Here is a 228,441-nt window from a genome sequence, read left to right as displayed (position 1 = left end):
GTATTGAATAATGGCTTTAAAGATTGTCAAAAATAGTATAAAATAGTGTGCAAATACTGATAACAGTGCAAATGTTTGCAATATAAAAAATAAAATGTAAACATCTATGTTTAGTGAACTTTGCCATGTCGCTCTGTGGTGCAGCTACAACACCAAAGTTTACACACTATGTCTACTTGATCCACGTCTGACTCCGCGAACCCATAATGTTTCCACACCACTGAAGGGTTTTTTTTTTAACCTCTTTTCAACCAACGGCAGTCACTCTCCTCTCCAAATAACTTCTGCTTAGCTTTCCGAGCTTCCCTCTGTTAGCTCCTCTTAATTGTTGTGAGGCGTGTTCGAAACGCAGAGAGGTGCGCTCGATTTGCCACACGGAGCAGCGCGAGAGTAAAGCACGAGGGAGGTGCTAATAATCGGCTCAGTCATTTTTAATGATCGTTGAAAGCCCAGATCGTAATTTAGATTAAAATTCGATTAATTGAGCAGCCCTAGTCACATATTGACAGTGGTTCACCGATGCCAATGACATATTTACCCAGCTACATTTCCGAAAGAATGCAAAAGCATTGACATATATTTTTCCTTCCTATGATAGCCCGACGGGCAGGGCAGGGATAGATTCTGGTAGCCCGACTGGAAAAATCGCTAGCCCCGGGACGTCGGGCTAGCGATTTTGCGAGCCCTGAAAATGAACTATATATGACAAATGTGGTGCTTGTGGAATTTTTAACAAGGACCCTACAAAACTTTACTCATGCTGCCAAACTTTTGACAGCTAGGTGTGCAGTTCCTGCTTTAAATGCATCCACTTTTAAGATTAAGGAATCTAAGTGATAAGAGGCCAGAAATGTTTGAACTCACTTATGAACCTACATCACTGAGGCCATCTCTCCTGCATGAAGTCCAGGTGCTGGTTTTCCAGTGTGTGCGTCTGATGGCCCAAAGCTGACTCGGAGCTGTAACACCATCCATGGCTGCAGTATGGAACAGATGTGGGTGTGTCCTCATCTCCCAGAGGAGTCCAAATCGTCATCAAACAGCCCTACAGACACAAAAACGTGAAAATATAAACAACCAGACTATCAGCAGTGATTTAAGTACTTTAAGACCTCTGTGAAAATCATTTACAGTATATATCACAGAATTTAAGGCCTTTATAATCACAGAGCATAGAGAGAAAAGTACTAAACTGAATCAATTTCAGCTTTCATTTTTCATGATGTATATTGTATTAATAATTAAATTTCATTATCTGTATCTTTACCACACATTTACCACACAGGTGTAGATACTATAGGTTCAGTGAATGCTTACATTGCACTGATTAGAATATACTGGACATTCAAAGCTAAGATTCAGCACACTGTGTTAGAGGCTGGGATTTGATGAATTCATCATATATACAACCTTTGATCATCATTTATGTCCAGTTGAGAATGAATCTGTGCACTCACATATTAAATGAACTGAAATCAGTAGTGCGATCTCCAGTCTTGATATAAGGAATGAGAGAACTGACAGCTGTTATTTTAATCAGCCTGTCTCAGTTGTTTTAAGTATCACAAAGTAATGTGGTAACATCTGGACTGACGAGTTTACTGTCAGCATTTTAATCGCTAGTTTAAAGGCTGTAGGTTGCAGCCATTGCTCTAACACTGTATAAATGTAACAGGGCTCAGTGCTGGTTCTAACAGTCTGAGCTGCTTCCAGCTTTATTTGTGAAGAGCACAGCAGCTTACAAAACACGTAGCTAGCTCGTACAGCTGCGACGTAAAACTTTCATAAACTAAGATGTCCTTAAAATAACGGGGCTACGTGCGGTGATGCTAGCGTTAGCCATGTTAGCACCTTACCTTCAACAGGTGGTCAGACTGTGTAGACAGGCACTCAGTCAGAGGTTGCGCTCTCCGTTTCGCTGCAGGGTCCCTTCATTCTTCACATATCCGTGTCGAGCCGAGTGTAAATCCCGAGGCTGAACGGCCTTTGTACAAGCACACACGCTTCTTAGCAGGGCGAAGCTATGAGCTAGAAAAATCCAGGCTGGCAGACAGCCTGTGTCTGACCAACCAATCAGAGAGCTCCTTACATCCCACGGTGTGGCTAATTTGAATAGCCTCCAGCAAGTTGTTAATCGAAGAGCTAATCCAGCAGCTAATCCAGCAGCTAATCCCGGAGCGAACAGGAAAGGGAAATGGATTTTGAACTGCAGTTTATTAAATTGCAGGTGGAAAAGGGATTTTGAACTGCAGTTTATTAAATTGCAAGTGGAAAAAGGATTTTGAACTGCAGTTTATTAAATTGCAGGTGGAAAAAGGATTTTGAACTGCAGTTTATTAAAGTGCAAGTGGAAAAAGGATTTTGAACTGCAGTTTATTAAATTGCAGGTGGAAAAAGGATTTTGAACTGCAGTTTATTAAATTGCAAGTGGAAAAAGGATTTAGAACTGCAGTTTATTAAATTGCAGGTGGAAAAAGGATTTTGAACTGCAGTTTATTAAATTGCAAGTGGAAAAAGGATTTTGAACTGCAGTTTATTAAAGTGCAACTGAAAAAAGGATTTTAAAATGCAGTTTATTAAAGTGCAATTGGAAAAAGGATTTTGAAATGCAATTGGAAAAAGGATTTTGAAATGCAGTTTATTAAATTGGAATTCAAAAATGAATTTACAATTGCAGAATTTATTCTACAATTCATTATTAAAGCACAGAAATTTTTATTTCGATGCGCGTGGCTCTTGTGGTCCTCCATACTCAGGCCCTCCAAGGTTTGGAGGCCTATCTCCCCCCACCACTTCCCCTGCCGGTGGCAGACGCCCTCAGACATCGATGCGTTGGTGGTTCTTTGTGTCCGGGGGTGGGCGTCCGGGTACACACCGGCTCACTCCTTGGTGGCTGCTTATCCGGGCCTGGAACCTGGGGCTCGCTCGGGCCACTTCGGGGGTGGGGTGCCCTCGGCCTCTCGGCCTGGGGCTCGGTCACTCAGGCACAGCTGGCTGCCGGCGGAGCTCACGGGCACGTCACTGCAACCCCCCCTGGCTTCTGCTCCGCGGCTGCTGAGTGATCCCTCATCTGGGACTCTCCTCAGCTCTTTCTGGGACAGTGGCGCGGCTGCCCCTCTGTTGGTCTTCCTTGGTCTCTTGTGTTCTGGGGGCCTCTGGATGTCTGGAGTTTTGATCTCCTCCATACCTGCTTCATGCCCTGGAGGATGGGACTGTGGCCCCCCACACCCTCTAGCAGATCATTACATTAAGGAACCTTTTAAATACAAGCGCGCTCATGCTCACAGGTGTACACACAGGTGATCACACACACAAACTACACCCTTTTTGGCTCCTACCTCAAAGCACACTGTGCGCTGTCGATCTTACGTGCTGCACAATAATGTTTAATATTAAGTATTTAGTGTTATATTCCCATATATCATTGTGATGTTGTTTATTCTATTACTCTCGTTTTCTTCTGCTTGTTTTCTTTTTTCTTTCTCAACAGGTGATCCAGGTGATCGATATATGTATTTTTTGTCTGCTTATTTTGTTGGTTTTTGTTTTTTGCCCTTTATCCCCGTCCCTCTTCTCCGCTGTTTTTTTTTTTTTTGTTTGTTTTGTTTTTTCCCCCCTCTTTCTTTCTCCCTTTTCTTTTCCCCTGTCCCGTATCTAGCAAGTAAAAAAAATAAAATAAAATAAAATAAACAATAAAAGGTAAATCAAATGGACCATTACGGCGAGGCTGGGATGGTCCATTTGGTAAAGTAAATCCGTTGGGCATCTTTCTTCGCCTTTAGACAATAATTCTGATGGCAAAAGAACCAAACGGGACAGGTTTAATAAAAAAAAAAAAAAAAAAAAAAGATTCGAGGTGTTACCTCCTTTGCACAGTATCACCTTAAAGCACTTGTTGCAGGCTGCTGAGTTTGCATCTTTTGCTGTGAAGTACAGCAAGACTTTTGACCACTTCGCCTTGGGCATTTTTAATCTGTAGCTCTGCTCTAAAAGAACGTACGTACCTGGGCCCACCTAGTGTCCTTGGAAAGGTAAAATGATTGGCTAGAATTTGAATTGTATGACATCTCAAGAAAAATAAAGCACTGAAATGTGCGCTGCTTTTCGGTCTGGTTACTACCGTTTATGTCAGAACCGGTGCCATAATGGCACTGGATACCGGTACCCATCCCTACTACAGAAGTTGATATCCCAAAGCAGTTCATGGCATTCCACGAGGAAATTCAAGATGGCGCCGGTGTGTTTGGCAGGCCGTCTCCACTACTCTCTGCTGCTTCTTACCTTTCTGCTAATATGCTATTCAGGTGGCTCTGCATTACTAACCTATGACCGGCTTACTCTTCTAAGTCTCCGGCCACCCTATACCTACGGGTCATACTTCCATGGATCGGACCCGTGGTGGAATTTAGGAGATACCAGTCTGCAGCGGACGGATCACCTCTCAGGGACGTACCGTCGATCTCCGCTACCTCCGCTTCCTTCGCGCAGGAGACGCTACAGGAAAAGGGGTAAACGGAGTGGTGTCCGTGTCCGCATTAAGGCTTACCTAAAGGCACGGTATGTGGCTGGCTTCGACGTCGATGTGGATGCTCTCCGCCTTCCCCCGACTTTCTGGGAGCACTTTGCCTTTAGATTGTCTGGGCATCGATGGATTTGCCATGCTGAATTCCAGGCCCGCCCTGCCGCCCCAGTGGTTTACTCGCCGGCTCGATGTTGGATTAAGCCTCCTAAAGGCGGTGTGTGCTATGGCAACCTATGCCGCCCGAGACGTGCTTCCAACTGCGACTCGGCGTCTTCGACTCGGATGGCGCTGTTTAATGTTAGGTCGTTGACGAATAAGACTTTTATTGTGAGCGATTTTTTTTACTGTTACAGGACTGGATTTGCTATTCATGACGGAAACTTGGATTCGTCCCGGTGAGTCTTTCCCTTTCTCAGAGCTCCTTCCTCCGAATTGTGCCTTTTTTAGCTCACCGAGACCTTCGGGCAGGGGTGGAGGACTGGCAGTGGTCTTTAGGAATAAATTCCGAGTACGGCACCTGCCCTCTCCTATGTTCTCTAGCTTTGAAGCCCAGCTGCTGGAACTTGCTGGTACCCCCTTGACTCTCTGTGTTGTGATTTACCGTCCCCCGAAATATAATAAGACTTTCATCAACGACTTTGGTGACTTTTTAGCATCTCTTTACCTAAATTATGATCGTGTTCTTATCACTGGCGATTTTAACATTCACATTTGTTGCAAGGATGATGTGTTTGCCAAGGATTTTCTAGCCTTAGTTGACTCTTTTAATTTTATCCAGTGGGTCAATGCACCTACCCACCTTAAAGGTCATACCCTTGATTTGATTTTTTCTTATGGACTGGACATTTGCATCAGGGACATCAGCAACATTGGAATTTCCGATCATTTTCCAGTCATCTTTGATGCTGAGCTATGCAAATTGGACCAGGGCTTTGAGGGTCCTCGACGTCTTGTGCGCATTATCAATCCTGGGACTGTAGCTGAATTTTCAGCTGCTTTCTCTAAATCTGTTTTCCCTGACATTGATCATTCTACACCCTCTTCAGTTGATGATTTTGCTAACTCCTTTCTCTCTACTTGCTCCTCTTTACTGGACGTTGTGGCTCCTATGAAAGTAAAAAGGCCTAGAAGCTGCTCTCAGCCGTGGCTAAATGAGTCTTTACGCGCTTTACGACGCGTTTGCCGCCAGGCTGAAAGGCGGTGGAAAAAAGATGGGCTCCAGGTGCCTTTTGATATACTTTGCAGGACCCGCCTGGAATTTCAGAAATCTGCCAAGTTGGCTAAAGCGGCTTTTCTGTCGGGTGTCATTGCGGATAACAGTCACAACCCACGTATTTTATTTAAGACTTTTAATTCATTGATCAATCCTTGTCCTGAAACGCCTAGATTGGCTTCCTTAGCCCTTTGCGAAAATTTTTTAACTCATTTTACAGGCAGAATCTTATCTCTTAGAGTCTCACACCCCCCTGTGATGAGTCAGGCCCCAGCATTAAGATGCTCTACTAACCTCAATCAGTTTAATCCAGTTTCGCTTCCTACTCTTAAGGGTATAGTTGATCATCTAAAAAACTCAAACGCTGCTCATGACATCCTTCCATCTCGCATTATTAAAGACGGGTTTAACATTATCGGGCCCTGTATCTTATCATTAATTAACCTGTCATTGTTATCGGGTTGTGTTCCGGCTGCCTTTAAACACGCTGTAGTGCAACCTATATTCAAAAAGAGCTCCCTTGATCAGAATGACCTCGCTAACTTTAGACCTATTTCCAAACTCCCATTTCTGTCTAAAATCCTTGAGAAGATTGTTCATTCCCAACTTCAAGCTTATTTGGATGCAAACAATATCGGGGAAAATTTTCAGTCGGGGTTAAAGCCACGCCATAGCACAGAAACTGCATTACTGAGAGTCTTTAATGATCTTCTCTCGATTGCTGATTCAGGGCGCCCTGTGGTGTTAATTTTGCTTGATCTGTCCTCTGCTTTTGATTTGGTGGACCATAATGTCCTTTTAATGAGGCTTGAGCATCTGGTGGGCATCACAGGCAGTGCCCTTAGCTGGTTTAAATCCTATCTCTCAGAAAGGTCCTTTTTCTGTCACCATGGGTACCTATGCCTCCTCCATTGCCCCTGTTACCTCTGGTGTCCCCCAGGGGTCTGTGCTGGGTCCCATGCTGTTCTCTTTATATTTGTTACCCTTGGGCCGAATCTTTGATAAATACAATTTCTCTTTTCACTTTTATGCGGATGACATTCAAATCTATTTTGAACTAGCTGAGGATGTCACGTCGTCATTGCAACACTTCTCTGATTGTATGAATGAAGTTAAAAACTGGTTACTGAGCAATTCTCTTATTCTAAATGATAAGAAGACTGAAATTGTAATCTTTGATACTCCCTTCTCCCGGGCTGAACTAACTGGTATTTTTGGGCCCTTTGCTGACTCCCTTTCTGACACTGTGAGGGACCTGGGTGTTTTCTTGGACAGTTCCTTCAAGTTGGACAAACATGTGTCCTCCGTAGCTAAATCGAGTTTTAATCAACTACGTCTTATCTCTAAGGCCAAGCCCTACATACCACGTAAGGACCTGGAGAAACTTATCCATGCCTTTGTTACATCAAGGTTAGATTATTGTAATTCCCTTTATACTGGTCTTCATTCTGCCCTTATTCATAAACTGCAGCTTGTTCAAAATGCGGCTGCGCGTCTCTTAACTGGAACTGGCAGGTTTGAGTCTATTACTCCAGTTCTTTCCGACCTGCACTGGCTCCCTATTAAATTTCGTATTGATTTTAAAATTTTATTGCTCACTTTTAAAATCATAAATAACACCGCGCCCAGCTATCTTGCGGATCTCCTCAGCTTTTATATCCCTGGGAGAGCGCTTAGATCAGCAGGCCAAATGCTCCTGGTGCGACCGAGATCTCGGCTCAAGACCAGAGGTGGCCGCGCATTCGCTGCTGTCGCACCCTACCTCTGGAATAACCTCCCCCTAGCTATTCGGGCGTCTGATTCAATTCAATCTTTTAAATCTCGATTAAAAACTTATTTGTTTAGCCTTGCTTTCCCCACCTCCTAGTGCCCACATTCTTAGTGTATTGGAACTTATTTTTATTACTTATTAATGTTTATAATGTTTTAACCTTCTGCCTTTCGGGTTGTGCCTACTATGCCGGTGTATTATTGGTTAGTTATGTCACCTGCCTGTTAGTATATTTTATGTGTATTTTGTATTTTATGCTTTATATTTGTATTTATTATTGCTCTTAACTCATTCTGTGAAGCACTTTGGCATGCCTGTGGTTTTTAAATGTGCTATATAAATAAAATTGTATTGTATTGTATTGTATATGAGAGTATAGCAGCTGTATGGCCCTCCAAATTTGTTCCTTCTGCAAATATACTCCAAAACGTGTTGTAAAGACAGTCCTGTGGTGGCTTCCACGGTCCACACTCATACTGTTTTTACAGATGGTCTTTGTCTTTGGATTAGAAGTTTAAAAGGGACAGAGAGAGATGGTCAGAGAGTCCATAGCTCATCCATCTTGTTGTTTAGTGATCGTGAGTTGGTGAGAAAGAGACCCGGAATAGCAGTTCAGTGTGGGTTAGCACCTAGCTTAACTCTCAGCCCCGCTCTCTTCCCTCTCTTCTGTTTCCTATGCCTCCGTTGCCTTTGCCACTTCAGCTGTTGTATGGTGAAGTTGGAGTCCACGTTCCTTCGGATCTCAGGGGGGATTGAGTCCCAGTCATTGTCAGCGAAAGTGTGCTGGTTTTGTTGATTTAGAACCGTGAGCAGTTCAGCTTTACTGCACTGCACATGTGCCCCCCGCTAATCGGAGGAGAAGTGAAATAAAGATACACAAAATAAAAAGAAAGCCGCTAAGTTGTGGAGAGTGCTGGGCCGCTGCGAACACTCGTGCAGCTGCGAACACTGCCATAACATCGCGGTTATAAGTATTTCATATTTACATAGGACATTTACTACCACCTTTATTAAATATCATTGTTTTACAAATTGTTTCCAGTTCTTGCTAGTTCAAAATGCTGTACCAGTAGCTGTTCAAGCTATTAACTCCTGTGGTTAAATCCTGTTTAAAGCCCAGCTTTACCTCCGTGTGTGCAAATCGGTAATTTCCACCCACAGTCTGTTCTTCCTGTTATACTGAGTGTGACTAGTGATTGCTGCAGTGATGCTCAGTTGAGTCATTCATCTATATTTAGGTGGCACATCACCAGCTGCTCGCATCTCCTCCTTCGCAGTCTGTTTGTTTGCTGCACTGTATTTTTGCCATAAGTGGTGAAAGAAGTTTGTTGTTTCTGCCTTTGGCAGGAACAGCTGTCTTGCATATTTTGCAAAGCACTGTGCTTTGTTGGCGTTGCTAAATCATGTTCTCATCACGTTCTCACTAAATGCAATGCAAATGTAAATGTACTAAGTTACTATGGCAATGATATGACTTTTTTATATCACATAATAATTTACACCAATATTATAGTGGACATTATGATATGGGGCAAGCCGTTCTCTGACTCCACTGTCCTTGTCCATTAGATGTCCTTGTGATGTCGGTCCTTTAGGTTGAGAAACTTAATAGACGGACACCTTTTATGGCACTGTGTTGGCTTCTGGTAGTAGTGTAGGGGACTTTGAACTCATTCTTGACTGGGATATGAGCTTAAACTTGCACATGAAACAGTCAGGTTGGTCTAATGAACTTGGCAAATGTGAAATTTGAGGGAAAGGTCTTATCTCTTTTTAACAAATGTTACCACGCTAAAATGGTCGAACTACAACAGAAAACATGGAAAACTTTAGACCTGGTAAACATTTATTATCATTGTAGCATTAATACACATTAAATAAATGTAAACTATTAAAATATAGGTTGTTTTAAAAACACATCTTACAAGGTTTTTGGTGACTGGCATGCTCCAATCTCATGTTTAAAACTAGTATTAATGTAGGAAGTTTAAAGTTTATGTTTGACTGCATTTCACTCAATGCCTCTGTTTGTATCTCTGTCACTGCAGGACGAACATAGAGCGAGAAGTCAGCGCTCTGACAAACCTCACAGAAGAAAGGAAGAGAAAAAATACAGCTGTGATGAGTGTGGGATGACTTTTACTCGGAAGTATTTCCTAGAAAGACATGAAGTCATCCACACAGGAGAGAGACCGTTCAGATGTGATTTGTGTGGGAAGTCTTTTACCCAGCCTGGAAACTTAAAAGCACACCAGGTCATTCACAGTGGAGTTAAAGCGTACAGCTGTGATGAATGTGGAAAGGGTTTCACCCGGAAAGAAGGCTTGGTAAAGCATAAGCTCATCCACAGAGGACTTAAACCTTACAGCTGTGATCAGTGTGGCAGAGCTTTTACTCAAAGTAGCAGCTTAAGGAAACATCAAGTTTCCCACTCTGGAATTAAGGCATACAGCTGTGACATCTGTGAAAAAACTTTCAGCCACATAGAAAATCGAAATAAACACCAGAGGATTCACACTGGACAGGATGTATACTGCTGTGATCAGTGCGGCAAACTGTTTGTAAGATACAAACAACTACAAATCCACAGATTTACCCACACTGAGGAGAGACCTTATAAATGTGACCTGTGTGAGAAGACTTTTAAAGCGCCGAGTTCTGTAAAAGTCCACCAACAGATTCACACCAGACAGAAACTCTACAAGTGCAGTTACTGTGAGGTATGTATTATAATGTTTTTCTTGTAATTTTAACCTTTTTGGATCAAGGCTCCTCATTAAAGTGTTGGCATGTGAGCAATTAGTTTAATTTCAGTTATGACTTTTAACTTGAGTTTGTTATACTTTTGTAATGCCAAAGGTTTATACTACAGTGCAAAAGTGTAATGTCTCCCCTTATTTCTTTATAGTTTGCTTCAAAGAAAACTTTCTTGTAGGTTGTTGTTGTTGTTTTTTTTGTTTGTTTGTTTGTTTGTCTTGAGCAATAGCTCTCCAGCTTTCTGAAGGTCTGAAGTTTTTCTTTAGACACTGGCTGCCTGGCTGCTTTTACACTCGGTTACAGTCTGGTCACTGTACCCTGACCACTGTTACTGGATTTGTTTTTATTATTATCATCATAATTATTTCATTATTGTTATTATTTCATTATTATTATTTAATAATAATAATGGATGTCAAGATGGCGGCGCACACTGTTGTTGCAGCGGCTTCTGGCTCTCCGTCTCAGTACTCCTTTCTTTTGTTTAGTTTGCTTAGTTTGTAGGGGGGGGGGCTCTGTATTTACGTGCATGAAAGCTGGTGCAACAACGGGACAATTATAAACAGTCACTGCTCCCCGAACTTCGAGTACATGTCAGTATGATGCCGTCCTTTTTTTCTACTGAGAGAGCTAACAGTAGTGATCATCACGGCCGTGTACATTCCACCCGATGCCAACGTAAACACGGCGCTCTCTATCCTGCTGAACACCATTAATGAACAGCAGCGGGCCCACCCGGACGGTGTTCACATAATTGCAGGTGACTTTAATAAGGCCAACATAAAGACTGTACTCCGAAAGTTCTATCAGCATGTCAAATGTCCCACCAGAGGAGAAAACATTCTAGACCATGTTTACTCCAACATCAAGCCTGCATACAGAGCCATACCCCTCCACCACCTTGGTCAGTCCGACCACCTCTCCCTCCTGCTCTCCCCAGCCTACACCCCCCTCAGACGCAGTGCCAGGCCCACCACAAAGACTGTTAGAACCTGGCCTGAAAATGCTCTCTCCAAACTACAGGACTGCTTCACACAGACAGACGGGGACATATTTGAACACCAGGACTTAGAAACTTTCGCAGGATCAGTACTGGACTACATCAAGTTCTGTACTGCAAATGTGACTGTGGACAAAAGCATTCGGGTTTTCCCAAACCAAAAACCCTGGATGACCAGCGAGGTCTGCTCACTCCTCAAAGCCCGCGATGCCACCTTCAGGTCAGGTGACAGAGCTCTGTACAGGGCTGGTCGAGCTGACCTGAAAAGGGGAATTAAAAAAGCCAAGTCAGACCACAACATAAACATCGAGTCCCAGCTGTCCAGCAACAACACATGGGAGGTGTGGCAGGGAATGCAAGACATAAACCCCAGAGGCAGCACTGCGAAAACAGAAAACCTGAGTGTGCAGCTGGCAGAGGAAATAAACAGCTTCTTCGCCCGCTTTGAAACAGCATAACAGCAGCACTCATCTGCTTCAGCCCTGCTCCCATCCTCATCCTCACCTGGTTCCTGCACCGCTCCACTCACTGTAACGGAACACGATGTCAGACGTGTGTTCCTAGCAGTGATACCCCAGGAAGGCGGCCGGTCCAGACGGAGTACCTGGCAAGGTACTAAGAGCGTGTGCCCACCAGCTCACCCTCATCTTCACCAGACTCTTCAACCTCTCACTGGATCAGGCAGCCATCCCATCCTGTCTAAAATCAGCCACAATCATCCCAGTGCTGAAGAAGTCTCCCATCACCAGCCTGAATGATTACCACCCTGTGGCCCTCACGCCGGTAATCATGAAATGCTTTGAGAGACTAGTCCTTCAGCACATCAAGGATTACCTCCCCCCAGAATTCGTCCCCTACCAGTTTGCATACCGTGCAAACAGATCCACAGAAGACGCCATCGCTACAGCCCTCCACGCTGTGCTGCATCACCTAGAGCAGTGGCAGAGCTACGTCCGAATGCTCTTCGTGGACTACAGCTCAGCCTTTAATACAATCATCCCGGACATCCTCATCACCAAACTGGTAACTCTTGGCCTCCCTCCTCTCACATGTTCCTGGTTAAAGGACTTTCTCACAAACCGGCCCCAGACTGTAAGACTCGGCCCTCATCTCTCCTCCACTCGCACACTAAGCACCGGCTCCCCACAGGGCTGTGTGCTGAGCCCCCTCCTGTATTCTCTCTACACCCACGACTGCAGTTCGACCCACAACAACAATCTCATCATCAAGTTTGCTGATGACACCACGGTAGTCGGACTCATCTCAAAGGGAGACGAGGCAGACTACAGAGAGGAAGACCTGCAGTTGGCAGCATGGTGTTCAGAAAACAACCTGGCAATGAACACAAAGAAAACCAAAGAGGTCATTGTCGACTTTAGGAGACACAGCACTGACCTAGCCCCCCTTTACATCAACAAGGGAGTGTGTGGAGAGGGTCCACACCTTCCAGTTCCTTGGTGTCCTCATCTCTGCTGACATCTCCTGGACAGACAACATCTCAGTGGTCGTCTCAGTGGTCGTCAAGAAGGCCCAACAGCGGCTGCACTTCCTGTGGGTCCTCAGGAAGTACAAACTGAACTCCAACCTGCTGCTGACCTTCTACCGCTCGTCCATTGAGAGCCTGCTAACCCTACTGCATTATGGTATGGTAACATAGCTGCACTAAGGCAGATGGAGTGAGGCTTCAGAGTGTAGTCAAGACACTTTTTTCAGATATAGTCGCACCCTGGTTTCAACATGTTCAGCCTGCTTCCCTCAGGGAAGCGCTACAGGTGCATCAGCACAAAAACCCACAGAGTCAAAAACAGTTTCTTCCCTAAAGCCATAACCACCATGAACTAACACATGCACCGATAACACAGCCCCCCCCCCCCAATTTATTTTTTTTCCCCATTTCCTTTATGAACCACCACTGTGCAATACCAAATTCTATGTACAATAACCCAACTGTATATACATAACACTATTTAATACATATTACTTTTTTAAAACCGGCTTGTATATTTGTACATTTTATATATATATATATTTTTTCCCTCTGTGAATACTGTCCATATGTATATAGTGCTGCAGAACTGTGCCCCCCCCCCCCCCCCCCCCCCCCCCCCCCCGTTTGCACTGTATCTCATTGTACAACCGTATAGTGACAATAAAGGCATTCTATTCTATAAAGCTACATTACACTGACCTCTAGATTACAGAGCCATCAGAAAGGCACCTAACTCAATGGATGAACCAGTGTCGTTCATTATCGTTTCTTTAGTTGCATCTGTGAAACATACAAACAATAGATGTGTGTGTTTTATATTTAGGGTGTGTTTATCTTAAAAAAAAAAGAATCTCAAATATATAAATAAATAAATGTTACATTACATTTGAAATTACCTGCCATTTTGTTTAAAGGACCCACTGTCCTTTAAAAACTCACCCAGGTTATTCTTACTCCACTCAGTGAAGTAGCACAAATGCAGCTTCACATCAGAACCATGCACACAGATCATGTGATGTCTTGGCTGTCTGTGTGGCATCATCTAAAAAACAGTAAACAGCTCATAAAAACTGAAGTCACTTGATAGTGTTTTGCATTCAACTACCAATCATATTTAATTAACTGAACATATTTTAACTCCTGGTTAATATAAACAGTTTGCTGATCTGGAGCATTCAGGTGTGTGTTCTGATCTTAGAGAAACAACTGTTGGCAATAAGGTAAGACTGTGCAAAGTGCAGAGAAACCGCATGTGGGATTGAAAAAGATTTGGTTTCATGTGCTTATCTTCTATTATTAAGACTTAAAAAAGGGATTAAATAAAAATGTAGACTCACCCCATGCACTTTAAGGGCCTGTTTGAGGGTAAAGTTTTGCATGACTTCATTTTTAAAAGTAAAGGTATAAAAGGTATCTGATACTTTGATGGGTTAACTTTAACTTTTTTCAGATATAATAAAATGTCATTGGATGTTGGCAGAGATGCTCTTTATTTCAAGCCTCATTCAGGATTAAAATGTTGAAGGACTGACTTACACTGTCTTTGTGTCTTTGTTTAGAAGCAGAGCGACACAGATGGATCCAGATCTCAACCCTGTCATCGCTGTGGTGGTGGGAAACCATTTCGTTGTGACCTTTGTGGAAAAACTTTCAACTGGCAAACAAACCTAATGATGCACCATCGTCGACATACTGGACACAAATTGCACTATTGCGAAGAATGTGGGAAAGGCTTCCCCACCCCAGATAAACTAAAACGCCATGAACTCATCCACAGTGGGGTTAAAGAGCACCTCTGTGACCAGTGTGGGTCATCCTTCACCACTGCAGATCAGCTTAAAGTGCACGAACGTGTCCATACAGGAGAGAAACCATACAAGTGCAGACACTGTGACAAAAGGTTTTCACGGTCAGATAAACGTAACCGCCATGAACGTACGCATGCCAACAAGAACTGCAGCAGAAATCCCAGTTTGTAGTCCAAACGTAGTCCATTCTGGAAATAAACTGTTGCACCAGAAAGTTGATTCTGTTCATCTGGACGCAGCGTTTTCAGTAGGAGGAGCATTTCATCACTCATCCGTCATGTCCTCTTCAGTGTAGGATGACTGCAGGTTTCCCCAGTCTTAATAAAAGCAGTTGCGTAATGACTCGAATTGGCACCAGGACCTGACAGTAAGCTGTGGAAACAGTTTCATGATCATTAATATGCAAATTGTTATGACAGTTGTTCAGTCTGTAGCAGCTGACTGGTGAACTGTCATTTATTTGCAGTACAGTTAGTGGTTAGCTGATTCCAGTTTGACTTTGGGACCGTAACTTTGGCCTTAACATAAACTTTGGCTGTGAAGAGCAGTTTGAAACAGAAGGAGAGCTTCCTGTATTTAGTGTTCTTGTTGGAGGTGTTCTTTGGAAGTTAATGTTTACCCTTTTGTGTGTTTCACCTTACAACAGGGGTAGGGAACGCCAGGCCTCGAGAGCCGGTGTCCTGCAGGTTTTAGATCTCACCGTGGGTCACCACACCTGAATCAAATGATTAGTTCATTACCAGGCCTCTGGAGAACTTCAAGACATGTTGAGGAGCTAATTTAGCCATTTAAATCAGCTGTGATGGATCAAGGACACATCTAAAACCTGCAGGACAAAGGCTCTCGAGGCCTGGCGTTCCCTACCCCTGCCATACAAGCCTTCATCAGGGAGCGAACTTATGACCACACCATCAGAATAAAGGTTTTGAGGAGTTTGACCTACTTTGGTTTCTACAACCTTGAAGTCATCATGTCATTTTTGAGAACAAATGAATTGAGCCATGGTTACACTTACTGTATTTCAATGTAAAGAGTGAAGTGAGAAATGGAAACATTGGTGGTGGTCAGAGGGCCCGGTGGCACCAGTGTCCGGCAGCCTCGCCTCTGTCAGTGCGCCCCAGGGCAGCTGTGGCTACAATGTAGCTTGCCATCACCAGTGTGTGAATGTGTGTGTGAATGGGTGAATGACTGAATGTAGTGTAAAGCGCTTTGGGGTCCTTAGAGACTAAGTAAAGCGCTATACAAATGCAGGCCATTTACCATTTACCATGGAAACATGTTTACATTTAGAGTGACTGTTTTCAGTGGCACTGATGGAGGTTTATCAGAGGAGGACACCTGGCTGTTCTCCACTCACACAGCATTCCCGCAGCTCATTAGAAGCGCTGACATTAAATTTGACAAATAAATAAATAAATAAGGTAATAGAGTTCAAAGATGATGTGTTTAGAATTTCAAAAGGATTCATTTTCATTAAAAACATACAAAGAATGTCTGTTAATGTTTTAATTGACCACACGGCTGTACCACATAGCCAGGCTTTCCCATCCCACTCAGCATTATCTGCCGTTTGATTATCCGTGGTTAATAGGGATGCACCGATACCGGTATCGGGTATCGGCCTCGATACCACATTTTCTAAAGTACTTGTACTCGTTAAAAGTCCCCCGATACCGGGGACCGATACCACGGTCTGAGAAATGTCTGTTTGAGCGGCGTGTAGGGGTTAATCACAGGCGCCAAGTGCCCGCCCCCAGGCCCCGGCTACAGCTCAGAGCTGCAGCAAACTCTTGCAATACGAGAGAAAATGTCCAGAGACAATCCACGTGCTGTGAAAATAACACAGGCAATTATCGAGTACATTGCATTGAGTGACCAGCCACTCTCGGAGGTAGAAAATGTTGGATTCCTGCGTCTCCTCCATGTTCTGGAGCCCAGATATGATGTCCCAAGCCGCCACTACATGACTGACACGGAGCTGCCTAAACTACACGAGTCCGTGAAAAAACATATCCACAGCCTACTGCAAGCCTCCTCTGCGTTTAGTTTCACCACGGATATTTGGACAAGCAGTGTTAGCCCCGTGTCGCTAATTAGCCTAACCTCCCAGTGGATAGACGAGTTTCACGCCGCAACGAGCCATATTACATGCCAAACAATTCCCTGGCTCGCACACCAGCCAGGCTATAGTGCATGTGTTTGAGGAAATGCTCCAGATATGGGGTATACATAAAACATCAGTACATGTTGTGCTTCGTGACAATGCCAAAAACATGATTAAAGCCATGAATGACGCAGGGCTCCCAAGTCTGCCATGTGTGTCGCGCACACGCTCCAACTGGCTGTTCACGAGGGCTGATTAGCACAGAGGAGCATAGCTGATGCTATAGCAGTGGGGTGGAAAATAGTTGGGCATTTTAAACATTCCGCCTTAGCCTACTCCCGCCTCGAGGACATTCAGGGACAGCTCAACCAGCCAATAAAGAGACTGCAGCAGGACGTACAGACGCGCTGGAACAGCACGTATTACATGCTCCAGTCCCTCATAGAGCAAAAGCGAAGGCTGTGTATGTGTCCGAGCATGAACTCCCTGACTATCTCACCGCTCACCAATGGGCTCTTATGGAGACGACCGTTGCCATCCTCGCCCCCTTTGAGGAACTAACTAAAAAAGTGAGCAGCTACGACGCACTAGCCTCTGATGTCATCCCAGCTGTGACTGTGCTAGTGAGACTTCTAAACAGAGAAACAGACGAACAAATTTAAAATTAAATTTTGTTTTTTTATAATTATTTATTCTGTAATATGTTGCATACAACATGCTTTTCATTTTAAATAAATGTTCTTAATTCCAAACTAGTGCCTTGTTTGTTTGTTTTTTGTTAAATTATATGACTAAAGCTGTTACCTGTAAATTTAAATCATGTTTTTATTAAGTACTCGGTATCGGTATCGGCGAGTACTGAAATGCAAGTACTCGTACTCGTAATCATTTTCCAAAAAGTGGTATTGGTGCATCCCTAGTGGTTAATAAAGTCAATCACTGAGCACGCTCAAAGGTGAGGCATGTAACTCTTCTTCTGCACAAACTTTTTCAGGTGAGGACTGTTCACTCGAGTCAGAGACATGATCAGAGGAATGTTTAACAGACTATAAAAATAGAGGGAGAGATCCTACTTACTTTTATAATGTAACTGTTGAAAACGTGTCACCAGGAAATTTCTCAGAGTAATCAAATATCCAGCCAAGATTTACTGATGGCTACCAAAAACATCTGGTCGAGGTGCAACTTGCTATCAGATATTAAATCAAATACTAGTGGCGGTATATGTATATATCTGAGCCCGTATGCATACTTTTGAATCTGTGTCAATTAGAGACAATACAAAATACATGGATTCTTGTTTGTTCATTAAAGATATCTGCTGTACAATCATTCCATTCTGGAAAAAGAACAGTTCAAAGAAGTCATTACGAGTCCAAAACTACCATGAAACTCATGCTCATGATGAGTGGATGTAAACCTCTGATCACAACTGTGAATACAGAATCAGCTTCTCACAGGAACAACCAGAGTGCTCATTAGGAGTATATTTCCATGTTGTCTGGCTGCTCAATATGATGAAGTAAACTGGCTGCAGCTGTTTAAGCAGAGACAGATGTGGAGCGGTGTTATATAAAGTTTGCCCTTTGTTCTCCTCACGTGAAACCCACATGTCTGTAAACAGCATCTCAAACTGACAGTATTGTTGATTCAAGGATACAAAAAACTCACATTACAATACATTTATAGAGACTCATCCACAGAAGCTGGAAGTTTAATGTGACCCTGATACTGCAGCAGATCGCTCTCATCTAGTGATGGGACGTTCTGTATCGAGGCTTCGAAGCTTGTGTCGAGTAACGCGATGCGCGTATCGAGGCTTGCTTCATTTATGGGAGGAGCTGAAAATGATGACGTCCGAAGCCTCGCTGCCCGGCTGTACCACGTGACTGGTTCAGGAAGTGGTTCGAACTTTGCCGCAAGCTTGACAGCGATATAAACCCCTCAGACTTCATACAAAATGTGGGTGTTTGATGGAGAGTTGCGGTTAGTGAGAGTTTGGAGAGAGTTTGGAGGTTTAGGAGAGTGAGGAGAGAAAGTCAGGAGAGAATGGAGCCAGCTAAGAAGAGGAGGATGTCCTCCCCTGTGTGGGAACATTTTGATCTTATTCCTCCCAACAAGGTATGTAAATTTCTACAGAAGATGGATTTTCATAATACTGATGGTGCAATACAATTTATGTTAAGCTGTTTTTACTTTTCTAAAAGGTGAAGTGTTTGCTATGTGCCAGGGAGCTGGGATATAACAACAACACCTCATCCATGCTCAGGCACTACAGAGCTTTGCATGAGAATAAGGGGAACACCGATTGTGGAGCAAGACCAGGTGAGCCATCAAATGCCATGATAATATAGCATGCTGTAATGTTACTAAATGATATAACAATATTATACAACTGTAATAAGTTACGTGTGTGATATTTATATTTGTGCTTTGTTCTCCTGAGGAAAGACAATAAAAACAATCTCAAATAGATGAAGACCTGGTTAGCATGGTGATTGAGGATTCCCAGCCATTTAGCATTGTGGAGGACAAAGGATTTAAAAGATCTGTTAAATCATTAAATCCTAGCTATGTTCTCCCCACTAAAAAGGTCATGAAAGCAGTGAAACTTTAGTTTTTACAGAATAAAATGTAAACAGGCAGGACTGAGGCTCAAAGCCTCAGTGTGTAGCTGTCCATACCTCAACGTTACAAAAGCACAACCACTGTCCATACCCCAACCACTCCTCACCTCACAGTAAATGATCATTTCCATTTTAAGCATTTCCAAATAATCATTTTCCATACTGCCAGTATAAATATACACAGTATACTGCCATCACTACAATATACATGTTTTACACACTCCTGTTGTTGTTGACATTTACAGGCTGTGTGCAAAATGCCGCACTCTTCAAATTCATGCCAACTAATATTTTTTCGTCCAGTAGATATCCTACTAGAGCAAATGAAGCTTCAAGAAGCTTTGCGCTGGGGTGAACCAATTGGATGAAAAGCTTCAGTGCTTCATGAAGCTTCATCTGCCCATCACTACTCTCATCCATTTCCTCTTATCACTTCAAATAGAAATAGAATAGGTTGTAGAGGTTTGGTGCATGCAGAAAAACAGCTGCAGGGACAATGAAAAGACTTTTCTGCTCCAACTTTCCGCCAGCAAACGCTCAACTTCTCCCAGCATGCTGAGCTAATGATTAGTTGGTGTTTTTCTCCAAACACTCTCTCACTCTTCTCTCAACGTGTTCACAATAAACTGTGAACAGACACCGAGGAGAGCAGCAGAAGACCTCATTCAGGAGCTAAACTCAACATGAACTGAACTCACAGTAAAGTTAGCTCGGTGCTTACCTTTAGATGAGCCCACAAACCGAGAGAAACTCCGTGATGAAGCTGGAACTCTTTCCAAACACAGGAAACAGATCAGGGAGCAGAGACCCACGTGGTTCATGGTAGACACATCCCAGTTAATGACCTGGGAGGAAGCAAAGATGTCAAAGCGAGTTGATAATTCAATTCAGTTCAATGTTATTTACACAGCGCCATATCACAACAACAGTTGCCTCAATGTGCTTTATATTGTAAGGTGAACCCTACAATAACACAGGAGTTAGGAAATGAAAAGTCAGTGCTCAGAGAGTCAGACCGATTAAAGCTGCTGTGTGAAAACTACAAAGTTCTGAAGATGGACTACAAAGAGTACATCCCAGGTACTCAATAAAGTTTGAATTAGACTCTGGTGCTATGCTCTGCTGCATGCAAAAAAAACCCCAAGTTTAAACAGTTTATATCCGGGATGTGAGAACTCTGCAGATATTTCCTGACCTTGTACCTGTACAGGTAGATCAGCACTGTTGATCCTCTCTCCTGTCCTGCATCGTGGCTGACGTGCACGGGACAGACTGGGTTCTCCGAAAGTCCACCGTGTTGTGCCCAATGTGTTGTTACAGTGTTGATTCATACAGGTCAGATAAGAGTGGAGAACCACCGGGTGAGCTGTCACCTCATCAATGAGGCTGTCATTTGAACAGAACGGCTATGAAGTGAGACTAAATGTTTGTGAGTAGCTGCTCATTCTGCAATGCAGGAACAGAACTAAACTGAAATACAGTGAACAATAAACTTACTTTCATTATTTAAATATAGTTTTTTTTAATGGGCATTTACATTTAGAAAAAAAATATTATTAGTGTAATAATAAAGTTGCTCTGCGTGCGCCCTATATATGAGACAAAACTGTAAAACCCCTGAAAGGATTTGTGTCTCCAGCTGGAATCAAACGTTCCACTCGTGCAAAACACTGCGTACTGAAGAGTGTCAGAGCAGACAGAGGCACATTCATGGGTTTAAGGTGTTTATTGTCATTCCAGCACATGCATGTACATCGAGTGAGCTCTGCACTCAACTTCCAGATAGAGGCAACAATATAAACTAGAGCTGGGCGATATAAGATTTTTTCATATCACGATATGTTTTTTTCATTTCAGGCGATAACGATATATATCACGATATAAGCCAAATAACTATATTTGTAAGATTTAAATGTGCCGTTGCTCACAAGTAAAATGTGAAATAATCAGCAGCTTGTTTTGATTTAAATATTTATTTCCCATAATAAGTTCAACAGGGTAGATGTACTTAAGGAACATGAGACTTTTTCAGATAAATAAAGGCAAATATTGCAAACTACACAAAAGGCAGCCGCTAAAGCGTTTAAGTTTCAAAATAGAACAAACAAAACAGACTACTAAATTGTCAATTCTACTTAGAAACAAAATATTAATTCTAAAAATAAATCTTAGTTTGTTTTACAGAAGAACAGACAAAATTGACTAACTTTTGTCAATATCAAATAAACTGAGAACTAAAAGGAAATTTTCAATCTCTCCTTGTTGTATAGCTTTCTGAACTTTCTGAATCTTTTATCATCTGTAACTGAAAATAGTTGTGGATGATTACTATAGCTTTCTAATGTGACGTTGTTGTCCCTGGCTCTCTTTCTCTCTCTCTCCCTCCCGCTCTGTTCCTGTGCTACAGCGAGTGTAACTACCGCCCCTCCCCCCCCTTCCCAGCGCAAAGTACAAGGCTCGTGTGCGGAGTGAAGCGGAAAAAAAGTGTGAGAGAGAGGGTGAGAGAAGGAAAGAAAAAAATCCCCACGGCTCGTGATAAGGAGCCGGCTCGCGTCGTTCACGTCAAAAATCCGGCTCTAAGAGCCATTTCGTTCGCGACCAACACATCACTATGAAATACCTTCGCACTACGGAACTTCTATGGCCCTTCCGTTCGACAATCTCTCCGGCATTGGAACCATCATCTCTTTTCTCTTCGGTAACCTGGTCACCACGCTCTCGGTTGATTTTTCTCTAGTCGGCACACTCATTTCCTCCATTACCGGTGCGGCACGGCGGCTGGCTGCTTCCCAAACAACTACACGTGTGGCTTGGCACTTGTGCTGTACGTAACAAGTCACGTGACGTGACGCTGCGGCTGTGATTGGTTCGGCTCTGCGCTACTTAATTTGGATTGGCTGTTCTTCTTTTCTTTTTTTTTTTAAGAGAGCAAGAGAGAGATGAGGTCTATCGCAATAGTTTAATTTTTCTATCGAGAAAAAGTTATTTCGCAATACATATTGTTATCGTTCTATCGCCCAGCTCTAATATAAACACAAACATATTTACAGTATAAGAAGAACCATGTTTACAGTGTGGTAAAAAGAAGAACAGAGGGTGTGTGTGTCTGCTGTGGCGGGGACGCTGCTGCCAACTACGCTCTGGGAAGCCTTCACCGCCCTCAGCGGAGTCCTCTTCTCTGCCACAGAGCACTTAATAACAATAACAATAATAACAATAACAATACAGAGGAAATATCCTTAGTTTTAGTATTAGTTAGTTTGGTGAACATGAGGCATTGGTGGGTGTCTTCACTGAGACTCACAAGCAACAGAAATAGAATAAAGTACAGACAGTTTAAGTGTCTGGATGCATGCTCAATCATTGAGTATATTCTGTTCTTCTGGACATGCCATTTTCAGACGAAATTTAATTTAAGATTCAGGATTCAGAGCTAGCTCATCAGATCCAAGTGTGACATCAGCTGACACTCTTTACAGAAGATTCCACCTGAACTCTGTGGAGCCTGATCTCAAGGTTTTTAAGTCTGACCCTGAAACCAGAAGAGGATCTTTCTGTCTCTTCAGATTCATTGCGATCCACTGATTTCAGTTCTGCAAGATCATGCTGATAAACCATGTAGTTCTCTTCCTCGTGTGCACGTTCGTGAATGTTACGATTACTTGAATGTGAGAAGCTTTTGTTACAGTGGCTGCATTTGTATGGTTTCTCTCCTGTGTGGACGCGTTTATGCACTTTAAGGTCACCTGTAGTGATGAAGGATGACCCACACTGGTCACAGATGTGCTTTCTGACACCATTGTGGAAGAGTTCATGTTGCTTTAATGCACTTGGAGTGGGGAAGCCTTTCCCACACTGTTTGCAGTAGTTCAGTCTTTGTCCGGTGTGTCTACGTTGATGCCATATCAGGCCTTTTTTCTTCTTGTAAGCTTTTCCACAAAGGTCACAACAAAACGGTTTCACAGCACCACAGTGACAACAGGGCTGAGAATTGGATCCATCTGTGTCGCTCTGCCTCTAAAAAAAGACACAAAGACAGTGTAAGTCGGGGAATCCCCTCAACATTTGTATCCTGAACGTCGCCTAAAATGAAAAGCATCTCTGTCCCACAACACTGTAACAACACTAATTTAATACTATAGTACCTGCACATAATACTGCAAAAATACCACAACACTACTACAGTACCACTGTACCATACTACCACCAAATATCAGTGCAACACAGTACTAATGTAATTTACAGGCCACCCCAGTGCTTCAATACTACCAGCAAAATACTTCAAGTCCAATCAGTTACTACAATAGTAATACAATAGTATAATACTAATAATCCAACAATACTGATGAATAGCAATCTAATACAACTGCAATATTACACTAACATATTAGTACAAACAAATACTTTATCAGTTCTGATATTACACTGCAAATCAAACAATCATACAATCCTATCAACAGTGCTTTATCTAAAATAAGACTGTGGCCTAAACTTTATTTTATGACACTTAAATAATTTGTATTGTATATACACCTGAGCAGAAATAATAATACTGAGGCATATTATGAAACAAACACAATCTTAAATACTGCAATATCAATTTTAGCACTACAAATGAGCGATCATTTATTTCTATTATGACTGTGAAAACAACAATATCCAAATTGCCCAGTGCTGCATTTACATGCATTACGTAATACAGTTTACTGAGCGGTCGGTCCAACCAGCCTAAAACGACAAGATAAAAAACAAAAAAACAAACAGAAAAAACAACACAACTTACGTCACAGTAACTGCACTTGTACAGTCTCTTTCTGGTGTGACTCTTCTGGTGCACTTTCAGGGAATTTGGAGCTTTATAAGCCTTATCGCACAGCTCACATTTATAAGGTCTCTCCTCAGTGTGAGTAAGTTTGTGGATTTGTAAGTTGCTGTATGTAACAAAGCGTTTGCCACACAGATCACAGCAGCACACATCCTGCCCGGTGTGAATGCGCAGATGTTTATTTCGGCTCCCCAGATGACTAAACGTTTTTCCACAAACGTCACAGCTGTATAGCTTTATTCCAGAGTGGGTAATTTGATGAATCCATAAATTTTTCCTGCAAGTAAAAGCTCTGCCACACTGATCACAGCTGTATGGTTTAACTCCGCTGTGGATGAGCTTGTGATTTTCCAAGCCTTCTTTGCGGGTGAAACACTTCCCACACTGGTCACAGCTGAATGGTTTAGCTCCAGTGTGGAAGACTTCGTGTCGTTTTAGGCTCTTCATCTCAGTGAAAGACTTACCACACAAGTCACACCTGAATGGTTTCACTCCACTGTGGATGACTTTGTGATTTTTTAAATGTCCAGCTTGAGTATAAGACTTTCCACACAAGTCACACTTGAATGGTTTGAATCTATTGTGGATGACTTGATGACTTTTTAAATGTCCAGATCGAGTATAAGACCTTCCGCACACGTCGCACCTGTATGGTTTAATGCTGTGGATGAATTTATGCATGCTCAAGCTGCTTTTCTGGGTGAAACTCTTCCCACACTGATCACAGCTGTATGGTTTAATGTCACTGTGAAAGACAAGGTGTTTTTTTAGGCTACTCATGTGTGTGAAAGACTTCCCACACTCATCACAGCTGTATTTTTTCTCTCCCTTTCTTCTGTGAGGTTTGTCGGCCTCCTGAGAGTGCTGACTTCCCGCTCCATGTTGGTCCTGCGGTGACAGAGATACAAAATGAGGTAATGAGTGAAACGCAGTTATGGAACATCCATCCATCCGCCAATTATCAACTACAGGGTTGTGGTGGAGAATTAAGGGGTATATTGTGGAAACGTCACTAATCTACTGCAGGGCTAACACATACAAACAGACAACCTTTCATGCTGACGGCCAGTTAAAGGTCACTGATTCAACCTAAGCTAAACTTCAGACTCTTTCTAATAATAGATCCTTGTACACCTGACGCTGAAACAAGAATATGCATTTGGCAGCAATGCTAATTACAACAAGGGAGTACAGATTGTTGTCACCACTCGGTACCAGACTTATTAATCACTTAATCTAATCTGTTTAATCTAAGTCTCATCCTTTTTTAACACTATCAGAAAGAGATCACAGATACAAGCGGCAGAAATGAGTTTTATCCAAAAGGTGGATGTGAGTTCAGTGATCCAGGAGCGGTTCAGAGTAGAGCCGTGACTCCTCCACATTGAAAGGTGTTCCAGCTGGGCACATATGGGAGGAGGCCACCTACTGGCCGACCTGGGAATGGTTCAATTTTTGAATCGATAAGCTGGAGGAGTATTAATCGTTTTGTTATTTTAGATTTTAATTTTTATCAAAGTGGTCATCATAAACTTTGAAACCAGGTGCATCATTCATAACGCACGGCACAATGCAGTCTCAGTCTCAGTTTATTCATTTTTCGGATATTAGTTTGTCGTGTTGAACATTTTGGCAGTAATGTGTTTTCACATCATATTTAACATCGGTTTCTCTTTGTCTGTCTGGAGTATAACGTGTAATGGTGATAATGAATGATGCGAGGTGCGGCACAGTTAAACTGCTGGATTTATTGTTGAAGAATGTGATCAATGGCTTGTTATTAGTTTTTGACTTTAAACTTTTTTTAAATTTAACTTAATATCTAAATGTTTCTTAGTTTTAGATTAGTCAGTCTAATATTTTTTCCTCGTTTAGTCGACTAAGAAATTACTCTACTGGACCGTCCCTAGTAATAAGGGATGAGAATTTCAGGGAAAAATATTGCTCTGTTCTAACTGGGAACTATTCTAATGTTCTTCAATCATCCTCCAGCTGAACCTTTCTCAAATGGCAATGCATAGTTGTAGCAGACTTGTGACCGCCTAGCTTTCCTCACTGGAGTCTGCATTGGACCACTTTTCTGTTTTGTTTTAAGGACATGGCTTTCAGATATTGCACAAAATGCTCGAGACCACAATAAAACTACAACAATGTCTGGGTCCTTGGAAGCAAAATATGAAGAAATGAGGCTTGAGAATTGCGCACAGTACTGTGATATACTGAGATATTTTTCTCACATTTTGTGTCGAGCTCATTGTTTCCTCTGTAGTGACTGAGCTGAGTCCAAACGGCTAAAAATGTTACTCGGCTTCTCCGTCAGACTCTTCTCCTGCTGGGACACAAAAACAGAACTTCAAGGATTCGGACATCATTTTGATCCCTGACAAAAAGAAGCAGAGAAAATAAAAATAATCTTCTAAATAGAAAACATTAAAAAGAGTGATTAGTTCCAGCAGGTGCAGGATGGTTTCTACAGGCTGAAGAACAACAGTCACTGCAGGAATCAACATCTGCACACTGATTTTCTGTTAGAGGAACAAAGTGAATGCAGACACACACACACAGACTCTCTCCAAACCCTCAGAACAAAAGCTGTCCAGCTTTGTCACAAAGTTACTCCATTTTGACCCCACTCTCATCATCACTGGACTCAAATAGGAAGAAGCATTTACATTTAAATGCTGTTTGTTCATTACAGCTCATTAGAATACCACCTTCTCCTCTAAGCTGGCCATCAATCAACTCTATACTGACCAGCAACTGGATGCTTCACTTTCTGACTAACAGACCCCAAAGTGCAGGGCTGGGGAACAAACATCCTCCACCTTCACCCTGAGCACAGGTGCGCCTCCGTTTTTTAAAACTATTGTATTCCACCAAGGTTACAGAGGGGAAAAGGGCGCAAAAGTGTGTTTCTGTACCACTGTTATGAATTTTATTTTTTCTCGTCTCTCCTGCTGCTTGTGCTCGGTTGCTGTGTTGTGCCAAAAAATGATCGTCTGTCAAAACCTGATTTCCGGTATTTGCCAAAAACTGATTGCTTGTATTTAAACTGCTGTCAATAACTAGTTATGTGTGTTATGTGACATATGTGAAACATATGCTAAATGTATCCCTCATGAATGATATGTAAGTACAACAACAAAGAGTTATAAAGATACTTGAAAAACAGGTCATTTTTAAATTTTATATAGAACCCCTTTGTAAACCCTGTTCACCGAAGTCTATTTAACAACATAGGTAAAGATATTGCACATAAAAACACACAGAAACATTGGAAATCAGTTTTTGGCACAACAGTAGTGTATCCAAGCTCCTCTTAAACCTCCAGCTGGTCTCTGCAGATAGCAGGCACCAGAGCTGACCATCGTCAAATGATAAAAGCTTGTGTGGGAAGAACAAGAATACTGGAAAGAACCGACCAGTTTATGGACATAGGCTCATTTCTAAACAGGCATCTGCGCGGACACCTACATCGGTCTGTAGCTTTGGGGATTGAAAGAGACTTTTCTGAGAAAAACAGCGCGATGGCGGGCTGTTGTGTGGGGTTAAAAAACGAAATGCATTTTAAAGACGAAATATTCGGTTTTTTCTTTAATTATTATGTGTATTATTTGTATTTTTCTGCTTTGTGGGCACCTCCCACACATCAGTCTGACCATCAGCAGTTAATGCGGAACAGCGGCAGCACCGCAGAAGACCTCTTCAGGAGCTAAACTCGGGATTAACTGAGCTCAGACTAAATTTAGGTCGGTGTTTACCTTTAGATGAGCCACAAAACGAGAGAAAACTCCTGCCCGATGAAGCCGGACCGCTCGTTCCTCCTCCTCTTCCTGTTTTCTGGCGTTGACAAATATCAATAGGTGGTTTACCGCCACCTGCTGGTGTGGAGGAACTGAAATACGACTCCATATTGAACTAAGATTTTGAGTAAGTTTGCTTCCTCCAGCGTCAGATTTCTGACAGTGTAACAGAACATGCTCGGTGGATTCATCACAGTTTGCTGCCGAGCTTCTCTGTTATGATCGGTGAATTGTTTAATCCAGTGTGTCTACTTACGAGACTCAGCTCTGATGTTTTCCTTTGAATCCTGCAAAACCAGCCCCTTCCCCTCACTGTTTCCCTTCAGTTTCTGCATCATTAAGCGCTGGATTTCTAAACCCTGACACTGGAGATCCTTTGTGGCCTTTTCCCTTTTCTCTGCTACAATAAATGATCATCCAATGATCCAACCAATGATCACCCCCGACCTTACATATACAACACAGACATTACATGGGGATACAAGTCGGAGATTGGTAGCATTGGAGAGAAAAAAACATTGAAATGTACCTTACAATGGGAAAGTACAAGAGGAAAAAAAGAGACCCCTTCTCATGCTGTGCTTCCATGGTAGGACAGCACGAGAACAGGAAACAAAAAAACTCCTCTGCACAAAAAAGCACATAGATGTCCACAGCACAACATTGTGAAGACATAACAAGGCACAGCAGCCGCCTCGCACATCGCTATCTTCCCAGCGCTGCACGTAGACCCGCCGTGTTCCCCCACAGGAAACAAGCATCGAAGGCGTTTGGAAAGGGAGGGGGATGAGTGTGTGCTTATCAGTGTAAGTGTATGTGTGTGCGTGTCCATAGTTCAGCGGAGACAGTGTCCTTCGCCCTGCCAGGCTAAGTAAACAGTCTACCAGCCAACCCAGGTGGCCTTAATGGAATGGGAAGGAACAGTCTCAACATAGTCGTTATCAGGGAATGCATTCAGAGACCAGTTGATCAAATCCATAGTTCTCTTTAGGTTTTAGACACAGGCTGTGAAAGAGTGTTCCAGGGAAAAGTAATAAAAAACATGAGACAAGACAAGGACATAAGCAGCTAAGCAGGGAAGATAAGGGAGAGGAGGAGAGGAGAAAAGTGCGACCGCCTTCGCTGAGAGCCAAACGAGAAACGGATTCACTTTCAGAGACATAGACAAACTTCATTTTCTTTTTCAGCAGATGGACCCAAACTGTCAAGGCTCAGAAATGTTGAAGGCAAGCAATCTCAGTCCTTCACAGATATGACTGTCTTCTGATGACATCAGGATTAGAGCCTGATTTGGTCACACTGATCCCAGATAACAGAAACAGTGACATCTCTCCAAGAACCAGACTAAGCTCACACATTGAATGATTTGAAAAACAAAGCCTCACAAAACTAGACTACCTGCACATGATGGAGCATGAATGCTGCCCAGACTTTTTTATCTTGGATTTTGGCCCTAACCTTGGACCACTATGACATTTTTTGAACTGACAGGTGGTGTAGTACTGATTTACATTAAAGATTCTCCTCTGGCTTCCTTCACTGCAGTGTGTCTGCCAAAAATATTGAATATAGTTTTATTGATCTGTCCTGGAGGCAATGAACACTTTGCTATTTATCGTACCTCTTCTACAGACAGAGATGTCCCGGTTGCCAAATTAAAATCCTTATTTGTCAGTTCTGAGGTTATTTTGGGTGACGTGACGTTAGATCGTCTCTCTAAAAACTAATAAAAGCTTTATGTATTTAGTGTTTGGTTTTCCTCAATCATTACTGGAGACAAAGAAGTTGATAAAAGCTCATTTTTCTTTCCTCACGCACATCTAAACAACATGTGTTGAGCAGGACTGAGGACAGACTGATCAGAGGTGCTGACCTGTGAGTGGACCATGAGCTTAGATTAAATTGAGCCGTAAATCCATCCATATTACTGTATTTAAACACGGTCATTTGTTTTCATAAAAAGGTTAGATGACACCAAATTATTGTTTTTCGAATATCAGGTTCTTAAAATAATTTCTTAATGTGAAGCAGTCATCAGTAATGCATTCAGTCAGGCAGTTTTTTAGTGTCCTCTCCTCTTGCAGTTCCTCTATCATCCAGCAAGTGGCAGTGTGGCCCCACGTAAACTCTCCTCCTCTGTTGTTTCTTTTAACAAACTCCAGAAGAGAAACACTTAAGAAAAATTCAGGTTCAAATATAATATAATATAATATAATATAATATAATATAATATAATATAATATAATATAATATAATATAATATAATATAAGAAAGCTGTGTTTTACATCTAAACAGAGGGAACATTCGGGCTAAGCATGAATAAACAGTCCCTCTTATGTCATTTGCTAAGGCCACAGGATCTCTGCATGTTTGAAAGCTTGAAGTCAGATTCACTCTTTGTGTTTTAGTCCTCTTGGAAACAATTTTTTTTTTAGAAGTTTAGGGGTCAGCTGCTTTTCAACATATACTCTACATTGAGTGTAAGTGCTTCAGATGTTCTTATTTTAATTTTATTTATAAAATATTTCTTTATTATTCTATTTTTTTGTTGGTGTCAATCCTGCAGTGTCTTTGTCCTCCTGCAGAAGGCAGTGTAAACCGGCAGAAAGGTCGATACAGCTGCAGCTTTCTGCAAACAAAAGCACCTCTTTTTCTTTTTCCTTTTTGCCTTTCACTGTTCTGCCTCCTCTTCTTTCTCCTTTTCTTTAGCTTTTTCCTTCTTCCTTTCTTTTCCTCTCCTTTATTATCTGTGTGTTTATTGAAGCTGATAATTTTCTGAAGTTCAGGACGGGTCGACTGATGCAAAAGACAATCAGAATTTACGTTTAATTACGTCACAATATGTGTGTGAATGTTATCGGTGTGTCTGTGTGTCTGTAAGTGTGTGAGTGTGTGTCTGTGTGTATGATCTCTCTCTCTCTGTCTGTGCGTGTTATCAGTGAGCGTCAGCTGGCTCTTTGCTTTGTTTTTAGGTCACTTTTGCACCAACTTCCTTAAATCAGTCTGAAAGCAGCTCAGTTCTTTAAAATAGAAACAATTAGTGTGGGCTTGACATTCAACTCTTTCTCTCTTTCGTTCCTCCTTTCTTTTCATCTCTTCCTTTCTCTTCTGTCCTCTATGGTTTGCTTTTCTTTGGAGAGGGGGAAGTAGGCCGTCTGTCTCTGACTGGGCAGCACACATCAGCTCTGTCTTGTTGTGATGACGAAGCTGATCTTGTAGTTACAGCTCTGTCTCTCATTGTTTTACACCTGGACCGTGAACATGTGACAGGGATTGAGCTTCTGATTCGACGGGATCTTTGGATGGTAAAAGGTGTTCAGAGTTCTGAAATATAAAAATCATCAAAACAAATTGGATGTAGCAAATGGGAAGCTGCTATGATTCTGAGATGAGCATGTTTGGCACCATTAGGTCTCCAAAGACATGAAAAGGTCCCAAAACATCATTTGTTTTAATGATCTTTAGAGGAGAAATGTTTGCACAGGGCCACAGAATCTGCTGTAGCCAGACTATCCATATCTGGGCTTCAGTGCTGCACAGGTGAATTTCCCCAAATGTTACTTTACTGATGCCGATGCGCTTCATAAAGCCGGGTTTGCCTCTGCTTCAAAAAGCAATTTTGAGCTTAAATAACCAAAATATTTTTAATGAAATTAAACGTCCTAAGGAGAAATGTAGGAGGGCTGCACTGTGACAATTTTACATTATTCAATAATGATCCACCCAGTTTATCTACCTTCAGTGTTGCACTTTGAGCCTGTTTCACTTTCAGTCTTAGTGTCCTTGATAACTTAAAGCCAACTCATTTAAATCAGACATCATTCCCTCGAATTCAATTTGAGAAATGTACGGGTGTATGTGGTTCTGCCTTAACTGGATGAAATCTTACCTAACAGGTCATTTATCTGTCAGCATTGGTAACCATGCTTCTAACACTGTTAGCTGAACTTGTGGCTCAATTCTGTATAGACCCGCTTTCATCTATATTTAAGAAAACATCATTCTGTCATCTACTTCTATGCTGACGATGCCCTGATATACCTTTCATTGTACACAAATCATATTTCATTCATTCTTAAATTTTTGCAGTGGCACTGCTGCACTGCAGGAGGAGGAAAGCTGTCAGTGGAGAATCGACCTCAACAAGGAAAAAACACAAATAAAGAAGGAAAGCTCGGTTTGATTTCTCATTAAATGTTGGGCGGCAGCAGCAGAAGATTTTTTATTTTTTTTAATAAATGTGGGACTGGCTGTGTTAGACAGTCTGATTGTAGCCACATTTGAGCTCCTGTCAAAGACACAAATGGTTCATGAGTTGCTGTTTACAACCTTCCTTGTTTTCCATATAGCAACAAACACCTGGACGGTGTTCTTGTAGCTGAGGGATTCAGTGACAGATCCTCTTGAGGTTTCCTTCCAAGTATGTGGTGCACTCTCTGATCTCCGGGGGTATCCATCTGATCTGGTATCAATGGTAACCATTTTTCTAAGAAGGAAACATACTTGTTACCTTTCACTCCCTCTGGGAATCGTGCTGTTCTCAGAGCTTTCTGTCTCTGTGTGTTTTCCCACCAGGTTTTCACAGACTTGCTGTAGCCTGGTCGATCACTGCTGTTGTTCACTGTACTGTATTTTTGCCCCAGTTGTGCTTCTCAGAGATATATTACAGCTGTCTTTACAGCATCTGCCGAATGCAGATGCTTTCTTCATCATGTTTATTTGCATTTTGTGCTGTTCTCATTCCTGATGCATCAAATAATAGTGAAGTTCAGGCATGTCTCTGTTACCCAGAGCATGTCCTTTGGTGGTTGACTGTCATGATCCAGGCTTTGGTATCAGTGTGCAGGAGATGTCACACCCAACCTGACGTTTTTCACTGTGAGACAGAACAAAGCAGAATCCTTTGCTAATCCTAAAAAGCAAGTAAAACAGCAAAAACAAACCAAGTGCATAGTATGTAGGCCCACACAGGACACTCCCACGGTCTCCGGGGACACTTCAGTTTTCCTGCCTTGTAGAAGGTTCCACCATAATCCTGTCATGTAGCGAGAGCTCTGGCGTGTGCTGTGGTTTGTTCTGACATCGTAACAAATAAAATCGTGGTTATTATTTAGACAATCTGAATGAATCGTTGGCTCTTCAACACGAGTTACAAATAAAGCTTCAAAAATAAAACCCAAATTACAGCTGAATGATAAATCAATGAGTTCAGCTTTAAATACACACACACACAGAGAGAGAGAGAGAGAGAGAGAGAGAGAGAGAGAGAGAGAGAGAGAGAGTGAGTGTGTGTGTGAGAGAGAGAGAGAGACTGTGTGTGTGTGTGTGTGTGTGTGTGTGAGAGAGAGAGAGATACCCCTCTGGAGACTGAGGTCAGGGAACACACTCTTTCCCCCGTCTGCCATCGCGGGACCTCATCAACACCTCGCTGCCATGTCAGTGGAGGACACACACTGCATGTCTCCCATGGGACCCCAACACTTATTACAAAAGATGTGAAGGACAGAGGAGGGGGGGGGCAAGATGAAAGTTGGAGGGTTAAAGGACGTTTGCTTCCACAGAGTATACAGCGCCGCACTATCTGTCGCTCTCTTAGCGTGTTTTATGACTAAGAAGCAGATGACATCACAGGATTGGCTCCTTCATGCTGCATCAGCAACTGTCCTGCACATACTGAGCGGGCACGCGTGTGTATGTGTGTATTCATAATGCAGTGTGTTTGCCTTGTGTCGCGCTTTGATCCTAACAAGTGCAGAGAGGCAAAGTCACAGTGAACAAACATGAAGAAGAGAAAATGGCTGAAGAAAAAACCCCAGAGCCAAGTTAAATATGATTTTCCATTAATAGAGGTTAAAAGTGACGCTAATGTCAAAGATGATGCTTCTAGTGGTAAATATGGAGACCCGAGAGCTGCTCTGTGGAGCTTAGCAGCCTCTTACAGCTCCCTGTTTTTGTTTTACAGCATCAAAACTGAAATGTGCCATTTTCAAGTCCACTGACGACACAAATTTAGGTGTGTTTTGGTGCGATGTTCAGGTGCAGATTCAGAGTTCACCTTAGTTAAGCTTTGCCCATGCACATGTTCTGGCTGGACTAACAGCAAGACGGTTGCTGTGTGGGAAAATGCAGGAATAATTATTTTAGCTGGTTCGATCTCTATAGTCACCACATTTATTACATTAACAGACAAAAAAAGAAGAAAAACATGTCATTATTACTCTTATGACCCTGAATCTTTTTTTTTTCACTTTGAGAACTTGCACAACAGGCTTGTGTCATCTTTAAAACACCTCCAGGCACTTAGTTATTTTAGATGTCATTACTGGGACGTCCATTAGACGGAGAAATCGCTTCTCAGAGATTTGCACATCTTTCAGTTTGGAACCATTTAGATGTGAGAAAAGACGAGAAGCCGACAGTTATTCACTACTGAACGTTTGCTGGAATCTGCTAATTATTTTCTCCATTATTGTTTATTTTTAATGACAAAAAGAAAATAATTTTCAGTTTAAAAAAAGATTCAGTTATTGTAGATTATGAAAATCAGCAGAGGGGAATGATTGCTTGTGAACTGCTGCACGATCGCATGCAGTCACATTTAGTCTGAGAGGACAGCTCTGTGAACCGCTGCGTTTCTATCAGGCTGAAAGATGGCAAAGTGCTCCTCTAAATGAATCTGTTATAATGTCGTTTGCATTGATTGGTTGCAGTAAACTATAAAACCCATATCTGCTATTATTCACTTAGTGATGAATAATTACTGATACACTAAATTTGTGATTCCCTAATGAACACACTCATATTGATGGAGGAGCAAACATTTGGCTGACATTTTTGACTTACAGTAAAACTTTCCAGAGACTTCCGTCTTAAACCACGTCTTCATTCAAACATCGATTTACATTACAGGGACAAAAAGGAAGCACGTCCCTGCAGTTAAAGCAGCTTTTTGTCATCAAAGCATGATCTGCTCATCTTTGGCCTTCAGTTCTTCTGGGCGCCCTCAGTATGCACCACGGGGAAGGAAAACACCCACAATCCCACAGGAGAGACTGACCTGACGCAGTGTAAGGTGTGCTCATCACTGGGTAATCAGTTTCATTACATGTTATTATTTAAATTTCTCTGTAATTTTAACATTTTAAGAAAGAAAAACCTTTGGAAAAGAGCACCAGCGTAACGCTTATGATGTGGACGAACAGAAACGAACACTCATACCTGGAATGTTTCTGTTTTTGAAAATTCACAGAGGAAAACTTTAAAACATGCATTCTGGGTAAAACTTCAATGTGCAGCAAAGGAAAGATCTCCTTTTAATCTGCATGCTACCTACAGCCGTGATTCCTTCTGTATTAAGATAATCAGCCATAGAAAATATGACATATCTCAGAAATCGCTGTGAACAAAAATCAAGTTTGAATTTTTTATGGATAGTGTCCTGCACTCATGGAGAAACAACGTGTATAAAGAAGCGAAAACAGTCTGAACCCACTTCGAGGGCCTGTACACACACACACGCTTTATTATCGACCCACAGCAATGTCCTTTTTGGGTTGGCACACACTTCTGACCGCAGCTCTCTCTCAGCGTTGTGCAAACTGTCTGATGGAAGAACCTTCCCTCCTTTCCACTCCCGTGTCACTAAAAGCAGTACAGAGCTTCTTTATGCCATTACCACCACCTGTCCACTCACCTGCCTGGCACCACCCCTTCCCTGCAGCTGAGCCAGGGACCACACCTCCGCCACAATATACAAGCTCAACACAGAGACTCTGGAAGTCAAAATGTCATTCATGATCTCCGGAGGTTTGAGTACGCGCCAGCATGAGCTGTGATGGTGTGAAATGATGCTCCTGTAGAAACCACCACTTTATAAGATGAAAAATTATTCACAAAGACTCATTCCACATGTTTGACCTGGCAGATTGTTGTGCTGGGCGTCCTTCTTGATCCCACATGGATTAGTTCCTCTTCCTGCTCCCAGAATTAAAGCTGAGAGTGTTTGCTCGTTAGGTGAACGTGCAAACCATCACACTACGACATCGACCTCATTTTAACAACAAAAGTCTTTTATTTGCAGTGTCACAGAAGAAGTGACACTACACACGATCCAAAAATCACAACTGAAACCTCTCTGATTGGTTGATTGGCTGTTACCATGGAGAAAGACACAAACTACAAACACGTTCAAGCTAATATTGAGCAACGCTCTGATAATAAACAGGATAATGTCTGGAAGTCACTGGATGTGGAATCTGGGATTTGCAGTGCATTATGGGATGAGTAGTTCACTGTAAACAGTAATCACTCACACAGTCTTATTTTTGTTGGTTTGTTTTCCTTTATTTTTTGATCCAAACCAAATTGCTCATTGTTGCCTTGGTTTCAGGCTTCAAACTCTTCATATAGAGAACAGGAAATCCACCTGAGAAACAGGAGCTGTTGGAAAAAGTACATACTATAGTTTGAAGGTAAACTTTGTATGGTTTCATTAAATATACCAAAGTTAATATACAGAAAAGGATCAGCTAAAACAAAACCTATTTATTCCTGTATTCCTGTTGTCGCACACCCTCCAGAGGTAGATTTGGGTGCAGCGGCACGGAGATCCCAGCTACTGTTCATCTTTGTGTGTTTTTCATTGTCTTCCTGATCTCCACTAATCTCACCTGGACCCACAACACCATCGCCCTAGCGCCTCTGTGTCCTAAAGAAGAATAACCTGGACCAGAAGCTGCTGCTGGCCTTCTGTTGCTCCTCAGTGGAGCGCATCCTGTCCTGCTGCCTGGTGTTTGGTGGGCAGGGGCCACAGGAAGGCTGCACAGACCGTAATTAACACCATCCAAAAAATCACTGGCTGTCCTCTGCCACCCCTGGAGGCCATCGCCAGATCCTTCTGCCTCAGGTAAGCCAGGGCGATCACAGGTGACCCCGCCGACCACCTGTTTGACCTGCTGCCCTCCGGTCGGTGCCCCAGGTTAATATTTTCAAGCATTTTTAATCTGTCCTCTAATCTGTGCCTTTCTCTTATTTTGTGCATATTTCTCCTCTTTGTTATTTATTCCTGCTTTCTACTATTTATATTTCATTCCACACAGTTGATGTGGAGCACCCACAATTTCATTGTACATGTACAATGACAGTAAAGGGCTATTCTGTTCTATTACATATGTTGTTGGAGTTACTTTTCCAGTAATTATATTGTTGGAAAACTGTGTTTGGACATCACATCATGAATTGAAAAGATAGTACGAATGAACCGGAGCCCCGGGAAGGTCCTTCCTCACTAACTTCCAACCGGATTCAGGATCTCCAGGCATCAAATAGCTGTTTTACTCACAGCTGGTAGAGGGTGCTGTTCTGGTGAGTATTCAGCTGGCATACATTAACTGGGTAGTGGGTTCATATTATGAAATGGGAAGTAGCTGCTGATGATTTAACAACAAATATAAACAACATAAGGAGGGCTTTAGTGAGAAGAACTATTCTTAAAGGTGGTCAGAAATGCACGACGTTTAAAGCGAACTGTTCCTTTAAGATTGGAGCTTTTTGGCAGGCAGACAGATGGGGAAGCTCCTTTTAACATATGCTGAGGAACTCTGGCACCCTCTCTGCGTTTCAGGGCTAGAGATGAGGTTATGTAAGTATGTAAACAAGTCGGCACACACGCTTTTTATTTTTCTCTCTCAGTTCAGTGCCTTGCTCAAGGGCAACAACAAGGCAGTTCACTGAGTTCAGTCTGTATTCACGTGTGCTTGAGGGCATCGGTGGAGCTGAAGCAAGTCTATTAATTGACAGAAGGTAAATGAGAACTGTTTAAGCTATTTAACCAACAGCAGTTTTCAGCCTCTGACTGAAATCAGCCATTTCACTGAAATCAGAACGTCTTTGGGTTTTAGACCAGATGAAGCAAACAATTTAAACGCAGTCATCTATGTCATCAAACAACAACTCAGTGAGTGGAAAAGCTGCTGGTGGGCTTTAAACAGAAATTTCAGCCTTTCAAAAAGACAGAGAAGCTTTGTTCACGAGTACGCTGGCTCCTCAGTTAAAACCGCTCACAGCATGACGGCAAAACCCAGCAAACACTCTGACCTTGAATAACTGACACCAGATCGTTTTGTGTCTGGTTTTGGTTGAAAAATTGTTCCAAAATAAAAATTGTGCCCACGTCAGAGACGGAACATCTGCTGGATGTCCTCGTTCAACACTAAGTGTTTACAGAATTCTTTGTACACGATGATTGGTCTGAATGCAGACAGTCTGCAGTGGATGTCGAGTTCCAGAAAATAACTTGAACGGGATTTACATGCAGATACATGTTAGTAGTTTAAACATGATCCATGCATCATCCTCTGCTGCACATCGGGGTCTGTGTGGTTGTTGGGCCAGTGTTCTCAGCTGCCCCGGGGCATATCGAGGCATTCCCGAGCCAGCTGAGAGACGTAATCTCTCCAGTGTGTCCTTGGATCCAGAAAGGACCCAGGATGTGTAACTGTTAACCAGAGCCCTTAGCCCGCAGAATGCCAGAAACTGTCATATCTTATAAAAACAAAGCTTCAAATCAAACCAGACAGAGATGAAAACACCACTGTTGACAAAGGAGAAGAGAGGAAATCTCGCTAAAACACAGCTTAAACAATGACATGAAAAGACCTAAATCAGTTGTAAATGCATGTCTCATTACTTGTGTCTATAACTCCCAGCTCCCTGCCCTTTGGTTCAAAACATTTGTCTTTTTTTGTAATTTCCTAAAACAGTTGGATCCTTTACTTGGAAGTAGGCATTCTCCTGGGAACTGTTTTCCCCTGCGGATAAATCCACCTTTGTGTGGTGGTCCAAGGCGGCCTGAATGAAACAATACCTCGTAATACTGTTGAAGCATGGTCATCACGAGGGCCACAACGAGGCAGAGAGTAACACAGCAGACGGGTTTCCAACAGCAGCTTCAAGTGTCATCCTCAGTCTGGTCTGACACACACACACACACACACACACACACACACACACACACAGCATTAGATCACGAGTTCAGCTTCATGACCAAAGTGGGCAGCGTAAGCAGGCATGATGTGCAGAGGTGAACCGGCGCCAAAGCCGACATGGAGGGAGGAAGCGCAGGGAGACGGATGCACACGGTAGTGTGCAAAAACAGTCCGCTGTGAGGACGGAGAACTACCCGACGCCATAAACCTGCGCGTCTGCCCACCCGTCTGTCCGACCTCGAAATGAAGCCGGGATGCTCCTCTCATCTGCTGACATCACAAACAATGTGGGGGTGGGGTTATTTTAGGAAAATGAAGACAGAGTAATATTACCAACAATAAAAACCTCGATGTCGAGAGGCTGTGCGGTCTTCTGTACACCTGACTCTGTCTCTACTGACTTTAGCTCATTACATAGTGGACTGATGTTGGTAATGCCTCCTCCACCCAGCATAAGCATCCAGGGCTGAAACATGAAGCTCTCTGGTGTCCTCTTCAGGGCTGGCTCAAAAAGCACCTCAGTCCCCACAGACACCAGCGTTAAAATGTCCAACTTTACAGCAGAAATAAACATGTTCACAGCCACTGTGGATGGATCCCCCCTGCTCTTAAAAACACGTGTAATTCATCAGCAGGGACAATGAAGGGAGGGGGATGGGGACAGTAATTGACAGGTGTCAGGACACACCTGTCCTGACTGTCTGCTAGTCTTCATCTCAGCTAACTGAGCCGAGCTGCCCATCCGGACCGTGAACCGAGAACCAAGGCTCTTGAACTTTAACTCGCTCGCAGCTGCCTCTTCAAAATGTGGTGTAGCTGGCAGACTGTGGTAACTTCTGCAGGACCCCACAACTACAGAGACTTCGACAGCTGTGACAGGTGTGTTTGGTAGTAATATAAGGTGCTCTAAAGACATTATATTGGTTAGTTTAAGGATAAAACCGAAACACAGCCTAACAGGCTTTCACTGTGTCTTCCTGCTTCTGCAGTAATATGTATTCTGCCAGTTTAAGCTGTTCTTTTCTTCTTATTTTTATTGTGCTGATAGTCTGTGTACAGACTGAGTCAGCTCTGAAGTCTTCTCTGCTTTCTGTGTTTTAGTAAAAGCAGCTGTTGTTAAAGATTTATTAGTTCCAGGTCCAACATGATGAGCTCAGTTTCACTCATGATGCTGGATGAATGAGGGCAGCACACAAGTGTAAACAGAAACAAGGACTTTGCCCACTGTGGCTCTGCAGAGGTTAAGTCTGTGAAGGTTCTCACTCATCCTGGTCATCGTAGTCAAAGGAGCTCGGAAAGAAAAGCGTCTGGACTTCTTTAGGTTGCTTGAAGACATTTCACCTCTCATCCGAAAAGCTTCTTCAGTTCTAGGGTCAAATGGTGGAGGCTGTGTCCCAATCCAGCGACCGCACGCTTCGAGTACGCATTTTGAGACCTATTACGTCACAGCATCGCGACGACGTCTGTCACAATCCGAAGTGTACTCCAAATGCGCCGTCGATTTTCCCAAATTTGAAGTGCGGTCCGGTGTACACTTCGTGGTCCCATATATCCCACAATTCATAGCGCGGCGGTGGGTGTGGATAATTTTGCAAAAAATACGGCAGACAGCTGAATCGGAGCGGCCGAAGAGTAAACTTTCAAAAGTAAATACTGAATAATATGTCACTTATTTATGTGCGAATGTTGAATAAGAACATTAAAACATTACTGTTGGCCACATGTCGGCAAAGTTATGTGACATTAGTGATGTTTGTACTAACTTGGTTTTAAAGCCTTTACTTTAAAATATACGCCGTTCAATAGTCGACCTTAATCTTACAGAGAATGTGATGATTTTATGGATAGTTAAAGTCAGTCATATATCCACAAACACAACAAGCTGAAAGTCAGTGATGCTGCTCGGTTTGCAGTCCTGAATATCACGGCACAAGCAGGATTCACTGCACTGTTAATGTTAGCTATGTTATATTGCTGCCTCTGTTCGGTGGTGTCGAGCCAAACGGACTTTAACGTGTGTTTGAACGAGCTGACGGTTCACTCGTTAAGCTGAAAGAAAGATGCTTTAATCACAGGAGTCACACATGTGTCCACTGTACCATCTGGAACTCTTCTTGTTTAGCACTCGTAATAACACAAACACTAAATCCTCCTTCTCTTGTGCTGTTTTGTAGCAGTGTATACACCTGAGACTGTCACCTGTCTGTCTGTCCTGCACTCTCTCTCTGTTTCTTTCTCTCTGATTGTGGAATAAAAGTATGAACATGTATTTATAAGTTACACTTGTGTTTGAATCCTGCAGCTTATCACACATTTGATTTCCATGTGTGACAACTGCAAGTGTCCAGAGTGAGGACAGACTGAGGGAGCCACTGCTGCACATCATCTGTGAGGCTTTGCACCCCTGATGATCCACCAGGACAAACTCAGCAGTGTGTGAGGAAGAGGAGGAGGAAGAGCCAGCAGCAGCTGACAGATGGAGAGAATAGACAGACTGTTCCCTGTTTGTGAAGGACTGCTAGAAAAGTTTAACATAACTAATTGTCTGTCCTGAATCAGTCTTATTAGGTAATGTTCAAATAATGTTATCATTCCAGTGTTTTCAGTGTGGGAGAAAGTACTCAGGGCCTTCAAGTTACACACTATGAAAGGCAGCAACAAGTTTAATATTCAGAAACCTAAAGTATGTATCAGCAGCAGAATGGAGCTAAAAATAAATGTTTGTTTCAGTTCTATGAAGCTTTGAGTATTTTGGATTAGTAGTACTGCTGTGTTTGTTGCATCATATTGCTGTAATTGTTTATATGCTTTATATATTCTGAGGTAAGTTGATCTATAGTGTTACATCATATTCTATAAGGATGTTATGTGTTTGTATACTTTCTGCCCAGTTTGACCCATTTAGCAGAAGTCAGCCTGTTTAAGGCTCTGATATCTATTCTGTATGACTTAAAGCAGTTATGACATGGTCTGATTTTCTCACCCAATAAAGGAATATTTCATATATCAGTCTACTCTTCTTTCTATCAGAAACAGTTATTTGAGCCAAATGTAATAATGCCAACAAATTAAACTAACAATATTTGTCTCTTATGTATAATACATCTATATATACACTGTCAAAGATACTTGTCTTTGAGTGAAGATTTAAGGTGATAGGAAATTTGAATAAATGCAACTTGAATCTTTACTGAAGCTCAGTATTCATCACAGAGTTCAAGCTCACTGCTGTAATATATCATGATAATCTGACAATAACTATAATATTGGCCATATTATATTTACATTACCACAGTGAGATGACTTTAGTCTCATGAACAACATTAGCTAATTGTTATTTACTAGCTAATATTGAAATGACTGTTCAGTACAGAAATGAAGCCCAACAATCATGTTGTTACAGTCCTGTGGTCTCAGCCTCAGATGAGTAATCAAAGTGATGTCATAAAAAAAAATGAACGAACAAAATAATTTTTTTTCTCCTCCATTTCTGTCAAACAAAGCTGTATGACACGTTTCTCGCGGTTAGTATCATGGTTGCTAGGCAACCTGAGCAGCGCGACGAAGGCTAGACCGTCCCATTTCACAAGCCTCGCTCTTCTCGTACTTCTTAGTACGTGCCGTACGTAGTACGCGAACTGCGCGTACTACGAACCGTGCGGTCGCTGGATTGGGACACAGCCGGAGAGCTCATTGTGAAACCTAGCCCCACCCTCTCATGTGATTTCCTGAGGTCAGATGGCCCAGGATGTGAGTGGGCGTTAAGGCGTCTGGGGAGGGATCTCAAAACTGGATTATAGGTGGCAGACAGTTGGTGTCGTAAACCACCGCCTCTGTTCAAAGATGGTCGCTCACAGTGGACATAAATGGCTTCTTTCACTCCTCTTTCAAACCATCTGTCCTCTCTGTCCAAAATGTGAACATTGGCGTCCTCGAAATCACATGATAGGGTGGGGCCAGGTTTCACAATGAGCTCACCTGAAACCCTGGCTGATTGTGACCCACACCCGTTTTCACACCTCGGCTCATGTGATTAGGTAGAGGATCTTCAGGGGGCCCTTTTGTCCCTCTTTGGGGGGACACTCCCACGGGGTTTAAATCTGGGACTCTCTACCATTTGACCCTAGAGCTGAAGAAGCTTCTCGGATGAGAGGTGAAACACCTTCAAGCAACCTAAAGAAGTCCAGACACTTTTCTATCCAAGCTCCTTTGACTGCAGAGATTAAGCTTTAGTCTTGTAAATATACACCCTGCTGTGGGGCCTCCCTGCTGCTGCGGAGTCGGGGCGGTCTGCTTCTCCCCACTGCAGGGAAAAGGGTAGCACCACCTGGGTCTGGGTGTAGTTTCCCCCTCCAGGGGCAAGGGTACCTAGACCTGGTTCTAGGGTCGAGTACGCTTGGGGAGTGTGATTGTGTGTACAGTGTCTCTTTATGTCTGTCTCCACGTTGGTTGAGTGTGGAGTAATTGCTTATGAGAGCATGAGGGTGGGAATGGATGTTTGTATCTGTGTGTGCCTGCATGTCTGTGTCTATATGTCAGGTTGGGTATCAGACGCCACCTCTCTAGGGACATCTCAGGCCCTCCAAGGTTTGGAGGCCTATCTCCCCCCACCACTTCCCCTGCCGGTGGCGGACGCCCTTAGACATCGGTGCGTTGGTGGTTCTTTGTGTCCGGGGATGGGCGTCCGGGTACACACCGGGCCACTTCGGGGATGGGGTGCCCTCGGCCTCTCGGCCTGGGGCTCGGTCACTCAGGCACAGCTGGCTGCCGGCGGAGCTCACGGGCACGTCACTGCAACCCCCCCTGGCTTCTGCTCCGCGGCTGCTGAGTGACCCCTCATCTGGGGCTCTCCTCAGCTCTTTCTGGGATAGTGGCGCGGCTGCCCCTCTGTTGGTCTTCCTTGGTCTCTTGTGCTCTGGGGGCCTCTGGATGTCTGGAGTCTTGATCTCCTCCATACCTGCTTCATGTCCTGGAGGACGGGGCAGTGGCCCCCCCACACCCTCTAACAGATCATTACATGAAGGAACCTTTTAAAAACAAGCGCGTTCATGCTCACAGGTGTACACACGGGTGCTCACACACACAAACTACACCCTTTTTGGCTCCTACCTCAAAGCACACTGTGCGCTGTCAATCTTACGTGCTGCACAATAATGTTTAATATTTAGTATTTACTGTTATATTCTCATATATCATTGTGATGTTGTTTATTCTATTACTCTCGTTTTCTTCTGCTTGTTTTCCTTTTTCTTTCTCAACAGGTGATCCAGGTGATCGATATATGTATTTTTTGTCTGCTTATTCTGTTGGTTTTTGTTTTTTGCCCTTTTTCCCCGTCCCTCTTCTCCGCTGTTTTTCTTTCCCTCTTTCTTTCTCCCCTTTCTTTTCCCCAGTCAAGTCTGTCCCGTATTCAGCAAGTGAAAATAAAATAAACAATAAAAGGTGAATCAAATAGACCATTACGGCAAGGCTGGGATGGTCCATTTGGTAAAGTAAATCCGTTGGGCATCTTTCTTTGCCTTTAGACAATAATTCTGATGGCAAAAAGGCCAAACGGGACAGGCAAAAAAATAAATAAAAAATATACACCCACCAGTATGTGGAGTGGAGTGGGGTGAGAAAAACCCCACACAGTTTAAAATAAGGTAAAAAAAATTCTGTCTCTTCACATTAAAACCTAGGGGCACTACCACATACACTCTGTCACATTTATCAGCTGAAACACTTGAACATCTCCAAAAAAGAAAATAAGTTTCTAACACAAATAAATCTTCCATCCATTATTTAAATGAGAAGTTTTGGATTAAATAGAGAACACTGCATGTTTAAATTTCTGTTTAAAAAAACCATCCGTTTATCCAGTCATGGTGGATAAACAGAGGTGGTGTGTGGTCTCAGCCTTGACGATAGGATGAGAAGCTTAAATACTGGATGGTGCTGAGAGTAACCCTTATCGTGGTTGTAGGGGCAGGGGTCGAGGCAGAGATGCCCAATCCTCCCTCCCCCCAGCCACTTCCTCCAGCTATTCCAGGGGGAAACTGAAGCTTTCCCAAGCCAGCCAAGAGATGTAATCTCTCCAGCGTGTCCTTGGTCTACCCTGGGGTCTCCTTCCAGTATGCCTTGCCAAAAACACCTCACCTAGGAAGCGTCCAGGAGGCACCTTGGTTAGATGCTGAACCCCCTCCACCAGCTCTGTGTGAGGTGGAGGAGTGGCAGCTCTACTCTGAGCACCTCCTGAATATACAAGCTCCTAATCCTATCATTAAGGCTGAGTCCAGACACCAGCAAGCACCAGAGGAAGCTCATTTACTCTGCTGGCATCCATAAACTCATCCTTTCAGTTGTTACTCACAGCTTGTGGCCATTAGAGGGCGTGGCCTACCCACCAGGAAGTAGGCTGACCCTTTGCTGCCAATCTTACACCTAACCATAGATGGGTCACTAGTCCCCTAGTGGTGGACCCAGATCACACATATATCCATTTTTCACACAGCACACAAAATAAAACCACCACAACAGATTCAGTATTAAATTTTTTCTTGTTTATTACAGGAGGCTTTTCTTTTATATACAGAGACATGTATTTGCAAAATACTAAAAAGTATTTCAACTCAAAGTACTAAAAAGTATATATATATTTATATATATTCATATTATAATTATAATTGTAAATATTATTGTCTCTAAAACACCAGGGTGGGGTCACTGAGGCACGGCTTTCGCCTCCTTTACACCGAGGTTTCACCGGCGAGTACCACTGAAGTCAGAGGAAAACCTTGTAACTTATTATGTTTTTGGTTTTTGTGTTTTTAGAAAATGACACAACTGTGATGGACACTGTTCCAATTTGGACTTTAAAAGTTGTGCTCATTACTTTGCTATTTCTTAATTTCCGTATTTATTCAAGCCTTAAATTTCAGGAGTTACAAGGTTTTAACCCTCCAGCTATAAAGTTTAACGTTTTCCAGCGAAAGCACTAAAACTACTTGTATCGTGAAACCTCTTATCGTCAACTTAGTGAAGCATATTTTCCAACTTCTACTATTTGTGGCCTCATTTTATCCCAAAGGTGACAATAAGAGAAATGTTCCTGTTTTTCTCGTGTGGAATAAAAGAGGATTCGAGAGGTGTCAGGAAGGGAAATATTCAAACTCCCCCCCTTTCCTAAGAAAAAGGCAACTTTCTCAAGATATGAGGTTTCTTTGGGACTGATATGACACTGGAAATCTGCAAACCAGTTTGTCACCCGCTGTGAAACCAGTGACGGTGTAAATGGGACGACTGTGGTTTAAGCAGTGAGAAGATGCCTGGAAAAACCAAACCCATGACAGCGGGAAAAATAATAATAATTTAAAAACAAAAAACAAAAGCATAATTTTTATTATCCTCATACTGTAAATAAGATACAGCACTCACTGCCTGTTTACACAACTGTTGTATTGCATTTATCACACAGTTAATAGTAAGAATAGCAATAATAGAGAACAATGAAACCTCTGGTTTTCTGTGCATTTCCTCCGTGTAGGTGTTTGTCGTTTTATTTCGAGGATGATGAAGCAGCTTTTGGTTTTCAAACAGGGGAAAGAAGGCAAGAAGGAGCAGAGATTCTCAGTTTGTGTTTTAAACACTCCCCTCCCTTCATAAAATGGACTCTTCCAAACCCCTCAGTAGCACCACATGGTCTGACCCACAGCTTGGAGCAAAGATGGTGTTTAATTTGCTCAGACTTTGAACAGTTTATCATATCAGAGCAGGAAAAGCCATAAAGCAGACGGATTTTTTTCTGTTTTTCATTCTGAGTGCTCAAACATTTTGGAGGTTATTTAGAAGGCTTTGTTACTTTCCCTTGTACAGACTGTTCAGGGACAGAGAGCTGAAGCTGCTCTTTGTTTTGCTGCTGTAATTGCTTCATTGTTTGTTTCAGGTGAACAAACTTCTGAGCAGCCAACTGTCCCAGTGATTGCAGTAAGTGTTTGAATGTGTTTTTGTGCTCAGTGCAAACCAAAGTCTGAGGTCCAGATTCACTGAAGCAACACTCTGACAAAAGCTTGTTCACTTTTCTTTTTTCCACTGCAGCAAATACTGAATATCAGTTTGAGAGAGCCGGATATGTCAGGATGAGGCTGCCAAGCAGTATCCACCAAGTAATATCACCCTGCAGCTGTAGACTGGCATTGCACAAACTACAACGCTGTTAACAGGATGCCTCCAGTAGCAAACCCTGGAGGTTTGAGCTTTCAAGAAGCTTCTCAAAGCATAAAAAATGGATTTGTCTTAAAGCTGGGCCTCCTGTTCTACTGATGAATCCTGTTGTGTCCATTTTAATGATCATGTGGAAAATTTTAAATAAACTATTTCTAATTACCTTTGTAAACTTGAACTGAAACGTCCATAATCAGGGGCAACAACTAGAGTATGTTTCTTGCAGACTCTCGAGGCTTTGCCATTCCCAGGCTGTCCTTGTAAATATGAATATGCTTTGAGTGAGTCACCTGGTTAAATAAAGGCTACACTGACTCACTACAAAGACAGCTCAACTTCATCTGATATCTCTCGAGCACAGTATTGATGTTTTACATGCATTCTGTTGATAGTTTTAGGTAATTTTGGAAGGATTTAAACAATCTTTGAAAACGGGATTCAAGAGTTCATGAGCGCATCTCTGTTTGAAATCTTAGTAGACTAATGCCAATAACTGAGCCTTTAATTTGATGACTGTTCTTTTCTACAAAAGCCCTTTGCTGATATCTTTACTGACCTGGAAACACTCTGACGAAATTCTGTTTTTCTTTCTGGTCCTCTGAAAGGGTTCAAGCCAGCTCTAAAAGAAAAAAAAGAAAAAGAAAAAAAAAACCCTTCCTCTTTTAAAGTTCTAGTGAAGCTGTCTTTGTTCCAAATTTGGTAGTGAGTGTACAGGTCTACTGGAAATTTCATCTATAAGCTCTGTAAACGGTTTACTTATCCTTTATGATCACAGTCGATAGTTTCAAGTCTTACAGATTAAAACATGATCTTCATTTTATAATTGATAGTCCTGTTAGAAAATCAGATTTTTGCTGTCAGAGACCTAAGCTTGGAGACCAGCCAGGTTGCTACAGGAAAATTTGCATTCTTTTGCACTGAGTTCACCCAACATCTCCAGGTGAACTCAATTTCAAAGAGGTATATGCTGCTGGACTGAAAACTTTACTGCAATTGCTTTGGTTACTAGAAGAACGCCACGAGTTCCCACAGTCTTGGTTTTATTACTGCTCGTGAGTAGTTGGCAAGTGTTAGCGGACGTATTGACGTATTTCATGCAAAATATGAGCAATCTGCTAGCAACCAAAGCAATCACAGGGTGCGGCAACTTAAACTGCTTAAAAGTTTCCTGACGAATTTATTTCTCTCAGTCGCTTATTGAACAAAACATGGCGTTCATTTAGAAAACTATGGCCCTATTAGAGTGAAACAGTCAGATCAGCATACAGGTTAGCGAGGGCCTAATCCTGCTTGCCTGCCTCATGACATTTCAAAAGCCTAAGATGGACAAGCCTTCCTGCTTGAAACTTGAAAAATGAGACTTGGCAAGCCAGTAAGGGATTTCATGGTAGCTATGTTCATCTTTTATATGCAGTTTATGGGACTTAAACAGCTGGATGTTTTCTTATTCAGCAGTCTCCATTTTAACATCCCAGTATGGAATTACATGCCAGCAAGTGCTCTCCTGACAAAACCGCACCCTTTTCCCTGCAGACGTTAGTGAATCTGGACCTTTTTGACAGTTTAAAAGTGACGTCAGCCTGTTAGCTCTCTGTGCTGTTTGTTCGTTATGAGGAAGAGTCACAGCAGTGATGGAGGGGAGGGGACTGTGGAGACTGTGTTAATTATCAAAAACCATAAGAATCAATTCATCAACCAACCAAACATGAAACCAGTCAAGAAATCAGAAAAATCAACTGGCTCATCAATCAATCAAGCATATTATCAATCAACCAATGGTAAAGCATGGCTTGGAGTGTTGGGGTTCATGTGTAGCAGGCACACTCTGGGTCTATTGCTACTGAAAACAGCCCTTCAGCACAACTGCAACCTGAAATACGCCTCGCAGCAGAGTTCAGCAGTGTATTAGTATTTACCTAGTTTATATCGTTATCTATTCTCAATAGAATCTAGTAGAAATAGAGTCCAGACGGTGCCAGTAAATTTTTTTTCTACTTTTTTTCCTTTTTAAAATTAGTCTAGGAAAGCGTTTAGTAAAGATCCCTCGGATGACCACAACGACAGAGACAGAGAGAGAGGTTGTCTGAAATATTGAAGCAGACTGAACAAATGCTGTACACGCACACTTTGACACTTCGTCTTAATAAAAACAAGCGGTAACGCTGCTTCACGTTGGCTTCATGCCACTGTATGGACCCGTGTGTCTGTAAGTCCACAGTAACGCTGTCAGTGCTGCATCCGGCTAATCAGATTCCACCAAATGCTCAAAGTGTTAGTGTGGGATTTTTCCCTTTAATCCACAGACACATACAGTGAGAAAAAGCATCTGTAAAGTCAAGCGTTACCCAAGAATTCACTTAAAAGGTATCTGCAAACCGTTATTGCTTGACGCGGTTTGTGTTTGTTTTGTTAGTGTTTTTTTTTTTTGTTTCTCTGTGCAAAATAGATAAAGAGCCGTCTTGCTCGACCTCCTCTCCTCCTCCAGCCAAAATGCAAAAATAATTATCATAAAAAAGATAAATAAAATAAAAATAAAGCAACTGACCTGAAAATCTTCCCAAAAAAGTCGATGAATAAATAAATAAATAAATAAACGAAGCGGTGTTTTGGTTTTGAAGAGTTGATTTTTCAATCATTGGGGGAAAAAAATGACATCAAATCTTCAATGTGCTGAATATAAAATCTGCACCTAGAAAAATGAGCACACCTATTTCACCACAGAAGTTTCACTTTGAATTGATTGATATTTTCAGTAAAAACTAAAGCTATAAATTATCTCCACGTGGGAGTCAGAATTCACCAATTTATCTCCTCACACTGAAATGAAACGCTTCATTTGGAGAAAAAATGAAGCAGAAAAGCTTTCAGTGTCCTGGATAAACCCAAAATGTATAATCATTGAACAACTGGGATAAAAAAATGAAAGATGTTATTCTGTGGTTTATGGGTTAATCTGAAGTTGTAAATAGTTCATATATTTTGGCAGCTGAACTTCCAGCACCACAGAGAGCTCTGTGGTCTTCTCGTTCCATAGGGGGCGGTGTTGAGCTCATCCAGAGTGAATTGGGCAGTAGAACAAAAATTAAAATTTTTCGAGGAAAAAATGTTCTTCCCAAAGTTTGCATGTTTTTTTCGGTAGAAGGGCTCAAGACAATGAGTGGAGTTCGATTTTTTGATTTTTTTTTTTTCACAGGTTTCTATTGTAGTAGAATCTCTTTCTGTGATTATTAGAGATTCACAACTTCACGACATAGGAACTTCTGACGGGGTTTCTGCTGCCATGGCGGGAGGACGTTCCATCCCAATTGCTTAACCAACTAATCAGCACCCATTAGCAGCATGCTAGTGTTTAATGTGCAAAACCGGCTTCACTGTGAGAAAAACCGAACATAAGTGTTGTTTTGATTAATTTCAGACACGCTGTTGATGCTGGATTTATGAAAAGTAATATAGATGTTTTTGAATGGAAGCAGGTAGAAGTCATTAACTTAGCTGTTTAGCTCCATTCACCCTTTTTCACTAAAGACAGTCTTGCCAGCGCCCCCTTCTGGATCTCTGACTGAATTGCAACCAAATTCCGATAAAATTTGGTTAAAATGCAAAATGTATGTGAATTACTGAGCCTCATTTACATGAAATGTATCTCTGCAGGGAGGCGTGTGACCTCTTGCATTATTCATTGACAGTACCAAGAGTATTCATACTTCTGTCACACTGACAGCTAGTCAGGAACAAAATACTAAAATTTTGACAAAGTAACAGAGTTTCAGTGCCTTTTGTGCAGTCTCTGGTTTCTTCAACATTGTCATATTGCTGTTGAGTTTTCAAGATAAGGTTGTTCCAGGACACTGGTGATGGTCAAACACGAGAGTCAGTGTGACCTTTTTAGCTTTTCATGAAACCAAATGGGGAGAAATCCTGATGCAGATGTGCTGAGCTGATTGTCGCTCTGTAGTCAGAGCTGGCTGACACCACCAGGACCTTAAAGCCAGTTTGTGCCGAGCCGAACTCAGACCAGACAGATGCTGAATGACAGCGGGTGATTTGTCATAAAAGTTGACAATGTTCAGTTTGTACAGAGACATCAAATGCTCTCAGGAAAAGAAAAAAAAATGAAAGGAGGCATTCATGGCATTAAAATAGGCTAACAGGTGTCCTGCATGAATATCAGTGTTCTGCGCTTGTTATTGCTGTCTTACTTCCTTTTGAATTGATCTTTTACTTCTGACCTGTGGTCATTTTTGTAGGTTTGTTTTACCTCTTTGTTCTGATGTTTTTATTTTGCTTTTTGATTCTTTCTATGAAGCGCTTTGTAACATTGTTAGGAAAAAGCTATATAAAATCTACGACTATTATTATTATTATCATCATCATTATTAATATTACATGTCTTTGTTCAGTTGTTAAAAAGCAAAGACTGGTGGTTTGCTGCATGCTTAAACCTATTTTGAATTTGTGCTAGGCTGGTGTTAAACCAGCAGTCTGATGCTTTTACTAAACTGAATAATATAAAAAAAAGAGTAAATTCACCTGCAGTCTTGACTATTTTTGGCATAGGAGAATAACACTACAGTTGACAAGCCTCTTATTTTCCTTCCACCCAGGCAGGTGTTTTTCAAAGCATTCCATACAACTTATTCCTAAATCATGCATCCTCAATCAATGAAAGCCAGTAAGCTTCATTTTTCTCCCCACTCAGTGTGGTGACAGTGCAGAAATAGGACTCTTCTGCTTCAGGTTATAGGGAAGTGAAGCCGGAATATCTAACATGACTTTTAGACAAATCACCCACAAGCCAACAAACTGCCGAGTATGAGGGCGTCCACCACTGGGCAAAGATGCGTGTTAGAAGAGTTTGGGACCGTGTAGAAAATCTCATTGTGCACTTGTGTCATTTTTTGGTGTTATCGCAAAAAGTTTTGAGAAGAAAAATAATGAAATCCCAGGCTCTTCTACACTGTGCCTTCGCCCAGGTGCGGTAAAGCGAGAGCAGGTGTAAACTCAAAAAGTGCAAAACTGCCAACAAAAACAGATGAAGATTCAGGTTTTTGAGATTTTTTTTTCCTGACCGCACCTTCTCCTCTCATCTATAACAACATGGTAGTTCAGCCACTTTTTCATAGCTAGTGCCACTCCGAAGTCAAAAGAGAGACTGCTAATTGGTTTTCTTCAACTTACTCTAAAAAATATAAAAAATAGTAATAATTGTACCGCTATTAAAAGACTGGTAACATCAACAACGTACTTTTACTACGAAAACATTGTTTTGAAATCACGTTGTCATTATTTTCCCTCCTCTCTCGAGTGTCAGTCACAACGCCATCGACCCTTAACGTGTTGAGAAACACTGCCATCACTCTTACAACCAAACATCCTCTGAGAATATTGATCAACTGTGGGAAGGCACAAACTCCCCAGGCCAAAAAATGATGGATACATTTGTGATATAGTTGCTCTGCCCCCTCTGACCACCTGTAGCTTTGGTGAAAGGTCAGTCATTGTTCCAAACTCCCAGTTCTGGTTGACCCAAGAGTAGGTTTTCCTTTACTGTCTATTACTCCAACAAAGGCAGAGTTGACCTGACAGACAGGGTTACCCTCGCTGTTTCGCAGTTGTTTTGCTTCCCTTCAGGAAACTCCCAAAACACTTGTTTCTCAGTCCAGGAATTTCTCCAGGGAACAGGAAATGACATTAAAGGTAGTAATTCTTCCATGTTGCAGGTTCCTCGTAGTTCTTCATAGCTTCTTTCTGCTGCCGCTTCAGCGTTCTCAGCTATGGTACATTCAGTAAACAAAAGAATAAACAGGCCAACCTCAAATGAGAAAATCCTCATTTGTTAATTATTTTTTTGCTTTTCTGTTCCTGCTATGGCGTCGTTTCCTGCTGTCTGTCATGGGTGATTTCTGACTGCGATTGTTCACTTTGTTCGCTGCCTGCAGTGTCGGCAACAGTTTCTGTCTTGACAGCGAGCGGTTGAAAGATCTCGGATGTGGCCCGTGTTACGCTGTCATATGAAGGTGGAGATGAGGTGGAGGAAATCGTCTCTGAGCGCTCGATCCCTAACATGCTTGAGCCGTAGTTTTCCCTCATCATGGTGGCAATCAGCCCTTCTTTCTCAGGCGCATCCTCCCCAAACACTACTTCACCTCCTTGTTCACCTTCACCTCCCGCATGCCGAGGTGTGGTGATCTGGCGGTACATGTAGGAGGCGGCCTTCAGCTGTCGCCTCACAAGGTGTCTGCGGTAACACCTCTGGATGATGGTGGCGGAGACTTCTTCCTGCTTGCGCCTCAAAGTTGTAGTGATGGGTTCATAAGAGATCTTGGACGGGTTCGCCATCATGAACTTCTCCTCCATCTGCTGCTTGAGGGCATCCATCTCTCCTGACTCGCCCAGGACACGCTTGGTAAAGGCAAACAGGATGTCCAGGCAGTGGATTTTGTCTCCACTGACCATGGGCAGGTCCATGGAGATCAGTTTGATCTTGTTAGGCTTGGCGATGCGCAGCGGCTCTAGCAGCGAGTCAGCAAAGTCGGACAGCTTGGAGTACTCGATAAACTGCGTGGCCTCCGGGTCGAACTTCTCCCAGACCTCGTAGAACATCTCGAAGTCGTCTTCGCTGAGGGGTTCAGTGCTTTCCTCAGTGGCAACACTGAAGTTCTCCAGGATGATGGCGATATACATGTTTACCACAATCAGAAAGGAGATGATAATGTAGGTGACAAAGAAGGTGATGCCCACTGATGGGTTCCCACAGTTCCCCCTGACGGTGGTGCCAGTGTGGGGGATGTTGGCATCGCACTCCTCAGGGGAGTTGTTGAGAATGGGACTGAGAAGGCTGTCCCATCCTGCAGAGGTGGTGATCTGAAACAAGCAGATCATGCTGTTCCCAAACGTCTCAAAGTTAAACATGTCATCGATCCCCCCCTGCCGTTTCACGTAGGCAAAGTTGGCCATACCAAAGATGGCGTAGATGAACATGACAAGGAACAAGAGTAGTCCAATGTTAAAGAGAGCAGGAAGGGACATCATGAGCGCAAACAGTAACGTCCGGATGCCTTTAGCGCCTCTGATGAGGCGCAGAATTCGTCCAATACGAGCCAGTCGGATCACTCTGAACAGTGTGGGCGACACAAAGTACTTTTCAATGATATCAGCAAGCACGATCCCTGAAAACAAAAAACAACAGAGATGTAAGTCACACCAGTTATATGCATTTATAGAAACATTTGCAACTCCTGGGTGAGCTTCTAATTTGATTTGTTTCTTGTTTTAGGTCTGTGAAACAAAGAATTGTTTTTTTTTTTTATTCTTTATCCACTTCTATCACTTGTTTCTCTGATAATGTCTCTGGTTGGACAAGGTTACCAATTTTTGTTGGGAGTAACAGTGAAATGACATGTTAGATCCCCCCTTTTTATGTGAATGTGCTCAGATCCTGAAGTAGAAATCTTGGGTTCAATTTGATTACAACAATCATGACACAGCTTATGTCTGACTTCAGTCAAGCCAGCTAATGTAAAGAAAGTCTGACTATGTTGAACATGCACCCTTCTGGTATCTGTGGGATGCACCAATACAGTTTCTGGACACAGGGTGCTAACTAAGCTTGCCAGTGTTAGCTGACAGCGTAGTACGCCATCCTGAAGCCTCAGTCACACAAGCCTATAGACTGTTCCCCAATAAGTTGGTGAGTTGTTGCTGGATACTGCAGCGCGTTATCTACCACAAGAAGGCTGTAGCACCAAAAACCTGTTTCTTATTGCTTTGGTTGCTCCAGGCTCCAACTTGTCAGCAGTTACTTACTAGGACTGGGCGATATATCGAGTTTTTTTAAAAATATCAATATTTTTTATACGAGATATAAGATGTGACAATATCGTTTATATCGATATAGTATGTTACATTATAATTATACTTGTGGAGCCGCAAGTTTGCCTCTCTTTCGTCCACTTTCTCTATGCAACGTTACTCGGCTTCGCCTCTCTCCTTCACTGAACACAACTCCCCCTCCCCCATAGCTTCACCTGCAGGCAATGACAAGATGGCAAATCTCCGTTAACGAGTTACCGTGGATCGCCCCGTGCATGGGGCTGGACGGTGTCAACGTGTTAGCGAGCTAACCATGCTAACAAGCTAACCGTGCTAACGACATGCACCCCACAGGGTCTGCATGGCCTAAAATCCTTTCATTTTCTCAAAAATCGACAGTGTGCCTTATGTATGAATTCTGGTTGTGCTTACAGACCGTGAACCGATTTTATGTGGTACGTGGCGCTCAGCAATCTGTCAAAAAATGTTTTAGTACGACTTTGGTAAGCTACGCTTGATGGATTGTCGGAGCATTACGGCTACCGTAGTCTGGAGCCTCACGGAGTAATACGTACTGTGGTTCAAAGTAATATTACCGTATTGTGTGTGAATAAGGACAATAAATGGCACCTGTTAAAAGACATGGTTACGAAGCGCATTTCAAACTCAAGGCTGTCAGTCACGCAGTAGAACTTGGAAAAAGAGCAGCTGTGAAATCTGTCTGTCTTTGTTATTATGCTCAGCGTCTTTTAGTTTACATTTTGACTGCACAATTGTGAGCTTTTTGTTATGCACAAAAGCAACATTGTTTTCTTTTATTTATGGAGCATTATTATTTAATAAATGCTGATAATTTATTTTTGAGTAATTTCTTCATGTACATCTACGCTGTATGTTAATAAAAGTGCCTGTGTGACATCTGGGACACAGCTTTGACTAAGAACTCTTTTTGTTCTTACTTTATGGCTTTAAAAAAAATATCGAGATATATATCGTATATCGCCATCAAGCTAAAAAATATCGAGATATGAATTTTGGGTCATATCGCCCAGTCCTATTACTTACCAACCAACCAGCAACTAATGCTGAATATATATCATATATATGTTTGTGACCAATGTCACTTGGTGAGACATTTCCTGCAACTACTGGCCAGCTCGTTGGGGAACACATATTTTTCCTTAGTGACCAGTGGTTACCATGGAGTCATTGGCCAGTCCTTAACCATACATAACTGGGGCCTAATATGGTCACTTCTGGCTCCATAGAGATGTCCATAAAGTGGAATGATCATCAACCAGTCTTTGACATTAGATGGGTATGCCCATCGTTTATACACTATAATTTTAAAAGTGGTCATTCCATCTATCACATGGTCTTAGCTATTCGTCATTGGTTCTACCTGCCACATTTAGATAATTTTGGCTTAAATATAACAATTAATAAAAAGCAGTGATACTTAAAAAGGAACTTTTTTCTGATGTACCAAACTAAGAATTGATTACCTCCAGACTATTGAATTTTCTTTAATGTGTTGGCATTCCTGTGAGTTACATCATCTAAAAGCTCTCAGTTTGGCTCTCTCAGTGTTTATGTGGCAGGTCTGCTGTGATTACAACTTGACTTATTGGATCTGGAGAGCTGAGGCGTCTTTTCCCACTAACAGAAAGTCAAACGCTGTAATTCATCCGTCTTTTCCTTGTTATCCGAGAGTGACACCACACACACACACACACACACACACACACACACACACACACACACACACACACAAATACTGTTTTCTTTCATTCACCTCCCTGTGTAAGTTATAGGTGATGGAAGGAAGGAGTGGAGGGAGTCGAGAGGGAATCACCATCACATCGTACATCAACTCAGCTTATGCCCTCCATCCTAACATCTCTCTCTCTCACACACAGACGCAGAACAGCTGATGTAACAGGTCAATCATGTTTGATTTGTCTCCAGGGACTGCCCTGTGGCAGCTCTGATTGCTGCTGTTACCTTCACCTCCCCCATGCAGCCTCGCCTCAGCGTGCACACTGACACACACACAGACACACACTTAATTACACACATACACCCAATCTTGTCAGGCAAACAGGAGCAGCAGCGCACGCGACGTATGAACACTGATAGCTGAATTAACTGCTTGGGATACTCTGTGCTGTCCCTGCAGACTACCTGTCATGTGTGTTATTGTGTGTGTGTGTTTGTGTGTTATTGTAACATGACCGCGCAGGACCTTGGTGCAGGTTAAACATGAAGGCCAACCACATGGTCACTTTGGTGACAGATAACTGTCAGGCAGACGTCCCATTGTTTCCTGCTGCCACAGCTGATGGCTGACACACAGCATGTGTACACACAGGGTGTATCATGAGCTCCACACACACATAAAGCCTTATGTCTGCTGTAAGTTATGTGAAACAGCAGTATATAAGTTTGACACATGTAATGTCTGATAATGAGGGAAAGCAAGATGATTTTTTAAATCTTTCCTTTCAGTTTGTATTTTGGTCAAAAGGATTTTAAACTAAGTTTAGAACAAAAGAAGAACTTTAAAATACTGCCTCACAGTTTCAGTATTGTAGTTTAATCACCAGCAGTTATAAAAAAAAAACCCTTAAGAAAACATTTTAGTTTCCTAGAAACCATTTCCTTAAAGTTAGCAGGTGTTTAATTGTGAGTAAAAGACATTTTCTAGTAAGAGCAGCATGGTTTGGCTACGATGAATGAGCAGCTCTTTGTTGAGTAATGTCAGAGGTATGTGAAATGTCTCCTTAATTCAAAACTTCTTAGAAAAAAAATCTTAGAAGTTGATTCGTCAAAAGTGTGACAGATTTTAGTCACTTTATTTTAGAGGAAACTTTGCAAATCAGTCCTTCTGCTGCACCTCATTTAAAATAAAGTTGTCTTTATTTTGCTCCAGTTGGAGATCCTTAACTTTAAACCTTACCAATATCTAAACACGTAATAAAAAAATCACCTGCTGTACAGTTGGTGGAAACTGTCCATAGAGACCAAAACCATGTTTTTTGTACCATGCTGTTAACTTACTTTTTAACGCTGTGAATCTGGGCATTTTCATAAAATAAAGCCTGCCTCAAGAGGCCATTATTGGAACTGCAACTATTGTGTTTCAATAGATCAACACAATGTACGACTTTCTAGGAAGCTTTGGTTTATACTTTGATTTATGTCTGTGTCTGTGTTTGAAATACTCTGCACTTACATGACACTGCTCTTTTTTTCTTTTTGTTATTAAAATGAACTGAGTGTGCCTGTGCTTAGGAAACACTGCAGATTTTGTGTGAAACGAACCCCACCTGTGAGCACTGTTTATGGATTTGGGGACCATCTGCTTTTTGCCCCGTTTAGTAAATCTGGCTCAAAATCTTTTTGAAGCCGAACTCACCCACGATGGAGAGAATGACCACCACGAAGTCGAAGATGTTCCAGCCAACGGTGAAGAAGTAGCAACGCAGCGCCATGATCTTGATCAGGCACTCAGCAGTGAAGATAATGATGAAGGCCAGGTTGATGTTGTTCAGGATTTTCTCCATCTGAGGAGGCTGCTCATCCGTCTCCACCATCATGGTGATCATGTTGAAGAGGATCAGCACCATGATGATGATGTCGAATGCTTGCTTCCCAACCAGGTCGAAGAAGAAGCCCTGCAGAGCGTTCTAAGAAGGAAGAAGGTTCGGTTTAGCCGATAAACCCCCATTAGTGTTTCTGTCTTTGCTAAGCCATGTCAGGTTGTTTATAAGCCAGTCATTAAAGACGGATATATAGATATTTTTGCCACTTAATTCAACAACTTTCTGTCCAGATGAGAATAATCTGTTCTCTAATTTGAGACTTTAACTTCAATCTGGCACTTTCACGCGCCGAGCTTCTTTAATATCTTGCACAGGGTTGTGACAGACATTCATGCAAGGGACACCTTAGCCTTCAGTCACACTAAAACAGGAAAAACTGGTAGCTGGAGAGTGATTGTATTCACTTTTTGGTTGCCCAAAAGTTTAGAGTTCTGAGAGGTTGCAGAAGTGAGAGGCAACCTGACTGGGATCCCTCTCAAAGAGCTCGGCGAAGGTTTGCAATTAATTGCCATCTTCTCAACATGACATCCAGTCTGGCATGGTGACTCAGTCAGAGAGAGTGTGTGCCAGTGAGGTGAACATGAGGTCCGAAGGTTTGTCGCAGGTAATTTACTGCAAATGATGCTAAATGTAACAGCAAAAAGCACATCTTATTTTCATCTTATACTGCCACGTTTGTCTTTTTTGCAGGTTTGTTGTACTTGTTAAGTTAATATTTTATTTCCATTTGATTTTCTTATTCTTTACTAGCTGCTTTGTTCTCTCCCTTATAGAGACATTTAACTCTAACGAATTCTTGAGAATCTCTTTTCTAATTGAGTAATTCTACTTTGGTGATTCTATTCTGTCTATTGTATTCTGAGGTAATATTGAGTTATTCTGCTTTAATAAGTTATCGTGTTATTCTGTTATTAGATGCTTTTCTTGCTGCTATAACAGGAAAGTGACCATTTAATTATTCAGTTTTAAGAAGAATAATGAACTTTGAGAGGACATGGAACCTGCGGGCTGATTAATGATGCTGAGACGCTCCTGTAAGCTGAACCTGGACTGAAAAAGACCTTCAGACGAGGTGTGTTTTTAGATCTGAAGACTGTTGGAGAGGGTCGATGACCCGATCTGGAGGGGGAGAGTTCAAGTGTCTCAGAGCGTGGTTCTTGGGACTGCTGACAGCTGCTGCTCAGCTGATGTAAATAAAACAGCCTGAGATTTAAAAGTGCACCAGCTCAGACAGATACTCAGGGGGACGCCCATATTTGTGCTTATGTGTATCATGTATGTTTTTGAAACAAATCCTAAACATGACTTATTGTTCTTATTGTGTTTACATGCACCAATAAGGAGTCTAAGACCTTTCTACACTTACATTTCTACATAAGCAAAGGACTGAAGGAATCTCTGTACGTGTGCATGGTTGGGGCGTGAGAACGTGGAGAATTTGTCATCCGTCGCCTTCTTTACTTTGATGTTAGTAAACAGCTGGAGCGTGACACAGCAGCAGGATTCATGCAGTTCTGCTGTAATGTGAGCAATGATGACCTTTGTGCAGGATAAACATCAAGACTGCCTGGATGGCCATCCTGCTGACAGATAACTGTCAGGCAGACATTAGATATATTAGCTCACTGCATAGTTTTATATTTTTATCTTTATGCTTCTCAGGCAAGTTACAAGGAACTCCACTATATGAATTTTATAAATATGTCAGAAGAAAATGTTTTAAAACTTGAATGTTCCTCCCTGGGTGAATCTTAGTTAAAATTAATTAGAAGTTTACAAAATAGAAGTTTTTAGATTGTGTTTTAAACTCAACATTTCAACAGCTGTTGAGCACCGGCCACGGTTTAGCTAATGATTAGTGATTAAAGAGAAAACCTTGACAAAAACACTTGATTTTATGTTGTTCAATTTCCACACAAATTTCCACAAAAACTCTTTCTTTTCCTAGAAATGTCAGAGGTTAGATGTATAATACAAACATAATTACTGCATAGTTTGGTACTGATTACTTGAAATGCAAAGTGTGGTTGTGGCTACATTTATTATGCACCCACTAACGTAGCAGTCAACTGAAAAAAAAAGGCTCATAAACTATCAGTTTCCTAGAAAGGCTCATCTAAATTCTTGGAGCAGTAGAAGCTGATCTTCAGGTGAATTTTGAGGTACATACAGAGGTATACTATAGGTGTATATCGTAACATCTGTTATCAGGTATAAAGGGCATGTTGTGCGTCACTGTGAAGTACACTCATATTAATGATCCAGGTCTTTTTAAGTAAACAGATTCTTCGGTGAGGTGCTGCTCTGTTTTCTGATATGCTGGTAAGTCACACATTCCTCTGAAGGCCAGTCGATAAACTGAAGATGGCATACATGTCTTACTACAGCTACATCTGTCATACACTTTCCCAACAACGCTTCCTGCACGTTTCAGATGTTCACAGGACGTAATCTCTAATCTATTGAACAGTTGGGTTCATATGTTGTTTGGACAGTGGCACAATTTTTCTAATTTTGCTTCTGTACAAAAAAACAACTATGATGTGATCCAAGTTCAGATTTTCATTTTTTTAATACTTGGATGAAACTCCTTTGCATTTAATGACAGCCTGAAGTCTAGAAACTGTGACCATCACCAGAAGCTGTGTTTCCTCCACTAAGACGCTCTGCCAGGCCTTTACTGCAGCACCATCAGTTGCTGCTTGTTTGTGGGTCTTAACTGGACGAACAGTGTCTCGAGTTGAGATCAGGAGACTGACTTTGCCATTTAAGAAGATCCCATTTCTGATTTCTCCTCAATTTCTCTTATCTTGAGAAACTGTTGGGTTACTTTTTGCCGTTTTTTTCCTCTTCCCATCATTCTGGGACAAATTCATCTTCGGTCTTTAGATTTTTTTTCTTTCTCTCTTGTCTCTTTCAGATGTTTTCTGTCGAAGCCTAATCAGACCTTGCTGAGTGTAACCAGTGGTTTGCACCTTTTGTTATGTTTGTTTTGTTGTTGTTTTTTAGTGAAGACTTTGATAATGGCTCTCGTACCTTCTTTAGAGTTTTCGTGATTCGGTTAGATGTTGTCAAATTGTTTTTCTTAACTAAGGAAAGGATTCTGTGATCATCCACTTCTCTTGTCCTTTAGGGCGTTTTGGCACTGCTGAGCTGGTCAGTGCATTCATCATTTTTAAGAATGCAGCAGACTGTTTGTTGAGCAACTTTGTCTTTCCAGCCTAACGATGGCCTCCCTCACTTCCATCGACATCTTTCCTGGCCTGATATTTAAATTTAAAGTGAAAAGCTATAAAATACAAACTTAGCGCTTTGATACTTCACTGGCCACGGGACTGCTGGTCAGTCAATTATCCAGTTAATTCAGACTGTGTGTGAAAATGTCTGTAATTCCTAAACAGTTAAAGCAACACTTTTGTTAAACCCCTCAAATTAAAGCTGAAAGAATCCACTGTGGTGGTGTACAGAGGAAAAGTGAAATCTAATAGCTTATGAACCTAACTATTGTTTTTGCAGCCAAATATTAATTGAAAAATAAAAAAGCAGAAGTGGCCAAAATTAATTTTAGATCATCATTGGAATGATTACATATATATTTAAAGGTAGTTTCCTCCATTCGGCTTCGACTTGATAATAAAAAACGCTTCTGTTCTCACAAAGTTAACTTTAACATACTTAATAAACTGTTAATTAAAACTGAGTGTTCAAAATCTGTTTGAATAGAAACAATACCAATGAAACCATTTCTAGACGTATCATGTAGAACTGAATCAGTGTTTTTAAGGTGGACGTGCTGTGTGTCAGTACCATCGGTCTGGGAATGGGCTTCTGAGGTTTTTTGGAGCCGAGTTTCTTCATGGCGTTGTAATACTTCTTCTGCTCCTCGGTCATGAAGATGTCCTGTCCTCCTAAGTAAACAAACCAAGCAACACCTATGTTATTTTATAAGACTTAAGGTTGCCATCTAATGTTCTTACAAAGTCAGCATTTTGTGAACCTGCAAACCTGTTAATATATATTCAGACGCTTTTGCTTTGATTTAAAATGTGAAGCTGTAGAAAGTAAACGTGCGTTTCCTGTGCCATTTGCTTCACATGTGTGACGCTGGTGTCAGCTGTGGTACTTATCTTTCTCTTCTGCTGGTTGAAGTTGTCGATGATGACACCAATGAACAGGTTGAGGGTGAAGAAGGAGCCGAAGATGATGAAGATGACAAAGTACAGGTACATGTACAGATTGATCTCCTTGATAGGCTGCTCCTCCACCTGTTCAGGGAACACACGGATCTGTTTCTGACTTTCAGTTTGACTTCATTCAATGTTTTTTCCACCTTTCATCCTCTTCACATCTGACATTTTAAAGACATTATCAGTTATTAACATGACATCATATCAATCTGTCTAAATTTCTTTTTCATTGAACTTTAATTTGACCCTTTTTTGTTTCCAGTCCTAATCGAGCGCCAACATCCACAGAAGAAAACTAAAGCTGACGCTGACGTGGCGAAACCTGCAGTTCCTCTAATGTCCAGAGGAGGCGCTAAAAGTGAGTCAGTCCTCGTAAGTCCCATGCTGAACTCATTTTGAATCTTACTCTATTCAGATGGTGAAAAGATTCAGAATCACGTGCACATTCAAAATGTTGTCGTTACTCACAGCTCTCGAGTCCACCGCTGCGAACATGATATCCATCCAGCCTTTGAACGTTGCCTTGAAAACAAACAAAATCACAGAAATGAGTTAACTGTTGTCACTTTAACCTTACCAACTGTAGCGAGACAGAACCAGTGATTTCTTTAGTGTAGGCAGATGTACAACTTTCCCACTCCATAAGAGACAATTATTCAATTCATTTTCATGCAAACCTGTGATCGAAGGATCATAAGTACAAATTTTATTCAGTTTTTGAGGACAGAAGGCTGATACCCACTGACCCGATGTATGTATGTTTGCTTGTGAAAGACTTTAAGATGTCGAGACTTAAAAGTCCGAGATGACTCTCCGGGAGAGGCAAGAATAACAGCTGAACACTCAGGACTGAAACATGTTCATTTACATCAGGGGTGCCGAACTCCAGGCCTCGAGGGCCGGTGTCCTGCAGGTTTTAGATCCCACCCTGGGTCAACACACCTGAATCAAATGATTAGTTCATTACCAGGCCTCTGTAGAAGTGGAGGTAATTTAGCCATTTAAATCAGCTGTGTTGGATCAAAACTTGCAGGACACCGGCCCTCAAGGTCTGGAGTTCGACACCTGTGCTTTACATGAACCTGACGTGAAGGGAAGACACCCAGTGATTGTCCTCGCTTTATGATCCAAAAGGAATGAGTGGTGGGAATCTGCGGCAGATGTTAGTGCATGTGCAAAATCAGGGAAGGGGGTGTCGGGGGTGTTTGGTCTCTTCAGCTGTAGAAAGCTGCATCTTTGATTTGGGATTTCAGGTTGAGCCGTTTGCACTGACTTCATGTTTTCAGTTTAGTAAAATCACAATTCGCAACACCTGCAGGCTACATTAGGCTACACTCAATGCTAATGTGCTAAACGGGCCGCCTGCTTTAAGCAGCCATTAGCTGCACAGACTGCAGCTTTAAATAAAATCTCTTCTCTGCTTTTCAGATGCTTATCAATAGAAAAGAGAGAAAAAAAATCACAGCTCCTGTTTTTTCTGTTTCTGGGGATGTCAAGCGAGTTTCTCTGTTCCCACGTCACCAAGGCGACGTTGTGCAAATTTCCTCCACTCAAGAGAATAACTGAACAAAAAGGGTCTTGAAGCAAACCTCCTGCTTTAGCAGAAAATTAGCAGAGAGCAGGACTGATGCTGCGTTTTTCTCAATGAAGGATCAACAGGTCCATTTAGGGACTTCCGTCCTCGCCGAGAGAGGATGTGAGATGGAGGGAACAGAGAAGAAAGAAGGGAAACGGGATACTTTGGTCTGAGTGGGCACCTGCTGTCTGTCACATTTAGACCTGAAATCAGCTTGTCACCACGGGTTACCACCTGTTGTTATTATGGGCTGTCAGTGAGAAGGGTTCACGCTGTAAAAGGATGTTGAAAAGTCAGCGATGACATTTCCTGGTGGCTGCTGAACGTTGTTTTGAATCTGAATGAGACTGTGTGGTGTTTGAAGCGCAGTGCTGAGTCTCCATAGCTGAGCTGCTCTGTCATAAACAACGCCCGGTCAGAAGTAAATCCCACCACTGACAGCCAGCTGCGTAACACAGTCATCTTAAATTATCTTTTTAAGTGGTCACTCCGTCTTTGATCCTAGTCGGGTGCCCGAACCACCTCAACTGGATCCGTCAGATGTGGAGGAGCAGGCGCTACTCAAATGACTGAGCTCCTCACCCTGTGTCTAAGGGAGTGCCCAGCCACAGTTAGAAGGAGAGTCCTTTTTGGCCCTGGTATCTGTAACCTCTCTCTTTTGGTCACCACCCAGAGCTCGTGACTGTAGGTGAGGAAGCAACATAGATTGACCGGTAAATGGAGAGCTTCATTTTTACGCTCAGCTCTCTCTTCATCACAACAGATCGGTACGGCGTCCGCATCACTGCAGACGGTCATCGACCTATCAATTAGGGTGTCCTGGAACCACGTGCACTTATGAACACCATTACACTCGAACAAGCTGATCGCCCCCAGCAGCTAAATCTTGTGAAAGTAAGCTTGTCTTTTGTGGGATGAGTGCTGTTGGGTTATCTCCACAGTGACTTTGATGAGAAGCAGCACCTTCACTGACATCACGAGGAAGCGGTGTCGACCCATTTTCTTGGGAAGGTGATGGGGTGAAGTGACACTTTTCAGCTGTGCTAACTTGAAGAGGATTTTTCTGTTAATCAGGTAGATTTTTAACAGGAGACCATTAAAAATCATACATATCGTATAATATTATTTATTGATGATTAACTGAGGGAACACACAGGATTCAGAATCTCAGTATGGTGTCTGCATCACTTTTTGCAGCGTGGAGATATTTCCAGATGCTAATAGAAGGTTTGCCCCCACCAACTGTTGCCGCGCCGACCAGCCAAACACAGAGATGTGCTGAGCAACTGGTTGCCAAGGCGACCGTACTCTGGCAACTCTTAAGTTCTGGGAGGCTGACGGTGAAAGCAGCAGCACACCGTTCCACAACTTTTTTTTATGGTCCTTTCTCCTCCTCCTCTGTGATATCCACCACATTTCCCTCGACTCCAACCTCTCCGTCCTTTTATCTCCATCTTCACCTTCTCTTTCACTGCTGTTTGAGTTTAATATTTCTAATTCTACGTGCACTTTTCCTCCCTCCATCTCTGCATTTCTCTCCCACTTGGCTGAAGTCGCTCTAAAAATAAAAGCCTCTCAGACGCTGATTGATTGGAGGCTCTCAGGACTCCCGTGGTGGGCGTCAGAGAGCGAGAACGAAGGAAAAAGGAGTGAAGTAAAGACAGAGAGAGAGAGAGAAGAAAATGAAGGTTTGCAGGGAAGGTGATGGAGAGATGTAAAGGACGGAGGGAGGAAATGGAGTTGTAGTTGCAGTATTTTGCCCTGTCCGTGTTGTGTTGAATAACAGAAGATGGAGAGACAGAAAGGAGGGACAGGCAAAGAAAGAAATGGAAAAGCAGAAAAGGAAAAGAGAGCGAAAGGACGAAGAGCAAGAAACTCATCGTAAATTCTTTTATATCACCATGTGAAGTTTGTCGTTCTAACTCTGATGCTCCAGGCAGGCATGCCACTCCCAGTCTCTTTGTATCCTGAATATAATAACTATAAAGGCTTTTCATTTCATATCTCATTATGTACCTGCGTTTGACTTTTAGTTACATGTGCAGTAAATCTTACAGCGTTGTTGAAAAGCTGGAGTAACAGCAACAGAACATCATTTTTATCTAATTATGAAAACAAGCAAGTGACACGCAGCCGCAGACAGTTAACCCAGTGGTTTTCATGCTTAAACTGAACTAGGAGACATATTTCATCAAATCAAATCTGTGCTGTATTTGACTCAAACGTGCGTCTCTGACATGTGGGCCAAATGATTTGCTCCACCACAAATCTCTGCAGCCTCCAAATATGGACTTTTTTTGCCTTAAAAAAGTGGAAAATATTTATTGTGTCTAAACAATGAATTTGCAACAGTTGTTTAAATGTTTAGTGGAAAAGATCATCAGAATTTTTTTTACATTTGGAAGATGTTTCTGGACAGACCGTTTCCACTCCCGAGGCGTAACACCCTGATGATTTATCACGTTCCGCAGCGTTCCCGAGGAAGGCGAAAGGCAGCCTTCGGCGTTCTTATGGTACGTGCCAGGTTATGGGTGAAATACAGTCAAATGACGCTCCCGCGGTAAAACACGCTTCAGCCATGTATTGCAGCCCTAACCCCAACCTTTTTCCTAACCTTAACCAGCACTTAACGTGAAATAGTGTTGTCCAAAGCGATTAGAGGAAAATGAACTGACATGTGTGGATTGATTCCAAACAATTCTCATGTTTCCTCATTTTTCCGATGTCGTCATTTAGGAAGGTGTTGGTTGCCCAGAAGCGTAACATGTTGACGATTTGTCACCTAGCGTAAAATATTACGCCTCGGGAGTGAGAACGTGTTGTTCTGGAGCTAATAAAGACTGGGGAAGTTGAGGAACTGGAGAGAGAGTGGGGTAATGAAAATATGTAACTAAATTTGGGAATGTATACAGTAACCTCTGCTGTTTTTATTGTATTTTATTTTATATATTTTTATTATTTTTTTTAATTATAATTTTTTTTAATTTGTTTTTGTTTTTTGAGTGTCTTTTGTTTTTATTGCTTTCTTACGGCCATATGTTCAAGATGTTTAAAGTGTTTGATGTTTATGAAACCAAAATTCAATAAATATATGTTTACAAAAAAAGAATTCATTCAATGGTTTTCCAGCGATCATGTTTACAGACAGAGTGAGGCGCGTGCATGAAAACGCTGCCAAAAACAAAACCTGTTCGTTGGAAATAACTAATCAAAATCTGTGACTCTAAATAAATTCATGTCTGGAAACACAGATGAAGATTAACGGCTGTGACTGACCGTGAGAGGTATTATTTTTTTAATAATAACCTCCCAACAGATTTTCAATTATTTTTCCCATCAGTACCTCTCAGTTATTCACGGCTTATGTGTTACTTATTCAAATTGCAGTTTGTGTACCTGCCACTTACTGTAGGCAATGTGAGGTTTAAAACTGCTCTCATAAATGACAGAGAGGACAGAAGGCTGTGGAACGACAGCAACGTTAACAGGACAAAGAGAGGCAGGGAGAGTGGACAAGTGGAAAAGACAAAAGCAAGAGCAATGAAGAACAGGTGTGGGAGGAAAATTAAGTCTAAGGCGACAAATTGATGAAACGAAAAGACGAGATCAAGAGAGAGAGGGACGGGAGCAGCGGAAAAGTCAATCCTCCTACGGCATGTGGAGGAGACTCTCAGCTTTAATTTGTTTTGAAGGAGAGGATTTTTCACTTTGTGCCTCAATTTCTTCACTCAAACCTCTTTGTTTCCCTCAAAGCTTCACACAGGCGCCGCAATGACAGAATTTTGTTCTTCGTTTTCATCTGCCGCTCTGCCTCGTGATCCTGTTTCAGTGTGTGTGTGCTAGTGATTGTTTCGCACAGCTGCACTGAGATCTGTAGGGGGTAGGGCTTCCCAGGGAACGCTTCTATACGTATTCAAACAGGACATATAAAAAGAGAAAAAGAACCGCGGCTGGCGTGGCGAGTCTGAAAACATCCTACACATTTCCTGTCGTGTCACTCTCTCCAGGTCTCTGGGTCTGAATGCATTTTTTGAAAACACAAAGTAGGCAAGGAAAGCTGCGACCCACGCCATAAATAAAGCACTGGGGGTGCTTTTAGGTGTCTAATAACAACTTAAAAGTGACCTTTATGAAAGGTCACATAATGAATCATGACTCACTGTGCAGCAAAACCCCAAGCTGGCATCTCTCTTTGCCAACTGTGAAAATGGCTTTTAAAAAAAGTGCTCCAACTTTTTCTCTCTACAGAGCACAGAAGCACAGGCAGCGGTGGGAAATGTGGGAAACTTCCATTCTGGCCTCATTATGCACGACATGATAAGTTTATTTGTCTGTGCATATTCACCGTGCATCATAATTATCTGGCTACCTTATTAAATTCATGCAAACGTGAAAATGTTGGCCAAAGAGCCGCTACTAGAAGCTTTCTTTTATTTAACTAACCAGGATCTGTGTGTGCATCTGTATCTTTTATACCGCCAGGATAACGTTAGTAAAAGAGAGAACCTTGGCACACGTTTGACCAGTAAAAACTGAAAATAAATCTTTCTTGGAAACCAAAGAAATCTGTCTGCTCAGAGAGATTTTTTAAAAGTACAAATTTGAAAAGCCAAAAACAAAAAAAGTGGAGATCATAAAAGTCTCTGATTCCAATAAGTAAACACAAAGTATCTTACCACTTGTAGCAGGGCCAGGTATCCGGCACCCACGTTGTCAAAGTTGACCTTGACTTTGCTCCAGTAGTGCGTAGAGGTGTCGTTGTAGGTATCGCACTGCGACTTATTGTTGATTGCAGAAGCGTCGTAGACTTGGCCCGTGCTGTTGACGCAGCGGCCAAACTTCCCGGCAAAAAGGTTGACGCCCATGATGCTGAAGATGAGCCAGAAGATGAGACAGACCAGCAGCACGTTCATGATGGAGGGAATCGCGCCGATCAGAGCGTTGACCACCACCTGCACGGAAACCAGCATTCACACGTACAGACAAACCATTTACATGTGGCCTCTAGTTAAATGTTAAGGCTTCAGTGTGTTGCTGATCAGGTGGCGGCGGAGCAAACCAAAATCAACATGCTCAAACAGATGGATGAATGAGTTTCAATGAACCCAGAAACTGATCAGAGACCAGAGTTAGACCAGACAACATCAGTGTTTCCAACACTGAATGACCACCTGACCAACACATTCATTTTAACAACACAGCACGCCATGCAGTTGGATGATAGACAGTATAAAAGATGGACATGTAAACTGTGAGTCACCCATTGGTTTATAAAGTCCTGTTTTGAACCCTCAAGATGAGCATTGGCATTTTAAAACTGGTGACAAGTGATTGGTGTATCTGACTGTGAAAGTGTATAATCCTCCTTTGTGACACTTTTCATGGACCAAAATGTACAAAACCGACTTCATTTTTTACCCAATATGACTACAGATGAGCGACCAAGCCTATAAACTCATCAGGAAAGTGTTTATTTGCTTCACTTTGTAGACTCGGGGGCTACGTCCATCTTCTTTATTGTCTTTCAGTCGGATATGACAGAGGAAAAAAGTGACAGTTTAAATTCGACGTTGGGTCGAGGAAAGGCTGCAGAGTTGTAAATCACTACGGTAACCGTTGGTTGCTTTGATAAAACATATTTCGTGACCAGCTGGTGAGTTGTTGCTTGCTGTTGCTAAGTGAAATTGGTCAGAAAGAGGTATACAGTGCTCTTCTTGGTCTTCTATGTGGAAGATCCTGACTTGCTGAAACTAACAAATGTACCACAAAGTGAGACCGTTCACCTTTGAAGGCAAATGATCATCACTTTGCAGTAAAGCTGGCATTTTTCATGATTGTGCAACCGATTTCATACAGTAACAGCCAGCAACTTCCAGCAACCACTCCCCAAACAGTCTGAGAATTATCATTTTTCACAAGCAACCTGATGCTGACAGCAGATCGCCAGCCTGTGAAACTGAGGCAGCATCCAACTCATATGGGAGAGAACACAGTTTCTAAATACATACAGTATTTAATTAATGTGACATTATTTTACTAGTTAATCAAATGTTTGTGTTTTTAATTGTATGTCTTCATTTTTTTCAAGAAACTGACATTTTTCAACACTTAAAAATGTGAATTTCTTGAGTAGATTCATCCGACATGTTTATGTTGATTTACACTCTGGAATTATTTGCTAGCATTCCTTTACAACCTTAAAATCCCAACTTCTTTAAGTTCCATTTAAGTGTGACATTGAACGTCCTAATTCATTTTGGAGTTTTTAAATCAGACAGTGGATCTATACGTAATGTGCACAGAGGTTTATGTGACGCAAACCCGACTTGAAGGTACTTGAAGTTTGTTTTATTTAAGGGTTGCATACAGATACTATGCAGTTCAGTGCAGGTTAAAGTGGTTAGTATGCAGTGTTCTGACAAAGATTACAGTGATGCAGTATCGGGCTGCTTACATCTAGGGTTCTGTTACTAGGTTACATCAAATCTAGCAGACATTAATTTATATTTAAGGTGATGATTCTGCCTTTGACCTTACAGTGTCCACTGGTTTGAAACCAGCCATGCAGCTCATGTGACATGTTTACGTTGAATCCTGTACGTTATGATTTGATTTATTTTATCAGCCTTTTATAGAAAAAGGAAAGGCAGTGTGAACTCACATGAATGTTTTCGCCAATTACTTGATGAGTCCTGACATGCAACAAGTAGAAAATTTTGCTCCCATGTGAAATAAATGCAGTGCCATTAATCACTCGGTTTTTCTTCATTATGTGATTCTGTATTTTTATTTTTCTGAGAAATCCACCGTCCTGCTTCCTATTGTTGCAGATCTACAGACGGCGGTGAGTCAGCTCGTGTGTTTGATCGTCCTCGTCTGCACTCACAAAGCACATTTATGTGTTGTGTTTTTTTTATACCCAGAATGCCTTGCTGAGTAAGCAGTGCGATGCTGAGTGCTGAGCATTTTTAAATTTAACACAGAAAATCATCTGTTTAGTCTTCCAGAGAGCGAGTCTGTCTCCTGCAAACCCTGCTGTTTTGATGAACTGAAGAGTTCAAGTATTCTTTACGTTTAATAAAAAAAACAATTATTTTATGTGTTAAATAATTGTTATGTTAACCCCCAAATTAACTCCATGTTTTTAAACATTATAAGGCCACATATTCTCTTGTGAGAGCTTTGATACATAAAAGCTTTCCTCACAAATTCCCACCATTCACATTGCCCATTTACTCAGTTTTGTAAGTTTTATGTTTGTTTTTCATGTTTTGAAATGTATTTCTACACAAAAGAATTGAAAACAAAATTGTGAGAATGATTTTCTATGAACCAAATATAGTTTTGTATTTTCTAAATTTGTCATTAAAGTCTGATGTTAGTCTTTTTGCAGGACAGAGGCGTGGTTTCCAAATATTTACCCACAGCTACGGCTAATATTTGAGTGTAAGTGAAAGGAGTGTGTTGTCAGGAACATTCGTCCTCATTTCAGGAGACTGTGTTTGCAGGACACCGACTCTGTGCTATTCACAGTAATACTGGTGACAGAAACACAAACAGTAACTTGATATTTGTCTCCTGCTCACAAAGGCTGATGGACATAAGTTAACATGAAAGAGAAATCAGAAAAAATACATATCAAATTCACAGGAGGCGATAAAACAACACACAGCAAAAAAAAAGGAAAGAACTAAATTCAAAAGAAGATGAACCTGTCAGAGAGCAGGAAGCAGAGAGTAAATATGAAGTGACAGATAAGAAATGATAGGATGACACACGGTGAGAAAACACTGAGGGGATGTTCATTACAAACACACCTGGGCACAAACATGTCCTCACTTCAGTTAGCTGATTTATCTTCCTTTATATCTAAATAATTCATTTCAGTCAGTAATTCTAGAATTTTCCAGAGAACAGATTAGCTGTATTACACTTCTTACACTAATAAAAACTGCTGTAAAAATACATTTATTTTACAGTAATTTGCTGTTATGTGTGAATTACAGGCAAATGATGTAAATATCTTCCATGAAAAAATATTTTTAGAAAGCTACTGTATTACACATTCTTTTTGTAAATTGAAATGTTTAAGTTTAATTTATTAATTCAGAAGCATTAACTGTGATCTGTTTATGGAGAAGTACTAAACTGTAAAAACAGTTTATACAATAAATTATACATTTTTACTATTGCTTTTACTATAATCTAACTTATTGATAGATCAATTACTTTTTTCTATTTGAATTATATATTAATAAATCTAAATTTTGAGCCATCGGGCAGCCTAATGCACAAACTGTTTACAAAGTTGCCCTTCTTTTTTTTCTGATTTGTAGATCAATAATATGCAGCAGTATGAATCCCTGATGCGTTTTCCATTGTTGATCCGTTTTTCTCACCAATCAGAAAGCAGTACACAGTCATGTAAAAGTAAATCCTTACTACCTGCATAGGAATTAAAAGAAGCCACGTGCTGCTGATGAAATACACTTGATTAATTGATGATCATCAGTGTGAGCACCTCTATAAAAGTGTGTATGAGTTAACACAATGCCACAATCCTCCCAGATGGGAATGTTCCAGCAAAAAATTGCAATTTTTGGACACTGGCACTTTATGTAGTCCGGTGTTGATTGTCTGTTATATGTAGCACCATGGTCCCGGAGGAACACTGTCTCGTTTCACTGTGTACTGTACCACCGCACAAGGTTGAAATGACAATAAAGCCACTTTACTTGAAAATCAACCCAAGGTCAGACCGTGCAATGCTGCACTGTCCACTTTCTGTTGTAACAAAATAAATTTCCCATGTGTGGGATTAATAAAGGTTATTTCATCTTATCTTAGAGAAACTGCAAAACCCCCAAGAGCTTCACCTTCTGCTTCTACATCTTCAACTCTACAGGCCTCAGTAAGCATGTTAAATGTTAAAGTCCATTACAGCACATCAGAAAAACACTGAACAAACCACAAGACTTCTGGATTTCCTTTGGACAGATGAGACAAAAGTGGACAATAATCCCAAGCACAGCAGCAAATCTACAACAAATACCTTCATATATAGACACACGCACACACATACATATATGTATATATATATATATATATATATATATATATATATATATATATATATATATATATATATATATATATATATATATTAGTGGTGCAACGGATCACGGTTGATCCGTAATCCGAACCGATCCCACTCCACGGTTCGGCACGAACGTGAACCGAAGATTCGAAAAAGAAGAAAAAAAGTATGTGTATGGTGCGCGTGGTGTGTCTGTCAAGCGATAGTTATGGTCAGCGCTAGCGGTCCAAGTGGAGGAGCAGAGGAGTTTGCGGTATTTAAGCAGCCCTTTGCTGCCCAGTCCGACCGGGCTAAAGCTATTACAAAAGCTATTGGGGTGTTTAGCTGCAGACGGGAGGCTGTATTCCGTTGTGCAAAACAAGGGGTTTAAGCCATGATGAACGTGCTTGAGCCACGCTATGATATCCCGTTGCGCGTCCACTTTAGTGGCAAGATCGTTCCAAGCATGTATGAGCAGGAAAAGATTTAAGTTGTGGCTGAACTGTCCCAGGCATCTTCTGTTGCCCTAACTACTACAAATGGGTGGACCTCCAGGGCAACGGAAAGCCACGTGACCGTGACAGCTCATTATATCACAGCAGAGTGCGATATAATGAGCTGTATGTATTATTGTGGGGTCTACCTTGAGTGCCTTGAGGCGACTGTTGTTGTGATTTGGCGCTTTATAAATAAAATTGAATTGAATTGAATTGAGTGGTAGATACAAAGATACAAAGCCCTGTACTGCCCTATATTGTACCATAATTTTTTTTTTATAATTGCGTGGAATGAGTCTTGAGTTGAATGTTTTTAACAGGCAAAAAATACTTCAATAAGTAAATAAGTAAATGTTAAATTTTTGTATTTTTTCGCTGATCCGAAAATCGATCCTATCCGTGACTTAAAACCGTGATCCGATCCGAACCGCGAGATTTTTGATCCGTTGCACCACTAATATATATACATAAAGGGCTTCTCTCATTTGGAGTACAGTATATCAAGTTTTAAGTTCTGAATATTTTTTCTACCTCTATTGTGTTGTGGGTAAAGGTCTTTGAAAGACTCATCACACAAAATACCAACAATCAACAATCTTTGGAATTTAAAAGCAAAAACAGCTCTAAGCTCGACTTCCTGAAGACGGGACACGTTTGGAAGCTTTTAGTCTGTACTGTGTACACAGTTACAGTAACAAACAGAACGTGCAGAGATACCTTTATGTAAACCCATTAATATGAATTAACAGCTGTTTTATGCTGTTTTTTTTTTAATTTAAAACCGTCATAAGGGTGAACTTTTGTCCTCTACATGGCAAGAATCACCATAATTTTAATCACCATTTTTTTCTGTTGTTGCTGAGAAGCTCATCTGCCATAAAAACTCAAAGACGTAGCAAGCTACCTGCAGTGGTGGCCGGCTGTGAATGAGGGAGCCTTTTAGCATTGAGTGACCTGCACAGAAACTTAATAAGAAACATCCAAACCTGAAGCAGTGCTCAATGTTTGGCTCCAGTGCTCTGTTTGAAATTACATGCAACAGTGTGCAACAGGCATCAAGGTGATGTTTCTTTTGTTTGGTGGGTGTGTCAGATGTGTTAGCTCGTTAGCTGAGGCATACATACAAACTCTGCTGTATTAACACAGACTGCACACAGCTGAGCTGCCATTGTAGTGAATTCAACTATGGGCTAACCTCCAGGGCTGGAAAATGAAGGCATAACTAAAGTGCCAAAAGCTGCAGTTCCTCTAATGTCCACTTGAGGCTGGCTTCAAAAGTCTGTCAGTCCCCATAGACTCCTATGTTAAAATCTCCAAATTTACAGGAGAAATAAAAGTGTTTATAGCAAGCTAAAAACACTTTTGGTCTTCAAGAACTGTTTCTCCCGTCATAAAAACTTTGCTGTTTTAGATGTTCCCTTTATTGCTTTGAGTCATTAAAGTAGAACTTTCTGCTGTGTTAGAACATTTAAAGTGGATGCAGCTTGCTAACCAAACTACCTAGCATAAACTGATACTGCTGAGTGCCCTCTGGTGGGCAAAATATGCAGCAACAACACTCACAACAGGCTGAAGGGTGTCTCTCTTTTATTTTGAAATTTGTATTTATCATCTATTTTAAATGCCAATGTCTATGTTATTGAAAAATTGCTAATTTGTTGATCATTATAAATTTAACACACTTTTTTTTGTATATTTAATGTATACTATGTAAGTGCAAAGAAAATAGATGTAGAGGAGAAGCTTTTTTTTGACCCAAGATCTTTTACTTTTTCCCGTTTTTAGTGATAAATTAAAGCATAAGTGCACTAAATTCTTTGGCATTCAGCTGGACTCTCGACATTGATGCCCAGATGTGTTTGCTTTGATAATACTGACTCTTACCCTCATGCCTTCAAATCTGGAGAGGGCTCTGAGGGGCCGCAGGGCCCGCAGCGTCCGCAGGGATTTGATGGCTGCTAAGTCTGAATAACCCAATGTGTTGGCTACCAAACTGACCAATGAGACCTGGAGGAGAGAGAGAGAGAGGACAGAAAAAGACAGGGACAGGAATATAGAGACAGAAGAAGGAGGAAGGGAAAGAAAAGAGAAGCAGGACAGTTAACTTCTATTCTAATGAAGGGAAAGTGAGAGAAAGTTCTGATCCAGGAGACGAAGCTGCAGTTGAATGATGATGCCTGAAAAAGGAAGGGTGATGGTTTGTGATCACTGAGCTCATGACGAAGGACTCACTGCTATGAAAATTTTTTATCATTGTTGAAACCTTTCTCAGGTGAAGCTGCAAGCAGACAAGGAAATGGTTATTTTACAGACTCTTCTAGGAAGCCAGCACAAAGAACCGGAGAAATGAGAAAGAATAAATGTGTTTATTGATTGGTCAAGTGAGTCCTGAGTGATCCATGGCTTTTAAAACGAGACAATAAAGCAGACTGTTTTGTGACACTTTGATAAGCCACTGAGTGCTCTTAGAGATGGATGTGCAGATCACTGAACGACTGCTTCAAACAGCTTCAGGGTTTATGTTTAGCTGTAAGAGGGATGGTTAGGTGTTAAACATACTACCTGTATCCAAAACAGTCTGAGATATCACCTCTGGTTAAAGCCAGGATGGCATCACCTCCAATCAAACCCAGAAACATTTAAAGCCACGACACATACGATTTCCAGCACCGAGCAGCAGGTCTCAGGTCGGTCGAGCTGCAGGTGAACGCAGCTCATTCTTACCCTGATACCAGCGAAGCGGGACACAGCCCGGAGAGGACGAAGAGCTCTTAATGTCCTCAGCACACGCATGGTGGTGATGTGGTCCACTGAGATGTACTGAGCCATCAGACCCAACACTGAGACCTACAGGGTTCGGTTACACAGTGAACAACAACATTTCTACACATAAATACAAAGTAGCTTCAGACTGTGCAAAGAACAAAAATATGATCGAAATAAAGGGGACCTCCTCTGGTTTTCTGTCATTTATAATTTAATAAGTAATGAGGTCGCAGCCCTGGCTGTGAGCAGATAAGCTCCATCCACCAGCTATTTAAATCTTCAGTTTGAGATGGGCATCCAATCAGGAGAAAGTTGGCTTAAAGGGAGGGGCAGGAGCTTAAACAACTTGTTTCCAACTGAGGATGAGCTGACAGGCTGCAATCAACAACGTCTGGGGTTGGAAAACTTGCAGTTCCACTAACGTCCTCAAGTGGACATTACTGGAACTTTTCCATTTTTCTATACAGTGTATGTGTGCTACAACAGCACCAACCAAGTATAAGACAAATAAGGATGAATTTGAACTAGGAATCATGCAAAGCTACTTCAGAGAATCCAAGAAGATATTATAAATGCAGAGCTGGAACTGAGCAGAAAAGGTTCCCTTGAAAAAGTAACAGACATTTTAGCATTTCTTAAATTCTTACTCTGTTATTTTTTGTTTTTTATTACTATTTTTCAATAATTAATTTCAGTAAGTTCAAGTTCACAATTCTTAATTTCTGTGTTAAGCTATGAGCCAATAAATAGCTACACTTACTTCTTACATTTCAAAATAAAAGCTTCTTAGAAAGAGAAAACTTTTTATTCAAGCAGTTTCTTTCAAAAACAATGATAAAGCAACACAGCAGAGATAACTGTAAGTAATTTGCAAATAAAAAATCAAAAGAAGCTAAAACTTTCTTTTGATTACTTTATATCATCTTCTTCTGATGCTTTTCTGCCCTCTAGTGCTCAAAAATGAAATCCTGAAGCTTTAAGCGTGTCTCTCTCTTTCTCCATTTCCGATTGTGTTAATAAAACTCTGTTTCTTGTCTCATCTTTGCTTGGTTAGTTCGGTGACTCAAGATTTCTACCTCTCGTTCCCCCTTCAGGCCACTACAGTCAGATAAAAACGTCAGTGTCATTTATGAAGACGGCCAGGCGGAAAACACTTGGAGTGAGAGAGGCGGGGGAGTGGGTCGATTTCCGACTCAGTGCATGCATATGTATGGTGTGCATCATAAACTGTGTGTGCCACTTGCCCAGAACACTGGAAGAAAGAAACATACACATGCACATCTTTGAGTGTGTGTGTGTGTGCGTGTGTGTGTGTGTGTGTGTGTGTGTGTGTGTGTGTGTGTGTGTGTGTACAGGTTCAAAAGCCACGGCTGATTATTTGTCCGGAGGCTGTTTGAACTTCTTTCTCGCTCTCTCTCTCTGTGCCTCTCTTTGTCGCTCAGTGTCTCTCACTCTTTTATTTATAGTGGGAAGTTGCTGCACTAAGACAACAACTGTAACACTGCTGACAGTGAGAAATACTGAATTGTTCTCTTCTTATATATAAACTGCACATTTAACATAGACCATGTTTAACATGGAGAGTTTACACAGAAAGGGTAAAAAATAGAGCATCAATGTTTCCTTTCAGATATGAAGTGTGATTAAAGAGTTCAGACAGCAGGTCCATCACAAGCGAAACCCTTCCCTGATTTAAATTTGGCAATCTCCTCTTCAAGGTCATCCTCACAGGAATGCCCAAGAAGCTCCCAGCACCGCTGCTATTTTTAGATCTCTCCCAGGACGTCTCTGACATTATAGTTTCCACATTTGCGGTTCACTTGGGTCCCTGTGACGTGACTCACTCACTGTCCACTGACGACGGTGAATGCGAGAGTCTGAGCGGACGTGAAACATACCTGCCTGATTTTTGTGCCCATGCAAAAAAACGCGCACCAACTACAAATGTGCCCAGGCACCGAACCTAAACGAAGTATTACTGAGGAATGATCACTCGGCCATCGAGTCTCCAGCTGTACGTGTCCACAACAGAGTATAATCCAAGCTTTCTACTGTGCACTCTGTGATTTTACTGTGAAAACCTGCATAGAAACTGACCTGAATTGTGTAAGGAAGCTCGTAGTGATGAGAGCTGAGAATTCGGCTACAACCAAACCTGTGCAACAGAATTTGTCCAGAGGGGAGGAGTCAGACTGTTGGAATGCATCATAGAGGTACAACAGGACAGAATGAGAGATCTAAAAATAGATGTTGTACTGAAAGTCATCCAGAAGTTCACAAGACGATGATCTTGAACAGTCAAACCCAGGAAAGATGTTTGAAACCCTGGTACTACAGACAGATTGATGCTGATGGTTCCATGACGAGGTCAATCTCTTACAAAATGAGAAATATAGAGTCGTTCATGTTCATGTGCATCCAAATTCTGTCTCACTGGTTAATGTGTCAGAAGTCGTAACCAACGACTCTCTAGCCCCGATATCAGTGTGAAAAGTTTGAGATACCACTTCTTTCTACGAAGAATGTTTAATTTTTCCTAATAGATGAAGAAACAGTAGAACACTATTTTTAACCACGAACTTTATTCTGCTGGAAAGTCTAACGAAGACGTCCAGGAAACATTAAATAAACACCTCAAACCGACAGTGAGTTTTTATCTCCGACATCGCAACAACATTTATTCTGGAGCTTTCTTCCAACCATGACGAGACGTAGAGAGAACACCTCCTGATGGTTATTGAATGTCAAAATGTTTGCTGGGACTTTAAATCAGGGGCCCGATTTTTAGAGGTCAGTCTCTGGAACTTTTTGATCACACTCTTACTTTTGCATCACAGCATTCATAGTGTTTCCCAAGTTGTAGACTAACAGGGACAAAATACCATCTATGACAACACAATGGATACATGCAGTCAATAAAATACTCAGATTACTTATGTCTGTACAAAATACTTATTATACTTATTTTTTCTTCATCACAGTTTGCTGTCTGTCAAAATTAGGGATGGGTATCGTTTAGGTTTTATCCGATACCGGTGCCAAACCGGTACTTTTGAAACGTTGCCGATGCTTAAACGGTGCTCAAACCGGTGCTTAAAGAATGGAGAACACAAACTTTGTCCAAAAACCTCTCATGTTGAACTGTTTTCCACTTTTTTTGGGTCATTTTAGCCTTTTTGGCCAGGGTGAAGGGAGTATCTGCCATCAAACAAGAAGACAGCTGCATGTAACTACGACGGTGTTTGCTAGTTCACCTTACATGCATTAATGTAATAACGTGGTTAGCCTACTCAACGTAAATTACACACGAACAACATTAAGCTACTCACGCAGAGAAGAACGGCTGCTGCTGCATCATCATCCGTCATCATTTCTGCTACACTGGCAGGGCTAGGGGCCAGGACTCTCCTCTTCGGGTTCTTGGGGGATGTTGCTAACTCCGGGTCCGATAACAGGCACCACACCCGCAGTAGATGTGCACGGTGTGAGGTCTTGCAGCAAGCTATCAAATACGGTGCATTTCTCGGCTTTTAAAAAACGCTATGCGTCGCCAGGTGTTTCATCAGATTCGAGGAGTTACCTCCTTTGACAGTATCACAGTATCACTGTATCACCTTAAAGCACTTGTTGCAGGCTGCTGAGTTTGCATCTTTTGCTGTGAAGTACAGCCAGACTTTGACCGCTTCGCCTTGGGCATTTTTAATCTGTAGCTCTGCTCTAAAAGAACGTACGTACCTGGGCCCGCCTACTATCCTTGGAAAGGTAAAATGATTGGCTAGAATCCAAAGTGTATGACATCTCAGGGAAAAAAAAGCACAGAAATAAAGCACCGAAACATGCGCCGCTTTTCGGTCTGGTTACTACCGTTTATGTCAGAACCAGTGCCATAATGGCACTGGATACCGGTACCCATCCCTAGTCAAAATTTGTAGCCTTTTTGTGTCACCAACATAAAAGCTAAAGTGAGTGACTGGCTGATAATCTAATAAATAAATCAATCAATAACTTACATCAACGATGAGGAAGTCCAGCCAGCACCAGTAGTTGGTGAAGTACTTTTTGAAGCCGTAGGCGAGCCACTTGAGCATCATCTCCAGGATGAAGATGTAGGTGAAGATCTTGTCGGCGTACTCCAGCACCACTTTGATCACCCTCCTCTGCTCGATGTAGATGTCCTCAAAAGCCTGAACAGGGGCGGAGAGAGCTTTGATTTGATTCACTTCAACAATTTTTAGTCTCAGATTTCAGCGGCTCACTCAAGCCATGTAGTCCTGGATCTCCAACATCAACTGCATACATTGTATGTTTATTTTATATTATTAAAAACAGCTGTGCTGATGATCAGTGAAATACGTTTTATGTATATATGAAGATAATTGTGTAAATCACTGCTAATCCAGAACAAAGAACTGATTTATGTTGCTGCTGTTTGTCTCAATTTTTGAAAGTGAACTCAAAATGTGTTGATCATCTGTTCTGTAATTAGACGGTTCATTAAATGAAAATCTGTGTAAGGCCAGAGTTTGACTTCATCCTTCAGATAAAAAGTGGATGTTTTTATACGGTTTATTTTTCAGCACAAAGACTCAGGAGACAAAGAAACAAAGACTTTTTTATGAACGCTTAATGGTTTTACTGGTCTGGCTCATTTGAGATTAAATGGGGCCGATGAACTAAAATGGGTCTGACACCCTGGACAGTAGAATATATTAGTAATACTGTGTATATAAACACAAATAAATACAGTAAGTGATATAAACTAAAGTAAAGTGAAGTAAACCAGTATTCATTGAACTAATTCAGTGAACTAATTCATTAGACAGTTGCAGTCAACTGAAGCAAGAGGATTTCTTTAGTTCAGTTACTTTACTGAGTAAATATATAAATGTAAATAGAGCTCATTTATTGTATAAATGAAAGTACATTAAGATACAAAAACAAAGTTAAAAATACAACTGCAATAAATAAAACAATAGTTAGTAAAAAATGATCTTTATTACAGTTAGAATGAAGCTGAAGGAGACTGTGTGTGTGTGTGTGTGTGTGTGTGTGTGTGTGTGTGTGTGTGTGTGTGTGTGTGTGTGTGTGTGTGCGTGCGTGTCTGACCAGCGCTCCGGAGCTGAGGAGGATCATGAAGATGATGAAGGTCTCGAACCAGCTGTGCTCTACGATCTGGTAACAGGTCTTCCTCGTCCTCCACCACATCTGTCCAAGACCTACGGTGGTGTCGATGTCGCAGCACTGAAACCTGGCCACGCACACTGTGGGTGAGAGAGAAGCACACAAAGAGACAGAAAAATGACTGCACATTCATTTCATTACACCTTAACCGTCAGATACTTTGAAGCCCTTATCATAATAATGAGGTATAACAAAGGAGCAAGAGGAGAGGTTTTCCTCCCATCGACTCCTTTCCTTGATTGCATGAAGTTTAACAAACTGAGCTTGTGTGAGTTTGAACTCACAGTTGTGCCTTGCTTCGGGGCACGCTGGTGTCATCGCTACAACAGAAACTCAGGACCACAACACGCCTGCTTTGTAGTACGCAGATGACCCGGAGCCTAAAGTGCTGTGTATGAGTGTGTGTATGTCTGTGTGTGTTCTCTTGCATAAGCCCCGACTCCTTGGCAGATGTTAAGCTTCCGCTTTCCCACAACAACCCAATGAGTGTGTGTGTGTGTGTGTGTGTGTGTGTGTGAGTGATGCAGTGAGGATGGTAGCAGATTGCTGCAGATTTATTTTCTGCTCCAAACTGTATTTAACTCTTTCAATCCACTTTCCAGTTTCTTTTATGTTTCTTTAAAATGACCTTTTGTGTCTTTCTTCATATTTCTCCTGTTCCACTGAGATGCGATGTTCATATTAAACGTGGCCAAAGATTCAATTACTAAGCTGTCTAAGCACCTTATTGTCATTGCATATGTACAAGGAAATTATGGAAAATACATTATTTGACTGAATTCAATATTTGGTATTTTTATATGAAATGATATAGATTTCATGTGGGTGATTAAAATGATAGTGAAGTGGTACAAAAAAGAAACCTGAGCCAATAAGATGAATTTTGTCAAATTAATTTAGTTTTTCAAGTTTTCAAGTGAACAAGGTAAAATGTAAAGTTTAGATAAAATCTGGGGTACTTAGTTACAGATTCTAGTTATTTTGTTTTTCCTGTATAACTTTCTGATCTGCGTCTGTCATTTAAACTCTGATGAAAAAGATCTTAAGATGAAAAACACACTACAGCTTTGTGCTTCTCTTTTTTTATCAGTGCGTGTGGTCACTTTGTACACTGAGTACTGCTGAGGTGCGTTGAAATGCAGTGATGTTATCACTCAGCCAGTTACTTACTGCCGTGCATCATCCTATGAGTAAGTGCTGATGAAGCGAGGATCAGATTCCCGTTATTCCTGCTTTATCGCCCATTAAAAGCTTGCTGCTAGCATGTCTGGATTCAGCCAGTTTGGGCTACTGGAACAGCAGATTGCAACCTGATGTTGACTCACAATCAGGACCGGGAACTTCAAGACAATGATTGCTTGAGTGAGTGATGCTGACGTGCCCTTTGGCAAGACATGATGATGGCTCAGTAACTGACAGTGGAGATGGGGGAATGAGCTTGAAAACTTGATCAAGCGCATGTGGTCAGTGGAGAGTGATGGCTCAGCGGTGACATCACACAGAGAGGGGTGGGGTCATGACTCAACTCTATGATCTGTTGTGCAGAAACTTTCCCATCCATATTTTTCCAGGAGAAGCTACACAACTATAGTTTTTCTACTAATGGCAATTTCTCAGCCATGTGAATTTGATGCTCGTGTTTTATATTAATTCCTGCTAAAATCAGACAAAAACCCCAGCATCTGTTAACAAATGTTATTTCATGCAGGCCTTTTCCTACTTGCATGATGGATGAATGGACAGAGTTTGTGTTTCCTCCATTTGAAACTGCTTCCGTAGGTTTAAGGTTTAAGCATTAGGGGTAGGGCATCTCACGGCTTTGATAACCAAGTGCTGGTGAGTTGGTAATGTTTGAATGCTGTGATGGTGAGAGCTGAAGAGAAATACTCCTTTGGTATGACATGAACTGTGGGTACTTCTCACTTGTGGGCTATAAAAAGCTGGCACTTAAAACATAAAAACGTGTTTTTCCCCCCTTTTGATTTCTCTGAGTATTTATTAGTTGCTGACAGTTTGTTTTGCTATGAACCACCGGATGTCAATTAAACCTCAGTCACACAGTCGTAGAGACTTTTTGGTGACCCCCTGGTGACTCCCAGTCACTACAGAAAAATAACTATTCCACAACCAGTTGGTGAGTGGTCTGGACATTGTTGGCAGTTGCTGGTTAAAAGTGCAACCAAAAACCTCCTTGCATTTCATTTGGCTGCTAGCAAGTTGCCGAAATCATCTGTAGCTTGCTTGGAGGATGCCAGCTTGTTTGCAAACCCTGAGATTCTCAGGCAAGTTCTGTAGTTCTGTTTCCTTCAAACTTATTATTATAGGAAACAATACAAGCGTTTGGGTACAGTTTAAAAAAATGAAGTAAACTGATTTTCAGTTAACACCAGTTGAAGATTTAAGAACTGTCAGTGAATTTTTCTGATAAAAAAAATAAGTAAAAAAAAACATGACTGGAGAAACTTTATTTGTTTTAACTGCACCAGAATTCTTTTTCAATGACTGAAAATTAGACTTAGACAAAAAGGAAACATCTGCAAATATAAAGAGAACTATATATTTGGATTTAAGTCATTTATGTGGAAGAGGAATAACTGTGGCCCAAGAGTGGAGCCCTGATGAACACCAAACTTTTACTGTGCTTTTACAGAAAGGCAGCTCAACTCTATCATTGTTTCATTTTAGTTGTTAAGACTTAAGGCCTTCAACTTTAAGGCACCCCACTACTGCCATCAAGATGAGCCATAATAAATATGTAGTCACATATCACTTTATGAATCCATAAAGCGAGTAACATATTTAGGTAAAGTAAGTGAAAACATTTTCTCCTGGTTTCACGGTGGTTTCCTATAACAAACAGAATGAAAAAAATCACAAGCTGCTCTTCACTCTGCTGATTGCCGCGTTCGTCTGCCTGTAATTAGAGCTCTGATTACCCCGGCTTTCTGTCTCCATGGCTACTAATAGGCTTTTCTCCAATATGTCAGTCGGATAATCCAATGAAAACAAGTGACCAGTAATCCGACACTCAATCAGCCCACTTGGCAAGAGTTATTATCTGTGTGCGTGTGTGCATTAGGAAACCCCCTCTGCTCGTACTGGCTGCAGTCTTAATAAACACATTTGCTGCTATAAACTCTTACTGAATGTCTCGTTACATCACCTGTTGGTCAAACTGACGCCTCCTTCGGTTGCTCTCGCTCTCTGCTGTGCACACCATTGATCCGTTATTGAACGCTACTGAGAAAACGCTCCTGAATGATCTCCTGCCAGGTGATTGCATTTGATCCTTGTTGCCTCCACATAAATGTCACAATCTCAACACACACACACACACACACACACACACACACACACACACACACACACACACACACACACACACACACAAACCTATACTATATCAGCAGAAATTCTGGAAAGCTAAAATGTGAATATTCTTCCAAAAGGTGTCTGATCTTTACAATTTTATTCTGTAGCAGGATCGCAAGTCAGAAAACCTGGAGTCCAGTCTAATTTATATGTGAAGGTTTTAAAATGGGCAAGTGAGTGAGCTGACATCATAAGTTTCAGCTCCCTGTGCTCTGCATACTCCGTTCGTCTTCATATATAAAACTAATGTCACATTTAAAATAAAATAAAGGTTAATAAACAGTCGGGCGAGTAGTAAAATCAACTAAGTAAAGACATGAAGAGCAGAGCGTGGGCTGTGAAGGTGCTGGAGGATGGCCATGACCAGTCATTTACAATAATTATACACTTAATAACCTTTAGTTTCTCCTTGTAATAGTTCCTGTACTTGTCCCCTTTGTCAATGAATTATATATACCTTCACGAGTCACTTCATTAGGCACACCTTTTGCTTTAATACCTCATAACTTTCTCAGGGATTCATAATATATTCTGATTCTGATACAGATTTAATTGATTTGTTGCAGATTTGTCGGCTGCACATCAATGATAAGTAAAGCTACTGATGGACGTAAATAAACTAAAGGCTTCAGCCGGCTGCAGGAAAGTTTCACACTTCAAACTGAACCCTTGTAATTTGAAGATGTGAGGAGGAGAGTGTGGTTACTGTTCAAAAAATGAATACTGTGATCAAAATGACTAAATATTTAAACAAGAACTGCAGTTTTGGGTCTGTTTAACAGTAGATGTCCACAGGGATTTACCTCTGGTGGGTGAAAGGTTCAGTACACGCTGTCCTCAGAATCTCGGCTCACATTAGGAGGAAGCGTTTAAGTGATCAAGACAAAGCGCTAAAAGATCCATGCGACAGTGTGACAGAGGAGGCAGCGGCATGACCGCGTCTTGCTCAGGGGCCCTTCAGCAGCCACCTTGTGTCGGCTCATACCTGAGACCTTTCAGTTAGAGGAGCGGTAAACGCTGCTGCTGCCGCCTCTGCAGGCATCACACACTGCCCACCGAGGCAGAAACACACTCGCATATTCTGTCTCAATCGTGTGTCGCGTGGCATCAAAACATTAACCAATGAGCTGGCATTTAGAGGACTAATGAGGCAGCTAATCTAACGCTCACTGTTAGTACAGATGTGTGTGTCTGTGTGTTTGTGTGTGTGAGGGGGAGAGAGTGAGTCTGACTTGAATCAGTCAATGTTTATGTTTATATCTTCAGTGGAGCTGATACATTTTCTGCATTCATGTTAAATGATGACCTGCTGTGTGCACACCTGTAAAGCACATATATGTACATTGTGTGTGTGTGTGTGCGTGTGTTTTAGTGGAGATAAGAGTGAGTGAACGTTTGTGCCAGGACATCAGAACCTGTTCGTGTGTGTCGGCTCTGGGCCCGGGGAAAATACTGAAACTACAGCAGCAACCTGGAGACGACTGAAAGCAACCAAACCTGCTCTGATGTGGGTCTCTTTTTCCACCAAGAGCCCCCAAAAAGACTTTACTTTGCACATTTTACTTTTAATTTGATGACAATGATGGAAGCAAAACATAAAGCCAGAGGGAGACTGGTTGTAAATGCAGTGAAATGAAACCACTGAGCAATCTCATGAAAAACACGCACTGAGAGAAATGTGGTGGACAGAGATATAACGTGCTAAAAGTCACCATCCTGACTACACTATACAGCAGCAGGAGCTGAGTGACCTAACGGGCAGGACCCTGAAGGATTTGATGTATATCAGATATTATGACATCTTTGTGTTACCTAGCAACCACTCTATATGGGCTAAAATGAGCCATCACATCATATTAATTTCATGTCAATAAATATCTGATTTATATCCACAAAATCTGAATCTGAACTAAACAAACAGGCAGAACAACATTTAAAACCTGATTCTGTGATGGAATCAGTGCATGGGGTCAGGAATGCTTCCAGAAATCCCTGTCTGGGAACACAGCTCACCATCGCATCCACACACGCAGGTTAACGCGTCATTGTGCAGAGAAGAAGGGACATGGGAACGCGATCCAGAAACACTGCTGTCAAAAAGGTGGACGGCACATCCTCTGAGCTAAAGAGAAGAGAGGGGCCATCCGACTTGTTATCAGCACTCCGTTCAAAAGCCCGAATTTCTGATTGGATGGGAGTGTAAGGAATTAGCAGGCTGCACATCTGGATAGGCAGCAAATTTTCCTCTTTTCTTTCATTAAATTTTAAAGCAGGACCGCACAATGTTTAATATGAAGTGCATTAAGTATAGGATTACTTTGAGTTTGCTGGGTTTGTTTCGCTCAGGCAGATTGTTGTGATATGTTCAACTTTAACCATTTCAAAGCTGTTTCAGGGATGTAAGTCATCTTTAATATATCTCATGTAATATATGTCAGGTGACCATGTAAGTCGATTCACACTTGAGCAGAAGGAGGAGATTCTGTTTTCAGTGTGTGCTTTAAAAAAGCGAATACACGACCTTTATCAGCTCCCACAGATAAACCTCACACTGACCCTTTCATCCAGCTCCCACTTGCAACTGCATACATGTGAACTTCCTCTCAGAAAGTATGAGTGTTGCTTCAGAGCTCAGGTCTCTCAGGGTCAAGTACATCTTTTGGAGCTGTCTTCCCCTCACTGAATGCTCGGGTAATTATTTCCCCTTTAAAGCAGAAATAAAGAGGCCTTTGTTTGGTTTGATCAGGTAAAAGCAGGAAATGTGAAAGCGAACCGATGACCTTCATTCATCTGAGGAGTTTCTTTATGCTGCCGTTCTCCGGCTCGTTAGTGCTACTCACTGAGCTTTCCCCGTTCGACCGACCTTTCTTCCCGCCTGATGAATAATTAGCGGCAGGGGAGCGTCGCCATTCAGGCCGACACACACACTCTGTCTTCCTGACAGCTAGAGGGAGCAGCAGGGAGGCACGCTGCTTTTTGTGCTTTGTAATCACAGCATGGAGGAACACACACATATACCACATGTATATAAATATATACAAAGACATGAAGACGCACAGAAACGATTCTTCAAAGCTGACACTGCAGCGCTGTGAGGATTAAAAACACTCCTCCAGCATTTGCATGTTAGCAAGAAAAGTTTGAATCTGTGCGATTTTAATGTTCTCAAAGAGGCTGGACCTTCCTTCTTTCATTTCTCACCTTTTTTTTCTTATTTATCTTTCCTCATATGTCTTTTTACTCTTTACTCTTATCTTACTGTTGTCATGTGTACATTCAAACCCAGGATTAATAGTAAAACTACAGAACACATCATGTCCATCAGGTAATATATTACATGACTTCTTCCTGTTTTTTAAAGTAATGCAGTACGTTACACACTTAGTTCCTAAAGAAAGTAATTTGTTACGCTACTTGTGGCATTAACACTCCAGTCCCGATAATCTCTAAAGTGGCCTGAAAGTTAGTGCTCTAACATTATAACTTAACAATATGACACTTAAGCTACAAACCCACACACCAACACAAAACTTTGTCCTAATGACGACCCACATACAATCTTTCTATTAGTTTTTATGTATGAACACAAAGCACAAAGGAAACAACAAAACCAGCACAAAGACACTTCAAAGCCATCACCATGGTGATTCTACTATAAAAACACGAACAGGTTACAAACCTTTGGGCCCGACTGCCCATCACTGCCTTTGCTACCTTTGTTTCAGGTGTAAGATCACTCTGCTAGCTTAGCATTAGCTCGTCCCTGTGCAGATGCTCGCAAAGAGCTGAAGTTGTGTTAGCGGCACGATGCGGCGGTTTCTGTCCTGGACAGTTTCCACTTTACCATCACGCTCTCGTCCTTTTGTGCAACAAAAATAAAAGTAATGAAGATAAAACAGCTCCTCAAAAGCTGTATCGGCGTAACGCTCCAGCATTTCCCTCCTGTCAGCACGCAAACTGAAATGAGCTGATTGCAGCACAGAAAGAAAAGCACGTTTGTTTGGTGTGTTTCTCCCATTTCTATCTGCCCAGCCTCTGTAACGCAAGTAACGACATAATGGTAACTGAAAAATGGAATGTGATTACAATAATGTAATCACCCCCTGACCATGTGTGATGAGTTGTGAGAAGATCAGGATGGAGATGTGTTTACGTTTGGTTTGAAGCCCTGCCAATAAATCCTTATAAAGCTGTTACGAGTGGGGACCGGCTGACCGTGGGTTTAAACGTGGGGCAGCGTGGAGATGTTAGAACCCTCCCGAGACTCTGCCTTTGTCCTGAACATCCAGATGGCCACACACACACACACACACACACACACACACACACACACACACACACACACACACACACACACACACACAGAGCAAAGTAAACTGCTTCCTCCTCGTATTCATATACACACACAGCTGGTGCCTGCCTGCTGCTGTTAGTCATTTTCCTGGCCTACTTCTGCAGCAGCTGGCCGAGTCGCCGGAACCACTGCTCCCCTCTCTCACACACACACACACACACACACACACACACACACACACACACAGCAGCACAGAGCTGTGTCAGCATACTGGTGGTACTGGTCCAGTGTGTAAAGGGACTGTGAGCTGAGTCAGGAGGGAAGCCAGGCGGCAACAGCAGCAGCACGCCGGAGGTCGAAATCTGTTTCTCTATCCAAAAATCTGTTGATGTCAGTAAGGTCAAAAGGTCAACAGGTCAAACACCACCATCATCATCATCATCTTTCCTTCTGGGCCTTTCTGTCCTCGCTTCCTGTTCCTCTCTCTTCTGATTTCCTTGATTTACTTGTTCTCTTGAGCTTTTTCTTAAATTCTAATTAGCAGCTCTTTCTTCTTTTTCTCTCGCACATTTTATCCTCATCTTCACCCTTCTGATCTTCATCATCACATCTTCTGTATCAGCCAGAACAACATTTTTTTTCCAAGAGGTACGCAGAGTGAGGATCGTACCGTCAAGGTCCGCCTTGTTTTGCACTTTCTCTCACTTCCTTTTGTCTCTTTTCACATCTTACTCATTTGTTTTTCATCTCCTCTCGTCTATAGCTTCTTATCATGCACCCGCTTGCCGGCGACCCATCGAGGGTCAGGGAGGTGAAAATATCTCGATGACTCTTCTTGTTCCACTCCAATGACTTAAAACCGATTGGAGAGGAGAGTCAGTGGCAATGCACGGCCCACCAGGTCACTCAGAGTAACACGTGGTCTCAAACTCAACCAACTTAGAGTTAATTTCCAGCCCTTTTAATACAGTTTTGTCTGTGTGGAACTCTGTAGCATGAGACCTAAACAAAACCTAACCCCAGATGGGTCGACAGTAAGAGGCTTGTTCTCTCACAGAATTTTTTCTCCTCCCTTTCTGTTTTTCAGCCACTCTTCCCTTCATCTCCTCTCTGTTCAGTTTCTTCTTCTTATTGGTTTCATATTCTCCTTCTTTGATTTTCTTCTTTCCCTTTTTCATCAGTATTTAACACAGACACACAGGTGACAGGACTGCAGCATAAAGAAGGACTTTCGTTCGTGTTCATCTCTCTGCTGTCGCTGCTCCAGCGGCTGATCCGAGTCCAGCCGGTGACAAACGTCTGCCTGCTGTGAAGGACTCTGCTGAATCAGGAAGAAGCGGGTGGCGTGTTGGGACATTCGCGATGGACGCATCAATCTTCTAAATGAATCAAAGCTAATACAACATCTGCTGTTTGGCAGCCGCTTTCATACAAAGCACCGCTCGCTGGGAGCGGGCCCCGCTTTGGTTTAACACTGGAAAGTGATGGAGAGTGAGCCTCTGCAAAATATGATCCAGTACCGAGCAATACCAGGGTCAGAATTACCAATATCAAGAGCCTTGCTTCTATTGTGTCACAGTGAATTATGTTTATTATGTATGGAAGGCTTTCATCTCCATGTGCTATATGGTTAGTGCTCAATTGTGTGGCAGTACAGTTTCATGTCCAGTGCTTCTGGCATGCAGGCTGTCTTTACTGGGTAGTATTTAAGCTGTAAAACCTATTTCCTTCCTGTGGGGAATCATAATGTGTGAACCATTCGGTAACCAACAGTGTATAAGTCAAACTGTTTCTGTTAATCTTAAAGGTTAACCATTGTGCTTTTTGAACTCTACTAGAGTGGCTTTGCATAAGTCACAGTTCACAATAATCCTTGTTTACCGTACACTAGACCTTGGTACAGCCTCTCAGTTCACTCTGAAGGGGAGGGGGAGGTAAAAATGGTGCCTGAAACACACTCCTTTAAGCCCGCTTCACTCCTATTGGCTCTCCTTTAAATAGAAAGTTTGAAGAGCTGGTGAGTGTGGCTTCTGTATTGCTTTCACAGCCTGAAATGACCATATTAGACATATTAGAGATTATCAAATGGCAGTCGATGTGGGTGAAGAATAAAGCCAGTGTGGAAGTAACTGTAGTCCTCACAGACGTCCATGTCAAAATGTCCAAGAGTACAGCAGACATAAACATGTTTACAGCCTGCTATGAAGAACGGTTTGGCCTCTGTGGCTAATTTCAGCCAGTTTTTCATAACAGACCTGTTTGGATTCAATTCAGGCTCAAGGTTAAGGGCTTGTCTGTGCAGTTAATTGTACTAGCAGATGGTACAAAAAGCCTGTGCTTCAGTTTCAGTGAGTTAAATTCAAGGATTTTAGCAGTCTGTTACGTAGCACTAATTAGCAGGTATCGGCAACTTCACACTTTGGACACAGAGTTTTTGTAGTAGCAAGTCAAAGTTGTGGCAGCCAAAATGCTAACACTGAGGCTTCAAAATGTGGAGCCCATTGACCCCTTGGCTATGTCCATCCTGGCCATGTCTAACAAGAGCATCCAACACTGTAACAGCACACATGACAGAAAACATAGTCTTGGAAAGAGTCTCTTGGCAAAATCCAGTCCAATTTATTAAGTAGCATTTATTTGTATTCTTATTTATCAATTAACAAACTGATAAATAGACACAAAAGTAGATACTTTTTTTGTAAGCATGGGGACTTAAAATGTAGTTTGCATTGTTATAATCTACAGTTTGTCTAATTGCTCTGAATCATTCAAGATGTTTGTCACTTGTAAACACTGCATGTTACACGATGGAGTCTCGCTAATGAATTCTCTGCAGGTGTTCCACAGAGAGGGTTTTCCAGCTGGCTGGCCTGATTCTTTCTGAGCCTCTTCCCACTGTAACCTCACATTACCTCCCAAAGCCAAATACAGACATAAAGGTTTAACTGAAAAGCTTGACGAAATTAAATTAGTTATCGATGCATTTTGAGTCATTTTACCAACATGTGCAAACCATCACCCGACAGCTCCTGTGTCTCTTTTGTGGCATGCTGGCTTTGCTGAACTGTGTCTAAGACAAATCTGTGCGTTCCAGGAGGAAACCGGCTGAGTCAGGAGGGAAACAAGGTGTTTGCTTTTCACCTGGGTTAGTCCGTACAGGATCATAAATCTCGTTGTGAAAGTATTGGGGCAAGTGGGTGGCGGGATGGGCTTGTGGTTAGTGGAACCATTATGTGACTGCAGGGATGCATCTCCACTCCCTGCAAGTCAGAGGCTTTGTACTTTAAACCAAGCTCGTGACCAAAAAGGCAGTAATAGATGAACATGTCCAGATTCTACCATCATTTTGGGAAATACGTGAACTAAACCAGATGGGAGTGCACTTAATTGAATGTATAAGTACTACCACAACAAAGAAAAGTAGCTAAGCACTTATACACGTCTCTAATCAAATTAAATTGCATTCATATCTGCACAATACAAAAGATGCTTTCACTGGAACTTGAAACCACAAAAAAGATCCCAATGGATGCAGCAGATTCAATTTAAAGTGAACTGTGCATCGTGGTTTTCATGTGGATGCAGCCACCCAAACTTTACAACAACAGCTAAATGACTCATGGAACATGACATTAATCATAGCCAATGAGCTGCCCCCATACTTTCAAAATCCCAAACTAATCAAGAATCCATGAGACTTTCTGGAACTGGTCGTGCCGTGGAGGCCGTTCAGTTACGTAAGCCCTGAAGCACATTGCTCGATGGTTGCCACTGTTGCTTCTCAGCAGTTGGATCCTGGGACTTATTGTGAAAAGTTCGCACCTTCTATGTGTGCTTGCATGGGTTTCCTTGGGGAGCTCTGGTCTCTCCTCCCATCAAAAACATGCCTTATTCACCTGTGACGGTGCTCTTGACTACAGTACTGGCTTACAGCTGCAGCTGGTCCCCAGGCTTTGCAGTTCTGAAATCTCATGATGGATTAAATGCAGGGAATGAGTTTCCCTATTGGGATCAATAAAACAGATCTTATCTCAGTGGATCCTATTCTAATGCTGAAGTGCCCCACAGGACACCCCCACAGATCCTATGTGTACAGGCCGATGGCAGTACAATCTGTGGAATGCATTTTAAATGCTGCATCAATAGTGTCACTCTCATAATCTGACTCATTAAACTTTTAGTGTAGAGCAAAACAAAAGAAATGGACTACAGAGCTGTATCACAAAAAGCAAAAAGCTTGGAGGCTTTGATTGTAAAATTTCCCCATCAAAGCTTAAATTATCTCAGCTTTTACTTTGAAAATATGTATTCAATTCCTATAACTACCCCAGGACTTTTATTTTGAAAGTCAGACACTGCACGTTTTTGTGCGTTGCTTTGCAGCGTTGTTTCAGAGAGCAGCAAAGGCAAGGATGATGTTTGACCTCAGGTTATTTGACTGATGACCAGCTGTCCCGCTGTAGCTCCTATAAATCACAGCTACTCTCTTCTTTTGCTCAGATAATGACCTGCTCCGCCTTATCTTTCTTATCTTGGTATAATGTTGTGTAAAGTGCATGTGAAGAAAATGAAATCTGGCAATATGCAAATGAACAGCTGTGTGTCATCTGCATACAGACAGAAATAAATGTGCCTGAAGTTCTGCAGCTACCATTAGAACATAATACATCATATTTCACCTCCGCTCTCCATGAACTTGCCTTTCATTGGCTGATGTTAGCCCAATAAAACTCCAGTGTTCCCCAAGTCTCTCTTGCTCCCCTGTGCCTCTGCATCATTGCCACACTAGCCTGCGCCAAACGGGGTCTAAGACAAATCTCTGCGCTCCAGGAGGAAACCGGCTGAGTCAGGAAGGAAACAAGGTGTTTGCTTTTCACCCGGGTTAGTCAGAACAGGATCATAAATCTCTTGCTGAAAGTTTTGGGGCAAGTGGGAGGTGTGGATGGGCTCTCATGGCGAGTGAAACCACGAGAGTCTGAAAGGATACAGCTCCACAGCTTCAACAGATACTGAGATACAGAAATGTAATGATTGTACTGGTTAAGACCAGTATGGTGGTAGATTTACAACTTGATATGAAAGCTGGATTAAAACATGGAAAAAGAAGGAACTGAAGGAATCCGCTTAATGAAGTGAAACGGTAAAGTACACTGTTTTGGAAACTAAGAAGATGGAAAACAATCTTGTGAATGTGCATCATGGTGGAGCTGAAGTAAGGATGTGGTTTTGGGAATGTTGAAACAAGTTACAAATTACTCTGTTAAAAATGTAACAAACGATGTAGCTTTTTAACTATTCCATTAAAATAAAGATACATTTGATTGCTTTATTTGGTTAACTGTTGATTAACTGTTGATTTCTCAGGTTTGACATTGAGCTTTAACACTACTGGTACTTGTATCGATACCACCACATTCACAGCACAATGTAGGCATTCTGTCCAAAGACATGGTCTCGGTGTGGTTATCGCACGCACGGGTTGCTTACTGGAATGTGCGGTGATTTGATGAGATGGGGCTAAACAGGAGAACCCCTCAAAAGCAACAGAGTGATAAAAAACACTCCCACTCTTACAGATGCTGAACTCTGTTTCTGATCTGTGTTTTCCAGGAACATAATGACTGGGGTTAACAGTGACCGGGATGGCGTCATCACCTATGAAGATTTAGACCCCAGAGGGTTAATTAAATACAAGAATTCTTTCAGCAGATTTAGTTGTTTTTGACATTGGAGTTGTTTAAGTTTAAAGATAATGAATAAAGGCTGACAAGGACAAAAAAAATCTGTGGATGGGGAGATTAAGGAAGTTATTCTTGCAGTATTACTTTTCCATCTGTCCATCAGCTTACTGAAACAGGGAGGCATCCATGGACATGCTGCCAGTCCATCTCAGGGACACAACACACATGCTCAAATGCACAGCAGCAGCCAATCAAAATCATCCTTTAAATTAAGGCGCTTGGTCTTTAATTGTGTGTGTGTCTGTGTGTGTGCTTACTATCTGGGAAACAGTTGTCAGGGTCCATCGCCTCTTCAGCCATCTCTGAGTACTCATCCTCTTCCTCTCCAGGCTTCCTCAGGTCCACTGTGCTGCCCTCTGATAGGCTGATGTCGTCTTTCGGCTGAATAAAACAAAAACAAACAACCAGTCATGGACTCGTCACCTTCACCACATCGACCTGCGACTGGTTAACATCACCTGCTTACGGTTAAAATGAATAAACAAAGAATGAATAAATAAATAAAGAAGAATAGAAGACGACTGCACAGATTAGGTGAAGGTGGGTTGGAAAGCAGCTTGCAGATGCAACAACTACTGTAGGAAGGTTAAAGACATTTATGTAACCTGCCCTATACTGGAGCTACCACTTGAATGCATGCAGAAGGGTACCAGCTAACAGGATTGAGCTTAACTCTGCGTCTTGCCTGAACTAATGTTATTTAATGCTAACAGTCAGTTTAGCTCTGAGTGAAAGTATTCATTGGTGCCAATCATAACCCTAATGTGAGCAATCAATACATGTCAGCTTTTTTTTAAATTATTCTTCTATTTTGTATTTATGAAAAAAAAAATCATTCTGACTGACAGAGCTTGGGCACTGATATAAAAAAGAGCTCAGAGTGTTTAAGCCAAACCACTAAAGGCTAATCAGTCTGAACATGCTGCCAGCCGATAGGTCAAAAAGTGAGGTTTTTCAGTTGCTATTTAAAATTTTCTCATTAACAGTATAAAAATGGCTGTAGTGGTTAGAATGGACCTGTTATGAAGAGTCAAGCTGAGTGTTTTCACTTTGACAACTGAGGGGAGGAACAGATTTTGAAACCACACACAATCCTGGTTACTGCTCCTTCTGACTCTTAGATTGACTTTAATTAACAAAACTGAGTTAATGTTGTATTAATTATGACTCAAAACTAGTGACTGAACCCATCAATCCAGTAGGAGTTCCCCTACTGAAGGAACGGGAAAAGAAAGATGAGACTTCTACAGATCGCCCCCTGGTGGCCATTAAAGAAGGTTAAAGGTACTTCCACGCTGGCTCAGTGTTGTCATGCTTGTGAACAGAGGCATGCGCCAAAATCAATCGCTTTTCTAATCATATTCCAGCCCTGAAGCTGGATCAGATCTATCATTAACTATAAATACTTACAGGGGTGTGCTGATGTCACAGTTAATGCTAACAGTGACCACCGCAACAACCATAACCACAACATAACACAACAAATACACTGTAACAGATTTAACCTCATAAAAAAAGAAAAACTCTAGTGTGTAAATGATTTACGCAAGTCACCTAACTTTTAATCAAAAGCAAAGTCCTTGAAACCAGTGCTGACTATCAGCAGCCTCTTATTCTTATTCTCTGTTGTTATGTCCACCTATCCATCCACCCAAACCTCCTCCCTGCCTTTAAGGCTTTTAAATAACTCCACTTTAGCTCCAACTGGTGTTGTCATTTCTCTGTAATAAAGGAACACATTTCAGAGTGTGTTTTTAATAGTCCCTGGGCAACAATGGAGCTCTAACACACACACACACACACGCTTGACATTTTCATTTGTTGACAATAAGAAATCACATCTCCAAATTTATCCGTAAAGTAAGGCTTCCTATTACTGCTCGCATCTGAATTTGTTTTACTATGAGCGCTGTTCAAGCTGTTTGTATGTATTTGTACGTTTTTTGTTTGTGCGATTGTCACTTTGCTGCAGTCGAGGCTGAATGAGTCAGATTTAATGTTACGTAACTGACAGGAATCCTGGCTGAGAAAACAGAGAGACGCCACCTTCCAAACCTTCCCTCCCACCGCTAGGAAAACTGCCGTCTGTTCGCTTTGACTCAAAGATCTGGGCAAAACTAGACGTTAGGAAATCCCCCCCCCACCCCCACCTCTCACGTCCCCCCCTCATCCCAGCTGACTTCAAAGGTCCCTGTTTGCTAAGCATCATGGGAGTTTAACTCTACAAAGGGACGAGGGAGATAGAGGGATAGGAAACAGGTTTTCTGCTGAGGACTGAGGAAGGAAATTTGGCAAGTTTTGTTGACTGTCAGGACAAAAGACACAGCAGGGGTGTGAGTGTGTGTTTGTGTGTGTGTGAGTGTGTGTTTGTGTGTGTGTGTGTGTGGACAGGTGAGCTAACTACCTGTGTCAACAGCTAACTCATGAATACATTCAGAGTCTGGGAACAGAAAGCAGCCACTGTGACGAATGCCAGCCTTGGACACACACACACGCATGCAAAGGTGAAACCAAACAGACGTGAATACACGGCTAATCTCTGACAGACACACACATACACGTGAAGAGACGCACACATAAAGTGGATAATATAACACTCACACACACATGCAGCAGCCTTGGGCCAAAACCTCCTGACGGTTGACGTCTATAATGAGCGGTTTAAATGTATTTCTAGTCATAAGCTGTTTCTATTGTGGAGCCAGAGAGGAGCAGCAGGCAGCGAAACACATTCACAAACATTAGAGTCACGTGTAATCTGATTACTGTAAACCAAGTAAGAGAACAAGCACATAAAAAACAAAAATTACAATTAATGAAAAGCGTCTGTGCTTTGAGTGCATCAGCAGGTTTATTTAACACGTCTTCACTCAGTAGAAAAAGCTTTCTGTAATTCATCACTGACATCTGCTGATTTGAAAGATTCTGATGATGTTCTTTTAAGGAAGACACAAGTGAACAAAGACCACAGATAGCAGCTTTGTCTTTTGTTTTTGTCCACTTTATTAATTTAATGACAACGAAAAGTGAAGCTGACGTGGAAATAACTTAAAGCTGCATTCTTCTAGTGGCCAACAGGGGGCGACTCCTCTGGCTGCAGAAAGGCTTCCTGTGATGGTTCTCTTCTTATTTGTCCTTCTGTATTTTGTTGTAGTCTGCTCTCTGTGTTCTGGATTATTTCGTGTTTCTGTATGAGCTCTTCATATTTGTTAGCGTTAGTCCTGGGATACTCAATTAAATTTAAGGAGGCCCAGTTAGAGAAATGTCCTCAAACAAAGGTCCAGAATATCATAAAGTTTGCCATGCACTACAATTCAGTGCAAAATATTTTGAAGTATTTTATCTAATCAACAACTGGCTGTCGAGTAAAAGAAAGAAAGCATTTCAAGAATGTTTATTATGAATTTTCAAAATGACGTGGGGCGTACTCTAATAATAATTAAATATTAATAAAAAGTTATTTTCTTGTCAGTTAAATATTGTTTGCAAACAAAAGGAAAACAGCTTTTGAAAATGTCTTTGAAAAAAGTGCGTGATTTAAAATAATGTTTGAGTTTCCTCAAAGCTGCATTTGTGTGACTGACTTCTTCAGACTTCTGTGTCTGGTCTCCTCACCGAGTTTCCTGTGTTCACAGTCATTCTGAATCAATAATTTAACTGTTTCAGGTCTGTGATATTAGTTCTCAAACTTATGCTCCTTATTAGAATCAGAATTAGGATAACCCAGGGTTTGCTCATCACCGGCTGACTCGGTCCGGCACTGCCGGTGGTTTCTAGATACCAAGACGGCGACAGAGAAAACACTCGGGGGTTCCACTTACAGTTTATGGGTCAAAATTTAATATTTTGCAGCTCAAAATAAGCAAACGGCTGATTTCTTATCTTAAACTCAACAAGACGGCAGCCCAAACACTAAAGCTTCCAAAGGCAGAAATCTGAAACCGATGGTGATGTCACAGAGGCGTAATCCATCTTTTATTTACAGTCTATGCATCTGAAACCCTCTGAATAGACAATAAATTGAAAATCCACAACAATGGAGTGTTTAGATGTTTGTTCAGCAGGTAGCTGCCATAGTGACAGACATTTCATTCATTCATCAGCAAAGCCAAGCGTGTCGCATTGTTCGTCTTCACTAGGCAGGAGGAATGGCGTGTCCACTACTAACGAGGACCAACACAACATTTTTTGTTCCCTGCAGTCTGCCCTTTTGTTTGTTTCAATCTAACAAATGTAGACATAAGATATATTTCATATTTACACAAGGCTGAGAGAGAGACAGAGAGAGGGAAACAAGCGAGAAGGCAGCAGAGATGGATGCAGGCAGAAGTGCAGACTCTTAAATTTAGTCAGATGAGCAGCTCCAAGTGGAGAAACATCTTCTGCAGCACAAAATAATGACATCACACATGCAGAAAACAGCTGAGCGAGCAGGTCAAGAAACACACGGCGTGTTGGCCGGTCAGGGTGAACGTGGACAGACGGCAGGAAGGTTTATGCTTCACAGAGGAGGCAGACCATGCCGGCAGTGTTACAGTTCAATGTATTCAATTTAATCAGTTCACTTCAGTTTTATTTGTACAGCACCAGATCACAACAACAGCTGCCTCAAGGTGCTTTATATTGTGAGGTAAACACAACGGAAAATACAGACAACTCTTGGCAAAGGTGAGAAGAAAAAAACGTTTTTTACAGAGAAAGCTTTGAAAAATGACTGCATGTTTCGTGCTGCTCATGTAGCTGCCATAGAAGCTTCTGGAGCTTTATTAAAATGACATTTCCACCAGTCACTGACAGCAAACTGCAACATAATTCACCTTCTTTAGATGTATGGCAGTACGGGACCCAAACGAAGCTAACTCCAGTGTTATATACACTGATTTAATGTGGGGATCATGTCACATGATCGCCTGGGTTCCTGTGTCTTTACATCAACAGCAGAAGTTTGAAAATGTAGGAGTTAAAGCTGATCTTTGCTTCTTTAGATGAAACCGTATGTCCTGTGCTGGTCCTGTGGGTGAGGATGCCTTTCTGTGTTTCTCTGAAGTAACTCTGCAGAGCTGCAGCTCGAGAGCTCATCGACATCCAATCCGGGAGGTTTTGATGTCGGCCATTTCATAACAGACAGGAGAAATCAAAGCCAGGCCGCCGCGTCCATTTCCCACCACCTGTCTCTGCAGACAGCACCTGGACATCTGCCGGCGGGGATCCTGAACTATACCGGGGTCAGAGGTCACCAGCTTGAGACTGTGGTAGCAGTCAGGGTCACAGTGAGTTTTACTAGCTGACATTTAAGAGCGCGCGCGCACACACACGCGTGCACACACTCAAACAGCTGTGAGGACAGGGTACACCTGGCACAAACAGAGGAAAGTCACACACATGCTCAGCTGTTTCTAAAGGGACATTCATGCCTGTAAGAGCCAACAACCAGCTTCAGTCCACTCGTGCTTTTCCTTGTGTTGCTTATTTGTCTCCTGCTTCACTGGTGGATGTTCATACCAAACATGGCCAAAGCTTCAAAAAAATGACATCAGTGCACTGAAAAGCAATCAGCAAGCAATCTTTTTTCTGCTTTCTGCTCTATATGATGTCACAAAGACAGGACATCCTTAATATGGTCGTCTCAGACACAGAGCTCCGCCCACCTGCAGTTCAAACCCTCTTTGTGGGTACAGTGGAAGAACTGAGGGGCTGCATCAAAGCCCAGTATGAGATCAGTGTGAACTGTGCGAAGCTGCTGTAGTAAAGTCTCAGAGTAAAAACACGGAGCTGGAAATGAGCAGAACGACTCCGCTTAAATCTAAAGTCTGACTCCAGCGTTTGCCTCACAGGCGTCCTGAGAAAAGGCTGCAGTGATGCTGCAGGGATTCGCTGCCTTCTTTGGAGGGAACAGAAAAGCTGGGCACAAACTCCTGTTTCAAAGCAAGAAACCCGACGTAGTGTATTCTTGAAATGTTTTGCACCATTTGAATTATGAAGCTTTTAAACAAGAGCAATTTTGACATTAGAGTCATTGGGAGGTCGAGAGGTGTTATAAAAGGAGCCAGAATGCTTTACAGCAGATGATTATGAAGCTTCATGATGGTATCCAGGCTGCAGCCGCTGCGTACCTGAAGCACCGAGCTTAGAAAAGACAAGCAAACAATAAATCACAGGAGCTTTTATTTGGCGAGAACAATGCCGTCTTAATAACACTCTTAAATTATTTAAAACTTTCCCATCCAGTCGGAGCAAAAGGATCTAAAGGTCAACAGCCAATGACTGCCACTTTGGTGACCTTTGACCTTAGCTGTTGACCGTGGGCACGACGACCAGCTGATTCCAAGCTTTTACAAGACAGTAAAAAACCACATTCAGTGATTTATAACACCATTAAAGGCTCGGTCAGCTATTTAATCATTACATAACCAAACCAAGGGTCTATTAAAACTGGAGTGCCGGAGCGGCTTAACAGCTTCTATTTACAGTGAGCTGTTTGTGTACTGGAAATAAATTACATACAACTGCGCTTGCGGGAGCGGGGAGATGGGCCGAGAGATATAGAGAGTAGCAGAGGAGAGAGAGAGGACGACAGCAGAGGGGAAAAAACAAGGAATTACAGCTGGAAGAGAGGAGGACGTAACAAGAGGGAGATGAATGGCTGCGGTGGCTTTGTTAGCTTCACTACGACTGATCAGCTGTCGCAGCTGCACATTTAAAATAAAGAATTTTGGCCTTTATTTGGTTACATAACAGACTCTATACAATTATTGATATTCGAGGCTGGCTAAAGAGTGAGTGAAAGTGATAATAAATAATAGTTAAAAATCATAAAATGGTAACCCCACTTGCAAGTCAAACCCTCGTCTCCTGAGTGGAAGTCTGTGGACTGCGAGTGTCTCACCACACACCAGAAAACACGTTTCTGTCAAACTAATGAACATCATGAGTGCCTACATCAGCCCGTCCCAAACTTTAACCTTAACTCTGAATCATCGAGAAACGGGCCAGAACAATCTGCAGCTAATCTCTACTCTTCTGCTAAAGCTGAACATGAAAGACGCCACTTTGACTGTAAAGACAGAGACACACCCTGAAAGACCCACAGAGGGAGAGTGTGCTATAAGTAAACCCAGGCTCAGTGTTAATATGGAGGTGTTAGGTGGGGATTGAGGTCGGCGTTAAAGCAAAACAAACAGATATCAGCCACCTGCAACCCGAGCTCTGAGTGACAGACTGCTACGCAACTGATACCGCCGATCACGCTGTCTCCATCCCCGGCTTAACTTTACTGCTCTCAGCGAGGTTCCGTCATATCTGTCTGACTTTTACCTTAAATATCGCAGTCAGAACACACAACATGGTTATGATAGTTGTCCTCCTTTAAATGTATTGTGTGAATCATAAAAGTCAAGTCAAAGTTGAGCCAACATGCTACGTCATGGCTGAGCAGGGATTGGAACCATCGGGGAAAACGTTCATTAGTTTTAGTCTCTACAAGCTTCATTGTTGGGTTTAAGAAAACATGTGAGTTTGGGGTAATAGCATCAGCTCTGTATGGTGACAGATGACCCACAACCGGCACTTAGATGTGAGACCAACAATGCATATGTGACTGATTTGTAACTTCCAAAAAAGAATCCCTGTGTGGGTCACCTGCCAATAAGAGGCAATACACAGTCAGATGCGTTAGGAACCATCTAAAAAGGTACAGAACAGTGTTTTTATAGAGTCTAAAGTTGGACAGGACTGACTCATTCTTAGAGCCTGCCTCAAGTGGACACTAGAAGAACTGCAGGTTTTGTAGTCCCACATCGTAGTGGAACAGCAGATGTGAATTTGTGAGATGTCCACAGCTTTGATGAAACATGAAACACAGTGTAAAAGACAGAGATGAAGAACCGCTACTTCCATTCTGGGCATTAAGTAAAACAGATTCATTCTCTTTTTGCAGTGACACGGGGAATAATATGACTTCTTATCACTGGATTCCGCCCCTTGACCCCGACACTAAACCACAGATTGGTCGGGTCGGCGCTGACAGCTCATGTTCATCTAAGCCTAACTACACATCACAGAGAGAGCGACATGGAGCTACACCTGACCCCAGCTGCTGACTAATGTTCAGATCTCACCAACACCTTCTTGCTGGTGCATTATTTAACTGCGTAACTAGGTCACGAGCTGGCCAACACGCATTGTCTGACATAATAAAAAATCATTGTTCATTCATGTTGCTGAGCCAGCAAGAAGGCTTGCCAAAAACAACACCGGCATGAATTATTTAGACGTCAAAATATTACGTATTTAACAAAAACAAAGCAGCCATGTCTATTACTCATGGTCAAACCCCCAGTGTGTGTGTGTGTGTGTGTGTGTGTGTGTGTGGGTGTGGCATTGTCTGAGACTCATTATTTAAAGCACAGTTACACTAACGGTTGGTGATGACGCTGAACAACGTCACATCGCCGCTGCCTGCTCTCATCTGCAGATAAATCCTGAGCATGCAGGTGATTGGAGATGCTGCAGGACACCAGTTTCTTCTATTATAAAGCATAAAAATATCAGAACAGCCAAGACCGAGCACAGATTAAACACCACCTGTACAAAGACTGTGCATCATAAACTGTATTTGTGACGTGTGCACACTCTCAGGCGCCAGATTGGCCGCTGAGTGCGGCTAACATTAGCAGGTTAGCATCCACGTCCCTGTGCTGATTGTAGTCACACATCGCTGCGGTCGAGTGGATGTATATCAGCTGTCACGCTGACTCTTTCCAAGGTTTCTTCACAGAGAGAGAGATGCTGCTGCCTGCTAGATCCCTAACATCTCAGACCTAACTTTCACCCAATCAGAAGGAAGTTGGCCCAAAGGTAGGGCAGCCTTAAAGGGAAAGGATGTAAAATGTTATTTTTCAGACAGGGGACGAGCTGAGGGGTTGCACTTGGGTCCAGGATGAGTTAAAAAAGCTAAATCATGCAAAGCTACTCCAAGTAGATCCAAGAATAAAAAATTGCAGCTAAAAACAAGCAGAATAGATCAATACTCATCTAATCTAATAAAGTGCTTCCAGCATTGCCTCAGCTCTGCCTCACAGGAGAAGCTTGTCCTGGCAGGGGGAAGCTGCTGCTGTGACTGGCTCATGGATCTGTTTGCAAACTAAATGTTGCAATAAAGAAATGTCTTTAATACTTTCTCATAAACAAAGCATTTCTCTGGCAACATGAAAAACCAGCTAAATAAGTCTTATTACAGTTCAAATGAGTTCAATCTCAGTCTACGTCTGAGCCCTGCCAATCAAAAGCTCAGACCTCAGACTGCTCTAAATGATAGGCTTCTACATTTTTTTTCTACACTGAGATCTTTATGATGTCAAAGGGAAATGATTTCACTTATGTGGTCATCTTAGCCAAAGTTCTTCTAAACAAAAGTCTGGACCTTTTGGAGGAAACCAGCTAATACCAGCATTCAGAAAGGAGCTGTCCACAGTGTGAGCACAAGCATTTAGTGACTGGCAATGCAACCCAAATTTTCTCAAGTTTTTTCAGATTCGAGGCAAGCGACAGAAGTGACAACCAATGAGAACGAAGGACGCCGTTGATTGACTTATGAGAGGGTGACAAATACATTAAAGGGCTGCCTGGGCCCAGAATGTCTGCTGGTGATGCATGATGAACGGACTTCCCGTGTGGATGCGCGTTTATTATAAGACAACAGTGCTACAGGAAGTGCTGAGCTATGGTCAGCCCCAAATTAAACCCCAAAAAGAAACTTTCTAAAACAGAGATGCTGGAAAAAACAGGGTCATTTTATAATGGTGGTGATCCCTCCCCCACAACCAGAGTGGACTAACCAACGAGCTTGTTAAACTCAGAGCAATGGAAACCTCACAGCTGGAGAGTGTTTGTTTCCTTCTCTGTCTCTCGTAATTGTTAAATATTTCAGGGGGTTCGAGAAGAGGTTTGGTCACGTCAGGAAACACGTCGTAGCTCGCTGACTGTAAGTCAGCACCATTCAGTTCACAGTTTACAAACGCTCGCATTCAGCTGGGAGGATTTCAGGCGATCTGAGGGGAAATGAGACAATCAGAGTAACAGGTAACAGGAGGAAGACGAGGAACGATGCATCAGCGCGTGCCTGTTCTTCTCTTTTCTGCTGAATGTCCAAGTGAATTAAGAAAAAGGAATAAAGGGAATGAGATGTTACAGCAGTGGCAGAGAGAGAAAACAGTCCTCTTGCATCACACACACACACGCGCACACACAGGAAACAAAGCTTGATGCTAAGGAGTTGTGAAAGCAGTGATGCTCTGAGTCCCTCTCTTTCTGTTGTCCCGCCCTCCAATCCAGCCTCCCGTCTCAAACAGCGTTAGCGTCCTCATCTCTGTGAGGACGACACTAACCTCCAAATGATTCTGCTCAAAAACCAGATCCGGACGCTTGGACAGCTCCTCTGAACCTCCAGCAGATGGTGATCAGACCCTCACCAGGACCGGTCCTCACAAACATATACATATATTTACACCACCACCCCCATCCCCCTCTCTGGCTCAACAGCAGCCGATTTAGGGGGAAAATATGTTCCTGAGCTTTGTTCTATTTATGCTGCCCTTTCACATTAGGTCACAGTGTGTATCTGTGTGTGTACATGAGCTGCAGCTCTCGCTGTATTTGCATGTTTCACCTCGCGGCTAAATGTCTACTGCACCACGCAGCGGATACAGAGATCCACTAAAGCTAGAGCAGAGCAGAGGAGATCTGGTACTTGGCTGTTTGTAGGCGTGTTCAGAGCTTTTAAACAAGTCAGTGACTCTCACCTGTTTTTTCATGCTTGTGTTATGTTAACACCCTGAGCTACAGCCATCGCTACCAATGGCCGCCCCTCCCTGAGGCTGGTTCTATTGGACATTTCTTCCTGTCAAAAGGTTTTTTTTCCTTCCCACTGTCGCCAAGTGCTGCTCAAAGATCGTGTGATTGTTGAGGGTCTCTCTCTAATACTGTACACCCTTTATTTTTCAATATAAGGCACCTTGAAAAGACCGATGTTGTGAAGAGAACTGAGCTATGGATTTTTATTAAAGCAACCTTTTTTAAAAAGCCTGTGATTGCTGATATGCTTGATGTGAAAGTAAATGGTTAATGTTAACAGATCAGGTTAATGTGGAGATCTCGAACTACTTAGACGGTACAAACACACAGTCTTCCTTTTTCTTTCTATGAAAATTATCTTAGAAATGGATGTACTGAGACGAAACACACACACACACACACACACACACACACACACACACACACACACACACACACACACACACACACACACACATACACTCAAAGTAAGAGGGTCCCTCAGACAGAATTGGAGGCCTCCGGCAGTGCATTATGGTCCAGCATTTTTCTCACTCTGCTGTGCTGCGTGTGTGATGTGTTTGTGCTAAAAGGGTGTATATTAGTGTGCGTGTGTGTGCATCTGTGGTAGTGATGCAAGTTATTCAGACTCTGCGTGCCTCTGTGTGTGTGTGTGTGTGTGTGTGTCCTGCCTCACTTCATCTATTCATAGGACAAAAAGTCCGACTGAGCCACAGACACCGTGTGTATCTGTGTGTGTTTGTAAGTTTTTTGTACGACTCTGTGTCACATTTTTCAAACAGTGTAATATCTCCTTTAGGAACAAAACTCATAAAACTAAAATTTCTTAGTGTGTGTGTGTGTACCGAGGAAGGAGGAGAGGAAGAAGAGGGAAGAGGAGATGTTTAGTCGTTTCCTCTCTCTTCTCTTTGTATCTAACATGAAATGACAGATTTGTGTCATGTGTGTTTGCCTGTGTGTGTCTGTGCGTGTGTGTACACACCTGTGCTGACTAGGTTCATCATCACCTCTCCTCTTTAATCATGTTGTGCACCTGTTCTCCTTCTCGCCCCCTCCCTCCCCCTGCATGTCCTTCTATCACCATCATTTCCAGCCTGGAGGAAGGACCCTAAAAAAGCGATCCCAGCTCGAGGTAGTTGTGCGTGCACGAAGTGAATGGAAAGATTGTGGAACATCTTAAGTTATTCTTACAGATATTGAGCAGATATCTTGCTAAAGTTTGCTAGAAGTTGCAGATAAACAGTGTGTGGAAATGAAACTGATTTTAAGTGCTTCCTTACACAGTGAGACCTGCACGCTGTTATTTTCCTGTGTTTTTGATGCTCCTGCATCATATTAATGTTGCTCCAGTGCAAACGTCAGTCACGCTGTGATGTACTAGCTTTTTAGGAAAACGTCTTGAAAGTAGTCAAACCTAAACCTGACCTTTAACAGTGAAGAGCTACAGTCAAATGTAATGACTTACACAAACAGGAGTAACATACAGTACACATGCAGTACTGAGCGTACGGTTCATCAGAGTAAAGCTGAAAGACAGCTGAGCTCAAAGTAATAATCCTAATGAGCCAACAGCGCGGCACCTGTCTGACTTATTTCGATAATTAGAGCATTTGAAAGCTCTGAGCTGTTGTGACTCAACAATAGGGACTCGTGAGCTTCAGCCCTCACTGGGAATCTCAGAGAGTTCCAGGTCAGCTGGGATTTATGTGCCGTCCAAAGTGCTCTTGGACTGCAGCCATGTTTTTATTAAACTGCCTATAACTAATAGCAGTAAAGTCTTCACTGCATGCTAACGTACAGGGAGGACGCTTGGCTTTACTCAGCAGAAATGATGAGATGGCAGCTGCTGGGCCGAGCGTGCTGCCAGCAGCTGAGCCGCCGCAGACGCGCTGCACAGATTAGTTGAGCTGAAAAGTGACATCGAGCCTGCACGGGATAATTAGAAGATGAAAACAACACATGAAAGCAGCACATGAGCCGTGATAAAAAAGGTCTGCACATGCTCAGATCAATCATTACGCACGTTATTGACTGGAGGCAGCAGCACTGATCAAAGCTTACAACCTTTTTATTAGTGTTTCATCAAGTAAATTCACATTTCCTTTGGAAACACTTTAGCACTTTAAGTTTTAATAATCCAGTAAATCTGCTGCCTGGTCACGATTATTAGCGTGTCACGTCAGTGCTTCTGCTTTTTTCTGTGTAGCTTATAATGGAATACTTTTAAGTAACTGTGAATATTTCTTCTAATAATCGTTTCACGTGACTCAGGATGTTACGCCAGGATCGGGTTTGAGGGCTTTTTAAAATCATTTTCAGGCTTTTGTGCAGCGCTCTCTGCCTTAATACGGATTTTACTACCTGAAAGACGGGAAAAGGTAAAGTTTTACACAAAGTACAAATTTTTCACTTCATAAGGAGAAAGAAAGGATAACTCATTTTGTGTGTGACTTTGTCTATTTAACTTTATTCAGCACAGGTGTTTTAAGTGACTGTTGTTATTATATTACTTGTAGTTATATTTGCAGTAACACATTTTTCCCAGTAGGAGGGGTCTGAGCCATAGACTGTAAATAAAAGATGACCACTGCTTCCTGAAGTCCCAGTTTGGTGCGCTAGGTGAGCAGTTCTTGCTGTTTGCCTCTTGATGTTTTTAAAAAAAATCATTTTAGTATGATAAATATCTTGGGGTGGCTCAGAAGAGCCAGAGGACGCTGTGCGTACGCAACTTGTACATCGCACTGTAAATCATTCCCTGCTTTACGCTCCTTTCTGACCCTAATCGGGGACCATGACATACAAGATAAATATCGTGATGTGTTGAATAAATCTTTAAACCATAAACATGAGTGTTCACTGAAGTCAGAATTTGTGTGTTTTTACCACCAACTTTTACACAGCAAGACTTCATTTTGTAAGCACAGAAGTCGCCCCCTGCTGGACATTAGAAAACTGCAAATTTACAGACTTGGCACCAGTGAAACAGTTACAGTAAGACACAACATCATTTCCACGAGCACCGGTTAAATAACAGCTGAAGCTTGTTACAGCACAGATGGGTCAAATTCAACTGAATCAGCGTCCTTCGGATAAAAAAAACAATGAAATGCATGAAAAAGAATATTAGTTAAATATATGTTGTTGTGCATTTACTTAAGTATGTAACTCTGGCTTTTTAAGATGAGCTGTAAGTGGTGAGTGGTGCACGGCGGTGCACCTGTAAGGGTTAATGAACTGACCTGAAGACACAGACCAGCCGACAGACAGCCAGTTGTTAGACGGTAACCTCGGGGGGAACAGCAGCTGACTCATCCTCACACCTGAGCTTCTTACGTCACACACAGGTGTGTGTGTGTGTGTGAACCAGAAAACCTCAGCTAGCTCAGCACAGAGTCAGTTCTCCTCCCTACCTCCTCCCTCTCCTCCTCTTCTTCCTCAGAACCCTCAGTCTGCTCCTCCTCTCCCTCCCCGTCCTCTTCCTCCTCTGGGAACTCTACGTCCGACTCTCCGGGGGCGATGGGGACGCTGATGGTCAGGTTGGGATTCGTCATGTAGCTGTCATCCTCCGGCACCACGTACTTCTCCACGTGACGCCCTGGGATGAAGAAAAAGATGGATGGATGAACTAATGGAAATATTTTTATCCCTACCTCTCTGCAGGATTTGTTTTATTTGATTTTTTATGAAAGTTGATTTCTAAACAGTTTAGAAAATCCAAACTCAAGGCCGTAGATGGTCAGACAGCGGGGCCGCGTAACAGTCTAAGACTTAGAAGATCTCTCTAAGAAGTTCAATAAAATGAACTTCATGTCTACATATTAGAGGGTCTGCTTCCACCAAGTTACTTGCCCAAGGACACAACGACCGAGACTGTCGGAGCCATCCCCAACCCCCGGGCCACAAACCATACCGGTCGTTTAGTACCGGGCCGCGAGAGTTGAGTCTCGGGTGTGAAATTCATGGTTATCAGGGTTTTTATCGTTATCTCAGTTTCCCTGGGTCTTTTTCCGTGTGTTATGAATAAATCTTCATTTTTTTGGTACCGGTACTGGTTTTATTTCACAGACACCTTAAAGGTCTGTGAAAGTATTGTCGGACATAAACTGGTCCATGGCACAAACAAGGTTGGGGACCGCTGCTTTAAATAAATCAAGTTAAGTCTTAAATAAATTTCAAAGATGGAACTGCATGAAAGAAATCAGGTGACTGACACCAATGGAAGCTTAATTTACTAAAAATCACATCATATTTTATCAGATAAGACTTCAGCGTAGTGACTGAGACCATATCCACATCAGGAAAGTCCTTCCTGAGGTCTGTGGCCATTTTTTCAGAGACTTCTGTACAATCAGACTTCTGCTGCTCCTCTAACAGACTGATTTATTTGGGAGGGAACTAAACTACCTCATGGAAACTTCACTTCAGCTCATTAAAAACATTCACTTTTGCCATCAGACCTGGAAGTTTCATGTTTTTTGGTTTAATTTTAAGAGACACACCTGTCAATAATACTTGACGGTGACCATGACCTTTGATGAAAATCTTATTTAAATAGATTGATTTAGCAGCTTAATCTCATTTGTTAATTATGTACAAAGACTTTTTGAAAAGACATTTGTTGTTTAACTGCTTCACACGGCTGATTGCTGTTTATGTGTGACTGCTTCTTGGCTGAGGGCAGTAACTTCCTGGAAACAAAGCTGGTCGGCTTTGAGTGGCTCTCAGCCAAGAAGATGCTTGGCACACAACCATCAAATGGCAAATTAATGTGTTTATATCTTTTATGGATCGGCAGCTTATAAATACCAGATATTTTTACTCTTAAATCTCAGATGTCACAGCGCCTTACGTGCATTAAACTGAGAAACAGCCGCGGCTGCGTGACAGCAGTCCAAGGCTGGTTATTGAAAGGTGGAAATTAGCCAGATGAGGAGGTCATTGTGAGTTATAACAAAGGTAATACGAGAGGACGAGTACATCCGATCTGTGTTAGTGCGACAGAAATAATCTCTGAGGTATGTCACCTATGACAGCACCGTTGGCCTCCGTGTGGATGGTACTGAGGCGTTTCAGCTTCATCATGGCTTTGGCCTCCTTTCGCTTCTGACGACGACGCTTCAGGTTCCCATTAAAAAAATCCACCACCTGAACCACAGACAACATGAAGGAAAACACAGTGTGAGACAGAACGAGCTCTGTGGTAGTTTACAAAGTGACGCACAGACGGGTACCTGTCTGCGGCACCAGGCCAGGCCCCGGGTGATCCTGTGAATAGCGATATGCAGGTTGTTCATCTCCCCGTCGTCGTCTGGAGCCGAGAGGTTGTCAGAGCTGAAACTGCTGAGGAGCAGAGCCAGGAAGAGGTTCAACAGCTGGAGACACAGAGAAAGACAACGAGGGAGAGACGCTAAGTTTAGAAATTCAGTTTGACAAGATTCAAACGTGCGTCAGGACTCTCGCCTCTCGTTCTCTTTGACGTCACGGTTTGCTGAACTGAACTGTGGGTGCATTGTGAGCGTTAGGAAAAGTTCAACTTTTCAGGGTTTTCTTTTTCAAAAATGATCTTCATTAGTTAGCACTGATGGATATTTGCTGACTTCGCCAGTAAGCACCGAAACACCGGGGTTTCTCCCCAGAGGCTAAATCTGCGTCCTCGCTCCTGTCTGCACTGACCTCTAAAGCTAACAAAGACAGAGCATGGCACAAATCCAGCTGAGTCTCAGGGGAAGCTCATTAATATTTCAGGTACTTGGACATAAATAAGTTTTAATCCATTTTTACAATTTATCCTCTGGAGACCATGAATGTGTGAAGATCTTCAAGGTTGTTAGGAGCCATTAACCCTCCCTGTCATCCAGATGTTCCCAGTTGCTTCCATTCTCTCGTCCTTTATTCTTTAGTTAACTCATTAAACACACACACACTTACACACACACACACACACAGCCTGTGTGGTGTCACAGTGTCCATGGAAGGTTGATTGCTCAGTGTGTGCTGAATAATGCCTGAGGCTCTTAGTAACTGATCACCAAGCCGGAGTGCTGCTCTTAGCCAGATTGCTTCTCTTTAACCACAACTCTGTGTGTGTGTGTGTGTGTGTGTGTGTGTGTGTGTGTGTGTGTGTGTGTGTGTGTGTGTGTGTTAGGTGACAGGTCAGGTGGCTCAGGTAGCAGCTTCCTGCATCTGTCTTCTGATTTCAGCCAGCAGACCTCACAGCAGCAGACAGGCAGGTTTGTTTCATGCTCAGAGGCACTTCGGCAGGCCTTGCTATGCTTGTAACATAAATGACATCATGAGCACCACAACAGGCAGCACAGGTCTGTCTAACAAAACAGCCTACCAGATCAAAGTGTGCAAAGTGTGAAGCTGGAAAAGTTAGAAAGGGTTTATCTTCAGACGTAAGATGAGGACTCCTGGTCCTTTGTGTTGATAAAGAGCCCGATGAGGTGCTTTAGATCATAACGGTCCTGGATGCCCGCCCCCTTGGAGTTTTTTGGGGTGCATCCAACTGGGAAGAGACCCCGGAGTACTCTCCATAGAGATTACATATCTTGTCAAGCGTGGGATTCTCCAGAAATAACTGGAAAACATTGTTGGGTAGAAGGGTGACCCAATTTCAGACAAATGAAGGAAAAATAAATTAATGTATTTTTATGGTTTATAAGACCATCTGAGGAAATTTTCTCTAATAGCAAAGGGTTATCGTCATAGTCAACCAAAGACATGTTGGAGAAATTCTTGCAGATGGAACAAATTTGTCTTTTAACATATGTTGAGTTACAGATCTAACACCAAAACCCAACCCTAACCAAAGAATCGAGAATGAACCCAAAAATGAAGTGAAAAATAATCACAGAAGGTTTTAAAATCTACCCTGCATCCTAAACTCTAAACGAGAATCCCTGTATGTCAAACAACGATGCTGAGGTCCTGCTACTTCCTGTTAAAAATATTTCCGATGTCAGTGTGGGTATGGGCCCTGTGTCCTCAGGTCATCCTGGTCCAGTCCAGCTCATAATAATTATCTCACCGTCCATTTCTGCCTCTGCCCATCTATCAAACATTCACACATCTCATTCACACCTATTGATGAATCAAACCAGCAGCACACACACCCCGCAGGCTGGACGTCCCTCAGCTGGTTGCCCGTTACGCAACGACTCGACTGGATCCGGCAGCTTTCCAGTTTCTGGTTGTGTAAGAGGAAACCAGGCCAGTGGGTCAATATCTGACACCAGGAAGCAAAACTCTGACATGTGTGTGCACGCATGCATTACTTATGTTGTGAGGACATGATGCAGCTCATGCTGTCAGGACTTCCCTCCCAAATAATAAATCCTCGTTCATTTATATTTATTTATTTGTCCATTTTTTTTCTTGAGGAAGTTTTCAGTCTGCTTTGTGCAGGTTTGTGAACTCTTCAATTATATTATTTAAGGGCTGTGACTAAATAGCAACCCTTTTATTTTTATTTTACTTTAAACTGAAGTTTTTAATTACCTAGGTTACAGTGTGTGTGTGTGTGTGTGTGCATTGATCCCAGCTGGTGGTGGCGGTGTGTGTGCTGTTGTTTATAGTACTGATCAGTGTTCTGCTGTTACAATCCCAGTTTCACCAGCCCAGGTCGCTGGAATTTGATTGGCTGTGCCCTTGACTCAAACACCAATAGATCAATGCAGCTGATTGGTTAACATGGCAACATACCTTGACAGGTCAACCAGTGACCTTGCTGCTTTCCAACAGTCGAAAGGGGATTGCTGACAGAAGTCTGTTTTATCAGTTTATTCATTTAAGCCTGTTTATAGGTCAAAATATGCCCTACCTTAATTATGTTTAATTATAGTTTTGGCCACCTGGGGGCAGTAATATCGCCGTTAAAAGTGCGGAAACAACCTCCTACACCTACTGCCACACCCAGCAGTTTAGAGTAACACCCCCGTCCTTTTCCAGCTACGTTTGTCTCTACAGTATATATCTGCTCTTGGTCTCTACCAACATCTAAAATAAATATCTGGCTCTTTAGCTTGTGAATACTCCACTCTATGGTTCACCAGCTGCCCGCTGTCTCTGTCAGCTGTTTGCAGCTGAGTAATTTAATATTGATTCATTCGGCTATAATTGAGTTTTTGATTGATAAAATTTAATAAATTATCAGGAATAGTAAACAAAGAAGATCCAAGGTATCAGTTGCACTGATAAGGCAAGAGCGGCTCTCCATCAGTCAGGATTTGGACCAGAAGCTGATATCGAGCACGCCACAGAGTTATGAATAAAAACTGTAACACACAGACTCTAACATCTGGAAATCCTGTACTCGGTGCTCAATTTCCTATTTTGAATTAAAAAAGTTCCTAAAACAAAACACAAGTATCACATGAAACTTTTAACCTGCATAAATAAAACATGATTCAGGCTAGAGACCATAAATGTGGAGTCATGTTGACTTAATCTAATGTGACAGGTGTCCGCTTGGTTCCAGCAGGACAGTCAAACTGGACTAAAGCCCTGCTGCTGTGAGAGGGAAAACCCTCCGTGAAACAGCTGCATGTATCATGATGAGGAAGTGTGTGAGGTGGATACAGTGAAAGAGGGAGAAGGTTTATAAGTGTGTCCGTGCATCAGCCGTGGATGTGTTTATGCTTGGTGACAGCGTGAGCCATCTGTGTGTGGGAGCGTGTGTCAATTTCTGGACCACCTGATCCCCCCAAATTCACCTCGTTTAACTCGTTAAACGGATCGTACCAATTAGCCTGGGGATTGGGCCAACCATCCACGCACGCACGCACGCACGCACACACACACACAGAAAGTTAAAGGCACAGCTGAGCCACTGGTCGAGCACACGGGCGACAGAAAGATTTTGTTATTTATTTCCATATATTTCTGATTGGATGTGAGACTAATTTGACCTCTTTTCAAAGTTCAGGTAATATTTTTCTCACTGTTGCTGCGTCTGCTTTACTTTCACTTTATTTCACTTCAAAAAGCCACACTGATAAAGCTGCACTGATCTCTACTCCATTAACTGTCTGCTTCATTATGTTGGTGATGCAGGTTTAAATCCATTCTAAAGTTTCTGTGCAGGTGAACAAGGCAGAACATCACTTCTTCAAATTACAAACATTGTTTGTATCGATTTTATTGGGTCTGTCTGTGCTTTCAGTGGCTGGATTTTTATGTAACACACCTTGTATCTCTTTTTGCGAGTGCTTCATGAATATAAAATCTAATAATGTACTAATAAGAACTATTATCTTACAGCAGTTAAGTTGGATGCAAATGTATCTGTGAGGAAGAAAACCATCTGATCGAGTTCTGCCCACATTATGATTAGATGTCTACATGCAAATGAGCGTGATGGAGTTGGTGAAGACCAGCACAAAAAAGTGAGACTGTGGAGACGAACAGATGACAGGTTTGCCTGTAGCTGCTTGGCAAGACAACCCAAGCTAAGTCCTTCTAGAAGAAAGTCAGCAGCCATCTTTGGAACCAGTCTGTCCAGTTAATTTGTCCGTCAGTCAGTCAAATCTGAAATTAACTCATATTTTTATACAGTAACTTTAGTCTATTTAATGAAAAGTTTTAAAATCATGCTGTGAATATATTGAGAGTTACAGGCCGTAGAAGTACAAATGTGGCGCTTTTTATTCTGCATTATTTTTCCATCATTGAGTCCTCATAATGTCTGTATAGGCGTTTAAAGCCAACCAACCAAATCAACTTTACACATGGCATGAACTAAAAAGAGATCAATAACAGGCGTGCACCAACATGATGTCTGCGAGGCAGAGGAGCAGAAAGAAATGCTGGTAACCTGGATAATGCCCTGGAGAAAACTTCAAAAAATGCATTTTGGGTCAAACTGCCAGCTCGAAATCAGAGACAACACAAACGATGGACTGTGACGCCACCTGCTGGTTTCAAACGCCACAGTTTTTAGCTTCATCGTGGCGTCTCAGACACCTCATTGTGTTGATGAAAGGGTGGAGTGCTGAGTTATCAGCTAAGCTTGGTGCAGGACAGACATGTTGACATGAGACTCTGTGGGAATCTGACTCACTGTCAAAGCCTGCCTCGAGCGGCCATCAGAGGAACTGCAGGTTTAGCTTCATCTTTCTTGCCCAAACAAGTTACAGCAAATTTTGCCTGCTGTGTATTTTAAAATCAGAGATCATTGACTGAGGAAAGCTGTTCCACAGTTTGGGTGCTCCAACCTCAAAAGCACGATCGCCTCTGGTTTTAAGATCAGAGCGAGGGACAGTTAGAAGGGCCTGGTTCGATCGGAGAGCCGGCTGCGTTGATAAGGCGCTAGAAGCTCAGCTAAATAAGCAGGAACGTGTCCACATACAGGTTGTTGTGTTAATAACAAAATCCTAAAGTGGATTCTGAATTTCACTGGAAGTCAGTGAAGGGATGCAAGGATAGGTGTAATATGTGACCATCGGCTAGTTTTGGTTAGCAGCTTTGAACGAGCTATGGAAGACTTAGAGACGCACACAATGATCAGTCTTTAACCTCATTCACAATGTGTCAGGGTCTGGGTCTGTGACCCAGTGTTTTGTGTTATTTTGTATTACGTTATGTTATGCTCTTATGTTAAAATCATGTGCTACTCTTAAGTTTGGTTTGCTGGTTTGTTTTTTCTATGCTTCGTCTGTGTAGGTTCCCCTTGTTTCCCTCTCCCTCTGTCTCGTGTCAAGCTTGCATGTCCCAGTTCATGTCTCTTCACATTTCCTGTTTTATTTTGAAAGTCTTGTTTCTATGCTCTTTGTGCTTTTACTTTTCCCTGTGGTGTCATGATTATTTGTGTCAGCTGTGTTTCCCCAGGTGTTTCCATTTCCCCTATTACCCTTCTGTGTATTTAAGTCCTCTGTCGTTCTCTGCTCAGTGTTGGTCCGTCTGCTTATCTTGTGTCATGTCATAGTATATTATCTGGATTGTTTTCACGTGCCTGTTCAGGTCTCTATTCATGTTTCGAGTCATAGTTTTTACCGGTGCCTGTTCAGAGGCACGTCAATGTCAATGTTTTCATGTTGAGTTGAGTTTATCCCAGTTCAGGTTTATTATAGTCTTGCCTTGTTTTTCTGTTTTGGACTTCAGCTAATAAACTGCTGACTTTTGGTTAAAACTTCATCTCTCTGGTGTCTGCTTTTGGGTCCGTTTCACAGACACACCGATGTACCCAGTCAAGACAATACGCACCAGAAACACATTACTGAAATAATAGTATTCATTAATCAGTGCATAGCTCACATGCATGCCTTCTAAACCATGGCCTCTGTGAATACTGCGGTCACCACTCCCAGAACCATCCAGGTGGAGGGCAGCAACCCCTCCTCCCTCCCTGACGACCTCAACGCTTTCTACACCCGGTTTGAGACGGACATCATGGCCCAGCTTGAGGAGTCCAGATCCTCACTCAAACCTGGCAGCTCTGCACTCACCTTCAGGACTGAGGACGTGGTGAGAGCCCTCAGGAGGACCAGGGAGAGGAGCTCACCCGGCCCTGACAACATCAGCAGTCGAGATCTGAGGCACTGTGCAGGGCAACTAGGAAGTGTGTAACAGAGGAGATTCTCAGGAGGTGCCACCAACGGCTACACCTTAGGAAACTCAACTCCTTTGGAGTCAGCACACCCATCATGATGACTTTTTACTATGCCTTCCTGGAAAGCATGACCTTCTCCATCACCTGCTGGTTCCACTCCCTCAGCCTTCAGAACAAGAACAGATTGCAGCACGACTGCATCTGTGTGCTCTAAAATCATTGGCCTGCCTGTCAGAACTCTGGCACAGGTTTTCAGCCAACAGGCCCTCAGACAGGCAGCCAAAATCATCTACGACCTGTCTCACATTCTTCACCCCGCATTTCAATGGCTCCCCTCTGGGCGACGCCTCCGCTGCATTTCCTGCAGGACTGAGAGGAGGAGAGCCACCTTTGTCCCCAAAGCTACTCTGCTTTTTAACTCCAGCCGTTAAGAACATTTCCCACACCAGAAACATAAACTACACTCTTCTTATACTACTGACACTTTATTCACTTTTAGTCACTTACAGTTATTTATTCACCTTTCATTTTAAAACTGTGTAATTTTAAAACTGTATATACTGTATATTCTGTGTATTTATTATCTCACTCTTATTGCCTGTTCTTATTGTCCTTATCTTCAACGTTATGCTGCTCTGTTGTTTGTTAATTGCCCCTTGGGGATAAATAAAGTCTTCTGATTCTGATTCTAGTGAGGGCAAAAGTCAGGTACCAAGAGTGGAGTTAATAAATTAAAATGACTAAAAACACTTCTGTCTAAAATTCAGAATAAAAGTGTTTGTCGGAGAAAAGTAGCTAAACACTGGAAGAGGACAGAGACGAGGAGCTGCATCGCTTTGAATTCTGTTATCAGATGAAGTTTGCATGTGCTGGATATTGTTTGTCGTGAATGAAAGCGAGCATCTCGCTCAGATCTACAGAGTCCCGTCATTCATCACGGTCGCTGTCGCTGACTCGCTGAATAATTTCATCATTAAAGACCGACCGTGCATACAGGAGCGCTCAGCTCTGAGTGAAGTTCATCTCGGGTAGTCGAGGAGAGCCCAAGAATCAGCTGCTGCTGTCCTGGATAATTTCATGAGCAACAAACACACGCACGCACGCACACACACACACACACACACACACACACACACACACACACACACACACACACACACGGGGGAGGTGGTGGTGATGAATGGGCAGGTAACATGATCTGCTTTTGGTGCTTCTCCTCGTCACAACAAACCCCTGTGAGCAAAGCCCCCTGGGAAAAACCGTTTGCAACGTGAGAGATGAAGAACGAGAGAGAAGGGTGAGAGAGAGAGGGAAGAGGAGAGAAAGAGAGCGGGCGAGATGGCGAGGAGAGGACGAGGTTATCTGTGAGCCTGTAATATTGTTTTATATAATGTTTGAACACAGGGAGGACAAACTGAGTTACAGGGATGCCTAAAATGTACAAATACAGAAGCAGAAGGCTGCGAGATGTGAGCAAAAGTATACGGACACTCTATTAAAACGGTTTAGAATCACTAACAGAAACGCTGGAGCCTCAGACTGATCATTAAAAGACATGTTAGGGTCACATTTCTACAGCGGGAGGACGTGCTGTCTGTCATTTCCCACAATCTGTGGTTGGAGCGTTTTAAGGATTTTGCATTCAGAATAAGAGCACTCAGTGTGTTTCAGTATCTTACAGGTTAATACTCCCAACCTGAAGCTATGGGAACGTGATTTAAAAAATGTCTCTCTCTAAAAACACAGGCTTAGGGCTCATGCTTCTTTTATTTCGGTGCATTTAGCTTAGTTACTTTCTTAAAACAATGAATCTGTACACTCTGAGGAGAGCAGTATCACAAAGTGATATTTTTAAAGCACGTTTACTGTGATGGCCAAACCCATGGCCACACTCTAAAGGCGGTAACTCTTGTATTTTCATTCCTTTGTTTGAACACAATCACACACTTTAGTTTCCAATAAGTTTATTGATTGGTTTGGATACATATGTTCTACTTGTAAGCGCTTACTTATGTATGCTTACCAGTTCATTGCTTTGTTTGATTTCTCACTAACCTTTGTTTCTGTATTTGCTTCTTACCTGCCATCATCCCTGGGAGTTGCCAGACAAGGTTTAAAGCCATTAAATACAAAGAGGGATAATTGGACCGCACCACCACTTCCTGCTGAAGGGGAGAATGTGTGTTTTCCTTCATTTAAAAACAAAGTATTTGTATTTAATTAAATATTTGAGTTTAGGGTTTAATGTTTTGATTTTCTTCTTTGGTGTTTAGTTTATTAACAAACCAGAGTATACTGCATTGTTTGTTGTTTACAACTGTGTTTTGTTTAGTTACCCCTCGTGTGTCATAGTGGTCTGATCAGCCATTGTATATACCCTTGTGTGTCATTTCATGTGTGGGTCAGTTATGTTTGTGTGGGCAGTCATTTGGTTTGTTAAGTTTATAGTTTTTGCCTGAGTTGAGTTTTGTTTATTTGACCTCTTTTATGAGCTCAACATTTATTACTTTTGCAAATATGATTTTTGGGGGTTAAATAAATGAAAACCATGTTTTTCTAATAATTCCTGTGACTCCTCCTGTTTTTCAACTCGGTCCATCACATTTACCTTCGAATTAAGTTCAGCTCTTTCAGTGTTTCTGTGGTAACTGTGGTAATAACTACTGATCTTAGTAGTTATTGCTTATTTTTTTAAGGAAACCAATGAGAAATCAAAAGAAATGACCCAATTTCAAAAGGCTGTAATTAATAAAGTAATAAACACAAAAGCTTGCAGTAAATTTTATAATATATGGGTGAATATAATGTTTTACATACAAAGCAACTTTCACAAGTGCCCAATGTGTCTCCCTTGGATGAACAGCATACTATATGTCCATCCATCCAGCCTCCATCCATCTGTCCATCTATCATCCATCCATGCTGTATTGGAACCTATTTTATATGTGTGAGTAAGCACATACGTGGTTCTACATGTGCAACTGAAACTGATGTGTTGGGTTTTCTGCCCTGGGTTTGTCTCTTAGGTATCACATACTGGAGATGTTTTAGGACAACTATGAACAAACAAAAACAGTTCAATCATAATTATCCAACCAGGTGTTTGTACGGTTATTTAATAGGATAGTTTTGCTCTCTTCATCCAGTGTGGGGGTGTTAGGGGTAGAGTGCTCTTAGGAGGCAAGCCTGTCACAGCTGTCACAGGACGAGACGTTGGGCAGGTTCTCAGTCCATCATAAGGCTCATAGTTCTGTGCTATCCACTGGGTTTAAACATCAGTATTGGACACTGAGAGGATGCAGTTTGCGAGCCAAGCCTCTCAGTGTTTACAGCATGGACATTTAATCATTTCACACAAAAAGTAGCGCTTTTGGGAGTTTATCATTATAAACTCCATGTTCAGGACACAGAGGAAATAAAAAGATTGTTAGTGCTAAGAGTTAATATTCTTTATCTCCACTGGACTGATTAATACAAGCCCAAAGTGTCCTGGTTTCCATAATTGTCCACTTTTTCATTGTGTTCTGAATCCTGTTGTTTTATTTTTAACTTATAATAAAACTCGTCTTAGAAAAATATACATTTAATGTAACAGAGTTGATGCATCCCACCATTTATTTTCCTCCGCACGTGTGTTGTTTCTGCTTTGACCTGAAGCACCTTATATAAGACCACCACCAGATGTTTCTTCTATTAAGAATAACCCATCCAGCATATATGTAATTAATCAGTCAGACAATTCAAACTGCTGATTTGTGCTGTTTGAGCAGCTTTGGAGGCCCTGTTAAAAATGACAATGATGAAAGTGAATATACATGTATAAATGAACAGAGAGGAAAAGAAGTGGAAAAAACGGGAGAAGAAGAGGAGGAGGAGGAGAAGGAGGAGGAGAAGGAGGAGCGCAGAGGCAGGTGTGCTGCTGCTCAAGTGCTGGCTCAGAAAAACACATTCAGCCGCTCATTTGTCATAAAGAGAAACAGCAAAGAAACATCTGGTTCCCTCTGTGCAGCTGCACACACACAGACACACACAGTTCAGGAACACAGTCTGCAGGAAGTAGCAGGAAACACTTTTCAGAATAAAAGCCCAGGAACAAAGGCAGCTCAGAAACTATTTCTGAAGAACATCAGGACAGAGATCTACATGAATGAATCCATTACTCTATTAGGATAATCCAGTGATTTACAACTTTAATCAACTTCACATTTACCTTTAATGACAAACTATCGATCCTGTTCTTAAAGGCTATTTGGTGTGAGACTGTGTTGAGAGTTTGGTTCGCTTTGCCATCAAGATCTTGGCAGAACGGCCTTCTGCCGTCACCGAGCGATAACTTCCGTCTGCGTACGCACGCACACGCACGCACGCACACACACACACACACACACACACACAAACACACGCACACACCGTGACATACCCGTGTGCATACGTGAGATAAGAGGTAATTCCCCACCTCTCTCTTTATCTGCCACTGAAAGCTCGGATGGTTATCACATTTAGCTAAATAAAACACACACACACACACACACACACACACACACACACACACACACACACACACACACACACACACACACTATATGAGTGGCTGAGCAAATGTAAATAACAACACACATCATTAGGTGTGTATGCGTGCGAGCTCAACCAAAACTGCATTCTGTTTTTAATTAAAATCAGAATCAGCTCTTTACAGTAACGCGTCATCTGTGTGCTCATGTGCGATACTGTAGGTCTGCGAACAGCTGGCCCTCTCTCCTGCCCCGGTGCCTTCTGGGTGTTACAGTAACATCGTGAGGTTCAGTGTCACGGCAACCATGTCTCACATCTTGCCCGCCAACTGTTTCCGTGACAGAACTCTGACTCGTTAAAGTGAAACTTTCTTTTTTGTATTTCTTCTTTTTCCTTACTTCCTCATTTTTCCCTTTCCTGCTTCGATTCATGTTTTATTTTGCACTTTTCACTTTTCTTCCACTCTTCGTTCTCCTTCTGTGTTTCCCCCTTTTGGTCTTTCCATCTTTTAAATTCCTTCCTTTCATTTTAATTTCATCTCTTCATTTCCTCCTTCCTTCCTTTCTTATCATACTTCTTCCTTTTCCTTCTTACCTTTTCTCTTCCAATATCTACCTTTTCTCGTTCCTTTTGTTTTCATTTTCCTTCTATTACTTCCTCTTTTTCCTTTCTGGTTCTTCGTACCCCTCCATCTCTCTGTTCATTTTTACTTTTTCCATCTTTTCCTTCTTCTGTTTACTTTTGCTCCTTATTTCCTTTTATTTACACAGGAAGCAGGAAGCTTAATTTCTTCCCTCTGTGCCTTGTTCTTGCTTTTTTTGATTTCATTCTTGAAACTGTGTAAGATTTATTTTCCTTTCTTCTTTCCTCTTCTTCTCTCTCCCTCTCACCATTTACCATTTCCTTCTTCCTTGTTTAGTTTTTCCACTACTTTTCCCTCTTTAGTTCTCTTGTCAAAATGTTTTCCTTTTCCTTCCTCACCTTTTCTCTTCCTCCTTCATTTCTTTTATTCTCCTACTCTCCCTTTGTCTTCTTTTCTTCCTTTCTGTTTTTCTTTTCATCTTTTCTTTTCTCTAGGACCTATTTTCTTCTTTTTATACCCTCTGTTTCCTTGTACCATTTCCTCCCCTTTCCTGTCTTTAAATATGAGACTACTTTTCTTGTTGTTTCCGTTTTCTCATTTCAACTTCCTTTCTTTTACCCTGTGCTTCTAAATTCTCCTCTTCTTTCTTTTATTGAATTTCTTCCCTCTTCATTTTCTTCTTCCTCAACTTCTTTTCTTTCTCCTTCTTTCCTGTACTGTATCAGGTTTATCACTTTCTTCCTCTGGTTCTTATGTCTCTATTACCCCTTACCTTTTCTCCTCATCCTTCTGCAATAATCCTTTAACTCTTTTTTTATTCTTTGAATTTGTTTCTTGTTTGTCCTTCTGACAACTTCTTTCCTTGAGTTTTTCTCACTTCTTTCACTTTGTGAATTCCTCTCCTTGCTCCTATCCTTTCCCACTTTTTGTCCTCCTTCCTTTTTATTCTTTTCTCCTCCCCTTTTCCTTCTTCCTTCCCTCTTTTCTTCCCTTTGCTCCTTCCTCATCTTCTCTTGCTTTTCTTTAATGGCATGTCCCTCTTGTCCTTTCCTTTGATCTTTTCTCTCTCAGTCTCTGTTACCACCTCTTTATTCCTTTTGGCATCACCTCGAGTTACCTTAACTTGAATTACCCTTCCTGCTTTCCTTCCTGTCTGTTTACAGTATTTGGACATGCTTTCACTTGTTTCCTCCTTCCTCACTGCCTGTTATGAGGTCTGACAACGTGACATCCTATAACCACCACCACCAAAAAAAAAAAAAAAGTCATGCACACATACAAACACGTGAACGCATGCAAGGCATGTGCACACCTCAGCGTCCTTAGGTGTGCACAATGGGGCCATTTCTAAAAGGATAAATCACATGAATAGCAAAGGTTCACACACACACACACACACACACACACACACACACACACGCACACACACACACACACACTTGTGTTTAGGCATATTCATTCACTCAGGTCAGCATATCCCTCTGTAGGAGGAGATACAATTCCTGTCACTGAGGACAGAATAAGAGGCTGTTGACTGCATGCTTGTCTGCGTGTGTGTGTGTGTGTGTGTGTGTGTGTGTGTGTGTGTGTGTGTGTGAGAGAGTGTGAGAGTGTGTGAGCTGTCTGGCCTATCAAGCTCATTATTAAATATCCATGAGACCATTAAGCTAAATAGATGAGTGAGACACTATTATTGCTGCGCACACACACATTTCATGATCCACTGACTGGTGAATATGAGAATCCACTACAGAGTATATTACAGACTGAAGACTAGACGAGGAAGAGGAGGGACAGAACGAGGAGCCCAGGGAACAAATGAAAATGATAAAAACGGAAATTAAGGAGTAAAATTAAATTGTATTCAAGCTCCTTTTTCCACATTTGTTGATCCTGCTTTCTTTGTCATGTAAAGCCTCCTTGAAATATATTTATTTAAATATATTAATTTAATATATTCTATTTATCCGGTTATATTTGGACCCCAAACTCTGGTGTTGGGATATATATATATGCTAAGATCTGACTGCTACTCAGACACCTCCTGCTGCTAAAACATAAATACAGTTTAGAATAATAATGCTATAAATTGGTTTATTAGGCTATAGTTGATGCTATGTATTAAACCCACAATAACCTCAAGAAACTGAGTATGTCGAGAACAACATGGAGAGCGGGGAATCAAACCAACATCCAGGTTTTCACTGGTTTAATACAGATCCTTCTATGGGGATAATTATGTAAATAAGTTTATCAATCTTTTTGTGACCGTTTTTATAGACAAAAAACTGTCATTATTTTTGTTCTGCCTAAATCATCCTTCAGTGGGTGTGGAGGTAAAAACTCTTCTTTGCAGGAAGAAAACTCAGAACCAGTTTGGATCAAATATCTTTTCATTTATTTTGGATTTCTTTTGCCTTTATTTAATAACCTGCTCAACCTCTCAGTAAAACTGGTGCCCAAGTTTGTATATAGCTGCACTTCTATCAGTTTGGATGGATTTTGTTGAACTTCATCAATGAAAACAATAATAAAGATTTGTTGGTGCTGACCGTGGTCTACAAATGCAGATGGGATATCCCACAAAGGTGGAGTTATTTAAGATGCTTTAGCTGTCATCATATTACCATTCCCCCTGCAAGCTGCTTTGAAACCCACCCCGAGCTCTAGCTCCTTCTTTTGGATCTTGTGTCTGACTTAATTATCATCATGTTGTCACTGATGCCTGAAATCTTCTGTTCTTGGGTTTTGCTGCTGCTCTCCCTGCATCAGGCCCATGTTGGGACATCAATGATTATGGAGCCATACCAACAAATCTATGATGTACTGTTTTTTAACAATAAATTTTTTGAGATGGATCTAGTTCCACAGATCCAGAAAAAAACTAAAAACTCTCAATCCAAGATATTTTTATTCCAAAAAAGAAAAGGTAGCATCGGTGCGGCACCTAGTTTCCTCTGCTGCCCAAACATCTCCTGTTCACAAGTTGATTTATCTGTTTGACCTGTTGTACTTTGGTTAATTTAAAAAAAAGAAAATCTTGTATTCGTCTTTGTGAGTAATGTTACCCTGAGATCCTGGTTCTAGGAAGAAGCAGATTTATGGGATAAATTCATCTACAATCCACTGAGAATTAGGGAAGAGCCAGAAACACAACAGCTGAGACAAACTAGGAAATCATGCATACAGCAGGAGAAGCTAAAGTAACACTTTCAAGTGCTGGGATTTTATTTGAGTGTTTTTAATGTTTATAGTAAGAGGAAATCCAGAATTTGAAGAAAATGAAAAACTTCAGCTCAGTCTTGAAACCAAAGTTGAGGAGGTGCAGGAATCAGGCTTCACCTCAGACTACTTGAAATAAAATATCCAAAAAGTTTATTATGGATTTTATTTTTGTCCAGTGAGGCCAAACACAAGTTGATGACCGGCTTTATTGCTTGCATTCATTTCAGTCAGATATCCTCCCACGTTATTCCACAGAGGAATATCCTCTGTAGCTGAGGAGGTAGAGCAAGTCAGGCTTTAATCACAAGGTTGTTACTGGACATTCAGCTACTCAGCATCGAAGTATGGGAAAAGATACTGAACCTCAATCTAGCCCTGATGAAACAGGGTGTATGATGATAAGGTTTTTAAAAATGATTAAAGGCATAAAGGAGGTGTACCAAGTACCTGTCCTGACAGGTGCATTGAAATCTTACTGTAGAGGAAAACTTACTAATATTTAATCAAAATCTGGTTCAGATCTAGTTTGACTGCTGAACTTGCTCATTATTATTTCAGAGCAGTGTCAACTCTACCAGTTCACAAGGAACCAGTACTTTTTTTTTTCCTACTAATGCTGCGGAACAAAATAATAACAAACACCCTGCATGTGACAAATTGGTGAATAATATCGTCTCAATTCAGCTATGACTTATGTGCTTGAATGAGTGTCTGTGTGTGTGTCTGTGTTTGGGGGGGGGGGGGGCATTTGACCATCTGATAGTGGAACTTTCTCTACTCCAGTTACGTACTACTATAATCCCTCTCCCCCAACACACACACACACACACACACACACACACACACACACACACACACACACACACACACACACACAGAGTCTGATTGATTGATGTGTTTAGACGTGCAGAGGTGACGTGTTCATGCTAGCAGGGGGTTGCATTGTATAGTAAGAGAGGTAAAACGAGCTCCGTGTGTGTGTGTGTGTGTGTGTGTTGGAGGGTGCTGGGTAAGATGAGATGACAGATAGTTATCAGAAGAAAGGAAATCTTTTCTGTTCTCCTTTTGTCAAGTGCTCCCTGCATTGGTCTGTGTGTGTGTGTGTGTGTGTGTGTGTGTGTGTGTGTGTGTGTGAGATAACACTTACTCTACACAAAGATTAAACTGCTAATCCAGTCCAAGTAAAAACAAAACACATAAAAATGGACTGAGCATAAAACAAGTAAAATGTATTTATTGGTCAAAGGAGCTCAGCTTCAAGAACTTGCTCTGGAAACTTCTTAATAATGAAAGTTATAAGATGAAATAAATGACTTTTTGGATATGTATGTTGTGATGGTGAAGGCCATCAAAATCACCAAGCATCATTCCTCTGTGGACCACAAGTCTTCTCCGAGCTGGCTGAGCTGTCACATTTTCATCCCTCAGCCTCGACTCGAAGCAGGATTCGATACCCACGGTAGCACATGGCTAAGTCAGGTCAGGAAAGCCCACCTGCTGACCAAAACACAGCCTTTCTCTTCTGCCCGACAGTTATTTTTAACGAGCTCTGTTTAGCCAAAATGCTGAATTACAGTTAACTCTAACCCTAACGACTGTAGACTCAGTCCAAAGTGCTTGGATAGAAGACAGCTGGCCTTTGATTCAAGCACTTTGGACTGGACCATGGCCTGGATGATTAAGAACCTGCACAGACACACACAACTACACAACTACCAACTCAGTTTGCTCACAGTTATGAGCAAAGTTAGCTAGCATCTCTCACTACGGTGTGTTCACACCACACTGAAGCAAATATCTCAACTTTTGTGAAAAATCTTCCTCACACTGCATTGAAACACTCATCAGCTGAGATTCTCCTAACAATCAGAATCCAAGGAGAAGCTTATGGATGATGTCTGACAACAACAGGATTTCAACGGTCTAACTTCTCTTTTACATTGACACAGGGGGACAAAGGGACATGGCCTTGAGAAAAGTAAGAGAAATCATTAGACTTCATGGTGAGTTATGATAATATCTTACAGCAGTATTCGAGGTGTAAAACCTTTGTGTTTGGGTTGAATACATCATTGCACCAACTTAGAGGTCAAAAGCAGCCATTCCTCCTTCTGAACAACATTCCAGTTTGCCAATGTTGAATCATTTCAAGTGACTGTCTCTGGAGACTGACAATGACCTTGAGACTACAGGGACCAATGTTAGATAGCTAGCCAATGATGCTAATTTGCTAATGATGCTAAAGTTTTACATGTCCTCAAAACATTTGTTTTAACTTGCAGACTGCCAACACCAACTGACCGGCTGGAGCACAGCGGACATTCCAGCTTAGTCCAATAGATTATCATACCCAGTATAAGTCAGTCACACCTCTAAAAGTCATCATCATGATTAAAACACTCACAACACCTGTTAGAATTCCAGAGGGATTTTTTGATTAAGCAGGTAGGAACTCACCACCAGGTTTCCGATGACCATGACCAGCATGAAGACGAGGATGCAGAGCGGCTGCCCTGCGACCTCCATGCAGTCCCACATGGTCTCTATCCACTCGCCGCACAGCACCCTGAAGACGATGAGGAACGAGTGGAAGAAGTCCTTCATGTGCCAACGAGGAAGAGTGCAGTCCTTGGAGATCTTACACACACATTCCTGCAGAGGCGGCAGAAAGAAGCTCAGTGTTCTGAACAAGTGACGTCAGGCCCGTACCTTAGTCTGGCTCAGAAGTGTTACCTGGTAGTTTTTTCCAAACAGCTGCATGCCGACCACGGCAAAGATGAAGACGATGATGGCGAGGACAAGCGTCAGGTTGCCCAGAGCGCCCATAGAGTTCCCGATGATCTTTATCAGCGTGTTGAGAGTTGGCCATGAGCGAGCAAGCTTAAAAACACGAAGCTGCAAGGGAAGCAAGGAAAAGGAAGAGACAGCAGAGCTAAAAACAGGTTTCTCAGATGATGTCATGGGCACATTGCTCGAGATATTGGATGTAATTGAGCCATCAGTTGCTAGGGAAAAATGGAAGTTGGCAGTGGTTCCTGTGGCTGTTTCTAGGTGAAATCAGATGTGAAGACAGTGCTACATGAAAAACCACACAGACATTCTCCTTCAAAGTAAAAGTTGTGCCTCAGCACTGCAGCCAACATGTTGCAAAGACATAACTTTTACTTTGAAGGTAAACTCTTCATTTCTGGTTTGTGTCACACTTTGCACAGTTTGACTGCAGCCCAGAGTTTGTGGGCAGGTCCATGACTTCCATTCCAACTACAACTGCAGCAACATACTAGTGGTCAAAGCAATCACAAGGAGGACGGGGAACACATCTTTTTCCCTAGCAACCACTCATTGGTCACTGACTGGTCTCTAGGCCTGTGTGGTTGGGACCTTATTCATCTGATCCTATGGTCACATGTCCAGAATGATTAACATCACATGATGGGTGTCTGTAAAACTTCATTAAAGGATTTCTGAGGAGAGTTTGGTGTGGCCTGTCATGGTTAATATGCTCGGCAGTTCCGCAGTAACCAAGCGCCTAGCCTCCATTTTTATTATGATGATAGCCAAGTTGTCTCGTGTTCTTCTGCTAAATTTCATCAGCTTTGCCTGAAATGTCATGTTTGTCTGAAGTAAATGGTGTAAATGTCTCTTCTAAGATTGAGAGATTTTTGGATCTTTAACAAGTCTGACAAAACAAACAGAAATTTAAATCGAAGATTTGAGGAAAATTGCTGATTTTATTTATTTGAAGTTCATTTAAAGATTGTGTCTGAAGCTGCATACTCATATTGACACAGATGAGGCTTTGTGTCGTTTTTGGACTCACAGGTGTTTTTTTACTTCTCTCTTTATATTAAATAAATCAACCAAAAGAGAGAGGAAAACTCAAAGACAATGAAACCATGAAACAAAATTAAGGTCAGCATCAGAGAGAGAGGAGAGAAAGAAAAAAACAGTATTCAAAATTACGGAGCACGGCTGAGAAAACAGAGGAACAAAAGAGAAACAGAACAGAGGAAGAAAAAAACAAAGAAACCAGGCCGACGCAGAAGAAAGGCTCAAACATCAGAGTGGCTTTATTAGTGTGTGTGAGTCTGTGTGTGTGTGAGTGTGTTTGCCTCTGGTAGAACCTGACAATACCCAGAGTGACACTTAGAAAGATCGACGCAGACTGATGAAGACAGCCTGCGAGGATCTGTGTGTGTGTCTGTGTGTGTGCGACCACTACTGTCCTCATCTTGTTTTCCTTGTTTGCCAGTGAAGCAAAATTGGACACAGCGGAACTTATATTTTGAATGACATCGCTCATTATCAGCCAATCATCACGTCCTCTGCGAGGTGCGAAACATCATGAACGCTGCCGTCTCATTGGGCCTTCAGCTGCCAATCAGCTGAGTTTCCAGCTTAATTATTATCTCCCGACTATGAATATACTGCGATGTCCACTTTCTTTAATAATTCCTAATGAAACAGAGAGCTGATGTAGCTGTTCTTGTGTTTGTACATTGGAATGTGCTTTCTAATGTCAGACTGCCTGTACGAGGGTAATGTGACACCATGTGACTTTCTATCAACATGTTTTAGAAACGTTTTAGAAACTATTTCTCCTGCTAAGATCTGAGAAAATGTAACAAGTGTATTTCTTTGTTTCTTGTAAAAACTGACGTGTTAGCCCTTTATTCTAATGTACCTACCTTTAAGTATTTGTAGATAAATAAAATTAGATTTTTATTCAAAATAAAATACATTGAAATTTAATTTAATTACTTAGGAATTACGTCCTTAGTTGGGTTTCAGGATTTTTAGTCCTTCCAAATCAATCAGAAATCAGTTGGCCGATGAACTACGTGTTGTAATGATCAACAACATTTTAATTCCAGCCACCACTTTGTTGAATTTGGTGGTAAACGTGGGACAATCGGTGTGATTTACCAGCCTGAAGGAGCGCAACACGCTGAGCCCCTCCACATCGGACAGGCCGAGCTCCATGAGGCTGAGGCAGACAATGATGCTGTCGAAGATGTTCCAGCCAGTCTGGAAGTAGTAGTATGGATCCAGAGCGATGATCTTCAACACCATCTCTGCTGTGAAGATCCCGGAGAACACCTGAAAGTGACACAGCAAGGAATGTAAGCATGGTTTGGGATGTGGGGAGAGTGCTGCAACGCTGTTTTATGTTATCATTCTTTAAACACACACATAATTTTCCGGGACTGTTTTTACAGCAGCACGCTCTGAATCACAAAACGGTATTCCTGTAAATGTTTATGTTAGCAGCGGATCGTAAATGCTGCAGCAAAGCCCTGTGTGTCCATATTATTTTGATTAAAGATGATTAAAAGGACCTAAAAGTGTTTCTGAAATATCACAGCCTCTGCCTGTGTCTGCAGGAAGTGAAAACATATTTAACATGGAGAATGATGACAGCGGCAGCAGCATGCGCTCATGCTGAAGCAGACGTCGAGACGAGAAGGTTTTTATATTTTGTCTTTCACTTTGCTGCCCAAGGATGAGATAAATCGGGCTTATTTTGAACTGTCAATCATGCAAAGCTACTCTAATCAGTCCAAGAGGGAAAATATAAAGCTGGAAATGACCGGCTTAGACAGTCAGCCACCACCCATGGAAAAAATGCTTTTCACACAATTAGATGATACAAAAGCTAAAAAGTAAAAACACAACGTTCTTGTATTGAGAGTACACAAAAACTGAAACTAATTGTAACACTTCAAAGCGTTGGGGTTAGTAGTACTGAGAATACAAAGGAAGCTGAGTCACAAAAGCACACACAACACAAAGGAAAGAATGTGGACATGTACAGGTAGAGACAGAGACAGTCAGGTGAGGACACACACAACCACACAGAGATACAAGAACTAAATGAAGGGCAGAGTTAGCCAAAGGGTAGGACATTTCAGACTGGGTTAGGTTCACACACACACACACACACACACACACACACACACACACACACGTCACCTCGTATAACTGCTGCTGAAGTACACAAGTTCTTTAAACGCCAGCAGGATTTCAGCTGCTCCAGAATAAAAGGACGTTCCAGCACACTGACCTGCTATGCTAACTTTAGCATGTGTGTCAGTTAGCATGAAGCCTAGCATCTTTCAAACAGCATGGATCGCCAGGGCTGAAATATGAAGCTAGCACAGAACGTACCACGAGCTGCAGTTCCTCTAATGTCCACTCGAGGCTGTCTCCAGCACTGAGTCAGTCCCCATACACTCCCAGGTTCAAATCTCGGCTTCACAGCAGAAGGAAGCACGTTTAGAGCCTGATAAGTGACAGTGTGGGACTTTAAAGCTAATTCCCCCCTTTGCAACGTCTCTGAGTGGTGTGATTTTTTAGGCAGCAGTGATCTGAGGACTTGGTGACAGACCTGTGTGACAGACAGAGTCTCTCAGTGTTGATTTGGTGATTTTAGAAAGTCTAATAAGTCTTTTTCTCAGCTGGCTGCTCCTCTGGTTTGATCTCTTAAGCCTCTCTGTCTGCCTCTCAGTGCAGACCTCAGCTCATCCAGGGTCTGCCTCGCTCTGCTTTACATCACACGTGTGTCTGTGTGTTTGCTACATTTAAAGTGTGGGTTTCTTCCACTCTGTGTGTGTGTGTGTGTGTGTGTGTGTGTGTGTATGTGTGTGTTTTGCAGCAGCTCCTCTCCCTGCTTGTTGTTCCAGACTGAGGGGATCCTCGATGTGACACAAGCTACGTGACACACGTGTGTGTGTGTGTGTGTGTGTGTGTGTGTGTGTGTGTGCATGCATGTGTGTTTTTCAGCCTGTGTGTGTTTCAAAACCAGTTAGTATGAAAAATGTGTGCATGTGCATCTCCTAAAAAGTGAGTTTTCACTTCAGTTTTATTTCTGTGTTTGGGTGCTACAGAAAATCAGAGGCTCTGGGGTTACCTCTCTCTAAAATACTCTCACACACACACACACACACCTCGATCCTCTTATATGGGCTCATTAACTCTGTAGTGCGTTGATTAGCTACTCAACAATCATGCTGTTATTATTACTGGCATCAGGAGAGCCTCTCTCTTGCACGCACACACACACACACACACACACACACACAGGTAAAGTGTGTGTGTGTTTGATGTAATGATGAAGGAGGCTCTTTCAGAACCAAAGGGTGAAGAAATACATAGAATCAAAGATTAAGAGGAAATGAATCACTCTGAAAAAAAGGTAAATTTAAACAAATTTAACAGAAGGAGAACAAGAAGAGGAGAAGGTGAGGAAGAGAAGAATAAGAAGGAGGCTAAAGAGGAGAAGTGAAAGAAAAAGGAAGCGAAATGAAGAAGAAGACGAGAAATGGGGTAACGGAGAAGGAGAGGAAGAATAAAAGAAGAACGATGAGGGAGATAAAACTAAGAATAAAGGAAAAGAGAAAGGAGGAGGAGGGTCAGGATGTGGAGGACAAAGAGGAGGTTGCTGGTTTGAATCCTGCCTGAGTTTGCATGTTCTGTGGGTTCAGCAGTCACATTTATCAGCGCTCTGTTGTTAAAGAGTGTGTGTTACTGATCGGTGCACAGAGTGTAACGGTGTGCTGACATCAGGCGGAGTGACGTTAATCAAGTTAGACACAGTTCAGCTGTCAAATGTCAGCAGCTGCCTTTGGGCTCCAGCTAAAAATCACATCACTTCTCAGCACGCTTTATTTTATTATGCAAGAAATATTTTGTAAACTCTCTGAACGCTGAGGCTCAGCGAACATCGCTCGGATTTATTTTTATTATAAAAACCCGTGGACTGATTTTTTTTTCCTGTTTTATTTCTAAAGTTTTTAAATGCAAGACAAAATGAACAGGAACACCATATGGAGTGCACTAACCACAGCAATACCTCATAAAACTTTCATAAATCATGGCAAAGTTCAAGCATGAAAAAAAAAAACTAAATTAAATCAGTAAACATATTACATTACATTGTACAAGTACATTTCTCCCATAAATCAGTCTATTAAAAATAAATCAACAGATCACAGTTTTCCTTCCTTTCTATTATTTTAAGAGATACATATATGCATAGATTTGCTCTGAAAATTAGGACAATATTAATTTGCATATATGAGTTTTCATTTGTATCTCATTTGCTTCATTAGCATTTTTTTTATTATATGAATTATTGTACAATTTATTTAGGTTTTTGGGGTGGGGAGTGGAGGGCTGTATTGAATATTGGAAAATAGGCCAATGAGAATAAATATCAATAATACAGTTTAAAATTTAGGTTACTTTACAAACAGCTGTCCTGACATTGGCTGTGAACAAAACTCACCAGTCAGGTAGCGAGTAATCCCGCCACAATAAAGTGCAGCGTAATAATGCTTTTGGTCTCCATAAAATATGAAAGATTAGACAAATAAAACAAGTGGAAACCTCTGGAGGTGGAAAATGAAACCAACACAGAAATGACAAAGCTGCAGTTCCTCTGTTGTCCACTTGAGGCTCACTTCCACCTCACAGGCAGCTGTAGCTGTTTGCTAGGCTTCACCTCAGTGAGTGGCCTTTTGGAGCATTTTTAATGACATCATGTGACCAATAATATTGCTGCTGCCAAAAAGTGTGAGCTCCTGTGCTTTGAATGATTGAGTGTCTGTGCATTTGTACTCTATAGTTTACTGATACGAACCACTAACCAAGCTTGGTAGCATTGCAGCAGCCAAATCACTAATTTTAGTGCGACATCACCAACCAGTGGTTTGACTGCATTCATCTTTTTGTACAAGCTCTGTGTGGAGGGCCTTAAAGGCAGACATGTTTCACCTGTTTCACCTGAACTTTTCAGAGCACACTTTAATCAGGTAAGTTACTTTGCTTCATCTCCTAATCCTAGCACTCTGATTTTACTCCAAATCAGAGGAGTTAAGTTTAAAAAAGCTTGCTTTTTTAAATTATACACGACTAACTGTCCACTCTTTGTTGTGAAACAGGCGTTAGTCTGTGGGCCGAGATCTAGGTCTGAGATCCAGTTCAGCCAGCAGACTCGCTCGCTTCCTCACCAAACAGTTACGTCTGTGAGAACGAAGAGATGTGTGTGTCTGGCAAGTTTAAGGTCTAGACACTGTGTTCTCCACTGAGTGTGTGTGTCTGCGCGTGCTGATTCACTGACTGAGCGATGAAAAACTACTCGGGCCAGCAAGTAAGTGTGTGTGTGTGTGTGTGTGTGTGTGTGTGTGTGTGTGTGTGTGTGTGTGCGAATGCTGCTGGCTCCCAAACAGGGGTTGTCGACATCAGCACTCAGTAATAACAGTAACATCAGCAGAGAGAGGATGACACGGACTGTGTGAGTGTGTGCGCGAGAGACACGTGATTATTTTTGTCACAACCAGGCAGATGTAATGAGTAAGCAGCGGGACACACACACACACACACACACACACACACACACACACACACACACACACACACACACACACACACACACACACACACACACACACACACACACAGGCTTTGGTCAGAGACACCGTGTCCATGTGGATTTCCCGATGATAAATTGCTTGTTTAAGTCTAAAGCTCATCAGTTTTTAAAAAGTTTTTCCTAAATTCTGTTTATACGCTAATTTTACTTCTTTTTATTTGTTTAGTCATCACATAAGGACATTCTGATCATACAATAATGCCCCCAAAAACATTTTACATCTCTGAGTTTTTGTCTTCCCCATCACTGCCCTAGTGCCTGTTAGCAAGGGCAGCACTATGCTGACCAAATTAAAAAAACTACAATAACTTGTAGACCTGTTCCACAAGACTTTTCGATCGCTCCATTGTTAGAGCAACTAAAAGTTCATATGCAATGATTTACTTTATTTTGTAGTACACCTTCGTTATGTGACCTGCCTACTTTTCCATGCAGACACATAGAAAGCTAGAGGTGAGGAGAGCAGCAGGAAAACCCTGTGAGCACCAATGACAACAGAGTCAGACAGCCTGAAGGGAAGAGCTGGGTTGGTGGCGGATTGCAAAGTGGCTTGCAAATATATAGCAATCAAAAGGGTAATCAAAAGAAACGTAAATGGGGTAGCCAGTTGCAAAATGCATGGGTCAGTTATATATATATATATATATATATATATCTCTATCTGTATATGTAAATATGATCTGCCAAGGGTTTTCTATTCTATTCTATTGACAGAGCTTAAGTTTTCAGTCTCACTGAACTCTCTATGTTTCATTTATATTTCATAAATTCTGTGAAACTGCCACAACCCAAAGACTTTATATTAGCATGCTATATTTGCATGCTATCATTTACTAGTTAAACAGTGTTAATATAGCATTCAGCTGCTGGTCCCTGTCAGACTGACAACTCAATCTGTCCATCTTCTTTCTCGTTGGAGCTTATCCTAGCTGTCATACTGTCATAGGTTGTGATTCAGGATACACTCAAAACCTTAAAATCAGATAAATGTTTTCAGATTTATTAAAATAAAAATCCAGACTTAATCTAAAATTAAGTCCATACTAGTGCTGGGCGATATGACGATATATATCGTGTGGACGATAGAAAAGTGTCTATCGTGCCATTTGTCTTCTATCGTTTATATCGTACTAACCCAAATTTTATAAATTATTACATAAAATATATAATTAACCCTTTACAACCGGTCGGAGCAGGCACACTCCGTTTTACCTAACTATTTTTAAATCCCTGTAGAACTGGAACCACGTAAGGTGGCGCAATATTTTTTTTTTTGCATGTGAAACCGGAGGAGTTGTACTTACATCTTATGCCATTAGCTTGTCCAAGGTCACGGTTTCCTTCCACATATAACTTTGCAGAAACTGCATAAGAAGCACTTGCAGCAACAAAAACATAATATTCCAGAAACACGCTTTGCCAAGGTTCATAAGACTTCCTATGTTGGCATATACGTCAGCGCGAACTATCGCATGTCCGTCATTACCTGCGCGAAACCGGAAGTGACATCATTTTCGCGAAAGGGCCTTATAAGCCTATGTTGGTGTTTTTAAAAGACATGTTTGACTTTATGTTTTTCTGTATCGTTTCTGGGATGCTTAGAACTCAAATTACACTGTTGGAAATAGTTTATTTTGATGCATTATAATATTTATTTTCATTTTTCCTGCAGTGTATAAAAATTAGTGTATCTCAAAAATAAAACTATGAAGACACTCAAAATAAATTTCTCGTGGTTGGAAACTTTTGTATTTACAGTTTTGAGGGATACACCTCTTAAAATTTTTTTAACTAGAAATATATGTAAAAAACAAAACAAAAACGATTTTCAATTTTTTTGTAGTTTATTGCACTACAAGTTTTTGCAATTTATGTAGTTACTATGGACTTAATGCATACATATTATTAAAATTTGGGCTATAACGGTTGTATTGATGTATGGAAACTTGAAATACTCCCACAAGTGGCACTACAGCATGTAAAAACATAAAGATAAGCTCTGGCGGACTTGGTTCTATGGTAGGTCTTAAAAGGTTAAATAGCCTGTGGCAAATATATTAGTGTTGTCTTCTCACTATACATGCTCTTAACTTTATGCAAGAAAAAATAAAGTATAAAAAAATGATATTTTTCGCAAAGAAACTCTGTCTCGTGGTTTGCGAGCTGGTGCTGCTGTACGTGCACCCGGATTTGCGACATACTTTACAGTAACTCAAAACAAAGACTGCACCCTCGGCACTCACTGTTTACAGACTGCGTACTTTCTAGATGACCACAGGTCAGGTCGTATATCGTGATATATATCGTTATCGTGATATAAAATAATTCATATCGTGATAAATATTTTTTCCATATCGCCCAGCACTAGTCCATACTGTGCTTCTATGATGAAAGACATTAAAGGTTAAGTATAACGAGGATGAGTTGTGCCCTTGATGCAGAGTACTGCTCTGTGGATAAAAGCCTGCAGTGAATGTATGCATTCTATAGATCTTTGCATACATGGAAATATTGATAAGTGAAACCAGAGAGCGACGCTGAAGAGCACACGAGAAACAGCCACAAAAAGTGAAAACTCACATCGATTGTGTCAGCACAGAACTGACCTGACATGATCCTTACATAACACACACACACACACACACACACACGCACACACACACACACACACACAGAGGCTCTCCTGTCCGTCAGAAAGGCTAGCTAAATGCTATGTAAACATCTGTGAGGATTAGAGGTTTTAGCCTATAAAGAACTTAGCGACTCCACAGTGCAATTGGATCCCGTTGACACGACGCAGCGTTTATCTGAGACTTCAACGCCTCTGAATTGAAATGGAGGAGCGCTTCAAACTGTTTACGTTGCAAAAGTATATAGCTGCATTAAACTGGAGGCAAGATGACAGCAACATTAGAGGGATATTATATAACAGCTCGTGCTTTTGACTCCTTGACGTTCCTTGGGGGTTTTGAAGCTGTCTTAACATGTGGGCATTCACAGCTGACCAGCTTAACGTACACAACATCATTATATAAATCGAATCAATCACTTTGCTTCAAAACTATCGATCCATCAGCTGTGTCTGCTCAATCCTAGAGAAGGAGGCGAGCTATCAAATACCATCCACTCTCACACCTATACACTTTGCACATAAGAGTAAGACTCTTCAAGAGTAACAGAGAGCGACTCTTCCAGCAAAAACCAGGGCAAAAGATGCCTTAAAGGGTCATTTCATTGTTATTTTGCCATATTTTCTGCAGTCCAAATACACTCACCAGTTAAATCATCAGAAGATCCGTTCAAAGTTTTGGTGACTTTAAATTTTAAAAGCTTTTTTTGTCCCATAAATTATACAACTTCTTCAGATTAGTAAAGCTGCTCTATTAATGGGTAGAGATTAATAACATCTCCTGGCTTTGGACCAGCTTCTCCCCATTCTGTTTCACTGTATGGTTATAGTAAGCCAAGAAAATGAATACAGACAATTAAGTTTACCTTTGTTACAGTAACAAATATGTCTGTCAGCACACAGTTAAAGCTGCTGTGAGCCTGTTCTGTGCAAACACAATCAACTCATGCAGCTATTGATTTGGCCTCTGGAGGTTGTGACAGGACAGCTTCCATCTTTGGCATTTCAGAACTGTGCCATAGATTTCTATTTAGGATTCAGCGACATTTGCAATCCTTATACTGTCTCTGGTTACTCTAAAATTTAGAGTTAGAGCAGCTTATGAGTTTCACTTCTGTAGTTTGAACACAGTGAAAAGACAGCGTGAGCATTGGTGGCTGCGCAACCAATCAGAAGAAGCAACAAAGCAGTGCCGTATTTCTCTGCTGATTCGCCTCGGTTGAAACTGAAGATCATTTTGTTTACTTACTCTTTGAAGTAATTGGTTGTTTACAGAGGAAAATGAATGCTGGGGCATCATAGCATTGCTAAAAGCATCTCTCATAATCCATGTGACTCTCCCACAGAGGCCCACCTTTGAGCCTGGCCCCACTGACTGAACCACTGCTGCCGGCAGGCCAAAATCACTGTTTCTACTTATAAACTGTATTACCATTTTCTGCCTGCAGCCTGAGCTGAGGAAACCTGACATCACTGGACGGAAACAAGTGTGTGTGTGTGTCTGTGTGTGTGTGTGTGTGTGTGTACAGGTGTGATTAGCACACTGACTCTGGCTGAGGGCCTTTCACACCTCAGGTGAACCAATTACCATATTGCATCAACCTATCAGCTCCTGTCAGATAGTCGGGACACCTGCGGGCTCAAACACTGGAGTTAGTCACAGTGGTTTAAAGCTATCTGACCCGCATCTGTCAGCTCTAATACTGAAACCCACCTTGCCTTTTTTTTTTTTTACAAAGAGAAAAAAAAACACAGACTTTTCTAGAAAGGCAATGAAATTAGTTTCTATTTTTCCTCTCTGAATCCTGAGGATTTGAGATTGTCCAAAAAGATTTGCTGTGGTTTCAAATGTCCGACGGGGGTTTCCCAAACCGTCACGCTCTTTGTCACTTTTGGAAAATGTCACAGTCTCTTCAACCCGCCCAAAGTTTGTTTCCACACCTGCTTGTAAACAACCAGTGAGGAGCTTCCTTCACTCTGCTCTTCCAAGACAAGTTTGCATGATTCTCTGAGCTGAGATTCACAAAACTGACTGAATCTCTCATTTCAGCGATTTAGAGATAACCTTGTGTTACAATACAAAGAGATAAAATAGATACATATCTCTGAAAATGTGGCAGGTAAAAGTCCTGACATTTTTCCCAGCATGAAACAGGATATTGGATGTGACATTATCAGGTTTCTTTACATACACCATGCTATTAGTTTATGGAAGACAACAATGGATAGGCAGGGAGTACATGACAAGACACACTCAGCTAACTTAAGGCCTCAGACACACAGGAGAGACCTGCCAGTGACCGTTCAGCACCCACTGGGTTTTTCCTCACCAACTGTGAGTAGTTGCAGGAAAATACATGAAACTGCTAATCTGAAGGCATGCAGCCTTAAAAGACTGGTCAATGACCCTTTGGTAACTGTTGGCTAAGAAACTTGCTAGCTATTTACTTGCTAGGAATAAGTGTGTATTCTAGGACTAGTTGACAACTGGTTACTGGCAGCTGCTAGCTTGAAACTGGTAAGCTGATCCACTGGAAATATCCTTGCAGTTGCTTTGGTTGCTATCAGGTTGCTAGAGCCACCAGTAGTTTGCATGGAGGGCATCAACTTGTCTGCACCTGTCTGCTACACAAAAGATAGTGAAACTGTGAAAAGTGTGACGAAATCAGAAACAACATTCGCCTTCAAAGTAAAAGCTGCATCTTTTGAAATGTGTTGGTTGAAGCGATAAGTCACAACTTTTATTCTTAAGGTAAACATTTTTCATTTCCGGTTTGTACTGTATCGCACATTTTCAAATTTTATAACAGCTCAGAGAATAAATGGGGAATGTTTACAGACAAGTCGGTGTCTTTCATGCAATCTACACGCAACCATGGTAACCACTCACCAGCCGGTTGGTAAAGACACAGCAGCAGTCAAATAGATAGCTAAACTATGATTAACAGCTGAAACTTGAAGCTAACACTGCAGATAAACACGTTGAGCTAAACAGTACAAAGAGTTGAAAGATGTAAAAGCTAAAATGAACTAAAATGACAGAACCTAAAAGTATTTCTAGCAGTTAAATTATTAGCAAATAGTATGGATTTAAATTTGAATTACAGATTTCCTCACCTTTATTCTTAATGACGAGTTCTGATACCATAGTATATATCCATACAGACGACCAATAGAATAATTTCCAGGTTTTTCAAATAATACCTCCATAGACAGACCATCCTCATGAACACACAGTAATTGTTCTATAACCAGGCCTGAAATATAATAGAAACCGCTGAGTTCACAAAAGAGCTTCAGGGGTTACTCCTAGTAGGTTCTTGAAGGTTAAAGTGTGGATAACCTGTTAAAACTATTAGTTAAACATGAAGGACACATTTAAATGTATAGCTGCTAAATGGAGGATTAGATAACAGTGTGGGCTTCAGATCCAGTTTAAATGAGCTCAGACAAACACATTTAAACATGACAGGGCTGCAAATAATCATTTAATGTTGCTCAAGCAATTGGTTCGCGATGTTTCATCTTTCATGAGCTGCGTTAACTACTTTTTCTCTCTTTTGAGTTACCTGTCTGCTGCTCCAGTCATTCCTGGTTTATTAAAAGAGGAGGCAGAGGGTGGGGCTTGCTATAAATAAAGAGGCCTCAAGGGCAAAATAAACCATCTGCTATAAGCACAGGGGGAAATGGGGCTTCTTTATGGTCCCTGTGGTTTCCCCCTTTACCTTTATGGGGTTTCCCCATCTGTTATTTAGGTTCAGTTTGTGAGTCTTTGTTAAGCAGCAGTTTTTGAGCTGATTATTCTGCAAATATCTGATCTTGTTTGCTTCTGTATTCCTGTGATTGTTTGGGTGAACAGTGCACCTGTGTCTATGTGTCTCTCACCCACATATCTCCACTAATAACCATGCTTTACTGCTTTCCCACCAAGCATCCACGCATTCATTCATCCATTGTTCCTACCAGGTTCCCGATGGTGAGCATGCCATTGAACTCATCAGTCATGGGGTAGTGCTCCATGGCCATGAAGAGCGTGTTGAGGACAATGCAGACGGTAATGGCGAGGTCCAGGAAGGGGTCCATCACCATGATCTTCACCAGCTGCTTCACCTTAAGCCACATAGGGCAGCACTCCCAAACCAGGTAACGGTGGGCAAACGTGTACCAGCAGGGGTGACACTTCTTATGGGATTCCTCCAGTTCTGCACAGGAAACAAAATGTGGTCAAGGGGCACTGTAGGCAAAGACAAATGTGGTTTCCTTCTGCATAAACAAAGTTACACTGGTTAAGTTGGAAACTGAACAACTGAGAAGCTGGGAAAGGGGTAAGTTGCAAAGCTGATTGTGGAACAGACTAAAGGTGCAAAAATACTGAGCCCTGTGTGTGATTTTCCAGGTGTAATGATGACTGAAACAGATGACAAATTAATACATAGTAAGCCTAAAAGACGAGATTTGGCTTAAAATTAGCTCAAGTTATCTTTAAGATCAGCTGATCAGCTGGGATTGTTGCCGACTTTGACTCTGATCTAACATTTTGCTCGATTAAAACAAGAACAGAAGTGATTTAAGTCAAGAGATGATTTGGATACAGCAGGATGGAGGCAAGGTGAAAAGAATACCAATCAATGGATAAATGTGATTATTAATAGGAACAAAGACTGGTCTAAAAGGAATTTTGGACTGATAAATGAATCTGTTGTGTTACAATCTGAAGCTCTTTCTATATAAATACTTGTGGAGCAGAGGCTCAGACTGCATTACCTGTAATTATGTTGGTCGATAACAACAACGATAACAGAAATACTTTGAAATAAAATAGCTGGTGGGCTGCTCTGTGGCTGTGTGGCACAAAGCTTGATGGCAAACAGTCCTGAACACATGAACTAATTCATCAGAAGATCAATAAAACAAACAGTGAAGGCACGTTATGAAAAAAGCACTGGTGGATTTGCAGCCTTTTATTTGAAGTAAAAAAGCGTCTCGTTCAGTGACGGAGCCTCGAAAATGCAGACTGTGAAAAGTCACAGGGCTGGAGTATTCCTGAATGTTTACAAGGTGTCCTCTGGTGTCAGTGTGATGACCGACGGCATTATGGCAGCAGTGAGAGGAGTCGCACTCCCAAATTGTTCTTTGTAAAAGAGCCCTTATAGAGACATTTACATGAGCTGATCATTAGATGCTCTCTTTGCACTTCTTCATCACCATTTCCGATTATGACATCAGATAAAATTATCCAGGCCCTTCAAGGTTCATGAAAACCTTCTTCAGGACCTGAAGTTGTCTGAATGATGGGAAATCTCCAAACTGATATATCAAACGTGAACACTGTTATTGTTTCTCCATTTCACAGCTTTAAGCTACATTTACAGTTAACATGTGATCAGATTAGAAAATGATTTTCACACAAAAAAGAGTCATGGCTGAAAAATGAACCTGGTATTAAGTAAAAACTTTCCATATGATATAACTTGTTTTGAGCAGCCAACTAAAGTTGAGCCAAACTTCTCAAAGTTTTCTGCAGTGAACCATCAGAAACTCCTCAGGTACGAGGTGGGGTGGCTGTAGTTCAGGAGGTAGAGCAGGTCAGCAGCTGATCGGAAGGTTGGTCCCTGGCTCCCCCCGTTTTCATGCCAAATCTCCTTGGACATGAAATATCCGTCTTGCTCTCTGATGCATCCATTGGAGTATGAATGCGTATGAATGATAGTTAGAAAGCACTCACCGTATAGATAATAGTGCTTCTGTGAATGGGTGTGTATGGGGTGAATGCGGCGTGTTGTATAGAGCGCTTTGAGCACTCCAGGAGAGTAGAAAAGCACTATATAAGAACCAGTCCATTTACGAATGTTCCCCTTCATCACTGACATCATCTTCATGCAGTTCATTAAAATTATGCTGAACTGTTTATTCTTTAGGCCGAGACACTTGGAGTGGGTGTAAAATTGATTTGGTTACAGTGTTTTAACAAAATTGTTTTTCAGTTATGAAAATGCCCTATGACTACCTCCCGTGTAGGTTTCCCGACTATTACCAGACGTACTTTGAATATTTTGTAATTATGACAAAATCATAGCTGATGCAGAATGCAGAAGTAAATTGAAGCAAATATTTATAAAATTGCAATTTATGTTTTGATTTATTTTAATAATTCTATTTTATTTTGGCACTTTTTTCCCTCCATACAACCAAACGCCACCTGGTGATTGCTTAGTTAATCTGAACTGGTAAGAACATTATGGATCGTAGTGCTGTTTTTATTTTTTTTAATCCAAAGAAGAGCTCAAGTTAAACCATGCAAAATAAATTCATAAAGCTTATTTTAAATTGAAGGAAAGTCTCCTGGGAAACAGATGATAATTTTAAAAATGACATGAATAAATCAAAGAGGGGAGCCGAGGAGGGACGGAGGGATGAAGGGTGTGCAGATGGATGCAGGGAGGACAGCAGTGGGATTTTGTATTTTCCTGTATAATGATCTGTTCTGTAAGAGCAGCGACTGCCGAGGGGAGAGACTGTGACTCAGCAGACCTATCACACGCACGCACACGCTTAGAACACACACGAGTGCAGATTTGATATGAATCCAGAAATGTAACACACCAATATCATACACACACACATACAAACACACACACAGGAAGTTGGAATGATCTCACGGTTAATGAGGGTGACCAGGATAACACTCTCTCCCTCTCTGTTTCTATCATTCTCTCTCTGTGTCTCTCTCCCTTTTCCCAAGTCCCTGGCGCAAACAAAGCCTGTGTTCCCCTGGGGTTGACTAGGGCAGCGACACACACACACACACACACACACACACACACACACACACACACACACACACACACACACACACAGTCTTTGAAGCAAACTCAGACACAGCTACACACACGCTCCTCTCTCGCACCCACAAAAGCGTTATAATTCAGACAAATACGTGGTTACACAATCACACACAAACACACACATATTGAGACACAAAGTCAGGCAAGGTTACAGTCCCATATTGACACACAAAAGCAAACACATAAAATGTGAAAGGATGCTGGAGCTGATGCAGAAACTTGTTTTTTCCAGGTAATGAGCCTGTTTTAAATCGCTCTGCCTTTTGGTAGAAATGAAGTGAAACAGAAGCTTCTGTAAAGAAAGGAAATCCATTTAATCCTGTGTGGGATTATTTTAAGAATGATTAAGATTAGCTTCACTTTGTTTCGCTGCTATCAAAGTCTGCTAAATAAATCAAAGAAGTCTCACCACTCAGCCTCAGCTGAGCGGGTATTTGGGATAATATTAGGAAGTCCCCATCTAAATGAACGTGGATAAAGACTTAGTATTGATTTCTATGGTCACCGGGGCATAAAAACTGCAGGTGTAGAATCAATAAGTTGTTCTGATCTGTATTTTTTCCACCTGATAGAGCACATGCCCCATGTACCGAGGCAGCAGCCTGGATTCAGCTCCGCCCCTGGTCATTCGCTGTGTGTCATTTCCCTTCTCTCTTTCCCCACTTTGCCATCTGTTCTACACTAACACTCTCATATAAATGCAACCACTATCACATTAAGTCATATACAGTACAGCATGAAACAAGGAGATGGGATCAAAGCGGTTTGCAAAGTCGATTGCAGATGCAAAAACAAGGGCATGGGCATAAAAACAGACTTTAAAATGCCTCCATTAAACTCAGTCAATGAATTATAGCAGCTGAATTATTCCCTCTAAAAGAACAAACTGTGGACCATTAATTCAGAAAGCTCAGCAAAACATCAGCTAAAGTTAAAACTCAGTTTAAGCTATTTTAGCCAGCCTACAGCTCATGCCACATCTGCAAGCCACTTTGCAACCCTGACTTCGGTGTCTGCTAAGAAGCTAAGAAACCTGCTGCTGCTCTCCACACCTTAACCATGTGGAGGCCCCAGGACAGAGGCATGCTGGTAGCTAAACTGATGGGAGCTGGACGTCTTAATGAAGGTAATGAAGATGTTTCAATTCTCATCTGAGAAGCTTAAACACTTGTAGAAGCTGATGAGGACTCCCACGTGTTTTTGCTATTGTAGGGTTGAATATGCTGAATTCATACCTTGGTTTATAACGACTCACATCATATTTAGTGTGTGTGCCCTGCATTCGAATTAGCGTGGCTCACTTTGCTTCTCACCTTCCATGACGTCGGTGAGGTAGCTGGCAGCACTCATTGCCCTGCCCCTGCGCTCCGAGTCCTGCGTGGACGAAGGCCGAGGAAGTAGCATCGTGCTGAGCTCTGTGGTGGACGTGGGAACCTAAAAAGATGGAAGTCATCCTGATTACTTTAGATGTTTAGATCTTTATCCAACATGCAACCAGAGAATAAGAGATGGTATTACCCCACACAGAGTCCCATCTTAACAATCATGGAGTTGGTCTGGGATTAAGAAGAAATCTCAAAGATTTCTACCAGCTCCTCCAAGATATGTTTTAAAGACATCCTCATTTGATTGAGCCTGCTGTCACACATACTCATCATTCATTCTTGAGTATGAGCTGCCTTGGACTCTTCTGTTACTATTGTGATAACATCGCATAAACACACATTTGTGTCGGGTCAAATGGGTCAAACGTAGTGCTGTGATTTCTTTGTGTGTGTGTGTGAGTGCATTCAGTCTATCACCACGGCAACAGAGAAGCAGGTGATGACTGGTGTTCAATGAATCAGAGAAATCAGCGTGCCGCTGCTGTGCGTCTGTTTATCTCTTTCATCCTCACTAAAAAGCACTGTTGGATTTTTTTTCATGTATCAGATGAGCTGCACGAGGGTTGAACTTCTAAAACACCCACTCGACTCTCCTCTTAAAGCCTGACTTCAGCTGCTGCCTCTCAAATTAAAAGTTTAAATTATACTAAGTAATCAACTGGCGCTCAACATTAATTTGCTGCAACCCTTGTTGATTATCCTGAGCTCTTGGTAGTGATCATGATGGCTCATGGAAGCCATTCCTGACTGGAAAGAGAGCAGATGGATTATAAAGTATGTTCCATCAGGTCTGGGAACATCTCAGGAGGAACGCGTTGGTACTACATCGAGTAAAACTCAGATAAATGTCAAGAAATTGGGGGATGAAACTAATATGCTGATCAAAGTAAATGACATGTGGCCACATGTCAGCCTGTGAGGCTTTGTTAGTGTTTTTCAGCTCCACAGAACAGAAACTAAAACATGAGGAGCTGTCAGTGCTGCATCCATACAAATGTGTAATATATGCATCCTCCTGTTATTACCCTTCACAATAAAAGCCCTACAATTATTAGTGCAAGAGTGCTCTCCTCCTGGACAGTATAGGAAATCTTGCTGATAAGGTTGTAAGAACTGCCTTAAACTAGATTAGACGAGCTGCATGAATAAAGTTTTGAGCTCACAAAGTTTGTCTTTGAAGTGTCTTTAAAGTGCCCATAACAGCCTTCAAGACCATATAACAGGAAATAACAAGCAAGTTGTTGTTGCAGAGCCATCCAGGACTGATTTGTGTCAGATCTAATGAGGACTTAAAGTTTTCCTCAAAGAATAAACTTGTCCGAGCAGGTTTTTAAGGCAAAGTCCTTCAGTACTTTTCTGTGTTTAAATTTGCAGCACATTTTTTGAGTAAGCTGTACTTCTAACTATACTACCAAAATCCAAGCGTTGGATTAGCCATCAGAGCCTCCTTACTGCCTACTCACTGAGATCCTCGCCCAACAGTTCAGAAAGTCCTCTCTACACTAATCATGTGTCCTTTTTAAATTCTCATTCCGGTCATTCATGCAAGCAGATGTCAGAGTTGTGTTCTTGTTATTCATCTTTTGACCCAATCATTTTAGCGAGCACAGCTAGTGGAAGGTAATTTCAGATCCAACCTTTCAGACAGCTGAAGGTTCTCCTGGATGTCAAAACTTTGCTCTCGGAGATGGAGAGGACATTCCACAGCACGTGATGTTTAATAGAAACTTTAATTTCAAAGGTTCATGTGACCTGCTGAGTTTGGTTGGATTATTTTTAACCCAATATTGGATCTGTTGGTACAGTTATTTGTGTATTTCACATTATGAGATGTCTTATTCAAGAAATCAAATGATAATTTAATTTAATTATAGAAGCTTTACATGAATACAAATGGAAAATGATATAAGAGCAGGTCTGATAGCTCGAGTTACACCTGCTTAAAAACTACAGAATGCATCTGGTTGTCGCCGCAGTACAGCTCAGCTGACACAAGGAAAACTGCTGGAGCTCACAATAGAAGACCTTTTGCTGCTGCAAAACTGCCTTTTAAATAAAGTTGTGTAGGTTTGAACAGTGCTCAGCTGCTCGCCTTGTAAAGGCCTGACAGCGGTCCCCGGTGAGCTCCGGACTCCTCGGCCCTCACGCAGAGGAACCTGCATGAACCTCATTTGCTCAGGTGTGATTACATAACGCTTCCTGCTAAGTGTTCTTCCAATGAAGCATGACGCACAGGCCTGAAGGTCGCCGCCCACAACACCGCCTACATCCTGTCTGTGTGCCAGGCAGGGAAGCACCAGGGAAACACACACACACACACACACACACACAGCCAGCCGTTTTAGCTTCCGCTGGCTGCTGTGGGTTGCCATGGGGACATTTCCATGGCAAATAAGTGAGTTCTCGTCCCCTCCTCCTCCTCCCACTCGTCTCTGCATCAGTCTGAGCAGCAGGACAACAGGTTTATGGATGGATGGACAAGAGAAGCAGAAATACTTCATGTCAAAGCATGAAACTATAAACTGAACTCAGAGCTGCTCTGAACTCCCACACAACCCCTGCAGTTTACATTCAGTTTATCAAGAAGTAACTTTTTCTACACACTGCAGGAGATTTCAGTTTTTTAATTGTGATGAAGGGGAATTTTGCCTGGCAGCAGCAGAAACCAGACAGAAAAGGTGAGATTACCAAAATGTGCTGACATGCTGTTGGAGGTGACTGTTGAGATTTGGCACTACAGAAATAAAACTGAACTGAACTAAATTGGACTAACTGTTTGCAGATGCTTCAGAACTTTCTCATTAGCAGCCACTTTAGGCTGGCTCCAGAGGTAAGTCACTCCTCATAGACTCTAATAAACCTTTTCAGTTTCCTTTATACCGAGTACAACGATTAAATGCTCACAGCGGCCCAATGCTAGCTAAGCCTTAAAAGTGCACTCAGGCTTTAAGTCACATCACACAACCAAAAAAATAAAAGTCCAGGTAAAAGGTTAAACATCAATATCGTTTACTTAGAATTAAACTTTTATTCTTTCCATGAGTAGTCTAAAGTGCTCCAGTCGATGGTCATTTGACTTCTTTCAGGCTCCTGAAGACGCTCCAGCTCTGGCTTCATCAGTTCCAAAAGCTAAAGAAGAGTCTAAGTTATTAACCTTGGTCAGGGCTGTCACACAGAAGTAGTCCCAACATGCCTAGATCACATAGGTCGAGGAATGGATGGTGCTTAAATCACCTGGTAAAGGATCTCAGGACTGTGTTGCAGGTGGTTGATGGTTGATGTTGTAGGCCACCACCTGCTTGGTCATCCCAGGTGGACATAGATGGCCTCCTTTACTCTGCTCTCATATCATCTCAATTTAAAATGTGAACATCTGTCTCCTCAAGAGTGTCTCCTCTCTTTTAGGTGTAGATGTGGAGTTGACTTCTGTCCCGATGAGCTGACCCTACTATGGTGTGTCATGTATCTGTGGAGTGGTCCTTTGGGTGATCCTATATCCAAAGCACTCCTCACTGCATTGCACAGCATGCATGACGTTGCTCAGTTTGGGAGTGGGTGCTTTTGTCTTGGGATGAACCACTTTGTTATCAGGGAGTGTTGCTGGTTCTGAATTGCAGAAATTCAGGAACCCAATCAACTTTTAGACCTGAACCCTTTCAGATAAGAGGTCTTAGAGAACTTGATAAGGAAGTAGTGCTGCTTTCCTTAGTAGCTTCAGTAAATTCTACTTTCAGAAGTATTTTTACATTATCAGAATCCTAGGTGACTTCTTTCTAGAGATTTTAAGAATTTTTAAAAGATTTTAAGAATACTTGACCTCTGACCTTGCGGTTGAGGTCACTGTGATTTGAATTCATCCAGGATTTTTGGCAGATGTACCTATGGTTTCAATTTTAAACTGCTACGTTGCTTCATTCTTGAGTTATTGCATTTACAAAAAATTATGAAATATTGGTATCACATATTGTAAATAACTGCTCTTCTTGTATGTGTCTTTATTTAAAACATAACACACAATAAACAAAGTAACAGTGTGTTTAATCATGAAGCTGCACAGCATCATAAAACTAAACTTCCTGGCAGAACAGTTACCCTACACTGAATTCAAGCCTACAGGTGTACCTAATAAAGCGAACTCTGAGTGTATTTAACTACTTTGCCCTGTTCTTCTCCTCTTCCTCCTCCTTGTTGTATAACAGTGAAGGTCTGGAAGCGGGTTATGAGCAGGTGGAGGTGACTGAACACCTCCAGGCGTGGAGCTGCTGTGTTTGTCCTGATGATACTCTAAACCCACTGCCTGACGGGGAAAAAGCACCACTGTAAACAAGTATTAAAATAAATGCATTCCCTAATGGCGTGGAGCTCGCTGCCTTTCAGCTGCCACAGGTTTTGTAAGGCTCTGCTGTGAGAGTGAAGATGGAACCGAGGTAACGTTAAATTGACAGAAGTGTCTGAAAGCTGCTGTTTCAAGTGGCACTGTGCTGCAAGACAAAAACCATTCTCACCCCTTACAAACTCGAGATGAAAGTCATTTCAGAGTAACTAAAATCTTTTCAAGGACAACGAGAAAATGTGAAAACCAGGAACGGTATTGATATTCTGAGAATCAGGACTTTGACTAAAGGAATCATCAAAGATCAGAGCTCTGTAACAAAAAAATGTTTATATTTAATTTGTAACTCCATTTTTTGACTCCATGAGTTTACTATTCAAGCCAGTAATTTCGCATTTCTAGTGATTAGGATCTAGTTATCCAGACAGGTTCATTTCTTTATATTCAGGGTTATAACAGGCAGCACGGTGGATCAGTGGTTACCACTAACGCGTCACAACAAGAAGCTTGGGGCTTGAACCCTGTCAGAACCTCTCTATGTCACATTTGCATGTTTTTTTCCCATGGTTGTGTTGGTCCTGGAGATCCAGTTTCTACCTTTATAAAACATGCCATCTTAGCCGAGGACACTCTCCTGAAAAGAGATTTTACTCTCAAGATTTTCACATTGTGTTTAAATAAACATTAGCAAACAAATAACTATCTAAATTGCCTGACTTTTCCTTTAACGACAACAGATTGCAAGTAACCTAAATTCGGCTTCTAAACAAACATCTATGTGGAAGCAGTCCAGGCACTCCAAACTTTTAGAAGCAGCTCTCCACTCAGTGCCGCAGAGGCAGGATTCACGTATGAGTCCCTTCAGTGTTTAACAGCGAGCGTCGTGTGCTATGTTTGCTGGTCATTGTAGCAACACCACATAATTCACAAGACAAGCTTACAGACTTCAGTTAGAACTAGAAAGCCAAGCTTCCTGTTACTAGCTTTGGTCATTTACAACATTGTGAGTGCTCAGTGCAACAATCAACCTCTGCTTCTCTGAAGATCTCATATCACTCCCGTTTTGGCCTCCCTTCACTGGTTGCCTGTAAGTTTTAGGTTTCATTTTAAAATTTTAGTTTTAACCTTTAGGGCCCTACATGGTCAAGCCCCACCAGTATATATCTGACCTGCTGAAACCGCATTGTTCTTCCCCAGCTCTAAGGTCATCAGATCAGAGATTGTTGGTGGCCCCACGCACGCGATTTAAAACTCGTGGTGATCGGGCCTTTTAGGCAGTGGCACCACGGTTGTGGAATTCTCTCCCACTGGTTTTACGCTGTACAGACTCCATCGATTCTTTCAAAAAGCAGCTGAAGACATTTTTATATAGGCAAGCTTTTAATCAATTTGTTGTATTTTACTGTTTTACATTGTTATTTGTTGTATTGCCATTCTTTTCATTTTTCATTTTCTTTTTTGTAAAGCACTTTCTGATTTTTATCTGTGATAAAGTGCTATACAAATAAATTTTACTTACTTACTTATTTACTCTGACTTTGTTTTTCAGAAGTTGTGTTGAATAAAACGGTCAGAGATCTTAAACACTTCAGTTGGAGCAAACTGGACTACATTTTTAGGATCTTGAAGATGTCCCACCACTCATTCACCCTTTCAGTTCTGATGGAGAGTACCACTTATTTAACGTCTAACCAGGTTGTCATGCAGGCGATGCTGCAAGTTGTTGATCAACCATGTCATCAGCACTGAGGTCACATGGGTGTCAGTGTAAGTTGGGGTTGAATCACCTGGAAAGGGATCTCAAGATGGGGTTACAGATGGCTGATGGTGTGCAGGGTTCCTACACAGACTAAAACTAAAGTGCATACTAAAAGTACACACCATCCTATTGTATCAGACAGAACCCTGTCCAAATATGATTTGTGAACAGCACTTGGACTACCAGAGGAAACCACAAAGCTTCTGGTACCAAGAATCTTGTTGCCTGTTTGCAGATTCTACAGATTCATATGCTGATATGCTTACTGTGCAGGTATTCATGCTGGGTATGTTATGTGATTTGTCCCCATTTAGCCCCCAAAAAAGTGCAAAGCAGCACGTAAACACCTGTTTATGGATAACACATCTGCACAGGCAGACTTTCTCACCTTTTCTGCATGTGTTTGGTCACTGAGTCATGCAGTACAAGTGTGATCTGATTATCATCTTGACTGGACATGACCCGGGATACATCTATGTACTGCATGTTTCCAGGCGCACAGCTGACTGCCGGATGTCAACAGCTTTGGTGAAAAAATATGTGCAGCGCAGGAAGCAACGAGAATGAGCCTAATTTAGGATTTCAAGTGAAAACTGTACATTAGTTACTCGTGGCATCAGCACAGCCCGTGTGTGCATGTTTGTATGGCTGTTAAATGTGAATACTGTCTAATGCTGAGTTAGTGATTCTGGCTTTAGTATAATTGTTGAGCCTACTGTACATTCAATCTTGTGGCTCATCAGTAGAGGTCAGTGTTGACAGACTGAGCAGTTTACTGGGGTAAAAACATGTGGACATAGCTAGCTTGCATCGACCTTTCGTTTGTAGACTTTAGCTTGTTAACCACATGCTGAGTCATGAGCCAATGCTCATTAAAAATGCTCCAAGGCTCCAACACCACAAACGTGGTCCAGAGGTCTAGCTCAGAGACTGAGTTAGCTGAGTTTAAGCCTAGCAGACAGCTAGCGGCTAGTTGACATCCACCTGTCAGACACATCCCAAATAATACAAACTTTGAGCTTCAATGCAATTTAAACAGGCAACCCAGCTCCCCCCTCACAGTTGTACCAGGCTATAAACATGTTTGTTTTTGCTATAAAGTTGGGAATGTTGATACGGGAGTCACTGGGAACTGATTCACTTTTGGACGGAGCTTCAAGTGGACATTAGAGGAACTGCAGCTTTTTCCTGGCTCCTTTATGGCCACTTTCAGCTGTCTCTTGAGAACGTTTGTGGTGTGAGCTCTATTTTATTTGGATGTCAGCGAGCACTAGTTAGCTGCTATCTGTGTGATACAGTTCATTTACCCTTTTGGTGACTTCTGGCACCAAAAACCAAAGATAGCTTCTGTCAAACTGCAAATGTTAACGCTTCAAAAGTGTCTTCTAGTGACAGCTCTGTGTATCCATACATTTTTGCTATACAGTATAAGGTTTGAAGGCACTTTTGCTTCATTTGACAAATGTCACAGCCTATAAAAGTCAACCTCAGCTTACTCCACACTCCCCAACAGTTTTGCCCAAATTTGGACTTTCTGACACCTGATTGGCTCCTGGTAAAATATTTATCACTGATTGAACACACAGTCTGAATGAATCTATATCAGTTAGCTCTTCAATGATGTCTGTAACTGCACACAAAGTTCAGAGTGTGTGTGGAAATAGTCTTGTGCCAACAGTGTGTGTGCGTGCGTCCGTGCGTGCGTGTGCGCCCACGTGTGTGAGCAGATGGGGGGAATACCATGGCACTGTTATCTGAGATGGTTGATATGAGTGTGAGTGTGTGTGTGTGTCTTTAACCCATGATATCAGAGTGGAGTTATGCAAAGCGCTGATTCATAATTCACATGTCTGAGTGTTGGATGGCTGCAGGCTCCACCATTGTTTCCACTGCAGCGAACACACACACAGTCAGGACACGGAACTCACACTCTCCTCCTTGACCTTCTCCATGGTGCAAGCAGGCAGCTGCCCCTGCAGTGGCGGTGGGGAAACCCCGTTCTGGTCCATGGCAACAAACAGCTTCCCGTTGATGTTTAGAGTCGGATAAAAAACCTGGAAACACAAAAATCACAAAAGCATAACTACAGTGCCACAGGAGGGACAAAATATTGTAAAGAAAAAACTCCATAAAGCGGTAAAAAACAGAAGAATCTCTCGGTTTATAGTAATACATTTACAATTTGTGAGGAAAAGAAATTAGAATTGAATTATGTGATTAGATTAATATGGTGTATGGTACAGCCTCCAGATTTACAAGAAGTAAATCTGGAGGCTGAAGAAGTCAGAGCGATGGAACGTTTCTCCCAACGTTTCCGAAAACATTTCGCCCAGATGAACAGAATCAACTTTCTGGGAAGAACTACAATAATCTGAGAGATAAAAATGATTGCTTGATTAAAAAGCTCTCATTGCCACACATGACACAGCTTTTACGCTCACCTGGGAGCTCCGGCTGGCCGTGCTGTAGGTGCTCGGCCTCCGTTTGGGCCACGGTTGGGGCAGGATGCCGCTGAAGGTTCCTCCGCTGTAGGTTCGACTACCGACGCCCTCCACCACGTCGCCCGGTACACTGTATTCATCATCGGCCATCTCTCCCTCCGACCCTCGGCTCCTCAGTCGGAAGTTGAAGATGGAGGAGACCTGACTGCTTCTCCGCGTCCTTGTGGAAAAGGAGCGTGCGAGGAGTGGGTGGAGCGGCTGGAGGAGGGGGGAGTAAAGTAAAGTTTTGCACCGAAGATAAACAATGTTAAATCAGATCTTTCTCCACTGACCTTTCCACCATCAGTCAAGTCCACCTGCAGAAGCTTCTCCTCAGATAGGTTCGCCTCCACGTCCCCCACGCCCATCAGCGCCTGGCTCCGCCTTCGCTCCTCAAAGCTGTCCGTTGGTGGGCCGAAAGGAGAGAGGTCTGGTGACATCAACGAGTCAGAGTCGGTAGCTTTTTGGGTGGCACCCTGATGAAAGAATTAATACAGGAAATTAATATTGTTACAAGAAATGTTTGAATGATGAATACTCATATATTAATACATTTTCATTCATAAATGAGAATAAAGGACAGAAGGTGAAACAGAAGCCATTAAACACTCCTTTAAACACTCATTAGTTCACCTTTGTTGCTGTATTATTTTCACTGAAACACAGCAATAACTGAGTTGGATTTATATCATTTATTTTACTTATACAGAGGACCAAAACTGCAAAAATAAAAATAATCCATTAATGTGACTCTTCAAAGAGCAATATTAAAAAAAGATATCACTGATTTATTAACAATGACTTAAACTGATATTTGCTTTCACTTGTGTGTTTATTTGTAAATATTTACCTTTTTTTTATTATTTTATCTCCTATTTGGTTTATGAATCATCTCAGTTTTAGCATGTTTAAAAAAAACACTCTTTTGCTTTTAAAATTTGATTCGATTAATTTTAAAATTAGATTCATTTTCCCTAGTATTTTACCAAACTTATTATGATGATTATTGTTATTATTTTTGCACAAACTAAGGAAGTGCATATAAATACATATATAAAAGTAAAAACACTGACATTTTCATTTTGTATGTATGATTAATCATGCAAATGATTAAAACAGCCAACTTTTCCAGTGAGTAATATACATTTTAACTTCCATTAAAAAAATACTGGAAATTGAAAAGTATTATACAAAGCAAAAAAAAGAAGCAAAAAAAAAAAAAAAAAAAGGAAAACAATACAAACAAACAAACAACCCCACAAGGCAAAAACTTTGCTGACTATTTTCTCAATATTTATTTGTTAATCATCACATGATTGTAACCTTCTTCTCTGTATGTATTATTGTGGGGTCTACCTTACAATATAAAGCGCCTTGAGGCGACTGTTGTTGTGATTTGAGGATGTATAAATAAAATTGAATTGAATTAATTCATTAGATATTTTGGCAGTTTCTGACCTCCGCAGTCTTACACTGCACCGCACTGCTGGATAATCGAGCACATCAGATCATCAGTTACCTGTTGCTCTTTCTTCAGTATCTCCATAGCTTGCTGAAACTCCCGCTCTTTCTGGGAGGCCTCGGCGATGGTCGCCTGGTTCTGCTCCTCGTACGCCATGGCGACGACAGCCAAGATGAGGTTGACCAGGTAGAAGGAGCCCAGGAAAATCACCACCACGAAAAACACCATGTAGGTCTTACCGGCCGAACGCAGCGTCTGAAGACGCACACGTGGAAAACGTTATGACGGGAATAAAATCGATACTGACTGAAGTGCAACATTAAAAGTGAAGCAACACGGCTAATAAAATCCAGCTGGTTACAACAAGAAATATGCTTCATTTCACAGAGTGGTCAAAGTAAAGAACAGTGTCTCACATATCCTTTGTTCACTGTGTGGAAAGTGAACACATGCTCACTGCATGTAGTATTATCAAACATAGTTACAGTGATGCACTGAGGACAACAAAGCTGAGTTTCACAGAAAAATCATTTTATGCATTTTTATCCTGCCTGCAGTTTCTGCCCATTGTTGCACTGACATGACATCACAATTGTGAGAAGGCCAATCAAATTCTGGATAAGGGACAGTGCCACCCCCAGCCCCGCCTTTAGCCTTGAGTCGAGAGTCTGTCGCCAAACTTGTGTCAGAATGACATAATGTCAGGATGAGAACACGCTGAATTAGACACAGTCTAGATGTCTGTGTAGGCTCTTAGCCGCAGTCTAGATTAGACACTGGAAGAAGAGACACTTCATAAACTAACTGATCGATTGGTCATGGTGCTTACCTGGTGGTAGAGGTTTTCCCAGTAGTCTTGTGTCATCAGACGAAACAGGGACAGAAAGGCCCACCCAAAGGTGTCAAAGCTGGTGTAGCCATAGTTGGGGTTTCTTCCTGCCTTCAGACAGACAAACCCGTCCGGACACTTTCTGCAGCACAGACACAGAAACATAACGTGACTCTTAAAAGCTGTCAGTGTGTTTCACTTATTACCAGCAGAAATTTTTACATATAAATATTTTTTGTGGATGTTCAGGATTTAGTTTTGAGGACTTTGGAGTTGCCAATCATGATGTGATCAGGGGGTGGGCGATTATGTAACTGTAACTACTGTTTCTCTGAAATGTGTGATTTTGGGAAATCTAACACCACTGGTTTGTGCAGAAAGTAGGTGTAGGGACATTTTGAAAGCTGAGACAGTTCAGAGGATTCAAAAACACCGTCTGTGTGTCTCTCTGCCGTCTTTCCATCCGTCTTTGTTATTAATTCTGTGCAAAAAACAAGAAACCAAAAAAACGCTCAGTTTCCTCATCAGTGTTTACGACCGAAGGCTTGTTATGGTCGTGCGATTGGGACCCGCCCACACGTGTCGCCGCAGAGACGGGGCAGATAGCGCCGGGAAGGCATTCATCATAATTGATATTCCACATTCATATCCCGTCACATTCATCGCCGCCCACGCGGTCACATCTGAACCGCTGATGCACAGCAGTCCCATGGGTGGCGTGCTGGTCAGTGGAGGGAAGGCTGCTGCTGCTGCCCACAGCAGCTTACAGTGGGAGAGACACTGAGACCAGATGATTAGAAATTATTAAGTAGGAGGGAAAAGGTCAGGGGTACAGAAACCTGAACATATCCCTTCATATCACTGATGATTAAATGAGGCACGCCGGAGACTAATCATGCAAAACTCAAAAACAAGTATTCATTCAGATTTTAGGTAAAGTGACTCTGCTGTGACTCAGAACTGAACAAAAATATGAAGTTACTTTTTTGGCCTTTATTATGCAATCAGACAGAAGAGTTTTGCAATCAAAACAATAAATCAGAGAGCAAAGCTGCAGACACCACACAGAAATATTAGAGGGTGAGCCCAGAAGTTTGATTAGACAGCCGACAACCACGAGCGTTTGAGATGTTACAACCATCAGCCACATATAAGGCGGTCTTCAGATCCTAGGTAATTCAACCCCAACTCACGCCTTGACCCATGTGACTGAGTCACGCGATGGTGGGTCGGCTCAATGCCTCTCAGGACCACCTCTAAGGTTAAAGGCCCACTAAACTAGGGTCCGTTTGGGTCACTGACACGTAAATGACATTATCAGACAGAGGGTCTGCCTGTGTTTTGTGATTGCACGGACTTGTCCACTGAGAATTTACATTATAATGCATCAACTACGCATGCACCCAAGCAGCGGACTTCAAAGACGTATAACAGGAATGACTACTCGCTGTCAGGTTTCCAGCTGTCTGTGTTCGCAGCCAAGTACTTTCCAGGATTAAGGCCTGATTTAGACTTCCTGTAGAGCCTGAGACATAACCTATATAAGTAGCAAACACTGTGGGCAGCACTTATGCTGGTACGGATGCTCTATGTGTTAATTTTATTGACATTAGTCCAATAGTTTCAGCAATCTCCTTCCTGGAATTTGCTAACATTTGTGAGTCCTCATAATAATGCTATGATTATTATTATTAAATCCTGAAGCGTAAATTCAAAGACTGAGCAGAAAAGTATCTGGACATGCACAGGAGGAATCAACGCTATTGAACAGGCCAATCGCAATAGCTGCAGGTCGCATTGACACAACGTGTACTTACATTTCTAGGGATGAGCTGAGACGTGAAATGTAACCATGCACCTAACACCAACAAGACCAGCTTTCTTCAATTCAAGGACAACATTCACAGTCTTCTGTATTTTATGCTTTACAGTGTATTAGTCATCTAAAGAATAATTCATTCAAAACAATGCCAGCAGCTACAAGCTGACAGACTGATGCGGATGCAGAGTGACAGATCACTTGAGATCACAATAGAGACACACAAGTATTTCCATACACAGCTCAGATCCACAGTCAGAATGTTGTATGCTGATTCATATTAATGTTTTCACTAAACACGCATAAAATGATCGGTGAACAGATAAAACACGGTGCACAACAAACAGCATTAAAACGATCCAGTTATTTAAAAGAAAAGATTTAATTCTCTGGAGCCGACGGACACATCACCAAGTCCGAGTCACATGATGGATTTAAGACGACCTAGCTGTGAGATGCAGCCTCGCTGGGTCTCCATTTCAACCTGTGTTGAAAGTGCAAACTTCACATTTTATACCAGTTTTTAATCCTAACGTCATCCATCCATCCATCCATCCATGTCTGCACATACCAGCTGTTTGTATGCCCACATTCAAAAATAGATTAAATAAATACATAAATAAAAAATGAGGCCACTTTCAGTTGGTTAACAAAGAGTTACCAGAGCAGGTGCTTTGCATACTTCATCTGGAAGGTTTCTTATGCCAGATGCACAAAACCCCAAATGCCTGGGCCCAATGTTTTTTTTTGTAGACATACAATTTGTCCTAAAGAAAAGGAAAAATCTTTGGGTCCTTTCTGGGCTCAGATGGAGGTCAGCAGATTTTTGGAGGATATATGACGGTACGATCCACATGTTAGAGTGAAACAGACTGTCTTGTGCAAATGTTCAACAACTGGAGCATAAATTCTGTCACAATGCCCCAAATAATTCATTCATTCATGTCAAAAAATGTAGATTGTTCACTTTTAAAAAAAGAAACAAACCGTGTTCAGAAGTTGAAGACGTGTCACACCTGTGGGTTTGTTACCTGTTACAGAAGTGGAGGAGTTATGATGCATGCAGGCGAGCGTGGCATTAACAGAATCACGACCACCACGCCATCAGCAAAGCTCTGGTTGAACAAAGCTCTGAGTCACAGAGGAGCTTCAAGCTGAGTCACAGGAAAGACTGCCGCTGTGCAGAAGCTATCTGGGGAATCAAACCGACAACCGCACGGTCACAAGCCCACTGCGGTGACCCGGCCTGGCTGGCGCCGCCCCCGCTGGGCCGCTGCCACCACAGCTGGGATGCTTTTGAGTAGCGGCTGCCGCTGACTCATCGCTGGCCAACCCGCCTGTATGTGTTATCGCCTTACTCCCCAACATTTGGTGAGAGCTGGTAATGGTAATTCATTAAGGACACGTGTAAATAAACGATCCAGTTACATAAGGTTTACATAATGCAGCTGGGAGCGCTTCTACTTCTGCACAAAAAAGATGTTACTGTAGTTTAAAAATCATCCATAACAAACGAAAAAACACTTACGCAACGTAGATAATGGCAACTAATGCATTTCAACATGACTGCCAGTAACATCTGAATTTATTAAAGTTTATTTGCTGCATGAGTTTACAGCAAGAGCCCGTTACAGGTTAACAAAAAAGGCAGAAATTGTGGTTTATAGTTGGTAAATGAAGGAGAAATTAATAAAGCATTACAGTTTAATGCAGCAGATAGGACGCCCTAGTCCTAAATATTTACACAAACCAGCGTGAGTCATCACACTGCAGTGAAAACATGCTGTATTGACCCACGCCAGGCTGTAATTGGTCAGTAATTATTACAGTCTCCACAACCGACGCGGGCCCATTTTCAAAAGCTTTTTCTTAACAGCTCCTAATTTTAAATTTGGCCTTTTTTTCCTTTGCCTTTTATAACTTTGAACATCATCTTCATCTGCATCATCATCATCATCTGCATGTCAAGCCTTCACAGTCCGACACATACATGCTACTTAGGTTCTTGTTTCAGGTTCTGTGTTATCCGCCTGATTGCAAAATTCTTAACTCAGCACTGATTCAAACCTGTAAAGTTCAGCAGCTGATCTCACAATCACTGACATTTCACATTTAATTTTCTGTCATTAAACTAACACAATACACACTTTCCAAGGTTCAACTAATAGATGCAGTCTCCCTCCCAGAGTCCTGGCATAGACCTTTCTAAACATAATCCATAACCATTTTAAAATATAGATCATGCATTAAAATAACAAAAAAAAAAACCAAAAAACCAACAACCCCGAATTATGCTAATTATCAGTTGTTATCAGCTGTTATGATTTGTCTAAAAACCCAGCACAGCTTTGTGGGGGTCCTCGAGCTCGGTCCTTTAAGTGCTTTAAATGTGCAGGACTGTGGCTCTGTGAACATGGACTCTCAGGAGTGGAGCTCAGAATGACGGATGCTTGTCTGATCTGTTAGAGCACGGTTTTCACAGATTCTCAGACTCTCACACTTAAAAATCTTCATGTAAACATCTTTGCCATCTTCAACCAGGGAGAAAACATGAGCAACACCATTTATGTGAGTCCTAATAAGAGATGGGGTCATTTATTTGGGTGGATTTCAGCTTCAAATCAAATCAGATCAAAACAGATCACTGATAATGTTACAGCAGCTAAGATTTACCCTCAGATCAGCACTTATGCTAAAGGCAACTGGACTTATTTTTTTATTAGATCTGTTTCTTGAAGAAGTTGAAGCAAGAACATGCAGACACTGCGAAATAAAGGCCTCAGCTGTCCAGTGGACTTGAACCACGGTCCTTCTTGCTATGATGCAACTGCTTAACCACCACACGACCGCGCCACGTGAGTTCTCTCTGGTACTCTGGCTTCCTCCCACAAACATGCCCGGCAGGTTAAGTGGTGATTCTAAACTGGTCGCATGTTTGGATGCGAGTCTGAATGGTTGTCTCTCTGTATGTAATGGGTGTACCCCGCCTCCCGCCCTGCGACAGCTGGGATAACTCCAGCCTAACCACAGCCCTGAACTCGACAAGTAGAAGAAAGTGGATCTTTGTATATGCAAGCCTGGGCTCACCCTGAGTTTCATTGATTCTTTTTTAAATCAGTTAGACGAACGCTCATGCAAGAGAATGGACTTTTAAAAAGTATTATTGTAGAAAGAGGGAATGCATGAGTGCAAGCAGGCTGTCGTATGCGAGAGCTAAAGCGGTATATTCTAATGTGTGTCATTTTTAAAAGCCGGCCACACATTACAGTAAGATTTGTTGAGTCCCACATTGCTCCACACAAATATCTCTCTGTCTCACTTTTGATTTGTTGGGATCTGGTTAACGTATTTTCACCATTACAGATGCATTACAAAGTAAATGAAGTGACTTCTCATGCTGAGAACAGAGCCCAACAGAAAAAACGGCAATAATCTAACAGAAAACGCTACAAGAGTAACCGTCTACACCAACATCACTGCAACAAAAATCTGTGTCGGTGCAATAAAAAGATGCAAACGAGGCTGATAATCCAGACATTAGAGTAAGGAACCAGACGGAGGGACCAACTGATTGCAAACCTCTGATCTAAGTACTTGAAAACAAAGTGGCTTGACTTAAAGTTAAAGAAGTCCAGTCGCCTTCTTTTCCAGACTGCCATGACCTGCATGACTGAGAACACACACGGACATGCTGTACTAACAGCAGCAATCCATTTAAATTTAAATAACACACTACAGAGCCAACCAGCGCTGACACATTTCAGCTTACAGTAACAGAAATGTTCATGTAATCAAGAGTCTTCAATGAGGGAAAAAGCAGTGGCAGTCACTGCAGCATGTGTCATACGTATACCTGACATGATAGCACAGAGCTGAGCTGCTTGTCTGAACACGGTGGTGCCAACCCTTACTGTTAACAAAGCTAACACCTCTAACTGGCAGCTGATTTTAGACTGGCAGCACAGTGATGTAACACGATAACAAAGCTATATGGAGCTGCTGATACAAACATTACGGTAACAGCGATCAATGCTGATTGAGTAAAAACAAGCACACGGCGATGACGTTACAGTAACAGAAACTTACAGTGGCTGAGGACAAAATTCTGATTTGCTGACATTACAGATACCACACACACACACACACACACACACACACACACACACACACACACACACACACACACACACACACACACACACACAAAACATGACTAACTGGTCATGCAAAACCAGTCATCATGATGCCAGTTTGACTGACACCAACAGCAAACGAGGCCACTCAGTCTAACACACACATGCAGATAGACACACACACACACTCAGCGATGTGATGTGTGTCATTCTTCCACTTCCATCCATCCATCTCATGGCAAGTGAGTCAACATGGTGGCATGCGAGTGGGGAGAGTGGCTGTGAAGTGTGTGTGATGGACTGACTTAGTGTGTGTGCGTCTGTGTGTTCAAGGGGCTGAAGGACATAAAAAAGTGTGTGTGAGAGGTTTGAAAAATGCAGACAGGAGGTCCTGTGTGGCGTATAGACTGTGTGTGTAAGTGTGTGTGTGTGTGTGTGTGTGTGAGGTGTCAGAGTGTGAGAGCTGGCAGTTATCTCTCACACACACCTCTGTCTGTGTTAATGGAGGGACGCCACTTCAGACCCCCCCAACTCACACCAAAGGGAGGCCCCCCCTCTGTCCGGCACTTTACACACTTACATCACACACACACACACACACACACACACACACACACACACACACACACACACACACACACACACACACACTAAAAAGCAAAAAACAGTCTGCTGGTGTGGCAACACAAAGATTCAAACACTCGTGTGCCAAATTTAGGTTCAGTTAGAGAATCGAGCATCAGAATTCACTCTTCATTCTTCGCAGCGGTCAGAGTGCAGAGCAGCCATGTTTGATAGAAAATTAAAGTTACCTCATTTGAGACCTGACTCAACAATAAGTCCTTCAAGTCAGGGATCTTTTAACGTGTCCGGCACATAAACGGTGTGCTTGCAATCGCGTGTTTACACTTGTTACTCTAAGTACACACAGTTACACAGAGAACTATGGCTGCATGACGTGTACTGCAAGTACCCAACAGGAGTGTTTCCAGGAGTTTTAAATCAAGGCACAGGAATTTTGTAAGTTAGAAAACCGGTGTGCAAACCAATATTTTCAAGCTCATGCATAGTCCTGTGTCCTATTTCAGATTTATTATGTGTAAACTGGAGTTGTATAAGAATTTAAACATAATCTATTTATGAATAAGAATTATAATTCTACCAGAGTAGTGTAACAGATCACAGGTTGTTCACTGAATTATCTTTAAAGCACCGAGAGTAAAAATACTCATGTGAAATGACACTTTTCAGAATCATATACAGTACTTGATATAATTGGATTATAATAATGATCTATTGATTGTATAACTCTTTGATGGTTTCAGTTACTTATATCCTGATCAGTAGCTTGATCTCTAAGAATGTGATTTATTTCAGAATAATAAGTAATTAAAACTAAAAATAAATAGTATTCAGTACAAAGTGCAACAACTGAACTCAAATAATAAATTGGCAGCATTATCAGTAGTAAAAAAGAGAAAAGTATAAAAAAAAAGTGCATGAAATCTGAGTACAGTACATGTACTGTTACATTGCCACAGGTCTTATCTGTGCTCTCATGCAATGGTACTTTAGTCTAGTGGGGAGGGTGGAGTGGGGGTGGAGGGTTGTATCGTCATAACAGTCAGAAAGGTGAGTGTGGACATTGGACACTTTGAACCCTCAATGGTTGCCATCCCCACTGTGGAGTGCAGGGGGAGGAAAAGGAAGCCGCTACAATCAGCTATATTATTACAGATGAATCTGCTGAGCAGTATATAACTTTAGCCCACTCATCGGTCATGTAATTTCCACATCCACTGAGTGTGCACTCGTTTTCCCTTCAGCTGCGTAACCGGCAGCTGTTTCCATTGATTATATTTAACAAACAAATGCGATTGTCATTTCCAGTAAGTGAACAATTTGCCGTGACACAGCCTTGACTACTCAGATGTCATGCACTACACCAGCCAGTACAGACAGTGTGCTTAGTGTATTAATGGAAGCAACCGATGGGGGATTCACTGAAAAAGTATAGAAGGAAAAAATCCTTGTACGAACCCACTACACCAGCCAAATCTAATAAAATACACTTAAAAGATTAGAAAGACTCTACCTGGAATGAAAGTTTTTAAAAAAAAATACAATTCATTCTTTCCAGAATCACATACTTCTCCTCTGGCTTGCAGTGCTGTTAACAGACATTTTTGTGTGAACAGGAAAGTTTTAGAGGTGTGGCTAAAGGAAACGTTGGCCTGGAGATGTTCAAAGCATCAAGAAATAAACTGTTAAAATTAAAATACCTGTAATAAGAAGCGATGACTCAAACAAATCTACAAGCTTAGTTTTGAGGAGGGAATTCCTTTAGTCTCACCAACCAGATCAACTATGGAGCTAGTTAGCATCACAACTGAGACGAGAGGGGTTAATGTTGACTTTGTCATCACGGGCAGGTAAAAGCTGCCTTCTGCACGGTTATTCTGTTGGCAGGTGTAATAAAAGCAGGCAAACATAAACACTTGTCCTTGTTCAGCTTCTTTCTTCATAGTTCTTTTTTTCGGTACCGGTACTAGTTTTATTTTGTTGTATTTATCCGCGACACCTTAAAGGCCGGTCCGTGAAAATATTGTCGGGCATAAACCGGTCCGTGGCACAAAAAAGGTTGGGGACCGCTGGCTTAGAGGGAACATTGATTCTAACTGTGAAAGCTCTTTCTCCTGAACATAGAAAAGTGGAACTCTGTGGGTCTCTGGTCTCCAGACAGATGCTGAGTCGTGACATTCTTACAAGCGTTGGGTGGACTGAGAAGCCCTCTTTTTAACTCCGCCCACCTCCCAAACAGAGGGTGTCATTACATGTATACAAAATGCAATTATTACTAAAGTAAGATGTTTCTCTGCACAGATACTCAGTCCACTGAATACACAGTTTGTTTCCCGGTGTCATAGCAACTGTTCTTATTCTGTTACTAAATTCTGATTGTGACCTTTTCCTAAATGAGCTGCACTCACTTTAAACCAGTGAGATGAATAATCGGGGACTGTATCAGTTCATGCTGAGGCCACAAAGCCAGAGTCAACCACCTCGATGTATTCAGTTGGTGAATTTGATACAAGAGGCAAAATTTAAGCTGCTTTAACCTGCCTGCGAGTCTTGCTGCTGCATCTGTAAGCCCCTTTGCAACCCACTTCCACCCAAGCTTCTCCTTTTTATGCCTTTTCTGACCAAATGTCATATCTCTTATCTCGGTTACGTTATGAAATCTGTCATGTGCAACGAAAAAAGAATTTCAGAAGTCACTAATAGCAAGATGGTGATTGAGAGCTCAGTTGTGAGGGACTTTAAAGTGCATTGACCATGCAAACATCAATAGACAAAAAAGCAGAGAGACAGAGAGGTGGACAGACTGACACACTTAGACAAAGACAAACACGCACGCAGCTGGGGCTGTTCTAGGAGACATCCTGGGGATTTCTGTGTGTGTGAATTCACTTCATGTTCCCCCCACATTCCACTCTGTTCTCTATGACCTCCAACACACACACACACACACACACGCACGCACACACACCTCTAATTATAACACTCAGGTAAACTCCAGTTCAGGAGGAAGAGAGTACTTAGCATTGCTATAGCAACCGTATCCTAGTTCTGGTTGCTGGGGGAGACTGTTTTGTGCCACCTCTGTTGGGAGACAGAAAGACCATGTTTTCATGTGTGTGTCTTTACGTGTTTCATGATCCTGTCTTGTTCAAACCTTGGTAACATGCTGGAAGTTTGTTTCAGTCTCTGGGTCCTCAGAGCCTCAACAAATGACTGTATGATGAATAAATATATAATAAAAAATTAATAACTATACATCATTTTGATTAATCAACTCTTAGACTGAATAAAATCACATGACTTGAAGTGACATCAGTGCAGGTCATCATACAACCATCAAAATCCATGTAAAATATCTTATTGCCTACAATCTATTGTCAATGTACAGAAATGCAATACAATGTAACTTAATGTTTGATGATCTAATCTCATGTCATTGTTGAGACCCTTATGTAATCTAGTCTTTGACATTGTCTAATTGAATGTACCCTAATCAAATTTATTCCAACCTAATCTAATTAATTTAATATAATCTCATGTAATCTAATCTAGGAAATTCTATATTATTCTAGCATTGTAGAGTATATTTTATCTAATCCACTCTAATTTAGTTGTTTCTCTCCTCGTCTTTCAAGGAGGCTTTCATTAGGTTGAGAATATGTGAGTGATACAGTATTGGCAACAGGAGAACAACCTTAAACTCCCTCCTTAAACACATAAATCACAGAAGGGATTTCAGAGGTCCCACCTCTGCTAGACCAGATGAATTACACTGGAGGGTGAAGGGATTTGCAGGTTCTGAAGTTTTGAAGCGGTCTACATTAACTTAAGGTCAGCGTTGTGCTCTCAGTGTTTCCATGAGACGGGCTGAGAAAATCCCCGCAGCTCTGATTGTGTTTTAATTTCTCATCAGTGACACAGCAGCTCCTGAAATAGCAGCTAAACTATGGAGGCGGGTCGCCTAGCGGTTAGCATCACAGCACAGACCGGCCTGGCTCCGAACCAGCGCTTTGATCACAGCCGAACGGTTACTGCGTGTGCGTGTGTGTGTGAGTGTGTGTGCATGTGTGTGTGTGTGTGTGCACGTGTGTGTGCGTGTGTGGCACTTTGATCACCACATTTGGTCACATTAATAACAGAGTCGTCTCCAATGTGTTATCATTAGAACATCTAAACCATCCTGATTACCAGGCACTCACAAGGACACACATGCAGTGTTGCGTTCTGCTGATGCACTCAGGCTGGCCTGATCCTGATGGACTTGTTCACAGTAACCAAGAAAAATATTCATCAGCACTCCCGCTGGAGTCGGCATGTTAAACAGGAAACTGCTGAAGAGAAACATGAAGCTCAACAGGCATAAATTCAGCACCGTTTTACTGTGTGCTGCTCGAAAGAGAGTCAATTTCAGGGTGTGATTTCACGTTTCTTACTCCCTTAAAACAACCAAATTGATAATTCACAGACATAAAGAAATCCTTAAGCTCAGATCAGAATAAGCTGAGTGACACAGTCAGGCCAAAATTTACCATCTGCAGCTACTAAGCAGAAACAAAAACCAAAGCTTTATGTAAATGTAAAGCTAAATGTAAAAATGAGCAAAAGCTTTCTTTAGACTATTCAAAAAGTCAAGAGGGAAAACAAAGAAAGTAAAAAACAACTCTACTAATAATGTAAAACTGTTTGCTTATTTAGTCATTAAGAAATATTATTTATGTAGCACATTTAAAATGAAAGTGCTTTCCAAAATAAACAAAAATAAAAAGGCAGAAAAAGTGTTGCTAAAACTCTGTCTACACACATTCAGACTATTCATATAAAACAACTAATGTTTCTGAAAGCTTGACTAAAATGACTGGATTTAAAAACAGTCACAGCTGATGCTCATCTGATCATTCCAGAATGAACAACAGCAAAGGCATGACCCTGTTTCTAAATGAGCTTTGGCTGTGAGATGCTTATTGGGAAGCAGACCTTAAAGACTCTGAGGGAGTGTATGGATGCAGCATTTCTACCACATATGCAGGTGCAAGGCCATTTAAGGCTTTAAATACATACAGTACTGATTTATACTGGACTGTAAGTGCAGGGCGGTGCACACTGGCAAAAAGCGGTTTCTGTGTTTTGGCCTGGTCAGTAAATTCGCGGTGGCATTTTGAACTAACTGTAAACGAGTGAGTGATCATTGTTTGTCTATCCTCAAACCACAAAATTTAAAACATGTATATACATACTATATACACACTCAAACACACACACGTAGAAAAACATATTTAGTATACACATTCAGTAATGTATATACCTTTACATATTGTACATATATTTATTACTTTTTAGATTAGCCATTTTTATATTTTGCTTGTTTTACGTTATTGTATTTTGCACAACTCTGTTGCTTGTGAAGCTCGCACACAAGAATTTCACTCACATGTACTGTACCAGTGTACCTGCACATGTGATGTGACAATAAAAGTGATTTGATTTGATTTGATTTACAGGAGTTTTACAAAAAGTTGGGGTGCGTGCATAGCTGGTGCAGTTTAATGTAAATTCTGCACGGTCACAAGAAACAGGCAAGCTCATCAACATTCAAACAAACCCTCGGACTCAAAGTCTGATGGCGAGATTTACATCACAAGACCCCAGAAGACCTTTGCAGACTCGTGGGCTGCCAATGTTTAAGGGTCAGAACACAGATTCTAACATCAGTGGGTGTTGATATGGTGGATGCATCCATCTGCGCTTGATACTCTTGGTGGTGAACTTCACTGTTGCACCTTTGCCTGTTCAAGCTGACTTTTCAACCAATCAGCATTCAGTCTATACATAACACCACTGATGGCAGGCTTGGTCCCTGCAGAGATTGGTTGTTGGAATATTTCTGTGCTATAGGTCACATGATGGTAAAAAGAAAAAAATGGAATAAATAGATGCAGCTTCATCTTCTCTAATGGCCAGCAGGGGGCAGTGGTATAGAAGCCTCGGAAAATTGTTTTTGGCTCATTGGATTGATTCTGTGATGAGTTTCTGTTCTCAGCTGCTAAGTGTCAAGTCTTACTGAATACACAGACACACAGAAAGGGACTGAAGTTGAAGTTTGGATGTAAATAGAAATGAAACTTATCTTACATGTTATGGAAGATGTTCTTCGTTTGTCAAAATCTTAATGTGCCATTGACATCAACTTTGTCTTAGTTTGATTATGTTCACGGGGAAAAGGTAGCTTTTTACTTTTGCTTGGTTCAGCAGGCTCACGGTCGACTTTCCATCGTGGAAAATGCCAGCGTTCTATTTATTTCAGTGAAGAGCTTTTCATGCCAAAGAATGTAAAAGCTGCAGTGGAGGGTGTCTTTAGTCTGCAGGAAAAGTGTCAGGCACATCTGAAAGGGAATAAAGGCTACTTAACCTTTTCTGGACTGTCTCACATCTCATTATCTTCAGCAAAACATTGTCCAACTTTGCTTTAAGGCTCTTCTGTGTGCTCTACATTTGCTATAGGAGGTTCTGCTGCCTTTCACCAATGGCAGAATCTCATATGTAGCTTTAGTGATGTTAAATATCCTCCTGCTGTAATATCCTGCAGTCTGAGAGTCTAATCAGTAGTCGACTTTGAACCCATCTGTGATCAGTCAAATGTGGTTTCACTACAGTCCATATGTCAGCATTTTTAATATTCAAGTATCTGAAAGCTGCTTGTTTTCAAAATATAGACTTTACATTTTAAAATTACATTTATTAGTTCATCTTTGGCAGATGCCTGAACCTCCTGGCTCCTTTGGCTGTTGAGGAGGAGCAGATCTACGACTTAAAACCTCAATGTCATAGAGCAAGGCTAACAATGCAGCAAAGACTTTGTGTGTGTGCCGCCTGGGATTTAAGTAAGTACAGTACAGGTACTGATATAATTTGGATGAACCAATCTCATATTTTGGCTATAAGTTGTTCTTTGTGTCTGCCGACTCCCTACAGCTACATTACTCACAGTGTGGCTGCTGGGCCGATGACAGCTCTTGGTAACTTGTTGTGTGGCCCAATGATATAACACATATAACATTTAGCAGGACAGAGCGAGATCAAGAAAGCATTTCTGTTCAGTTTCAACTTTTCTATTTCAGTCATGACACCAAACGTTTTTTACACTGACAAACACAGCTGGTGTCAAGAAATGTCACGGCACTAATGACTAAAAAACCACCACGTAAATTATAGTTATCAACAAATACCACCATGTCTTCACACAGACTACACGTGCTGTTCTGCTTTATATAGTGAGGCTCTCAATCGCATGTTCTCGCTCTAAAATTCTTCAGGGGTTCAAGGGTTCTCAAAAGAGAACCCAAACAATAACCCTAATCCTGACCGAAACCTGACTTACTAGCTCGAAATTTAAATCTCTCTCTCAAACAGGCCTGTCAATGTGTCAAACATTGCAAACTTTTGATATTTTAAAAGTCTTTTTTAAATTTATACTATATTTATATTATATTTTAATATTTTATATACTTTTATTATATTTAATATGATGTGTTTAGAGACTTCTGTACATTTTTGCTACAAAAACTAGGCTTGGGCATTGAGGGAAGACTTAAACATGAAGACATTAGGAATACTAGTTCAAACACAGTCTGGTGTTAACAATATACAGATACATAGATATACATACAGATATTGATATAGATATAGATATCTGAGTAATGAGCCGATAGGGAGATTTTGTATGTCTAAGTTTTTTTTCCATTAACTGTTTTAATATAAAGGTTTAACATTGTGTGATTTGAATGGTGTTTACTTTCACCAGCTCTGGTTTCACCGAGGGACCTCAGTCCTCTACATGTATTTTGAAAGAGAGGAGCAGCCTGACAACTGCTCTCGGCTGCTGTAAAATCCCTGTGAAACGAGCTCTCAAGTGGCTCATTACTTAGCTATGTGTGTTGGTATGGGAAGAAGCCGTGTTGGCTTTGATTCAGACACTTGTTGGCGTTCCTCGAGAATACTGCAGAGTGCTAAGTCATGTTCATTTCACCAGCTGCGTCCGAATGATTTATAGCGGCGAGGGATAATGTGACGCTACAGAAATAGAGCCTGAGGGGGCGTCGGGGACGGCGTCTCAGCGGTACGAGGAGCCCACCGTGGAAGGAAGCCGTGGGTTTGAGATCAGCGCTGGATCTGGCTGTCAGTCCCACTGTGGATCAACTCTCACTCCAGAGAAACTTGTGAGAACTCACTTCACTCTTCTTATCTCTGCTCTTCTTCTTTACACATACTTCTCAGACTTGTTTGTTCCTCTCCGTCTTTTTTGACCTGCTGTCTTAATTTTTCCTTTTTCCCCTCTCTTTAAATATCTTCCTTTAATTTTGGTTTTTAATGAAAGAATCTGATGTACAAGTGCATTTGTCAAACACATTATGATGTAACTGACAAGTAAAGCTGTTAATATCTCAGGTTTGTACACATTGCAGTATCGGATGTTGTGAAATTGTTGGTTTAAATGGCGATAATGCTGTGAATGTAATGATGTCCACTGGAACATGACAGCTGGACTTTATGTTTTATATACATGGTGGTTAAGTGATGTGGAGGCGGAGGAAACTTTATTACAACAGCATCATTACAGGAAACATGTTTGAAACCTTCAACAATTGTCCAACTAGAGAGAAGCAGACTGTTGCCTGGTGGCCCTAAAATAGACATTCAAGTAATACTTTGAGAAAATGATGCCATCATGTGTCAGAAACATCATCTCACCTGATATAGATAAGCATCAAGTTGCATACTGACTAAACTGCTCTACAGAAGAAGCCTCTGCACACTGAGACATCCAGCAGTACAAACCGTTACATGAGGATGCTTTTAGTGGACTTCAGTTCTGGATTTAGCACCATCACGCCCTACAAACTGGTCAGCAAAATGCAGCCTAGGGTTAATAATTACCTGTAATTGTGATGGCAGATTGTGAAATAGTCACAACTTCAAATGTATTGATTTGTCCAGCAGGAGGGCAGATTTCAGACAACAGTCAGGAGACAGCCTACTGGTTTGAAACAGTTTAAGGGTGACGATCTGAAGCTTAACATTTCTAAGACAGAAAATCACCACTGATTTCAACGGAGTGAAAGGGAGAGAACACCTCCTCTTAAATATAAACAGAGAAGCAGTGGAAAATTAAAGCTTTTTGCAGTGTATATATCAAACAACTGACCTCCAATACCTCCAACACAAAAACTTTACTTCCTTAAAAAGCTGAAACTGGCCCAGCTCCCACAGGGACTGCTGGTCCAGTTCTATGGGAACATAGAGAGGATTTTCACCAACACTGGCAGCCAGCTGCATATCTGCTGGAAGGAGAGGCCTGCATCATTCCCAGACTTTGGCACTATCTATGCCAGCCGAGTGAGGAAGACGGCCAGGAGCAGTATTTTTAAAGACACTGCTCTCCCTGGCCACTACCTGTTCAAGCCACTGCCATCTGGCAGGTGGTTCAGGGCATTCAAAGCTCACGACAACAGTCTGAAGAGCAGAGTTTTCCTGAGGGTGTCACCTCCATCACAGTCCTCTCTACCTCCCTGTCAAAGAACTGATTTTAAGGACTAGAATATGATCACACCAACTTGAAATGAATTGTATTTGCATTTAATAAATTTAGTTTTTATTTTGGCGAGAGACACCACATATCTCCTTGTACCTCAGTATCTTTACGGTAAAGACTATTGAGCTTCAGATTTGAGGAGCAGATTTGTTGCATTCACAATGAACACTTGAGCTTGGCAAATGTCAATGATAAAGATAAAAGAATATTAACTTTTGATCTTGTATAAAATGAAATCAGCACTGAAAAAACAGTCTTACAAATATTTCTTGCAGCCAAGAAATTTAAGCTCTGAATAACTGATTTTAAACTTTAAAATAAATGTAAATAAATTTTTATTTGTTTTAAAAGTAATTTGAATGAATGCATGAGTAGAAACAAGAAATGTAGGTGCTTCCACACAGATGCACCACCTAATAAAATTAAAGACTTAACATGCATTAATGCTCTGTGTTGGGTATGAAAATACTGAGCAGGCCCAGATAATTTTGATTTGATTTGGGGTTTTTCTCCCATTGCTTCCAAAGGTACAGATTTCAGATATTGTTCCCCCCCAACAAAAAATATCATCATAAAAAGGATTGAAATTACTTAGTCATTTGCATCACTGGGAATTTTATAATGTTTTTCTAACAAAGCATGGTCTTTTCTTACTCAGCAGTTAGTCTTTTTTAGTGCTGTCAGCATTAATCTTGTTAAAATGATGTTAACACCATGGTGTCAACACGTTAACGAGCTAACTGCGCTAACGCGTTGACACCGTCCAGCTCCACACACGGGGCAATCCGCGGTAACTCGTTAACGGAGATTCGCCGCGTTAATGCAGTTATGGCGTTAACGTCATTTTAACGAGATTAGCGCTGATAGCACTACGTTTTGTTTTATATGATATGAATATCAATTATAAGTTCAGGATAATTTTCACTATAGGTGTGACCACACACCCATAGTGTTGTGAACTAAATCAGCAGCTCCTCAGCATCAAATCCCGGACGAGCCCCCAAACAGAACATAGTTCATTAGCTGGAAGTAACCAAAAACCACCAACATAGTGCTAGAAGGATGGCGCAGGGGCAAAGATTGACAACACCTAGCTCTTATACTCTCCAGGAAGAATGCCTGGTGCTCTCAGCTGGGTTGATGAAGTCTACTTACTGGGAACCTATGACACAACACAAGAGACAAATAGTGGGAAACAAAGGGTAGGTCCAGTCAAAGTAGGAAGGTCATCACAACAATTTTCTTTTCTTGTGCAGCTGGAAAAGCTAAAACAATAAAGGAGGAGGTCTTTTCATTGCTCTCTGCAACGTGTTTACCAGCATGGTTACAAAACCTGTTCAAACACGATTGGACTTTGACACACACAGACTACGTAGCTAAAGAAAAGACAACCAGAAGACTTCAGGTCCCAAAAATCCAATCGCATGGCTACAAATTATTCCTGTTTATATGCAGAATTACCTAACACACTACTAACACTTGGTTAGTAAATTTATCACATCCGTGGCAGTTTGTAAATGAAAAGCTTTGCTTTACATTAAAGATTCTCAGAGACAGCTCATTTAATTGTGACAATCCACTTTCCCTTGACTGCAAAACTTTTAAAATTCAGTTTTAGGCTTTTAGTTTGACAAAATTTCAGGTAAAAATTTCTAAAATTGACAAACAACAATCTCACAGTTCCATTAAAACAACTGGCTACATTTCTTGTACTGTGGATAGCAACATTTTCACTAATCTAATGAAGTTCTTTAACTTAAACCTTGGTCAGAACTTTGCATCCTAAAGCTGCATTTACACCTATTTACATGAAATCTTTCCAGAGTCTCCAGAGGGGATACGAGCCCGTCTGATATCAAGTAATGGAAAATTTTGTGTCTTCCTGTCGCTAAACCATAAATCCACTACGAGGTGTTATCTGACCAGATTATCGAGTGATGGAGGATAATTTCAGCTTCAGTCAGACACATCAACACACTCTGCTTTATTTTATCTGTATTTATTCTTTCCTGCTGTCCATATGTCTCTGTAGTCACATCGCTTGGCCAGGCATGAGACGATATCGATCAGATCTCATGCACAGTGTATGGCCACCATCTGCTCCCACATGTCAACAGTGTCCACGCATTCCATGTCAATAAACCTATTTATCAATAAATATTCATTTCTCTGAGAACACTTCCTCCTTGGTCTCCAGGGTGGACTTTGTCATATTTAATTTTTCATGCAGACTCCATAATTTCAGTAGAATCACCACCTAGAATTTATTACTGTTACTGAAGGTCCGCGGCTCCGAACCGTAGTAAAGGGACCTCTGGCTAATACGGTGGGTTCCGTGTCGGGCTGGTAGCCGAAAAATAGCTTTACTTTGTTGTCTGGGTCAACTTTGCTTGCCAGAGACAGAGAGAGGCGTTGAAAGGCTGCTCCAACGGAACTTATTTTTTCCGGAGGAAAACACGAACACAGTGTACAGTCGAGTCTTAATAGCTTACTTACAACTGGGCTCTCCAGGCACTCTTCTTGGCTGCAGTGGTTATTATTATATTTACATGCTTCCAGCTCCCGTTTTTGCTCCGTGACAGCTCGGACTTTTCCTTTCTCTCCCTCCCTCGCTCACAGACACATAACGTGTATGGCAGTCCATTCTCGCTGCAGCACGGACTACACTGCCCATGAGGCAACATTCTTTAGGGATATGCCTGTAGCATTCTGCCTATTAGCTTAGCACAACAACAACAAAAAAGCGCTCTCTCACCCAGGAAACACACAGCGAGAGAGCGCGTCACCCTGTAACCATGGCAACCGTAACGCTGCCGCCTGGAACAACAGAACATAGCTGTCAAACAAACCCAAACAGTCCTGACCCGCGAGAATATGAATCAGGAAAGTACCGCCGTGTAATCCATTTATTTCAACAAAGTAACTGTATTCTGAATACCACCTTTTTAAACGGTAACTGTAACGGAATACAGTTACTCATATTTTGTATTCTAAATACGTAACGGCGGTACATGTATTCCGTTACTCCCCAACACTGCGCATACCTTCCCTTTGGTTTCACCTGCACAAGTGCCGAGGTAGGTCTCCCCTGCAGAATTGGTTTTCCCTTCGTCGGGAGCTCTCCAAACCACGGACAAACAGTATCCCACATTCTTGATTTTTAGTTTACAAACACTTCTTATAATGACTAACTACTCCTGACATTTTGGAGATGATAGCTCGAACATTTTTCTTGTAAAACAAAGGGGGGCCTAGCAAAAAAAGTTTGGGAACCACTGACTTAAGCCATGAATTATTTTTAAAAATCTTTATGTCATGTTTATGTTATTGTCTTGGAAGTCATCTGTTAAGTCCTCAGACTCTAATAAGCTTGATTGAAATATTATTTTTGCGCTGCACACTGGATATGTGGAAGGTAACAGAACAACCTAAAATGTCAAAATAATATAACTTCAAGCTAATAAAAGATGTAGTTGCAAACTACTTTGTGTTATTGTGTATTATGTTATGAATGATATATGCAGTGTATAGACTGGTAGGCGGGCCTGTGGCAGTTTTGTGTCTCGGGTCTGCAGTGATGATAATCCATCCACGTTCAGAGGCCATCAGGAGACTCGATGATGGGTTGCTAGACTTCCCCTCTCAAGAGAACCTTCACTCTCTCAGATATACACTGTTAGGTGTAACTGTTGCTGTTCTTTGTCAAATCTTTTGCATACAATATAATAAAGCCTCTTTAATACAACAGTTCAGTTAAGATTTTTGTGGAGCGACTGTATTTATGGTTAAATTAATCTGTTCTGGCCACAAAGCAAATTCAGCTCCACTTATGCTGCTACAACCACAGTGGAGACACTTAATTAACAACTGTTTCTCCTCCTAATGACAAAAAAGACACAACTCACTCTTTATCGCTTGTTTTCTGCCAAGCTTTACATTTGTTCATAATTATTTGGTGGTAGAGAGGCAGAGGAGGATGAATAAACTGGATCAAATTAAAAGCCAGCTACTTACAGACAACACTCAGTTATAAGAACAACCCACACTGGAAGAATAAAATGAACTTTATTGATCCCTAAGGGCAGAATTAGGTCAAGGCAGCAGTGGAAACACAGGCGTAGGCTGAAGAACCAGGCGAGATGGAGTCAAAGAACATTAATTAAAATACAATACCAAGAAAAATATGACCTACTGGGATGGAAACGGCCATAACACTGCTGGGATTTCTGCAGACTTTCTTTGAAAAAGGCATTTTTTCTTCTAAGGACTGACCAACAGCACACAGTCCAAACACAAAAGGACAGGTGACACCTGAGCTGAGCACAAATAAAACTGTCAGCAGACGGCTGGGTGTGAACACACCCACCGGATGAAAAACAGCATCAGAGTCGACACCGTGACCTTCTCTTCCAGCCTACGTTCAACTCCCTCAGACAAGATAATGCCGACCATCTTGATCATGACCCCTCATGTCAGCTGTGCTGATGGACCAAACCCTCCCACCACACACACACTGAATCATGGGTAACCAGAGGACAAACAAGAAAAAAAAGGGACAGCGATAGCAGCTCTCCTTACTCAGGGAGAAGTTGGGTTTTGTAGGATTGTGAGTGTGTGTGGTATAACTCAAACAAACAAACCTTGAACCACAGGTGGCATCAAATTTGTGCTTTGAATGTGATCTTCCAGCTGTGATTGTGTGTCTGATAATACATTTCATACATTTTCTTGCTTATCTAAAGTGGCTTTGGAAACATGTGCTTACGTGTGTGCAATCAGAGCCTGCTCAGGTAAGCTCAGTAGATTACAAACGGACTAGAAATGGAAGCTACAAAATCTACATAACTATATCCTCCTGAGAACTGAGGAAAACTTTTGTATGATTTCCTTCCTCTTTGGAGCTAAAAGAGGCCACCCAAACACATTTGATATAAATGGAAAGCCCAGGATTTCCTCTATTTAGTACACCAGGACCAGGAGTAGGGGTAGCTCAAATAAGTTAAAAGATATAGACCAAAAACAAATACATAAATGAATACCCTGGAGGATATGCAGATATTAGTTTATAGAGAGAAGAAATGAATGATAATTTCAATTCCAGTTCACTTCAATTCAGTTCATTTAAACAGCGCCAAATCAAAAACAAACAACAATTGCCTCAAGTCGCTTTATAAGATAAGGATGAAAACCCTACAATAATACAGAGAAAACAGGGAACTATGAGCAAATGCTTTGGCAACAGTGGGGAGGAAGACCTTGTTTTGAACAGGAAGAACCCTCCAGCACAAAGAGGCTCACAGACAGGCGGCCATCTGCCATGTCCGGTTGGGGGTAAGGGGAGGAGGACAGGACAAAAACAACACTGAAGGACCACTTAATTTAACACACAATTTAATTATCTACTTGTGTCTCTATGTTTGAAATTCAACATGCTTTCCACCGAGAATGAATCTCAAACTTTAAAACTGTCAAAGAAAGCTCGTCAGATATCGCCACAAACAACACGTTTTAGCAACCAGGGATCAGGGACGGCCACAAAGCTGACCTCAAAGCACAAAGACACACTTATTCAGGGCACACTCAGCCAGCTCTCACGGGCACTGGGAAAAATCCCCAGTGGCAAGACATTTTAATTCAGTTGGCCATGATGTGTTAAGTTTCTAAGGTATAAAAACCTTTTCCTTAAAAAAATTGGTTCTTCTACCTCATTTTAAATACCCAACCTTTAAGTAAAGTACATGAACCTGTTACATGAAAGTCAGTCAAAGCCTTCCTGTAATAAGCCTGGACACGACTGTAAAGCACAAAGGTGTAGATGCTACAGTCCAGTTGGACTAAACACATGAAATAACCATTTGCAACCATCAAAAAGGCAGTTAGAGCCCCACAGCATCTAATAGTACTTTAGAGGCTACGCTGAAAGAGCAAAAACATAAGCACATGTATTACATGTTACCAACCACCACAACACCTGCGAAGAACCACAGCAGCACCATGCCGGCCACATTAGGCAACGTAAAGATCCTGTTAGTGCTGAGAACAAACTGAGGGAACAAATGCTCGTCACTACCTTCCATAATCTACGATAGTCATATTACACACAGAGCTAAGATTTCTGGAGGACAAAGCAACACATATTTGACGGTTTATAAATATGACAGATAGAAAGTTATTTTTATAAAAAGAACCACAACTGGACGATAAGCCTGGTATCACAATAAAAGGAGCTTTCATATATGCTATAACTTATTTTGATGGTTAAATAAAACAATGACAAAAGTCATTTTGGTTTTAGATTGTAACATTTGAAGTCTCCTGTACTTACAGAGCTAGGAGGACTGAAAAATATCTGGAAAATTAGTTTAAAGCGGTCCAAGTTCGGAGTACTTCGATATATAACTTCGATACTATAACTGTGAACACTCATAGTATTAAGATACAAGAACATTATATCAAAGAGGCAGTGCTACACCCTAAACATAATTACAAATTAAGTTGTCCAATGAAGTGTCCAAAAAATGTCTTTAAATATCTCATAACTGAGGATTTTTACAGCTCACAGTGAAATGAAGCAGAGGAGAGGCTGTAGCTGTGGCTGGTGAGCTAGTTATAACCTTTTTATAAGAGCACAGCATACATTAAATATAGTTTTTTTTTAATCAATACAATCCACGTTGCATTAATCGGACCAATATTTTGGGAGTGGAAGAAGAAGCAGTAATAATAGTTTATTTGCTTTGTATCCAACGCAGATCAAACAGTTCTGCTGCACAGATAAAGGAGCGGGTTTCATCAAAGTTCTTTTTCTTTGTACCGAGGAACTGAGAGTGCTTTAGTGCTGCCTCTTATCAGCACACACACACACACACACACAAAGACACACTCTCTCAGTTATCTCCCCGTGGACCAGCGTTTAGGTGGTGGAAGCCTCTTTTGTGTCTTTGGCTAAACATTGGACAGATGTCACATTCACAGCCTCCCGGAGAGCTCATAACTCAAACCAAACACACCCACAGCAGACGGAGGGAGGCAGAAACACACACTCACACGGGCACTCAGACAAAATCAACCTGCATTCTGAAAACTGTTCTCAATACTGTACTTGAGTTATTGATCAGTGCAGCTTTTAACATAATGTTTTAACCATTTATATCAGAAAGAGAGTGCGCTGAGAGCTTTATGGCATGTGCAACATTCACACACACACACACACACACACACACACACACACACACACACACACACACACACACACAGGTGAAGATGGAGGTGCATCACCAATTGCCAACAAACACACACGGATGCAGAGTTGGAAATGCATCGGTATGAGCAGAAATTAATGCTAAACTAATTTAATGGAACACACGGAGTTGTGCGGCAGAGACGTGGCTACCACCAGCAGTGAACGCTAGGCTAATGGAATGATGAATATCAGCTATATGACGCAGTGTATTCCAGGAAATTCAACCCCCCCGGCAGCTATTTCCTCAGACTTGGGTCAAGCCATATTTCTCGCTAACTGCTCCGATGACAGCAGAGTCTCTCTGAGAGGAAGCTGGGTCAATGATGATTAAAGCCATACACCTCCACCTTTGAATTTGCTTTTGTGTTTTCTCGTCACATTATGGGGCAAATAAGAGGCTCGAGCTGTTTGCAAGCTTTAATGAGAAAACAGCTTCTCGCCACAGCTGGAATTTCTTATTGGGGACTGCAGGCACGTGAGGCTGAAGTTGATCTGAGTTTCTCATTGGGCAGAATAACATCCAGGTATTTTTTTAACACTTACTGGATTTCCTCCTCTTCTGCTACCTTCTCCAGCTCTTCTGCAGATAATACCGAGTGAGCTGAGAGACATATTCTCTCCAGCGTGCCCCGCATCTTCCCCGAGCTTCCATCAATCTGCTAATGCTTCAAACACCTTACCTAGAAAGCATCCAGGAGGCCTATCCCCTCCTCAACCCAGTGGGTTCCATCATTGAAGGGGGAACAGCTCCCTTCATAGATAACCCAGTTCTTTTATCTGAATCAGCCGTCCACTACTTTTTTTGTCTAGTAACTACACACAGTTCATGAAGCTTAGGTGGGATTCCCCAAGAGGTCCAAGTACCAACACGTATTCCGATTAATGTATGTTAACAACAAACAAAAGGACTTTTTTGGATAATTCACTGAAATCCCCCAAATCATATTCTTATAGCAAACAGTAAGAGCTCTCACTAATGTCGACTTAGATGTCAGATTAGATTTGATCTGAGGAGACTATACACCTGAGATGTGAAATTTTGTTCCTGTCCAAAAGCAAAAAAAGTTCTTGACTATGAATCCTGGGAAGTGGAAGAATAGCCATGGCTGAAGTCTTCACCGAAGTTACTCGTATCGCATTTCTAAAGAGGAACATGTCAAGCTGTAATAGATTTTAATAAGATGAGCACAGAACTGGGAACACGGATCAGAGCCAATCAGTTAACAAAGCTAATCATCCACATTTTTAGCACGAATCCCAAAATTGGGCTTATGTTGGCGCTCCAACCTTAAAACCAAAGGGATTACATTTCTTTATTTCATCTGTGTCATATCTTTAAAATCAAACGTGTCATCATAGTAACTGAAGATGGTGAAGAAGAAAAGGTCAGAGTCTTATCTTGCAAGTTGTCTCCTCTGCTCACGAGCTTTGGTTGGTGACCAAAACAATGAAATCACCACCACAATCAGCCAAGATTTCCTTCCTTCCTTCCCGATGAGTCTCTGTTCACCCTTAGAGAGGAGGTGAGGAGCTCTGAGCTCTGAGCAGATTGCCGTTCCTTCGTGTTCCAAAGCAGTCTGTTAAACCTGAACCGATCAGGACGCCTCCTGGACGGCTCCCTGTGGAGTCCACCTGGGATGCAATCCAGAACACTCTCTGGGTATTTTAAATCCCATCCGGCCTGGGAACGAGCTGAAGGACACGGAGGACATCTGGGCTTTAAAAGAAGCAGCTGAAGATGGATGGATCGTCCAGACAAAAAACACTTGATGAACTCTGACCTATGCATAAGTAATATGCAGTTTTTTGTCTGACTGAAAAATGTTTCATCCCTTTCTCAGAAATAAGACGGCAATTATGCTGAAAATAAGGTTAAACTTAGAGGAAAAAAGGATCTGACTGCACTTAGAGCTGCAATGACGGCATTTACTAAATCCCTAAAGACTTCTCCATCGTGCTTATCTTAAAAAATATTACATTGAATGTACAGTGGCAGTGTGCAGGCTCAAGATGGGACTTATGAAAAGAGTTAAAACTATACTTGAGTGCATACAAACGGGATATTTCCTCTTTGAGGATTCTGGACGTTACTTCAAAAACTTGTTTTTTGTATTCTGTTTATTTTCCATGAAAATGTTGGCTTAAATCGTCCTGTGACTGTGAACACACTCATTACTGCCTGAAATGTGAAAATGATTAACTGACAGGTGAAAACGAGCATCCAGATCCAAGCGGGACTGGTTGGATGCGGTTCTGCTGAATCCTCAGAGCAGCAGAAGCAGGAGAATCAGGCTACCTCAGATTACTTCCTCCCAGCACAAACCCACTTCCTCCCAATGACCTCATGGGTCACATGCTACATGCCAACGAGCTCCAGTGACAAGAATAAGCTAATTAGCATCTGTAACGAGGCAGCCCGTTGGGTCGGCTGTCATTCTGCATCTTAGCTGTCTGCTGCTGTCGGTCGGGGCTTTGCAGGCATGTCAGATGGACTGCACTCACATATTTTACCACATTTTCTCCTTAAAACATTTACAGTCATAGCTTGGAGACTTTTTTGTGATGGTTTTCAGCACTAATTAAAGGCAATACGTCTGAACCCAGTCATGATTGGCTTCCCTCTCTAAAGAATGACTGAAATCTGTCCAATCGACGAGTTTCTGCTCAGCGGGATTACCTCGTTTGAATTCCAGTTTATCCGTCATTCATGTATTTCATTTCAGCTCCGAACAGAAAGAGATTTATCTGCAGAACATCACTCTGACTGCGAGCCAGAGGAAATGAAAAACTGTGGACAACTACCAGGCCTAATTCACAACATTCATTATTCTATAACAGCACTGAGGCGCAGCTCGGAGCCGACTCTAGACTTGGATTTGATGTGACACAACATCAGCATTAAGAGCAGAATGTGTTTCTTTAAGCAGACATTGACCATGGCAAGATAAACACGATACATCTAATTTGTTTTTAGAAGTTTTAGACTTGATTTTAAGATTTTACTGATCTTGTTTCACTAGCTGGGACCACATCCTCAGAAACGATGAGCGAAGATGGTTGAGGAAGTATGAACTGGTGCTGCGGTTTGGGGAAGGCCTCGAAGGGGACTGGCGATGGCTCCCGGGCGGGGCAGATCCCCACGTACTAACGAGAAATGAATGAAGGAAGAGAGGAGAAGAGAAGAGGAGAAGAGAGGGAAAAAGGGGGGTAAGGGTGGGGCATGGAAATGAGAACAGCGGGTATTGGAGAAGGGGGCATTTATAGTCTGAGGTCGGTAGGGTCGTGAAGGAGGAGTGGTCCCAGTCCTGAAATTCAGATGATATTTCCACTTATAATGCTGACCCCAGTTCACGTTCACTCAGGTGGTGACCTCCTGGCTGATCCAAAGTCAGATGTTCAAACTGACTTCGAGCTTTGGAATTACCGACCGAGGAGAGAAGACCCAACCTCTGGTGTAGAGATTTCTCACAAGTCCAATTCCATTGCTTCCTAACATGGCTAGTTACTTAGTTAAATGAGCTGATGAAAAGCAAAATTGGGGGCTTTCAAGGTTGCTTTTCATCAAATACCATCCCTCTTCTTACTCCTGGCACAGACGGTTTACAACTCGACTGCGATTTAGTCTAAGTTGGAAACCATAAAGTGAAAATCAAAAAATTTCCAGCAACAAAAACCAAGAAAAAAAAAAATCTTATGAAAATAGCATGCAGAATAGCATTAACGCATCAGGATAATCCATCTTTCCACTTCAATGGGGGATTCCAAGGTGTTCCACGGCCAGATCACATATATAACTTCTCCATTTGGTTCGTAGTCCATCCCAGGGTCTCCTACATTTCAGGCATACCTGCAAAACATCTGAAGGGAGGCAACCAGGAGGCATGCTAATCAGATCTCACTCTGAGCTCCCGCCGAATGTCGAGCTCTTCATTCTACCTCTAAGTCCACGCATCCTACGGAGGAAGCTCATTTCAGCCGTTTGTATTTGTGACCTTCCTGGTACAATGCCCACATTACTGCTCACACCTCAGCAATCAGGTCTACCTCACCACTAACGGATAAGGTCCCAAGATCTTTCATTTCCCTTGCTTAGGACAACAACTCCACCCATCCCAGAGGGAACACTTTATAGTTATACTTGTAGTTTATAGTTTGGAGGTGCTGCCTTTCATCCCAGCTGTTTCACACCTGGCTGTCACGCCCGGATGAAGCACGAGACGAGATATATCACAAGCAGTTTAACTTAAAAATCACTTAAAATGACACACAAACTTATTAAGATGCCAAAAATAATATGCCAGCGCCCGCAGTTGGTCCGTTTCTTTTTATAAAAAAAGGCGAGTGTGGACTTGGCATTAATTAGCACAAGGTGTACTTCATCCACGGACTCATACAACTTGTACTGTGTGCAGTATCGCATTAATACAAACAGAGGGCTGCTAAACTTTAATGCAATAGTTTCAGCTTGCAAAAACTTTTCTGAACATGCACTTAGACTATGATTGCAAACAATAATTCTATCAAACATGCCTGCAAATCTGATACCTGGAACTAATGGAGAAGAAGAGTCGGACAGTGCTCTGTGGGTTTAAGCACTTAACATCATCCGATAAATCCAATAAACCTTCGTGTATACCCTCATCATCCTCAGCGTAACTTCCCCCCCCTTTCATGTAATCAGATATTTCATATGTTTGTATGCTTGTAACCTTGCCCCCGAGGCCAGCAGCGTTCCCAGCCTAACCCGACCAGATGCTGTGAAGAGTGAGGTCGGCACGGCATCTCCGGAGCAGAGCCGAGGGTGTGACGCAGGGAGAGCGCGGCGTGAAGGAGCCTCCAGCTCTGCTTATAAGACACAGCTTTTTCTGTGTCTCACACTTTTTATTACAGTTTTACACATTTTGCTCATTACTTGAAAGTGTAAAACATCAGAGCCAATCAGAACCAAGCCCGAAAACAAAATGGCCCCTCAGCCTGACGATTTCCTTCTACCCCAATACTGCGCAGCCCTGACAAATGCTCTGCGCTTGTCTGATGAAGTGCCTGTGACTCTGTTGCAGCTGGTTGTAGGAGTCACAATGTGTATGTCAGACTGGATTAGCTCAGTGACCTTTGCCCTCAGGCTCGGCGAATCAGCATCATGCGCGAGCGGAGCAGCTTCAGCACAGGAAGCAGACAACACAGCGATCAACATCGCTGCCGTGACCGCTCGCTCCCTCCTCCAGCTCTCTCTCTCTTTTGGCTGATAACTCGCCCGTTAACTCGTTTTGTGCCCACAGAAAAGCTTCCAATCTCAAAACCAGCACAGAAAACATCACAGAAAGCGCGTGTTCATGTAGAAATGTAAATATGGACTCCCAGGCTGTGGTAAAGAGAGGAATAAATGACTGGTGACACGTTTATTTGAACAGACTAAAGTGCAATCACAGAACATTCAGCTCCAACGTTAAAGCAAGGTGACAGGTGAGGTGAATATGGCTCAACGTCTCTGCTCGCGCTGCTGGTGCTAAAAAACAGAGGAATATTCAATATGTGAAGAGCTAGTGCTGCTGCTAGCCAATCAGATCACACTATGCAAATATCCTGAGCATGCGAGGTCATCATTGCTCAAAATAAGAAGAAGGTGGTCATTGCGAGGAGTCATCATGTTGCCTTATGAGATGTTTAAGCGGTCGATTTGTTGATCGTACCAACAAAGGTACTCCTCGCGAACATGAAACGCTGCCCTTACTCAGGCGTCTCAGTGTCAGGAAGGTGGGTCTCTTTTATAACCTGGTTCTATCACCATAGCAACTACTGCTGAACACATAACCTGGGCTACAGCACCTCATGGGTTCAGAGTTTCAGTTATCAGTGCCACATTTCACTGACTGCTGTAAGATGTATTCCATTAGCAGATAATATATACACACTTACGCCCTGCTGAGCTGAGCATGAGTGAATGAATGAATGAATCCATGCAGCGCAAACTCAATCCACTGCGTAGCTGAGCAAAGTGACAAGAATCAGCTGCAAAACACAAACACGGCAGTTTGCTTCCTGTCACCTGATGGACAAACCAGGTGATGAATGCCAGCAGCACCTCTACCTAGCATGGGCTTCAACCCTTTTTTTCCCTTTTATTTAACACACGAGCACCAAAGGACACCTTGCGTAGGGACAACAACAGGCCAGTTTGGGATGAGAATGCTTTGTTAGCTTGACAAACAGGATAAGGGAAACTTCCTTACCCTCCTAACTCCTCAGATGCAGCAAGCTGCATGGATTCACTGTGTTTTTATAGTATTATGTTGGAGTTTTGAGCTCTGTTCAACTTCACCTTCTGCACCCGGGTCACCTCCTTCCCGTGCTTGTTTTCACTCATTTATGTTTTCTATCCTCTTTTCTTCCTTTCATTTCTTTTTTGATGATCCACCTCGTCATCCTTACCTCTCACTGTCCTTCCTCCCCCTCATCTTTCTTTCTCCCCACATGTCTTTTGTTCTTTTACCTCCTTACTTTTCTCCTTTTCCTTCATTCTACTTCCTCTCTCTTGTTTCTCTCTGTGGATCTAAAAGATGTTTCTTTCCCTGGTTCTACTGACCACATCTCTCTGCTTCTCTCTCCTCACCTTATGTTTGTTTATCTCTTATTTCTTCTTTATTCCTATCTCTTCACATGCTTTCTCTCTCTCTCCCTCTGTTATCTTCTCTGCTTTGCCTTGCCCTCGTTCATCTTCCTATCCCTCTGTTTTCTCTTCTCCTCCCCCTCCCGTCTCATCTAATAGCCTTCTGTCCATCTCCTCCCTCGTTTATCTTCTGCCCTCTGTATCCTCTCCTCTTTCTTTCCCTCCACCCATCCTCCTTTCTGCTTCACTTCTCCTGCACCATCTCATCTTCCTCCCCTCCTCCTCCTCCTCATCGGGTTCATGCCATAGTATGTTTCTGTTTACTTCCTGTTTCACTTGCCTCCTAGTCCTGTTTGCATCTTTAGATGAGTTTCAAATAACGTGGTCAGTTAGCTTCAGGCTAACCGTCTCCCCAGAGGAACAGCTACTTGGAGTTGGGTGATGGTCTATTTCTCTCTGTCACACGCACACACACGCACACGCACACGCACACACACACACACACACACAGTACTGTCATAGCTGTGTCACTCAGTGTCCTGCTCTCAGCGTGGACAGTCAGCACTAACGCTTCGCCTTTCTGACATGTCACACAACAGTCCACCACACGGCACCAGCAGCAAGATCCAAACACACGATGAGACACACTCATACCATCTCATCACGCTGAGGCAGGATCGAAGAGCAGCAACATGAAAAATGAAGCCAATGAGGAAGTGACAAAAACTGCAGTTCCTCCACTGTCCACTTGAGGCTGCCTTCAGCTGTGAGTCAGTCCTTATAGGCTGTTAAAATGTCCAAATTCTCAGCAGAAATAATCATGTTTATAGCCTGATATGTGAAAAAAATCCCTGCTTTAGCCTGTAGGGCTAATTTCCTCCTTCACATTAACTGTGCAGGGGTTTTATTCAGTTATGCATTCAGATTTCTCTAAGGTGTAAAGTTAGTGGGTGCTACGACTCACAGGAGTCACAGGTGGATGGTGACAGCCTGTGCGTTACAGCCTGCCTGCAATATCTGTGCTTCTGTTTGAGTGAGTGAATTTTTCTTCATTAGCATTAATTAGCAGATCAGCAGATGTGCTGTGCACACGTATGAATGCAGCTTCCTGATCAGTACCAGCTAATGCAGCTTGCTTGCATTAGCTGGTAGCTTCACAGTCCGGCCTCTTGTCTAAATATGGTCACTTCTGAGTGCCGAGGAGTCTCGACTAAGGACACATTGACACGTGGAGGTATCACACACAACTTCAGTATTTATTAGCAACTAATGAAAGGTTTGGAAATTACAAACATGAGATTTCACTTTAGACTTTAGGTCATTTTATTTTAAACAAGAAAAAGTCCAAAAATGGAGCCAGAAAGTTCAGCAGGAGCTACAGCTGACATGACAACATTGCTCTAATGAGATTATCCAACAACCTTTCCCATATTGGAAGGGAAACAGTAAAACAAGCAGATATTGTGTATGAGTGAAATGAGACCTAAAATATAACTGTTGGTAATGGAGAGATTGGTTGTTTCTTTCCATTTCCTTTGCAAACTGGTGATTTTCTTTCTGTGGTGCCCAGAAAAGCCTACTCCACATGCAGTAGTTAACATGTTTCTATCAGCCTCCATCCATCTTCAGTCAAAAAGCAGAAATTCTCACTGAGGTCTCAAAGTGCAAGAGGAAGAAATAAGTCAAAGATTCAACTTTAAAATATGAGAATGCGGTCTGGAGCCAAATGACAGAAAATAGGAGGTAATTTCAGATGCATTTATAGCGGGATGATGAAGTTACTATAAACTAACATGCACGGGTACTGCAAAAGCGTAAATGTTTCTAAAGATGGAGTGTCTACTACCACCGAGCACGTTTTTACTTTAGCTAAGGACAGTTTAGTGAGAAAATCTTTGCATTTTGTCTCCTTCCACTGAAGTTTAACCCGACCAGCAGATCATTTCTGCCTCCGTCTGAGAAAAATATTTGCAGAACTAAAGACTCAGCCTGCTGTTTATTTGGACTCTCAGGTGAGACGGGAACAAAATGAAGCCCAATCTCATTCCGTCTTTGTTGTTTACATCCTCAAACAGCTCGAAACAGTCAGCCGAAGTATGAAAAATCATCAGACAGATTCGACTGTGAAGAACATTCAATAAAGTGATAACTAAAGGTTGTGAGGGACAAACTGCTATGCTGCATGATTGACAGGAAAGTAAAGAGAGATTGATGTTTTCAGCTCTTCGTCGTGATGAAGCCAAAGCTTTTCACACATGCATTTTTAGCCCCGAGCTCAGCTGAACCTCAGGATGCAGAAAGCTGGAAACTGCAGCCGAAGGTCGTATACTGGGGGTGATGGATGATTTTGCACATGGTTAAAGTGGGACTTTTAATGTGACAAGCAAACAAAGGCATACATTTACAAATAATAATAATAATAAAAAACATATGGAAAACAATGAATATAGATAAATGTCATAAAGCCTGATCCGTCGCCACCTCACCGAAACCTAGCCCATGATTGTGATGCTGCTCTGATGGGTGATGCTTACATCACATCATTAACCCGCTCACTGCAGCGTATGCTGTGTCCCTTCAGTTCAGGCACCCACACCACTGGAAAAAAATTACATAAACAAGAGCCCATCTTGCAACTGCATACACCAACAATGAAGCCCATCAACACAGCAAGCAAAAATGCTACTGACTTCTAAATAGTGCCAATCAGCACTTATTGAAATGACCCTAATGCGCCAACTGTAATATTTCCTGAGCCAAACCAAGTAGTTTAAGTGCTCCAACTTTAACCAAACACCTGGAACAAAACACAAACTACAGTTTTGGGATAAATCCACTTAACACTACCCCCTGACACCAGACTGGGGTGTCAGGGGGTAGTGTTATCCACACATGTGCAACAGCAATAAGTGCAATACTCTTTATGGCATCGTTGTATTATACTCATATTGTATATAGCATTTGTATTCTATTTTATTCTAATCAATTGTATATAGTATTTTATTTAATTTTATTCTATCCTATTGTGTACAGTATCTTATTGATATCTTATTCCAGTGCTTTTCTCTAATTTTTCTATGCAACTTTGCACTGTCCACTGCTGTAACAAAAATTTCCCACGCGTGGGACTAATAAAGGTTATCTTATCTTATCTTATCTTGTCTTATCTTATCTTATCTTGTCTTATCTTATCTTATCATGTCCTGCCACCAAACACACACAGCTTGTTACTGAATGTTGGGCAATAATTCAACAGTTCTTACCTAATCTGTGAAAATAAGTGTTAAGGACCTGACCATCCAGATATTCTGTAAATCTGACTTTCTCATTAGCCATCGCAGAGCTGTGTTTGCTCTGCTGGTAAATAACAGAGTCGTTGGATATTAAACCAATGAGGGAGTCCTCATTTGTGTGCTGTTGTCTCCGCATGTCAACTTTCAGAGTAAATTACAGTGTCAGTGTCACTGTTTCATTGCTGACATTTATTGCTCCAATCCAGCTTTGCTGTGAGTCAGTGGTCAGTCACCATATGCATGTATGCAGCCTATATTTTCTGGATGTTTTCAGAGCTGATTATGCTTTCATACAACAATATTATATTTACCCATCTTCATATCAGAAAACATTTCACAGCATTTATTATTCATACTGCTCTTCTTCATATGGGTTGTGAAAAAATTACAACCCAACACATGTTACATCATCTGCACAGCACCCCCCCTCCATGGAACATCTTCCCAGAAGTAACGCATTGCTCCTCAGAACATCTTGAAACTGTGCTACATTTATCTGCTATGACTGGCAAACCAACAAGGGGAATATTCACATCTCTGTAACCCCCTAATGGTTACTGAGAGAAACCAAACAACTGTCTGTTAAAACTCTCTTTTATACTTCAGGCATTACCAGGCTCAGGGTGAGTGGCCCTGACTGGTTCAGTGGTTCGTAATCACACTCAGTGTAACCATGAACTCCAGAATCAAATCACACCCAGCCAAATCCACGTCTCCCAGCTTCACAGCGGAACAAGAGAAACTGTTGACTCACCCTGCGTCGCTGCTGTTCCCACAGATTAAGGCATCCTTGGCTCCCTCCACCTTGTAGAAGTTGTCTAAAATATAAAAAAAAAAAAAAAAAAAAAAGGAAAAAGGAGAGATTTAAATCTGAAACTAGCTTTTGGAGAATCCTCCTCTTCCTCACCCCCTCTCCCCCCCTACTGAGCTACACAGGTGTTTTCAGTCATCGTGTTGATTAGGCTTCTCCTCAGGACTACGTGGGCGTTCGCTGACATGTCCCTCTTCCTCCTGTGTGCACTGCACAGGAACTCCTCTTCATCATTCTTACCTGATAGAGACTGCACTAGCTGAGATGTAATGAGGATGAATAATAGAGTGAAAGATGATACTGTACTTAAGGTTTGCGAGACCTTTACAGCAAGAGACAAATCTTTGCAGAAAGAATATTAAACTTTTTTGTGAAGCTAGTTTCAGCCATGTGTTCACAGAAGAAAAACAAATGTCAGACTGTATAAAAACTGGGTTTGTAATTGTGCTAAAGTACAAGATATTTTTAAGAATGTGTTGTGTCGTCTCCTGTTGGAGGGAAATGGTGATGTTGAAGCTGCTAAATGGAATTCAGGGACCATTTATTTTGTAATTTAGTCCAGTCTTATTCCTAATGTGGCATGTCAGAATATTTTTGGTGCTTGTCATCAGTCGAGGTTGATTTCTCTGAACCCTAAAGTGGACCTGCTCTGCTGTTCTTACTTTCCTGCCATACACTGTACTGTTAAAATGATGGATGCTCATAGTAAATATGTGAAACTGTTACATAATGACGTCAGAATACACAGAAATAAGCCCTATGAGCCAAAACTTCATGCTTCTCTAAATGCTCAGTTTCAGCATGCAGCAACTTCCAGGTTGGAAAAATGAAGCCAACAAGGAAGTGCCAAAAAACTGCAACTAACGTTGACTTGAAACGCCAGCAGTGACTCAATGCCCACAGACTGCCATGTTAATGTTACAGCAGGAATAAACAGGTTTACAATCTGATACAAAAATGGCTTTGTCACCTATGCATAGTTTCTCATTTCATGACAACTCTTACCTCTGTGAATTTTCTTATAACGCCACCTGGATACTAGTATTAGGGGCGTGGTCACTCTTCCTGACAGAGGTCATCTATGTTTAGCATGTCCTTTTTGTTTCCATGTTTTCTTTGTTTCATTTATGTCTGCTCATTTCCGTTTTTCCTGTTTTGTTTTTGATTTGATTGAATTTTCTCTTTCTTCTTGTTTTGAGTTTTATTTCCTCCCCGTCTGATTGTTTTGATCATCTTCACCTGTGTTTTGTTCCCCGCCTGTCTCCAGCCCTCTGTCCTCCAAGTATATGAATGTCTTCTCCTTTGTTTTGTTTGAGTCTGTTGTTCACCATCATGTTTGTCCTGGTTTCTAACCTGTTCCCTGTTTGTCTCCATGGACCTCAGTTTAGTTTTTTCTTCCTTCTGTTCGGACACACACTTTATCCTGCCTATTCTGTGCACAGTTTTTTTTATATCTGTTCAATAGAACTTCCTACTGGATCATGGATTTGGATTCCCATCTCACAACATTAGACATATTATAGTAATTTTAATGTTTGTCTGGAACAGCTCTCTCTTGCAAATGAGACATTGGGTTTCAGTGGGACTACTTGTAAAAATAAAGGTTAAATTACACTTGTGAATAGATGAAATATGTTCATTTAAAATCATAACATTCCAAAAGTCAACATGTGGCGACACGACATCTACATCGGTCTCTTATATACCACCTCTGTTTATTTATTTATTTAATTATTTTTGATGCCGCACAACATTAGTTAATCATTTTGGAATCACTTTTGTCAGGTAACCATGAGAACTGAGGTCACAAAAACCAATGAGCTGCATGATTAATCTGCACACATTTATCCACATCTGTGCTACAATAAGCTAGCTCTGTTGGAATATCATTTGTTCCTCATAAAAACTTGAAATGTTCAAACTTCATCAGGATTCAGGTGAGCTCCGTCAACTCGTCCTGACTGTTTTGTGTCGGTGGAAGTTTGTGCTCACCTCCCACTCACTTCTGTCTGTCTGTGTTACAGCACGATCAATAAACTCATCAAACTCAGATTGTGTGTTTTGGCGTGGTTAGACAGAGTCTGAGCGGGAGGTGGTAAAACCATAACCATTAGAGCAAACACAGTTTGCTGAGCAGTTATTCAACACTTAGATCTGACCACAAGCCATTTCCAAGTACATTAATACACTTTAACGTCATCACATGGAGTACTTCGGGTGTTCCTTTGTGCCAGACTCGCTTGAGAACAAAAGTATCTGTCATAACAAGCTCAAAAGCTTTTAATGCATGTCTGCAGGAGGAAAACAAGCGCTTCTTAACTTTAGCTGTGGTTTGAGGATACAGCAGTCCCTCCTGAGGATGGAATTAATGTATTTAACCTTTACCATTCCTCTTCTAAACAAGAGGACTCACTGAAGAACATAGCTTATAAATATCTGTGAGCTCGAGGAATCAAACAAACCCTTAAAAAAATAACATAATGTTGGTGCCAAGTAGATAAGTGTTATACAAACACATGGATTAGCCACAGGGACCCACTGATTTGTAAAGTACCAGACTGAAGCCTCAACTATAGCTTTGCCACTGCCATCTGTCCTAGAACCGTCATGGTCCTGGGTCTGTGACCCAGCGTTTAGAGTTTATTTTTGGTTCTTTCCTCTGTATGACGATGATGATTTAAGTTCAAGCTTTGTACGGTTTAGTCTTGAGTTTAGTTCTTTTAGTGTCTCTGAGTTTATTTGTATTTCAGATTCATTGTTCTTGTCTGTTACGTTCCTTTTGTGTCTTTGTCTCATCCCTGTGTCTCCTCTGAGAGTCAGTCATATGCTTTATTTATGTCCTCTGTCATGTCTCTGTTTATTCCCTCTATGTGTCATGTTGGTTTTTCCTTCTGTTCATGTATGCCTCGCTCTCTCCATCTTTCTCCTCTGCCATGTCAGTCTTCCACGTCAAGTTGTGTGTCTTAGTCTGCGTCTCAGTGGGTTTCCTGTCTTATTTTGATAGTCCTTGGCTCATATGCTTGGGTTTAGTTTTGCTTCCCCTGGCTCTGTGTCTAATTGTTCCAGCTGTGTTTCCCAGCCGTCTCTACTGTACTAATCACCTGTCTGTGTATATTGTGTCAGTTTTTCTTTGTCTTTTGGCAGAACATCAGTTCACCTCCCCCCATATTCACAGTGGTTTTTCCCAGTCTAGTTTTGGTTAGTGTAAGCCTTCATTGCCCTTTATTTTGTATCATTGTCTGATCTTCTATCAGCCCTTAATAAACAGCTTGCATTTTGTTAAGATCAAGTTCTGTCTGCTTTTGGGTCCTCTCTTCAGAAATGTGACAAGAATGTTGTAGAAAATTCTAGAATTTCACTCACCAAATCTGGAACACAGACCTTTTTGACAATCTTTTAAAACAATTGAATGCACAGTCGTGTTATTTGTCAGATTGTTGCATTAAAAATACTTTCAAAAGGCACCGACAACACAAACATGCTCAGCTAGCAGCCACCTGAATTGAATTGACTTGAACTTAGAAAAACAAAAATCATCCCGGATACAGTTCCTATAAAGATCAAACTAGCTAGAGACCAAAATGGATGTTTGCCATATGCTGTAAACATGCTTTCTGCTGGGAGTCTATGAAGACTGACTCACTTTTGAATCCAGGTTCAAGTGGCATTAGAGGAACTGCAGGTCTTTGCAGGTCTGTCAGCAGCAGCTCCTACATTTTTACTGTTTTCAAATGCAAGACAAAGACCAAAATCTTCGATAAAATCCCAACAAACAGCATTCAGAGCTTTCACACAAGAGAAACAAGGGGTGTGGTGGAGAAAGAAGGTGCACTGCTGTTCACACACTCCTAACATAGACAGTGTCATTAAACTGGACTCATATTTTAATTTTCACCAGCAAATTCTGGATACAAACCACTTCACTGCAAACAGAATCACTGTTATCACAAAGGTAATGTAAAATTACAAAGTGCTTTCCCTTGAGTTCATATTAAAAACTCAATAAGTGCATTTTAACAAGTACAATTTTACTTTTTTTAAACCATAAACCACGCTGACAGCACTGACCTTTGAGGGAATGGGGACCTGAGGAGCCACAGATGGAGAATGCCATTTTATTAGTAGCTTCATTCCATCAAATTTTACCTTACCCTCTTTGCTCTGCTGATACAATTTCACACAACCCACAATAGACAGACACTCTTACAAAACCCAGCAGTACAGTAGTCAGCATGTCCCCTGCACCAACAGTTTAACAAAGAGCACGAATTTGTTTTGCCATTCTGGTTTTTGCTGTTGCACGAAAGGTAAGTGTCACAGTAAACCTGCGTCTGTAGAATATGTCATGGAAAGCGATATTTCAGCATGAAACCAAGGCCAAACATCTGAAAATGTGATGTCCTCGTTTTATTTTGCGCCACATCATGTCTACAGAGGTAGTTTTTGTTTGGTCATTAATGCAAATATCTAATCAGCCAATCACAAGACAGCAACTGAATGCATTTATGTGGACATGGTCAAGACGACTTACTGAAGTTATAACTGAGCATCAGTTGGAGCGTGGCATGGTGACTGGTGCCAGACAGCCTGGTCTGAGTATTTCAGAACCTGCTGATCTGCTGACATTTTCCCACATAACCACCTCTATGATGGCACAAAGAAAAAAAAATCAGTAAGAGTCAGTTCTCTGGTTGAAAATGCACCATGTCTGACCCTTTGGACACACGGCTGGCTTTAGGTTGTTTACATATTCATTGCTTAAACAGGAAAACCATTTTATTGTTGGGGTTTGGTGGTTTGGTTGTCTGGAAACGTATATCAGAGTAGCAGCAGTTGTACTTTTATTGTGAAAAGCTGCTCCTCTGCGAGCCGAGCAGGGAAACTGTGCCGTGAGTAACTCTGTAGAGAAATAGTGACCTTAAATGCTGGCTTGACATTTTCATCCATTTGCCTTACGAGAACAACTGTACAGGATGCTCATCTTTTATTCAACACATAATTCAGACCACACTCATTTAACTCTGGCCATTAAAAGCGATTACATAACATTGCAAAAGAAAGGACTAAACAGGAGGTCATTTTCTTCAATCCAGTCCCACAGCCAAAGGTGTAACACCTGTGTTTGTTTCACAGCATTAGGCTTCACAGTTCTGACGTACCTCAGGTTTTGTTTTTCATATTCTCTGCTGGCTTATGCAACAGCTTTTACTTTCTATGTTACTGAATTCCACCAATTTTTTTATTAGTTTTGTTATTTTACTTTCACCTCCACTTGTAAGTATTGATCAAAGCGTTTGAAACCCATTTTAGTGTTTCTGGAATGAAAATCTCTAAAACTGAACTAACTAGAAAAAAATACTGTAGTTGTAGAATTTGAAATAAGAAATATGTTTAGTTCATTGTCAGGTTAAATTTTCTGCGAAATCAGCCTGATTAAATTTCTTTACATCTTTTTTGAGAGTGTGATATTTACGTGAGTGTAAATGAAGTCTTTGTATTGTACTACCTGATCTGAACGTCTTACATTTTGCTGCTGACAAACAGAAGCCATGTTATTTAAAATAAAATCACCAAATTATAATAATGGCGACTTTATGTGGATGTGGTTAAAATAGGCTTGTGAACACGCAGAAGGTGAGCCATGCAGACTGTACGAAAACATGAAAGGATGTTTCTCCAGGTCGTTCCTGGTGTGTGAATTATTGATATTGTTTTGTTTGATGAAAACAAACATTTATTCTGTAAGTTCTTTAAAAGTGAATAATGTGCCATCAAAGCACCAACCACTAATATTGGCAAAGTATTAATTAAACAGCCACAAATGTTCACATCTTCAAATGTATTTACATCATAGCGATCTGTCAGGACAAGCAAGGCAAGCAGTGCTTTCCCTGTGAAATCCAAATATAGGCAATTAACACGTACAAATCATTTCTCTCTTTGCAGCTGCAAACATTCTACCATCGCCTATTAAATTAATTCTGTAAATTATCACCATTATGTGGCCTCAGTTGTCTGTGGAAGCTAGCGTAACTATGGGGCCCTTGCAAACTTTAGTTTCTGTCATTTTCCATCTATGTTAAAGTCTGCGGCTGGTAAAAACGCAAAACCAGCAGTTTCTGTGCTTACCGACCAGACCAGAGATCATTCTTATTTACTTATATTGTCAATAACCTCTTTAGTCTTTGATAGGAGGCTAACAGGAGACCAGTATGCTAGAGAAGCTAACCCTGACTTTGCTTTCCCTGCTCTGAGATCAGTTATAATCTTTTCATTACACTAGCAAAAGCTCACACTTTGGTCAACGATGTGTATGTACACATAACATAGATGTAAAGTTGCTATTCTTTTTGAGATTAGCCACGAAGGAGAATAAATATAATTTTTAAGGACTTTGAGTTTTATAAAAATAACCAACTAAATATCCAGCTGCACTATGCAGTCATCTCTTTTCTTAGGTTTATGTCACCATGAAGAAAATGGATGGTTTGGTTTTGGAAAAGGTATGGTGTAACATGCCACATATTTTAAAGAGATAAAAGACTCCTTAAAAAAAAAAAGAAGTAATCATGCCTTTTTACAGGCTTTATTGTGGAAATACTGTTCTGGGGACCAGCGGAGCTATTACGCAGTTTTCCATGGGGCCAGGATGTCTTATAGCATTTCCCTGAGAGTTTTCAGCAAAACAAAAAGAAGCTGGTGGACCCCAAGAAGCAGTGTTTAAACACCTTAAAAAACAAAAAAAACCTTGACTTGTCAAAGAGAAACAAAGCATTTTAGCATTTCAGTCTACAAAGACGACAAAAGCCTTGTTCTTCTTTCCATGACGGTGGCTGCGCACATGCAAACTTTCTCCTTTCGGCAAACAAACAGGTTGTGTGGCGCTTGTGTTTGCCTCTGACCGTGTCTGACCGCTGCAGCACCAAAGGCACTTAAGCTTTTTAGGAGCGCAGCCATTCATTTGTTATCAAGTACATCTGAGAGACTGCATCCCGGCTCGCCAACAAAAAAACTTCTGAAGTCTGGAGTGCTTTTGTTCACGGGTTCAAAGTAACCGCGAGGCCTTTTACGCAACACTTAAGATTAGCCACTGAAGCATTTTATTCTCATACAAAGCAGATAGGAGCAGACATTACCTGAAGTTCATCGTTCAGATTCCACACTCCCCCCATATGTATGCATATTAGCCTACGATCTGACATTTAATAAAGGTTTTTTTCTGAGCGACCCCCATCTGGGAAGATTTCACTGAGCTGCAGGAACTTGGAAAATTGTCTCTGTGGGATATTGAGAGAGTGGGCTTAATTTCATTTCTTTTTAAAACTCGAGAGCCGCAAATTACTCTGTCAAGTCTAAACACACGTCCACCCTCCCCCCGTGCTTTTTTCATCTGCAAGAGATAAATTTACAGGAAGAAAACCTGCAGGTATGACACGAGAGTTATTGGTCAAAGTGAATTAGACTGTTAATCTGCTGATGCATGAAGGAAAGGGATCAGATGGTGATTAATTTATCGTGGAAATATACTTCCATCCATCCATCAAACGCTGTGTTCACTTTGCTGTGGAACAAGTGGAGCTAAAAGTTTGCTTTGTTTACAGTGATCAGCAAAAAAAGTGTTTTCTTTGGGTTTGAAAACGCGCATTCATTTTCTTTTCTCGCCACTTTGTTAAAAGAAACTTGAGACTGAGCCTTGACAGGGATAAAAAGAAGAAGGGGGCGTCTGCCAGAGAAATAACCTATTATTATTTTTAACCTTTTTTAACCTTTTTTTTTTCTTGCAAATGAAATTTGGATTGATGACTCATTGCTCTCCAAAACACTTATGAAAGTAAACTTTCTTAGCGATCTCAACGTTTCCAGTTCAACAAAAGTGCCAGACCTCTGACATAAATAAGACACAGACTCATTACTAAACTATATATCATATAAAAGTTTTGGAGAAGCTGTGAAAAACACATGGGTTTGCCTATGCGCTCGATTGCAATTACTCCATTTGTTGTGAAAGCCATGAATATGTTCTTCGATGAAGGGAAATCTTTCCATTTTTCTCTCATTTCTGCCCATTTGATGAATTTTAACAAAATTGATTAAATGCAATTTTTAAAAAAGGTCTTAAAGTAATTAGTTGATGTCAGGAGATAATGAGACTAAAACACCTACAACGTCCACATCGTGAGGTTGGAGCTGCTGATGATAGGATGGTGTAAGCAGACTTACTAGGGTGGATGTACTAGTCAGCAGGGCTGAGAATAACAGGGTCTTCAGATCCATTTTAACACCACATGGAGATGTTATGCTTCCTGTATGAAGCTCTCGCTGATCAGCAGTGAAATAGATCTTACATGATGCCAGTTGAAATGAATTTATTGAAGCACCGGGGACGTCTGCTGCCATCAGACGGCTCTGACCAGACAGAACAAACAAAGCTTGATGGGAAATATTTAGCACCGAGACCATCCGCCATTGATCTCCCACCAAGGGCTGTTTTCAGATCAGCTGAACGTGCTGAGCTTTATCGCCGCCGCCTCGGCTCTCGGGTTTCACGGCAGCTTTTAGAGGTCGATATGGGAGCCTGTAGGGGACATTTGTTTGACGTGATGGATGGCAAAGCAGACTGGAAATGAATAAATAGGCAGCACATTAGAGATAGGCAGCACCGTCCTGACAAACAGGCTAAAAGTTGACTTGATTTTGGGGGTTTTGCCCTTTATGCTGGCTCATGTAGAAGAAAGTAAAAGGAAATGTAATTAATGCATTGCATTAAAAAAAGGTTTGCATCTTTAAAGAAAGCCTAGAGCATTTACATAAGGCCTCACTGGCTGGCGTGTCTGCCCATGTTTTTTATGTGAACATTAAACTGAAGGTAGGTAGGTATGAAAGCAGGAGCCACACCCAGATGCCCTTTTTAACTGTGAGTAATTTAGATAATTTTTTTTTTTAATTATATAAATGACATTTCATTACTACAGACGTCAGCACTGTGAGACTGATCTAAAAAACAAAACAAAAACGTATCTGCTGAGGAAGAACTGAGTCTAAAACGAAAGAAATTAGACAGATGTTTGATTTCTAATGAAAAATGATGAATTTGAAATCATTAAATCTGGTTTAAAATAATTTCTGTTAAGCTGAAAGTAAAGCACACCATGTGCCAGTTACATTGAAACACCTAGTTTGGTTTACTTGCATTAAACTTATTAATGCATAACAGTGGATTTTTAGGGGCGTGGCTTCTTTGACTGACAGGTGCATGGTGACACAGGCGGTTGTAGCTGCACGGTGGCTACATACATATTTTATGTAAGTTGGTGTATTTTGGTCACACTGAGAAGCAAAGACAGCATGCAGCTCAGGTTAAGTGTTCCGTATGGGCTCAAATTGTGGTCATAAATACTTTGTACTCTTTTTACACATACAAAACTGATTAACAAGTACAAAATATTTATGACAACAATTTGAGCCCTCAGCTTGTCTCTGTGTGGATTTTGTGGCTGCGTGTGATGTATGGAAGTCCACATAATGTGTGTTATGACATGACTGGCACATGCCCTCTCCGTGTGTGTAAAGTGCCCAGTCGGACGGGCTGAACACATCCCTGATGGTCTGTGTGTGTCTTCACTGACGTCAGTTGTAACTACAGCGGCAACATGACATTGTCCAGTCCCGTTAAGAAACAGCAGTCGCCACGGCAGCATGACACACGCTTACACCACCCCTCTATCCAGAACATACTACAAGCAGGTGACCGTCTCATCTTCCAGCCAACAAGTGATTTTGGTGTTTGCAATGTCCTTTTATTTATTTATTTATTGCATTTTTTTTTTTTGCAGTAAACCACAGACACCAGGATTTAAAACTCTCGAGCCCCCTGTGGTGTCCCCAGCAGGCCACAGAAATGTTTATCTATTTATATGCAAATGGTACAGAGCCCCCGTGGTGACATGGAAAAAATATTATTGCATGGCAGCAAGTTAATAAAGCAGGAATGTAAAAATCTCGCCACAAGATGAAGAATTTGTGGTGTGTAGAGGACACTGGGTGAGCTGTGGGGCTATCATGTACAAAGCATGGAGAAATTTGATTTCTTCTCAATTCATTTAAAACTTGAGATGAATTCTAATGATGTTTCTAAATGAGGTCCACGAGCTAAGAGACGGGCTGCTCCTGTGCTTCCCTGGAAAAACCCCACACTTCCTGAAGTGCACTGGACATTTTCTGCACAGTAGAGTAGATGGTATAGAGTGCAGACGTAGCTTCTGGATTTAAGAAGTGAAACTAACTACTGCTACCAGGTGACAATACCTGTTTTTCCAAAAAGTTGAGTTTATGGTCTCAGTTATTCATTTAGGATCATAGTGAATAAAATATAAACTCGATTTTGTATCAGAGAGGAGGTTTATCCAAGCGATGTTGTCAATCACAAAGTCCTGAGCCAATGATGATGTGGTTTTAACAGGCATATCCACCCCTGGATCGTTACATCTGGGCTCAAAACACCAAGATGGTGAGTCAAAATTGGACTGCACTCACCAGTGGGTAACATTATGGTGGCTTTATCCATTTTCCACTTTTAAAACATTGTTCTAGCTCTAACAAAGTTAGATTACTGGAGCAAAAAGAGCCCACCCTGACCGAGCTGAAGCAGCACGGCATTCCTAAGTCATACAGACTGCTCTTCAAAGATGGAGTTGACATTTCCATTTTCACTCACAGAGAATCCAAAAGTACTGATACGTTCAAATCATTTAACACGGAAACCCTTTCTGACCATAGGGTTCATAGACCCTCAATGAGGTAATATTCCTTAATATAAACAAAACTTGGTTGGGGTGTAGTACTGGTAACAGCCACTGGTATGTATAGCTCCCTAACGTGTTTAGTTAGAGTGTTTAGTTAACAAGCATATAAAACATACAAGCATATAAAAAATGAAACAAATGCAAAGTAACATATGGCATATACTAATTAACAAATTTAGACAATACAACAAAAGCCTTAGCGGAAGCCAACATTATTTTTAAGGCTTCAAATTCAATGAGGTATAAAGTGTATTTAACTTTAGATATTTCTGAATAATATTCCATATTCAGGATCTGTCTAAACCCCGGAAATTGTAAAAAGCGTATTTGGAGGTATGTATGTAGTAAGCATTGAAGCTGAGACAGAGAAAGGCACACAGGTAAACTGGATTGTATTTAGTATGACATCATAGGTAAAAATATACCAAAGCTGTTTCCCAAGTAAAACATTCAGAATGTATAGATACCTGGTACAACTAATCAAGGCTCCCAACAGTATATTACAATTTACAGGCAGAAACAGAAACAGCTTTAACCGGTTTCAGAATAAAAAGAAAAATGCCACAAGCTATAAAGAGTTAAAGGCTCGTGGTCTGATCTGTTGAGCACAAAGGGAAGCTGGATGCAGTCATCCAAATATGTTATTTTAAACCCAAACCCCGTATGCATAATTAAGACACAATCCAAGGGAGACCAAGGGACAGCCAGACACAGAGTTCCTTCAATCTTTCACAACAGATATCCATCAAATGCTTTCTGAAGAAACTTTTTCAGTCTCATCTAAAGCTCCAAGACACCATGTCCACACAAGCCCTGATCAACAAGAGGTCTTAGCTCTAACCCAAAGGTTGGGGTGATACTTTAACAGACTCCAGATGGTCAGAAGTTGGTTCCATGTCACGTTTTACCTCCTAGTATCAATTTCTTCAGTAATGACACAAGAGATGAATTATTTTCTAACTAATTGCACCAGTACAACAAATTAAATTAAACATCTTTATGTGAAAATCAATCAAGCAACTTGTTCGTTCACTTATTAAATGCTCACCTTCATCTTCGGTGAAGTCTTTGATTGAGGCCCAGGTCTTGTTGTTGCAGTAGAAGGAGGTGTTGGCTGGCAAGGTGTCATTGAAGCAGTGTGCCGTGCTCCGCACACACTTCTGCCGCAAATTTCCCATGAAGAGCTGCAGGCCAATAAGTGCAAAGACACTGAGGCAGAAGACCGTGAGGATCATCACGTCAGCGAGCTTCTTCACCGACTGGATTAAAGCCCCAACGATGGTCTTCAGTCCTGAGGGACCGCCGCGGGCGCAGGGATGCAGAAAGGGTTAATATTTGAATAAGTCTTTGAGAAGTGGTGTAACTGGTCTATGAATGGCGGGTATGTTGAAACCTGCTAACTTGATGAAGATGGCAGCCAGCTTAAATGACATGATCAAGGCAGTATGCCTTCAAATATTTAACTTCAACCTCTCAGAGGTCCAATTACGTCTAAGGTATGATTCTAAATGAGATTAATGGCTCTTTGAAAATTGCAAAGAGGGGATTTTCTCCAAAGGTTACAGTTCCTGATTGTCAATTGTGACTTGGAGTGTAAAGGTTGTTTTGTTTTTGTTTTTATGCATAGGCAAGGTACAAAAGTAAAACTAAACGACAGCCATCTTTATGCATGAAGGTCAAAAAAACAAATCAGTTAACTGAAAGCATAAAAAATGCAAATACTCCATTCCTGTTAGGTGAAAACCTGAAAAAATTCCTTCAGATGACAATTTAAAATATTTTGTAAAAGTTTTAGTCAATCATTGTTAAATTTTGGGGGAAACAGTCAGGTTTTCACCCATGAGCAGCTGATGAAGAAAAGTCACTATAGGCTAATAATCACCATCAAAATACAGCAAAACAGACCACAAACTCCCCCATCTAATACTACGATAACAACACTAACACACACATGAACACATGGTAAAAACAGCAGGAACAAAAACACACTCAGAACACAAAGGGTGCAGACAAGTCGACTGTTATCAGCCAAGTCTTACCAAAGAAACCACCAGTTTCTTATTGATTTTTTAAATCACCTCTTAGCACTTTTTTGACTTAGTTCTTTCATTAGAAACAGACAATTACCAGCTCAAATAGGTTTTCTATTACTTTTTCATATTCAAAGGTTTTGTTTCACAGAATAGCTTTTGTTTGTTAACCTGGAGGTGTCTGTAAACTAATGAAAAGTGAGATTAAATAAAGCTAAGCTGCAGTTCTGACATGCTGTCATGGTGCTATTACTTTACTAAAGTTATAACATGTGATTAAACACTGTTATAACATAGCCACTAACATGGCACGAGAATGTTTTCATCACATGTTAACAATGCTGTTAGCACTGCATGCTAACATGCACAGTGGAAACATACAGAGGCTAGCCAGCAGGACATCTGAATAACCGACTGCACAGTTTGCATATTGATTTGTGTCTTTGTGGACGTAAACTGGTCACTCCTGAAGTGTGCTGGGAATGTTTAAGTGACTTAGATATCTCCTACGTGCATTAGCAAAGAGTGTTGCTATGTTCCCCGACCTTTTATGTGTCATGGCTACTCATTTTAAGCTTTTTGTGTGTAATTTTAGACCAAAAAAAGTAAAAAGTGCAAGTCCCTAACACATAAAACAACTCATTGTCTTATTAATACAGTGTTTCCTAATATCAGACTGCTGCTTTTTCCTTCACAGGCTGGAACAAAAACAGCAGAACAGGTTAGATGAGATTATGTCAGCTGTATCTGGCAAGCATAAACTCCATAAGCAACTTGATCAAAAAATGGGTAGCCATTTTTTGGATAGTCAGCATTTTCACTAAAAAAGATTTGGTCTTTACAGATAGGTCATATTTACTGGAATAGCGTAAAAAGCTTAATTAGCAGGTTGTTTTCCACTGCAGAAACCAGCAGGTGAGCAAATATGTTCTTCAGCGTGGGTACTTCTGAAAACCCCTGGAAAAACAGTTGGATGGGTCTCAGTGCTGATTGGCCAAACTCAAAGAGTACACCTGCCCTCTCAATGGCCTTTTTAAGCAGCAATCTTCTCTCAAAGAAGGTGTTTGCACAAGCACCACAACAATAGTGGCATTCAGTTTCAGAGATCTGTAGTTATAGCAACAACTTATGGCAAACTTTTGGTAAACTTAAACCTAACCAAGGCATTTCAATATATAATCCCAACTTTGCATATTTTAATGATAATTAGTAATGACTAAAACTTCTGTCAGATTCTTGACTTCAACTTAGATCTCTGATATCAACAGAGAAATAACTCACTCGACCACCAACCTCTCCAGATCTTTTTCTCTTTTTTGTCCTTTAAAAGTGTTATTTTATGTACAGGAACAAATTTGTAGGTTTGAGGCTGAACAGACAAACGCTTTTGTCCAAGAACATAAATAACCGCCCCCTGGAAATTTTATGGCCACAAGACCCCATCAAGTAGTGAGTCTGGTGAATTTTCCACAGCAAAAGCAACAGAAGGGGTGAAGGGACGCATCAGGTGGTCAGTTCTGTATCTGTTTGTCCCACTTTGTGTGTTATTCAAATTTCTGCAGTGGAAAAAGAATTACTTACACTCTATCCTCCTTATCACAGGATCAGAATATTATCCCAGTTGCTCACATGATGGCATATCTTCCATTTTAGTTTATTAACTTATGTGCATGTAGGATTATTATCCTACATTTATTGTAAGGATTTAGCACTGACATGATGTTACTGAGCAAGCATTTAGTGTACTTCTATGAGGTACAATCATAAAGTTTTGCAACTTTATGGAAAAAATGAATATTCAAAAATCACAACTGATTTAAATTAGACCTTTAACCTTTTTCAGGTAGTCCCTTAGTGTGACCCTGGACTACTCCCAGCATGTCTACTGCCCTACAATCTGAATTGGTTTATGGGAAGAGGACAAAGTTTCAGGGAGCTGTGGTCTTCTGGGGAATGCTAATTTGGATAACAGCTGGTGGAAGTCCAGAGGTGCACAAGGGTATGGCCTTGAAGGGACACTCAACCAAATTTAAATCAGGTATGGTTTTTTGAGTCTTGTAAAAGTTTGTGATCACACTTTGTAGACGATAGTTGTGTTTTCTAAAGCTAAGTATGAATTTATGTTGATTTGTATGGTGAAGCATTAAATACTGGAAGTCCTTTCTCCTGTGCCATTACTTGACTCATGGCCAAGAGCTGTTTCTGTTTGCTAAGCCTCTGTTTTCCACTCACAACCAATTACCATAAAAACCTTGGTGCTTCCCCCTGCATACTACCTCTGTTTACTTTGTTAAAGTGGTTGTTATGAAGTAGAGAGCTATCAGTAGGTAGTATGCAGGATGAGATTTCAAACACAGCCACTTAGTGCTTCCAGCAGATTGGGAGGAGTGCGTTTGGTATTCACTCCCCTGCATTCGCGGTCTCACCTGGGATGACAGAGATGGTTTTGAGCGCTCGCAGCACCCTGAACGTCCTTAAGGCTGACACATTACCCAGGTCCACAAACTCAGTCACATATCTGCAACAAGCCGGGAGACAAAAGCACAAAAACAGACACACACAGAAGGGTATGACCACACTGAACAGCAAGCCAGCACAGAGGGATAGAAAGGTGGAGATACAGCGAGAGACAGAAAGAGATACTGTAGAGACGGGCCAGGTCGGATGGCAACACTGGAGGGTCAAGCCAAAGACTCGACTGTTAAGAAGGGGAAATCAGATATTCAAAGCTATGGATTTGGATGTAAACCGGAGAAAAGGCAAATCAGTCAAGCACTTTAATATTTTAATGCCTGTAAGGTTTTTTTTTTTTTTTTTTTTTTACATAGTATTTTTGGGTATCCACATAGTAAACTTTAGCTGATAAATAGTTACATTTTAAATGTCAGAGTGGTGTTTTCAACATCAGATACCAGAACCAAAACAAATGCCTTTGGGTTGCTTTTGTCTAACTTCAAACATCAAATGTTCAGTTTTGTGCCAAAAAAGACAGAAATCCAGCAAACAGGACATGTTTTTAAGAGTTCATCATGAGAAATGCTTTTGTTTGTGTTTGGCTCTGGAATGGACACTGAATTAACCAGTTTAGCTCATCAGATTTTTTTAGCAAATATCCCAACTTGAAGGCATTTTGTTGCCATCGATTCTCCTGTTAACAAACTTTTAGACATATCTGATTTTTCCTTCTTTATTGTTCCTTTAATGCAGATCAGGTGATTGCACCTATGGTCCCCGATTGGGCAAGGAGTGGGAAGTGGGTGGGGTCTGGAGCTGCAAGACACGGCAGACATGGGACGAACAAGAGAGGACGTTCACAACGCGATTACGATCGTCTCCTAGTTTGTTTGTTTTATGTCTCTTGTCGCCCCTGGTGGTGGTGGTGGTGAGCCCTTACCTGGGATGACCGAGATAGTTTTCAGGGCTCTCAGCACTCTAAAGGTTCTCAGCGCCTGCAGGTTCCCTACTTTGATAAACTCTGTTAACAGCCTGTAGGGGGCAGTGTGATGGTTGTCAACAAACAACAAAGGAAGAGAAACACAACAAAGTCTGAAAATACTGCCGTGATTTTAAACCACCCAAAATTGACTTATTTGGAATATGTGAGCCCTACAGGTCATGCAATCAAGGTGTACCGTTACACACCTGTAAAGGAAAATTTTAAAAAAGGATTTTAAAAAAGTCAAGTATACAGGAAGTTTACGTTTTGGTTATAAATTGTCTAAACATCACATTATTCTGTGTTTAACTGTTACTTTTTTAAACTGTTTAATAATCATAAGCCAGTCCTAAATGATCCACACTACATCCAAACAATTGCGAAAAACTGTTATTATTACCTATTGAGTTTACCTGCTCTTAAAAAACAAAACAAATTACCTACATTTTAAGCTAAAATTCAGCTCAGAGTTATAGCTTAAAAGATCAGATATTTATTGATCAACATTTTCTAGCAGTTCCAAAAAAAAAAACCACCCAAAAGAATTATGCAACTCATGTCAGTGCAAACTGACATGAGTTGACTACAATACAACTGGCTACAGTTAGCACTGACTACAATTTCTTTAAACTGATACAGCCATATGAAAACGTTTTTCCAGGACTCTATGTAGACTGGTGGAAATCCAAGTACACCACCCAACTATTAAGAAGCTTGTAGAACCATCTTTAGCAGCAATAATGTTAAGCAATTGTTTCCGTATGACTTTATCAGTTTATCAAATGGTGGAGGAATTCTGACCCAGTCTTCTTCACAACACTGATGTAGCTCATTGAGGTTTGTGGCCATTACTTTGACCTTTGATGATCTGTCTGAGCTTTTAAGCCAGGTTGAGGTCTGGACTTTGATTGGGTCATTGCACCACCTTGATTATTTTCTTTTTCAGCCATTCTGTTGTAGATGCCATGCTTGGAACCAGGTACCAGTTTTAGTCAAGCCTTAGGCATCAAATAGACGGCTTCACAATTGACTCTAGAATGCTTTGGTATACAGAAGACTTGATGGTTGACCCAATGACTACAATGACTCCAAATCATCACGCCTCCACTACCATGCTTTAGAGTTGGTGTTTGTCCAAAGGTGCTGCATTAGGTTTTCTCCAAATGAAGTGCTGTCTATTATAGCTTAACATCTCCACTTTGGTGTCATCTATCCAAAGGAGATCATTCAAAATATATTTGGTTTGTTCAAATCCAGCTTTGCAAAACTTTGTGGTCAGGTTGTGTTAACATACACCTGAACACTCCAGACCAGGAAACTGCCAAAACTTTGCAGTGTATTTGATTTAGGGGTGGGTTTTGATTATCGATTTATCGATTAAAATCGATTCTTGGATAACGTGATATTGATTCATTAAAATCCTGAATCGATTTTTTAATATAAATTTATTTTGCCTGAAAGGCCAGAATCTCAGGTGAAACCTCACAAAATTTCAACAACCACCAAACAGCTAAGACAGTAAATGAGAGCAGGAACACGGATTCTGCACAAAGACATAAACACAAAGCGCGGACCCGCCGACGGATCAGAATCTGTGTGATGTCGCCTTTCTCACCCGATGGCACGGACACGGTCGGGGTTGAAAGCCGACAGCTCGCTGATTCTGATGTTTCGGCGGGTCCGCGCTTTGTGTTTACGTCCTTTTTGCGCTGATTCTGAAGCTGCAGGGTTTTATCTCTCTCCAGACAATATTGACTGAACCAGCAGCAAAAGAAGATCCAAACTACGCTTCACACAAACATCATCATTCCCTCTGACTTTTGCTGTTTTGCTCCCTCCACGATAAAATCACACTTCATGCACAGCTCTCTCTCTCTCTCTGTACTTCAAGAACAGTTTCCCGTCTAGCCATGGAGGGATTTTCCAAAAGTGTTGGTGATATAGACGGGTAACAGAAGACAATCCTGGATGACAAACAAGGAGTTTCAGGCATCTCAGCAACAGTGTTTCCTTTGGTTTTTATACCTGTTAAAACTCACCAATCCAATCAAGCTGCAGTCTACATAAGGTAAACTTAGAATAAAAGTGTTTTTTTTATTTTTACATCAACATCCACAGTATGAATCTCCTAGGGGGAAAGAACCTACTAAAATCTGCTCTTGCACTCGATATAAAACAAACATCAAATCTATAACAACAACCTAAAAAAAGAAGTTTATAACAAGAGACATAAGCCACACCCAAGCTGTGAACGCCCTCTTTAGATCGAGTCAGACGAAGCCCTGAGAGCCAAAAGGTGCCAGGCAACAGCGGCCATTTTGGGCCCCCAGTTAGATCAAGACATTTGATACTGAGTTGCTAACGGCCCTCCATTACGGCTCATATTTCACCGGATTTGACTGTTAGGCTGATTGAATTACCAAGGAGGCGTAGAGAGGTGTGGCTGTCAGAACACGCCGTTTAGATGCAAGAAGTCACGACCAGCTGATGGAGGCAGTGGCAGCAGAGACACTTCAGAATAGAGGGCTCAAAGAACCAGTTCAGACCTTATGTGAATGTACCTCATTGGTTGTTTTATTGTTGTTGTTATTTTTATTTGTTGTTTTGTTACTGTATCTTTTAAAAATGTAATCTTGAGAATATGAAATTAGATTAAATCCCTTCTTGCTCTGTTCCAAGTGATAAAAATGATGTACGGGTAACACCGCATCCCATTTTACTGAAAGTGATTATTCCCAGTTTTACCAAATCATAAAGAATAATACCTAATATGACAAATGCTTTCCAGTTTTTTACAATTTATTCTTCTATTAAGTAGAAACAACAGAACACGATTTCTCATATTTGCTTCTGAAGACCAAAACACGAAGTAGCTTTTAAAAAAAAAGCTACTGGTAAATAAAGTATTGGCATTTTTTGTTGTTATGACAACACTATACAGACTAAAATGTAAAAAAGATTTTTATTGTGTAAGTTGAGATTTTAAGTGGTTATTAGCAGTTTTCAGAGATGATAAACTTTATACAGGTTTTTTAAACTAAATGAACAAAAATATTTTATCTTATATATCAAATATATCATTAAAAATGCATATGTGAGCAGTATTCATAATATAATGTTACCATTTTGATTTTTTTTTTTAAATATTTGGAAGCCTCAAATTCTCAGATTATTTAGCAGTTATAATATGGACCATAAAAACCTTCAGTTCCCTTTAATTTTCAAACAGATGTTTATTTAAAAAGGAACTTTTCACTGAACTCCTGCATCAGAAACGCTACTCTTCTCCTGTTTGCTCTAGTATCACAAGTTTGGACTACACAAAGTTCATTTTTACTGATCATAGTTATGATTTTTAAAGTACTGCCTGTAGTCCAGGTCTGTAATTTTAAGCCTTTATCTTTTTGTCTTTTCTCTAAATGCTCATCAACCGGCAACGTTTTCAACCTTTTTGTCTTTGCTGCAGAATTTGTTCCTCTTCCAGTGTGAATATCATTTTATACCTCTAGAATTTGCATCATTAAATCTGAGCTCCTCCATCTGTTTTGTGCTATAAAAGAGAAAAATTCTGCTTCAAATCTCACTTAGTTTCCACTGAAGAATGAAAGTAAGAGATCGTGTGATGGTGCTTGTTCAGCTCCATTAGTGCTTCGTTTCTTTACAGTAGTAATTTTAAATGTGTTTTAATTAAATCATGGATGATTTAGTGTGAGAAATGGATCAATACGACGTATCACACGTTGCAGCTTTAATGCTGTGGAAATGACTGTGGAGTCTGCTGCTGCTGCCGGTGTGGTGATGGCAGCCATTAACATGTCATTACTCCAGCAATATCAGTAACACAGGGGTGTGTGTGTGTGTGTTTGTGGGTGTGTGGGTGTGTGAAATGATCTTGGTTACTATGGGAATCCTGACTCGATGGGAGGGGTCAAAAGCATCAATCAAAAAGTGTGTGTATGTGTTTACTGACCATCACTCTGGTTTTAATAAAGCTCTGGAGCATAAGGGTGATGTGTCAGGGGCGGAGTGCTTGTGTGTGTGTTTATTGAGACATTTTGTGTGTGTGTATTAACATATGCACTTAACATGTTCTTCACTCTCAGTGTGTGTGTGTGTGTGTGTCATGTATGAACAGGTGACTTATGTGTTCCTGTCCTGCTAAAGATCCATCTGACTGCAGGACATCCCTCAGTTCAAGGACATGCTCCAGTGACACTGTGTGTGTGTGTGTGTGTGTGTGTGTGTGTGTGTGTGTGTGTGTGTGTGTGTGTGTGTGTGTGATGAATGAGAGATGGAGAGATGAAGGCAGGTGGACTAAGGAAACTGTTGTCTTATTTTACTCATTTTCATTTGTTCTTGTGTGAACCTCTCAGCCTTGTTCAGCTTTTCTTTGTTTCTTGCCTTATAGCTTCCACTCTGGAGCTGGCTCTTCATGCTAATCATGATTGAATGTTTTAGGTAAGACATGAGAGCCAGAAGACTGGCTTCACACACACTTGGAGGAATATCCCTATTACGGTCACCTTAGGCAGCCAATCAGGGGGAAGTTGTTTCTAAAAAAAGGGGCTGGAGTCAACTGGCTTGTTTCAGACAGAGATGAGCTGAAGAGCTGCACTTAGGCACTGTGTAAGATAAATAAGGATTATTTTGAACTGTGAATCATGCAAAGCTAGTCTGGTTGAGTCCAGAGCTTGAAAGTCCACAGCTCCAGCTCCAACTATAATTTTTTTCTCTTAACTTTATAGTTGATGCACTGAGAGTTACTGAAATTGCATCAACTCTTCCAATAACTCTAGGACTGTCTTCAAAATGTATGATTATACACTTAAATGTTCACGTGTTCCTGCTCTGGAATGCCAAGGACTTCACTTCCCTTACATGGTTGAATCAGTGAATGTAATCCAGACAACAGCTCTATTTTCTTAAACCCTCTGACTCGCTGACAGGAATTCAGATCATCTTTGTATTTAATGGGGAGTTTCTCCTTTAAGTGAGACCATTTTTCCATCTGGGGGATTTCACAGGAGATCATCAGGGTTGTACTATGTGACTCGACAGACTTGGCATCCCATCATCTGAGGGCACCTTCATGAAATGTTTCAATTTACACAGTGTGCACTGCAGGGGTGACGGCGCTTCATTACACCACACTGTAACCCGCGAGCCGAGCTTCAGGGTCATCTATTGATCTGATCGCTTCATTCTGACTGTTCATCTACCCGCCGGCGACCCTCGCCACAGGCCTACTGCTCCTCGACTCTCTGATTGATCACCACCTCATAACAAAGCAAACCAAACTGCAGCGATTTTCCATCAGTCAGTCAATTACCGATGTGGATGGGTCATGCTCTTTTTCTTTGTGAAACAAAGCGGCAGGATGTCGCTCGTAGAGGGGGCGTCACCAACATTGTTAAGAGGAATAAGAGGCTCAGAGCTTTGGAGTCTTTTTCTTGACTTGAATTGATGGTTTGACAGTCAATTATGTGCTGAGGGGTTTGAGAAGCCTCGTGCTTTTTAAACCTGTAATTTGGGAAATGCAAGGGTGTCACTGAGGAAACCACTTCACTGTTTTTTTGTTCTATGAAAACACCGTAAAATGGCTTTATTCACTAAAAGTAGCATCCAGCTAATAAAATATTCACTCATCTCGTTTTAGATCTACTGTCTCTTTTGTTGGCGACATTTCTTTTTTGCCTTTTATTGTTTCTTGCTGTTGATGTTTATTTGAAAGATTTTAATTTTTATTTCCCCAATTTAAAACAAGTATGCAGTCAGTATTGCTGAAGGCATTTATGTCACCTCAGTTATTGTGATGTTTTTCCTAAAAAAACCCCAACTATTTTTAGTATACATGAAAAATGTGTTTTAGAAAGAGAAGGGTGTTCTCAAGTTAAGTAAAAAAACCAACAAAAACAAACAATAACCTGCACAACAAAATAAGCCATCATTTACTCATATTATGGTCGTTTTAAAATTTTCACCATCATAAGAAAAAAATCCAACCTCAGATTTTAAACAAAAACAAAATCCAAGTGCAGGAAGTCTTAAGAAATTCTCCTTTGTGGTGTGTATGTGAGTGCAACGCATTCCATGAAATAAAATGAAAAAGACCTGCAGAACACAAGCGCAAAGACTATAAAGAGAGCAAAATTAATTTGGTTGTTCCAACTCTCATTCTCCAAATCTCTCTAATTAAATGCCCGAGTGGTGAACGCTCATTTGTATCCACAAAAAGTGCAGCCAATATTCCTCCAGCACCCACGACTCTGTCCTTTAGCAAAAGAAAACAGATGAAGTCCAGAGTCAGAGATAATGGCTTCACAAAACATTTCATCAGAGTGCGTGTCGGATTGGTCAGGTGAAGATGACCTCGGTGTGAAAAGAAATCTCAAGGTTGTTTAGAAAAGCATCAAAAAGCAAAAGAAAATCGAGGAAGACGAATCTTTTGTCTCTAATGAGCTGCTGATAAGCAGCCCTCAGGAGAGGGTGAAAAAAACAAAAATCACAGATTCTTTGACTCCAGTGAATCTGTCACTGAGTCCACTTACAGGGCTGAAAAAAAGAGGCTCACAGTGAATCTTTAAAGTATTAGGAGCACTCATTGTTTAAAATCGATTGAAAAGTTAGCTAAAAAGCATATTTTGTAGAGGCTGAGCTTGTTCATGCCCTTAAAAATGGCTCCACCACTTTTCCAGTCACCCCACCTCTGCAGGAGTTCGCAGGGAATGGTGGAAGTAGATGCTTTAGCCCAGTCCAGCTTTTAAAATGTTACACAACTATACAGTTATAAAGTATAATTAAGTTTTCAATAGTAAGCCTTTTTAGGGAAACTGTCCCCTTTCAGGATGTCATGCTATTCCTCCATGTATGTTTGTCTGCTCGTCTTTACAATTACACCCGAACCTCAAAGCTGAGCTTCGTGAAGCTTGGAGAAGAAGCCGATAACGTCTGGTGCAGAAGGAGGTGCAGTTTTTACTCTGAGAGAGAGGAAACCACATCTCCAAGGCTACTTTCAGTAAAATGATACAGGCTGTATGTGTGTGATCGTCATCATAAGTAGTTTCAGTTTATTAGTCGTGTAAATATTCTGGCTGTAGAAGCTGATTTAGCAGTGAAAAGTATATTTTGCTGAGGAACGACGCAGAGACGAGCATAAGAATCAGTAAATAAGTGTAATGTACTGTGTCATTTGTTCCCAGTGAAGAAGAAGCTCAAGAAGCGGCGATAGTCGTCGCCGGTCAGGCTTATGCTTATTAACGGCGTAGAGTTTGAACTGGCAGCACAAAGTCAGACTTTCTCCTTACTTTGCAAATGTGTCTTCTGCTTAGCTTTGGAAACTGAACATATATCCAAGTTCATGTGAGACACGCCTTTATTCTTTAATTCCACAGCATTAATCCGCTCAGAACAACAACTGAGTCACGTCATCCACGCCGCTCTGCAGCTCTGAGCCTCTCTTCAAAACAGGAAAATGCTGTCTGATTAACTCTGGTCATTTCTGCAGATTTATTTATTTTTCTATTCCATTAAAAGCATGAAATAGCAGAATCACTACAATTTCCTGGTAATCTTTTATTGTTTGAGTTTTAAATTGTGTATCCAGCAAGGCCATGTTTTATCAGCCCACCGCCTCAATCTGCTTGTTTTATATCCAAGCAGTTTTCTTCTGTTGTATTTTCTTCTTTCTTCTGTCATCTTTTTTTCTTGATTTGTGAAAATGAACTTGCTAAAATGTCCGTGTGCAATAGGAGCGTTTTTCTAAAAACACAAGCTGAACTTCATCTGTGATACTGCTGTTGCTCAAACTCAAACTTTCATGTAAGAACTGAGGTTTAGACTCCGGTGGTGCCACACTTTGAACGGCAGGTGGATGAGTGGTGTTCTGCTATTTCATCACGCGGTCCTGCTGCCACTGTCACATCAGCCGATCGTCACAGAGTGCATTCAACTTTCACAACCCATTGTTTGTTTTTCTGATCACCACATGAAACAGTTACCACAGCGCCTGGGAAATGGGACTTTCCATTTTATACTGATAATATCATTTGCAACCAGAACCTGCACATTAGTGATCGGAGGATGGAGATATAGCCATAGTAACGCCCACTGGCTTTTGGCTGAAGCACAGGGTTAGGGCTTCCACAGGTCCAGTTCAAGAACTCCAATTAGCTGAGGTGAAGCCTAGCAGCCACCTGTGTCACCATTTACCTGTCAGTCAAAGAGGCCACGCCCCTAATAATTCAAACTTTAAGCCTTAACTAAGTTGAAATAATTTGACTTTAAAAATATCATCCCCATAGAAAAACAGATTTTGCATCAGGCTGTAAATGTGTTTATTATGTAAATCTGAACATTTTAACATGAGTCCATGGGGACTGATTCACCTTTGGAGCCTCAAGTGGCCACTGGAGGAACTGCGGCTGTTGGTACTTGAACGTTGGCTACACGTTGGCTAAGTCCCAGAAGTTGCCGACTGTGGCTATGCTGACTTCAAAGGAGCTTTGTGTAGTTTGTGTGGTGTCACTGATACCAAATTTCAACCTTAATTTCAACAGACAAACTCTGGTTGCAAATTTTTTTGTTTTCATTCTCATATAATTTAAGAAACACCGAGGGACAAAATGTCGCTCGGTGCTTTTCACGTTCCACAGATAAAACCCTGTGACTTTTTGGTCCATTCAGTAGACCACCTATGAGTTTCAGTGGTTTCAGTAAACGTAAACACGATTTGCAGTTTTTCGTGCAGGTCTTGCGTCAGAGTTCACAATCGAAGAGTTATTCATGAAGACGCTGACCTTCATCTGCAGCTGTTCTACAGTCACTGAGAACAAACTGTACACGTAACCACATGCAAATCCATCAGGAAGGCATTTGATTGGTCCAAATTTATTCTAGAGTAGCACAAAGAGCCCAAACATCCAGGCAGAGTCATAAAGAACTAAGTTCAGACAAAATGCTGTGTGAAAGTATACTCAGGAGAACTGGTGCTCTTTAAAAGGCAAGGGGTGGTCACAGCATTGAGATCCTCTCTCTGTACTGCAGTATGCAGGAAGTTAACTGATTAATTACAGCTGTTCATGGCATTCATTTATAACAACTCTCATTTTACTTTAGCGCTTAAATCTTTTGAGCTTTTATATAATACTATGTGTGTGTGTGTGAGTGTGTGTGTTTGACTCACGCCATGACAATGACGCTGAAGTCGAGCCAGTTCCAGGGGTCCCTCAGGAAGGTGAACGGTCCCACACAGAAACCTCTGGCCAGGATCTTAATGAGAGACTCAAACGTGTAGATACCTGTGAAGGTGTACCTGAACGAGGGATGATAAAATTTATCACTATTGGAGGGGAAGGGAGTCATGTTGTGATGAAACAAAATGAAAAGGATAGAAAAGAAACAGCAAAAATAAAAGAAAGGATCACAAAAAGAGAAAAAAGCGGAAGGATGAGGGCAAAGAACTGGACAGTAACAAGGTAAAGGAAGAAAATACGACAAATGCTTGTCCAGACGAAGAGCAAGGGCAGAAAGAAAGAGAAAGTTACGGATGTGGAAGAAGTGAAGGACAAAGAAAGACAAAATGAAGAAAAGAAAGAAAGCCGGACGGGTGGAAGAGAGAGCCAGGATAAATATTCATAAAACTCTCCACCACACATCCTTCACTTATTTATTTTGTCCCCAGAAACAAGTTTGACCCGACTCGTGACAATTCAACCGTACAAAGACAGGCGGGAGTGCAGAGAGTCTGTCACGTTAGGCCTGACCGAGTAGCTGCAGCAGCAGCCTCCACAGCTGGAAGCCAGCGATGAACTACTGTACATTAAAGGGTCTGTTCACCAAAAATATGCACTTTTCCAATGATCCCTGAATGTGCTGCAAAGGTAGCTTTAGTTTAAAAAACTCTGTCCTATTGAAAAAAATGGAATTCAGTCCCAAAGCATCAAAGATGTGCTTTTACTTTTCGATTCAGCAGCATCTTAAGTGCACTTTGAACATTAACAGCATATTAGTTTAAGGGTATGCGACTGACACAAACAAGACACTAAAATTTGCAAACCATTTACCTCTGTTACCTCGAATTACTTTGCAATAGCTACTATGACTTGAAAGAAATGCATATCCAGGAATATCATTGATAAAATGTAAATTTTCATAAATCACCTGTGGCTGATGAAGAAGAAAGAAAAGTTCCCAGGTGTACTTACTCCAGGTATTTGGCCCAGTACTCCGGCTCGGACATGGCCATGAAGCAACAGTTTGTCAGGATGGTGCACATGATGAACAAGCTGAATAACGTGAACAGGTTAAGGACTGAGAAGATTTCCCATAAGACAATAAACACTTTACATTTGAATCAGAGTTCAATACAAAGCCCACACTGTGTGGAGGTGAGAGAATTCAAGACTAGTGGCATCCAATGTGGGAGTGACTCCTGCTACTATACCCGGGTCCTGCTGTCTTCTTACGTAGCCTGTTGTACATTATAGAGGGATTCCCAACAAGAAGTAGAAGTACTCCAAGTTTTCAATATAACTTTAGCTTCGAGCTACACCTGTAAAAGTGGGAACGGTCCCATAATCCCATAATTTACTATAGTTGCTCTTGGTATACTGCTATATACACCAGCATGATACTGTATTAAACCCAACTGCTTTGACTGGGAAAAAAATGTCTAACTGGTTACTTGTCACAGATGATTTAGTTTGTTTCCCGTGTGTGTCATTCAGAAGGAATGGTAGCTGATCAAAAGAGGCACTCGGGAGTATCTTTTGGAGAGAAAACATACCAAACACAACTATCTAGACAACATGGAAGTGGTTTGTTTGGCAGAGACTGGCAACCAGGAGAGTGAGCAGCACAGCCAACAAAGCTGAGGAGAGAAGCAGAATTATCAAGTGTATTATGTTAAAAAAAATCTAAAAGAGCAGATTGTACAACCTGAAATATTTTTGTCTGCGTTTTAAACTTCATGTTAAATAAGTTGTTTAGATACTTGTGATAAAGAATCAGATATTTTAATACAGGTGAACAGATCAACCATCAGCTCCTCCCAGGTGTTTCAACCCCAAATTGCACCTTGATATGTGACTTTAATAAAGCCCCAGTCACCCAGGCCTAGTGACCAGTCACCAACTCCCTAGCAGCACCCAGTCCCCAACTGGTTGGCAGCTGGTTGCTGAAGGTTGCTTGTCATCAGGTGAAACTGTTCACAAAAGCAACCAAAGAGGGCTTTGGTTGCTAGCAGATTGCTGCTTTCACCAATAGTCTGTGTGAAGACACCAACTGCAGAGCGAGTTATTTGGAACTTGAAAAAAGCAACGGAACCTTGAAACAGAGAATGTTAGTCTTCAAACTAAAAGTTGTGGAAGTGCCAATGAAGCCAACACATTTCAAAAGGTTTAATTTTTATTTTGAAAGAGAACATTTTCTATTTTTCCCTAGCAACCAGTGGTTACCAGGCCGTCACCATTCAGCCTCTAGGCTTGTGTAACTAAGGTTTGATTCATATGATTTGAACTCCATGGGGCAAAACCCACTAGTGGAATCCATCACTGTTTTTACAGCAGAAAAAGTCTCTCAGGCCTAAAACGCTGGAAACAATAAAGTATTGCCAACCACCTGTCAACCACAGGTCGGTAGCCAATGAGCATATGCTGGAAAAGCCTACTTTCTGACACCTAGTATGACCAAAATGTACCAAATGGACTTCATGTTTTACACAGTATGACCTGAAATGAGTGACTGAGACCATGAACTCATCAGGAAAGTGCTTACAGAAGTTCCAGGAGAGGGCTGTTTTCATTTAGACTTCTACAGATCTACAAGTGTTTTTGTACCACAGCTATCGCCCTCTGATGGCCTTAAAACGTAATGCAGCTTTAAGACACTTCTGTGTTGGTTTCCTTTTTCAGAACCAGGAATTACATTCATGCTTTATACTATAGGATTAGCAGTTGAAATGACTAAATGAGAGCATGGAAAGATGCTGGAAATGATCAGGTAAAAGTGCAGAAAGCAGTTAAAAGGCCAGTCGAAGTATGGCTTAAACAGCAGAGAGTACAAATGATAGTTCTTGAGTTTGCCCCAGTTTTTGTCTATGTGTTACAAAGCTCTTGATAAACAGCCTGGATGGGATAAACAGTCAGATATTCTACCTGCAACAACCGTAAATTTGCAAATAGTCTTGTATAGTTTGTTGGCTGGGAAGAGGTCGAAGTTTAGCACAGAGAACAAAAGAGAACTGTGAGAGAGTCAATTTAGTATACTTTTCTGTGATTTTCAGCTCTTAGTCAGTGCGGATAAAAGCAGCAGCTCAAATGTAAAATGGAAATGTCTTCAGTGTGACGCTGGTGATCGAGGAACCGAGGCTTTTATGACTTGTTCCCTCATTGTGAGCCTCTCTGGAGTGTGTCAGCTAAACGCCTGAAATGTAAGTGTAAAAATGTCTCTTTTTGCCACAACATGCCGAAGTGATTTTACATGTGCTGTTTTTTTTTAAATACCTTTCACTGATTTCCCATTAGGGCTTAAATAAAGATGAAGTGAACTGAAAGGCTGTGTCGAGTTAGCATGTGTGTTTCAGCGCTCCCCTCCAATGCCTGCCACATTCAATACAGCAAATTAATATGCCATTAACAGCGGCGATGGGAGAAAAGGCCCACTCTTGTCTAATCATCATATAATGGGGAGCAGTAACTTTCCAAACTGTCAGAAGGCAACAGTACATGTTAAATATCAGCTTCACCTGCCACGTTCAACACGCCGCGCACGATGAGGTGGGAGAGACTTCATGAGACCTCGCTCAGCTGTCAATCACAGCTATAAATGAATCATAATTATTGTAATTTGGCAGAAGGAACATACTCCCTGTGTGAAAGCGGCCCAAACTCCAGCTGAAACTTGTTTGAGCGGCGGGGTAATTGTTGATTGAGTGCCGGCTGTAATGATGTTGCTGGAGCGTTGTGGCAGGCGGCGAGATAATACTGTTACCAATTGACAAACAACGCAAATGTCCCCCCACCGCCGCCGCCACAGAGCCAGAAGCTAATTATGGGGTAATGACAGACCTGCTGTTATGGACCTCCCAGGCCACCATACCGGTAATATCATTATACCTCCCACACCCACCACGGGATCTGTCTTCCTGTCTATAATCTACCCTGGTTTTATTTTTTCTCTCCTTCTTTCCACATTTGTCCATCTCCGTCATTCTTCCCTCATTTTTTTCTCTCCTTCAGTTGAGCTGTCCAGTTAAACATATGCCACTGCCTGTCCTAAAGGCTTTTATTTTGAAAGAGGGGCAAGGAAGAGGAAATTCCATGAAACCAAAAGGATAAACTCAGAAGAGTTCCACAGCATGTCTTTTATTCTGTCTTCCTTCTCTCACCCCAACCGGTCGCAGCAGATGGCCCCGCCCCTCCCTGAGCCTGGTTCTGCCGGAGGTTTCTTCCTGTTAAAAGGGAGTTTTTCCTTCCCACTGTCGCCAAAGTGCTTGCTCACAGGGGGTCATATGATTGTTGGGCTTTTCTCTGTATGTATTATTGTAGGCTCTACCTTACAATATAAAGCGCCTTGAGGGGACTGTTGTTGGGATTTAGCACTGTAAAAACAAATTTGAATTGAATAGAAGAGAAGAGAAAAGCAAAATGATCAACTGTCATGATTAAAACAAATCATTACAAAATGGATGTTTAGGTCGCGTCAAAAGCTAGTATACAAAAATGAAGGTCCTAACTTTGGTCATAATATATAAGAACAAATCAGAATATTGTTTTTATTGATTTGTTCTCCCAACGTTTTGATAATCATGAAATAAAGAAAATAATTATTCTGATTGATATGAATCACTTTTTCTTTCCAAAACACAATTCTCCAAAATACAGGGTGAGGATTGGGTTACCAACTATGATGACTTGGACTTCAGAGGTTTAACAGACATGACTTTAAAGCTCACACAAATCCACAACAACAACTCAGCAACAACACACAACAAACACAAAGCCGGGGACTTATTGACTCACTTTGGTTAAACGTGAACACAATTAAAACACAACGGCACTGCAGCTGGTGGCTGCAGAGCAGCTCTGAGTCCCACAGCAATGCCTCATGGGATGCAAAAATCAAATGACTGTCCTCGGGAGCAAGGCCCCATGGGAAATAACACGGTATGCCTTCAGAAAAACACAATCCCTGTATTCTAATATCACAGCGGTTCATGAGTGTATTTGTGTGTGTGTGTGTCCACCTCAAACAGCGGCTTGTCATAGTGGCGCCACTGTGGTCGGGCACAAATCCAGAACACACTTGATCACACACAAACACTTCTAAAGCTCAAACACGTACTAAAACTCCACTTCAGCACCGCAGCTTGTACCCTTACATCGCGCCCCTCCTCCACACAACACGCACTAATTTTTATTTCATCTCTCAGAACAACATGCACACACGCCGTGGACATCAGCAGCGCCGCACCTCCATCGATGACCTCTTGAACCCACTTATTCCCCTGACAACAGCAGCGTGTCCGCCAGCTCAACGTCTCTCAACACCAGCAGCCGCCTCCCACGGTAAAAATAGACGGGTGTGAGGTGAGGATAATGGGGGTGGGTTGAGTTTTGGGTGTGAAGTAATAGCTGTCATGTTGGCCTGGCGTCTGGGGCCTGAGGCGGACGCCAGTGTGGAGCTGGTGCGCGGGCGACGGGCCAAAAACCCACAGCTGTAGCCTCTAACTTTAAAAGTCAGTAAAGCGTCCTAAAGTACATCTGGATTCACATTTAATATCAGCCCCTGCACTCAACTAAACAATCTATCCACAATGGAAGCAGTGATCATTTGCAGTCTGAAATTAACTAGATAAAATAAATCATTATGTAGCTGAAAGTGTCTTAGAACTGCTACCCTCCTGATGTCCAGCAGGGGGCGAGTCTTTTGGTATGGAAGTCTATGAGAAAACGAGCCTGCTGCTCAACTTGACCTCTGACCTCAGTGAATGCTCTCCTTATGAGTTTATGGTCTTAATCTGTAGTTGAAAGGCTTTTTAAATAAAAAGCGGATGTTTCATTTGTAAATTATGATGACATTTAGAGCAGAGAATACTTAAAGATGGCAGCTTCCTTCAGAGTGTGCCATGTCCTCGGTGTGTCACTCAGTTCCTCTCGTTCATGGCATCAAATGGAAACCAGACAGGATATGACTCATTGGTGCAGTTTAACCCTGACCAACATGAAGCCCAGTTTGATCACACATGGTATCAACCAGTAAAACCAGTAGGGAAAAAGCTGACTTTCGTGCATCGTTAAGAAGTAAAGGTTCACACCTAATGACGATATCTTAATTTCAAGGTGATGTTAATTTCATATTACATGTTTTTACAGTCCTCAGTGGAGCTGCAAAACCTTCACATGTAGCTTTATTGTTGCTACCAGCAACCAGCGTTAATAATTAATTTGATTGAAAATTTGAAGATGTTCAATTCTTCACGCAACTTTCACACTTTGAAAATCTTTCCAGTAGTTTGGATTACACACTTATAGGTGGAGCATGTTTTCCACTCTGGGTTTAAACTCTAATCTGTATTACTAAAAGGCCAACATAAACTATACACAACCAAAGTTGGGATTTCTTTGTAACTAACACTAAGGATACATTTTCCTGATCATATCACCTGCATTAGAATTGTTGTTCACTGTAAAGTCATTTAGTGTTCCATTTTTATGCAAATTAATCATGTGTCTTTTATTTTAATAATCTAACTATGCAAATATAGTCATAATAAAGTCATATAGCAGCCACACACAAAAAATACAACTTAGACTTTATTGTGACAGTAAGCTGGGAAAATTAAACTAAGACATCTTCACCATTCAGAGGCTGGCTCGAGTGATTTGTGGGCTTAAAAAATGTTATCATAATTGCTGCCATAAAGTTTCTGTCAATAACTATGATTAATGAACCAATCATTTCTCTCTGTGGAGAGCCGGCTGGTTTCTGTAGCATCTGTAGAAACAATGAAAGTGACCCTTACATTGGGGAGGGGGTGGGGTCAACAATTGATCTGAAGTGACTCTTACCACTAAACCACACCACCAAACCAGCCCCACCTACAGAACAACACCGTCACCCTTGATCCCTCACCGCAAGGTCAAGCCTTCAGGCCTGAATCGTTCTCTTCGCCGCACATGAAGTCGCACATTTGCCAAGTGTATGCAGAACGATGACTCATCACCTTGTTTCCCCAGGTTTTTGTAAACCAGCGCGTCTGCAGTTTGGAAACCACTGAACTCGTAAATGTGCATTTGCCTTCATAACGACGGCCTCATGCTGACTCTGTTCCTCGAATGGCCACTTGAGTGTGGTCGCAAAAGTGAGTCAATACCACAATACAGTATCGCCAAGTTGGAGCTTACAGATCCTAAAACTGAAGTGACTTAATTCTGCGTTCTTGTTAATTGCCAGCAGGGGGCGACTCCTCAGAAAATTAGCCTACTTCTCACTTCCTGTAACCTCAGGAAACTGTTTTCTTTTGATTTTACGAGCTCAGTATTTGTAAACACAACATTATGTTTTGGGGGGTTATTTTGTCAAAAAGGACACAATATTCCATCAGCCAATGAGCATTCAGTGTTCCCCTGTTTTACAGTCTGCATTTCCAGTTTCCAAACACCAGGATGGTGATGGTGAAAACTCCTAGCTTAAATTATCCCAGAATACAGAAGCTATGAAAGATGAATGCATTTAATTTATTGGTTGCCTTAAAGTCTTTTTAAACCTGCTCCAGTTTTTATGGAGGTTTTCTTGTTGTCACATAATTTTGCTCAGCAATGGATCTGTGATGTAATGAATCTGTGTTACGGTTCTGGGTCATTTTGACCCAGCATTTTCAGTTTCTTATGTTTTAGTATTCTTCTGTATTATGATTTATGTTCTGATTCTTTTGTTATCTTGTTTTGAATATTGTATCCTATGTTTTAGTTCATTCTGGTTTAGGGTTTTGTTCTCAGGTTTTGTGTCTTGTGCCCTCGTGTTTAGTGTAGGTTTAGTTTGGTGTCAAGTCTGCGTCCTTGTGAATTGTTTCCTGTTTTATTGTGAAAGTCCGTGTCTCATGTGAGTGTATTCAGGTTTGCTTCCCTTGTCTCATCTTGTCAGTTACTTCCAGCTGTGTTCACCACCTGTGTGTAATCTCCGTGTTCTTCTGTGTGTATTTAAGTCGTGTCTACTCGTGTGATGGTTGCTAGTCTGTCTGTGTATCCACCGTGTGTTCACCCTGTTGTCCACCTTCATGTGCCTCTGCTCACCCTCCTTCATGTTCGTGTTCATGTTCGCTGTTCTGTAGTTTAGTTTGTCCCAGTTTAGGTTACCTTTAGTTCCACCATTTTCACCTTGTGTTTTACTCTGCAATAAACCACCTTGGCATCTTTGCAAGTGCCTGTGCTTGGATCCTCATTTATTTCCTCCACACGGCTCACCCCGTTAGCCGTGACAATCTGAATGTAAAATCTGAATTTGAGCTGACGCAGCCACACTCATGTCACCCACTATGGTTTCTTAAGTCCTGTTGTGAATGCTGGAGTTTTGTATTAGTCATATTTCCCATCAATACGAGAGATGGGTGGGTCTGACCGAGAAATCAAGTGCTCATTGGCTGATCCCAGATAATATTCTTTCCTGAACCTTAAAATAATAAAATTTATAAAAATGGATTTATTTTTTCCTTCAATATGACCCAAAATGAGCAACTGAGGTGACAAACTGGGCAGGAAAGTGTTTACAGAGTTCAAGTCAGGAAAAGGTGTTTGTGTAGACTTCTATAGTCTTTCTCCAACCGCAGGCATCGCCCCCTGGTGGCTACTGAAAGAATTCAGTTTTAAGATGCAGAAGCTCCATCTATCTTCGTGTTGAAAGCAGCTGAGCCAGAAGCTGACAGTGACGCTCATCACATAAATGCCCCCTTTTCAGAGTCACTTAGACCTTTTCCTCATGACAGCTTGTAACAAAATCAGGATCAGCTGGGTGTGCTCAGCACACTCCACAGAGCATGAATGGATGGTAACTGCTCAATTACAACAGGCAGAGCACCTGTGTGGAAACACCTGCATTCATTGTGTTTTTTTAAATTCATTAATTTATTCAGATTTTCCTTTAATTTGTCACATGTATATATATAATATGTATACTTCTGATATTTTTTCACCACTTCTCAATTTTTAAATCCAGACTACACTCAGGCATGCCTACAGGTGTTAAGAAACAACAAGCAAACATATTAAGAGCTCCTGACAGGCTATAAGTCAAAGGTCAAAGGTTGGCACTCCTCCAGGAACAAACTCAGAGATTCGGTCAGCAGAGAGATTACAGTCACAATATTTCTGTGTGTGTGTGCGTGTGTGTCCCTGCAATGCCTGTATACCTATGTTTTTGTGTGTTTCTGTGTGTGCATGCGTGCCACCTTGATGAAGGCTGTACAGTATTTACTGGCCATGTTTACGGCTCACCAGACAGCTCAAGATGATACCTGGCTCAGAAATACGACCAACAGTACGAGCCCTCTGATTCTCTCTCTCTCTCACACACACACACACACACACATGTCTGGTTTGCTATCCTCGTGGGGACATCCCATTGACATAATGCTTTCCCTAGCCCCTTACCCTAACCCTAACCATTAAAAATGAATGCCTAACCCTAACCCTTACCCTAAACCTAACCATAACCTAATTGTAACCCTGACAGTAAAACCGCATTTTGAGTGTGAAAATTGCTTTCAACCCCGAGGGGACCTGGATTTTGGTCCCCACGGTGCAGAAAGTCCCCACCAGGATAGTAAAAGTCAGATTTTGGTCCCCGCCAGGATAGTACGAACCCGTACACACACACACACACACACACACACACACACACACACACACACACACACACACACACACACACACAGTCAGTTGACATGATCGCTTAATATACTGTCATTACTGTGCGTGTGCCTGGAGACCGTCCAGCTGTGGGACCCAGTATAAACTCATCACTGGAGGATGCAAAGAGACGTCTGCCTGTGTAAAGCAGCCAAACAACGATTACACCGTTAATGTCTCCTACAAATATCTGATGACTATTGGTATGCAGACCTGTAATGTCTTGCTTAAATATATTCTGATAAGAGTGATGCTATTTTATGTATTTTTATCAAATAAAAAGTCTTTTTATTTCACATTAATAATTTACATTTGTTTAACTTTATTCCATAAAACCCTAAACAGTCGCTTTATTTTTGTTTTTCTGCTTCCATTTTCTTATAATGAGAAAAGGTCTAATCTGTGAAATTAAAGAGGTTTGAGCACAGAAATGCAGGAATTGGCCTTTAGCTGAATAAGTCAAGGTATTCACTTTATTCATAAAAGGCATCCCCTGACTGTTTACAGCCAGATCTGACATTGTTAAGAATCAGCTTAACACAGACTTTGTGTAGACCGACCTGTTTAGCCCAGGATCATCTTAGCAGTCTGAAACTACACGTCACTTTTGGACCAGCTAGCTGGCTTGGCTAGCAAAAGGCATCTGCTTTTAACTGATATTAAAAGCAGATGTTGATGGCAGTTTTTAACTAACCTCACTGAAAAAAAAAATCATCTGAACTACAGACAGCAAACACTTGCTTAGTTTAACTTTACACATCTGTAGTTAAGCTAACAGATATTTTAATCGTACGCAACTTTGATTACAGTGAAATATGGAACATTTTTGAAAGCTATGAGAAACTTAGTGCCTTAAATAACAAGATACGTTTACTAACACAACTGGAATATTCAAATGTAAGCTTTACTCTACTGTCAGGGGAGTATCCACATCTGGGACCATGGGGTGGCACAGTCCCCCACCTACCACACGCAGCAACCTCCACTCCTTTCAAACATATGATTGGCTGGTGCTGCCCCACCAAATGATCCCCTACACCATTACACCAGAGCATGAATAGGACAGTTAGGAATAAGAGTACATTTACTTGAGTATTTTACTGACATTAAATATTTTCTAAGAGAGAAAAATCAAGTGAGTAGTACGGTTGTGTTCACAGTGACTGTTTTCAGAGGAGCTGCCCTCTTCTGGCCAGAGAGAGGAACTTATCGTACTGTTAAATACGTTTCATATGTTTCCAGCAGGTATGCCGAATAATGAGTTTTGATTTACAGTGAAAGCATGTTAGCATTAGGTCTGCTATCCTTCAACATAACATAAGCTGAACAGTTAGCATGCCACCCATCACACAGACTTTGTGTATGCTCACCTGTCAGCACAGAGCTGGACCTTTAAACCTTTATCTCACATCTCTTCAGTTAACATACAGCATCATTAATCCGGCTGCGTGCCAGGCCCGCATGCATACACGGTATGTATAGATAGATTTACAGGATCTTGACTTTTTGTGGTGCCAACCAACCAGCACGTTCAACGAACACCAGGAAGCTGTCCCCTGCCAAAGACACCACAGACCCCAATGTCTTTTATCTTTAAGGACCTTAGATGTACCGCTGTACAATCAATGCTCACATAACTGCCCTAGCAAATTCTGTAAAAAGCAGGAGCATAATAAATAATTATCATCATCAGTGCAACTGGGATTGTTGTTGTGATCAGCTCACGCGTTCTCATACCTCTAAAATAAGGAAACAATGACAAATCCTTCTAATACTGCTCAACAAAAGCCTGCTCAACAACCTGAAATCCAATACTACCAATAAATACTCACATATAACAAATAATCATTAAAATCCTTATCTAATTTACCTATTTGTTTGTTTGTGGAGTGACTGGACTTTGTTTAAGAAAAGCAGCAGAGACTAAAATATTATGTTCAAATCTCTTGGAGCCTACATTTCCCATGATGCAACCTTGTCTTAGACCCTCCTGCCCTTTAAACTTGACTTTTAGTTTATATTAATAAAATTTATTTTCTGATAAATCTGAATATTTTCTGATTTTAATTTGAATATTTTCTGATAAGAATGAAGCTAAGCTTTTCTAAC

General features: G+C 41.5%; 2 protein-coding genes and 1 long non-coding RNA gene across 5 annotated transcripts in view; all 3 read right to left on the bottom strand.

Moving 5' to 3' along the window:
- The window catches only part of LOC134634527 (uncharacterized), a 4,754-nt gene extending 2,482 nt beyond the window's left edge, over window positions 1-2,272 (bottom strand). The window contains exons 1-2 of the long non-coding RNA XR_010094841.1: window positions 1,857-2,272; window positions 865-1,045 (exon numbers count right to left, since the gene is read on the bottom strand). This is a non-coding gene — a long non-coding RNA (uncharacterized LOC134634527). The remainder of the gene's footprint in view (window positions 1-864; window positions 1,046-1,856) is intronic.
- Window positions 2,273-21,006: 18,734 nt separating this feature from the next.
- LOC134634437 (zinc finger protein OZF-like) lies at window positions 21,007-27,954 on the bottom strand. Of its 3 annotated transcripts, none has more exons than XM_063483634.1 (4): window positions 27,878-27,954; window positions 26,354-26,445; window positions 24,075-25,004; window positions 21,007-23,308 (listed from the first exon to the last, which is right to left on the bottom strand). In XM_063483634.1, exons 2-4 carry the CDS (start codon window positions 26,369-26,371, stop codon window positions 22,751-22,753), a joined length of 1,506 nt encoding a protein of 501 aa, XP_063339704.1. In that variant the 5' UTR covers window positions 26,372-26,445; window positions 27,878-27,954; the 3' UTR covers window positions 21,007-22,750. The 3 variants fall into 3 exon arrangements, with proteins under 3 accessions (XP_063339704.1, XP_063339703.1, XP_063339705.1); XM_063483633.1 differs by having other exon boundaries at window positions 26,354-26,448; window positions 27,878-27,948; XM_063483635.1 differs by having other exon boundaries at window positions 26,354-26,496; window positions 27,878-27,936.
- Window positions 27,955-45,460: 17,506 nt separating this feature from the next.
- Window positions 45,461-217,717, bottom strand: LOC134634810 (sodium channel protein type 5 subunit alpha-like). The gene is made up of 28 exons (XM_065471659.1): window positions 217,633-217,717; window positions 216,612-216,740; window positions 206,421-206,512; window positions 203,013-203,255; window positions 191,106-191,169; window positions 157,089-157,230; window positions 156,317-156,514; window positions 155,091-155,273; window positions 154,759-155,016; window positions 154,246-154,371; window positions 146,154-146,274; window positions 141,959-142,197; window positions 130,860-131,033; window positions 128,667-128,828; window positions 128,391-128,585; window positions 111,297-111,437; window positions 111,090-111,210; window positions 109,476-109,660; window positions 95,472-95,595; window positions 81,733-81,887; window positions 80,637-80,810; window positions 75,745-75,867; window positions 68,964-69,239; window positions 63,180-63,233; window positions 62,648-62,789; window positions 62,332-62,432; window positions 58,338-58,608; window positions 45,461-54,276 (listed from the first exon to the last, which is right to left on the bottom strand). Exons 1-28 carry the CDS (start codon window positions 217,701-217,703, stop codon window positions 52,973-52,975), a joined length of 5,568 nt encoding a protein of 1,855 aa, XP_065327731.1. The 5' UTR covers window positions 217,704-217,717; the 3' UTR covers window positions 45,461-52,972.
- Window positions 217,718-228,441: the final 10,724 nt, after the last annotated feature.

The sequence above is a fragment of the Pelmatolapia mariae genome, linkage group LG9 (assembly GCF_036321145.2).
Source record: "Pelmatolapia mariae isolate MD_Pm_ZW linkage group LG9, Pm_UMD_F_2, whole genome shotgun sequence".
Classification (NCBI taxonomy): Eukaryota; Metazoa; Chordata; class Actinopteri; order Cichliformes; family Cichlidae; genus Pelmatolapia; species Pelmatolapia mariae.
The sequence above is the reverse complement of the archived record's forward strand: the minus strand, read 5'-3'. Positions and strand labels throughout refer to the sequence as shown.

Excerpts from the sequence above, each read along its gene's own strand:
- LOC134634437 (XM_063483634.1), bottom strand. Across the intron at positions 23,309-24,074 it reads ACAAGTGCAGTTACTGTGAC|AGGCAGAGCGACACAGATGG; the intron begins GTAAGTTGTGTT and ends GTCTTTTTTTAG.
- LOC134634810 (XM_065471659.1), bottom strand. The coding sequence starts at position 217,703 with ATGTGCACCATCCTGACAAACTGTTGCTTCATGGCCATGTCCGAGCCG. Across the intron at positions 203,256-206,420 it reads AACCATCTCTGTCATCCCAG|GACTGAAGACCATCGTTGGG; the intron begins GTGAGACCGCGA and ends GCGGTCCCTCAG. Across the intron at positions 54,277-58,337 it reads GGTCATTCTCTCCATCGTGG|GGATCGTGCTTGCTGATATC; the intron begins GTGAGTTCGGCT and ends TTTTGTTTTCAG.